The 256,307-nt window shown below is 44.2% G+C and overlaps 1 protein-coding gene and 1 pseudogene across 3 annotated transcripts; one reads left to right on the top strand and one right to left on the bottom strand.

Moving 5' to 3' along the window:
- The first annotated feature begins 33,195 nt into the window (after positions 1-33,195).
- Positions 33,196-251,289, top strand: GFRA1 (GDNF family receptor alpha 1). 3 transcript variants are annotated; one of them, XM_045878926.3, is made up of 11 exons: positions 33,196-33,687; positions 34,542-34,835; positions 35,665-35,958; positions 37,180-37,263; positions 100,776-100,790; positions 189,287-189,623; positions 217,598-217,707; positions 220,403-220,537; positions 224,275-224,453; positions 248,000-248,053; positions 249,187-251,289. In XM_045878926.3, the coding sequence occupies exons 2-11, from the start codon at positions 34,796-34,798 to the stop codon at positions 249,340-249,342; spliced, it is 1,404 nt and encodes a 467-aa protein (XP_045734882.1). In that variant the 5' UTR covers positions 33,196-33,687; positions 34,542-34,795; the 3' UTR covers positions 249,343-251,289. The 3 variants fall into 3 exon arrangements, with proteins under 3 accessions (XP_045734882.1, XP_045734881.1, XP_064451380.1); XM_045878925.3 differs by lacking the exon at positions 33,196-33,687 and adding an exon at positions 34,091-34,236; XM_064595310.1 differs by lacking the exons at positions 33,196-33,687; positions 100,776-100,790 and adding an exon at positions 34,091-34,236.
- Positions 171,486-171,833, bottom strand: LOC123845607 (large ribosomal subunit protein eL33-like; annotated as a pseudogene).
- Positions 251,290-256,307: the final 5,018 nt, after the last annotated feature.

The raw sequence follows: 256,307 nt of genomic DNA, 5'->3' as shown, positions 1-256,307 counted from the left end.
GTCATGTTGTGCTGTTTTAAGAGCATGCTTTTCTGTGAGCAAGTGCCCATGGAGGGGGACTGAAATTCAGCTTCTCATAAATTCTGCAGCTACCAGGGAACAGTAATCAACAAGGATAAAATCTGAAGGGAAGGTCAGTGAGGCAGGTAAGAGTTGCTGCATCCATATTACCTAAAGCACACAGTTCCATAGAGCAGGACGGGGAAGAGAGCCCGAGAGGAAGGAGAGAGTCATCCCACGTGAGCCTCATTAGATTGCCTTTAGGAAAAAGTCCCCGTCTGCCCCAATAGCACTTTATTTTATGTGCACGTTGTGCTTGCTTAGTCCATAATATAGAGGCGAGCCTGTTCCATGGACTAAGTGGTTTGTCTTCATAATGCCCTGTTGCTGGTGAAGCAATTCACTGTTTTTCTCAGAAAGGACATGGTGTTGCTGTATTCATTTGTGCCTGATCTGAAGAATCTCTATCGATACTTTTTTTTTCCATTAGGCATTTAGATGCTACCTGGCTGTTAGGCCTGAAAATACCAGATGGAACTTGGGAGCCGTGCAGACACTGTTGTCATAGAAACAAGATGCTATCCCAGCTCCATGCAGCTGCCATCTTTTTTTTTTCCCCTTTCACGGGGAGGAGTTCTGATAAGAGCAAATACTGATAAAATATAGAGATTTTCCCCCCTTCTTGGAAAATAGAGCTACATTTCCAGTGCTGCATAGACAATTTGTTAATGTGTCCCTCAGCTAATGGAGAACCTAAATCTATGGAAAGATGACTTGATTTCCAGGTCTTCTAATCGGAGTATATAAAACTGGGAAGCCCATGCTTTGATCTCATCTTCTTCCCCTAAATGGCAATGACGCATTTCTCTTATCCCAAAATGAGACAATAGCCTTTGTAGCCAGGGAAGCCTCAGTGTTGACATTCCTGGAAAAATGCAACCTAAGTGTTCACAATCACTCTGCAATGTGTGTACTCAGCACAGAATAGGGAGTGACCTCTCCTGGTCCTCTGAAGTGCCCACAGGAGCTACAGAATGCTGAGTACGCAGGTGGGGTATGATGAATTCCTGTGGCTTGATGTCCAAACTTGAGGGATGCAGTTCTTGGCCATGGTCCCACACTGATGCCTTTTCTCTTTTGGGGTAGCTATGGCGTCCTCAAGGGCATAAGACTCTGAGGGAAGTGCCCACCACAGATGGGAAGGGGAGTGGTGGTGTTTTCTGGACGCAAGGCTGCATTTGTACTGGGAAACGGGTTAAATCCTAAAACTGAGGGGGTTTAGGGCAATGGTTCATGTACTAGTTTCCTACTGCTACTGGAAAAATGACTGTAAATAGTGTCTCAAAACAACACAAATTTATTATTTTACAATTCTGAAGGTCAAATGTCCAAAATCTGTTTCACTGGGCTAGGAAGATGTCAGCAGGGGCGCCTGGGTGGCTCAGTTGGTTAAGCATCTGCCTTGGGCTCAGGTCATGATCTCAGGATCCTGGGATCGAGCCCCACGTCGGGCTCCCTGCTCAGTGGGAGTCTGCTTCTCCCTCTGCCCCTCCCCTTGCTCATGCTCTCTCTTATGTGTTCTCTCCCTCTCAAATAAATAAATAAAATCTTAAATAAATAAATATCTAAAAAAATAAAAAGAGGTCAGCCAGGCTGGTTCCTTCTGGAGGCTCTAGGAGAGCATCTTTTCCTGCTTTTTCTCACTGCCAGGGCCCACCTACATTCCTTGGCTCCTGGCCCCTCCTTCCATCTTCAAAGCCAGCAGCCTACCATCTCGCTTCCATCCTCACTTTGCCTTTTTCTGTTGTCAAATCTCCTTCTGACTCCCTCTTAAAACAAGACTTGTGATTACATTTACAGCCTGTCAGATAACCTAGGATAATCTCCCCATCTCAAGAATCTTAATTTAGCTACCCACAGGTCCCAGGGATGAGGACGTGGATATTTTCAGGGGCCAATATTCTTTCCACTGCATTTCCCAAACCCAGATGATCATCAGAATTACCTGGGAAGCTTTTCAAAAATAAAGATTGCCAGGCCCTACCCGAGGGTGATCCTATCAGAATTTCTCAGGGTGGGCAGAGGCCTGAAAATCTCTTTGTGAGACGCTCTGTTTTCCTTTGAAAACTTCTGTGAAGGGCGTCTTCAGGCTCTTTCTCAAGCACATGCAGTGAGGATTTAGAACACTGTGATTGGGTTTTCTGGATCATGCTCAGGGTCAATGAGTGTATGGGAGAGGTTTTAAAAATGTATTTGTTTGGAAGCTTGGAAGGTCATAGCATCCTCTGAGGTTCAGGATACTCCTGCACAATGGTTCTGGCAAAAGATGGTGTCACGTGAACTGGGCCCAGCAACTCTTCAGTTTCATGGTAAAAATACCCAAATTGTTTGTTAATGACTCCCTAGGCCTTTAACCATATGAAATATGTATCTTGATACCTGGGATCAGCTGTTGTTCCTTGCGGAGACTTTTTCTCTTCCTTCCTAGATGCTTCCATGTGGTTCTCAGAGCTCCGAAAGTTGCCTATTTTGTCAGCTTCAAGAAAAATGGCTGTGGTAGAGGAAAAAACCCATACAGTATCTTTAGAAAAACTGTAAATATTTCATCGTTTCTTACTAAACATACATTATTTACTCTGTAATGTAAATATTTTATGGCCGGCAACTGGCAATTTTGGAATATATTGGTATGTTTGGAGAATTGTGGTTCTGTTACAAATCCGACACTGCACACCCAGCTCATATTTAACTTATACAACTCTTTAAAAAGCATTTAACTCTTGGAATTAAGGAAGTAACGGAATCCACTTTTCAAAGGGGCCTTGAGGACCAGACTTAGAACCTGAGACAACACATTTTTTGTTAAATGCAGAAGCTGGAAGATGGAAGAGCCCAGGACTTCTTTCACTATAGGATGACAGCATCATACAATTACCCATGCCTGTGTGAATCTGATTTCAGGCTGTGGGGAAAGGGGCAGACGTGCCCACAACCAGCTCATTAGAATGTTCACGATCTGGTCGAGAGTAGAATCTGAGAAGAAGAGTTTTACCACACACAAAAAGGCAAAGGCAGAAAAATCTTTCCCCAGCTTTAGGATCAGTATTTGGAGCTCTGCATAAGAGAAGAAAATCTTTTCATTAAATAAAATGGCTAGATGTCAGAACATTTAAGCCAGATTTTCAAATATGAACCTAAACTGTTTGGAGATTTTTTTTTTTTAAATTCCAGTGACTCTCCAATATAGAGGTCATAGAAGCTGCCATCATTCTAAATTACAGCCCATTTCAGAGGTTGGCTGTAATCCAGGAGGTTGCATTATTCCAAATTGCCCATCAAAAACTGTCAAAACACTGCCATTATCAAAAAGTAGTCCTTTTAAATAATTTTCTCACTCTTTTCCCTGAAACTTTGCTGGCATTGAACCTTAATATCATAGCTTATAGGCATAGTAAGTGAAAGCCTTTCAAACGAGAAGAGGGGGGAAAAAACATTCTAGGCACACAACAGCAACATAGAAAATTCTAGACAGAAAATTGAGTCGAGTTTGGAAACGCTGTGACCCCAAAGCAAAGCCATTGCTAATCTACATGTGAAACAGTAACCAAAGAATACATAATCATGAGGCCTAATAGCATGACTTTTTCCCCATGCTTAATACATGGAAAGAATTCTATAGTAAGTTGCTAAACTTCGTATTTTTCCTTATTTTCCTCTCCTTCCATACCAATTTTCCAAAGGAAAGTTTTGTATTTTCCAGATTACTGATGTCCTTTCCTTTCATTTCATAAATAGGGAAATTGACCCCTGACAGCTACCTGATTTACCCAAGGCTTCAGATCTAGACTTAAACCTGTACTCTTTTTAATACACATTCCAGCTCTCTTTTTGACTTGGAAATCCATCTCCTTTCATCTTCTTTTCTTTACTTTAGACTTGACTCTACAGAATTCCCCTGCTTGGATTAGAAAAACCTACCCCCAAAAGAGCAATCCCTGCCACCTACATTCTCTTGATATAGACCCTGATGCTAACACTTCCATCCTCGCAGGGAATTTCAGCAACTATTTTGTTTAAGACCATTTATCTTTCAAACCATGTAAGGTGACAAAATATTGTAGAGAGACTGCTTTTATTTTGAGTCATTACAATTCAAGCAATGAATTAGGGCATCAACAGCGTAATTCAGTCCTACAATCATTGTGACAGTCGTATTTGTCAACAACTAGTTTTCAGAAGAAATGGAACTCAAAGAAAATACGTAGCTTCCAAATTCAGACAAAGAGATACACAGAAATATTTCTTTAAGCCATCAGTAGTATATTATAGAGAAAATTTAATGTGCAGGTGAATTCTTTCAACAGAAAGACAATGGTTTGAACAAATGTAGCAGAAAGATATTTCAAAATAGATCTGCAGCTTTTGAGGATGCCATTAATATATGTAATGGTGCTTGATCTCATTAACAAGCAGCTCAAACTCCGCAGCTACCATAAAATACAAATCATCATCAGCACATTCTTGAGAGCAGTATATCTGTCTGACCCAACTTCTGCTCTGCAGTTAACGATTTTGTTTTAACCCATAAAAAAGAAATTCTCATCATCTCCAAATTGTACAAATGGATTCTCAAAACAACACACTTGAGTCTAGTGTTCATGGTACATGTTGTTCTATGTTCCACAGCAATCTCTAGGGTTTGGGAGATGTTCTTTTTAAATCACTGACAAGCCATTATTAACTCATTATCAACAATGACAACCCCAAGACCTTCCAGTGGGAGATTCCACAGAACCCTCCCCCTCATCAATAGAGCATTTTGTTGAGTACTTTGGGTTCTTTACCAGCCTAAAATATCGGAATTTGAGAAGAATTACTTAAAGAAGCATTTTCCAAGCTGTGTTTTAAGGAATTCCTAATATTCCTCATGATTTTATAGGCTTTCCTTAAAAAAAAAGACAAAAACAATGATTCTGTATGAAAATAGGTTGAGAAATTGCATTCTGTGGTCACCTGGAGACTCAGGATGCACATTAGTTTATTAAAGGTTCTGAGACATCCCGCAATGAAGAAACCTGATTTGTAGAGTTGAACACACCGTTCTCAAACATATTTGTCCATGACCCTTTTTTCATGAAGCATACTTCACCATGGTCGGGTCAATGATGTTCTACAAAATATAATTTGTGGTTCAAAGCCTGGTATGGCTTTCTGTTTAGGTAGCTACCAGGCTTTGTCCACAGGCCACTCGGCTTTCTTTTGCAAGGATTTCCAAAAGTTGAGATTTTGGTCTGTGCTAGCATTCTGATGAACTATTGGTTACCAGAGAGACAGGGCATGAGTGTACGTTTTGAACAAAGTAAATCACTGGTAATAATTTTGCTTAAAATATAGGTCTTCCTGATAATAAAAATAATGAACACTTATTAGGGACTTAGGACATGTAGAGACACCATTCTCAGTACTTTGGGTATAAACTTATTTAATCTGTATGAACATACCCATATTTTTTTCTTTTTCAGATAAAGAAACTGAGACATGGCAAGACTGAGATTATGTTACTTGTCAAGGTTATAAGCGAGTAAGTAGGATTCAAATTTAAGCCACCAGGTCCCAGAATTCCAGAATTAGCTATAAGGCTAATAATACATGGGCACAAACATGAGTACACACATGCTCATTTTTACAAATGCGTAAGTGGGCTCATCTATGCACATTAATTCCCATAGACCTCTAAGTGTGTCCAATATGTCCTTATGTCTCCTTAGCCTGAGAATAAAAATAGGATTATAAAACAAATAGCACAGTACTGTCTCACTTTCAAGACAACAGCTACCTTTGGAAATGTCTTCTGTCACCCTGCTCCCAGACAAGACTATGTGTAAGCACTGTAGCAGAAATAAGAGCTGTAATTCTCTTTAAATTAATTGATTTTAAGATACTAATCATGAGGGGCGCCTGGGTTGCTTAGCTGGTTAAGCGTCTGCCTTCCGCTCAAGTCATGATCTCAGGTTATGGGATCGAGCCAGGCCTAGAGCCCCGCGCTTAGCGGTGGTGGGGGCTGGTGGAGGGGGGAGTCTGTTTCTCCCTCTGCCCCTCTCCCACTCGTGCCTGCGCTCTCTCTCTCTCAAATAAATAAATATAATCTTTAAAAAAAAAAAAGAACTGTTTCTAGACTCAAAAGCCCCCACTTTTGGTTGACTTTTTCTGAACTGAGCTTCTTTCTCCATTAAAAAATTCTCTCAACCTCACACGTGTTAAAGAAAGGTGAGAAGTCATTGCATGCATAACCAATGACCATTATAATGTCACTTGAAAAATTGACCTAAGAAACCAGTATTTAATTATGAATAGGAATCATGGTTTTTACCCATTCCGCAAAGTCATGTTTGTTTGATTTTGCAAAATCTAACATATCTATTGTGATTTTCCTATTAAATCTTTTTTTCTCAGATTTTATTATGAATACAACCACGGTGTGGCCCATTCCTGTTATCCCAACTTCACGTAGCTCTGTTTCTAAATTGTATCTTCCTTTTATACTTAATCATCATTCAGAATGATAGATGACCACAAGGAGCTATATCTTGCAACTCTTCAGCTGTTTCAATAAATCACAAACAGTTGACACATCCCTTTGGTGTACGAATCCAGCTAAAAATGAATTTAAATGGCAGGTTTGTGAAAAAAGTCATGGGAAAGTCTGTCCACGAAGTGGATAGCCCTGAGCACTATCTTCCACTGTTTATTTTCAATTTGGTATCTGTAATCAGTCATACTTTCATCCTTGCATATTAAATAAGATGAATTATTATGTTCAAAGCAGTTAACTATAAAAGCGAGGTATAAAAAGGTCTAATTTATAGCGCAGCAAGTGAAAATTTTGTCATGACTTCTGTTTCCACACAAATTGATATTTTAGCTCCTTTGTAAGAGACCAATTCTAAGTCAAGAGTCCAACAAGCAAATATATTATTTTATTTATTTATTTATTTATTTATTTATTTATTTATTGGGTTAAAGACATGCAGCACTGAATTATGTTCCTACTTCTTATGTGTAACATAAAGAGAATGTTCATACTCACTTTTGAGCTATGGACAACTTGTCTGCTACCCACACTACACTTCAGTTAGAAGCTTATGTATGCTACCCCTGTTTTATAAAAAGAATATGTAGCTCAAGCTTAAACGTTAAACACTAGCAAAGTGCAAGACTTAATAGAATGACATGTTGTTTCTGAAATGTATTTTCAGAGAACAGGAGGATGTTCTGCCATGGGACAGGGGCTTCGTGTCGTGGCCTTTGGAGTTCAGTGTGACTATCACATTAAGATCTCCCCCTCCTCCTCAACCAAACTCATATAGTGCCAAATGACCATGGTTTTCAAAGAAGAGAATTCAATGCTTTTCTCAAGCAGAAAGCTTTTCAGGGAGGGTAAACAGCACTGAAGATCATCCTAGGTCCTCTGGTGATATCCAACACAGATTAATGTCCTAAGGACAGTCTGCAAATCATGTTGATAGAACACTTCGATGAAGGGACAAACAGATTACAATCTTGATATAACATCTACTTCTGTGGTTAATAGGAACTGTGGAGGCAATATTTTGTAATTCATCGCTCTGTTGATTTCAAGATAACCCTATGTACCAGGCACTGTGTAAAGCATTTTTGCATGAATTATCCCCTTTTGTGCTCAAAATAACTCTATGCTGTAGATACTGCCATTATTCCCACTTTAAAACTGAGGTCTAGAGAGATTAAGACATGTGTCCAGAGTTACGCAGTTAATAAATGGTGGTGCTGAACCTTGAACTGTGGTCTATTCGGTCAGTTTCTGCTCATTTGTGATGCGTTTTGTGGACTTTAAGCCAAAATTGCATCCCTGTTTAGATTTCTGCATACATTTTTCCCAAAGACTTCTTTTCACATAAATTCATAATCTCTTCCCTTGCAAGGCAAAAATTTAATGCTATTTAATCTTCAAAGGATGTGTTGAATGCTAACAAGCTACTCAGGCATTTGGGGAGATGGGATAAGGGAGGGGAGGGCGTGGGAATCAGTTCCTGGAGTTGCACTTTATTTTAATTTTGATGTTAGGAAATTCTTGAAAAATTATTTGAATAATTACCGTCATCCTACTCCAACTATCTATTAAGCTCTCACAAGGCATCAAATGCTGCGAACACATGGTTTTTGCTCAAAGGATTTGCTCTTTGAAGTAAAGCCCTCCCTCACCCACCTCCCTCCCCAGCAAAGAAAGAGGAAGAGGGAAGAGGAGGGGGACAGAGGGACAGAGAAGAAAGGGTTTTGTTTTCCTTCCTTAGGAAGTCTGGTTTTTCCCAGTTGAATTCAGGTGCTCTGGTTTTTCTCTATGCTATTGAAAAAATAATTCTTCCATCACTTAATATTGTGTGGTCTCTGGAATCAAGGCTCTTTTTCTTACGAAAATGCAACAATGGCCAAATTTCCACAGCCTGGAGAGAGGAAAGATTGAGACAGTTTTCTCAATAATTGCTTCAATTCTATCCCTTGTGCTAGCCATGGGAACTTGGCCAGCAACTGTTAAAGAGATGTCCGTTGATTTCCCTCTCCCTCCTGTTATTGTTTCCTCTGCCTAAAATGGTGTTCTCCCTCTTCTAAGCTATCACACTCCCTCTCATTCTTCAGGTCAGATGTCACCTCCCCCTGGGAAAACCTCACCTGACATCCCTTTCTCCCCACTTCCCTGATTACTGCTCATTCCCTCCATCCCCAGAAAAATGAATCACCTCTTCCCCTTTGCTCCTGTAACACTTCGTTATACCATTCCCATAGCATTAATCACTTTGTGTTATAGTTAGCTATTTGCTTTTCTGTGTTCCTCTGAAAGCTGTGAATGTTCTAAAGGCATGGAATTTTTAAAAAATTCACCAATATGCCCCCATAATGCCTGGTATGTAAGAGGTGCCCAGGACATCTTTATTTGATCAGGTTTGCACCAGAAATGGCCAATATACCAAGGGAAGAGAATTTTCCCCGTGTTGATGCTTCCATTTCCTTGCAGTAAAGGCCAGCTTCACTGCTCCATGGCTCAGCACCGCATCTACATTTTGAAGCCTAGGTGCTCTTGAATGAGTTTGAGCAACATGCTTTGGATGAGGATGGGACTTATTTCAACTGGCTTTATGGGTGTCAACTGAATCAGAAAACTGAGATCAGAGAAAATCACCTAAAACAACAAATCTTGATTCTTACAGTGGTTCCAATAGTTGAGGTAGAGTCTGTTTCTTACTTGTGTATGGTAGAACACTTTCTTTTGGGGACTGCTTCCCTCACCCCAAATGCACATGGAATCAGTCGGACTGTCCATCATGATATGCTGCTCTACTTCTCATGGGATTGGGCATGCCCCAGGCCCATCAGAATACTCCATTCCACTGGGCACAGTGATTGGTGGGTTGGGGTAGAACCTTAGCAGAACCAACTGGTGTCTTGTTTCAAAATTAGATACAGATTGGGAGGGGTGTTGGGTGTTGGGGAGGGGAGGAAGAGAGAACGTGAAACAAAAGCAGAGCAAGACAGAGACAGATGGAGCCTCTTACTTTGTGAAATCATCATGGAAGCCCATGAACTAGACCAGTGAGAGGGGACAGATAGGAGTGTGGAGGAGAGAAGATAGTACACATTATGGGGTAAACGAGCCAGAAGAGTGCTCTGGGCCTCCATGTACTAATCCATACAAAACCAGTGTAGAGATTTTTAACCAGTTTATCCTTGCCAGAATGCCTGAAGAAAGGATTCCTCCAGGCCACACCAGCTCTCAGCAGCCCTGCCTGTCAGGGGTCTCCACATGGTTACAGCAAGTATGGGAATAAACCCTTTGCAGAGAGGAAGCACAGCTGAGAGACAGAGACAAACACATTCCCGATGACGTCATCTGAACACCTGGATCCAGCCTTACTTGAACTAGCATGCAAAAATAAGAGATCTTTTTGGACTAAGCTAGCTCGAGTTTGGTTTTTCTCACTTGCAACTGGAAGAGTTCTGACCAATAGATTTTTCTTTTTTTTTTTTTTAAGATTTTATTTATTTATTTGACAGATAGAGAGCACAAGTAGGCAGAGAGGCAGGCAGAGGGAGAGGGAGAAGCAGACTCCCCGCTGAGCAGGGAGCCCGACGCGGGGCTCGATCCCAGGACTCCAGGATCATGACCTGAGCCGAAGGCAGCCGCTTAACCGACTGAGCCACCCAGGCGCCCCGTGACCAATAGATTTTTCTAATCTACAAATCTGCTTCTCATTTTCAGGTTGCGGGCAGAGCACTTGAAGAGCAATAATACAGGACCACCGAGTTCATTTTGATGCTATATTTAACTGTTACTTTTGGGAAGACATGACCTAAGGACAATTCTAAAGGAGTGGGCAGGTCGAGAGGGTTCAGAATCAGACTCTTTTAGAAGGCATGTGTCACCTGTACATCCGAGGTTAGTTCCCAATAAAATTTCTTGCCTGCATAAATACATCCGGGTCCCTCAAGAGTGACCGCTTTGGCCTTCTAGGGTTTCCACTAAGCGATGTCAGTGCCTATGGATTCCGCCCAAATGTGCACTTCCTCTAACACAGAGGGAGTTTATATTCTGAGTATCTTGGTACTTTTCAAACTACAATAAAGGTGCTTGGTAAGGAAGGTTTGAAGTTAATGAGATTGGTTTTAGTTTGCATTGTTTTTTTCTATAACCTAAAAACAAAACAAAACCCCAAATCTTAATAATTTAAAATGACAATTGACCACTCAAAGAGTTCTCACATTTTCAATTTTCCTGTAATAGATCATGTCTCCATTGAAGTGGACTATTAGAGCTGCCTGAAAAAGTATTGTTTGATGTCTGTAAGCACAGTCAGCAATCAATAATTTGAAATTTGTACCATTTGTACCTTTAAGTCCTGGCACATCATTTTTTTATTTCATTCAATCTGCTTACTGTTGAAGAAAAAGGATTTTGAACCATTGCCACAGAGCACATTTATGTGTGAAACAAGGTTTCTTTATACGGTGGGAAGTATATCATTTTGACGTTTATTTGCAATATTAATTGTATATATTGATTCCATTTTTTCAGAAATTGTAAATTCATTATAAATACCACCACTGATGACCTTATTTTGGTGAGAATATTCTTCCACAGAACTTGAAAACGTTTTGGAGTCAAGTCATGGATTTTTAAATTCAGAAAGACAACATATGCTGTAATATTAAATTAAAATTCCATAATCAGTTGTTAGTTCAAGGACAAACCCAAGCAGGAAATGCATTTAAAAAAAAATGTTGTCTCTTAGCTGTTAGATTAAGAATGAGTGACCTTTGCTATCAGCTCTTCTTTACTCATTTCTTGTGTTTGATCTTAGCCAAATATAAATGTAGTGTGGAAAGTGATCTTGAGCCTTTTCTAAGTGTCACCAGTGTTTTCAGTTAGTAATCATAAGAGCAGCCTAGCTCAAGACCCTTCTCTGCCCCTCCCCAAGTATACTCCCCCCCCTGCCCCACACACACAGGGGTAGGTTTGGGGTTTGGAACCGCTGAGTAATGATCCTTTCAAGGAACACTTGAGTTCTGCACACTCAGGAAGACAAAGAGCTGCCGCCCAAGAATCCGGGATGTGCCTTCAGAAAGAAGAAGAAAAATTTCAGGTTCCTCACAAGGGATGAGATGTTGTCAAAGTGTTAGAAGGGATATGGGATTTTGGCCGGGCAGGCAGGTTTGTCCCCCTGAAGGATTGCTGCCAGCCAGAGGGGAACACTCATCCAAGAGGATAGCTACCCTCTGGGAGAGAGATAATCTGGATTCTGTCCTTTCACTCACTCAAAAGTGTAGGTCAGTTCCTTTATTTTGCAGACATGAGAATTTTTTTAAAAAATGACATCAACCACTTGAGTGCTTGCATTTTTATCACGCACCTCCTGGGGGATGATGTGATGGGCACAATGGTGGGGATGGGGGTGGGGAAAAAAAGACAGGACGCTTGCTGCTAAGAGGCCTCTAGTATGGTAGGGTATAAAGCAAATGTATAGGACTATAAGACCATGTAGAAGGAGACAAGTGCCTGCAGAGATATAAAGATCAAGTGCTATAAATACTTACACAAGAGGGAAGATTGTCTCTGCCCTGGGGAATTTGAGAAGACTTATAAAGGAGGGGGCGTTTGAATTGAATCTTGAAGGGCGAGTAAAGAGAGAAGGAGGGAAGAACATTATGCAAAGGAAATCACATGAGCAAAAGGCAGGAAAATCTATAGCATATTCAGGAAACATTGTTCTGTATATGTGGCATATAAAATATCTAGAACAGGCAGGACTGGAAAAGCAGACTGGAGCCAAACTGTGGCAAGACAGATCTTTTTTTTTTTTTAGGATTTTATTTATTTATTTGAGAGAGAGAGACAAAGTGAGAGAGCACGAGCAGGGGGAGGGGCAGAGGGAAAGGGACAAACAGACTCCCAGCTGAGCAGGGAGTCCGATGAGGGGCTCAATCCCAGGACCCAGAGATCTTGACCTGAGCTGATGTCAGACACTTAACTGACTGAGCCATCTAGGCACCCAAGGCAGGACAGGTCTTAATGATGAAAACAGAATTTGGACTTTCTCTGCAGACACCGGGAGGCCACTGCTGTTGGGTAGGAGAGCCAGGGTCCTACCTAGGGTCTGGGCAGGTCTATTCAGCACCATTCTTCTTGCACAGGAGGATCAGGGCGGACTAGAGGAGCTGTCCAGGAGAAAGGCTACGTGGGGTGTGGGCAGCTGGAATGAAAAGAAGAGGAGCAATAGAGGAGACGTGGCAGAGGTCAAATTGTCAGGTCTCAGCCAGTGCCAGAGTTGGAGAGGCAAGAGCTGAGAGGAGGGCTGAAGCCCTGGGAAGGACAGGGTGGTAGGAGGTGATGAATTCCATGTTGGACACATTGACTTGAAGTTTCCGGCCTGAGATTGCAGAGAAGAGTCCAGCAGACATCTGGAAATGTGTTTGGGAGAGAGGATGGAGCTGAGATAAACACCTGGGAGGCAGCCACAGAGAGGTGAGCGTGGAAGCCCCGAGCATCGAGAGCGTGGATGAGAACCACCAGGAAAAACATATGGAGGGAGGGCTGGCAAGAGCCCAGAGGAAATGAACCTACAAAGAGAAAAAAAGTACTTTGGAAAACTGGTGAGTGCCAGAGAAATGCTAGCTAGTAATGAGGATTCATGGAACGAAAGGCTATTATTTGGAATGAGAGAGACCTCAGAGATCCGTGGATCTAATCTTTCCATTTGACAGGAAGCAGAGGCTCAACAAGGTTAAATTACAGCCAGCAAACAGCTGTATTCTGGGCTGTACTTAGGCCAAATTGCGAAGTAGGTAAAGCTTGTTGCCCTCCCTCCTCCTTTTCCCAGACTGCCCTCTCCCTCTTCATTACTTAGAGTAACATTCAGAATAGTGGCAGTTGCTAAGCTCTTTCTTGAGACGTGACGTAGTATACTGGTTTGGACCCTGGAGCCAGACTTCCTGGACTCCAAACGTGGCCCCTCTGCTTCCTACGTGTGGCACCATAAACAGACTCCCTGACCTTTCCAAGCCTCAGTGTCCTCAACGGTGAGTGGGGTAATCACAGTACTTGTCTCGTCGTTAGTGTGGAGTAGTACTTGGCCTCTAGGAATAGCTACGTAAGCATTAGCCATTATTTTATGAAGTACTCTAAATTAAGGAACCATATAATTTATTGTTCGAACTGGGATGCTTTTGAGCAGTGCCATGTGGAGCCATATGCGAGCCTGAGGCAAAAGGAAAAATCCGTAAATACTGATCTTTCTTTTATTTAAACTGTTGGTGTTTCTCAGAGTCCAGAGTCTCTCGTGGTTAATCTGAAATAAAATAAAATAAAAAAAAAGTGTTGTTTTGTTACCCATGTCTTTGAGACTCCTGCAGCCTAAAACTTTAATCTCTGACTCAAACATTTAAAAAATCATGGGATTTTTTGGTTATTAATTTAGGTTTTTTAAGAATATTGCCTTAAAATGCGATTGGTCTTAGTTCCTGAGTTTTTGGTGCCCCTTAAATTTTGCATCCTAGGCAAAGACCTCACTCACTTCATTCCCCTAGTTCTGGCTCTGTGGTTGGGGTGGTATAGAGGACTTTTAATAATTATGTAGGGACAGCAGGCATAAATCAGTACCATCCCGGGCACAATGAGGTCTAGGATTCCCCTTGCTCTCAGTGCACCATCTGTAGAACTCCTGTGTGTGTGTGTGTGTGTGTGTGTTTGCGCGCACGCTCACGTGCATGTGTGTGACTTGTCTCCCACCAGTTACATACTGCCTTTCCTAGGGCATAGCTGTGACCTCAGGACCAATTGGGAGCCACGTATGAAATTCAGGTTTGTTCTTCAAAAGGTCACTTGGAATTGGAACCTGGACCCCAAGCCACTGCCTCACTGAAACTGTTCCCCTGAAAGGTTGTGGCCTTAAACTTCAATCCTGATACCCTTGAAATCCTGCCACTTGGCCCAGTGAGAAGTTGATTTCATGAGGTGAAGATGACTAACAGCTTAGGATCTTACTATTTCCTGGGGGAATTACTTAATTTGAGGGAGAACATTAGAAGCTACTATCCCGTAAGACTAAATAAAATAATGTACGTGAACTACCTAGCAAAATTGTGGACATGATAGATACTCATTAGGTAGTAGGTAGGTAGTCACTGCTATTATTTAATGACAAATAATGATATAATACCTAAATAGGTAGTTATCATTACTATTGTTGAATTGTACAAAATGGGTAGTAGTCAACAGTGTTTGACCTGCAAAAATAACGATCTCACATCGTTCAACCCACTACTACTACTATTATGATAATTAGAATATTCGATTGAACGGTATTAAACTGCCAAGTGTGGGAGATCAAAAATGGTCAAGTGTTGGGCGCCTGGGTGGCTCAGATGGTTAAGGGTCTGCCTTCGGCTCAGGTCGTGATCCCAGCGTCCTGGCATCGAGTCCTGCATCAGGCTCCCTGCTCCTTGGGAGCCTGCTTCTCCCTCTGCCTCTCTCTCTCTCTGTCTCTGTCTCTCATGAATAAATAAATAAAATCTTTAAAAAAAAAGGGTCAAGTGTTGGCAATTTCATGTGGTTCCACCTAGTAAAAGCCGTACATTATTGGTAACGTTGAATTAATCCAAAGGGCTGAGTAATCAACAATTGTTACATCAGGTAATCACTTCACATGGGCCACTACTTACTTTATGAATTAGAAAGCTCTTCCTAATTATATGCTCTACAATTATCTGCACAGTATCATTGCATTCATTCTACTCCAATCCACAAACATTGCTGGGGCTTCCCCAATGCGCCAGGTATTGAGAGAACACTAATGGGGACTAGATGCCTGTCATAGTGTGGGTTTTGTCCAGAGCCCGGTGTTCTGGAGATTGAGGTTATACCTCCAGATTGTGTCCTGGAAGGTAGAAATTTCTGTTTAAGTAATTTCTTCCCATGGTGATTTCCCTATGCTAATAATTCCCAAGTTTTTTTTTTTTTAAATCTACTTTTTTTTTTTAGCAGAGCCAGTGAAGTTATCAGAAATGATATATGAGATGGTGTCAGATGGTGGAGAGAGTGGTTGCATTTCCGGCTTTATTCCTCGTTCCATAAGATACAGCCCAGAACAAGCTGAAAGGAAGCCTACACACTTGATTTTGACTTGCTGACATACCCCGTGAACCCCTCCCATCCAGACTCCCTAAGTCATGCCCAGGAGAAGACAGCATTTAAAAATGTGGAAGGATCATACTCTCTGGAAACAATATGGTTTAAGTTACACTATGTCACCCAGCATGACCTTTTTATGCTTGTTTTTGGAGAGAACTGGAGGGATTTGCAAATTCTTCCCTCTGTCTTTCCAAGTCTTCAGTACTGACTTCTAGATTCTCTCCCTGGTGTGCTAATTCAGCCTCTCCTCGTGTACAAAGAATGTGGCCTCATCTGAAGTTCACCCAAAAGTAAGTGTTCTGGTTAAATGTGGGTCAAAAAACTGGGACTCATCAGCAGTAGAGGAAAATGCCCAGAAAGTCAGTTGCTAAGAATCTGCAGAAATAAACAGAATCAAGATTTTTTTTTGAACTCCCATTAAAACCAGTGGAGCAGTAACTGGGACATGATTAACTCTCAGAAATAGTGGATGGCAGATAAGCAGGTGTATGTGAGCCTCAACACAAACAACCTTGACTGCAAGAACTTCTTCCCTCGAAAATGACCAACAATGAAAACAGTTTCTAGAAAAGATTTTCCGAAGATGTTTCAGAGTCACTTAAAACAATATTGTGAGGCTCAATCTTTGCTTTACTGACTTATTCATTTATTTATTAGCCACAATTTTCTTTCTTTCTGTGTGTGTGTGTGTGTGCATGGGCTAAGCACATTTAAGATCTACCCTCTCAGCAAATTTCAAGGGCACAGTGCAGTATTAATAACTATAGTCCCCATGCTGTACTTTAGATCCCCAGAACTTTCTTATCCTGCATAACTGAACCTTTATACTTTTGACCAACCTCTCCCATTTTCTCCACCCTCCCACCTCTGGTAACCACCATTCTACTCTCTGCTTCTACGAATTTGCCTTTTTTAGATTCCACATATAAGCGAGATCCTATAGTATTTGTCTCTCTGGCTTGTTTCACTTAGCATAATTCTTCCAGGTCCATCAATTTGGTTGCAAATTACAGGATTTCCTCCTTTTAAAGGCAATATTTTATTACATATGACTACTTTATTTATTTAATTCTCTTTCTTTCTGGAATAGAGGGACATGAGCTTTTAGAACTTTAAGTTAAAACCTCTGCCGGTGTTTGGTCTGAGCCACTGGATTCCTCAATTCAGAGACAACAGAATATGTCTATTTGCTTTCTCATATTCTATAACTTACCCTCAACAGTTCCTTTATTCGGGGCAGCATAGGGTTCTCAATTTCTCTTGCTCTGATGCTTGGTCTGGTTTGTCCTTACAGACAGGAGTAGTCCCACCTCTGAGAAAGGCACTTTTTTTTTAAAGATTTTATTTATTCATTTATTTGAGAGAGTGAGAGCACATGAGAGGGGGGGAAGGTCACAGGGAGAAGCAGACTCCCCGCCGAGCAGGGAGCCCGATGCGGGGCTCGATCCTGGGACTCCAGGATCATGACCTGAGCCGAAGGCAGTCGCTTAACCAACTGAGCCACCCAGGCGCCCGAAAGGCACTTTTTGAAGGATAAGCTACAAGCTTCTTGAGGGACTGCTTTTCTTAAAAAAAAAAAAAAAAAAAAAAAAAAAAGCGAAGGTTTTATTTGTAATGTTTTGTTTTCATAATTGTTTTGCTGCCCACCTTCTCTAACACATAAATGTGTCTATTTTAAGCAGCCAGTAAGGTGCTTTTGCTTCTTCCAAAATTGCTATTCTGTGAATCATGTTCACCTACTTGTTCATTCACTGAATTTGTTTGAATCTCTAGTTTATTAAGGAAGCATAATATAGTGTGAGTTATTCAGTGCTGTGAGTTACTCAGTGCTGATGCTGAGAACTGATCAAATATGATTAAGAAGTAGTTCCTACCTTCAAGAAACTTGCAATCCAGTGAGGCAAAATCATCCATATACACAATAATCTGCAATATAAAGTAGACTGTGATAAATATCATCCAAATTAAATGACTGAAGTGTTCATGAAAGTAGTCTTCTGGATTTCTTTGAGACTCCTGCAGCCTAAAACTTTAATCTCTGACTCAAACATTTAAAAAATCATGTCCCACCAGGCTTTTTAAAAAAATATCAGATCTTTAAAAAGTAATTTAATCCGAGAGACTTCCTCTATTTTCCCTCTCAAAGAACCACAGCTTTCTAGTCAACGTGTCAAGATAATCCTTATGGAGCATGGGTGAACTCTGGTAAACATGAATCATTCTTAAATGTGAATACCAAGAAATCAATACCAATATTTCATCAACAACAAAAAAATAGACTAATGATTAAAGTAAAGATGTCTCAAAAACTCAGAAATGTCTTACCAGAAATAACTCAGAAATAATTCCCTCATGACTAAAGAAAAGCATTTTTAATGTCATCAGCTCAGGTGCCTACGGATAGATGTTTAAGTATCAAATAATCCTTTAACATTCCCAGAGATCAACATGGAAGGAAATTATTAATATTGACAAGTGATATATGTGGATTTTGTGAAACAATTAACAAAATTATATATGGTAATAATTTCCTATAATTTCCTAGTGCTTGGCATAGTGTCTCGCTCCTTGTGTGACCTAGTGAACGGATGAATGAGGACACGATATTTCTTATACCTAGTAAGGTGCCTAGCATACAGAGTCTCTTACTCTTACACAAGAATGATTGACTGATCACTCCTGTTTTAGGTACTCAACTAGGTTATGACCCCACAAAACAGTCCTCAGTGCTGGTGAGCACTCCTGTGGCAATTCCATCATCTCAGTATTTCAGGTAAAGGGGAGAATGCACACTTCACAGGGTTATTGCTGTTACCGCTCCTTCACCTGATCAAGTCTTACTCATGCTTTGACTGTCAGTGTGAATGTTAATTCCTCAGAGACGCTTTCCCTGACTCCTAGACCAGCATTGATCAAAGTCTGGCCCGTGATCCACCTGTATTAGATTTACCTGGATTATTGGTCAAAGTGCAGATTCCTACTCAAACAGATACTTGCACACCCATGTTCAGGGCAGCATTATTCACATTAGCCAAAAGATGGAAGCAATCTAAGTGTGCATCCACAGATGAATGGATAAACAAAATATGCTATATTCCATATATACAATGGAGTATTATTTGGCCTCAAAAAAGGAAGGGAATTCTCATACGTGGTACCACATGGATGAACCTTGAAGACGTTGTGTTGCTAGGGGAGAAGGGGAGGAGGAGTTATTCTATGGAGTTTCAGATTGGGAAGATAAGAACAGTCCTAGAGACGGATGGTGTTGTTGCTTTCACGACGATGGGAATGTGTTAATGCCATTGACCTGTGCACTTAAAATGTTAAGTATCAAAATGGTAAATATTTTGTTTTCTACCCTTTACCACAAAAAAAAAAAAAAAAGTAGGGACAGATTCCTGGATTCCCCTCTGGCCTATATAAATCAGAAAATTGAGAGGTGGGGATAGGGATGCAGTAGGGACCTGCAATCTCTCCAGGTGACTCTGATACAAAAGTTTGAGCGCACTGATCCAGACCACATCAAATTCCCTCTGCTCTATTATCCTCCTGGCAGTCTATGCCTTCACTTTATCATCATGCTTGTAATTGGCTCATAAGCTCCCTGAGGGCAGAAACTATCACTGTCCTATTCAGCACTGAAGCCCCAGCATTTAATATAATATCTGGCTCAGAGTGGCCTTCATTATATATTGACTGAATTACTTTATTTGACCATGAGTTTCATATTCCTTGTTTGTAAAACATAATAATTATCTTGAGTGGTTGGTATGAAGGTTTGAGAGAATACAAATGAAGAACCTCCCACCATGCCAGATTCATAGTAAGTGTTCAATTGCCAGAAGCTGCTTTATTATTATAATTATTCCTGGGAGGAGGAAGAGTATAATTATTCAGGGTTTAGATGGAGAGTTCCAGACTCAGAGGCCTACAGGCTCCATGCAGGTAATGTAATGGCATTCGACATGCTGGTTTTATACTATCCAATAAGAAATGGTGGGCACTACAGTGAACTGAACTTGTCCATGCTATATAAAAGAGGTTACCACTATTGACTCTTCCCCTTGGTCCTCTGTAGGTACTCAGGCCCAGAGCTACCAGATCTTTTGATTCTTTAAGAGAAGCTGAAAATACAAATTTTCATCTGCAATTGCCCAATATATAAAAGTCACATCTTTATTTAAAGATTTTTAAAAACACTGTGCAAACTAAAAAAAAAAAAAAACAAACCCACATTTGTCCATGGGTCATGAACGTGTATCCCCCGATTGGCCCTAAGCCTGGTTATCAGGTCCCTAAGATAGACCCTCCTTCTACTGAAAATAGAACTGGAACCGCCCGTCAAGATGATGCTCACTGGACTTCTGGGTTTAGGAGACCATCTACTTCAAATCAATCAAATCAATTAAAACTGGGGTGTTGACAGTGTTCTTATAACTAACCTATCAAGACATTCGAGGGTGTGGAGGGCCAGGATAGATGTCCACGGATGCTCAGAGCACTGTTGGCATTACTACCAACCCAAATGGTAAGGCAAGAGTGGGGGATCATGCTGTATCCTTTTATTTCATTGTTTTCTAGCAGGTTTCTTGGTGAACTACTTACTGCCTTTGCAGTTATTTACCACGGAGGAAGACAAAATTATTTCCAACAGCTAGGGGGCTCTAGCAGTCCACCTTTCAGACACAAACGAATTTGCTATAACTGTTTCAAATCTAAAAATGGATGACTTGGCATTGGCATCTCTAAATATCAATAGATTAATATGATCTAAACATCATCCGATCATTTGTAAAATTACTGACATTCTCTGTCAAATATTATTTTCTTTCTTCACTTGTTCTCCTTCCCTTTAAATTTGTTTTTATGTAATTAAACCTCTTGATTTTATGGGGAAAGTGTTTTTTAAATTACGTAAATTAGAAAGTAAAATTTTTATTATTGTGACACATAACTGAAATGCCTGGTAATCATACTAAGCATTTAGGTTGGTGTATTTTAATTCAATTCTTATCTAGCACATCTAGGGAAAAATTATATATTGATACCGATAGATAAGAAAAATAAGTTCTCACTCCACAAAAATTATATAATTTGGCCATTTTAGAACCCAAACAACTTTTCAGCTCTTAGGGATGCTCAACAAAAGATTTAAAGGGAGCATCTAAGTTCTATCTGCTTATCCCTCTTGCTATTTTTTCTGACATTTCCACTATCAAGGCACTTAAATGTAATAAGTTAGCCTTAATTCCCAGTTTCTCTTTATTGTGCCCTCCATTCTGCTCTAGGACATATTTTAAAAGCACTTAGAGGCACTTAATGGGCAGATTTAGCAAAATCTTCATCCTGTTTCCACAGCTCAGTTGCATACAAAAGCCCGAATAAACTCTTCCCTCCTTCTGCCTTCATCCCCTAAAAATATTGATTGTGGTCAAGGGGGGGAAGCAGAGGAGATTTCTCTTATGTGAAAGCTACACAGAAAAAAAAATTTTTTTGAATTGGTTCTTTTCAGATGTTAAATGCCCACTTCCTCTTTCTTATCAGCCACTTTAGTGCACTACTGAAAATAACAGTACTTAAACAAGTACCCACACATATCTTCAGTTTCCTGAACATCTCAAACATCACTGTTTCCCAAATATACTGACTTCAGGAAAATAGAAAATGCATTTTCTTCCAGACCCTTCTTTCCAATTTGCAAACCCAAGAGAGTTTAAGGGAAATGCAATCCACATGTCTCTGGCCATTTCTACTCAAATACATTCATTTAAAGGGTTCTTTTTTCTTTTTTTCTTTTTTTTCTTTATGAAAGTGATTTGAAGCCTATGAAGCTTTTAAAATAAATCTTGGTACACCCCCCCCACCACCTTTTTTTCCCTAAGAAAAGGGAAGTTTCTTTGGATAAGATTAAATTAATACAAACCTTCAGTTTCTTTGGATAAGATTAAATTAATCCAAACACTTGACTTTGGCTTCGAATTTAAGTCATTTTGGTTAGGGTAGGGGTTCCATACTCACTTCTAAATTATCACATCACCCTATTTCTTCATCTATTTTTATCATTTCCTTTATTACATTGCTTCAAATTCCTTAGTAAAGCATTCATTCTCTCACCTTATATTTACAGTGCCAACCTGTGCCAGGCCCTGTGCCAGGTGCTGGGGGTATAGCAAGAACATGGCAGACACCCTCCTTGCCCTCATGGAGCTTAAAGTCTAGCAGCAAAGAGATACTGAACAAGGGATTGCTGAAGCTGAAGACAGAATGCCAGGGGAATGCAGAGAAGACTTCCTAGAGGAAGTGTCCTATAAGTCAAGACCTTCCGTCAAACAAAAGAAAGGCCAAGTCAAATGCCAGGCTAGGGGAATAGCAAATAAAAGGCTCGGAGGTGGAAGGGAAAGAAGGCCAATGTGGCTAGAGTTTAGGAAAGCAAGGGGGAGGAGCACAAGATGAGGCTAGGAAGAATTACACAGGACCCTGTTTCCCTATCTGCCTCTTAGACCATATGGCAGAGTCATGGCCCCTAATAGGGACAAAACAGGATCTTCCCAGCCTGACATGTCTCCCAGACCATTACTCTATGAGCTTTTCTACTTGAGGGTCACTAGCCAATCAAAGCAAAGGGTCAGAGCACAAAGGCACCCCCTCTGAAATTTTTCGCATATATATGCACACATCAGTGTATTTATTTATATATATGAATATATACATTTATATATATTTTAAATGGTACAATAGATCACATATATTGAAATGTGTCTTTGTCTCTGTGTGTGTGTGTTTAAGTGTGTCTTTTACATTTTGCTACCTTTTATTTTAAATGGTACAATATATCACATATATTGAAATGTGTCTTTGTCTCTGTGTGTGTGTTTAAGTGTGTCTTTTACATTTTGCTACCTTTTAAGTGAAGCCCTTTCTCTTTTCCCTTGCCTTTCCCTAACGCTGCGGTGGTGCTGGCTTCTTTTTCATAACTCCCCTAGACTTTGAAATAACCTCTTCAGTCTCCTTGCCTCCAGTCTCTTCCCTCCCCCTGCCTCCAGTCTCTCGCCTTTCCAATCTCCAAACATCTGCCAGGTTTAATAATGTCCGGCTAGAAATCTCTGAGAAGTCATAGATGAACCACTGATAAATCCACATTGCCAGAGTTCAGAATCCAGGGCAGTTTCTGGCCCCAATCCATCTCAGCAGCCTGGCCTCCTGCCATTTCCCACCCGCCCCCCACCAGCCTCTTCCCCAGTACCCCACACTGTAGCCGTGCAGCCACACAGACTTTCCTTTCTTCATCAAATAGAGCATCTGTCAGCTTATGCAATGAAACACTGGTTCTCTGGGATGGTAGTAGGAGTTAGGCCTTCAAATACTTAAATATGTTGGGAAATGATGATCAAGTTTGTTATGGGTTGAATTGTGCCCCCCAAAACTCATGTATTGAAGTCTTAACCCCCACTACGCCTCAGAATGTGACCTAATTTGGAAATAAGGTCTTTATAAAAGTAATCAAATTAAAATGAAGTCATTAGGGTGAGCCCTAATCCAATATGACTAGTGTCCTTGTGAAAAGGAGAAATGTGGGCACAAGAGACACACACACAGGGAGAATGCCATGTGAACAAGAAGGCAGAGAGTGCAGTGACATATCTGCAAGTCAAGGAATGCCAAAGATTGCCGGGAAACCATTGGAAGAGGAGAGGCATGGAAAAGATTCTCCCTCACAGCTCTCAGGAGGGACTAACCCTGCTGACACCTTGATCTCAGCCTTCCAGCCTTTGGAAATGTGAGACGGTACATTTCTGTTGTTTAATCCACCAAGTTTGTGCCACTTTGTTATGGCAGCTCTGGGAAATGAATACCAAGCCAAAGAGCTTATTACAGTGCAAGACTTTTCAGAATCTTTAATATGCTAATGTATACCCTAAGTCTCCAAAAGAGTATAAAGCCTCCCTAATTTATTTGACAACAAAAAAATGTTCTCCCAGTGCATCTCATGAGAATTGGTGTTCTGAGAAACACACTTTGGGAGATGCTGACCGGGGACCCTGAACTCAGCTAAAGGTTAAAGAGGAGAATATGTAGTGAGTAGACAAGTTTGCCACAAACTGTGAATAACTAACAGTCATTTTAACATTCTGAGAACATTTTCCTCCACAAGGTGACTCTATAATTAGTAGACGCTTAGGTCCTGTGGGAAGTTGAGTAAAAAATTGCCAATGGTGAGAGAGTAAGCATTTGGGGTGACAAGATGTTCCATTATTTGATCTCTAAGTATTACCTTGACCTAGGAGTGGGAGTTGTGGGATCCAATGCAAAATGAAAATGCAGGATCTCTTGCTCAGAAATTATTAACTTCAAAAGACTGACAGCAGAGCATTAAGCCAAGATCTAGTCTCTTCTAAGTATGGGGCCCTATGTGACCACATGCTCGTGAAGCCACTCCTCCCTTGACTGGCCCAACATAATCCTTAATAATTTTAGACTGCTGTCTGCTCATTGGATGAGTTATATTTAGGATATTTCTGTATTGCAGGTCCCTAAGACCACCCCCAGGTTCAATGATTGCTTAGGAAGACTCACAGGAGTCAGCATCTGGTGGTACTCATGGCTATGATTTACTACAGTGAAAGGAGACAAAGCAAGATCAGAAAGGAACAAGACGCAGAGGCAAAATCCAGAGGAAACCAAGCACAGGCTTCCAAGAGTCCTCTCTTAGAGGAGTCTCACAGGATGCACTTAATTCCCTCAGCAAGGAGTTGTAACAGCATGTGAAATGTTGTTCCATCAGAGGAGCTCATTACAGACTTAATACTCAAGGTTTCTATTGGGAGCTGGTCATATAATAATCCTCTTCCTGGTATGAACCAAAATTCTAGACTCCCAGAAGGAAAACGAGTGTTTAGCATAAGCCATATTGTTTTCATAAGTTGTTCAGGCAGAATGAGCTATTCTTATCAGGAGGTGATGGGAACCATCCTGAAATTCAAATTCCCAGATATCAGCCAAGGGCCAACCTTGTAAGCAGGCCTTTCTAAGGATAGCAGGGGACACAAGTTACAGTAAACGTTTAACTATGGACTTTCAAACATAAACCAGCAAAATTAGGAAACCATTTTGGCAGGACAAGGACAAGAATCTGTCCTTAAGTCCCCAGATGAGCATTCCACTCACTATGGAATTGGTAACATTCAACAGAAATCTCAGTTTGCCCACTGAAAGGCAGTACTGACTTACTTTCTTAATCACTTAGTCTTCACGGTAATCATAGTGAAAGTAAGTCGGACGAAGCCAGCTGTCCCCCAATATTTTGGAAAAATGTGTAGGAGAAAGGGTCCTGGGTAACTCTCCAAATTATTCAAATTTCTGTTTATCCTGGTTGTATTTAGTCTTAATCAGTCCATATGAAGTTACTATTTTAGTTTTTCATAAATAAAGCAATCAGATAATTAAATATTCATTTTTCAACAATAAGTTAGTATCTAACACATTTCAATGTGCAAGGGATGTAGAATATAAAAACTTGGTTTTTGCCCTTCGGAATATCATGAATCTTAGCTAATTTGGCCTACAGAAAAGGACACTGGTCTTAGAACTTGGCTCCTGGGCTAAGAAGCTAGGTGAGTAAGTAACTGAATAAGTCACTAGTCAGCTCCAAGCTTCAGTTTCTTTATCTGCTCAGTGAAAAAAATAGCATCTTCATTACAGAACAGGTATAAAAACCAAATAATGTAATTGGATTCATGTGGAAGCGGTTGGTAAACTATAAATCAAATCGTGTGTGTGGGGGGGAGGGGGATATGCTTCAAGACCAAAGAAAAGTGACTACATTTAAGGAAACCAGAACGTTTAATAAATGATGGCAATAACCCAGCCCCATTATGGGGAGCAGTTACTGCCATCGTCCACATCACTGATGGTGCAATTAACTTAATTAACACATACCTCTGTGGTGAGTCTGCTGAAATAACACTTTTCCTTTTCACAGTCCCCTGCCTTGCCAGCAAGCATCTCCAAGTTATGCATCTTCCAAGTAGGGAAGGCAGAGTGTTAAACAGCTTTGAGTTGGTACACAAAAAAATCCAAAAACCAAAAACCAAAAACCAAACCCAGAATTCCAGAATATCCACATTGTTAGCATCTCAAGTTACCTAGAAGAAATAATAGAAGCTTCATCTTGTAGGATAAGGCAAAGACCAATGCAACTTAAAGTGGAGGCATGTCTGCGTGGGTTGACTGACCCCATAGGGAAGTCCTCATCAAATCCAAAATGACTTCCCACAGGATAGCCTCCTGTTTCTCCCCAAGGTTCTTTTTTTTTTTTTTAAGATTTTTATTTATTTATTTGAGAGAGAGAATGAGAGACAGCATGAGAGGGAGGAGGGTCAGAGGGAGAAGCAGACTCCCTGCTGAGCAGGGAGTCCGATGCGGGACTCGATCCAGGGACTCCAGGATCATGACCTGAGCCGAAGGCAGTCGCTTAGCCAACTGAGCCACCCAGGCGCCCCTCTCCCCAAGGTTCTAACGAAGGAGACTTTGGCCTTTCGTCTGTCATGATGGTAACAGGGATTTTTGACAAGTGAGAATGAGTCTGTGTCTACATGAGGAGCAAGTCTGTAGGTGGGCTGCCCTGCCATATCATGAACCCCTTCTGATAGCCTTGGATGAGTGCTATATGGGGCTAGAATGGGGAGACTGCAGATAAAGGGACACACCACTCCTATTTTGGAGGTTTTTAAACTTTATTCCAGTTCTTCAGAGTAGTTGAAAACCTCTCAAGAATGTTCTGCCCATTTCCTTCTGATTCTGTAGAGCCTTATTTTTATTTCCATTCATGTTGACAATTCATTCTACACTCCTTTACAATATTATTTGATTATTTTAGATATGCAGCTCATCAAAGCGATTACATTGTCCTTTAGAGCCAACATTCTCCTGTATTTCCTATAGCAACCTAGCAGAGGGATGGCCCATGATAGTCTCAGTAAATAATTGTTGAATTAAATTTCTTTTCCTTCTCTCATTAGAAACTGAATGTACTAGTTCTGCAATATTAGCTGCATGGATCAGAGACCCAGCGTACCAGTGGCTTAACTAAGACAAGTTTATCTGTCTCTTGCATAATAGTATGGGGGTAGAAATCTAAGGTGGGCAGACAGCTGTGCTCCAGGAGGTCATCTTGGGACTTAGGTCACCTCTTTCTTGTCACTCTGTCATCTCTCGTTATTCTCACCTGCCTGGGCAAACATAGTACACACCCACCAGCCTCCCCCCACCCCTCCGGGCACCGGGATGATGGACAATGGAAAGAGTATAGAGTAAGAGCGCCCCTCAGCGATTCTTCACATCATTTTTATCACATCTTATTCATTGGATCCTGGCCACATGACCACGATGGTTGTAAGGGAGGCTGGCAAGTATAGTCTTTAATATGGCTGGCCAGCCTTCCAAAGAAAAATCAGAGTATTACTAAATGAAGCAGTAGTTTTCAAAGTTTTTAACCATGACTCATGATAAGAAAGACATTTTACGTGACAATCCAATACAGGTGCCATACATATAGAGAAATTAAAAGCATCTTGAAATAATACTTACTCATACATTGTATAATGCATTTTCATATTTTTATAGTTTATATTTTATAAAATAAAGGTGTTTGTAACTAATGAATGGAGAATGGGCCTGTGATTCGAAAGGCACAGCTATGGAAGGAAGAGAGAAGAATCCCAGGGGGCAATTAAGAGTTTCTACCGTTTGGAAGGAAGCACTCAGGTCTGATCTTAGGCAAGATCATGTATTTGCATTCTTTGTGGTGAACATCACAATACTAGGTACTGGATAGGCACAAGAAAATAAATAAATCAACCAAAGCAATCAGTCCATGAATCAGTCAAGTAGTCAATGAAAGCTTAGAGAGAGTACAGACAAAATCTCTACTGACACTTGAGACAAAATGTTGAAGGCTCGAGGGTCCATTTCACCAAGAGAACCTCTAGAGGTGGGAGAATAAACATTCTTTTTGTCTCTTAACACAGATTGTATGTAGATAAAACAGAAACACAGATATCCATCCCATTCTGTTTTTAAGCTGAACAGATAATTCATATCCAAACCAAACTGATTTCCTTTTAATTCCTTGACATGGCCTCAAATATATGAACTGTGTCAAGGGAACCCTCCTATTTTCATTATGATAGTGTCTCCTAGGCTATCCTAATTCACTTTTGTCCTAGAGTAATCTGTATATCAGATTTGTCGTTCCTTCTATAGACTTCAAATTTGAGGAAAACCTCATCTCCTGTGATGTTTTTTTCTTGACAGTTTCAACTGACTTTTGTCAGATTTTTGACCGAGGGAAATAAAAACCAACAACTCAAAGAACATTACACTGCATTTGTGTTCAGAGCAACAGTTTTGGATGAGTTTGAAATGACTTTTAAATGATGTCACAATAGATGCTTTAAAACAGGCCCCAAATCCTTTGTGTCACAAGCACCGTGGGCTTAATTAGGTCTGGTGGGGGCATCGCCATTAACTGCAAGCTAATTGCGTTAGTGGGCTCATACTCCAGGGCTTCCAGAGGCTTGGGTTTGGGTAAACAGTGCATTTCCATGGCGTTTACGGAAAGACGCCTGGGCAAGTGGCCTGCCGAGGACAAGCTGCACCACAGCCTTTCACTGCTGCAGCCAGGACCTCTGACCTGCTCACCTCCAGGTTTTTGGTCGCCTTTGCTACCTCCCTGCTTCACCACTGCTGGGAGAGGCCTCATCCCACCACTTCAGACCTAATGAGCCTCCATAGAAATCAGAAGTTTTCACTGTCTTATAGGCTGCTAACAGGCTTCCGAAGAAATGAGTCAATGTTTTCATTCCACGTCCCAAAGTTCATCTGGATCAGCATCTGTGTTTGCTGTCTCCGGAGAGAGAGAGGCTAATTACTGGACAAAGCTGAGGATTAAGCTTCCCTCTTGCCCTTATGAAGGAACAGTCCCTCTGGAACAGAGTTTAGGGCTTATTAGGAGAGTGGTAGAAAGGAAAGGTGTTTCTTCCCCATCCTTTCTGGATAAGGAGGGCTTTTAATCTGACACCTTCGGCAATCACTAAGAAAAGCTTGCAAGTCCCCCAGAAGATGGGCCATCTTTTGCCATATATTCAAGCAATAAGACGTGACAGGCACATTATTTCATTGGGGCTGCACACCTTGAATGCATTCTGTGGCAGAAGGCCAAAGTACAAATGACTTCAACTCTCATGAAATGCAATATTCTCTAACAAATGCATTAAAATCCTTGCACTGGCTTATTAGTATTAAGAAATGAAAATTGCTTGAAAACTAAGGAGGCAGAGAGATTTCCCAAGATAGGTTCTTGGGGTCAGGCGCCTTGATAGCCAATAAGAAGCTACCAGGTGCAAATAATGTTCAAAGGACACATCTTAATATAGTCAGCCTGGAAGAGGTCTCTGAAATCTGAGAGCACCTGGTTCTTCCCGCGCCACCAAAGGGCAAATGTTGAAGTATTAGAACGTGAGATGCGTGTCAGCATGTAGGCCCTTACGCCAGCCTTCCAAGTTTGTATGATTACTATTTTCTCATTTTCCTAAAGGATTGCACGAGGTCTTGTGTGTCTATAAAAGCATTTTTAACACTTTGGGGGTGATTTGGCTTTTTAAAATTTGCCTTCGAGGATGAAGGCTCCAGGCCGATTAATTGTAATCTGGCCCTTCTAAATCCTTCTCTCCCAGAGAGAGGCACATTTTTAGATGATTAGAGAACTTCAGGTGGGAACACTACTCTGCCTCTGGCTTTATGCCTTAAAATATGACCTAAGGCGAGCTATCATTTCCCAGAAATGAAATATGTAATATGTTACTATTAAAGTGAACCAGAAAAAGAGCATTCTATTACAATAATGGGTTTTGTTTTAAAAAAATGTAAATGTCAAATCCCCAAAGGAATAATACATATTTGATACTATTATTGGAACAGCAATACCAGTAATTGCATGAAGTGCTTATATTTAGTATTATTCCTATAGTAAAGGGATTTTATATAAACCTTTCAGTAGAATTATTGTGTCAGAGGAAAATGAGAAACAACATCACTCATTATTCATGCAATCAATACACATTTATTGGAGGTGACTATGTGTCAGTCATTGGTCTAAAGGCTGCGGATGCAGAAAAAGGAAGAAGAATAAGGAGGAAGAGGAGTATAGAGTATCTTCCTGCCTTCAAGGAACTCACATTCCAGTTGAAGAGACAGGTATAGCAATTAACTTCAATGCGTGTCACACAGCTGTAATAAAAATCCCAACACTGCCATGGGAATACACTACAGAGAACTATTGATTCTGGCTGAAGGAGTCCTTGCTATCCTTTATGGCCTGTTGGAGCTGAGCTGCATCTTAAAATTTCAGGATGAAGCACACATTGGGCAGATGGAACAGCATGGTCAAAGGTGTAGCATCAGCAAATAATAATAATAATAATAATAAATAAAAACATGGCACATTTAGGGAATGGTGAGTGGTTTGTGTAGCTAGAGGTAAGTCTGTCAAACGGCCTAATGTCAAATACTTTGATGGACTAGTTTGAGTCAGAGAAATTTGAGTGATTTTTGAGCAGTATAATTTTACAAAATGAATGTGTTTTACATTATACTCTATAGGGCCAAGGCAATGAGAGTAGGAGACAAAATACTGCATGGAATAAAACTGTCATTCTCACCATGACTCATCTGTTAACTTATGAAAATATACTTACATGAAAAAAATGCAAGAAAATTGCCCATTTCACATGCTTATGGGTAGATTGAACCTAATTTTGTAGCTTTATTAAAACCAATTTCCCTCTGAGAAAACATGTCACAGGGGATGGCATGAACCTTTATCATTATTAATAATATTTGATATTTCGATGTCACCTTTCATCCTGAGATCAGTCCTGTCCACATGAGAACAGATAAGCTCCAAGGAAACAGAGATAATATTAATACAGTAAGTCACATGCATTTCTAGCTTCCATATTCCAAGGACTTTCCAGCTGTGCGTTTGTCTCACCTTTAGAAGTTAGTGGATATAGTTGTAAAGAAGTAATTTTTTATTAACTTGTTATACAAGAAGTCTTAAGGTAGAGTAAGGGCCACATCCTTCTACACACAGCTCTCCTTGGAAGATCAGCTTTTGACATATCCATTCCCCTTTCTTTGGCTTCTTTGCCTGATAATCTCCATTCGGAGTGGAGGACACACCAGCAGTGAGCTGTGTCTTCATGGATTCTTCACCTTCTTGAAAAGAGTAGCAAGTCATCATGATCATCAACAACAACAACTACTACTACTGTTCCTTATAAAGCACTCATTTCAGGCCTGCGTTATTCTACTGTTCTAAGGTGATATACATCACCTTAACTAATTTCACACCAACTGTGCAGTAGAACTTTCTGTGATGATGGAGATGCCTCATATCTGTGCTAATGTGGTAGCCACTAGCCCCATGCAGCTACTGAGTACTTGAGATGTGGCTAGTGCTACCAGGAAAATGCATTTTTCTTTCATTTAATTTCAATTAATTTTTATTGAAATAGCCATGTGGCTAGTGACTATTGTATTGGACAACACACAGTGGCTTGGGGTTTATTTTTTAAAGAAAATAAAGCTCTGTTTTCATCATCAGTAAGGACTTAATGAGGACTGCTGTGAGTGAATGGTTCAAAAATATTCTTGAAGCTACAAATATTTTAAAAGAAGTCCCATATTTTACATTTGGGTAATTTTTATTCCATCCTTCCCTCATCCAGTTAAAATTTCGTTTAAACCATGTCTGTGGAACATTAGGGTAGCATAGAATCATTTCTAAACAAAGAACATTTACAAGAGATGTGGGTGATATCCTTAAATGAAACCTCATTGTCATCCAATCATCCCATGTGGTCAGCAATGATGGAAACTAGTCTATCCATTGAGAACTGGAATTCTAATTACTAATTTCCCAAAGGGAGACATTCACCCCCCCTTATAAAATGGGATGACAAAAGAGGGTTTTATGTTTTGGGTCTCCTTGGAGAAACACAGTTTTCAGATAAACTCTTAATTCACTTTGGGCCCTCCTCTTACTCAAACCACCTCCCCGGGATTTCTCTGGTTTGTGTGTGTGAAAATAGGAGAATAAACTTAAGGTGAAGAAATTGATTAGAAGACTCAATTACATTTCCGCTTAGTCCGCTCAGTAACTTACACTGTTACCACTGTTAGAGAAAGAGAACTAAGTATCCCTTGGTTTGAACCATCTGTCGCGAAAACGTGACATATGTTTGCTTTGTTTACTCAACAACCAAGTGTAAACTGATACACTGAACAAGAAATCCGTGTATGGTGTGACCCTGAGAGTGCACACACGTGTGGAGGAGGGTGCTCCATGAAGGCGTCAATCCTCTCATACCTATCCCCGAGGAACACGTGCATAGATAGGCGTGCAGATCGGAGGGGTGTCCCTTGGTTTGGGGCGCAGGAAGACACCCTCCAAACAATGCGGAGCACGCATTTGAATGGCTACCGCAACCAAGGGGCGCGCCTGGCTGGTGCGGAGCTGAATGGAGAGCTACTCACCCCCTCCTCTTTCCTCCTCCTTGTCTCCCCGCCCTTAACTCTCCCGCCTCAAACTTTACCCAAAGCCTGTGCCCTTTTCAATTAGCCCCACCTGGATCAAGAGGAGCGTTTCTTTTCTCTCCTCCGCAGCCCATTGTCTAGTGCAATGGGTTTGCAGATTTGACAGCTGAGCTCACCCAGACTCGATTCAAACTCGGTTTCCCTGAATGATGAACTTGGATATCAGGAAAGATCCCGAACCCAAGCCCTGAGCGGCCAGACCGCCCTCCGCCACTGTTCCATAGACTCCTCTCAGGACCCAGTGTAGGCTTCGTTCCCCTGGGCGCCCCCCGGTGTACGGGGAGAGGACTACGTGTTCCGGACGGGGTAGGGGGGGCAGCAGCATGGCTGAGAACGAGTGGCCCCAGAAATTGGGGCAAAAGGCTGTGTATGTGTTGGGCGTTTAAATTTATTATTATTTTAAAATTTACTCTTGAAACAGCCAAGATGGAGGTTAGCTTATAAATTTCCCAAAGCCAGGTCTGGCGCGGTTTAAATGCAGTGGCCGGGGGTTCCGCTTTTGTCTCCTTGCCCAAGCTCCAGGGGAGAGAGAGAGAGAGAGAGAGAGAGAGAGAGAGAGAGAGAGAGAGAGAGAGAGAGAGAGAGGCTGCGTGTGCATGTGTGAGTGCGTGCGCGCTGGCGTGGGTCGGTGCGTGGGCACATCCTGCGATCTCGGCTCCCAGGGTCTGGGTCTGAGTGTGTCTTTAACGCTCCAAGTCTTGAGTCATAGCGCGAGTGACGCGGGGAAAAACTTTGTGTTCGGAAGAAGGGTCTGATTCGATTGCAATAGGACGGAGGAAAGAAAGAGCCCTTGTGCTTTGTGCCCTTTTGTGTCTGAGTGAGTGCGTGTGTGTCTGCGAGAGCGAAGAGGAGAGAGAGGGAGGGAGAGAGAGAGAGAGAGAGTCAGGCAGCACTCGCGGCCGGCTGCATAGCGCTGCGTGTCCTGTGCGCGCGTGCGGGATCCGGCGCCGAGTCCCACCGCGCACGAGTGTGTTCATCTGCGGCGTCCGTGCGTGCGAGCCTCAGAGGGGGCTGGCGGGAGCGGGAGCAGGCCGAGGGTCCTCAGGCAAAGAAATCTGGCCTCGAAACCCGCTAGCCTCGCTCAGCTTCCGATATCCCTAACCGGCATCCGAGAGCCGGGGAGGGGGCTCTGCTCGGAAATCGTCCTGGCCCAACTCAGCCCCTTTGAGCTCTCGAAGATTACCGCATCTTCTTCCTAGCGCAGAGAAGTGAGCCCGGAAAGGGAAGGAAGGGGCGGGGACACCCCCCAAAATAAATAAATAAATAAACAAACTGGCTCCTCGACACAGCTGGATACGGTCGGTTGAGTCCAGGTTGGTGGCATTTGGAGACTTGTTTCGTTCGGTGGATTTGGGAGCCCATCGCCGCTCCCCCACCCTCTTCTCCCCTCTTGCAGGCGCCCCTCAACTTTGGGGGCCCGGGGCGCGCGCGGCTAGGGGCTGCACCTGCCCCGGCGCTCCAGGGCTGCGGGCCGGTGCGCTCGCCCCGGGCGGTGGCGTTGATGAGCCCGAGTCCCGGGCGAGCCTGTGCGCGGCGCGGACACCGGGGAGGGAGTGGAGGACCCACCGCGGGTAGGGGCGCGCGAGCCGGATTTCGGCTCCAGCCGGGACGTCGGTTCCCCCTGGCCCGGCTGCCTCAGAGAGGAGGCGAGCCCCGGGAGGAGGGGGAGACGGCGACCGGGGGCGGCGATTGGTGGTTTGGGTGAAGAGGGCCGGCAGCGGAGCGAGCGAGCCGGCTGGAGGAGGGGGCGGCGAACTTCCAGGGAGAAGGGGCTCTTTCTGCGCCAGGGCTGGAGAAAGAGCTGCCGCCGCCGTGTGCTTCGACTCCAGGCAGCTGCTGGCTCCGCTCGCAGCGCTCGGAAAGTAACGTTATTTATTTATTTGCTTGCGTTCAGCCTCTTGGGTTGGACCCGATAGACACCCCTTGGACTTTGGGAGCTCGCTTCCGACCTTTCCAGCCCCTACCCTGCCCTTGCGGGCGGCTCCCCGGAATACACGTACATGCCCACCCCCACCCCGGCGCCCCCTTCCTGCGCCCGGACCCGGTTAGGGGTGGGCCCTCACCCGGGCGCTAGAAAGTCCCCCAAGGCGGGAGCAGGGGAGGGCAGAGGGGCGGGGGAGGTTCTAGCGCTCTCGGCTCTCATTTCAAAGCGCGCTCTCCCTTCCAGGTTGGGTCAGACCTGAACCCCTAAAAGCGGAACCGCCTCCCACCCTCGCGCCAGCCGCCCGCCGGGAGCTGAGTCGCCGGCGGCGGTGGCGGCGGACGGACCCGGGAGTTTCCTCTCGCACTGGATGGAGCTGAACTTTGGGCGGCCAGAGCAGCGCGGCCGTCCGGGGATCGCTGTATGCTGAGCTCCCTCGGCGAGACCCAGCGGCGGCTCCGGATTTTGGGGGGGGCGGGGACCAGCTGCGCGCCGGCACCATGTTCCTGGCGACCTTGTACTTCGCGCTGCCGCTCCTGGGTAAGTCGAGGCCGCCGCTAGCTTTCTAACCTGCTGAGTCTTTCCGAAGGGTTCTCGGGGCAGCCCCCCCCCCCCCCCATTGCAGCGCGGTTGCTCTGGGTGTGGGCGAAGTTTCGTTTTGGGGAAGGGGATCTTGAATCCGCAGCACCCTGGGCTTGGGAGGCGGTGATGGCGCGGCACTTGCCCGCAGCTTTTTGTGCTTGGTTCTTATTTTCTGTTCTCTTTAATGGCCTATCCTGGCGGAGGGTTAAGAGGTCCGAGCCCCTCCAGCCCCGGGACCAGCGCTCCTTGCGAGTCCCGGGAGCTCGCGGAGGCGCAGCGGGCAGGTGGGGTGTGGGCGAGAATTGGACTGGGAGAGCAAACTTCGAAGGGAAAACTTTTCCCCGAACAGTGTCTGAGCGCTCCCCCCCGGCGGGCCGCGGACCAGAGCTCGCCCGCCCCTCGCCCGGCGCCCAGCCGGCAGCCGCCCTCCGCTTCGGAAAGCCCCCGGCGTCCGTCGGGCGGGGCCGAGCGAGCGGCTCCCGGAGGCCGAGCAGCGGCGCGGCCCGGGCTGCCCCGGAGCGGCGGGGCGGGCACGCGCGGCGGGCAGCGCGCGCCCCGGGGCAAACCGCAAACAGCCCGCAAAGCCACGCCGGGCGAAGGTTGGCGGAGCCTGGGAGAGCCGGCGGCCGGAGGTCCCAGGGCGGGAAAATGACTCCCCGGCGTAGAGGGGCGGGCGCGCTGGCTGCGCAGGGCGCCGCAGAAGCCTGGTCAGGCACGCGCCCGCGCCCGAGCGGGAGGCTTCGGGTCCCTGCCAGGCGCCCTCACCCTTCCTCCCCTCCGCCCGCAGACTTGCTCCTGTCGGCCGAGGTGAGCGGCGGGGACCGCCTGGACTGCGTGAAAGCCAGCGATCAGTGCCTGAAGGAGCAGAGCTGCAGCACCAAGTACCGCACGCTGAGGCAGTGCGTCGCGGGCAAGGAGACCAACTTCAGCCTGACATCGGGCCTGGAGGCCAAGGACGAGTGCCGCAGTGCCATGGAGGCCCTCAAGCAGAAGTCTCTCTACAACTGCCGCTGCAAGCGGGGTATGAAGAAGGAGAAGAACTGCCTGCGCATCTACTGGAGCATGTACCAGAGCCTGCAGGGTACGCCCGACCGTCCTCGCCCCCCCACCCCCACCCCCACCCCCACCCCTCACCCCTCACCCCACAAAGGCAGGCGGGCCCCTGGGCCGGGTCCGCTGACCTCATCCTCTCCTCGCTTCTCCCCAGCTGCAGAATGAGGACCTTTCATTGGCCCCCAGGGACAGCGGCAGCTGGTGTTTGCTGCCTCCCGAGCAGCATTGTTGGGGCCTGGTTGTTGGAAAACCCGTGAGGGGGTGGGAGACACCCCCCCTCCCCGGGCCCCGCTGACCTCTCCGAAACCTGGTCAGAGCATCCGAGTAGGAGCCCGTTAAGGGACAGGGCAGGAACTCAAAACTTCTCTCCAAGGAGAGCTTCAGAGGATAAGAATACAAAGACTTGTCCTGAATCCTGTCCGGAGTTTCTCCCCTTTCTTCTTCCCTTCTGTCTATTCTGACATAAGATAAAGAATTAAGAATAAAAGGTCCAGTAGACTCTATTCTATCTTTACCCTCATCAAACCTGATCAAAGGCAGAAAAGCCATTTGTCATCTTAGATTAGCTGAGTCTTGAACCAGCTGGTGTGGTTCAGCCTTGGTTAACACAGAAGGGGCTTTGAGAGAAAAAGGGCCACTTGTCACAACCGTCCATTCCAGTGGGAATTTTTTGGTCCTTGTGTGCCAGAGGTGGCTGGTGTTTGCAAATCTAACACAGCCATCCAGTGCATTCATTCTCCACGGAGACACCAAACATTTGTAACATACAGATTTGACCTCTCAGCTGCCTCCTACTTCAAAACCTATTACAATGAAAACCTATTTCAGAGGCTGTTTCATAACCAGCATCCTGGCTTTCTGGCCACATGCTACATTGAGGGGCAAAGAAATGGGGGCCTCCTTTGGGTCACTTTTCTTCCATTGGCTCCCGGAGGTAAGCTGGGCTGGTGACATCACTGGTTCCTTCTTCTCTAATTTCATTCCTTTGCAAAGAGTGGGAGAGTTTTCTGGCAAGATCAGGCTGGGTTGCTCTCCAGTGTTTTCATGGCACTCTGGGGAGAGGAAGGACAACAAAGGCAGAGGGAATGCAACATAACCATGGCCAAATAGATGCATTTGAGACCTTTGAAAGTTTCAGCATCTTTTTGTTACACAATCATAACATCGTTAGAATTTAGATTCAGTAACAAAAACTCTCTGAAATATGTCTGCTTTCCAGATCTAAGCCCCACCGTTCTGTTGTTTTTAGGAAATGATCTGCTTGAAGATTCCCCTTACGAGCCAGTTAACAGCAGATTGTCTGATATATTCCGGGTGGTCCCATTCATACCAGGTAAGCAGATTCATGCTTCCACTTGGATGCGTTTGCCTGCTTGAAATCCATTGGCTTGCATTCTCTTTGGCTCTCAGAGAGCGTCTAAGTAGATAGTTGAATGGTACAGCATTTCTGGGAAATTAGAAATAGGATGATGATAATGAAGAGGCAGAATGCCTAGAGATGATTGTATGACTTGAAAGTAATTCTAAATGAAGTAATGTGGTGCAGTGATTTGAAAGAGGTTGGAGGGAGGTGACTTGGTTGAATTTCTTTTTTTCCACATTGAAATATGATTGGCTAGCTCTTGCATAGGGACTTCTGTCTGTAGGTGGCAATCATACTCCCTTCTTGCTACCTACCATTCACAGCGCCTCCCTGCAGATGGGATCCCTGTCAGTGATGCCTCTTACTTTATGAGACTTCTGAAGATAATCTTAGATTGTTGAAGAGTTTCAGATGGACTCACTTGTCTGCCTTTGATTTAAAAGCTTTAACTCTACCATTTGTTAACAATTCTATTTTTAATTTGTCCTGAGCAAGTGTGTGCATGTATCAAAGAATGTCTTACTTCCCCCCAGTGGCCCTTTAAAAAGTGGTCTCGCTTCCCATGGTTTGTTTTGTCTGTCTTTGCGATTCTACGTTTGTTTTGGAAGTGAACTCAGTTTCAGAATTAAGTTTTTCATAACTCTGGCATTCAGACAGCCCCATAAATAATGAGCAAGGCAGTAATTTCTCTTAATGACATACAGATTCCAAACTGATATTGTCTTTATTTGTTTACACTTAAGACATTTTCTCAAGTATATACAGCCGTCACAAATGATATGTTTTGTTGGTAGTTGTACATGGGGGTGAATGTTGAATTTTATGAGATGATGGTTTGTTATGGGTGAGAGTGTTCTGGTGTTCTAAACATTTTCTGTTTTCCTGCAGAAAGCCATAGAATCAAGGGTATATGTAAATACTGATATTATGTGTCGGTGTATTATACATACATTCATTCACTCACAGACATCCAGTGAGTACCTAATACGTTCTAGCCATTGGGATTTTGGCAGTGAGCCAGACAGATGTCGCCCCTGCCCTCGTGAATCTTCGAGACAGCCAGCAACTGGCGTTTATTAAGCCCCTATTTTATTCCAGGCACTGTGTTAAGAACTTTTTTTTTTAAGATTTTACTTATTTATTTATTTGAGAGAGAGATCAGAGGCAGAGAGACAAGTAGACTCTGCGCTGAGCATGGAGCCCAGTGTAGGGCTCAATCTCACGACCCTGAGATCATCATCTGAGTGGAAATCAAGAGTCAGATGCTTAACTGACTGAGCCACCCAGGCGCCCCCGTGTTAGCAACTTTTTATCATTAACTTAGATAACATGTGCATCTTGGGTATTATTATTTCGATTTTAGGAATGAAGCAATTGATGCAGTGTGAAGTTAAGAAACCAGCCCAAGATCACAAAACTCATGATTAACGAAACCAGAATTTAAACCCAGATTTGTTTGATTCTGAGCTTTTGTAACATCTGCTCCTTGTTACCTGGAGTGTGGTCTTTGGACCAGTGGCATGGACATCACCTGGGAGTTGGTTGGAAGTGTGGAATTTCAGGCTCCATCCCAGACCTGCTGAATCAGAACTTAATGTTTTAAGAAGATCCCTGGGCTGGGTGCTTCATATACACATGAAACTTGAGATGCATTTTTCTACATTATTCTGTTTCTGGTTCAGAGGAGAAGTGTGTGTATGTATGTGTTTTGGGGTAAGATATAAGGGTTTAAGTTTAGTATCAGAGGCATTCATATATTATCCAAATAATGCTGGTAATTTCCACTCTGGAGCCCTGCTAATGCTCCATCCCCATCCCCTTGGCCCAGCTGGGGCAGTGTCTCAAGTACTGGAGGAAAGATGCACAGACCCATCTGAGCTCTCACAGGGGCAGGTCTTCAGGAGCTGGGGTGGGATGTGGCCATGGTATACCAGGAGCGAACTTGGCCTTCCTAGTGCTTGGAGGGGTAGTGCCTCTTGCCTGCTGCCTGCCCCCTGGAAACCTTATTCCTTAGTTTTTGTGCTGATGCTTGGAGGGATATGAGCCTTCCCGTGGACAGTGAGAGTGAGAACGCAGGCTAGGAGGAAGGCTTATTTGGGTTTTAGTTTCAGAACTGCTGGGGATCATAGGACTGCAACAGACTCATTTTCCCTTTCTGGTGCTCTCTTTTCTTGGTATAATGAGACCATGGGAGTAAATAATCTTTAGTCCTAACAGGTCACGATTCTGAGGGAAGATTGAGGTCACCTCCAGAACCCACTTACTGTGCTCTTCAATTGTGTTTTCAATCCTTGCATTCATTCTACAGTTAAAATGGCTTGGTCATTCTCAGATACCCCTGGCTTGCCTGAAAATCTTCTATGAGTATTGGGAATTCTTCTGCATATGGACCAAGTTTCACTCATTCATTTTCTTGGGTCCCTTTCTCAGCCAGGTTTCTTTTCATAGCAAATATGACCCTGACTTTGTGAGACCTGTCCTGCTGAGAACCCAGAAGTCATAATGAATTAATCAGAGCCAGGAAGGCCTTGTCTGGAGCTACATTTTATCTCTCAAGGGCATTGAATTTAGGTTCCAGCACTAATGAGCTTTGACCTCTGACAGTGACGGTGTTCCCTAAGTGGGTATAGGGAAGCCAAATGGAACCTTGAGAGGTTTTAAGTCATTGAATAATGCATATTATCCAGTTTGGCATTTGTAGAATAAGGAAGGACAAAGGAGCAGGATGATAAATGTTGCTTTTCGTGGTTTGATTCTGAGTTTCTAGAACATCTCTCCTGCCTTCAAAATCTCTCTGAGGAAACCCAGGACAACAGGGCCTCAGTCTTTTACAGATATGGTAGCAATCAGAGTTTCCATATTTGGGTTTCTTTGCCCAGTGTGAGGTGAATGTTTATCCACATACATTAAGTGTGAGCTGAATTGTCTCACTGAACAAGGCAGGTTTGACGTTCTTGTGTTTCCATTTTCTTTGGACTCCTCAGAGCTGTGGGCTCCTTTGCCATTGTTTACTTGATCACCAGTTAAAAAGCCATATTGAGGTGCTGTCAGTGGCCTGACAGGAGCAAGGAAGGGAACAGAAATGAGATAGTCTCAGACCTGTCATCTCTGTTCTGAAGCCTGAGCGGCAGGAAGGAAATCAAACAGCCGAGTCAGGTGAGAATTGGGGAATTGCAGGAGCACAGCCCTTGTGGAAATGCATTGGTAGAAGCATTTGGTCTTGAAAGCACTTTTAAGGGCTCGAGGAGGGACCTTCGTTGTGGGTTGATGTCATTGTGGTTTTTAGGGGTCTCAAACAGGAAGAACCAGGCAGTGAGTGGGAGCGTACAAAGGAAAGAGGGAGCCAGTGCGAGAGGATGTTGGAGGAGAGGAGAGAACACGGAAAAGGGTCTTGGGAGCCAAGAGGGCAGAGCCGTGTGGGCACATGGAGGCTCAGAGGACAAAGCCCCCACGTATGTTTCACATCTGCCATGACTCTCTGCTCTTTAACCTTGCCTTTTCTTCTCTGTGCAAGTTCTAGAAGCAGCAAGAAGTAAATAGTGATTTGAAAGGGAGATGAACCTGTTGGCCATGTTTTTGGACTCTCTGGAGGGGGGAGAGCAAAGTAGCAAAAAAATTTGAAAATACAGTGGGTGCCAAGAAGAGTCTGAGGATGGAGGATCAGAAGGGGATATAAGCACCTCTATGGCAATGAGAGAAAAAAAGAGGGCTCCAGGGTTTAAAAGTATTGACTGGGAGGTTGGATTTTGTAGAGAGGAGTCAAGAGAGGCCAGACCTTTCTCAAAAATAACCAGAGCCGATGGTATTGCAAACAAGAAGCGAGATGGATGTGGGGAAAGAGGGGCATTAGGATTTGAACATGCTGACTCTGGTTTGGTAAAAGATAAAGGTCTAACTCTCTGCCTCTCTCATCATTTCCTGCCAAGTCCTAGGAATGGCTTAGACCTTCCCAGGAAGCCATAGGATCTTGACATCGGTTCCCACGCAGTTGGAAATAGTTTGCTTCAGTAGGAGATGCCCCTAAACACTCTTTGGAGTATGGCCCCTTTCTCTGAATAATGCTGTGAATAATTAACCATGTTTAGCATTTCTGTTTTAATATGCCATCATACTTATGTCACTATGAGAAAAAAAAGCTTTCTTAAAAATTTTACATGTTGAAGAAAAGTCTTATAAGGTCCTGTGCTGTCTTGTCAAATCAGGACCACAGAGAGAAGTGTTTGTAAATACCAGCTACTGGGGTATGTGGTGGTCCTTTGCCTTCCACTCAGCTTTCCAAAACCCTTCTAATCATGTTGTCCCAATAGGTGAGAATCCCCGTTGGTTCCTTGTTCCCTGTTCTGACATATGGTAAACTCCTCCCCAGGCCAGATTGTGCTTGCCTTCCTTCTCTAAGCCTGTCACCCCCCGTCCACTCAGGCTCACTGAGCAATCCATTCCCCAAGCATTTCACATGTCTTCACTTTCCTGTGCCTTTGTTCATGCTCTTGCCTCTGATAGGGAAGTCTCTGTTAGTTTCCCGAGACCTAGACCCAATTTCATCTCTGGGGCCATGCTGGAATTCCCCCAGACAGGCACTTCCACTCAAGACGCTTTCGTGCTGCATTTTGTTCTTGCCTTCACGATAGCTGTTAATCACGGGGTATTGAGAGGACTCACGTATGTGTCTATCTTTCGCACTGGAAAGCTGGGGGACCTGCTTGCTATGCGGGGTGTATGCTTAGCCTGGAGCCTTCTTCCTGTTCCTGAGTAGTCACCTCGTTAACCATGGGTGCTTGAATATCAGAGAAGGGCTGTAGAGATCCAGTCTAACCTTCTGCTTTCACAGAAGGGAAGCCCAGAGAGAGGAATTGTCTTGGCCCGGGCCACGGTGCTTGAGGGTAGCCCCGAGGACCTTTGCTAGAACATGGCAGTGCCTTCGGGGAGGCCAGTGTTAGCCTCTTTCTGTTCTGCGTACTCTCTGGACACATCATCCATTCCTGGGACTGCTGCTCCCACTTAAACTGAAGACTCAGAGCCTTCCCTCCTATTCTAGCCTCTCCTGAGCTCTCAACCGGCATTTCCAGCTGAGTCCTGGCCAACTCTGCCTGGATGTAGCTCAGTTACTTCAAACCCAGCACATCCCAAACGGTTCTCACCACCTCTCCCTCTTTTCTCCTTACACCCTTCTCTTCCGGAACCTTCTGTCTTACATATGGCATTGTCTGCCTGAGTTATAAGCTTTGGGGTTCCTGCCTGCCCCCCCATTCTCATTCCTTCAGCTGGATCCATCACCAAGTCTTCTGAAGTCCACCTGCTGTGTTCTGAGTTGCTCTCCTCTCTCCATTCCCTAAATGTACTCATCTTATCTCTCACTTGAACTTTGCATTGACCTTCTTCCTGGCGTCCCCGTGTCAAGTTCCTCCCAATCCAGCCTGGCCTCCTCGTTGGCAGGCCTTATCTTAGCACCCCAGTGACTTAGAAGAACTGTCAGGCTTCAGTCTTCTTGCAGAGATTGTTCTACTAAGTGACCTTGCGTCTCACCGTAGCTACCCTGTGTCCAAACAAGCCAGCTAGCCACCTGCTGTCCCACCAGTGCCCTGGGCAGCTTCGTGCCTCCAGCCCTTTGCGCATGCCAGTGCTGGGGAGAGAACACGTGCTTGGGGTCTGCCGACCTGTGGGCATCCTAGCCCTGCCACTCCCTTCATCTTGGGCACCTCACTCAAGCTCAGTGTGCCTCAGGCTCCTTGGATGTAAAATGAAATGAAGGTCACTCCTTTACAGGTTCTTGTGGATTTGAAGATGCTGTATGTAAAATACTAGGCCCCGAAGCATCCTTGGCCCCCAGTAAGTCTCAGTCACAGCCACTCTAGCTGTTGGCTGGCTCCTGGCTCCAAGACCAGGCGTCTTTTCAGCAGAACTTATTTCCTGATCATGGAACAACGAAAGGATGGCAATCCTGAGCCTTCTGGAAGGCTGTTCATAAACGACATGGACAAAAATGAAAAATCTAGCCTTTCTCTAAAGGGCCCTGGAGGAAAGTCCTGCCTCTTGATAACCCCGTTTGAGTCTGAACTTCCCTTTGGGGAAGGTCTTCCTTATTCCTGCTCTGAATCCCCCTGTTCCTTTGGGCCCCGTTTTTACGCTCTTTTGTCAGAGGTGAGTGTGTTGCAGCTGGTGATCACCCGGGGTGGGGGCTCTTCCTGTGCTTAAGGATTCTTGTGATCAGCTTTCCCTTCTCAGCTTGACTGATTCCCATTCTTCCAACCTCTCCTCATAAATCTGCTCTCCAGCGCCCCTCATAGCAGGAAGAATTACTGCTCCCTGAGAAGGGCATGCCTTAAACCCGGGAGAGGCGTCCATCTCCACAGGCTGTGCTATGTCCTCTTACATACTTTTGGTTCGAATTCTCTCCCCTCCAGTCCCTCAGCACCTCATTTTATTTTATTTTTTTTGTAGAACAATAAGAAATTACAAATAGGTTTATAAAAGGAAAAGGAAAATTTAAATCACCCCTAGTCACACCTCCCAAAGATAACCACTGTAAACATGCTGATATGAAACTTCCCAGAATTAGGCGCCTGGGTGGCTCAGTTGGTTAAGCGACTGCCTTCGGCTCAGGTCATGATCCTGGAGTCCCGGGATCGAGTCCTGCATCGGGCTCCCTGCTCAGCAGGGAGTCTGCTTCTCCCTCTCCCGCTCCCCCCTCTTGTGTTCTTTCTCTCTCTCACTCTCTCTCAAATAAATAAATAAAATCTTTAAAAAAAAAAAGAAACTTCCCAGAATTTTTTCCTTTATATATGAATATGTGTATATATGTGTGTGTGTATATATACACACATCTTTTTTTTTTTTTTTTACAAAAATAGAGTCATAGGCTACACATACTTTCCGATTACCTGCGTGATGATCCGAGGAATGTGTGTCTTCTTGTATCACTGACTATGTCCCAAAGGTAAATTTTGTTACTTAGATTAACTGTCAACCTCGAGAAGTTTCATGGATAAAACAGCAGGTCACTCCAGTGGCAAGATACTTACGGCCAAGGCCTGGATGTTCCAGGGAAGGCTGTGAAGGTAGAGGCAGTCAAATATTTTTGCATAGCGTGACAGTAGGTCCTGTTACCAGAAGAGGGGAGATAAAACATCCATGAGTGACAGGTAATTGCATGAACCGAAGATTGTTACAAGGTGCAAATTATTTATAGCCAGTAGGTCTGTCCTCATTCCTTCTCCTTAGTCCTTAGAGGTGTTTCTTTCTGCCATCTCTTAATTTTTCTGCTGTCCAAGCTTATTCTTTCCAAAGGATGTCCTTTCTTGGTTCTCGGGGATATAGTACTGATTCGCAGAAGAGGTGTCAAATCAGGATTGTTTGGTCCAAGGAGCACTGGTCTGGGAGTCAGGAGACCTTGGGCAAGTGTCTACCCTTCCTATAAAAGGAGAGGTAGCCACTCCTTTTATAAAATGACAGCAGTGGACTAGAATGATCTTTCACATATTTTCTTTCCTTTTCCAAGGACCTGCGTATTGAATCTTGAATTATTTTCAGACTTACTGTTTTTCTTTCGAACATTGTCTTCATACCAAAGAAACTTGTGATCTTGGTATATATATTTTTCACATTAATAACACTTACAAAGCATGATTTATTCAATATACACCTTACTTGAACCAGAATGTGTTTAAGGCATCTCGTTTGGATACATGGAAGAAGATGAAACAAAATAAGAAGAAAGTGGGAAAAATAGGGACAAGGGGAAAATGAGATAGGAAAGAGAAAAACGAAGCCAGGAGTGAGTTCAGTAGACACAGTGCATGTCAGAAGATTATATTTAAACAAATTAAATGATCAGAAGTGCCTTGTTTGTTCTACAAAGGGATAAATAAAATCACTGGGTTATAGATGCAGTAGGACTTTTGGAGATCACTCTAGTCCAATCCCTTTATTCTACTGATAAGAAAACTGAGAGTTCCATAAATTTCTAGGGCAGTAGAACATAAATTGTGCAGGACAGTGATGACAAGTAAAATTAGGTGTGTGTTTGTTTTTAAATTGATATTTGAAACTCTCCACATCCTGGCATTCCCCACCTCCTTTAAATTGTCCTTCACCTATTCAGGTCTGTGCACCCGTTGGGAAGGCACTCTTGGTTTTTATGCAGTTAGGGTGAGAACCACAGCCATTGACTTTAGTTAAGGGGATTGTTGTCTGATTGTTGTTTTGGAATTGTTTCAGAACAAGGGTTAATTAATAAGTCTCTGTTTGGCAACAGGAACCAGGAGCCAGAACGTTAATTTTCATATTTTTTGGCCCCCTTCAGAGTCATCTGCAAGGGAAAGCGAGAAATTGTTTTTTGTTGTAAGCCCTCCCAGGCTTCAGATTAAAAAAAAAATTAATCTTTCATCTGGAATTTTTTGTTAAAGAAGCTAACCACTTCCCGTAATTTAGAGACTCAGCTAGCTGGGTCAGTGATGAAAACGAATGGGTGATTTGCATAAGGGGCTAATTTATTATGTCCCCTGGGCATTTCTTTCATCTCTTTCCATTCTAATTAATGTTCTAAGAGGGTCTATCACCATATCAGAAATTAGGGGTGAAAGTAGCCATTGTTAACCTTTATTCTTATGATTTTTTATCTTCTGTGATCTTTTAACCATTTTCTTTTCATAGCCAAGAATTTACAGAGATAGGGCTGGGGGAGTGTTTGGAGAGGGGGTTTCGGAGAGGGGGTTTCAGGGCTGGGCTCTTTTATGATCTTTATTCAAATAGTAGGTTGTTGTAAAAAATAAAAATGACTCAGGATAGCTCTCCAACCACAGAGGGAGTTGCCGGGCCTACAGAAGCGTACAACCATGGTGCAGAATTGTTTCTAAATTCGAGTCCCCTAAAAACCCATATAAACATGTATATACACACGCAGAGTTATAGATGTGTTTGTACATCTGCCTGTTCATGTCTGCGTGTATTGATAGTGAGTGCGTGAATGTGGCTATCTGTATTACTAAACATTTTGCCTCAAAAAGATCTTCCTTGACATGTGTTTTAGTTGGTTCTGGCTGTGACAAAGGCAGCTGTGTGTGAGAGAGTGTGACACAGCTGAAGAAAGGCAAGAGAACAAGCAATTTCTTCGAAAATCAATTGCAATTTACTCCTACTAAATTGGCCCAAGGTCCGCCCCGTCCAAGCATTAGCATATGACAGACTTTTAATCATTTGGTCAAATGGCCTATTTTTGGTCAAACCACAGTTCCCTCAGGGATTCTGCCCGTCAGTCCCGGAGCTATGTAATCTTCGGACCTGCACTCTTTTTAAAGGGGAGGTAGGTGTGGGGAGAGGAGTACCCCTGGAGAGTCCTGCTGAGTGCCCTGCACTGCCCAGCCTATCCATGGGCATGATTTCCTTTTGGTCCCCGACTACACTAAAAGCTAGGTATTATCTCTGATTTCCAAGGAGGAGACCTGGGTTCAGAGAGGTTGAGTAGCTTCCCCAGGGCCACACAGCCCATGAGTGGAAGAGTTCAGATTCGCATTTTGCTCCCACATCTCTTTCTGCTGTTAGGTGACGAACTTTTAAACACAGACCTGGGATCCTTTATGTGGATCTTAAAGTGAAGATATCTAGCCTTTGTCTCATTCCTTAATTCCCAGTTTTTCTCTCTCTGTCTTCCACCTTAAAACACTGTTTGACAAAGGGCTTCTAATGTTGAAATAGAAGCCAGTATCTATTATTTTAATATTTATCCCTGCATTCTGTTGGGTTCTTAATTGACAACCAAAATCCAGAACACGCACACTATTAAAACCATTCCTGCGGAACTGCAGAAATATTAACCAAAGAAGCAATTTCTGGATTGTATCTTTTTTCATTTCAGTGTGAGATGGAAGGCTTCTAAAGTAGAGCAGAATGCCTAGGGCCATTTTTTGTCATGTTGTCATATAAATAGCATTACACGGTGGTAAAGAAAGGAATACATAGTTTAGTCCCACTTTAAGGTGACCTAATATGCTATTCATTTGTCTCCCACCATGCTGGTACCCCTTTCCTTTACGTCCCTCTGATTGGTCTAAGAAGCACCATGCCGACTGTTATTTCTATTATCCTTTGCACATTATCGTTTGGTATACAGTTAATAATGTATGAAAATAAGTATCGATTGCATTCTTTGTCGGAACAGGCCAGCAGGTTTCTTAAAGCCCATGTTTATGAAATGTTTCATTGATCCCTGTTACTATGAGTTTCAAATAAACTCTTGATGAAGAAGATACCAGGAAATCCGTGCATTCTGGAGAGCCCTCATTGGAACCACTGTTTTCTTGCACTCTTGAGCGTGGCAAGTGGCATTTTGAATGAAAAAAGGAGTGACTGGACTGAAACTCTAAACATAATCCCAATGAGACCTCAAGAGAAATACAAATCATAATAATTTCAACAGCTGTGAGAGGTAATGAGCTAAGTGTTTCCATGGAATACCTTGTGTCAGCCTTATTTAATAATAATTGTGTCTTAGCCGCACTGGATGGATAAGGAAACTGAGGTCCAAATAAGAAAACTGTCAAAGGGCACACATCTAAGAGTTGGTTGAGCCACATTCTCATCCAGAAAGTCTGGCTCCAGAATCTGTGCTATAGTACTCATTTGCAAATACATAACAGGAGAGATAGTCTTGGGAAAGTTAAGTGCACAAACTGCATGAAGGATTATCATGCATTTTGTACTGAGTGATATATATACATATATCACTCATATATATGTGTATATCTATAATGCATATATTTATTTTGGAATAAAGAGAAGAATTGGTCAGTTTCTATGACCTCTGTCAATTTTCAGTATTTCAGTGTGATGGAATGACATTTCTGCCAGATTCATTTATCTGGTATTTATTGAGAACTTACTATGAGCCTAGTGTGAAGCCTAGGTGATTCAGGGGTAAATAGGACCTTCTTTTTTTGTTTAGGGATAAGTATAAACAGTAAAAATTAATGATGCAGAGTGGTAGGTGAATGAGCAGAACTTCACCAGGCTCACATAGAGCCTCAAGGAGAGAATAACTGACTTGATGGGGTTGTGGGTCAGAGGAGGCTTGCTGAAGGTGACTTGGGGCCGGGTTTTGAGGAATGGATAGGAGTTTGGTAAGGAGGGATGGCTGGGGGGTGGTATTCTAGGCAGAGGCAACTGCGTGGGCAAAGGCATGGAGTGTCCAGGGTGCTGGAAATAAGTCGCTTGCTGTGGCTGGAGCCCTAGGTACAAGCAGTGGTGGAAGGAGAGCCAGGCAGAGAGGCAGGGTTGCCACACTCAGGGGCTGGCCTTTGCCTCAGCAGAACCGGAGAAGGATGATGGCTGATGTATCTCAGCATTGCTGCATTTTTAGGCTGAATCCTATGGAATTGCCATTTTTGTAGGCCAGCATGGCAGAAAAGCAGAAATTGCATGTGGTTCGACTTAGTATAGTTTTGTGTCATAAAAACATGCAGAGGGCTCTGGATGCTTCTAGACTAAGATATGACAAAGGCCCGCTGAGAATGAGTAACTTCTTATCACACGAGGTACCCTCTGGGGAAGTCACAAATGGGGCCAGGAGCACTGTGCTGTTAGCCTCAGTCCCTAGTGGACTCAGGGCAAGTGTAAGTCAGGTTCAGGAGCCTTACCTTCTTCTTGGAGCGGGGGACAGAGGCACGAGGCTCCAGAATGCAAGGACCAAGTGCACACAGCTCCGCATTTAGATGCCAGAGGTGGGCAGAGGAGTCACGAGTCAGCGAGACTGCCTGGGCCTCACAGGGTGGTCCTGGGAAGGTGGGTGGGGGCAGGGGGGAGCAGATGACAGCAGAGCAGACAGGTCCCAACAGGAGTGAGTGCAGGACACAGAATGGTCTGGAGCCAGGTCCTGAAGTGTCTTAATGGTCGTGGTAGGAGAGAACGTCACTGCAGATTGTTCCTTAGACATTGAGTTACCTGGCCGGTGAAAGGGGGCCTGTCCTGGTGGGCGGTGGCAATGTGGACAGTCTGGGACCCCTGAGAGGAATGAGTCTCCACCTGCCCTTCTATAGCCTCCCGGTCCCAACCCCAGTGCTGCCCTCTGTCCTGGGCTCAGGATGGGACAGTGGCTCAGGCTGTCCTCCTGGCTGGGAGGGATGGCCCTGTCCAGCCTCTCTGTGGCCCTTTGGAGCCTTGATGGATAGTCCCTGTTTGGAGGACTCCACGTGTGGGCTGGCTTTTTCATTTGTTTGCGACATACCATTTTATTCTTCTGGCTCTCTGGTCCTGGGTCTCACTCGGCTGTTTTCTGCACCAGATTCTCAACTTGCCTCAGAACCTTTTGCAAGACAGTGAATAAAAACTCAAAGATTCTAAATGCAGGGAGTTGTCTTAATTGAAAGAGATGCCCGCTCACCCTGGGGCGCGCCTGGTGAGGGAAGGATGGGGAAGGAGGGCTGCTGGGACTGCAGCCGGTGATGACTGCAGCTCACAGAGCTGGTTCCGAAGAAGTGACTGAACCCTCTCTTGTGTCCTTTCTTGAGCCCCCGCTGTGTTTACGACATTGTTTTAAAGCTGTTTTTGGAGCAGGAGCAGGGAGAGATGGTGCTGCCCTTTTTGGCTGCAGGCTGATCTCCGGGTAGGAACGCGTCCAGAGCTGGGCAGCACGTTCCCACATCAAGACTCACCTCAACCATCTGCGTTCATTCCAGAGATTGGGGTGGGGCTGGGGAGCGGCAGGAGATGAGGTCCTGATGATCCTGGGAAATCATGAAATGCAGGAGAGCAGTGGTAAAGAGCAAAAGTCTGGGGGCTAAGCACACCCAGATTTGAGTTCCACGTTCCCAGCACTTACTAGCTGTGGGACCACGGGCAAATAGTTACTTCCTCCGTTCTAGGTCCTGTATCTGAAAATGGGGACCATAATAATATTATCCAATTCATAAGGTTATTGGAGGTAACACTTAGGAAGAGTGCTCGGAAGTGCTCAGTAAATGGTGGCTGAGTGACTGCCAGTCTCTGATTTTAATGGGTACACTAACCCCCTTCTTCCTCCTCTCCCAATTTATTAGCGTGAGATAGGAATAGGAGATTATTTGAGTGGATGTAAATCTCTTCTGCTCTGAAACAATAAAAGGAAAAAGAGAAGGAGACTTCGATAACCACACCTGAAATGAAGATCATCGATTCAGTTCCGTTCAAAACATGGATTATCTCCTCTAAAATAACAGGAGTCACGTTCTTGGAGACCTTACCCTGGGCCTGGTGCTGTACTAGCTGCTGGGGAGTGGTGGAGAACCTGAAAGAAGGTTCAGAGCAGAGTGGAGTGCCATGGAGGGAGGGGGGGGAGGAGAAGGAAAGATGAAGGGAACTCGATGGAGGACAGAAAGTTCTGGAAGGAGGTGGCAAGGACTACTGTGGTGCAGGGATGTGGGGAGTGGATTCCAGGTGAGCCAAGGCACATTGGTGGGGAAAAAAAAGGTGTTCGTCCAGCATGGGAAATTTACATTGGATATGCTAGCCCTGTGTTGAACAGATGTGAGTGTGGTGAAAACCTAGTGGGTTTTATTATTATTATTATTATTATTCTCAAGAATGTTTAAAAAATGTAATGTTTGCAAACAAAGTAGAAACAGTCGAAGCATTGTTTTCTATTAGCGGTATAGGGTTCACTGGCTATGGGTACTTTTTCATTCTTTTCTTCCAAATTGTAATTTTAAAAGATGAGGCATTTCATATTCAAGAGTTTCTTTTGTCTGAAATAAATTATTCATTTCTACCCAGTTTCAGTAACAATGAACATAATACTTAATGTATCACAATTAAGTGAGTGTAGTTTCATATAAAATTATTTCTATGCATTTTGGTGGCAAACAGAGCAGTGTATCCTATATCTTGTCGACATTTGTTCCTCATAAGCAAAACATAAAGAAGTAGAGACTCAGAAATGCATTTTTTTTTTTCCTCTCCCGGTGGAGGAGGGGTAACTTTAGACGGAAGCAGCCTTGTTTTTGACATTCCACAGCTGTTGGTGGCTACCTCGCTCTGCAGAGAAAGTGAACTTACTGCTTCTATACCGTGCGTGGGGTCAGGTGGGGGTCAGAATTCTTGAGCAGCACCCATTCATCCCAGCCCCCTTTGTCTGGGTTTGAGATCTTACTAGAATGTCTCGTAGAAGGGCATTTGCTGGGGATTTGCTGGCCTGGATTTGCTGGGGACGACTTCCTTTTGGGTTTGGTGGCAACTGCTTTTTGAATGCTGGCTGGTTTATCATGTGGATCTTCACCGGGGATCCGGCTCTTGGAATACCCTTCTTGTGCCAAGGTCTCCTTATGAAAATAGGCATTGCCAGCCAGGGGTGACATCTCCATAGGAAGCCTCTTCAGGCTTGAAGGTTTAGCTGTGAGGTCCCCAGGCATGTTTTTGAGAAGCTTCCAACTCGAGTCCCAGCCCTGAGGTCACAGTCAAAGTTGGCAGAACAGTTGTGAAGACATGAATTGTGAAATGCCGGCTGGCTGCCCAGCAGGAGGATTCGAGATGCCTTCATAGGTTATTGCGTTTAATCCTTACAACAGCCCTGAGTGTTGGGGAGGATTTTCACATGTCACATAGGGGAAACCAAAACTCAGAGAAGCCAAGTGATGTGCCTTAGGCCACACAGCTAGTTGGTGGAAGGTGCTAAACACGAGCCAAGTTTATCCAGCTCCAGAGGCCTAGTTCCCTGCATGCAGTTCTGCTTGCTGCTTTTTTGATTGTTAAGTCAAGAACCAAAGCAACCAAACGCAAGATGGATTCTCGGCGACCTCTGGTCTAAGCGCGAGTTTGTATCTGAATGGAAAAAAATGACATCTTTCTAATCTGGGGGGAGATTTAGAAAGAAGTCTGTGGACTCGGTCACGAGTTTTCCCAGATGCTTCCCTATTGTTGACCCTGGTTTAGTTCGTCGGGGGCCTGCCCTGGCTGGTCGGACTGCCCGTAGGCTTCTAATGATATGGGCGCTCTTGTGCTCTTGGCTCGCATCCCTTTGCTGGTGCCACACCTCAAGAGTATCTGCTGAGGCCCTTGCTCTGACCCGTATTTCCTGCATGGGGTTCAGAGGACCCCGGAGTCTGAACTCTCAATTTGAGGAGCTCCCTTTTAGAATATGTCCATGCAATTGCCTGCCGGATAATTCCGTCAAGATCTTCTGACCAGAAGTCTGGCAAGTTCCCTATTGAACTTGCCTTCTCTCTTCAAGCTGGGGGGTGAGGCAGAGGCATGTTAGAATCTTAAGGAGGTGTCTTTCTGTGTTGAGGGGAGCAGTGCTGTGGTGGAAAGAATACGGATTTGGGGTCAGGCCAGGATTTGCATCAGGCTTCATCAGATCATGACGTAGGCAAGTTCTTTAACTCTGCTCAGCCTCCCTGCCTGATTTGTCGGGTGGAGATGGGTGGAGATAATACCCGCTCTGCAGAGTCACTGTCAGGCTGGGATCTCAGTGGTGGGAGTGTCTACCACACTGCGTGCCTCCCCCACCCCCAAAATGAGAGAAGTTCTTATTGAAAAAATGAGAACGTACTCATTGGCTTCCTGACATTTCACTGCACGGAGGGAGGGTGTGGGCAAGCCTGGCCCTTGCGCTGTCCTTCCAGCTTTCTCTCAGACTTTGTGGCTGCTTCTGCAGACCCCTTGGTGCATTTGTAGTTGCAGTCTTGAGGTGAGCGATAGATGACCAATCGCCTGGTTCCTCTATAATAGAGAGTGGCCCCACCATGTGGTATCATGCACCAGCTGTGTACCTCCCTTGCTATACTCTGCAGCCCTGCCTTCTGGTTGCTTAATTTTCTCCAACATTAGCACCCCGAGTGGGGGGTCAGCCATTGACTTGTTCCTCCACACCCTCGCCCTTAAAGGAGAAAGTGCAATGTACACAGATAGACCTTCCAGAAAGGACTCTTATGCAGATCCAGTCGGCGCTCAGTTCCTGTTGCAGTGTACTCTGGAGACTGAGGGAAGGAGAGTTATTGTGGGTTCACATGCAGGGTGAGTCTCCTGACTTGAATGCAGAATTTTCCGATTAAGAGCAGAACCAAACAACTTTTTAGATAAGTACTCTGATGTGGGCCAGAAATTCCCGGCAAATATTTACCCTAGATATAAAACACTAAGTTAAATGTTGTTTGGAAAACCCTAAAATAGAAAAATTTATACTCAGGGTTTTATATTTGGTAAATGTAAAAAAAAAAAAAAAAAGGCCTATCTTATTTTCCATTTCTTCTGAGCTGCCTTTTACGACACAGAATGATGACAAAGTGGTGTCCCCCCTGGCCTACCCATTCCTGCAGCCTCCCCCTTGCTCACTCAGTCTTCATCTGTGTTCTGCTCTCAGACACATACCTCCCCTCGACCCCAGTGACTCTGGTGTTTTTGCTCTGTAAGCCCTGACCGTGGACGTGGCACCGTCTCAGCTGGAGGATCTTACGAATCCCCACAAGCTGAGCATGGATGCCGGGGTTGGCAGATTTTCCTCCCCACCGGCTTCCAGGAGTAAAGGGATTCTATAGACTGTGGTGTTTAAACTCCCAGAGGACTGGCACTGGTGACTTGAGAAATTCTTGACATGTGTCAGGTATCTGGGTTTGAGTCTCTGAACGTCCCATTAAATAAGTCACTTTCTTTTGCTAGACCCCCTCCGTTCTTCTCTGGCAAAGCAGAGTCTGTGGGTCATCCCGGTGTTTCGAACCTAGCACTTTCACATGTTTTGTGCTGTTGTTGTCCTCTGGGGGAGGGGTATGGTACTCTGGAAGCTGTTCCCATCCCAGCTGTGTTGGTTGAAAATGGTAGTGCTACAACCAGATGATGTCCCCAGGAACTTTCTATTCTGACTTGCCACATGCCCTCCCATGCTCTGTCAAGGATCTTTGGATGACTTCAACAAAATCCATCAACACAATTTTTAAATAACAACAAGTTTCAAAATAGCAACAAATACTTACCCAGCCAACCTCTTAGGGGCTGGGCATCGTGCTAGGTCCTGAGGGCAAGGGCACGGACAAGACAGATGAGGCCCCCGAACTCAGGAAGCGTACGGTCCCATGGAGGAGATGTAATGAGTTAGAACAAGTATTTTTGGTTGGCAGTAAATACTCTGAAGAAGACAAATCATTGTGCCGGCAAATAGAGGGGAAAGGGAAATCCCATTACGCAGAGAAATCAGGAAGGATTCCTTGAAGAGGTGACTTTGCCCTGAGAACTAAATGCCAAGGAAGAACTGACCCTTCTCAGTACTGGCTGAAGTACATCTTTACAGCACGAAGGCCCCCAGGTGGGCAAAAGTCTGGTGCACTCTTCCTGAACTGGGACACCAGGGTGGTGGGACCCTGTGTCTTTTTGTTAGTGATGATCACCTCTTGCTGCCCTGGGCAACGGGGTGAAAGGCCACCACCAGGGGTTGGGAGGGAACTATGGCGAGGGGGGCTGATGGGGGGGCAGTAGGAGGCTTCAGACCATGGCATCTGCTTTCAGGGCTCATGTAACTTACACAAAAGAGCATCCATAGCTGCATTACCACACTCTAGAACTCTGAGCTGGGAACAAAGCAGCTGTCTGAGCCAGAGACTTGGTGTCTGAGTGTGACCAGAGTGACCAACTTTGCCTTGAAAATGTAATTCTTCAGGGATAGTTCTCTGTTGGGGACTGTTCTCTATTGATTTGTCTCTTAAAAAAAAAAAAAAGACAATGCAGCGAGAAATAATGATAGAATACTGGAGTTGAAAGAGCCTTTTATGATCCCCGAGTCCAGGTTGTGGTTGACACATGGCTGACAGAACTGGAGGCCGGAATGGTTAAGGGCAGACGGGTCCAGGAGCTAAGTCCCAAACCCTTTCCTGCCCTTGGCAGACATATGCAGAATGTCCACAGAAAACAGGCCTGGAGGATGGGGAGACTTGAAGGCGTGACAGCTTTGTTCCTGCAGGCATCTGGACTATCCTCGGAAGAGGAATTCTTAAATAATTGGCTCCCTGCCCACTTCACTGGCCTCATCTTGTCTCATTCTCCTCCAGAAGGCTCAGGGACTCTTCAGCCACTCTGCCTTTTTTCTGCCCTCAAACGCATCAGGCCTGTTCTGTCTCAAAGGCTTTGCTCTTGCTCCCCTCATTGTCAGGAATGTTCTTCCCCTTTGTCTTCACTTGGTTGACTTCTCCTTGTCATTTTCAACCCACAGGGCTTCCATAACCCCCTCAATAAATATTCTCTCCCTCCCCATCCTTTAGTACATCTCCCTATTTCATTTCTTCATAGGACTTAACCACTATCCAGAATTATTTTGTTGTTTTACTTGTTCGTCTCTTTCTCTCACTAGAATGTTAAGTTGTATAAAAGCAAAGACCTCGCCACATCTGGCTTGTTCACTTCTCTGTCCCCATTCCTAGGAAGCCACCTAGGACACACCGAACAAACAGCTGTCGAATGAGCAAATAAGTGAATATGCAGAATGCGAGCCAGGGAGTATTTGGTGTCCAGCACGTGTGAAATAAGACAGAAGGGTACACAATCATGCTTTTAGAGAGCTTGTAGACTTGTTAGGAAGGTGCATCTGTTAGGATTCTTTCTCTTATGAATGACGGAAAACTTATCTCTCACAGGCTGGCATAATGAAGGGAATTTGTTAGCTCTTGGAATTTATAATATATCCAGAGGTAAGACAGGTTTCTGGCACTGTCACCAAGAACATGACTTCTTGACCTCCAGTCTTGGATCTGCCCTTTGTGTGAAGGTATCATCTTTAGGGTCAACAGAGTGACATATTCCAGAAGCTCCACACTCCTCCTTCATGGTCCCAAAGGGGCCTCAGCATTTCCAGACATCTCAGCCTCACAGGTGCCATCCTTGGCCAGGTACTTTGTGATATAATGGTGAACAAAGTCAGATTGGTCCTGCCTTCATGAGATTATTGTCGAGCAGGGGAGAGAGACACAAATACATAGAAAATTCCAAGTGTAAACAGTGCTCTCAAGGAGAGGCTGGTGGTGCTCTGTAAGAGCCTGTAATAGGGATCAGACACGGTCTGGGTGGGAAAAGTGTTCTGGGCAGGGAGAGGGTGAGGCCGGCGGTGTGAAGAAGCAGGCAGGCAAGAAGGCCAGCCGGCGATGGGACTGACGAAGTCAGCTCGGGCTGGTTAGGACTCCGGAGAGGTGCAGGCCTGCATACTCCGTACAGGCTGCGTGCCTCAGCATCCCAGTGCACCGTGGCAGGAACTGTGGGGCCTGCGGGGTTTGCTCAGCCATTCCCGTCATTGTCACATTTGAGGAGGACCAAGGGCACCCATCTGAGAAAAAGAAGCGCCTGGCGGGCAAGTGCTGGCAGACCAGGGATTTAATTCATTTGCTTTTCAAAGACAGCCCCCTTCTTTTAGGCTGCCCTCCCCCGCCACCAGCCTCAGGTGAACTGGGCTCATATTCCTACCTGCCCCAGGTACTTTAGAGACTTGTTGGTAGGCGTGCTTGGAATGACACATGGCAAGATGCTTTGTGAACTCCACAGTTCAAAACCAAGTTGCTTTTGGGTGTTTTGATTTTCCTTCAACTCTGCGAAGAGATACTGATTCAAGACAGTTTGAAACGACGAGTCCTGGGGCTCTGCAGCCGGAAGGAACCTGAGGGAGGGAGCCTTTGGTTAAACTGTGGAAGGTGAGATGTGTATTGTCGAGACTGTCTTCCAGCTGGGGATTTGAGGTCATCTCAAGGTTGGCTACCTCTCCTCTGTGGGCGGCGTGTTCCCTCCATGCCCTTTCAGGCTCCAGGAGAAGGAGTAACCGTTGCTCTTCCCACCTGATTGGAACAAACCTGTTGTAGCTGAAGCTCGGGTCTAGACACCATGGGTGACTTGGCCTCAGCCTCATAGGGAGAGAAAAGCAGAGCCCCAGGGTCTTCTGGTCTCCAGCTCTGTGGCTGCTCCCCTGCTCTCCTCCTTCTCCCTCACCCCACATGGACCACATTCCAGAAGGAGCCTAAGACCATAGATCTGTCTGATTCAGCCCGTGGAGCACACCACTGGCTGCCCCGTTTGCCTTCAGTGTTTTTAAAAGGGAACTACTGTAGGCAAAGTTGAAGTCTACAAAAGCATCATTGAATAATTGATTAATTCTACAAGTATTTTCTGAGTGCCTTCTTTAAGCCAGACATTGTTCTCTATGTTGAGCGGATAGTGGGGACACACCACATAGAGGTCCTTCCCTCAAGGAGCCTACATTCTGCCTGGGGGAGAGAGATGGTAAAGGAATATGTAATGAAGACAAAGAAAGGAAGGTATTGTCATTTACCTGGGTGAATGATGGTGCCATTTTCTGAGGTGAGGGAAGACCAGGGGTGAGTATTATTTTTGCTCTGGGAGTTGAAGATTTAGACTTCCATTTTGGACATATTAACTTTGAAATGCCTTTTGCTCTTCTGAGCAGATGCTTTCCTCTCTGTCTCTCTGGAACTCAGTCATCATGGAGCTTTTGTTCATCCTGTCCATATTTCATGCTTTACGACATAAATATTTCAATGAATAATATTCCACTCTGGATGGGCATTTACGTTAGTTCTTTCCTTTGAGATTACAAATAATGCTGCAAGAATATTTTTATTCTGGCCTCTGTGTGCATATGTAGGGCAGTTTATACTTATAAATAGAACTATTGGGTTTTGGGGCCATGCGTATTTTTTTTGGTAACGGTTTTATTGAGATATAATTCACATATCATTTTAGAAGACACACATTTTCACCTTGTTTTTAAATCCTCTGAAACTAGATTTTATTTTTAAGTAATCAGTACATTTTCTTTTTTTTAAAAGATTCATTTATTTTGAGAGAGAGAGAGAGAGCGCGCGTGCACGGAAGTGGGGGGAGGGGCAGAGGGAATCTCCAGTAGACTCCCTGCCGAGCGCAGAGCCCAACATGGGGCTCAATCTCATGACCCAGAGATCATGACCTGAGCCCAAACCAAGAGTCGGACACTCATCTGACTGAGCCACTCAGGCGCCTGCACAGACTATATTTTTTAGAACTGCTTTAGATCTACAGAAAAATTGAGCAGAGTACAGAATTCCCATATATCCTCCTCCCCTACTCTTTCTCCTATTATTAACATCTTGAATTAGTGTGGTGCATTGTTACCGTTAATGAGCCAATATTGATGCACTGTTATTAACTAAAGTCCATATTTTACATTACCATTCCTCTTTATAAAATTGTATGGGTTCTGATAAATGTATAATGTCCTGTATCCACCACTACAGTGTCATACAGAATAGTCTTAATTGCTCTAAAAATCACCTCTGCTCCAGTTGTTTGTCTCTGCCCTTCTCTTGAGCCTTTGGCAACTACTTATCTTTTTACTGATTTGCTTCCATAGGTTTGCCTTTTCCTGAATGTCATGTGGTCAGAATCATATAGCTTTTCAGACTGCCTTCTTTCACATAGCAATTGCACTTAAGGTTTCTCCATGTCTTTTTGTGACTTGGTAGCTCATTTCTTTCTGTCACTGAATAATATTCCATCGTCTAGCTGTACCACAGCTTGTTTGTGCACTCTCCTCTTGAAGGATATCTTCCTTCCAGCTTCGATTGCTTTCAGTTTTTGGAGAGTGTGAATAAAGCTGCTGTAAACATTTAGGTTCAGTTTTTTTGTGTGGGCATATAAGTTTTCAGCTAATTTGGGTAAATACCTAAGAGTGTGATTGGTAGACTGTATTCTAGGTCTACGTTCAGCTTACAAAAACTGCCAAGCTGTCTTTCAAAGTGGCTGTACCATTTGTGACCCCACCAGCAACACGTGAGAGTTCCTATTGTTCTGTACCCTTGTCAGCAGTTGGTGTTATCTAGTGTTGCGATTTTAGCCATTTTAATAGGTATATAGTGGTATCTCATGGTTGTTTTATTTTAACTTGCAATTCCCTAATGGCATGTGATGTTGAACATCTTTTCATCTCATTTTTCATCTGTGTATCTTCTTTGGTGAGATGTCTGTTCAGATCTTTGATTCATTTTAAAACTTGGTCATTTGTTTCCTTACTGCTGAGCATTAAGAGCCTCCAGTGTATTTTCGGTACATATCCTTTAGCACGTATGTGTTTCACTATGTTTCTTCGTGTTTGAAAATGTCTTTATTTAGCTTCATTCTTGAATGATTTACCTGCATATTATAATATTCTAGTTTGGTGATTATTTTCTATCAGCACTTTTACAACATCATTCCACTGCCAGGTGGCATCTGTTGTTGCTGGTGCGAAGTCTGTTGTCAGTCTAACTATTGTTCCTTTGAGCTAGCTTTTTGTTTTTCTTTCTTTGTAATAGTTTAATATTTCCCTGATGTTTTTTGTTCGCTGATTTTACTGATATTTAATATGGTTTCGTTTTTGAATTTCTCCTGTTTGGTATTAGGCATGATTTTTTTCTTTTCTTTTATCTGAATACTTGTGTCTTTGTTTAGTTCTGGAGTATTCAGTGATTCTTCTAATACTTCTCTATTCTCTCAAATTCTCTCCCTCTTGAACTTCTATGAGACAGAGCTCTTATTCTTTCCTCCATATCTAAAAACTTCGGATTCTCAGTTTCCAGTTCTTTATTTCTCTGAGGTCCACTCTGAGTCAGACCTTCAGTCCTGCCTTCCTAGTCATTAATTCTCTCTTTGGGGTTTTATTGAACCCATCTGTTGAGTTATTTATTTCAACAGCTATATATTTTCATTTTAGAATTCATATATATATATGTGTATATATGTTTTTAATCTTATTCTTTTTTATGAGATGTGTTTTGTGGTTTCCATTTCTTCTGTCCCACTGAACATATTAACATATTTTCTTAAAGTCTCCTTTCTGATTGACTTGTTATTTTTTCCTCCCATTTTTTGCCCCTGCAGACTTTATCATGACTGTTTTGTTGTATTTTTTTTTTAATTTTTTAATTTTTTAAAGATTTTATTTATTCATTTGAGAGAGAGAGTGAGAAGGAAAACATGAGCGGGGGATAGGGGCAGAGGGAGAGGGACAAGCAGACTCCAGGCTGAGCAGGAAGCCCGATGTGGGGCTTGATCCCAGGACCCCAGGATCATACCTGAGCTAAAGGCAGACTCTTAACCCACTGAGCCACTCAGGTGCCCCTTGTTGTATATTTTAATATTTCAACTATAAGTTCATCTTCAGTGACAGTGACTTTCCTTGGGAGTCCTACATAAGTTCTTAAAGGTAGTGTAGCTCAGCATGTAACAGCAAGTTAGAAGATTTGGAAGCCTGTTTTGAAAATCTGACTAAAATCGGAGATTATTTTATTTATTTATTTATTTAAAGATTTTTAAAAAAAAAATTATCTATTTATTTGACAGAGAGAGAGCACAAGCAGGGGGAGTGGCAGGCAGAGGGAGAGGGAGAAGCATGCTCCCCACTGAGCAAGGAGCCTGATGCAGGACTCAGTCCCAGGACCCTGGGATCATGACCTGAGCCGAAGGCAGACACTTAACCAACTGAGCCACCCAGGCTCCCTGAGGTCATTCCTCTCAAATTCCACCTTCTATAGAAAGTCACTTAAGCAGGTGATGATAATTTGTCCCCCAAAAGCTAATCTATATACAATAAAACATGTCCTTAAAATTATCCTACTTTGCTTCTTTCATTATTTGAGGAGAGGGGTTATCCATGAAAATAGAGTTTTTAATGATAAAGAAGCCCTTCAAAAATTGCCCCCTTTTTGCTTCAGAAACCACATTTAATACCACAGAGTCTTGAAGTAATCTATATTTGTTTGGCTGGGCGTTCCAGGTTTCATGGGTTATGGGCCAGTTTTAAGTGAATTCCTTGGCTTGAGATCCACACATCATGTGAAGAACATCCTCAGGAATCCACAGTCTTACAAAATTCAAGCTTCTTTCTGTGTCTTGTCCCCAGGGAGTGAGCAGAGATACTCTGGGCCTGTTTTCAAATCTGAACCTTCCAGGCCACTGATTTCATGCAGGGAGGTCTTTGAGAGTTTCCTGGCCAAGGCCTGTGACCGTGGCGGCTGCTTGCTCATGTTCCTGTCACAGTGGTTCTCAAGATGGGCTACACATTGGAATCACCAGGGAACTCTAGTGTCTTGATGCCTAGGCCACCCACCCCCTCCGCCGGCTCCAGAGATTTTTTTAAAGCTCCCAGATGATTCAAAATGTGCAGCCCAAGTGGAAAATCATTGCCTTGTAAGCATATGCCCAGTTCCCCAGTTTTCTCTTACTTTCATTTTGTTGTTGTTGTTATATTACATTTAGTATTTTCTGTCTTTTCTGTTTTTTGGGGGGTTGACTGGTGGTCAGGGGGGTTGTATACCTGCATTAGTTCAGGTTACCATACTGACCATAAACAAGAGGCACCAAATTTTAACCAGCATGCTTAGATAAAAGGATACAAACAGAAGGTTTCAGGAGACCTCCCTGGCTTATTGAATTCTTCCTGCAATTTTTAATTTCTCTACAAAAGATAACTTTTTTTGGCACCCGCCCTCCTTCATTTCTTTCAGCATGTGTGCTTATCACATATCTTTAATTAAAATGAATTTATAGTTTGGGGCTGATTTTGAGTTAATGGCATTCTCTGCCTCTCCTTTGTGATTCAAATATTTGACATATTCTGTAGTTAGGGAATATATTACAAAGTAAGTTAAATTTAGGGGGCAGACATGTAGGAGATTTTAAATGTCACATAAGAAATGATGAAAATTGTGTCTTTGGGGGGGTTGGATAAAGTAGATTGTTTAAAAAATCAAGGCAAGGAGTGATATTTAAAAAGGTGGTAGTTTTTCTAGCTGACTTAAGGAAATACAGTTGATGTAAATGTGATTTGTGAAGTGGAAAGAGGGCAATTTTTGAAGGGGTTCTTTGTTATTAAAACCTCTGTTTTCGTGGATACTTTCTCTCCCCAAATAATGAAAGGATCAAAGTATGGCAGTTTTAAGGACATGTTTTATTGTAGATAGATCGGTTTTTTTTTTGAGGACAAATTGTCATTATTTGCTTAAGTGACTTTTTATAGGGGGTGGGGTTAAAAGGAATAATCTCTGTTTATAGTCAAATTTTACAGGTTTTTAAAACTGCAGACTTGACTCTGGTCTATGCTGAGCTACATCTGCACATAATTGTAACCATAGACACTTGTGTCCCTAAGTATGTACATCTGCAAATAATTGCACTTTCAATTGCCAATGCACAGGATGGGTTTTAGGCTATGTCTAAATAAGAACAGTGGGGAGATGAAGCAATTATCTGGATAATTCAAGCCAAAAAACAAGAGTTCCCCATGTTATATCTTCAATTTTCTGGATATTTCAGTTGAGGGGTTGTTTTGATTGAAATCATCTGAGTAATTGCCATAGTTTTCCACTTCACTTTGAATGTGTAAACACAGCTGTTGTATGATTGACATTTTTTTTTTTTTTAAGTCTCCCTTTTGGAAATCACCATTTTTCAAGATCAGAACTCTTGCTCAGGGATTGTGTACTTGAACCCACTTTTCAGATCCTTAGATATGACCTACTGCCTTCCAGTGAAAATGGCTGGGTAGCAAATTGATTTTCCTAATCCTTGTGTTGAAGAATCTTGTTTCTGGATCTAGTGATATTTCTAGGTAGCCTCAAAAAAGTAGACAATAATCTAGCTAATGCTACGAAATCCTGCCCGTAAAAAAAAGCTTGTCTTCACCTATATCCAATGATCACAGATAGCATGGCCAACACTTCAGTATTTAGAAAAATATCCAATTTGACCATCCTATCGGTTCCAGATGGTACCTGCATCTGATGAGTCTCCATTTACTGCCAATGTGGAATCTCAGCCAGTGCATTTTAATTCCATCCCCAAACTCATCTGCATCATGTGGCAATATGTATTAATACCTATTGAGCTGCTGCTTGGATCAGCTGAGGATGCTAATCTGGTAAAGGGAGACAATGTGGTGACACTCAGCTGGGAGGCTTCTGAGACCTTCTGAGACTCTGCATTTTTGCATCTGAATGAAGGCAGGGTAAGAACTGAGAAATTGTGTGGTTGAGATTTGTTTTGACAGGTTTGGTTCTCCAAGGCCTCTCTCTGTTTTCTCAGTCTCTTCCAGGCAATTTGAAATGCTCGCAAGATAGTTGGGCAAAAACATGGGGACCGTGATCCTCTTGGTGACAGGCTCTTGGAAACATGTGAATTGGTTTTCTCCCCCTGTTGTTGGTTTTAGAAGTTCTTTAAGTTCTTCTGGCAAAACACACTCTGTCATGTCAGTGTCGAGAGCATTGTTTTGCAAAACCACACATGTTTTAGAAATCCAATGTTGTTATGAAATTATAAATTATCCATTATGTGAAAATAGGTGCGTCTTATGTAAGGACTTGTTTCTGAGGACTGAGAGCCATTTTATTTATCTATTAATCACTTTAGCACGGAGACTGAGAACATAGGGTCTGGATCAGATGGTTACGTGTCAGGTCCCAACTCCGTAAGTCTTAGCTGGATAATCATAACCTCTCTTAGGCCTCAATTTTATCATCTGTAAAATGGGATGATCTTAACTGTACTTACCTTATAGGATTATCTTGAAGATTAAAAGCTTGGGTGTCATCCCTGGCATAGAGTGAGCACTCTGTCTTTTAGCTGGTATTCATTTATTTCCTTTCACTCTGCAGACATTTGTGGGCAATGCCAGGTTGCAGAGATGCATGATTTTGTCTGTCTTCGTCAGCAAGTGGCTCAGGGGCTAACGGGTTAGAAAAGCAGGTGAAAGCTACCTGTGCTACACTGTGGTGACTGGAGGGCAGATAGACATACCCCTTCTCGTTGTTTCCCCCCCTATTTGAGGGCGTTCTTTGTGCTCTGCGCAAGTGATGCTATCAGGCAGCTATGAAGGACAAAAGTTTAAAGTGAGTCATTCACTCTTTAGGTGCTTTGATTTTTGAGAAATGGTAGGACCTGACCTCTTGAAGAGAAATCCATCTCTAGAAAATGTCTCTTTGTGAATTTGGTTTTGTTACTATTTGTGAGAAAGAAAATAGTCATTTGGTGCCAAGGAGCCACTCTTAATTTCTGCTGTGTGAGGAGGTGGGCGGGGCACCGTCCGAGCCCTGAAGATGGGAGGCAAGGTTGAAGTAGAGGGAAGAGCCAGGTGTTGGGCAGGAGGTGTCAACACCCAGCAATGGAGTGGCGGAGCCGCCGCCTGTCACGGTCACAGCGATGGGGTAAGAGGCGGGCGCGTTAGGTCAGCCTGTGGCACAACAGTGAGTCCTGAAGTCTCAGGATTATGGTGGCTGCTTCCTAAAACTCACAAGTCACTTGGATTTTCTTGGTGGCTTGATGAGCCAGATACGGAATTTTAAAATGCAATGGCTTCCCATTTTTTAGAACACACTGCAGAGAAATCAGACGAACACCTGCTGTAGATGTCCTTTTTTCCTGTATGAATTGCTGTGATTTCCTGGATCTTGTGAAGCTCTAAGGGACACGTTGGTTGTGACCTTTTAGTCTGATGACCCCCTACTCATGTAATGAGGAGCCATGCTAACAGGGCTCTCTTGTGCAACACTTTCAAAATTGCTCTCGTTTTTTTGCTGGAATTCAACTCTTCAAAAATTTTGTTAAATTCTGGGAGACTTGGTTATCAGTTTAAGGTTTTGTTTTCGTTGCTAGATTAAAACAATATCCCAAGTATAAATTATCTTTTAACAAAGACCGGTAACCTTCTTTTGTTGAAGATGATACTTGTTTATCACAAGATAAATAATCATTTAAATTATTACTGTGGCATGGGAAACTATTTAAAAAGAATATCATTCTAAATGTATGACAAGGCTAAATTAGTATTTAGGAAGTACTGAAAAGAATTCATTGTTAAGTTACGTTTTTATCTTACATCCTATCTGGCTTTCTTCCTTTAATTGAATGTTATTATTTTGGACCTCATAATATTTGCTGTGGGTAAAATAACAATAACTCATTAGATTCACTGCCTCTGCATGAGATCAATAACAAAATTTCCATTATTTATTTTCCCAAAAGACCTCTAGACACTGTACTTCTAGCATGTTATAAAGGAAAGGGATTTTATAATGATTTACTTTAAAAAGATTTTCACCTCTGATATATATCCAGCAAAGTCCCACTAGAATTGCACTGTGATAATAATAATTACAAAACAAAAATGTCAAGAAATTGTTCCATCGTGATCTGCATTTTGACTATAAGTGAAACCCGAGAAATGCAAGGCATGCAAAGCAAAACAGTGTTTAGACCCAAGCTTTGTTTGAGCAAAATTTATTAACTGGATGTGTTAGGAAGAACATAAATATAAACATTTTTAGTGGAAACCCACAAATAAAGATGAACATGTTTGTTCATTGATTGGCTAGCTGACTTCTCTCTCTTTCTTTCTGGACATCTTGGTAAAATAAATTTTCCTATTTGCTTCTAATATAGTTGGACATGGCTCATGACACTCCTGCTCTGAGATTTCTATTCCACAGGTCTCAGTATGAACCCAGCAAGGAAAATGAAAAACAAAACACAGAAGCTTTCAAAGTTTCTCACTTTAGGGGAATTGCAAATGCTAATCCTATAGCTAGTGAGCTAGCTTTAAACGCGGGCAAAATTTATAGATTTTTTTTTTCTGGTATTGCAGCCTTTAAAAGGAATGGTCATTTGTTTTGCACGTCAATAGTTTAAAATTAAATGTGGAGGAAGAGATTTAAATATTCTGTTGCAGAAAAATCTGTAATGTCCCATAGATTTTAGATTAAATGGATTAGATTAGAATAATTGCAGAGGACATTATTCCTTCATTGAGCAGATTACAACCAATTAAGTTGTAATTCTGAGCCCTTGTTAAATAAATATCCCTTATCATCAAACAGGACAACAAAGTGTCAGAGAAAAGACCGGTGTGAGTGTCCCCGATGCAGTCAATCACTTTCCAGAAATCTCACATGGACGCGGAATATATTCAGAGAATGTGGACAGGAAATGGTGTATGTCACATACTGGGTAATTTGAAGTCTGGGCCTTCCGAAGGCAGCTGTTAGTATCTTTTGAGGGACTTGGACGGCTGAGTGCAGATGGCAAAGTCTGCGATGTGCTTCCAACACTTACAAGTCAGAAAAAGTAAACCATTTGGATACCTCATGAGGTCACATGGAGGTTACCTTCAGGCCGGCATTCCCCGGGGCCCAGAACGTTGAAAGACACAGCTCTCCCGTCGTCAAATGCTGCACCTTCCCAGCAACTGCTCACAAAAGAGCCTGCGAAGAAATCAGCTGTGTCTGAATGCACTTAATGTTGTATATAATTCGGTGTTAAATTTATTGGAAGGCTGAGACTAATGTAAAACACAGTGTAAAAACGAGGCTACATGTGTCAGCTTTCTGGCACATTTGGAAGGAGTTGAAGGGTTTCAGGACATCTGCACAGTGGAGGAGAGCCGGCTGTGTAGCCCCCGGAGAGGGGCTGGGACGTGGGCCATCTCCACTGTAGTGACGTTCATGTGTGTCCCTGTGACGCCCGGGGAGCTGGGCCCAGGTTTTGTTGGCCCCCAGGAACGCTTTCCCTTCTCCCTGGTGACCTTGTTGAGCAGACCCTGGGGGCTTTACACTTGGATCCATTCTAGCATGTCCTTTACCCAGGACTGGAGTAAGCTTAAATAATGTGTGGGGATCAGGCAGGGCCTGGGTCTATGCAGGACCCAGGAACGGCTGAAAATGTCCGTGTGCTACCATTCTGCTAATACCCAGGAGTGGAGGTGTATGGCTGCAGGTCCCTAGAGAGTGAAAAGGAAGTTCAGTGAGAGAGAGAAGGGTGCAGGAGAGGGAGCAGAATCGTTCCTCTTGTTGTTGTGTTTTGCTGTTGTTTTGTTGGTTCATTCATCTATTTGCCAAGTATTTATGGCTTGTCTCTGCACACTCAGTGTTGTTCTGGGCAATAAATACAATAAGTTGCTTAAGAGTTTAGGCTTGAGGGACACCTGGGTGGCTCAGTCAGGTTGAGAGTTCAACTCTTGATTTCCTTTCAGGTCATGATCTCAGGGTGGTGAGATGGAGCCCCGAGTCAGGCTCCACCCTGGGCGTGGATCCTGTTTAAGATTCTCTCTCCCCTTCTGCCTCTGCCCCCCCGCCGCACCCCGCTCATGTGCACGCTCTCTCTTTCTCTCTAAAAAAGGAGGGGTGGTGGGTTAGGCTTGAATCTAACCAACTTCAGCTTAAGGGCTTCCTCTGCCACTTTCCAGCTGTGTGACTTTGGACAAGTCACTTAACTTCTATGAGCCTCAGTTTTTCTCATCTGTAAAATGTAATAATGGAAACTTTCATGTGTCCTTCAGTAGAAGTGTGGTTAAATATTTTATGGTCCAGGCACAGAGTGGAACTCTGTATAGCTGTAAAGAAGTATGGGATGACTTTCTATGTAAACACCTCCAAGATCAGTAAAAACTTCAAAGGGCGGAGCAACTTACATAATATACCTTTTATGTAGAACACCAGGATTCTATAAACATAAACTTTGGATGGATATATAAAACACTTATAATAATAGTCATATGTGAAGGGGGTATGGGAACTTGGCATATGGGGGATGGAAGTGGGAAGGAGACTTCACTGTATATCTTTTTTTTTGGTATATTTGGACCACATAAATATATGTGAAATAATATATTATTTATGAAATAATAATAGTACACTTATGAAATAATAGTAGTACAGCTTTGTAAGTTTGTTGTGAGGATTAAATGAGATAATGCACTTATCTCAGTGCCTGGGTCAAAATAAGCATTCAGGTTATGTTTTCACTAACATTATTATTGTGGTGGTAGTGTTGAAACAAAGTTGCATATACGAAGTAAACTTTTCCTGTTTAGTGGAGAACACAGATAATCACAGGATATAACCAATGTGCCGGTGGGGGGTGGGAGAATATTCTGGAAGCATGGATGAGGTTGCATCTCAGCTTTTGGGGGAAGACAAGAGCCTCACAGATGTGGTGACCAGACTGCACCTTCATTTCCTCCTTCATCTCCTTTCTTGATTAAATAAATGTGTTATTTAATTCTAACAGTTACTCTTTCCCTCATATGGGATACACATAGTGTATGTTTCATTTGTATATATTTGGAGATTTATTGAATAGTTTTCATCAGTGCCTGCTTTTAATCATCTTTTTTTTTCCCCTGGGTCTGTTTTTTCCTAAATCACCTGCCTCCTGGAAATCAGGAACCATATTAATTTAGCTTGTTTTCTTCATAGTAATTTGTTCATACTTGGTAATTTTTGTAAATAGGAAACAGTATGCACTTTTTCTCCATCTGAGAAGGTACTGGCAACCTTCTTTGTGGGAATGGACAGGAAATTTTCCACCCCAGGCCCCTTTCTCTGCTGAAAGGGACTTGTTGTTCCCAGTTCTGTGGTTCCTGGCAAAGCACCCAAAATTGTTTGGACCAGGCATGGGAGGGAGTGCCTGCCCCATTATTGTAGGGCAGTTCCCTTCTGAGGATCTTGGGCAGGGGTGGTTATCCCAGGAGGGCACAAGGGGGCGCCCACGTTCATGGCGTGCAGGTTATGTGCTTGAAACAAATGCCAAAGCGTTTGAAGATCCTGACCAGAACAGAGGGGACCTTCATTGCTCCCTTCATTGGACTCCACTTCTGTCAGTGTCCTGAAGGGCAATGACAAAGCTCACAGAGGTGATGTCTAAGCACAGGCTGCCATAATAAAATCCATAGACTGGGTGGCTAAACCAACAGAAATTTATTTCTCCCAGTTCTGGAGTTGGGAAGTCCACCATCGTGGTGCCAACAAGGTAGATTTCATCCTGAATCTTCTCCGTGGGGTTTGCAGTGGCTGTCATCTTGCTGTGTGCTCACACGACTTCGTGCTGCTCAGGGAGAAAAGAGAGAAAGCAAGCTCTTTGGTGTTTCTTCGAAGAGCACTAATCCCATCATGAGGGGGACTTCACCTAAACCTTATCACCACCCAAAGGCCTCCCCTCCAGATTCCATCACCCTGGGGGATAGGGTATCAACATAATGAATTTGGGGAGGACATAAACATTCAGTCCTTACCAAGTGGGATGGACATTTGTCGGTTTGGGGGAGGGCAAGTTGCTGACGATGAATGATGGTGGACTCCACCCTCTCACCAACTGTGCGGCAGCCACAGGCCAGATCTGCTTTCTCGGTTCGGATTAGGGTTTCACCAGTTGGGGGTTGGTCATGAGGGGGATGGGCAGGAAGTTTCTCAGTGCTCAGAGGTGCAGGGACCTTTTGTACAGGACTTCCACAAGATGTTTAGGTATCTAATCAGATGTTGTCAGTGCCATTTTACTCATCATTAGGGAGAATATATGCACTCTGAGATTCATTTCTTATGAAAAGAAACTGTGGATCAGAAAAAGAAACTTTAATTTAACAGTCTAGGGAGAATCTGGCTTATCATAAATTTTCAGATAAGCTGCGGTGACCATTCAGCTGCATGCTTCTTGCCTTTGGCTGGCCTTGGTAAACCAGCTCCAAGAGGATGGTTTGGTTTGCTTGTCTGCTGAGAGCGGTACAGATGTCCCCGATTCCTGGGTCTGGAGAGTGAATATTGAGATTTCCCTAGTGTTACTCTGCACCACTCCGGGGATCCATGTTGCGGCCCTGAGTAATACATTTTTTTGTAAGTGTGGAGTGTTTTACATTAAATAATGTTTGTATATACGAGGAGGGACATTAAGAGGCCAAATGCATTGCCCAAGGCCACTGAGTGATCTAATGGAGGGCGTGACTAGGTTTACAGACCCTTGTCTATGAGGAGTTCGCTAAATTGGATCCAAATGCATGGACCTCCCTTGAGTGAGGTCTCTCTTGCTGTGTGTTTTAGGTTTAAGCTAAACTCTGAGGTTTCGGAAACACCCATCTGGAGGCTGGCTAAATTTTAGGTTGCTAGCCCCTATTTCTCCACACCAGTTGGAGATGGTTTCTCCTTTATGCTTATTCCTTTATTTCACTAGATTCCCAAGATGCTGTCCAATTAAAAGTAGTTTTGACCCTAGCCAGATGAGAATTGAATGGGTTCCCATAGCCAGAAGTTCTTCCCAGCACTTTAAAGGCTTCACTGGATAGGGAAAGTAAGGTAACCTGGTTGTAGGCATTTTCCTCAAAGGTAACCAAGAAAAAAAAAATGGCAGTAGGATAATCAGAGCTGTATTCTGGTTTAGCACAAAAAAACTGCATTCATTCATCAGGGTCGTAAATATAAGTACCGTTTTACCTTCTCCCATAGCGTAGGGAGATTTAAAATGCTTATTCAACCCAGGGACGGCGGAGAGACAAAAATAGTCATATCCAAAAATGAATCGATCTGCAGCTTGCCCATTCCCATCCTCAGTGTCAGGGAACATTGATTATAGTAAATGACAGAATCTTCCCCAAAGCCATGTTCAGTGAGGTCTAAGGAAAATAATTATTTTTTCCCCTTTTATGTAAGATGGGCCTTTATACATAATTTGTGTTGGGGAAAAATGAAAAATCAAGCGTATTTGTTAGAAGAAACCAGGCGAAGTATAATTGACCCTTGAACAACATGGGTTTAAACTGTGCAAGTCTAATTATATGTGAATTTTTTTCCCGTACGGTTCAGTACCACATGTTATTTGCTCTTCCTTAGGATTTTCTTTTCTCTGGCTCACTTTGTTGTAAGAATACAGTGTGTAATACATATAACATACAAAATATGTGTTAACCAACTGTTTATGTTATCGGTAAGGCTTCCAGTAAACTATTAGTAGTTGAGCTTTGGGGGAGTCAAAAGTTAAATGCAGATTATCGATTGTACAGGATGGGTGCCCCTAATCCCCAGGTCGTTCAAGGGTCAACTGTATTTAGATGGTTCGGTTTTCAAAGAAGAGCCAATTGGGCAGGACAGATGCCTTTAAAGGAGCCACGGGTGTGTATACCAAGGAATTTGTGGGCTGGACCAGGGCAGGCCTGCAACACTGTCTGCCCAGAGTGCCTGCCTGGAGAGATCATTAACTGGATTGCGTGGAGATGCTGGGGATGAATCCTGGGAACTCCGTAAGGCAGGGAATCCTTCCATTTTAATATGCTTACACACTGCCAGGTGTACTCAGAAAGCTGACTCACTCAATTAAAATTAATTATACCTTTTTAAATAATAACAGGAAAGAACTAAAGACTGACTTGTTAGGATTCTGGTTTAGGCCTGAACTTAAAGTAACTTGTTCTTTGACCTGAACTAGCACACTATATTTAACTGGAGGCCAGAGATCTCTGTGCCGCCTCCCACCCCCGCCCAAGCAGGAAAACACATGAAAAGTGGGCTTTCTAGCAGTTACCTCTGATAGATGGGGCCTCAGACCGGTGACAACACTTGGTGGGACCCCCTGGGAAGATCTGAGGCTTTGATACCCCAGAACTGAAGGTTGTCTCACAACCCTCCTGATCCTGATTACTTTTGAACACCTTTTTTTTTTTTTTTTTTTAATTTTATTATGTTATGTTAGTCACCATACAATACATCATTGGTTTTTGATGTGGTGATCCACAGTCCATTGTTTTCGTATAACACCCAGTGCTCCATGCAGTACGTGCCCTCCTTAATACCCATCACCGGGCTAACCAATCCCCCCTCCCCCCTCCCCTCTAAAACCCTGTTTGTTTCTCAGAATCCATAGTCTCTATGGTTCATCTCTCCCTCCAATCCCCCCCCCCATTTTTCCCTTCCTTGTAATGTCCTCCATGCTATTCCTTATGTTCCACAAATAAGTGAAACCATATGATAATTGACTTTCTCTGCTTGACTTATTTCACTTAGCATAATCTCCTCTAGTCCCATCCATGTTGATGTAAAAGTTGGGTATTCATCCTTTCTGATGGCTGAGTAATATTCCATTGTATATATGGACCACATCTTCTTTATCCATTCATCTGTTAAAGGGCATCTCGGCTCTTTTCCACAGTTTGGCTATTGTGGACATTGCTGCCATGAACACTGGGGTGCATATGGCCCTTCTTTTCATTACATCTGTGTCTTTGGTGTAAATACCCAGGATTGCAATTGCTGGGTCATAGGGTAGCTCTATTTTTAATTTTTTGAGGCACCTCCACACTGTTTTCCAAAGTGGCTGTACCAACTTGCATTCCCACCAACAGTGTAAGAGGGTTCCCCTTTCTCCCCAACCTCCCCAACATTTGTTGTTTCTTTCCCTGTCCATTTTTGCCATTCTAACTGGTGTAAGGTGGTATCTCAGTGTGGTTTTGATATGGATTTCCCTGATGGCTAATGATGATGAACATTTTTTCGTGTGTCTGTTAGCCATTTGTATGTCTTCTTCGGAAAAGTGTCTTTTCATATCTTCTGCCCACTTTTTGACTTGATTATTTGTTTTTTGGGTGTTGAGTTTGAGAAGTTCTTTATAGATCTTGGATATCAGCCCTTTATCTGTAGTGTCATTTGCAAATATCTTCTCCCATTCTGTGGGTTGCATCTTTGTTTTGTTGACTGTTTCCTTTGCTGTGCAGAAGCTTTTTATCTTGATGAAGTCCCAAAAGTTCATTTTTGCTTTTGTTTCACTAGCTTTTGGAGATGTATCTTGAAAGAAGTTGCTGTGGGCAATGTGAAAGAGGTTACTGCCTATGTTCTCCTCTAGGATTTTGATGGATTCCTGTCTCACATTGAGGTCTTTCATCCACTTTGAGTTTATCTTTGTGAATGGTGTTAGAGAATGGTCGAGTTTCATTCTTCTGCATGTGGCTGTCCAATTTTCCCAGCACCATTTATTGAAGAGACTGTCTTTTTTCCATTGCATGTTTTTTCCTGCTTTGTCAAAGATTATTTGACCATAGGGTTGAGGGTCCATATCTGGGTTGTCTATTCTGTTCCATTGGTCTATATATCTGTTTTTGTGCCAGTACCATGATGTCTTGGTGATCACAACTTTGTAATATAGCTTGAAATCGGGCAACGTGATGCCCCCAGCTTTATTTTTCTTTTTCAACATTTCCTTGGTGATTTGGGGTCTTTTCTGATTCCATACAAATTTTAGGATTGTTTGTTCCAGCACTTTGAAAAATGTCTGTGGAATTTTGATCGGGATGGCATTGGAGGTATAGATTGCTCTGGGTAGCATAGACATTTTAATAATGTTTATTCTTCCGATCCATGAGCATGGAATATTTTTCCATCTTCTTGTGTCTTCTTCAATTTCTTTCATGAGTGTTTTGTAGTTCCTAGAGTATAGATCCTTTACCTCTTTGGTTAGGTTGATTCCGAGGTATCTTATGGTTTTTGGTGCTATTGTAAATGGAATCGTTTCTCTAATTTCTCTTTCTACGGTTGTGTTGTTAGTGTATAAGAAAGCATCTGATTTCTGTGCATGATTTTGTATCCTGCCACATTACTGAATTGCTGGATGAGTTCTAGTAATTTGGGGGTGGAGTCTTTTGGGTTTTCCACATAAAGTATCATGTCGTCTGCGAAAAGAGAGAGTTTGACTTCTTCTTTGCCAATTTGAATACCTTTTATTTCTTTTTGTTGTCTGATTGCTGTTGCTAGGACTTCTAGTACTATGTTGAACAATAGTGGTGAGAGTGGGCATCCTTGACATGTTCCTGATCTTAAGGGAAAGGCTCTCAGCTTTTCCCCATTGAGGATGATATTCGCTGTGGGTTTTTCATAGGTGGATTTTATGAACTTGAGGAATGTTCCCTCTATCCCTATACTCTGAAGAGTTTTAATCAGGAAAGGATGTTGTACTTTGTCAAATGCTTTTTCTGCATCAATTGAGAGGACCATATGGTTCTTCTCCCTCCTCTTATTAATGTGTTCTAGCACATTGATTGATTTGCGAATGTTGAACCACACTTGCATCCTGGGGATAAATCCCACTTGGTCGTGGTGGATGATCCTTTTAATGTATTGTTGGATCTTATTAGCTAGGATTTGGTTGAGGATTTTGGAATCCATATTCATCAGGGATATCGGTCTGAAATTCTCCTTTTTGATGGGGTCTTTGCCTGGTTTGGGGATTAAGGTAATGCTGGCCTCATAGAATGAGTTTGGAAGTTTTCCTTCTGTTTCTATTTTTTGAAACAGCTTCAGGAGAATAGGTATTATTTCTTCTTTGAATGTTTGGTAGAATTCCCTAGGGAATCCATCAGGCCCTGGACTCTTGTTTTTTGGGAAGTTTTTGATCACTGCTTCAATCTCGTTACTGGTTATTGGCCTATTCAGGTTGTCAGTTTCTTCCTGTTTCAGAGTTGGCAGCTTATAGGTTTCCAGGAAGGCCTCCATTCCATCCAGATTGCTCAGTTTATTGGCATATAGTTGTTGATAAGAATTTCTAATAATTGTTTCTATTTCCTTGTTGTTAGTTGTGATCTCTCCCCTTTCATTCATAATTTTATTAATTTGGGTCCTTTCTCTTTTCTTAGTCTGGCCAGTGGTTTATCGATCTTACTAATTCTTTCAAAGAACCAACTTCTAGTTTTGTTGATCTGATCTACTGTGTTTCTGGTTTCTAATTCATTGATTTCTGCTCTAATTTTAATTATTTCTCTTCTAATACATGGCCTAGGCATCGTTTGTTGCTTTTTCTCTAGTTCTTTAAGGTGTAGAGTTAGTTGGTGAATTCGGGATTTTTCTATTTTTTTGAGTGAGGCTTGGATGGCTATGTATTTCCCCCTTAGGACCGCCTTTGCAGTATCCCATGGGTTTTGGACCCATGTGTTTTCATTCTCATTGATTTCCATGAATTAAGTTCTTCTTTGATTCCTTGGTTGACCCAAACATTCTTGAGCAGAGTGGTCTTCAGCTTCCAAGTGTTCGAATTTCTGCCAAATTTTTTCTTGTGATTGAGTTCCAGTTTTAGAGCATTGTGGTCTGAGAATATGCAGGGAATAATCTCAATCTTTTGGTATCGGTTGAGACCTGATTTGTGACCCAGTATGTGGTCTATTCTGGAGAAAGTTCCATGTGCGCTCGAGAAGAATGAGTATTCTGTTGTTTTAGGGTGGAATGTTCTGTAAATATCTATGAGGTCCATCTGGTCCAATGTATCATTGAAAGCTCTTGTTTCCTTGTTGATTTTCTGCTTAGATGATCTGTCCATTGCTGAGAGTGGAGTATTGAGGTCTCCTACAATTAACGTATTGTTATCAATATGACTCTTCATTTTGGTTAACAGTTGGCCTATGTAGATGGCTGCTCCCATGTTGGGAGCATAGATATTTACAATTGTTAGATCTTCTTGTTGGATAGACCCTTTAAGAATGATATAGTGTCCTTCTGTGTCTCTAATTACAGACTTTAGTTTAAAATCTAATTTGTCTGATATAAGAATTGCTACCCCAGCTTTCTTTTGAGGTCCGCTGGCATGGACGATGGATCTCCATCCCTTCACTTTCAGTCTGGATGTATCTTTAGGTTCAAAATGAGTCTCTTGTAGGCAGCATATGGATGGGTCCTGTCTTTTCATCCAATCTGTAACCTTTTGCCATTTTATGGGAGCATTTAGGCCATTCACATTGAGAGTGATTATTGAAAGATATGAATTAATTGTCATCATGTTGCCTGTGAAGACGTTGTTTTTATAGATTGTCCCTGTAAATTTCTGTTGTAGATCACTCTCGGGGTCTTTCTCCTTTTATAGAACCCCCCTTAATATTTCTTGCAGGGCCAGCTTAGCGGTCACATATTCTTTCAGTTTCTGCCGGTCCTGGGAGCTCTGCATCTCTCCATCCATTCTAAATGAAAGCCTTTCCAGATAAAGTATTCTTGGCTGCCAGGCCTTTCTGGTTTGCCAGGTCTCTGTGGATAGGTCTGACGTTATTCTGATGTTCCTCCCTCTGTACGTAAGGAATCTCTTCCCCCTAAGTGCCCTTAAGATGGTTTCCTTGGTTCTAAGATTTGCAAGTTTTACTATTACATGCCGGGGTGTTGGCCTGTTTTTCTTGATCTTGGGAGGGGTCCTCTCTGCCTCTAGGACTGGAATGTTTGTTTCATTCCCTAGATTAGGGAAGTTCTCAGCTATGATTTGCTCAAATACATCTTCTAGTCCTCTCTCTCTCTCCACTCCCTACGGGATTCCAATTATTCTGACACTGGAATGCTTCATGGTGTCACTTATTTCTCTGATTCTATTTTCATGGATTCTGAGTTGTTTTTCCCTGGCCTCCTCTTTTCCCTTTTTATCTATTATACTGTCTTCCAGATCGCTTATTCTCTCTTCTGTCTCAGTTACCCTAGCTGTTAGATTTTCTAGATTGGATTGGATCTCATTGATAGCATTTTTAAGTTCTGCCAATTCACCTTTCATTTCTGCCCTTAGAGACTCTATGTTGCCATTAATTGACTTCTCCATTCTGGCCATTGTCTTCACAATTGCTAGCCTGAATTCCATCTCCGACATCTTGGTTATATCTGCATCCATTTGTAAATCTGCAGCATAAGTCATAATCTCTGAGTGTTTTTTGTTTTGGGGGCTCCTCCTCCTAGTCATTCTGTTGATGGGTGCTTGAGGGAATGTATAGAGTCCAAATTATTGACCAGAACCCAAGCAAGATGCACCTGTTTTCTTGGGACCTTAGGGTTGCTGGCCTCTTGTTTTCCCAGCCTGTCTTCTGCGGGAGGGGCCTGCCGCGCTGTTACTCAGGCAACCCTGTTTGGGCGAAGTTGCCCTGCACCCCTGCGGCGGGGGATGGGCTCAGCGGGAATCAGTCTTTGGGGCTTTTGTTCTCTGGCGCCTTTCCCTGGCGGCTTTCTGGTCTCTTGCACGAGTCAGAGCAGAAGAGACCGTTTCCAACCCTCTGCCTCAGAGCAGAGAGACCGCAGTCTGTTCTTCAGTGAGCTCTCCAGGCCACACCGTCTCCGTTTCTGTTGGGGCTGCTATAAACTGCAGCATCCTGGGTTGTGCGCCCCTCCGCAGCGCTCCCAGTCCTGCCTCCAGGTTGGGGCACGTCTCTGCCCTTTGTGCTTCTAAAACCGCCAGCCACTCCCAGTTCACTCGCGTGACCCCCCCCCCCCTCCGGGTTTCCGCCCCGGGGGCTGCCCTAAAGTCCTTTCCCCGCCACTACCGGTCTGCAAGTCTGTGCCCGTCCCCAGCGTGCGAGGCTGTGGCTCACTGGCAGTGTAGGATCCCCACGGCCAGGCTCCCTCCCGCTGCCGTTTATCCTCTGATATCTGCCTGCAGAATCACCGCTCCCCACTTTGTACCTCAAAACCAACCACCTGCGATATTCTGTTTGTAGAGATCCAGATCTTCGTACATCTCAGGCTGGTTTCGTGGGTGCTCAGAGTGGTCTGGTAGATCTCCAGCTCAATTCCGGAGACCAGTTGAAATAGGGTCCCCTACTCCTCCACCATCTTCCCCCCAGTCACTTCTGAACACCTTTGAGGAGTTTAATGATTAAAATATGTTCCATTTCAGAAAACTTCAGAACAAGCTGTAAAAAGTAATTTGCAATTCTCCCTTTCTCCGTATCTCTGCTGAATGTGGTGTTTAATTACTCTGTAATAGCATTTGTTCTGATTTGTTACAAAAATAGACAAGTTCTTTATCATCATTAAACACCAGGATTAGTATTTTTTTTTAATTAGGAATCATTTAAATATCATAAAAAGTTTGAGGAAAAATGGCAGAGAACTTTTTTTTTGAGATATGAAATTTTAAACACAATACCTTGATATTTACAATAAATGGATTCATTCAAATGGTGTATATTTAAAGAGAAGTCAAGGCACTAAAATACTCATCTCTTTAAAACAGCCACCAGCTATTTAAGACAAGATCCTGGAGGGTTGCCAAATTATACTCTGTAATGTAGATTCCCCAGGAGGATGAAATTGCTAGTGTTTTTGCTCACAATATTTCTGAGTAATATGGAGTATGTTTAATTTTTTAACGTGTTTATTTTAACAGTGTCCAGAGTCCAGCAGCAGGGTTGGCTGCTTGGCATAAAGGGCGAACACCCTTACCTGAAACTCCCACCTGTTTGATGTTGGTGAGAAGAGAAAGTGAGCCACTGAGGAAGAAAGAGATGGGTCTGCCTTCTCCTCTCTCTCTAGCCTCCTTGGTTGTTCTCTCCCTACTGGGGTCCTGGGTGGATCCTGGTAGTAACATCAACTTGTGCACTATAGACACAGCCACATTTTAAGGAAATCCTTATAAAATGGTCCTGTTTGCAGAAGGAAGTGCTCTTGATTCACAGCTAAGTAGAATTATTTTTAAATAAGCTTGCATGTCCAAGTCTTGATTTAGGTGTTGTGGAAATGTGAAGTAATGCCTGTCACAGGGCATTAGCTTTTATATTGTAGTTAGAATTTAAATTTATGGGTATATCCCAACAGATTATTTTTCCAGCAGGTGAGTTGGGAAAAGGTTAGCAGCTGTTTTTAGTTAAGACAAAGGTCTAGAATCTGGAAAGTGGAAAAGAGGAATACTTTTTAAGAAAGGAAAACGTTATTTCATCAAGGTAGCATTCAGAACAAGAACCTTTCATTTGAATTTACCTAATATACACACACTGAAAAAAAAGACTTCCTATAAATTACATCATTTGAATCGGCAACAGGATCCAAGTGATCTTAGGACTGGTTATCTCCATGCTTTGTATGACACAAAGGCACATTTGCTGTGGTGTGTACAAATCTATAACTTTGAATCATAACATTTTAGAGGTAGATGTGGTTTTAGCAATCATTTAGTTCAACGTTACTTAAGACATGGGGGGACGAGGCTTATGTGACTCATGCCTTAGAGCCCGCTAATGAAAAAGCTGGGACGGGAAATCGAAGCTGTTTGCTAGATCTCAGACCACACTGGCTCTTGGAACAGTCCTGAGGACAGGTTTCTTGCCTGCTTGGTTGCCTTCTCCATGACCCATCTGCTGTTGACGGTCCCTATACCTCTTTCAGGAATTCCCTCAAAGCCTGACTGTGAACATTTTACTTCCTTGTTCAGAAGTCTTCCTGGCTACCCCTGGAATGAATTTAAAATGTATAAAAATATTTTGAAAATAGGAAAAAAAGTCCAAATTTTCCTTAACATCATGTTCAAAGTCTTTCCCAAACTGTCATCTGTTCATCTGTCCTACCTTTCTAGCTTCCTCTCATTCTCTTGTCCCCTACGAACACAAAGATGCTTCCTTCTTCCAGAGATGTTCTGTATTTCCACATCCCCATGTCTTCCTTCGGCTTCTGCTTTGAGCGTACGTCCTCTCTGAAGCTTACTGAATTAATTGCTGTGGCTTCTGCTTACAGGAAAAGGAACACTTTTCTTCCTGATAGCTTTGATAAAGTATTTTTTTGTCTTTCAGTGGTGTGTGTGGGTACGTGTGTGCACACATGCCTGGTTTCTTCAGTAGAGGGTAGGGGCTCTGGCCTGTTTATATGCGTGGCCACTGTCTAGTAGTTGCTCAATAAATATTTCTAGAATGAAGCCAGTCTTGTTTATATCATCAAGAACTCTTCCCGTAACTAGCCAGAGAAGCTAGATTTCAACAGAGAATCAACATATAGCAGCCTTTGTGTATATGTATATTCATTGTAGCACATTTCCAGAAACTCTTGGGGAGCAAAGGGTTCCCATCTTGGGAGGCCACACCACATAGTGAGCAAAACTTGAACTTTGTTGTAAGAGAGACCTGATTTTAAATCCAGCTCCTTCATTTTCTATCACTGTGACCTTGAACAAGTTATCAGTCTCTGTTTCCTTATCTCTAAAATGTGATAATGCTAATTATCTTTCAGGGATGCTATAAGGATTAAATCAGAAAATACATGTGATGTACTTGGGGTAGAGCAGGCACTCAGGAAATGGTGGTAAGAATCATCATGATGGATCAAGAATCCCTTTAGTTAGGAACCACACTTTAGGGGTGCTAGGCTGGCTCAGTCAGTAGAGAGTGTGGCTCTGATCTCAGGGTGGTGAGTTCGAGCCCCACGTCGGGTGTAGAGATTGCTTTTAAGTAAAAAATCTAGGGTCACCTGGGTGGCTCAGTTGGTTAAGCATCTTGATTTTGATTTGCATCTTGACTCTTGATTTTGGCTCAGGTCATGATCTCAGGGTCATGGAATTGAGCCCCATGTTGGGCTCCGTGCTCAGCTCAGAGTCTGCTTGTCCTTCTCCCTCTGCTCCTCCCCCATTCACTCTCTCTGTCTCTCTCTCAAATAAATAAATAAAAGCTTTTTTAAAAAAGTAAAAAAGTCTTTAAAAAAGGGAACAACCACACTTTAGACAGGGTTGTAAATCCTCAGTTACTTTATTTGCTTCACTGATGCCCTTTGGGTTGATGAGATTAAGCATGGACAGAGCGCTCCAGAAAGTTGTCAGATGGGTGGGTGACTACTCCCTTGGATAGATGGTTTGGTAAAGTACAAAATGGCCAAAAGAAGCTCCTGGGGAATTTTAAGTCAAAGTCACAGCTAGCAATTTCCAGGGAAATCTAGGGAAAAGGTAGTCTCCCAGGGGGTGCTAGGTGGGGTACATAATACTGTGGAACAGCCTCCCCTCCCACACAGGGTTTTGTATCAGTGAGAACTGCTTAGGATAAACTATCATCTCACCTTCACAGAAAAAAGAAGAGGGGCAAGGATGCCACCAGTCCCTCCAGCTCTGCAGCCCTCCATCATTAACTGAGCCCTAAGGGTATCCAGGCACTAACAGATTTCCTTAAAACATGTTATTAGGGGGAAGGGCAATCCTACAGCTGATTGTCTGTATAGAAGCAACATGGGTCTATGTGTATGTTTTAAACTAGGAGAGGAACAACCTCCTTATCTTCATTAGTCACTCCAAGTATCTGTCCTGTATTGAACACATCATGCAGCAATTAAGGGAGTTTGGGGAGGGTTCAAGTCTTAGGAATAAGACTCTGAGAACACTGCCCTTCCTTTCCCTAATCTCCTTCCACAGAAGAGATCTGTCTGATACTATTGTTGGTGCTCAGCTGCACCAACTGAAGATTCTGTAGGGCCAACAAGAGCATAAAGAATCAACCCAGAGTGCTGGCTCCTTCTCCATGTCCCAGTGCTCTGATGCAGTTTGTACTCGGTCATTCCCCATAAAAATACTTGAGCCTTGTCTTGGACAGGTTAAGCCAGCTGTTTTGGTGGTGCACTCACTGCCCTGGTCCCTCCACCTCATTGCCTGACCTTCTCACTGTTCGGTTGCATATAGTCAGTGTGTTAGTTTTCCATTGCTGCTCTAACAAATTTAATAACTTAACCAATACAAAATTATTGTAGTTATTTAGGTTGGAAATCTGGTATGGGTCTTCCTGGGCTAAAATCAAGGTGTTAGCAGGGCTGTGATTTTTTTTTTTTTTCCCGGAGACTCTAAGGGAGAATCCATGTCGGTACCTTTCCCACCTTCTAGAGTCCGCCTGCATTTCTTGGCTGCTGGCTCCCTTCCACCGTCTTCAAAGTCAGCAATGTAGCATCTCCCTGGCCCTTTTTTCTGCCTGAACATCTCTCTTGGGAAGGGTTCTCAGCTTTTAAGGATTCAAAGCAATGATTAGATTATCCCAGATAATCCAGGATAATTTCCCCATCTCAGGATCCTTAATTTAATCACATCTGCAAAGTCTCTTTTGCCATGTAAGTAACAAAGCCACAGGTTCTAGGGATTAGAAGATGGACATCTCTAGGGGGTCATTATTCTGCCCACCTTAGCAGAGACAGAGAATCCTAGTGCCCTTGGCCATCGTTTAGAGCCATCCTGGCTTCCTAGGGCTGCCCAGCTGGGAAATGATTGAAACCCCTTTAAATCTCTTCCTCAGAGGCCTCCCGATTTTTGGTAGCCTGCAATGACATTTCCATCATAATTCCTTTAGCTTTCCAAATCACACCACCCAGGGCTTTCAAAAGCAGCCAATTGCTCACTGACTACCCAGCCTGGGAGATAATGGGAAGGGTGGGAGGGGAGCGGAAAATGACGTTTTGATTACCCAGGCCCTGAAACAGTCCATCTAGAAATAGCCATGTTACAGCCAGTTCTTTTGAAACTCTGAGGCAGGTACATTTTGTAACAACTGCTATAATTTGAAGATGTCTCAAGCCACAAACTGGCTCCAGAAATGAGCTTTGTTCTTTATAGCACACTTTGCCCCAAACGCAGGCCCTTTAAAATAACTTGATAGGCACTTACTGTGGAATATCCTAGAGGGCAGAGATTATGGTACATTCGTCTTTGTATATGCCCAGTACTGAGCACAATGCGTGTCTGCCCTAAGTGCTGGGACAAGGCTGGTAGATGGCATGCTCTCTCATGAATGAGCCCGTGGAAGGAGAGGCTCTCATGTGACAGGACACAGAATTGAGCACGTTCGCCACTTCTACCCATTGAGCCCTCCGAAGAAGTTAAAGGACAGAAATTTTGTCTCTGCTTCCATAATGCATTCTGTAATGGAGGCAATCAAGTCAATGAAACTGTCTTCTATTGCAGTTTACTGGAGCTTCTGAACAAAAGCAGGTGCAGGAATTTGAGAGTATATCGTTTGAGAAGGCAGGATTCTAGTTCATATATCATTTAAAAAAAATCACCCTCACCTGTCCCACAGCACGCAGTGGGGAGTAGTGTTTGTGGAATGAGGGAATGACGGTATAGCTCGGTGCTTGGGAAGGACGGTAGCTTTGGCGCTCGGTAGCATCGAGTTGGAATCATGGCTGTGCCACTTACCAGCTCTGGCCACGTTACTTCGCCTCCAAACCTGATCTCTTAACTCCAGAGAGCAGGAAGGAAAGCGTCTGTTGGGTGACACGGTTCTTTGGGCATTGGTGGGACGGAGAAGAAGCAACCAGACATGTTAGGGGTCTTGGCCGTGGAGCCCAGTGACATCTTTATCACCAGAGCCTGCCACACTGGGGTCCATTTCTGTTTCCTCTCTTGGGGCACAGACATGCCTCTGGATTTTGTATCAAGTTTCAGCAGGGCCCGAGACCTAGAGCTTGCCTCGGCCTCATAGACCCTGTTCTTATTACCCTGGACATGGAGATCAAAGACGGACTTGGAGAAGGAGAAGCAGAAACCTGCCTGAACCATTCAGGGTTCACAAGTGAGGGGTGCCCAGGGGAAGCCTCCCAGATGACAGGAAGCCTCCCAGATAACATGCAAAGCCCCTTTGAGATGAAACCCCTCTGAGGAGAAGTTCCCTCTCTGTGAATGGGTGTCTGTCATCTCAGTCTGATCTTTAATCATTTTAAAAGGCAGCCCTTTTGATCATGAGTCTTAAAGAGTTCAGACAAAGTTTTCTGGGCCTGCCTTATTTGGGAAACATTTGTGCTTTGTAAAGACTTGGGCACACCAATGTTTAAAGGCCGTGGCGAGCATCTTCGACTCTTGTCCAAGGAACCAATTGGCAGAGGGCAGCAAACAAGGAACCTTTTGTGCCTCTGTAATTGCCAAGCAGCAGGCATTTTATAACTGCTGAGTGGACTTCAAAGTTAATCACCATTTAGAAGTCTGCATACAATGATCCTCTAAAGCACTGGGCATCAGGAAAGATTTGATGATTTATTTATATGTAAAAATCTAAACCACTACTTCCCAATAGTACTGAGCTACGTTTGTCATTTAAAAATTTCCGTACCACATTCAAAAATATAAAAAAACACACAGGTGAATTAACTTTAACGTTTAATTTCACCTCATTTATCAAACTATCATTTCAGCATTTAATTCAGTATAAAGAATTATTAACTATTTTACTTTTTTCTCTGACCAAGTCTTTGAAACCGAGGGTCTGTTTTATACGTAGAGCACATCTCAATTCAGACTCACTGTGTTCAAGGGCTCAGCAGCCGCACATGGCTAGGTGTAGACTGAGGCACCAGGCTGTGATTCCTTGAGAGGGGATGCTGTCTTTCATCTGCGCCCGGCTTTCTTAGTACCCAGCGTGGTGCCAGCACCCAAGTGAGCGAGTTTATTTAGGTGTGTTCATAGGATGATGAGCTGGATGCAGTTATGAGATTAGCTTGCCCAGCGGTGGCCCCGAGAGACCGACGTTGGCATAGCTAGTCATTGGAAATAGAGTCACAACCCAGGACTCTTTTCAAACACTTTTATTGAGACATACCATACAGTTCATTCATTTCAAGTGTACGGTTCAGTGGTTTTTAGTACATTCATAGAATTGTGCATCTGTCTGACAATTAGTTTTAGAACATTTCCATGACCCTAAAAAGAACCCAGCACCCCTTAGCCGTCATCCTCCCCTCCCCTCACCCCTACTAGTCCTAGGCAAGTATTAATCTATATTCTGTCCCTAAATTTGCTTGTTCTGGACATTTCATGTAAATGGGACCATACAATATGTGATTTCTTGTGACTGGCTTCTTTCAAGGATAAGGTTTTCAAGATCCATCCATACCGTAGCATGTACTAGTTATTTCATGCCTTTTATTGCTGAATAATATCCCATTGTTTGGATATCCCACATTTTATTTATCCATTTACCAGTAGACGGCCATTTTGGTTTCCATTTTTTGGCTATTATCACTAATGCTGCTGTGAACAATCATGTATAAGATTTTGTGGGGACATATGTTTTCCTTTCTGTTTTTCTTCTCTCTTCTCTTCTCTTTTCCCTTTCTTTCTTTCTTTCTTTCTTTTTTTTTTTTTTGAGAGAGGGAGAGTGGGGGAGAGGGAGAGAGAGAATCCCAAGCAGACTCCACGCCCAGTGCGGGGCTCCATCTCACAACCCTGAGATCATGACCTGAGCCAAAATCAAGAGTTGGAGGCTTAACTGACTGGGCCACCCAGGTGCCCCTTATCTGTTTTCCTTTCTTCTCCTTTCCTTTCCTCTAGGACTGGGATGACTGGATCCTATGGTGACTCATTATTTAACCATTTGAGGACATACCAGACTCTTCTCCAAAGTCTGTATTTTCCTATTCCCAACAGCAGTGTTCCAGTCTCTCCAGATCTTCAGTTACACTTGTCATTTCCTATCTTTTTGATAATAGCCATCCTAGTGGGTGTGAAGTGTTACATCACTGTGGTTTTGATTTGTATTGTCCTGATGCCTAATGATGTTGAGCATCCTTCCATGTGCTTATTGGCCATTTATATACCTTTTTTGGAGAAATGCTTATTCAGATTCTTTGCACATTTTTTAATTGGGTTATTGGTCTTTTTTTTTTTTTTGCTTCATAATAATTCTTTATGTAGTCTAGATATAAGTGCCTTATCAGATATATGATTTGCAATTACTTTCTGTAATTCTATGGGTTGTCTTTTCACTTTCTTGATGGTGCTGAGACATGATTTTTTTGAAGATGCAATTGGCTTTATTAAGTGATTCATGAATTGGGCAGCATCCCATCTAGCAAGTAGAGAGATGCTCCCTGAGACACAACATTTTTATTTTTGGAGATGTTTAGGCTATCTGTGTTTTCTTTAATTGCTTGTGCTTTTGATGTCATAGTTAAGACACTATATTCATTCTTTTAAATTCTCAGCTCAATAAAGCTCAGTGGTACAAATATTTATCCACAAAGATTTATCCCTATGTTTTCTTTTAAGAGTTTTATTTTTTCATTATTTTTACTAACCTCAATTTCAGTTTAATGCAAGAAATTGGAAATCCTTGTCTAAATGTAGGAGAATGATTTTAAAAAGGAAAAAATTAATGATTACCTAGATTAGATTACTTACAGATTCAGAATTATACATATAAAGAGTTTTGTATTAACACTGACATATTGTTGTATTGTAATCTTAACTGGAAAAAAAGCAAGAAATATATATTCGTGAGAAGAATATTCTTAGAAAGAAACATGGCAAAATATGAATAGTGATTATGCCAAGACTTTTATAGTTTTATATGTTTGATTCATTCTGAGTTAATTTTTATATATGGTAGGAAATAAGAGTCGCGTTTTTACATGTGGATATCCAGCTGTCCCATCACTACTAGTTAAAAAGATTATGTTTCCCCCACTGAATTGTCCAAAATTCAATTGATCATAAATGTGAGTGAGGGTTTTTTCCTGGGCTCAATTCTATTCCATTGATCTGTGTCTAACTTTATACCCATGTGACACTGTCTTGATTACTGTAGCTTTGTAGGAAGTTTTGAAATTGGGAAGTATGAGGATGAGTCCTCTAACTTTGTTCTCATTTTTCAAATTGTTTTGGCTATTTAAGATCCCTTAAGATTCCATATGAATTTTGGAATCTGCTTTCCAGTTTCTGCAAAGAAAGCTGGATTTGATAGGATCATGTTGAATCTGTAGATCAATTTGGGGAGTATTGCCTTTTTTTTCAACCATAGATTAATTTGCCTGTTCTAGAATTTTTTATTAATGAGACCATGCAGTACGTACTTTTTTGTGTAAGCCTTCTGCACAGCATGATATTAATGAGATTCATTCATGTTGTATATATTACTGTTTCCATTTTTTTATATTGAAGAGTAGTATTCTGTTGTATGAATGTACTTAGGTTTATCCGTTCTCCTGTTGATGGACATGTGGACTATTTAACTGTTATGAACATTTATGTACAAGTTGCTTTTATATGTTTTCATTTCTCTTAAGTGAATACCTCGGAACAGAATTGCTGGATCATGGTGTAGGTGTATGTTTAGTTTTATAAGAAATTACCAGACCTTTCCCCAAAGTAAGGCCATTTTACACTATTACTAACAATGGAGAGTTTCAGGTACTATTTATTAATCCTCACTGACATTTGATGTTGTGAGTCTTTTTAATTTTAGCCATTCTGGTGAGTGTATACTGATGTATTATTGTGGTTGTAATTTGCATTTCCCTTATAACTAATGATGTCAGACACTTTTTTTATGTGCTTATTGATCATTTGTATATCTTCCTTTGTGAAGTGTCTGTTCAGATATTTCACTCACTTAAAATGTTGGGTTGTTTGTCTTTTTATTAGTGAGTCGAAGGAGTTCTTTACAAATAATAGATACCAGACCTTTGTTAGATACAGGTTTTGTGAATATTTTCTTCCCCAAATAGCGTATTATTCATTTTCTTAATCATGTCCTTTATTGAGCAGAGTTTTTAAATTTGATGAATGTTAACTTCTTTTTTCTTTTATTGCTATTGCTTTCAGAATACTTTCTAAGATATCTTTACCTACTCGTATGTCACTAGAATATTTTCTTATGCTTTTTCCTAGAAACATAATAGTTTAGCATTTATTTATAGGTCTATGACCTATCATGAATTTCTGTGTATAGTGAGAGGTAGGAGTCTAAGTTTATTTTTCTCTCTATGGATGCTCCAGTACCATTTGTTGAAGAGACTTGCCTTTCCCCATTGGATTGAATTGAGTCTTTTGTCAAACATCAAATGATTGTAAAAATGCAGGTTTGTTTCTGTGCTCCCTATCCTGCTCTATTGATCGGCTTGTCTGTCTTAATGCCAGTAACACTCCGTGTTGATTACTGTGGCTTTTATTATATGTCTTGAAGTCGAGTGGTGTTAGTCCTCTGACTTTGCTCTGCTCTTTTTTTTTTTTTTTTTTAAGATGACTGGCTATTCTAGATTCTTGTATTTCTTATAAATTTTAGAACTGGCTTACCATTTCGTACAAAAAGTCTGGTGGAATTACTGTTGGGATTGTGTTGGATCTATGGATCAATTTGGGGAGAACGAGTGTCTTAACATTAGTGAGCCTTCCAGTCTGTGAATACAGCATGTATCTCCACTTCTTTAGTTTTTTTTCTGGCTTCCCACGATTTTATTTATCCGGAGTCGCTTGTCCTATTGCTCTTTTTTCTCTCATTTCCAGTTCTTGGTTCTACAGTGCATTGGAGATGAGGGGGTGTCCTATAGTGAGATTGCTGCTGGGGTTTTTGGCAGATCAGCTTATCTGTAAAAAAAGGATGAGAATGATATTTAATTCACAGAGTTTGGGGGAGCATTATATAAAATATTTAAATAGGGCCCTTAGAAATAAGGGCTCAATAAATGTTGGCTTTGTTTCGGACTGCCCTTCATGACCCAGCTCAGTTTGGACCTGGTCCATGAAGCCCCATTCCTGAAATTTCTCTTTTCCACACTCTGCTGTTTTACTTCTCTGGAGACTTTAACACTTTTGCCTTGAGTGTGTCTGATATTCCTTTTTATTGTAAGCTGTCTGTAGGATTTGGGGTTTGGTTTCCTTTAGGTGCACTGATTGCTCATTATAGAGCATCAGCTCCAAGGAACACTAAAAAAGTATCAAAAAATTAAACTGTATTTTTTCTGGGTATGATTACATCCATTATCTTATGTTTTCCATGAAGAAGTGGTAAAGTTTGGCTTTATCCTCAATTACAGGTGAGAAAACTGAGGGACTCCAAGAGGAACTTAGAACCAGCCATAAGCAATTAGGGACAGAGCCAGAACTAGAACCCAGGTTCTGGACTTGAAGAATAATAGCCACGATGCTGAAAACACACACACACACACACATACCTATGCATACGTGTGTGTGTGAGTGTGCGCATGTGTATACATACATATATATGTGTGTATATATATACACACATATAGAGAGAGAGAGAGAGAGAGAAAGCATGCTTAAAATTTCTTAAGCTCTGTAAGATGCTGGAATCATTTTCTTCAGGGCTAGCCAACGGCACAAATCCTTCATGAAAATGACATTTACATTTCATGGCTGTGCTAAGCCAGTGAATAATATCATACAGGTTTAAAAGAATCTTAAGCTGCCAAGTGAACTTTGCCTTCTCTTTTTGAAAAGCAACTCAGTGGGGTATGATATGTGGTGGCAACATTTATTGCTTGCCTGCTCTTCTTCACAAGGATAAAAATTTATAGCTGCAGAGGCTGATTGGGAGGTCCTCAGCTCTCTTGGTCCTCTGCCCCCTTGAAATGCCCTGGCTCCCCCATAGAAGAGTTCAGCCCAGCGTGAGGTCCTGCCATACACAGCCATGATGTGGGCTGATGAAGAGAGAGGAGCCACGTTATCTACCAAGCCTGTGAGTAGACGACTTTAAAAAACATACTGCTTTCCAGAAGAAAGACCCACGCTCTGAAAGTTTCATGAAGTACCTGTCGTTCACATTTAATTACTTGCTCCCAACTCCCTCTGCAAGATACTAGCATTTATGTCATATAGAGTGTGGGGTCATACTTTAGGGTTTAATGTTTGCTCACATAATAAATACTGATCTTGCTTCCTCGGGAACAAGTCTGACCAGGAGAAAATGAATGCCCCATCGCTTGACATGTTTTCTCCGATCTCTCCCCTGGGCTGCATCCTTTGATGCTAGGGGCTGGTGGGCATGAGAGTAGACTTCTTGCTTTCAGATCCATGCAGGTACATTTTACTCATCACAACAAGCACCATTTCTAGGGGGCCAAAAAAGTGTGTTGATCTTCATGATATTGTGAAACTTCATTTCTCACAGTCTCTGTCCAAATCACCTGCTTCTAAGTGCCCTCTGTGTGCTGGGTGCACACACTCTTTAGGAGCTGGATGTGCTCGAATCCCCACAAGAGCCCCTGTGGCTCCCAGTGTATCGGATGCGGTTGCGGAGCCTTAGAGAGGGCAGCTAACTCAGCCAGTGGCTGAACCAGGCTCCCGGCTCCAGCACTGTGACTCCAGAACCTGCACGTGTACTCTCTGCAATGCATTTCCTCCTACCCTGCCTCCTTCCATCCCCCCACCTCTCACTTTCTCCTTTTCCTGGGCCCTAGAAAGATGACCACTCTATCAGCTGACAGATCTTTGTCACTCTGGTGTGTAGCCCTGTGTTGAATTGTTCTCCCTTTCCTTAGCCTCGTCTTAGAATTCTTATCTTTACATCTGGCTCTGCGTCTTGTCCCCATGTCCTTACTTTACCTCAGCTGTTGCCATAAACCTACAGAGATTGTGGCATTTTTTTAAAAAAAGAGAATTTGTAAAGTTTTAACAAAGTCAGGGCTCACCCAGGTGATTTCTGCAATTGGACCCCAAATCCACAGATAATAAAGGTAGAGAAAAAATTGCGGTTGGAGTTCTAGAATGATGGGGATTCAGATACGAAGAAATATTATGGGTATGGCTCAAGTTAACTCCCTGAGCTGTTTGAAGGAGTGAGGTACTTCGGCTGTTAAGCTTTTGCACATCTGTCCATTAGGCATTCATTAAGAGACAGTGTAGCATTGTGGTTAGGAGCTGGGGTGTGAAGCCAGATCACTTGCTTCCCTGTGACCTTTGGTAACTTCAGCTAACCTCTCTGGTCCTCTGTTTCTTTATGAGAACTTTCATTCTTTATTATGAGAATAATAATGATAGCTAACTTTTAGGGTGATGGAGAGGATTAAGACAATCTGTGTAAAGTACTTAAACTAGTAGGTGATATATTGAACACCCTGAAAACGTATTATTTTTTTTAAAGATTTTATTTATTTGAGAGAGAGAGAGAGAGAGTGAGCACGAGAGGGGGGAGCGGGAGAGGGAGAAGCAGACTCCCCGCTGAGCAGGGAGCCCGATGCGGGACTCGATCCCGGGACTCCAGGATCATGACCTGAGCCGAAGGCAGTCGCCCAACCAACTGAGCCACCCAGGCGCCCAAAACATATTAATTATTATTAATATGAAGATGTCTCTTCTACACTCTAATATTCTGCCTTGGACTTTGGGACTATAATGGACAGAACATCCCTGGCATCATGGTGCTTTCAGCTTAGGTGGAGAGAAAGGGAGAAAATGATGAGTGTGCATTAGTGCACCAGAGGTACATACTGGTGATTGGGGGTGTCTAGCCGAGTCCCGAGGAAGGATTCCCGGGACGTTCAGGTTAGAACCAGAGACCTAGAAAGGATGGCAGAGGTGTTCTAGTCAAACCCCCTTTGGGACCTAGAGTGCTTAAATGATTTGTCCCCATTTATTCAGAGGATTAATGGTAGGGCCAGGCTGAAACTGGGGTCGGGCCAGAGTGTTTCACGTGGCCAAACCTCCTCCCTGAAGGTGTAAGCCAGTATGCTGAAACCTATTCATTCCCCAAATCATTCCAATCAGCAATGCTTGATGCTGGAGGCAGCTTCTCCGAACTCAGACTTCAATTGTCTCTGGCTCCTGGGAGCTCTCCTGATAGTAATCTGTGCCAAACCATCAGAATAATTATGGCCATTGTCTTATGTTTACTTCAAAGTTGTCTATCCTGGCAATGATCACCTGGCAAAGAGAGAGACTTATCCTGTTGGACGTTTGCAAATATCTAATTTGAATTTAGAAATCTGGGCAACCAATCCGATTAAAGCCTGGCTCTCACAGATCTGCCTGAGGAACGCATAGGCACTGAAATCAGTTGACTTGGAAACAGAATGGCTAGAACGTCTTTTAGGAAGTGTATGTTGGGTGGGGAGCACAGAAATTGATTGAAGAAGGCATGAGAACCTTAAAGATCTCAGATAGTTTATAGTTTATCTGTAATGGGAAAAAGACTTTACTGCCGAGATAATATCTTGGGATAAATTTAAAACCACCAGCCGTATTATGGATGTGTTGTGGATGTATGTGAATTGCAGGGAATGAAACTCTTTTCTCCGTGAATGTAATTTAACGTGGATAAGATGACGAATAAGCTATATGCAATAAGAGCCTATTTGATATAATGTGTGTAATTTTAAACTTAAAACCATCATGCTTTAGAACTGGAAGGGACCTCAGAGATCAAACGGGATTGTAGCTGGAGGAACCAAATCCCAGAGATGAGTGGCTTTGCCTCTAGTGCGAATAGAATCCAGATATTTAGACCCTTGTGTTTGGAGACTTTTTAGAACATAAGGCTTGATTGCTGCAGGATAATTTTTAGTAATTTTTTTTTTTTAACCAATAGTGGGCTTATGGCATTGCTAATCAGAGCCAAACTGATTTCATCTGGAAGGTGGACTGACTCTTCAGCCCCTTGCATACGTGGATGCTTAATAAAAATACTTTCCATGACCCCCTAATTAATACTCCATTATGTAAATTTAGGGAAATGAGAACAATATTATTTATCAAACTCTTCTTTTGTTTGCGCCATTAACGTGGCTTCTTATGATTTCTCAGCCGATTTAAAAGAATTCAGAGAAAGTCATGTATGTTTTTCTTTTCAAAGAAAAACACTGGTTGCTAGAGGGATTGAGTTTATTATAGTTTCATATCATAGAGGTTTTAATAATGCAGTCTAAGGTATTTATACATGAATTCATTAAGCCCAGATTAGTCTTATTATAATTACTCAAAAAGTAATTCAATTTAAGAGAAAACATTTTTTTTAAAGATTTTATTTATTTATATGACAGAGAGAGACAGCGAGAACAGGAACACAAGCAGGGGGAGTGGGAGAGGGAGAAGCAGGCTTCCCGCTGAGCAGGGAGCCCGATGTGGGACTCGATCCCAGGACCCTGGGATCACGACCTGAGCCGAAGGCAGATGCCTAACGACTGAGCCACCCAGGCGCCCAAGAGAAAACATTTTAAATGGATATAAAATACACTGTTAGCTGGGAAGCCATACTGTTCTACTTTATCAGCTCCATAAAGTACTAGCAGATTTGAACATAACTTTCACAGTATACAGAATGCAATCATAAAAAGTATTATTCCTAAATCTATTTTTTTATGTTCTTTCAGTAGTTAAGAGCTTTATCCCTCTGTGCTAGGAATGAGATATACTAGGGATAGCATGTCATAAAAATCTTCGGGACTTCCTAGCTTGCATCTCTTGAACTGCCTCCCCAAGTCAGGGCTGGCTGATGTGTTCCAAGCACGCGGCCCAAGATTGATGTTGGTAACACATTCCCTAGAAGGTGTAGCAGGAAGGTACTTCAGGGCTTTTAGAACAATTTTTTTTCTTACTCACAAATACTAAAAGACATTTACTAACTGCCACGTGCCTTCAAAAGTATGCCAAAGACAGGCCAAGTATTGGTCTTCATTTCTAACATGATAGAAGGTGCAGAGAGGCCAGGAGCAAGGAAAACCAGAGAACTTTCCCTAGCCTGCACCCAGAGTGAGACAGAGAAGAAAAAGCAGAAGGAGATGCGAGGCCTACCTGCGTGAAAGAAAGGGTGAGCGTTTGGCATCGAGGGCTGGAGACCGAGGAGTGTGGCCTTCTGGCTAGTGCTTGATCACCATGACTCCTGGGGCTGCCTGAGGGTACCTGGGGGAAACAAGAGGAGCGTGGACATGGGCTGTGTGGCCACACGGCTGCCTGAGCTGTCTGGCTTTGGAGACACAGGAAACTAATCACGCTCCTGGGTGGTGCCATGGAGACCACGCCAGGAGCTCTGGAGGAGCCTTCGCTCTGGCCAGGCTCCAGGAGAGCAGACTTGCACCTGGTTAGGAAGGGGCTCCACTTAAGTGGTTTGTTGTGTTCAAACTTTAACATTTATTTAATCAAGCAGCAAAACCCTTCAATTTTTTTAAAGGCAAACTCTTCATAGAACTCCACTGCACCGGGGCGCCTGGGTGGCTCAGTTGGTTAAGCGACTGACTGTCTTCGGCTCAGGTCACGATCCTGGAGTCCCGGGATCGAGTCCCGCATCGGGCTCCCTGCTCGGCGGGGAGTCTGCTTCTCCCTCTGACCCTCCCCCCTCTCATGCTCTCTGTCTCTCATTCTCTCTCTCTCAAATAAATAAATAAATAAAAATCTAAAAAAAAAAAAAAAAAAAAAGAACTCCACTGCACCTAGCAGAATGGGTCTTATTCCCGCTGTCCCTAGGCCCCCTACCTTCTTTGAGCACTAGGCCTCTGGGAGCCTGGTTTCAAACATGGATCAGAGCCCAGGGCAGGGTTGGGTGAGCCCTTTACATGGTGGCCTTGAGAGATAATGACAGGTCCAGAAGAGAGAGGCAGTCAGAAGGGCGAGTGGTGCCAAAAAGAAAGGCCGGGCCCTGGTTTTCTGGAGCATCTGGGTTTTAATCACAACCCTTTTGATACCAAGTGTTTGGAGAGAGGATGTCATTGGGTCTCTGATTAAAAATAATTCATTCATGAGGCAATATTTGAGAATGGCTTTAGAGTTTCTTAATGGCACATAGCTACGTGACAAGAAGGAATCAAAATGATCATTTTATTTTAATGGATTTTTTCCCTGATACTTTTACAGTCCTATACAAGTCACGAAGGCTTTTCAAATGGTAGGCAATCAATACATGTGTGTTGACTAATAATCCTACAATCTGTAGAAATCTTTCTGAGTACGAGTTACTGTGCATTTTTATATGCATTACCTCATTTAATCTCCACAGAAATTGATGAGGTAGCACAGAAATGAGCTATTGTTAATTTGTGTGTTGCTGATGAGAAATTCAAAGCTTGGGGAGGTTAACGTCATTTGCCCAAGGTCAGGTCACACAGCCAGATGTGGAACCGGCTCTGACTTCAAGACCTGAACTCTTCGCTATGCCGTCCTATTGCTTATTATTACAATAACATTAACTTTCACTTTTTGAACATGTGTGATAAACCAGCTACTATGTGTTCATTGCTTTACATGCATCTTGGTTGTCCCTTTGAGTTCGAAAAGAAAGTTATATTATCTCCATTTTATAAATGAAGAAACTGAGACTCCAGAGGGTTTAAATAGCTAGCCCAACATGGCTAGGATGGTGAACTAGCAAGGATTTGAACTTTTATGATTTGATGCTAAAGTCCATGTCTCTCTTCTGATTAAATTACCCAACCTGATCCTCATCATAGCCCCAGCATAGGGAAGAAGTTATCTCTCCCATCCCTGTTTTCTAGATGAGAACACAGGCTACAGGAGGTTTCCCCTGGCCAGGGGCTAGGACCCAATCTTAGGTCAAGGGATCCAGTGGCCATGATTATGTGGTAACATGGCACTGGATTGTATTTGGGAGAATAGGAGTTAGCCCAGCCCTCCTTGGGAAGCCCACCTGCCATTTCTGGACCTCGGCTTTGTCAATGTCAAGCAGAACTACTCTGGAGTGCTGGTATTAAACAAGAGAGGAGGCATTGGTGTACCCATTTTTCAACATAGAAAAGAAAGAATTCACTTCATTCACAGAGATTTACAGCAGTATGCAGACTGAGTTCTACTCTTCATATCCATGGTAAAGCTAGCTGGACTTGAAATCTGATGAGGGCGGGTAGCTCCACTGATCTTGAAACTGATTTTGGTTAATGGTGAACCAGTGTTCATTTCGGCTATTCCCTATATCCCTCCCTTTGCCCCTGGTTAGTTGGGTCCCAGTAAAATTTACAGTGCTTTACTGTAAAAGCACTTGTACTTGAAAGAGAATTTTCTTTCTGTAGCTCAAACCACAGGAGGACTCACAAGACAGCTATCTCCCCAGGTGAGACTTCTTAAATGGGAGTTAAGTGCATGCATTTTCAAGAAACTAAACTCCCCTCATATATAATTTAACCTAGAAAAGAAAGCAAAATTGAGAGAGTAGTATGATTACATTGTTTGAGACTGGTAACTTTACTTCCCCTAGTCTTACGGAAGTCAGGCACACTTTCACTGTTTGGCATATCTTTAGTGCTGTGGGGTGTGGGCTAAGTGTGATGTTGTAACAACAGGGATGGTTTCTCTAACCATAGCCATGGACTGTGGATTGAAATAGTAAATTATTCCTAGCAGACCGAATGGGCAATAAGACTGCCATCCAGTTCTCCTCATAAAATAAAGCAATAGATAAATAAAGGAGAACCAGCTCACTTAACCCACGTGGCTCTGTGCACTGCTAATTATTAACCCAGGCACAAGAGAGGGGTTCACCCAGAGTGTAGTTAAATCATTTTTAATAGAGGTAAACACTAGCCATGTGGATGAGTAGCACTCAAGAAAGTTTTTAATCAGCAACGTTTAAGAATCACCCAGCCTAATTGCCATAACTTATTAATAATAATAAGTAATCTAGTCTTTTTATGGCCCCTGTCTCTGGAGGACTCAGTGCATTAAAGATCTCTGGGGTGTGAATCTCTCAGTAGCTGTCGGGGGCGGGGAGAGGGCAAGTACCCTTGATGCTCATTCCTAATGGAAGAAACTGGACATCGAGGCTAAGAAAGACAAATAAGAGTTCCTTTTTATTTTCTTCTTCCCACATCTGAGTCACCAACTTCTGCACGGCCTTTCATTTATCTATAGGACCAGAATGGCTCCAGGGGGTGGGGGGAGGGCTGGAGAACAAGCTTTCTTTGTTCACGTGAATGATTGGGGTTGAGGGAAGTGAGTGTGAGCAGAGCTTTGTCTGAAGGAGTTTATTTCCTCCGCTGTTATCCCTTGGCCTCAACCTAACTGTGGCTGGGTGGGTGCTAGCAACTTCCAGCTCTGTGCTTGTGTGATTTCCCACTCCTGGGAGAGCAGGAAAGATGGCTCTGAGTCTTACTCTCAGAGTGAGTCTTCACAGCAGCTGATGGGAGGATGTTTGTGTAAATTATCTAACTTAACCTGCCCAACACCAAGGTGTGGGCATTGAAATATCCCCAGGTCATCAACAAGGAACTTCAAGTTCAGAGCGTGTAAGTGATCGACTACCACATGATTCCTAGTGATTGGTTAGACTGAAAGGTGAATATCACACTCAAATTTGAGGCCCTTTGGATTTTATGAGTGACAAGTCCCTGTGGTTTGGGATGATGGGCACAAACACCAGAGTACATGATGGTAAGAGTATTTCTGTGGCTAGTATCTTCTGAGGTCCAGAATTTTGGGGGAGGTAAAATGTAGCCAAACAGCACAGGATTTACCTTATTCTCACTTATATTTTGTTGTTCTGTCCATGAATCATTCGAGATTGAACCTGGATGGCTGTTTCAGTCTAGAAAAGTGGAATTTTGAAGAAGGTACCCAAGCCATTATTATATACAGCAGAGAGCTAACTAATGCCAAGAACGGAATGATTTATGCCATAGACTACAAAAGACATAAATTTAGAGTGTAAATTGCAAGATAACTCATGTGCAAAATTGTTGCAATATTTATACTAGTGTTTATTAAAATTTAGATTTGAATAAAAAGGTGCAAAATGTAAATGAAGCTGAAAAACGTTTCTTTTTTTCTTAAATCTAAAATAGCTTATACGAAAATCAAGAGAGTTTTTTGGAATAGAAGATATGAATAGTACTCTATGCAGATTTCTCTGCTAAAGCATGAAATATACAGTGAAATTGGAAGGAATAAGGTCACTAAATCCCTGCCTGAAGTTCCTCCCACCCTGCCCACCGATACTTTCCAGTGATTCAGATCAGTACTGAATTTCGAAGGAAGCGCTCCCTGTCAAAAGCCACAGAAAGGAGGGTGAGGATTCAGGACGGATGTCGAGACTGGATCCGTATTTGAGAGACTAATCTTATTTCACTGATGTTTTCAAGGTTGGAAATTTTTGTCTGTACTCATTAGAGGAGAATGATAAATCTCTAATTTGTACTTTGCTAATAATAGGGATGAGCTTGTGTGCTTCATTAAGGTTAAATGAATCTCATGTAGTCCTAGCTGAGTCTTTCATGCCATGTGTAACCTTGGGAAAAGTCTTCTACTTCTGTGGGACTCAGTGTCCTCATCTGTAAAGTGAAGGGGTTGGAGCAGATGAGCACAAAGACCCACCAGCCCTTTTTCCTTCCCTCCCGTGTGGGAGCATAGCACACCAGGCAGTGAGGACCCGCAAAGATGATTAAAACACACAACTCTTGCCCTCGGGAGCTCATGTCTATGTAACTAACTAACTATAATATGAGCTGTAATTGCAACGTGCACAAATTAGGGGCACAGGGGTAGAAACAGTGACTTCTCTCTGTGGGGATAGGCTCTGAGAAACTTCGCAGCGGCTGTGTCATTTGAAGGCTGAGGAGGAGGGCTCCCTTGGGTGTGCAGGCTGGTCAGAGGGTGGGTGGTTCTGACGGCATGTTCCAGGCGGCAAATTCGTGTGGCAGTGGTGATGGGTATTAAAGAGGGCATGTTCTTCATGGAGCACTGGGTGTTATGCACAAACAATGAATCATGGAACACTACATCAAAAACTAATGATGTAATGTATGGTGATTAACATAACAATAAAAAAATTAAAAAAAAAATTCGGTGGCAGGTATATTTAGGAAGCTGCACGTGGTCCTTCTCACAGTCTCCAGAGAGTATGGAGGCATGGAGGGGGAGAGTGCCATCCACACACTGCTGGTCAAAACCTGTACCAATAATGAGTGATTGAGGTTAGGAAGTAATACATCGAGTATATATATATATATATATATATATATATATATATATATATATACACACACACACACACACACACACATTAGGGCAGAGTTGAAGTTGTCCTGTAACGGCATCACTCTGTCCATTTACATCCCAGTTAGCTTTCGTGGATGTGAGCGAGAGGGTGGTGTTTTAGCCAGCTCCCTGGGCATCGTGAGCCTGCAGCCTGTCATACCTGAGCCACAGTCTGGGTGTGCCCTTGGGAGCATATGTATGGCATATGAATGACACCCCTCGCGAGGGTCACGTCTGTGCCACTGGAATGAAAACTGTTCCCACAGGGATTCTGTCCTTGCAGGCTGTTTAATCCACCAGGTGTGTATTTCATCTTTGAAAGGTGCGTGTGCACCTTTCCTGGGCTCTCCACTCTCTGTGACCTCGTAGGAGCTGATGTTGTAGCTGACGACTGGCAGCAAATTTGATGTCGACGATACAGTTCTTGTTTAGTTTTTAATATGAAAATAAAGTTTTAAAATTCAGATTATAGATGAAAAGCATGGCCATTGTTAAAAAATTAAAGTAATACAGAAAGGCCTACCTAAGATTTAAAGAAGTGACCCCACATTCCATCACTGAAGACAAACATTTCCGTGACTGTCTTTCTTCATGGAGATATATGCATCGGTATGTGCACATAAGTGGGCTCAGGATACATGTTTCATGTTACTGTCTGATTTTTTTCATTCAAAAGTAATCAAAGTCTTCATTTGAAACGGGGGCACTGTAACCCATCGTGTGGGATAAATTATTTGTGGTTTGATTTCCTGTAGACAAAACAAGCAATATCCGTTCTTTCACCATTATACACAATGCTGCGATGAACATCCTTGTTAGACTTATTTGGTGCCTTTAGTTATTTCTGTAGATTAAATTCCTGGAAGTGGTACTATTAGGTCAAGGACTGTATGTTTAACATTTCCTTACATCTTGTCAAGCTGTCTTTCAGAAGTTTCGTACCGATGTACAGCCCCATTAACAGGGCGGGAACTGGTTCATGTCTCGGAGGGGCTGTCTGTGTTCCTACCAGCAATATCTTCCATCTTCAAGTTATTGAGTGAGAAATAGGAGCAGTCAAGAGTACTTTGGGGTGACTGGGAGGCAGTAGAAGCAGGATGAGCCTGAATGCACAGGAGAGATGTCAAAAAGGACCTGGTGTATGCACATCTGTTCACCAAAAGATATGGACGAACACACTCATCGCAATTCCCAATTGTCAAACATTGAAAACACTCCAAATGTCCATCAAGATTACAAGGGGAAAATAAATTACAGTATAATCACACAGTGGAATACTATATGGGAAAGAGAATGAATGACCTGCTAGTACATGCTACACAGGCATGGATGACTCCCACAAACACTGTGCACAAAAAAAAAAAAAAAAAAAGGCAGACAGAAAAATACATACCATATGAGTCCATTTATATTAAGTTTAAAAGCAGGAAAAAGTGAATGTAGGGTGTTAGAAGTCATGCTGGTGATTACCCTTAGAGGGATATTAGTGACTGCTTGTTCATTTATACCATTTATACCTTATACCTAGATGTATATTTCCCAGTGCTGGACAGAGTGCTTGGCATATGGCCTCCCCAATATTTGTTGGAAAAAAATTAATATTTTTTCACCTTTTAACAGGCTTTGACCTAGGATTAATATGAAGACATGGTGTTATTAGTTGTGCGTTATGATGCGGAAAATTCATACAAATGTTTTTTTTTCGGTGATTTAAATATGGAAGGAACCTTAGTATATTTGTAGACCCTTCCTCCGTTTATTCTCCTGTGTGATGTTGTTTCCTTTGTGTTATTTATAAACCAGCCAGACACTTAGTGGTGGGTGAGGAGATGGGTTTTGGAATCAGACATTCGGGTTCAATGCCGAGCCCATTGCTTACTCCTCTGTGGCCTTGGATGAGTGACCTAATCTTCTCCAATATCACTTTCCTTAGTCTGTTTAGTAAGGATGAGAATACAACCTACTCTCTAGGGTCATTGTGAAAAATAATAATATTAATATTAATAATAACCACCAAATTATGTTTGTTACATGCCGGACACTGATCTAAGCTCTTAAAACATAAGACATAATTTGTTTGATCTTTCCAGTACTTCTATTTGTGGTTCAGGAAATGTAAGCCACAGCATTAGTAAGTGTTGAGCCAGGATTTAAATCCAGGAATTCCATTCCAGAGCCAGAGCTCTTAACCACTACCTCTGAGTTAAAGGAAATATTGCACCAAGAGTGCTCAGCAAAGTCAGCATCTGTTAGCTGTGAAGATCATCATTGTCATTCTCAGCATTATTAATATTTTTTTTCTCCTCTCTCTCTCCCTGCTCTCCTCCCTTGTTTCTCCGCCCTCCTGGCAGATATGTTCCAGCAAGGTAAGTTCGCTGTCTCCGGCCTGCTTCTGCACTGGCTCTGCTCTTTTGGGAATGAGGGTATTGTCTGTGTGCAGAGGGTTATGGAGCTTTGCATTCTCTGTGGACTCATCACTGGGGCTTTAGTAGACACCACGGGGACAATAGCCTGAGGTGGCCAAAAGTGCCGTTGGCCTCTCTGGGCCTCTGCCATCCAGCCTCTGCCTCTGGACCATGCTTGGAGGTAGGCTGTGGACTGGACAGTTTGGGCAGGTACACTGGAGAGAGTCATGGCTGGGTCCCCATCAGGGCACAGGCATGCTTGGGACTCGTGGGATGGGTGAGGAGCAGGTGTCTGTGGGGTGGGGGTTCAGCTGGAAGACCCCTGTCCCTCGGGGCTCCTGTATCAGGGCCAGCTGCTGCTGGGGCAGGGCTCTGTATGCCGGCTCCACGTGGGGGTGTCTTTTCTCTGCCTAACAAACATGTCGCTGTCCCGAGAAGAGGTGTAGACAAGACCATGGCATGATACCTTCAACCCAGGTGTCCCTGGCAACCCCTCCAGCTGAGCCTGGGACAGAGATGGAGCCCGGAGAGGGCATGCAGTGTCTGACCTATTTTGCCCGCCAAGGTCATGCGTTCTGGGGAGCTGGAGATGAAAAGTTGAACTGCGTCTTCCCGTGTGCGTTTCCGTCCTGACCAAGGATGCACAGCTAGCGCCTGTGCTCTGGGATGCAGAGGGAGACTCGTGCGCATGGCCTTGTTGAACCTGCCAGACACACGTGACCGGGGTGCTGCCTCTCCCCCCCCCCCTTTTTTTTTTTATAAAATCACAGTCTGCAACCACCGGGTAGCATCGGCAGCGCATATCTATATTCAAGCCGGGAAATACGTTCGTGGCACACAGGTTTGCTATGTCTCTCTTGAATCCAAGGCTGGCTTAGAAGGAAAGACACCGGTTTAAAAATACATCTCGGCATCCCGTAAATAGCTGCCGAGAGATAATCTCACAGGCTTGATATTTTCACGATTATTTTAGCCCAAACCTGCAGCGTGTGTTGTGGAGAACGTCTGTCTGCTCTCTCTGATAGAAGTGCAGTTGTGGGTAACAATGAGGGGACTGTTGTGTTTGTCTTTTAAGAGTCTGGAGTCATAGACCTACTTTTATAAATAATTCATAAATCCCAACAAGCTATAAGTAATAAGTTCCATTTGGCTAGAGACTCAGAGATGAGCAAAATTGAAAAGGTGCTGTGACTGTTGATGTAGTTAAAGCCTCGCTATTAGGGCCCCCTTGCTCCGTGTGTTTTCTTCCTTGACAAATTGGGGGTTCATGGCAACACTCTGGGAGGAGAAGAGGGTTGTTTTTTTGTTTTTGTTTTTGTTTTTTGCATGAACTAGAATACAAGCACCACCCAAAGCTGCATCACATTCTTCCTTTTGAGACACAAAACGCTTGAGTTTGGGAAGTCTTTCTGGAGCACGAGTGCCACGGCCCCGGGAGAACGGGGAGAGAAAAGGCTTCTAACGGATCTGGTTTTTCTTCAAACGATCGTGAGCATTCATGGCTGTCAGGGTTGGTATAAAAAATGGCTTATTCGGCTCCCTATGTCAAGTTTGCCTCCTTTTGTTATCCGTCATGCCACTTGATTGATGGGATTTGCCTGTCAGTAACAATGATATGCAGAGCAAAAGTTATAATCATCTGCAAATCACCGGCTATCGGGACTGGAGAGCATCTTCCAGAGACAGAAGCTGCTAGCTGCCCGTCGCCCTGCGTGATGGTGGGCCGCAGCTTCCGTGTACCATATTACTGGGATTTCAAATGAAGAGAGCTGAACTGGCTTTTGGGATTTACATGGCGCTGGCCTTCTAGGGCCATTTCATAAGGACGCACATTCTCTGAGATGGGAGCCAAGAACCTGCCAGGTGGTGCTCCATCCTTACCTTTGCTTCTGGCCATTCTGCCAAAGACATGAATGCCCAGTAAAATGAGACAGTTCAGATGTGTTGGGGATGGTACTGGTCACATCAGACCAAGACAAAAGGTTCTGTGTCTTACAGATAGTCCAAAACGTGACTCCACCGTGTCTTCTGTGGTCGAAACTCTGTTCCAGAATTGTGTCGTTACTTTGAAACACGGGGGGCCATGGATGGTGCTAGAAATAAGCAACCAGAAAACTCTGTGGTTTCAGATGAACAGAAGCCACGGGGTGGAAACTGAGGTCCATCCATCCCCACACACGTTGCGGGAACTCCGAGCGGCTGGGGCTGCCCGACCCCGCCGTGGGCATCCGGGCCCTGCCTGCTTTGGCTTTGCCCCAGGGAGCCATGGGCACTTGCGGGAGACGCTGCTTTCTCGGTGCGTGCTTCTGGCGGTGAGTGAGCAGGACCGCCTGCCCAGAGGAGTGCCTGCCTGCGTGTTTGGGCCACCGGGCACCACGGCAGGCAGAAGAGGGAGGTAGCCTCGCAAGCTGACAACATCAGACATTCTCAGAGGAAACCACGGTTATTTCCCCTGGATTGCATTATCTTTTATTTCACTACAGATCAATCTTGTTAGAGGTGACAGCGCAGCAGCTACTGCTGGGCCTTTCTTGGCTGTGTCCGTGGTATGTGCATGTGGCAACGTGTTTCTGCCCTGCACCTGTGCCCTTCTTTCATCTGCAAAGGCCGCTTGCTGGGGCGGTTAGACCACACAGGGCGTGAGGGCTATCGAGGACCAGTGGGCCCGCAGCTGGGCCTTCTGTGTATCCGAGTTCCAGGGCCGTGGGGCCACCTTTTCAAGGAGCCTTAATTGACCCACGTTCTCTGTTGTCCACAGAGCTCATGCGCCACTGGATGGCTCTCAGCAAGGCCGAAGTGCCATAGAGCTGCTCTTCACAACATCAAATGCGGTTGAAAATGCTGTATGTGCACACGTGTCTGGAATCTCGAGTTTTAGAGCACTTTTATGTCCATCGTTTAATAATGAAGTCAGGACCACACGCACACATACACACACACGCGCCTCATTTGAAGTTACTGAAGCACCTTTTGAATACTTATCCATAGGCTTCACCTTGATTCTGAAATCGAACGGAACCTGAGTGAGCGGCTTGGAAATCAGAGTACTGCCACTCAGCAGCGTGTTTGAAAGCGTAAGTGGGCACAGTATAAAGACTTCACCATTGAGTTAATTCTGTGCTCTGTGTTGTGAACTGAAGTCCCTGATAGACTCGGAGCCCGAGGAGGCGTAGCCTTTCCTCTCGCTCCGTTCTCGCCTGGAGCTGGGGTCCTGCTATTAAAGAGATTTTTCTTTCGGCTCAAGTAATTGTTGATAGCTCTCAAACATAGTGCAGTTGTTTATTTTGCAGCCGGCAAATATGTGCCAGGCACTTTCTAGGCCTTGAGGAAACGAGGACGGGCAAGACAGCAAGGGCTCAGTGCTCGTGGAACTTACGGTCTAGCTTGGCAGAACACTGGTGCCAAGCATGCCAATAAAATAGTCAAGGCAAATTCCAAGGGACGCGTGCAGTGAAGAAAAGGTCACAGGATGGTGTGCCAGTGGCTAGGAGGGCCATTTTAGATGGGATGGAGAGAGGATGCCAAGAAGGACCAGCTATTGGGGGATGTGGAGGAACCCCAACAGGCAAGAACACCCCAATATTGCAGGATCAGAAGGAAACTGGTGGGGGGGGAGCTCGCAAGAGAGGGAGAGCATTGTGTGAGATGAAGTAATGAGAAGAGGGTAGGAGTGTCGTCTGGAGACCAGAGGAAGGGAAGTCAGCAGTGGGTTTTAAGCAAAAGAGTGGCGTGGTCTGTTTACATGAAAAATCGCCACGTTGGTTGCTGTGAAAATGCGTAAGAACAATGTGTGAGAAGTTAAAGCCAGGACCCGGGCTGAGTGCTGTGCGGGCTCAGGCTGGGCTGAGATGGGGACCTGCCCCCAGGCCCTAAGCACTCCCCTTAGTGGGTCTCTGCAGCCCCATTTCTGGCCGGCTTGGCTCCACTGAGTGTCCGACTTTCTGCTCACTTTACCCGTGGCGAGTATTATGCCCATAACTTACACCTCCTCTCCTTAAGGCTGGCAAATTGTGCTCATCAAGGGCATCATTAAAATACTCCTATACTTATCTTTAGATTTTAAAGAGCCACTTCTCTCCAATATACATATATATGTATATCATATGTATTACATATTAATATATACATTAAATGCTCAGGAGAGCTCAGTTGGCTCCCAGCAGGGTAGGTCAGTTGCTTTGTCCTATAGCCTCAGTTTTCCCATCTGTAAAATGAGAAAGTTGGGAAGGTTCCTGACCCAACTTGGCTTCCTGGTGATGCTCTATCTTGATGAGTTTTAATTGGATTTGAGTTAATAGAGTCCAGAAATAGCCCATACTACAGGTTATGACCATTGTCTAAAGAACTTGGGTGAAAGTAGAGCCTTCCCTAGTGGCTGGGAATTAAGGTTAAAAGAATTGTGGTTTCAGAAGTGTAACCTACTCACAAGCCCATTTTGAAGCATTAGCTTCGGAATTCACAATGGATGGCATTGCTTTTACTAATTTGAAGAGAGCAATAAATCATAGTTTGGTTTCTGGCAGCCCAGCCAAGCCTGGTAATCGTTGGGGTGGGCTTGTGGTGACAGGGACCACTGCCATTTATAATGTGTTTGACTTGAGCTCTTTTGCATATTTCAAACTGTTGGTCAAACTGCTGAGGCTGGATCTTAGGTTTTCAAAACCACTTCAGAACAATCCATCTGTTATAAAGCTCTGACCCTTTAGCCATGAATTATGGTTCCCTTGGTGATGTTATACATCATGAAATATTGTTTTCTTTATGAGTGTGGGATTTTGGCGAATAAATTAAATCTATTGTTACCATTTCCAGTTAAAAATTCCAAGTTGTCATATGATGTTAATGAGTGAATGAGAAAAATTCATTAACATTTTTATGGTGGAAAGTGGTTGGTTCCCTGGTCACACTTCCCATATGCTAATATTTACTATGTATATATATTATTCTCCATTCTGTCGAGGATTGGTAGAATATTCTGAGTTATGTAGGAAATGCATCCATCTTTCCAGCACAAACTGACCAAAGTTACCATTTAATTGTACCTAGATTCATTGTGTGTGTGTGTATGTGTGTGTGTGGTGTATGAGGAAAAGGATAACCATATTTAAATAATGGCATTCTCTGAGATGCTTTATGACATTCTGTGTGGGCTGTGTAGGGTGGCCTGCTCCCTGCCAGGTGACCTTGAAATAGGTCTGTCTTCGTAGCAGATTCATCTTGTGCCCATTCCAATCCCAGGGCATGAGTTTGGGGTGAGGCTTTAGAGCCTCTCCTCCCAGTAACTTGCGTTTCAAAATTGCCAGATCAGTAAAGGGAAACTCTTAGATTCTTCTGTTGAGGTGGTTTCTAATAAGTTAAAATTTTTATTTTACTGATGAGGGTAGTAGTAATAGTAATTATGCCACATTTGTGTACCTCCTATATCCCAGGCATTGGAACAGGTACTTCGCATACATTTTCTCATAGAACTTGCCATATAAAGTATAAAAATCCCACTTTACAGAGGAGAAAACTGAGGCACAGAGTGGAATTGAACCCTAGTGACAGTTATGAACTAGTGAGTGGTAGAGCCATTTTTTTTAATTTTTTATTGTTATATTAATCACCATACATTACATCATTAGTTTTTGATGTAGTGTTCATGATTCATTGTTCGTGCATAACACCCAGTGCTCCATGCAGAACATGCCCTCTTTAATACCCATCACCAGGCTAACCCATCCTCCCACCCCCTCCCCTCTAGAACCCTCAGTTTGTTTTTCAGAGACAATAGTCTCTCATGGTTCGTTTCCCCCTCCGATTTCCTCCCCTTCATTCTTCCCCTCCTGCTATCTTCTTCTTTTTCTTTTTTTTTTCTTAACATATATTACATTATTTGTTTCAGAGGTACAGATCTGTGATTTAACAGTCTTGCACACTTCACAGCACTCACCATAGCACATACCCTCCCCAGTGTCTATCACCCAGCCACCCCATCCCTCCCACCCCACGCCCCACTCTAGCAACCCTCAGTTTGTTTCCTGAGATTAAGAATTCCTCATATCAGTGAGGTCATATGATACATGTCTTTCTCTGATTGACTTATTTCGCTCAGCATAACACCCTCCAGTTCCATCCACATCGTTGCAAATGGCAAGATCTCATTCCTTTTGATGGCTGCACAATATTCCATTGTGTGTGTATATATATATATATATATATACACCACATCTTCTTTATCCATTCCTCTGTCGATGGACATCTTGGCTCTTTCCAGTTTGGCTATTCTGGACATTGCTGCTATAAACATCGGGGTGCATGTACCCCTTTGGATCCCTACATTTGTATCTTTGGGGTAAATACCCAGTAGTGCAATTGCTGGATCGTATGGTAGCTCTCTTTTCAACTTTTTGAGGAACCTCCATACTGTTTTCCAGAGGGCTGCACCAGCTTGCATTCCCACCAACAGTGTAGGAGGGTTCCCCTTTCTCTGCATCCCCGCCAACATCTGTCGTTTCCTGACTTGTTCATTTTAGCCATTCTGACTGGTGTGAGGTGGTATCTCATTGAGGTTTTCATTTGGATATCCCTGATGCCAAGCGATGTTGAGCACTTTTTCATGTGTCTTTTGGCCATTTGGATGTCCTCTTTGGAAAAATGTCTGTTCATGTCTTCTGCCCATTTCTTGATTGGATTATTTGTTCTTTGGGTGTTGAGTTTGATAAGTTCTTTATAGATTTTGGATACTAGCCCTTTATCTGATATGTCATTTGCAAATATCTTCTCCCATTCTGCCGGTTCTCTTTGGGTTTTGTTGACTGTTTCTTTTGCTGTGCAAAAGCTTTTTATCTTGATGAAGTCCCAAAAGTTCATTTTTGCCCTTGCTTCCCTTGCCTTTGGCGATGATTCTAGGAAGAAGTTGCTGCGGCTGAGGTCAAAGAGGTTGCTGCCTGTGTTCTCCTTTAGGATTTCGATGGACTCCTGTGTCACATTTAGGTCTTTCAACCATTTGGAGTCTATTTTTGTGTGTGGTGTAAGGAAATGGTCCAGTTTCATTCTTCTGCATGTGGCTGTCCAGTTTTCCCAACAACATTTGTTGAAGAGATTGTCTTTTTTCCATTGGACATTCCTTCCTGCTTTGTCAAAGATTAGTTGACCATAGAGTTGAGGGTCCATTTCTGGGCTCTCTATTTTGTTCCATTGATCTATGTGTCTGTTTTTATGCCAGTACCATACTGTCTTGATGATGACAGCTTTATAATAGAGCTGGAAGTCCGGAATTGTGATGCCGCCGGCTTTGCTTTTCTTTTTCAACATCCCTCTGGCTATTCGGGGTCTTTTCTGGTTCCATACAAATTTTAGGATTATTTGTTCCATTTCTTTGAAAAAAGTGGATGGTATTTTGATGAGGATTGCATTGAATGTGTAGATTGCTCTAGGTAGCATTGACATCTTCACAATATTTGTTCTTCCAATCCATGAGCATGGAACGTTTTTCCATTTGCTTGTGTCTTCCTCAGTTTCTTTCATGAGTATTTGATAGTTTTCTGAGTACAGATGCTTTGCCTCTTTGGTTAGATTTATTCCTAGGTATCTTATGGTTTTGGGTGCAATTGTAAATGGGATCGACTCCTTAATTTCTCTTTCTTCTGTCTTGTTGTTGGTGTATAGGTATGCCACTGACTTCTGTGCATTGATTTTATATCCTGCCACGTTACTGAATTCCTGTATGAGTTCTAGCAGTTTCGGGGTGAAGTCTTTTGGGTTTTCCACATCAAGTATCATATCATCTGCAAAGGGTGAGAGTTTGACTTCTTCTTTGCCGATTTGGATGCCTTTGATTTCTTTTTGTTGTCTGATTGCTCTGGCTAGGACTTCTAATACTATGTTGAATAGCAGTGGTGATAGTGGACATCCCTGCCGTGTTCCTGACCTTAGGGGGAAAGCTCTCAGTTTTTCCCCATTGAGAATGATATTCGCTGTGGGTTTTTCATAGATGGCTTTTATGATACTGAGGTATGTACCCTCTATGCCTATACTCTGAAGAGTTTTGATCAAGAAACGATGCTGTACTTTGTGAAATGCTTTTTCTACATTTATTGAGAGGATCATATGGTTCTCGTTCTTTCTTTTATTAATGTATTGCATCACATTGATTGATTTGCAGATGTTGAACCAAACTGGCAGCCCAGGAATAAATTCCACTTGATTGTAGTGAATAATCCTTTTAATGTACTGTTGGATCCTATTGGCTAGTATTTTGGTGAGAATTTTTGCATCCATGTTCAGCAGGGATATTGGCCTGTAATTCTCCTTTTTGATAGGGTCTTTGTCTGGTTTGGGGATGAAGGTAATGGTGGCTTCATAAAACGAGTTTGGAAGTTTTCCTTCCATTTCTATTTTTTGGAATAGTTTCAGAAGAATAGGTATTAATTCTTCTTTAATTGTTAGGTAGAATTCCCCTGGGAAGGCATCTGGCCCTGGGCTTTTGTTTTTTGGGAGATTTTTGATGACTGCTTCAATTTCCTTAGTGGTTATAGGTCTGTTCAGGTTTTCTATTTCTTCCTGGTTCAGTGTTGGTAGTTGATACATCTCTAGGAATGCATCCATTTCTTCCAGGTTATCTAATTTGCTGGCATAGAGTTGCTCATAATATGTTTTTATAATTGTTTGTCTTTCTTTGGTGTTGGTTGGGATCTGTCCTCTTTCATTCATGATTTTGTTGATTTGGGTCATTTCTCTTTTCTTTTTGATAAGTCTGGCCAGGGGTTTATCAATCTTGTTAATTCTTTCAAAGAACCAGCTCCTAGTTTCGTTGATCTGTTCTACTGTTTTTTTGGTTTCTATTTCATTGATTTCTGCTCTGATCTTTATTATTTCTCTTCTCCTGCTGGGTTTAGGCTTTATTTGCTGTTCTTTCTCCAGCTCCTTTAGAAAGTGTAGGGTTAGGTTGTGTACTTGAGACTTTTCTTGTTTCTTGAGAAAGGCTTGTATTGCTACATACTTTCCTCTTAGGACTGCCTTTGCTGTTTCCCAAAGATTTTGAACAGTTGTGTTTTCATTTTCTTTGGTTTCCATGAATTTTTTTAATTGTTCTTGAATTTCCTGGTTGACCCATTCATTCTTTAGTAGGATGCTCTTTAGCCTCCATGTATTTGAGTTCTTTCTGACTTTCCTCTTGTGATTGATTTCTAGTTTCAAAGCATTGTGGTCTGAAAATAGGCAGGGAATGATCCCAATATTTTGGTACCAGTTGAGACCTGATTTGTGACCTAGGATGTGATCTATTCTGGAGAATGTTCCATGGGCACTAGAGAAGAATGTGTATTCCATTGCTTTGGGATGGAATGTTCTGAATATGTCTGTGAAGTCCATTTGTTCCAGTGTGTCATTAAAAGTCTTTATTTCCTTGTTGATCTTTTGCTTAGACGATCTGTCCATTTCACTGAGGGGGGTGTTAAAGTCCCCCACTATTATTGTATTGTTGTTGATGTGTTTCTTTGCTTTTGTTATTAATTGCTTTATATAATTGGCCGCTCCCATGTTAGGGGCATAGATATTTACAATTGTTAGATCTTCTTGTTGGATAGACCCTTTAAGTAAGATATAGTGTCCTTCCTTATCTCTCTCTTTTTTTTAAAGATTTTATCTATTTATTTGACAGAGAGAGACACAGCGAGAGAGGGAACACAAGCAGGGGGAGTGGGAGAGGGAGAAGCAGGCTCCCCGCAGAGCAGGGAGCCCGATGTGAGACTCGATCCCAGGACCCTGGGATCATGACCTGAGCCGAAGGCAGTTGCTCAAGCGACTGAGCCACCCAGGCACCCCTTCCTTATCTCTTATTACAGTCTTTGGTTTAAAATCTAATTTGTCTGATATAAGGATTGCCACCCCAGTTTTCTTTTGATGTCCATTAGCATGGTAAATGGTTTTCCACCCCCTCACTTTCAATCTGGGGGTGTCTTTGGGTCTAAAATGAGTCTCTTGCAGACAGCATATCGATGGGTCTTGTTTTTTAATCCAATCTGAAAGCCTGTGTCTTTTGATTGGGGCATTTAGCCCATTTACATTCAGGGTAACTATTGAAAGATAGGAATTTAGTGCCATTGTATTGCCTGTAAGGTGACTGTTACTGTATATTGTCTGTGTTCCTTTCTGGTCTGTGTTGTTTTTAGGCTCTCTCTTTGCTTAGAGGACCGCTTTCAATATTTCTTGTAGGGCTGGTTTCGTGTTTGCAGATTCCTTTAGTTTTTGTTTGTCCTGGAAGCTTTTTATCTCTCCTTCTGTTTTCAATGACAGCCTAGCTGAATATAGTATTCTTGGCTGCATATTTTTCTCATTTAATGCTCTGAATATATCCTGCCAGTCCTTTCTGGCCTGCCAGGTCTCTGTGGATAGGTTTGTTGCCAATCTAATGTTTCTACCATTGTAGGTTACATATCTCTTCTCCCGAGCTGCTTTCAGGATTTTCTCTTTGTCTCTGAGACTTGTAAGTTTTATTATTAGATGTCAGGGTGTTGACCTATTTTTATTGATTTTGAGAGGGGTTCTCTGTGCCTCCTGGATTTTGATGCCTGTTTCCTTCCCCAAATTAGGGAAGTTCTCTGCTATAATTTGCTCCATTATATCTTCTGGCCCTCTCTCTCTTTCTTCTTCTTCTGGGATCCCAATTATTCTAATGTTGTTTCGTCTTATGGTATCGCTTATCTCTTGAATTCTGCCCTCGTGATCCAGTAGTTGTTTATCTCTCTCTTTCTCAGCTTCTTTATTTTCCATCATTTGGTCTTCTATATCACTGATTCTCTCTTCTGCCTCATTTATCCTAGCAGTTAGTGCCCCCATTTTTGATTGCACCTCATTAATAGCCTTTTTGATTTCGACTTGGTTAGATTTTAGTTCTTTTATTTCTACAGAAAGGATTTCTCTAATAACTTCCATGCTTTTTTCAAGCCCAGCTAGTATCTTTAAAGTCATGATTCTGAACTGTAGATCCGACATTGTACTAATGTCCGTATTGAGTAGGTCCCTGGCAGTAGGTAATACCTCTTGTTCTTTTTGTTGAGGTGATTTTTTCCATCTTGTCATTTTGTCCAGAGGAGAATAGATGAATGAGAGAACCAAATGCTAACAGGGTAATAACGTCCCCAGAAAATATACTCTAAACAAATCAGAAAAGACCTGAAGCCGGGTGAAAAGAAAGGGAAAGAAAGAAAAAAGAAAAAGATAAAAACAAACAAAAACAGAACAAAACAAAAAAAACCAGAATATGATCAAATATGATCAGGCTGGTGCATAGATCAGTGCCACACACTAGATTTTGGGTGTATTTTGGTCTGTTAGAAGAAAGTGCCTCTCAAAATTTTAAAGAAAGAAAAACTTATATATATACAAAAATAAGGGTTGATATGATGAAGGGATGGAATATGACTGTAAAGATGAAAATTATAAAAAATTTTATAAAAGGAATTGATAAGAAGTTGTTTGAAAAAAGAAAGAAGAGGATTTAAAAAAAAAAAGGGAGAGAATGTGATCAGGCAGGAGACTAGAACAAAGCCATACACTAGAGATTTAGGGTATATTTTGATCTGTTAGAAGAAACTGTACCTCAAAATTTTAAAGAGAGAACAACTTATATATATATGCCAAAAATACAGGTAACTACTATGAAGGGATAGAATATGACTCTAAAAATGAAAATGTTTTTTAAAAAAGGGATTGATAAGATGTTGGTTGAAAAATGGAAAAAGAAAAATTAAAAAAAAAAAGAAAAAAGAAAAAAAGACAGTTAAAAAAAAATTAACTTTGAACGACTAAAGAATCATGGTAAAAAAGCCATGAATTCTATGTGCAGTAGTCCCCTAGCGCTGGAGTTCTGCCGTTCTCATTGATCGGTAAACTTGGTCTTGGCTGGCTGTTCTCGCTGATCTTCTGGGGAGGGGCCTGTTGCCGTGGTTTCCAAATGTCTTTGCTGGAGGCAGAATTGCCCCGCCCTTGCCCGGTCCGGGCTAAATAATCTGCTCAGGTTTGCTCTCGGGAGCTTTTGTTCCCTGCAAGCTTTGGTCAGCTTTGGAGGAGAAGAGTGAAAATGGCAGCCTCCCAATCTCTGTCCCGGAGGAGCCGAGAACTCGGCCCCGCTCCTCAGTGAGCCCCCAGAGAAAAGCAGTCAGTCGCTCCCGTCTCCCCGGTCTCCGGCCACACTCCGTGCTAACCCGGCCTGTGACCGCGCATTTCTATCTCTGGCACCCGACCCCGTTTGGAGTCTCCAAACCCCGCAGATCCCTGCAGTGCGCTCCTCCGCCGCTCCTCCCGGGGGAGGAAGGGGAGTCTCCCCGGCTCTGCCGCTTGTTGGGTCCCTGCTGGAGGAGCAGGGGCCTGACTGTGCCGCGGATCATTGTCTATGGCCACCCCGAGCTGCGAGCCTGCGCCTGGGCTCCGTCTCTGCATCCGGCTTCCCTGCTCCGTTACCTGGGAGCTCTGCTGCACTCAGGCCCCCCAGTCTTTCTGTGACCCCGAGGGTCCTGAGAGCACACTGTCCCGCGAGGGTTGCACCCCCCACTTAGCCACTGGAGTGACGTCCCTCAGCGGAGCAGACTTTTAAAAGTTCTGATTTTGTGCTCCGTGGCTCTATCACTTGCCAGAAGCAGCCGGCGGAGGCCCCTCCCCCACCGTCTATCCTCCCGAATATCGCCTCAGATTCACTTCTCCGCACGTCCTACCTTCCAGAACGTGGCCGCTTTTCTGATGAGAGAGTTGTTGCTATTCTTTTCTTCGATCTCCTGTTGAGTTTGTAGGTATTCAGAATGGTTTGATTCCCATCCAGCTGAATTCCTGGGACCAGATGAAATCCAGGTCTCCTACTCCTCCGCCATCTTGCTCCGCCCACCTTTTTTTTTTTTTTTTTTTAATCGAGAGGCTTTATTCTACAGAACAGTTTTAGGCTTTCAGAAACATTGTGAAGATAGTTCAGAGAACTCCCATATACCCCACACTCTGTTTCCCCTATTTTTAATGGCTTACATTAGTATGGTACATTTGTTGCAACTAATGACCCAATATTGATCCATTATTATTCACTGAAATCCATAGCTTCTTCAGATTCCCTTAGTTTTTACTGAATGTCCTTTCTTTATTCTGGGATGCCATCCAGGAGACCACATTACATTTGGTTGTCATGTCTCCTTAGGCTCATCTTGGCTGTGACAGTTTCTAAGACTTCCCTTGTTTCTGATGACCTTGACAGCTTTGAGGAGTACTGGTGTTTTGAGGAATATATCGTAGGATGCCCCTCTCTTGGAATGTGTCTGATGTTTTTCTCATGATTAGACTGAGGTTATGGATTTGGGGAAGATCACAGAGGTAAAGTGCCATTTGCATCCCATCATATAAAAGGGACCTACTATCAACATGATCTATGACTATTGATGTTGATCTTTATCACTTGGCTGAAGTAGTGTTTGTCAAGTTTCTCCTCTGTGAGGTTACTTTTCCTCATAGTGTACTCTAGAAGGAAATTTATGCATAACCCACTCTTAAGGAGTGAGGAATTAGGCTCCATCTCATCGAGGGGAGAGTAGCTACATAAATTATTCTTTTGCATGGGAGATTTGGCTCTTAGCCCTCATTTATTAATTTATTTAATCATTTATTTAGATTGATATGGAGTCATGCATATTTATTTTCTACCTTGAGTTATAATGCAGTACAGCTTTATTTAATTTCTTGCTTTGGGCACTGGGAGCCTTTTCAGTTGGCTTCTGGTGCACCTTTGACATATCCCTGTCAATTTTTGGTTGAGCATTTGTGCAGTATTTTCTGATACTATAAGATGAGATGAACCATGAGAGACTATGGACTCTGAGAAACAAACTGAAGGTTTTAGAGGGGAGGGGGGTGGGAGGATGGGTTAGCCCGGTGATGGGTATTAAGGAAGGCATGTACTGCATGGAGCACTAGGTATTATATGTAAACAATGAATCGTGGATCACCACATCAAAAATTAATGATATATTGTATGGTGACTAACATAACATAATAAAATAAAATTTAAAAAAAATGCACCAGGCTCACCTTGTATATTTCCTACCCTTGTCCTAGATTCAGCCATTTCTTTAAGATGATGGAGTGATATTAGAAACCAAGATATGGGAGCTAGGTGTGCTCATTGCTACTGTAGTGTCATTTTCTTAGGACCTCTCAGCTGACAGAGCAAAGAAATATGTGTGCATACTAACCCACATATATATGCATACCTATTTCTATATGTAAACAGGTGTATCTGTGTTAAGCCTGAGTTCTTACTAAGTCTCTAATTCTAGTCCATTACCACATGAATCATCCTGGCCTCCTCCCTTTGTTTATCTGTGCATTCCCACTCCCAAGGTAAGACACCTGAGCTAGGATTTTGAACTCAGGTAGTTTGGCTTCTGGTCCTGCAATAAGCTGTCCTGATTTTTTCCCAGTAACATGCTGTCCACAGGCTTTCGAATACCCCTGGGGTGACATAGTCACAAATCCTTGACCCTTCTCAAGGCCCAACATGATGGCCTAGTTGCAGAGGGGTGAGATTATTGAGTACATGTCTTAGTTTGGGCTGCTATAACAAAGTACCATAAACTGTGGGGGCTGAGCAACAAACATTATTTCTCATGCTTCTGGAGGCTACAAGTCCTAGATCAAGATGCTGGCAGATTCTGTTTGCTGAGAACCCACTTCCTGGTCATAGATTGCCATCATCTTCTCATGTCCTCACATAGTGGAAGTGGGGAAGGAGGTCTCCAGAGCCCCTTTAATAAGAGTACTAACCCCATTCATGAGCGCTCTATTCTCATGATCTAACCATCTCCCAAAGGTCCCACCTCCTAATCCCATCACATTGGGTTTAGGATTTCAACATATGAATTTGGGAAAGGGACACAAACATTCAATCTATCACTATGCCTCTCTGCTTCTACACCAAACTGAGGCTTGCTGTCATGACTTCTCAGCTAGTTCTAGTTCTGCAAGCTTCTGAGTGGGTTTGTCTTTTCTAGAGCAGAAGCTGTTGAATAGTACCTTGCTTCTGAGCTAAGACATTTACACTTTCTCCCATAGCCTGGGCAGACCAGGGATGAAACAACTGGTCTGTTTATAATATTCCAGCTGTTGAGTGCTTAAACTCCCCTGCACCTTCCTTAGATTGCTTGATGACTGTTGGGTTCCAAGATAGACCAATCCTTTACATTGCTGAGCTTGTCCTAGGGAGAGATTTGAGGCTGTGTTTTCTGCTTGGACAGGAGGGTACATGAGAGGTTGAGCCTGTTTATATGTTTGGGTTGCACCCACCTGCCAATTTCCCCCAGCTTCATCTCTCTGATGCCCCTTCCCAGATGTCCGGGCTAGGGCACTGTCCCCTCCAGCCAAAGGAAATGTTCTAACTTGGAGGCTTGCCTGTGACAGCTACCTTCAGCAGCCGGCCGATGGGGGTGCCTGTGGAGATAGCTGGTGACCATTGGCGAGTGCCCTCAGCTACCTCTGGTGCACCTGGTCCCCTCTAGCCCAGCAGTCAGGGAGTGGGGGCTCTAGAACCCCATGATGTCAGAGAGCTTCATTCCAGTTGTTTTTGGAACCTGGCTTGCTGGAAGCCATGGAACATACAGACAGTTGTTGTTGACTTATTCATATATTTTGTTCATAGCTGAAGCAATCTTTTGGGAAGCAATTTGTGATATGATAGAAATATGTTCTTTATACTTGACAGTGGATTCGGTGACATGTTCCTAGGCTGATGGCTGGATGTGGGCACTAATTTGACAAGCAGCTTTCTTCTAGGGAACACCAGGCCAGACCTCCTTGAGCCATGCCCACTCTCATTTCTGGCACCCCTCCCCCCTCTTGCCCCATTCATTTCCATAAAGCTCTACCGGATTGATTCCTAATGTTCAAAATGCACATCTGCACCTCTGTGCCTTTGAATCTATTGATTGTCCAATTTGGAATGCTCTCTCCTCTTTTCAGCAAGCCTTGTCTTGTTCTGCTCCCTACTTCAGAAAACTACCCAGGTTCTGCCACCATGGTGGCTGGCCCAAGGGTAGGTGCTGTGGGTGTTCTGCCTGACGTTGATGCTTCCAATGTATGTGTGAGGAGCAGACTCTCCTTTTCACGTGGTCCCCTTACTGTCTTGTTAACACAATATTCACAACCATTGTGACATTTCCCTAGAAATCATTGAGAAGGTGCCACCTACTTCCCCTCCTAGATATGCCCCTGCTTCTGCTTACTCTTCAAAATTCAGCCTAAATCCTCTCTGCTGGGTTATCCCAAATCACACCCACCCCTTTGGGTGGGGAATTCTGCCTTCCACTCTGGAACTTCCCATTGTCCCCTCATGCCTCTGTCAGCACTCCTTCTGTTGTAATGATCTGTTTAGGATCTGTCTTCCCACACTAGATTGAGCTCCTAGAGAGAAAGGAGCAAGTCTTTTATTTTAAATCCCTAGCACACAGTAAGTGCTCAATAGATGTTTGACAAAAGAAGATGGAATGAAATAACAAGGCTCAGAGGAATTGGCATTTTGTGTATGGTTGGGGTGTGTGTGTGTGTGTGCACATGTGTGTGCATATGTACACACTTCTTTTATGTGTGACAGTCTAGGTTTTTTAATAAAGTTCAGACAGAATTCTCACAGTATCATGGATGGTCATGTTGACAGCCAAGCCAAGTCAAAGCCAAAAAGCTTTTTCTTTTCTTTCTTTTTAAGGTTTTATTTATTTATTTGTGGGGGGGTGGGATGGAGGGAGAGGGTGAGAGAAACTCAAGCACACTCTGTGCTGAGTGTAGAGTCCAATGCGGGGCTGGATCCCACAACTCTAAGATGACGACCTGAGCCGAAACCAAGAGTTGGACACTTAACCAACTGTGCCACCTAGGTGCCCCAAAAGCTTTTTCTCTTCTGTTCTTTCACCACTATTGTTTTTTTGAGGGGAGAGTATGTGGACTTAGGATGAGTCAGCAAATATTTATGTCCTCAAGTTTGTGCAAGGTATGAGCAGAAGCATGGGATATGTAGTAGACATTGTCCTACCTTTTAAGAGCTGACAATTTCACTGGAGACCCAAGGCCAGTCAGTCTGTAGAGCAGTGGGTGATGTCCTTTCCCAGTGCAGGAGGAAGTCACGGAGGACAGGGGTCCCTGGGAAAGGGGAAGCAGCTGAAAGAATGGAGCTGGAGATAGTTTTGAAGGAAGAAGAAGATCTGAGTGGGCAGGACCAGGGCAGGTGTATGGGCAGGTGGGATCCGGAAGGACAGTGTGGATGGAGGTGGAGACAAAGACAAGCATGGTGTTGTGTTTAATGTTGAGGTGGGGTGAAATTGACAGGTCTGGGTTGGGATTGGGTGGGGCCAGTTATGGAAACTTCACAATCTGTTGATTGCCAAAACCCTCTTTGTTTTCTTGTACTCCCCAGCACTCCTGTATGATTGGAAAGATTTTGTCTACCAAATGGATAGTATTAGTTACTGACTTTTCCCATTTTTTATTACTCATTTTATCATTTCTTTTGCTACTCGAGGGTGACCCACCAGCAATGACCATTCCTGATCAGCACAGTGAATGTTATGTCCCTGAGTTGATAAAATTCCAGTCCATAAAAAACTGGCTTGGTATTTTAGGTAGCTTGAGCAACGGTTTTAAAATGTAGGCATCAAAGTTGAGACTTGTTCTAGGAAGCCCAAGAAAACCGTTGTAGGTTTTTGAGCAGAGAAATAGCAGGCACTGGGCACATGATCTAACTATCTGGGCTGGGTATTGGGCAGCAGAGGATAAAGATGGCCTCTCCTTACTTACCTTGTGCCAGTCACATACATGAACTCACTTCTTCTCCAGAATAATCCTGCAAGGTTCACACACTCATTTATAGCCATTTTTAATCCTCATTTTTCAGGTGCTAAAATAGATTCAGAAAGCTTAAGTAATTTTACTTAGTAGAAGGTCTCCCAGCTAGAGAAGGACTGAGTCTGAGTTCAGACACAGGCAATTGGACTTGGTCTCAATTCTCAATGACCACATCATACATCCTGGAGGGACCAGAGGACTGTGTTGGGCTTGCCAGTGGATCAGGATAGACAGTGCCATTGTCATGCAAGAGGGCCCAGCCAAACCACAGAGAAATGAAAGCAGGTGTCCAACAAGAAGGCTCATGCACCCCAGTCTTTGCTGCAGCTTTATTCTTATAGCCAAATACTGAAGAGAGCCCAGGTACTCATCAGTAGGAAAAAGGGCAGTTAGTATACCCACAGAATGGAATACCACTCAAATTAGAAAGGAGCTAAATGTTGATGCACACAACATGGATGAATCTCAGGAATGTTGGGCTGAATGAAAGAAGCCTTTCACAAAAGAGGACACTGTGTATGATTCCATTTACATGTAATTCTTAAAAGTAATCTGTGATGGACAAAATTCAGAACATTGGTTGCCTCTGGGGGAATGGGAATGAAGGCTGACTTGGAAGACTCAGGAAGGAACTCCCTGGACTGATGGTAAGACTCTCTCTTGATGGGGGTTTGGCCTCTGCAAATGTGTGCATTTGCGCAAACTCAGAGAATGTATGCATAAAATTTGTACATTTTGCTGTATGTCAATTTTACTTTAAAAGGAGAAGACTGAAAGCAAATATTAAACTCCAGTTAATGACGTATTCAGAGGCAAATGCCCTGATGTCTGCAATTTATTTTGAAATGCATCTAAAAAAACAAAAAGATGTATTGATGGATAAATAGAAGGATGGAGAGATGGGTAAATCTGTGATAAAGCAAGTAGAGAACAATGTTAACAAGTTCCTGTCAGTGGTAGGCATATGGGTTTTCATTGTAAATTCTTTCAACTTTGTTGTATGTTTGAAAACTTCATAATAAAATGTTGAGAGAGAAAAAAAGAGAGACCCCAGTTGGGAACCTTCCTATAAATAGGGAACATGTGGCCTCATTAGTCAAAAATGCAGAGGCCAGTCAGGGGTTGGACCACTGCAGAGGAGGAGGCAGGGCCTGGGGTCCGGCTGTAGGGCTGTAGGTGAGAGATGGGTGGAGAACAGCCTCCAGACACTCTCCTAGTTTCCTGGGGGAGGCTGTAGCAAATTGCCACAAACTTGGTGGCTTAACACAATAGAAATCTGTTCTCTCTTGGTTTTGGAGGCGAGGAGTCTGAAGTCAAGGTATCAGCGGGGCCTTTTTCTCTCTGAAGACTTTAGGAGACGATCCTTCCTTGCTTCTTGCAGCTTCTGGAGGCCCCAGCAATCCTTGGCTTTTTTCCTTGTAGCTGTGTTACTCTAATCCCTCCCTTCAAGGTCGTATGGCTGCTTCTCTGTGTGTCGCTCTGTGTACTCTCCTTATCTTATGAGGACACCCAGCCATTGGATTTAGGGCCCACCCTAATCCAATACGACCTCACCTTAACTTAATGATATCTGCAAAGACCCTATTTCCAAAGAAGTTCACTTGATAAAGTTCAGGGTAGACATGCATTTTGGTGGGACACTATTCAATCATGACAGATGACCAAACAACCTAGGGGACCAACTGGGGAGAGAACCTTAATGGGGCAGAGAAGAGAGTAAGGGGCTGGAAGAGGGGAGGAAATCCCAAGGAGAGTAGCGAAGGAAATCAAATTAACTTCGGCAAGATAAAGAAACAGGTCGAGAGAGAGAGAGAGAGAGAGAGAGAGAGAGAGAGGAAAGTAAGGCAAGTAGGTTTTCCAGGAAAGAGCCAGGCCTTACCATAGGCCTCTCTATCCATTTATCTCCTGACTATCTTAAAGAATTAAAATGTAAATCTCAGAAATTAAATCCATGGGCACAGTGTAAACAGAGGAGGCTTTTGCAGAACAGACAAAGCTGTTCTTTTTCCTTGCTAAACAGCCTTGGTGGGAGACCACGACTGTATGCACAGGTTTTATTTGAGATGGATTAACGTTCATGATGAGCGAATCTCTGAAGGATTGGAGGTGCTGTTCTCATAAACCTGCAAAAGTTCAGCTCCTTATCTGAGGCTTATTCAAACCTGATGAAACCTTTTAGGCCTGTGTGGAGGTTAGGGACTTCCAGCAGCTGAAAGTTAATATCCTGCATCAGGAAATCACCTGCATTGGGAGGGGGGAGTAGGAGAGAGGCCTATAAATTAATGCGCTCTTGGAATAGAGGCCTGCTGCTGTGTGGGGCTGCCTGAGCTTGGACCACCCACTCTCTTTGGTAGGTGGATTATAAGTTCAGCTCTTGAGCCTTTTGGAGAAGGAGTGATGCATATTAGTTCTTGAGATCCTTTACAACGTTCAGTTCTCACGTCAGCTCTTGTGATGTGGTCCCAGCACTCCGCTGGTCTCCCCTCTCTCAGTATTTCCCCTCACCTTGCTCAGTCACCTCCTCAGGCCTCCATCTGGGTTCTTGGGCCCATCATCTGAGCTCACTTTTGCCTCAGCACCCCCAGAATATTCCTCCTGTAGCTGCTACTCTTTGTTCTACAATCGCCTCTCAGAAATGCCTTTCCTGACCACCCTCACTGAAGATTTACCCTCAGACACTGCCCCCCATTTCCTCAATTAATTTCTTTATAGTACTTATACAAAATGGGTAGTGGGTTGAATAGTGTGCCCCCGAAATTCATGTCTACCTGGAACTGCAGAATGTGACCTCATTTGGAACCAGGGTTAGCTAAGGACCTTGAGATAAAATGATCCTGGATTTAGGGTGGGTCCTAAATTCAATGACTACTCGTCCTTATAGGAAGAGAGGACACAGAGAAGGGCACATAAAGCGAGGGGCAGCAATTGGAACATTCCTGGCATCGCCAGGGAACCCCTGGAGCCACTTGAACCCGGAAGAGGCAAGGAAGGCTTCTTTCCTAGAGCCCTCAGAGGGAGCACAGGCCTACTGACACCTTAATTTTGGCCTTCTGGACTCCAGAACGGTGAGAAAATACATTTTTGTTATTCTAAGCCACTAAGTTTGTGGTAATTTGTTGCAGCGGCCCTAGGAAATGAATACAGCACTCAGTGCTGCCTGAAATTACTTTGTTCTTTTTTTCTTCTTCTTCTTACTGATTTCTTGCCTGTCTCTCCAGCTAGAATGTAAACTACATGAGAGCAAGGGTCTTGCTGTGTTATGCAGCCCTCCATTCCTGGGTCAAGCATAGTGCCAGGCCCATCGTTAAGTCCTCAGTAAGTATTTTTTAAATTAATGAACCCTATGAGATCCAAATTGTTGTCTCCATCTCTGGTTGATGAAGTCAGTACCCAGAAGATTTATTAACTTGCCCCAAATCACACATTTGGAAGAGTCAGGGCTCAAACTCAGGCTTTCTGGTCCTCTAGGTCGGGTTTATTTTTACCGTATCACAGAAGCTGTGTTGTTATTTTAAAAAGATGGTCCTTGGTATCTTTGCAATTTATTTTGAAATGCATTCAAAAAATAGAGTTTTAAGCCTTACAAAAGTGGAGCTGGAAATTTTCCCAAGGAGCTTGGGGTGTTAGTCTGCCCTGGAGGGGAAGGAAACCCATGCAGACACAGAGCTGTGCAGCGGGCTTGGATAGCCACAGAGTGAAGACTAGAGTCTCCTGGGGATGACCGTTGAGGAAACTGATGCTATCCACACTCGAATGGATGATGCAGGAAGGGCTCATGCTCAGAAGAATTGTAGCTCTGATGGGTGCTGCTCCTTTCCTCTCTGCCCCCCAAAACCTGGATTTGTTGTTTTTTTCCCCCCTGGTCACTCTAGTACATCTCGATCACCCCTTTAGATTTTATCTGGGCCCCACAGTTTGGCTTTGGGCTTGATCACCTTGTGGATTTGGTTCCTGACGAATCCCTTACTGCCCCCTCTTGACTCTCTCCTCTGGTTCTCAGCCTCGACCAGTTGTCTTTTTTAGTTCTTGTGGACCTGTTTTGTACCTGCTTCTTTATTAGTCTGCACTGGTACCATCCACCAGCTTTACTCTCTCTCTCTCACACACGCACACATATGCACAATTTGAACTTGGTTTTTCTTTTTTGGGGTAAATAATGTACACACGGTTGATTTTTTATTAAGAGAAATAGGCTTTGATATGCTAGCCTAACTGCTCTAGCTTCCTGTGTACCCTAGTTCTGTGTGGCTCAGATTTAGTACCTATGAACAGGTGTACAAGACATTTATTACACTCTTTACCAAAGGGAGTTATTGTCCTTGCTCCAACTTTTTCTTTTCTTTTCTTTTTTTGCAAATAAATAGAGCTGTGTTCTTACTTGAGGAAAACAAGATGGTGTAAAGTACAGGTCTTCTAATATCCTCTCCTGGTGCATGCCTTAGTTATATGAGGATGAATCTGGCTTTCAGAAAAAGCTAAAGGTCATTCAGAGTCCCTTTGGCTAAATAAAGCAAGCAAATCATCAGGCGTGGTGCTGCCAATCTGGCGTGGAAATAGCATGTGGTGTTGGGGTGAACAGAATGGTTTTCTTGCTCCCCCCACCAGCCTACAAGCTTCTTGTGGGTGGGACCCATCTTAGTCTTCTTTTATCACCGGCACCTGGAACAGAGTAGGTATTTGATAGATGTTTGAATGAATTTGTGGATGGACGGGTGGATGACGTACAGCCTTACAGTGAAGGCAACCCTGAAAAGGGACTTGCTATAGAATTTAGAAAAATGATTACATATGTGGCCACTCTGAAGGTATATGTCAGCATTCTGTTCTGTTTAAGGAGGGCCCTGGTTATATGGTCACAGCTTATGTGTTTGAGTGGGTCAACAGTATATTAAATCCTGTCTTTTCTTATGTTTCCCATAGCCACTAAAGAGTGGTTGTTCTTTTTTTTTTTTTTTAAAGATTTTATTTATTTATTTGAGAGAGAGAGAGAGAGATCATGAGAAGCGGGAGGGTCAGAGGGAGAAGCAGACTCTCTGCCGAGCAGGGAGCCCAATGCGGGACTCGATCCTGGGACTCCAGGATCATGACCTGAGCCGAAGGCAGTGGCTTAACCAACTGAGCCACTCAGGCGCCCAAGAGTGGTTGTTCTAACATCTGAAAGAAGTACAGATACAAAGTAGAAAATTCATGTCAGAGTGGACTGGCATTCAGAGGGCATGGGGACTTTTTTGGGCACCATACCTATTTACTATGTGATATTGGGAAAGTCAGTTTTGAAGCTTGAATTTTCTCATCTGTACAATGAGGGGGGTTGACATCATCTTGAGGACTCATTCTGTACAGTGTATTATTCTGTGAAATGGTGAATTCCAATCACTTCTGCTTTGATACTCAAAACTGTTTTACCTTTGTCTTGCCCCCAACGTATATCTTTCCCTCTTAATTAGCATTTAAGCCTCTCCTCAATCACTGCATTCCCCGTGACATAGTTAGCCGAGGATAGCACGTGTGTTTAAATGCACTCTGAATGAAGTGTTAGTCATCCTGAGACTGCCTTGGTTTTTGGAACAGCTCAAGACTGTAATTTCTGTCATCTACTTCTTGTTTGAAGTAGTGATATGTGAATTTCTGAAAAGCTAATCTGAATTTTGGAGGAGATTTTTGAAGCCTTATTGGAATGTTTCTAAGTGTGCTCTTCCCTGCCCTTTCTTGTGTCTGGTGGGGATCCCCAGTGGGGATTGGCTCAGCTGGAGTGTACTTCTTCTTCAGAAACTGTAATGCCTGTTTCTTTGTCTCCAACCCACCCCCATTTTGTTAGCCTTTAAAAATAAGTGTAGTAGGCAGAATAAGGACCCACCAAAGGTGTATGCATCTTAATCCTTGAAACTTGCGAATATGTTCTGTTGCATGGGAAGAAGGATTTTGCAGATATGAGTTAATTAAGGATCTTGATTTGGAGAGATTATCCTGAATCACCTGGGTGGGCTCCATGCAAACACAGAGGTCCTTTTAAGGAGAAGTCAAAGAGAGAGAAGTAGACACATTGACAGAAGATGATGCAGGGAGAAAGAGAGTAAACTTTGAAGATGCTATGCTGCTGGCCTTGAAGATCCAGCCAAGGGTCACAAACCAAGGAATGCAGGTGGCCTCTAGAAGCTGGAAAAGGATTCTCTCCTAGAAAATCTAGAAGGAACACAGCCCTGCTGACATTTTGATTTTAGGACTTCTGAGCTCTAAAACTATAAGATAATAAATTTGTATTGTTTTAAACTAGTTAAGTGTGGTAATTTGTTACAGCAAAAATAAGAAAATCATACAGATAGGGAGGCCTTTACTATTAGATTAAAAATACTAAGGGAAGGAAGGCTACTGGGGCAAGATGATTACATATTCATTCATCCATTTAACGTTATGGAGGATCTGTTATGTGCCAGGCACTGTGAGAGGCACAAAGTGGGTGTGCTGTATTTAAAAAAAAATCAAACACTGATCTAGGAGTTTACAGTTCTGTGAGGAAGATAAGACAAGTATAAGAATAATACTACAAGACTGAAAATGGTCTGTATATGAATGACGGTGGACCAACCAATCTATGGGGAGGGGTTGCTAAACATCATCAAACATGGCTTAGAAAAGACTGTACAGACTCTTTGGAAAAGAGTATGGGATATGTATGGGGGAAATTGTTTGATTAGTAGTTGGGGATAAGAACTGGAACCCCAAGGAACCCTCTTTTTTTGTGAGACCTAGGTTTCCCTGAATAGAGTTTGCAAGTTGGGGTCTGAGCTGAATTGCTGGGAACCAGGGAGAGGAATCTGAGTGCCTCACTGATGGGCCCCTCACATAGCAGTCAGTCTGCTCTCTGCAAGCATGCTAAGCACCTGTTTAAAGGCTGTCAGTTTGGACAGTAGAAAATTAGCAGTCTGCCTGGCATCCCATATATCTCAGTTTGACTGTGAAAGTAGAAGAAAAAAAGATAGAACACAATCAATAGGGCAATTTAAAGTAAGAAAGAGTTCTTTCAGAATACACTAAAGAAGGCTCCATGGGGGAGTTGTTTTCTAAACTTGGCCATGAAGGAAAAGAAAATATTAGTTCATTCCAGGAGTTGACAAACTATGACTGGCCGCCTATTTTTGTAAATAAAGTTATATTGGAACACAGCCACACCCATTCATTTAAATATTGTTTATGGCTGCCTTTGTACCGCAGTGGCAACGTTGAATGGTTTCCACAAAGACTGTGTGAACTGCAAACTGGAAACATTTACTATCTGGCCCCTTACAGAAGTATTTGCTGACCCATAGCAGGTATTTGGTCAGAAGCCATAATGAATTAGAAGTTTCAGAAATGGTTCTCAGGCTGGTTAGGGAATTAAGATGAAGATATTGATGGGGTGAGGAAATGAGACTACCCTGGCTCAGAGGTGCTCCTAAATGCTCAGATATATTCTTAATTCGGTCATGTAGAAAACAATTGTTTTTTTTAACGATTTTATTTATTTACTTGACAGAGAGAGTTCACGAGTGTGTGGGGAGGGGGCAGAAGGAGAGGGAGAAACAGACTTCCTGCTGAGCAGGGAGCAATCTAGGACCTGGGATCATGGACCTGAGCCAAAGACAGACACTTAACTGACTGAGCCACTCAGGTGTCCCACAAATAATTATTGATGCCCTCCTATGTATGAGTCAGTAGGCTATGGATTGATCTTCAAAGAAAGACAGGAAGAAAGAAAGGAGGGAAGGAAGGAAGGAAGGAAGGAAGAGAGAGAAAGGAAGAAAGAAAGAAAGAAAGAAAGAAAGAAAGAAAGAAAGAAAGAAAGAAAGAAAGAAAGAAAGAAAGAAAGAAGGAAAAAGAAAAGGAAAGGAAAGGAAAGGAAGGAAGGAAGGAAGGAAGGAAGGAAGGAAGGAAGGAAGGAAGGAAGGAAGGAAGGAAGGAAGGAAAGAGAGTTCCTCTGTGGTTTTGTTTCTATTCTAACTATTGAGCATTGGTAATCCGTGGATATAAGGTAATTCTGTATCAACCAGAATACTTCATTATTCAGAACTCCAGTCCTTGATCCAGCTAAATATTGTGTACTTAGTTAGGTATTCACAGAGCTATACCAGAAATTTTAATTAACCTTTCAAACTCCCTTTCGATTTCCTCAAGATGAATTAGAGAACAGAGTGCCTACCAGGTTCATCCACAGAGAGGGGTAGTTTAAAGTTGACCTGGAAGGGTGAGCTGGGTCATGAAGCATTCATTGGAAATAGCTCTGTTTTCTTGCCTTTCTGGTGGGAAAGAATTCATGTGGTTATTTTTAGGTATTCTATTCTCATTTATCAGTCAACTTTGGCAACATTGATTTACCTAACAGACCCAACTTGTAAGTAGTAAAACAAATTCATGGGAATATTTAGAAAGCACTTTTTGCATATACAGCAGGTTGAGGGAGAGCAAATTATTAGTAACTCACTGGCTGTTCTAAGGCTGTTCATTTGAGGCTTTATAACGAGCTAGCTTTTTATAGATTGTTGACTCTGGTTGGCTTTGGGACAAGACTGAGACAGATGAATGGAGTGGGGGAGGGGAAGGACCATCTGGAAGCAGGTCCAAATTCAAGAGTACCCCACCCGGGTTGGCTTAGAGACTGTCCGCACCCCTTTGCCTGTCTTCTCAGGTAGCAGAGCACAAAATTTTCCCAACAAAAGCAGGATTTGTGTCTCTCGGGAGACCAGTCCTCTGCTGGCCACATCAGAAAATACAAACCAGATATGATTGATGAGGAGGGATTGGTGACATTTCTGTGAAGTTGGGCCTTGATGAAACCCTTCATCTTTGAGTCCTCACATGTAGTTTTTGTCACTTCATCTCCCTGAAGTGTGTTTGGTTTTATTTTCCTTTGAATGGTAAAGAATATGTTAATAGATTTTTAAGAATCAACTCAAAAAAAAAAAAAATCTCAAAGTCTTAAAAATCCTTTCTGTTTCCTTCCCCTCCCCAAACTCTAATAGCCCCTGGAGTGGGTGTGGAGGTGGCAGGAGTCCTTTGTACTTTCTCAGCCCGCTGTTTGAACAAGTGTCTGTTATGACTGCAGCAACATAATTGCTCTTAAAATGCCTGGATAATAATAAAAAAAAATCTATTTTTATTTTGTAATCTTGATGCTCCTTGGCTCCCAATTTTCTAGGCCACTTTAGTAACTTCTGAAAATTAGCCTGACAAATATGGTTTCCCAGCTTGATCAGGAAATAGCTCCATGTCAGGGGGTGGGGGGATAAGTGGCTGTGTGTGTGTGGAAGGGAGCTGGGGAGAGGGAGCTGTGTGTGGAGCTGTTAAAGGGGTATATGGATTTGATTCCAAGACAGCCGCTGTTTCTGCCTTCACCTGACCTCTAAAAAGGAAGCGTAGATAGAAAATCCACTTTTCCCCTGGGCCTGCCTCTGTTTCCCCAGGCTCGGTTGGGAATGAAGGGGAAGCATCTTTTATTCCTTGTTTGTTTTGGGTGCCTCTAATTCCTTGCTGGCCTGCCAGTTTAGATCTTCAGCACCATGGAGGGCCCAGCCACACTCAAGTGGTTTTCTGTGTTTTCCTGAGCCATGTTCCTAAGGGGATGGGCTCAGGCTGAGGCTGGAGGGACAGAGCCTGTCAGCTTTGAGAGAACGGGATTCCCGCTGGGCGAACGTGCATGAGGCAGCCTCTTCTGACACTCACATTCTGCAGTTGGACTCTTTGTGGATTCAGCCTGCAAACAAAGCAAGCTCTGTGTTTGCCCTGGATGATTCATTCACCTTTGACCAGACCATGATGTTGATGTCATCTGGGGTGACCCTGGAAGTATGAGCTCTCAGGGTAGAACCACCTCACTGGCATTTTCAAAGGCAAAGACTAGTGATAGTGCCGAGACAGGATGGAATGGAAGCTTCTGGGCAGGCCTGCCCCTAATATTTGGGGGCCCAGGGCCAGGGTACAAGCAGCAGCCGACCTCAGACCCTTTCATAGGCAGGAGGCCTCAAGATACCCAACCTATAAACCCAAACTCCTGGTCTGTGGTAGGAATGAGGATTTGTTTCCATTAATATAGATATTCCTGGTCCAGGGGGACAAAGACTGAGGGTGCCCCTTCAAAGCAAGGGCATTTGACGTGAGTGCAGGCAAAAAGCCCTAAACCACTAAGAAATGAAATTACACCTTAAATCATGGTAAGGAGCAAAAGCAAGAATTCACGTGGATTGGGGTGTTAGTCCGGCAACTCCTAACCTTCTGCTAACTGCAAACTAACTCTGATTTGTTCATACAGCCCCGATCACTGAAATACTATGCCTTTATTTTTCCTTTAAATGCTTTAGCTCGTGTTAAAAATGCTTTCAGGTATTTGGAGCCTTAAGGAGATAGTCTAGTAAAACCTTGTAATTTCCCCCCGGCCACGTGTAAGTCACCGCTTCTGGTCGGGTGAAAAGGCAGAGCTCACATTAAGTCAAGCTGCAGGATCCTGGACGGTTTAGAATGTCAGGTTTTCACGACGTGGCTGCTGAAAAGTTTATTGCCTTGTGCCAAATAAAGTCATTCTGATTTCATTTTTGAAAGCGAATTTAAAACTCAGAATATACTTTCTTTATAATTATGCTTCTTATTTGGCAACATATGGTGAAAATTTATATGGCCTATCAATGTAAAAGAACAGAGCTGAGGCTCCAGGCTTTTATGGTGATTACACCTACCTGTATGGGGGCTTTATGTGCTTACAATTTGAATCATTTATAGATGCACACTCAACAGAGTTCTAGCATAACTAGTACTGTGGGGTTTTTTTGCTGACTAAATGATAGGCAAAGCAATTTTCAACAAATGTCTCCCAGTAGGCTGTCATCATAGAGGCCTTGTAATATTGCTTTTTAACCTTAGTGCTGGCAGCTCTCCAGAAACTTTTGCATTGATACCGAACTGCCTGGCACTAGGCAGTTGCCCTTTTCTCCATGGGAACCCAGTGAACTCTTGAGTAGGTGCCGGCTTCCCCCCTCGAGCTCCCTTGTTTTTATTTCAAGGAGATCTTTTACCTGTTCTTGTTCAGCTGTAGGTAGCCAGGCATGCTGGAAGTTTAAAAATATAGCAAAACAATTTTCTGGATTGTGTTATTATGCCTTTAATGCGTTCAATTAACATTCAGAGCTTTGTCACCAAATAAATGACGCACATCCGTGGCACAAAGGGGAAGGAAAGGAAGGGCTTTGTGGCTTTTTTTCTTTTCCTAGGGCAAAGTCAGATCCCTCTTCCTTCCTTCTCTCCCCCTGCCCCTCCCCCTTTCCTTTCTTTCATTTTTTTTTTAAATATGTATCTTCTTTTTTTTATAAAGATTTTATTTATTTATTTGAGAGAGAGAGAATGAGAGACAGAGACCACGAGAGGGAAGAGGGCAGAGGGAGAAGCAGACCCCCTGCTGAGCAGGGAGCCCGACGCGGGACTCGATCCCGGGACTCCAGGATCATGACCTGAGCCGAAGGCAGTCGCTTAACCAACTGAGCCACCCAGGCGCCCCCTTTCTTTCATTTTCAGAGCCTCTTGTAAATGGCTTTTGGGGATTGGTAGATCACAATTCTGTTTGGGGAAGGACAGAATGAAACACATGTCCTGTCCGGGCCCTGCAGAGGAGGTAGACAGAAGATGGGGTCCGGGCAGCATCCTGGGAGTCTCTTCAGGAACCTCAGCCCCTGCGCCTGCGTCTCTATGGGAGCTCTGGAAAAGTCTGTGGACCTGGCTTCCTTCCGTCTCCTGCCTGCTGAGCGCTGGCTTGGGGTGCACCTGATTTCCTCGGAGCCCCCATTCTTTTTGAACTTCAGCAGGAAGGTGCAGTGCTGACCTCTCTTGTCTAGGTCAAGGAAGGACCAGTCTGGTGACTGCGCTTAATTCTAGAAGTTTGATTTCAAACACCAATCAGATTTTGAGTCCACCTGCTCTGTGTCTTAACGGACACTGAGTGCTTCATAGAAAAGAAGTTCAGTTGTCCGGCGGAATGAGTGATTCTTTTCTCTTTCCGCGGGAGCCTGCTGTTGCATTCGTGTGCCACATTGGCTCTGGTCTGACTCACGAGCTGTGTCCCAGTAGCTGTGCTGTGGTGCCCTCCCCGAGCTCTGGTCCCTCTCTCTGCCTTGCCTGGGGCTCTCATCAAGCTTGGAATGCCTCCCTGGGGGGCATTTGTCTTCTCCTAGAGAGCTGTGCCCATCTTTACTTGCATCGGGAAAGGAGACCTTAAAAACACCTCTGGCCTAATGCATTTGCCTTGACCTTCTAAAATGATGAGCGCTATAAATGGAGAAACAGATAACTATTATACATCTGTGGTTCATAGAAAATTCTGTCATTGGCTTAGAAAAAAGCATTGTACTGGATAAAATTGGAAATATAAACTGTAATAGAAAATCAAACTCGAAGCATTGAATACAGTTGTGGAAGTCAATGGTTTTCAACCTACCTTCCTTATTTCTGTTGCCTAAGAGATGTTTCATTCAATAAGTATGAATGAATGAATGAATGAACCTGTTTAAATGTAATACTTCTGCTTTGATTGACACAGAGAATTAAATTTAAGAAAGTTAATATATCTAATTGCAAATGCAAATTTGCCGCAAAGGGTAAAATGTGCTTGGAGTATAGCTGGAGTTGGGGCTGGGGAAAAGGGGTGAAGACAGAGAGGGAGATGATGGGTAGGAAGACAAATATACATGAGGGTTCCAAAGAGCATGCTGGGAATGAGGGGATGTTATTCCTTCGGTAAACAAGATGTGCTCATCAAGGAAACTCCTTGGGGGAAGTGTTTCGTGAACTACGGTTTGAAGGAACGGAAGCATTGTGGGATAAGACCCAGCCTTTGTGGGGGAAGGACATTTATTCTATCTTTAAGTCAGTGAAGAGGCAGAACCAATGCTCTGGCTGAAGGTGGATTCATTAACTGGCCCCAGGAGAGTAGGCTCAGGTGCATAGAAATGCCCAGTTTCTTGCCCGCCCCCTTTTAAATCACAGAAACATAAAATTTACCATTTTAATCATTTTTGAGTGTATGGTTCAGTGGCATTACGTACATTCACATTGTTGTGCAACCATCACCGCCATCCATCTCCAGAAATTTTTCATCATCCCAAACTGAAACTCGGTCCCCATTAAACACTATCTCCTCATTCCTCTCTTCCCCCGACCTTGGTGACACCATTCTACTTTCTGAATCCAAGAATTTGACTATTCCAGGTAGCACGTGTAAGTGCAGTCATACACAACTTGTCCTTTCGTGTCTGACATCTTTCATCTTTCACGCTCACCCACCTTTTTGAAGATTGGGTTTTCATCGTGAGGACCCTATGCAGTATCCTTTCTTTTGAACCTCAGCTCCCACGGGGACCTCTGCATATGGCTGGACCCCTAACCTGGAAGGCCTCAGCTTAAATGATGGTGCCTCTAAGAGGCCCCCACCCCCCCAACCCATCCTAGCTTAAGAGGTCCCCTTTTCCCTTCTTCTTGGTCCTGATACTCTGCTTCTTGCCCTATTTCTCCTGTCTGTGTCAGTATATATAAGTTTATGGTTTCTTCCTCATTGGCTAATTGGTCCACCAGATTTTAAGATCTGAGAAGGCTGGGGCATCTACCGTCTCAATTTATATCTGGAGTATAACCCAGTGCTTATCCCCTAGTAAGTGCTCAGTAAACACGGGGTGGAAGGAGGGATGGAAGAATGCATCTCTATCTCTAGCCTTGGCCAAGAACCATTATGAGATCATAATGTTTTTTGTGCCGTGTTTTGAGTGCCTCAGAGGTAACCACTAACTTGCTGCTGCCATTCCTACTGGTCTGTACTGCCTTCACTAGATTTTTCCATGACAAATGTTTGCATTTCAAATTGCTCCCTTCTCATAGCTTGGTAAGGTTTTGGACTGCATTGCTCTCGTCCCTCCATGGGTGTATGCTCAGAGAAGGTAAACAAGTTTAATACCAACCTACATAAAACACAATTAAAAGCTAAACCTGCTACAGAGAAGGCAATCCCTGCGTTCTTGTGCTAGATAAAATGCGTTATGGCTGAGCTCCTTTATTGGATTATCCAAGCCACTAACTCCTAGATTATTATGTTAATTAGACTTTATTAATATTAAAAATAAGATAGCAGTTTTCAGGCCTGGGGTATTAGAACATGCCCCTTGAATAAGGCTGAAGGCTTAGAGGGGCCTTACGGAGCATCTAGGACAATTTCCTCAGTGTGAAAGAGAAAATTTCAGGCAGGTGACAACAGGGGGCACCCAGCGTTCTCCAGAGATGCTGGCCAAGCAGACCCTGGAACCCAGGGCTCATGACCCCAAATGGGCATTTTTGAATAAAAAAAATAACATGCAAATACTAAATGTTCACAGAATATTTGCATTCAGGAAGAGTTAAGTCTTTTTTGGAAATACTTGGTGGTTTTATTGACTCACACAGTCATTTTGTTTATACCTTACTGCCTTTAAAACCCTATCTCCATTTAAATAGCATAGTTATTTGAATACGCCAGTGAAAAACCTCCAGTTACTCTTTCATTGAGTTTTAACATTAAAGTTCCCTGGAACATTACTGGTTCTTGGGGATAGGACTGAGATGCGACCCTTGTGAACAGGTCACCTTCCAGGTTTTGGGGTAACAGCTTGCAAGGATGTTAGTTTGAGCCTGACAAGGGGAAGAAGCACTTGAAGTTTGCTTAAAAAGCTCACAGGGTCTTGAGGCATGAATTTTAGTTAAAACGGTTCTGTTTCTTCAGGGGAAGAGTCCTATTCCTTATAAATACTGTAAGTACTTTCATTTGCCAGGAAAAATCTCATTTCTTTTATGTTCTCTTCACCTGAAACGCTAGTAGGAGTTTGCTTGCGATTAATTAAGCAGATGATAAATGGCACTTAAAATGAACATTCAGCATTTTTCCCTGTCTGTATACAGACTCCAGAGATAATTGGATGGGAAACAATATGGTATTTCAATGTGGATTTCTTTAAAAGAGACTTTTCCCCTTTGACTTATATAGATGAAGAAAGATTGGCCTTTCAGCATCGTGCAATGTCACGGACGTCTGTGTAAACCAATCCGTTGTGCCACATGCCCTCATTTTGTAAGGACACCGGCTCGTTTGGCTGTTGGCAAGCCCTTGCTTAGTGGTGCATCAGTAATTAGGAACTGCCATCACCTCTGCATGAAGTAATGTGGCTTTTTTATCTTGTCACTTAGTTCCTTTGGGGGTTGTAGGGGAGTCACATTTCATCACTGATAAAATACAAACCTATTTGGAACATGGCAAGGTGGTCCAGGACTGTTTTAACTCCCTCCCAAGCATCTCTCTTTCTCAGGGACTTGTCTTTGGGACAGTCGTACCTGCCACCATCTTGGGTTAGTACAGGAGGCTTTCATTACTTCTGGTGCCATTTTGGGGTCCTGCTCTGAGGGCCTGGTCAAGCCATAGCAAGCCACAGCCTGCTCTGAGGCCTTAGGAACGAATTCCCCATGGTTCCTCCTCCCTCACCACCCCCACCCTCCAGAACAAAGAACGAAGTGAAATAAAAAGGATCAGGACTGCTGCTTTCCTGGAGGCATGCAGAGGCCATGTCTGGAGATCGGCTAGAGGTCATCCAGTTGTGGGTTTTTTGGGACATTGTTGGACATCGTGAAGGGCACAATAACAGATAAAATCATCAGTGGTGTCCAGCCTGTATTGTCCTGCCTCACGTTCAGCGGACTCTTGAGATGAGAACGTGTGTGCAAATGATCTCTTAAGGAAGTGTTCCCCGGGGCGCCTGGGTGGCTCAGTTGGTTGAGCGACTGCCTTCGGCTCAGGTCATGATCCTGGAGTCCCGGGATCAAGTCCCGCATCGGGCTCCCCGCTCAGCGGGGAGTCTGCTTCTCCCTCTGACCCTCCTTCCTCTCATGCTCTCTGTCTCTCATTCTCTCTCTCGCAAATAAATAAATAAAATCTTTAAAAAAAAAAGGAAGTGTTCCCTGAAGAAACTAGAAAGGGAGAGGGAGTGAGGACGGAGAGATGGAAGAAGCCAATGCAAATTCGGATGAAGGCGTCTGGTAGGCAGGTGGTCTCTTGGTGATGGAGGTGTCCCCACCAGGAGGCTCTCTGCTGTGGTCCTGGCTCCAGCGGCAAGAAGACCCCAGTTCCTAGTGACCAGGGCTCTGGTTCAACAGCCAGGAACCCCGGATGACTGAAACGGCTCATTTTCGCCGAGCCTCCTGCTTTGAGATCTTGATCCAGCCTCATGTCAGGACAGGGAGGAAGCCACCGCGAGCGCCTCATGTCTCTGCTGTGACCTCCGAGGAGACATTCCACTTAGAGCTGGAGCAGCCAGCCAGGGGGCCTGGCTTTGGTGCCACCTCCTCCTGGAGATCAGGGCCTGGCCGGAGAAGGGCCTTCTCTGGCGGCCAGACGCCACCCCCACTCTCTCGGGGAGTTGGTCTGGGGCTGTACCCTGGAGCTGCAGGTCCCTGCCAGGCCCCATAAAGAACACAGGTCGCTCCTCTGGGGAAATGCTGGCATTCCTCATCAGCTTGGTAAGTGAGGGCATTTCCGAGAACCAGGAAAGCCAATAGATGTGGGCACGTAGGCCCAGAGAGAAGGCTGCTGATCCAGCCTCCTCCAAGCCGTGTGGACCTCCTCTCCCTCTAATAGCTGGCTAGGAGGTGACTGGTTCTGACAGCCCAGGATTTTCAGGGGCTCCCCCAAGCCACCTGAGGGCTTTGGCAGGCAATTCCTCCATACATCTGGACAGTCCATGAACTGGTGACTAAAGGGCCAGGAAAGCTGCCTTTGTGGGGCTATCTTTACAGTCAAGGGAGAATCAAAGGGTCTATAACCAGTGTGTCTTTCATGAGCAACTGGGTTTATGCAGAAGCAAGTGACTTTCTTAGAAGGCTTCCAGGTGGGGTGGGTGCCACATCTTGTGAAAATGCTCCATGCAACTTCAGGGAGCATGTTCAACAGCCAGCACGCCGGAATGTTATGAAGGACTGGCCAAGGCAGTGACCTTCACTCTAGTGAATTTCCTAGGGGTGGCAGTGGGCTGAAACAAAGAGCATTGATCTGGCGATCTGTCCCAGGTCCTGATAGTGAAATTGGAGCATGTCCCTGGGGATGCTGAGATGGAGCAAACACTCTCCCAGCCTTCAGGGAGCTGGAGTAGAAACTGGGACTGATAGGCGGACAGGGATGCTCAGGTTAGCAGTCCTGGTGTGCTAACCAACACAGAGCTGCCTGGCATCAAAATGTTGCAGTGAATAGCATCAGTTTCTGTTGCCCTAAGGGACCCAGTGGATGTAAAGAAAGAGTGGGTAAGTGAGCGAAAGTAAGAGAAGAGGAGGAAGTAAAGAACAGGGAGGACCAAAACCTCACCCAGCCTGCAAGAGCGCTGGGCCTTTCCCCAAGAGGAGCCTGGGAAAAGGGACAGCCCCAGTGGTACTGTTCTTGACTCACCTCTCTTGCCCTTATCAGTTGACTTATGAGCACCTTGCCCTCCATTCATTGGGTTCTGCCCTCTTGATGCTGAAAACAAGTGAGAGGTTGGGATGGGGTGAAAAAGCATGATTTCAGAGTAACCAGTGTTCTCATCCACCCTCTTGATCTTGAGCAAGTTAACCTCTCTGAACCTTTATAATAATAAAGGGCAGCTCATACGGCTATTGAGACAGTCCCATGACATAATGCATTTAAAGCCCTTTGCAGACACTGACATGTGTTACTCACTGCAGTCAGTGAGTATAAGCCATTAGAATTGGATTGGACCCATTGCTGTGCTCCCTGAGTGGTGGGTAACCTCCCAGTGTATAGTGCTGTCCTCACCCACCAGGCCTCATCTGACTGAGGCGATCAGCCCAGTGAGCAAAACTGCTTTTCTTCTCTTCCTGGAGTGCACTGATGAGGTGGTTTTGAAATGGTTAAACAAAAGGAAATTGATCAACAAATTCTGTGCTTGTTCACTCAGAGGAAAAGAATGCATTTTCCTCTTTAATACTCAAGACTTGGGAGAAGTGAGAAAGTTAAAGAAAAATGAAGAGGGCAAAGTGTGTAGAGCCAGGCATTTGGGAAAGCCCTTGGGTGGCCTTCGTTCCACAAGATAAATCACGTGGCATTGGGTCATCACAAACTACTGGGATGCTTTTGGTTAGAAGCATGGGGCAACCAAGATCTCAAGATAATTGTGAAATGTCTTCCAGGAGCGCTCAGGTCCTGGTGATATTTGAATGTGGATATTTACCGGAAAGCTTAAGTGACAGTGACTACAACTTTCAGAATGAAGGCCGCTTTGTGTGGCCCCTCTGAGCACGGGCCCGGGCATCTCTCAGAACGGGCAGAGCAATAGTGACAAGTCCTTTACATGTGAGACTTGGGAAAAGAGATGAATGGGGGCTGCTGGTGCTCCCAGAAATTGGACATGAGGCAAATGATGGTTTGTTGGCTCGCTGAGGCAACTTCTGGGCTGCTTCTGGGTCATCGCCAGTTCAGAAGATGGGGGGACATCTTGATCTGTTTTGGAACTGGCCTCAGCCTCAGGGGGGCTCCCGAATATACTTCAGTGTAGTACTGGCCACAGAATCCAGAGCTCTCCAGATCTGCTTACTTAGCAACTTTCCAAAGTGCTTGTTTAATTAGGCTTTTGACTTCTGGGATTTGAGAGTAGGGGAGTGATTACAGACAGAGCAATGTTCCATCCAAACTCTGCCACTTAAAACAGATTTGCTCTTTCACTGAACATTGAAGACACATTTTCTTTTTTAAGGTTCCTAAATACAATACAGAGCCAGCAAAAAAGTTATTGTTATGTTATTATTATTACTAGTATTAATAATAATGATATCATTAGACCAGTTTATCATCCTCTTCGATTTACGGAGTGATGTCCACACTGCGTTGGCAAGAGACAGCCCCTCTCTTCGGTTTACTTAGGTTTTTCCCACACCGTTCCCCATCTCTGCCTCCTCCCCACTTGAGCCCCGACTCACATGTGTGTAGTCTGTGTTCTCGAATATATGTGTATCCTTGAACAAGGTATTTTCTAAGTGCCCATGTTTGTTTGTTCTTTCATACAAATGATATTGTACAACAGAGCTGGCTCAGTTTCTTACCATTTCCACTCAAAACTTTTAAAGATCAATTCATAGATTTGTATTGTATAGCCAATTCACAGCTTCTGCTGCAGGAGTTTTTTAATAAATTCTTGAGAAAAGAAAAAAAAAATGAGCCAATAGCTCAATGGGGTGTTACTGTGGACATTTTACAGAAAACTAAACTAAGACTTTCAGCATGGAGACATGAGTTAAGGTTCATGGCTAGGCCTGATTGACCCCTGACTTCTGGCCCAGTGAGTGCCTTTTCCAGTACTAGGCCAGTGACCTTGGTTTTCGTAAGTCCCTTGGTGACTTGAGCCTGTAAAAGTCTGGCTTTGGTTGTCTTTTTTTTTTTTTTTATGTTTTATTTATTTACTTAAAGTAAGCTCCACGCCCAGTGTGGGGCTTGAACTCATGGCCTTGAGATCAAGAGGCACATGCTGCACCGACTGAGCCAGCCCGGTGACCCTGGCATTGGCTGTCTTGGTGGTTGCATCCTTATAAAGTTCTAGGGCCAGAGGCTGAGCACCCAGGCCTTTAGCCAGTCCTCACCTCATTCTCCTATTCTGTACACATGACACAGAAACCACGTTTCCCGCTGCCCGAGGAGGAACATAGTCCCTCTCACGTGCAAGAGCAACAGTAATACCTCAGCACGTTATTTTTCTTATAGGCATGAGAATAATAGTGTCATTGTTCCTAGATTCTCACAAACGGAGTCCAGTAGGCTTATTTAAGTTCATTATTACCATCCACCTCAAGAGCTTCATCAAAATCACCTCTCTATCAGGAAACACATTATTTAGGGATGACAGTAGTTGCTGGTGGTAATTTAGAAGGAGGGAAAAGATCGGGCTTCTGAACCCAGAGCCCTTCCTTGCTGAAATTGTGGATCTATAAAAAGGCTTATAAACACTACTCGGAAATGGAACGAAGATCTCAGAAAAGGGATGCTTTCTCAAAAGAGACTGCCGATGTGGTTTATAGAAAGGTCTAGAAAGAACGGTATTTGGAGGGGGTGATTGAGGGGCTGTGGAAGCCCAGAAGGGATGGAGCTTCTAGTTGGAGCACAAGAAGAAGCTCTAATCCCAGAATTCAAAACCAAAACAGAGTACTTAGAAAGAGACCTTACAAGAAGGGCCTAGAAGGAGCTGAAAAACAGGAAAAGGGGGCCAATGATTGGCTGTTGTTAGGTGTTGAAGCTACAAAGTAGGGATGAGATAATTAGTTTTGTTGGGAGAAAAAGTTGGGAAGCTGTTGGCAAAATCTGTAGTGACTGAATATTGAATGCCAGTTGACATCTGACTTTAATTATATCACTCTGTTATTTGTTACTCTATTATTACCATCCTTTTTATTTAGTAACTGAATAATGAGAGAGAGAGAGTTGATATTGATGAAGACCTTCAAGTCGAAATATTTATCACGGGACCCAGCTTTCTTGGAATATGTGTCAGGAAATGTAGATTCACAAAAGAAAGTTTCATATTTGTGAGGACAGTGTAAGTATTTGGCTTTTATTTATGTTCTCACACGCTACACAAATAGGTTTTCTGTCCAGTGTGTTGGAATTTATGCTGCAGAGTCTTATTACAATATTGTAAATTGAACTGTGTATGAATTTTCCTTTGGAAATACCATTATTTTTCCTGCATGTTCACCTCAGCCAGACACTTTAAAACCTTTGAGTCAAAAAGGTATTGTCTGGATTAATTATGTATTTGTTCGGAAAGAAATATTTGCTGACTGGCGTGGATTGGAATAATGATTATTAAGGAATTTAATTCATTTGACAAATTGTGGATTGCCAGAGTTACAAAGACTCACAGTGTAGGAAACAAAATGTCTCCTTTGCAAGGTCGGCTTGGTGGGTGACACCTAGAATCTGTATTTTGTCTCTGGGGGACTGTGCATAGGGCCAGCCTCTCTGGGCTGACCACCCCTAGAACGCAAGAATCTGACCCTGCCTTTCTGTGACCAGAAAACACATGCTTTTGTACACAGTGTCTGCTTGCTTCCAAATCCCTGTGGCTCTTGAGAGCCTTCAGGAGTGCGATGAATTGTCCTCAGCTGCCATCGAGAGGCAGCCTTTTGCTCTGTGCCCAGCAGGTGATCCATCCTTCTTTCCCGTGGACTCTGTCTGTGTTCCCAATACTCCAGCCAAGTCAGTGTACTCATGGTCACCTCCGTGTACTTTCTTGGCTCTCTTTCTGACATCTCTTCTGCATGGAGTGGCCTGTCCCTGTCCTTTCTTCCTATCTGAATCCCATTCATTTTCCCGGTCCAAGGCCCACCTCTCTGTCTCAGACAGTTATCTCAGACCCCATGACCTGAAGAGCCGCCGTATCTTCTGTCTCCAGTGTCCAGCTCTTGGGTCTGAGTAAAAGGCAGTACACACTGATAGTGAAGGACATGAGTTCAAATCCTGCCACTTACCGGTCACATGACCACCAGCTAGTCACTTAATCTCCATGCCTCAGTTTCTCCACTGGCAAAATGGTGAGGAAACTAGTTACCTCATAGGGTTTTATGCAGAGTCAATTAGTTACCATTTGTGAAGTGCTTAGATCAGGCAGTGCCTGATGTACGGGAGGATTAATATGTTAAATCAAATAAAATCCTGAGAATGTAGCCGTTTAGTACTGAGGGTGTAGTTGGTTGGTTTGGAGTTATATTTGGTTTCTCATCTGACTGTAAGCTGCTTGGGGGGCCAGCCAACCCCGTGTTTCTGTGTAACTCCCTCTGCATTTAACACCACTGTGCACATCAGCCATTGTTAAGGGAAGGAGCAGATGGGGAGCAGGGCCCTGGTGAGGGACAGCTCTGGATCCTGGAAACAGGCATGCACCACCTACATATAGAGTGCGCTGGTGCACACAAGGTGTTCAAAGGATGGACCCAAGAGGATGACCCCACTGGAGAAGAACCCTAACAGAGAACAGAAGAGAAAGTCCTGAGTCTGCAGAAGAGCCCGTATGATGATTTTATATTTGCACATCTCTCTTCTTTTGGAAGAGCATCTCCACTTGGTTTGAGGGCTCCTTTGGTTTGAGTGTATCTACTGAGGCCAGCAAAGTCACCTACCACGGGGCCCCTGGTCAGATCAGAGTTGCGAATTCATCACTGCCCTCTTCTGAGCATCGACTGCACACAGTTTCTGCCTCTTGTAGAAGTTAGTCACTTATCAGATATGCATCTGTCTCCTGCACCCAATTTCGAAACCTTGGATTGCTTCCCTAAACTTCCCTAAACTCCCGTATTCGATGCCCGAAGTGGTATAGTCACAGAGTCCCTGTTTTGTAACACCCAGAAGAGTGTAACTCAACCTGTTCTCAAGAAACCTGACATCTGGCCAAATGACAATTAAATAATAATAAATCAGGAAGTAGTTAATTAGCAGTACAAGACAGTAAAGACAATACATACTGTAGGAGTGTATGGGGAGAGAACCAGCCCCCCCCGCCCCCACCAACCCCTTGTGGGCTGGAGTGCTCCAGGGAAGGGCTCCAGGCACAGCAAAGATTCCTGTGTTTATAATTTGGCTTTATTTGAAAACTTCACAATTTACCAGTTGGGAAGAAGCCAAGTCCAAACAAAATCTGTATGCAGTTCCAACTCAGGTAGACTGCAGGCAGAAGTGTCTTTGCTTTTGAAAGTGTGCATTTTATACATCTAATGAATTTGGTACCTAGGAAGAGGTACCGAATACAATTTTGAAAGATTTAAAAAATGCAACCATGACATCAGCCAGTGGACCCCATTGTTATGGATATGGCGAATGGGCTCAGGCCTGGGGCTCTAGGGCCTCGTGTCTCTGAGCTTGGGTTGGACGTCGTGAGCTTGGGTTGGATGTCGTTTCATGGCATGTTCCCTTTCTGTCTCAGGAATTGGGACATCTGGCCCAGATGTGCAGATGTGTGTACTTATTTGTCAGGAGAAAGAAAGAGTGCGAGGTGGGTAGAGGTGGTTAATTGATAGTGCTACCACTCAGATCTTTAGGAAGCAGTTTTACTCTTTCTTGTTTATGTGATTCATTTTGCTAGCTGAATTGCCATCTCCTTGATGGTATGTCATGTCCCTGTGAAGAATGGGAGTGGATGCTTGGTGCCTCCTTTTGCTCTTCTGCACACTCTCATCTCCTGCAGTGGTTTTGGCTACCCACCTGTACTCTGACAACTGCTGCCTCTGGCCCAGGCCCTCCTCCCAGCCTCTAGATCCTTATTTTGGATGCTTCTCCCTCAGCTTCCTCAGGCACATCATTGCCCCAGCCCCAGGCCTGCCCTCTCCTTGAATTTCTTATCACAGATGCTAGCACTGCCTTGGCTCTGAGCCTGGAGTCAGCCTGTTTTCCTCCTGTTCCTCCCCTCCTCCACTCATCACAGGAATATTCAATGGGACCTGGCATTCTACCTTCTGGGTTCGTTTCAAATCCTTCCCCTCGTTTCCAGGCCTATCTCTTCTGTCTTAGCCCAGGCCCTCACAATTTCGCCTGGACCATTGTACAAGCCTCCTGATGGACCACTCTCTCTCTGTCCTCCTCATGTCACCAGGGTTCCCATCATAACACACAGATATGCTCCTGTAATTGTCATGGTTCTAGAACCCTAGATGACTCCTCATGGCCAACGCAGCAAGCCCCTGTATTTCTTAGCAGAGCCTTTGATATTCTGCATGGTCAGGCCTCCAGCTTTCCTTCCAGCCTCATCTTCTCTAGCATCCTCTGTGCTCTAGACACACTGGACTTTTTACCTTTCCCTAGACAAGCCAGGTACGTTACAGCCTTTATGCTTTTGATCGTGTCCTTGGTCTACCTTGTTTCCCTAGTGAATGACGGCTCCCCCTTCAAGGCCCAGCTCTGTTGTCCCTTCTCTATGAAGCTGTGCACCCAGACCACAGCTCCACCAAGTACCTGCCACCCTGCATGGCAATCTCCTGCTTGTCTGTTGGCCTGTTAGTAGGAGTGAACTTCCTGAGGGCTGACACTGAATCTTTGTATTTCTAGTGCCTGGTTCATGGTAGGCCTCACATTATTGGTGTAGGGATTGTTAGAGGGATGGAGGGAGGGGGGAAAGGGAAAAAATGGAAGAAAGAATGAATGAATTCCATTTAGAATCCTAAAGTATTCTCTACGGAGGCACTTCTGTCCCATCTCCGGGTGCCTAAGGAGGCCATGTCCTCTTTTATTTCCTGCTCCAAAGCTAACCAGGGGCGCTGGCACATGGTAGGCTCTTTGTAAGTATTTGCAGATTGACATGTGTTTGTGGGAAATGTATTCTGAAATTCTCAGGCTATAAAAAAAACAGGCAACTGGTTGATATTCTGTTTGTTTATAAATTAAAGATTTTTTTGGTCACCTTTCTTAAAAAAATAGCTCATTTGTTGGGTTATTTGTGGTGGAAACAGGTTGCCTGCATGAGACACTAGTCGCCCCTACTTTTTAAGAAATCCACTTAGGAAAAACTAAAGGAAATCATTTAGTAAACAACTGGAAACTCTACCTCACACGTGGACCTGCTTTTTGACTTAATGCTGAGGCCCTGCAAAGTTGAAATGGGCAGGTCCCTTTGGAAAATAAGGCAGTGCACATAAAAAAGAAAAAGCATTCCATTTCCTCCTGAATTTAAAAGGCAGTGCAACTGAATTATTTGTTTACTTTTATTACCATATTGATGTTTACATTTTGTAGCCACGGTGATGGAGCAGTCCCATGGTGAGAGAGGAGAGGGAAAGGTTTCCTGGTGGTAGGACCAACGGCAAATCAAAGAGACCTTGAGGATGGCAGAGGTCTGGGCCCGCCACCTTTACTGATTTTTCTGAAGCTTCTAATTTAGCTCACAAACCAAAGCTGGAAGGGAAATTCTGGATGAGCTTCCCAGGCGAGGATTGTAACGAGCATAAAATCAACCCGCATTAATCTCACCCTTTAATGATCTATGTATAGTAATCTAACATTGCATTTTATTTCTCTTCTTCTGTCCTTGGCTGAAGGCAGCCTGCTGGGCTCCCGCTTGCTCAGGCTTTCTGATAAATGTCAAGGCATAGTGTGGAGCTGGCACGTAGTTAGCTAAGAAGTCACATATTTTCTCCAAGTCATCCTCTTTCCCAAGGATATGGCTCCATGTTGAGGATAAAGCCGGGTGCACATTCTGCACAGAACAGACGCTATTAACCTGGAGGAAAGTTGACATTTCTGCAGGCTGCCGCAGTGTTGGTATTTTATTTGCTTCCCCTGGGGCCTGACCATATCCTGCCTCTTCCTCGTGATGTGCTCAGGTGAAGCTTGAATGCCGTGTACAGGTTTTCTAACAGGTTACGGAAGAAAGAGATTTCATTTAGAGTCCTAGGATGGAGGGAGAGAGGAGCACCTGCCACCTTAAATTGATTAGGACAGTGCATTTGCAGGCAGGACCCACAGTTGGGGCCTTCTCATCAGTTATGGGAAATGGTTGGGCAAATCATTTGGAAAAAAAAACAATAAATCCACAACTCTCCCAGAGCCGTTTATATGTTATATTTTGCTTTCAACCTCGAGAGAGAAAAATCATGTTTTAAGGCTTATTAAAATGTTACCCATATAGATAGTTCTAAAAGATAATTTATATTAGTGCTGGTGCGTAACCTTTTAAATTAATATTTCAGAACTGTGACAAGAGTTCAGTAATCCCTGGTAGTATATTATCTGGCTGTTCTACTGAGAAATTAGCACTCACGGACTAAGGTATAAAATTGAAAAATCTAGCCCATTTGGTAGTCTGTTCTCAGTTACTACAGCCTTCTTAAATAGAAAGCCTATTAGTGTGAGAATTCTGATTTCTGGAATCAAATCTGTTTTAGGTCATTATGGAGTTTTATATAGAAAGGTCTGTGCTGCCTCACAACACGTTGAAGTCTTCAAAGTAGGCAGACTATTGATTTTTAGCAAGAGTTTTACTGCCCCAGACACTGAAGAATGATTCTCATGACTAAAATTTATAGGTTATTAAGGAGAAGAGTGCAGGAAAAAGACTAGTTGGAAGATTCACAAAATTAGCTCATTTTGTTCGTTAGAATTCACTTAGCACTTTTTCCTGAAATATAGATACATCTGAGTCTGGAAAGGGCTTCTTGGTTACATGGTAAATTTATATAGATCAGAAATATACTGGAATCATATTTTAACCCACAAGGACACAATCATTTTTTGGAGGTTTACAAAGAAAAAGCAAAGCGATTTTTTTTTTTTTTTTAAGAAACCTAATTCATCGAAAAGATCAGGGTTGGCAGATCCAGCCACTGGCTGACTTTTTTCACCTGGGGAAAAAAACCTGTTCAGCCCAAACTAAGGAGATACATTACAGAAAGCTTCCTGTAGTTTAGGTGGGTATTTAATACAGTGTTTTGTTTTACAACAATCAGATTTTGTGCCTCAGTTTCAAATGGAACCTTAGTGAATCCTTTGGGGGGTGATATTCTGTCTCGTGCCCTTCGGAGGTAATGTGTAGATTATTGGAAAGGCAGTTCTGTGAAAACAGTGGATATATTCTTCATCACATGTGGATTAAAAATATAAAATGTATCTTATACCAGAGGTAGGACAGTACAGGAGAAAGCACTGCTTTAGGAAGATTAAAAGGGGCATCTTGTCTCAGCTCCATCACTGAGTTAATATGACTCTGGACCCGTTGAGCCTCAGTTTCTTCATCTGTAAAATGGGAGCCATGACACCCATCATGCCTTCATCAAACACGTCTTCAGACCATAATCCAACCACTCCCATCTAGGGATTGCATATGGTGGGGGCTCAGCAACCAGGAAAGCACGGGCCCACAACACCTGTCCCCAGAAACTGAGGTGTGCTTGGTACTCAGCGCAGTGGAGGTGAGCAGGAGATTGAATTGTCTGTATGGAAGTGCTTTTAAAAGTCCATTGATGTAAGAACCTGAGCATGTAACAATTTCCAATTTAAAAACAGACATTTGTATTCAATACCAGACACAGAGAAAATACTCCACAAATATTTGTTGTGGGAGTCAGTGAATTTATATATCCCAATTAATATTGTCTCCTTCAAAGTAGACCCCGTGAAAGGTGCTGTTCATAGCCCACTGAGGATGTTTTCACGTAAGTATTCTGTCCTCACACCTCCGAGTGCCTGCAACAGCTCACGCAGGGCTCTTGGCTTCTGTGTGTGCCTTTTCTTAAGCCTGTCTCTCCCCAGCTGCCAGATGGAGCTTCTCCAAATGCAAGTCTGAGCACGTGGGTCTGCTCCAGCCAGCAGGGGGCAGGTGTTGAAACCCCCAGGTGGTGATGGCCCAGCCCTATTGAAATGAGGTCCCCACTCCTCAGCCTGGGACACACGGCCCTGTGTTTTCAGACTTCTGCCAACTCTCTAGTTTTCTCCTCGTGTACGTTCTTCCCTCCAGGCCAGGTGGAGCTACTTGAATTTCCCAAAAGTGCCAGTCCCTTTGTGGCCTCCTCCTTTCACGCCTGCTCTCCTTTTTGCCCGGCATGCTCTCTCTGAACCTGTTCTTCTTTAAGAAGGGACTCAAATGCCACTTCCTCCTTCTGAAAACCTTTGTATCCTCTCTTCCAGCTAAGTCTGCGGTTCCCTGTCTCTCACTGACCACCTTACCATGTTGTACTGTAACTTTTGGCCCCCGTGCCTGCCTCTTTGCTGGCTCTAAACTTACTGAGAGTAGGATTACTGAGCCCTCACCTCTCCCCCATCCCACCTCACCAGGAAGCACACCATAGGCTCTCAGTAAACATCTGTTGAGTGGGTGGGTGGACTGAGGAGTAGAGTTACGCAAGCTCCCAGTCCTGCCTTGTAACTTCTAGTGTATCAGTTGTCAGAAGTGCAGGGAGTGCAAAGAGATCAGGGACTGCATATTCTATGAAAATTGTGAGGAATCCTGGATTCTTTCTGCTCTTCTGATAACAAAACTCCCAAGGTTTTGTAAAGATGAGAGAGTCTGGCTCAAGAACATTTAACCTGGTCCCGTCTTCCTAGGGGCTCTCAGAGCTGAGGGTAGATAAGGCTACAGTCTAGGAGTAGATCCTCAAGTAAAGGAAGGAACTCAGAAAGGAGCTGTGGGGGATTGCAGTGGGTACAGGAGAAGGGAAGAGGAGAGACCACCACACTGGGGCACGTGGTTGTGTGTGGGCTGATCGAAATGCGATTTCCTTGCCACTCTTCCCTCTGCCTCTTCCCACACTGGCACCTGCAGAGTGACCTTCCCTGAGGGCTCTTCTTTAACTGTGAGCAAGACAGAGACAGTAGGCAGAGGCCTTCAGAACCTCAGTGACCATGGGAGAGGGCATGCAGAACCGATGAACACCCTGGTCTGAACAGCAGGGAGGTTCCAGGAAGGCCACGGCCGAGATGTTCTTGTGGCTCAGCATCTGCCAGCAGGCACCATCATTCCAGCTGTGTGTGCACTGCTCTGGGAAGCCTCATAAATCTGGTGATTTAATTACACGGAATTACTTAATCAGAGAACTTTTTATGCTACAGATTATTACTTTAATAAACCAGGGAGAATAAAGAAAAATTTCTTGAAATATCTTTGCCACATCAGTCTAGGCATCCATTTTCAGTTTAATAACTAATAGCAGAGGAGATTGAAATAGATGTTATTACAGATTTTTACAAGGCAAAATATATTTAAGCAGGATCAGAAGGTTAATTAAAATTATGGTCGGGTCTTGTCATTACCCTGCCACTCTTTTTCTTCTGCACAGTTGCTCCGAGTTTAGTGTTTGTTTGATAAAAATGCTTAAAATGGAATCCTCATTTAAAAGAGAATTATACTCAGTATTCTTTCTGAGCCTGATCTCATATACCTATGTCGGAAATAAATGCATAATTAACCCTTTTTCATGATAAATTAACATTCATTTTCCTAGGATTAGTAGGAAATAGCATAATACAGGGCACGGTTTGCCTTCATTGGAACAGTCCCGGGGGACTTCTAACATTCTTAAAGGATTAGTGAAGCCTGTGATTCATTGTGCGCCTGTGTACGGGAGAATAGGATGCGGTTCCTGACTGGCAGGGAGAGAGGGCTTCCTAATTGACAGCTTTTACAGCTAAACGTAGAAAGATCAGCCTACAAGAACCGTGAGGATGACTTTGGAGCCCTAGCCAGGGTATGTTATCAAAAGGAAGTGTCCTGTGAATATTTAAAATTAAAAATGAATTCTCCCAGGACTTTCAGACAGCAAGTTACAGCTGCTGTTGAAATCAAGGTCCCTGGAGAACAGATAAGCTTTCTGGTGCCTTCTCGTCTAAACGCGTAGGGGTTTCTTGCTTATCTGAGCCCAGTTTTATCAACTGAGAAGTTTATTTTACATAAACAGTATAGTTTGTTTCATTTGATTTATTAAGATCAGGGTGGGAAAATAAGGGGGCTTTTGAAGAGCAGAATTCTGAGCCTCCCTGGGTCTGTAACGCAGACTTCCCAAAGCCCGAAGAACAAAGATAAGTTACTATAAAATATGTATTGAGCGCCCCAAAGTCACAGGGTAGGGACCCTGCATTTTAAGTGTCTAAGGGCAGGATGTCGGGAAAGGAGAGGGTGAATGACACTCCTGCTACCATATCCATAACAAATAGGGTATAGGATTCCTTTGATTCGGCTCAAAAGACAGGAGTTTGAAGGGCGCTTAGAGCCACCATCTGCTGAGTAGTTACCATGTCCAGGTCATGTTCTAGGCATTTAATGTGAATTATCTCAACAGAGAACTTAAAAGTAAGAGTGAGACACTTTTGAGCCATGTAACCCTTCCTTTTTAGTGCCACCTACCTAGGTCGATGCTAAAAAAAAAAAAAAGTTAAGGATTCTCCTCCTCCGTTTATGTATCAAGACAAGCTCAGTGTCACATTGTAAATGACCCTGGTGACTTTCTCCCGGTCCTAACTTTAAAGGGAGCTAATTGGGGACCTTTGATGAGCAGATGACTAAGATCAGCTTTGTGGGAAGGAGCTTTTTATTTCATTTTTTCAAGTTTAGATTCCCAGAGATTCTTTGGAAGGCAAGGCGTGAACTATACTGGTCAAGCCAAGGAGGATTTTGGTGATGATCTCAGGGATGCTGGATGAGTTTGTTAGCGATCCTGGAGTTAGTCCTGTGTCCTGAAGTGGGAGACAGGGCTCCAGGGTGGCGAGGGCAACCAGGGAAGAGGGCTGGATGTGAAGTGACCAGGGGAAGGAGGCACGGCCAAGGAATGGGGACCGGCCCCCGAGCCGGCAGCCGCGAAGCTACCGCTCATTTCCCAGGGGCAAGGTACACTTAACTGCCCCATCTGGAGCCCGTGTCTAAATACCACGTAGGGTTTTGTTTTCAAAGGGAAGCTATTGAAGTGCTCTGAAGTACTGAGAGATTGTTTACATAGCAGAGTCATTGTGGGTTTTATTTTTGAAAGAAAATCTGGTACACATATAATCTGCATGCTGGGTGTGGATGACTTCAAGAAACAGTTGGATCAAATAAAAGTAATGATGAATAAAACAATTCCAGCAGCAGCCAATACACATGAAAGATTCAACACCAGCCCCACAGCTTCTGCCTGACAGACAATGGAAGGGAGGCTCTCGGGGGACCTTCAGAGAATTCCTTGCCCAGCCCCCACAAGCTTGCCCTGCCCCACCATTGGTCATAGGCTCCCTGAGGGGGCTTGAGTGTTTACTTCCACAGGCCAGCACCCACACACTTCCTTCAGAGGCCAGAACCAAGGGTGACACAACAGCACATAGACATTTGGGGAAGGAAATAGTTGACCCCAAAAGACACTGGGCCAGGGCCACCCAGTGTGGGAACCGGTTACACATGCTGTGGAAACATGTGTGCTTTGGCCCTATTAAAAACTTCAGGTTTTCCCCTGCCTTGTCCCCAATCTTCTCCTGAGACCTACGTGAATCGTAACGTAACTGACACCCAGCCTCCTCCCGAAGGCAAGCCTCAGGAGGGCAGGAGTTTTCACTTTGTTAAACTCTCTGTCATATTCCAAGTGCCTAGGAGAGTTCCTCATACTTAGTAAATAAATAATTGTTTATTGATAGTTGAACTTGCCTGTCTGTCCTAAAAAAAAAAAAAAAAAAAAAAATCCATGAGGTTCTTGATGATTGACTCTTAATGAGAACTAAGAATTTCATGAGTCAGGACTGAATTTTGCCCCTGACCTGAAGGTTAACTTTCCGGGTATTTCGTAGCAGTGCCTATATCAGGATTTGGGATATAAAACAGACTTCCTCTAAACGTGGCCTGGTCACTTAGGGTACTGCATAAAAATGCAGATTCTTGGAATCTACTCTAGACTCAGTATTTCAGATGCTCTGAAACCTGGGAATCTCCATTTTAAACTCAGGCTGTCTGGATGGATTGTTCTGCTCAGTAAAGACAGAGCTTGGTCTTCCAAGCCAAATGAGAGTCTAACAAAGAAACTGGGAAGGAAAAAAAAATGACTTTGGTCACAACCGATTTTAAAAATGAACTCATTCAGCATTCAGCAGGCATCACGTACCAGGCATTGGGCCAAACGCACAGGGATTTTAAGAGGATTGAGATAGTTTCTGTCCACAACAAATTTAGGATCTGGCCAGGGAGAGATGACAGGAGGAGAGATACCATGACCTAGAGAGGAAGAGGGTACATCAGATAAAGAGCTACAGTTGTTCAGGGGACAGAAGGACAGAGGGGAGCAAAGGGGAGGCCTCATGGAGCTGGACCTGTGACGATCCGTAGGCATCCCAGTTGGTGACAGTGGGGAGGGCGAGCTCAAGTTTGAGGGATTTCTTGGCCAAAGTATTGATACGGGAACAGCTTGAAGAGCAATTGGCAAATTGGGAAAACCTTGAAAGGCTGATGTCAGGGAGGGAAAATCCATGAAGAAGTATACAGCTGACCATCTTCTGCTAATTGAAGGTTAAAGAAAATAAGGTCTGAGAAAGTGCTGTTGGCCTTGAGGTTAAGGAGATCATTGGGATCCTCCAAGGGGTGGGGATTCCATGGTGGGTTTTGGTGAAAGCAGAGTTTAAGGCTGGCGAGGAGAGGAGGACTGAGGTGGAAGCTCTTCTCTTCCTGACTCTAGGGTGTGATGGTGGGGAGTCAGCACTAGATGGCAATTTGGGGAGTGTTGAGAGGGTGTTTTGGAGAAGGAGGCCTGGATGTGTTTATGTTCAGAGGGGACCATGTGGAGAGAGAGATTTATTAAAGATGCAAGAAAGAAGTGAAGTGGCTTCACAGAACAAGTATGGGTCTGGGAGCATTTGTGTAGTAAGTGTAAATAGCCACAAGGTCCTCTGTCTTTGTCTGTCTGTCTCTCATGTGTATGTGTGTGTGTGTGTGTGTGTGTGAGAGAGAGAGAGAGAGAGAGAGAGAGATTGACACCAAGATGAAGGCAGTGTTGGAGACCTCAACATGTATACAGTGAGTTCCAGAATTGTTTCCTGGGCTGGGACAGTACCAGTAATCCACCACACTTCTGGTTAGAAGTGATTTAGCAAGCCAAGGAAAGTACCATTAATGACCATGGTTGAATAGCTGATCTGCATTACCATGTGAGAGAGCAGAAAGTACAATTTCATTTGACTTACAGCCTGCCACTGCGATTGGGTCAGAGTTTCCCACTTAGGATAGCCTCAGTGTTACAAGGAAAACAATGGACCAAACATTTCAGGAGTATGTAAAGTAATTTCTTATCCACAACAGCAGGAGAAGGACAGATGAGTGATAAAAACAAATATTGTGCAATACAGAATCACCATATGCCTGCTATTTTGAGCATTCCTGGAGAGTTTTGAGGACTAGGATGTGTTGAAGGTAGGTCAAGATACTCAAGATAGTACCACCAAAGAAACTTAGACTCTCGTTTATTCAAAACACCTCCGACTCACAGATTTCAGGATGAAGAGTTCTGAAAAGCTCAGCATTTCCGGAGAATACAAAATCTGAAGGACAGTTATAAAATTCAACATCATGTTATTAAGAACTGTCTGTCCCTTGCAAGGCAGGATGAGAAAGGACAATATTGGAAAGTAGCACTAGTAACATACTTAAAAAAAAAAACAACAGTTTTTACAAGAAACTTACAAAAAATTTATACAGATGGTTTCATGAATCAGGAAAAAAAATGCACCTTTCCGATAGTGGTCATCAGGAAGAAAATGAGGGCTGGTTTCAGAGGGAGGGCAGGGTCTGGTCAGGCTTCACCTCTGCTGAAGGTAACACTGGGTTGCTGCTATTTGAAAGTGAAGTAAAGATCTTATTTTTCAAGTGCAAATTGTGTTTGACTTTAATAGTATGAATTCTGTCAAGTAGTCCATAGAATAAATTTGCACACAGTTTAACATAACACAAATACATTAAATAGGATTTGGCATTAAAAGACCCAACACCAAATGGGAATCCGAAAATGAATGCCCACATTCTCCCCAGAAGACCATTCACCCTGAGGCCTTGGGCATTAATTTAACTGAATGAGGAAGCCACTGGGGCAGCTGTCGGGAGCTTATTTGATTTGTGAATAAACAATGCCTTCATTTTAAATGCGGTTCACTCTTACCCAAACCAAAGCAGAACCAAGAGCACAAAAGAGACTAATTGGTTACACAAAAACTACTGAAAAACAAAACAATCTGAGATTTTGGGGGTCAGCAGTGGATTTTTATTTAAAGGAAAATGCAGAACAGAGGTGTTGTTGATTTTTAAGCCAGTGAATGGTACTAAGCCCCAGGTTGTATCTTGCTGTTAATTGATACGGTGCATTCAGACATCTAGTAATGAGGAGTTGGGGTATGACAGGCTATCTGGTAGAGTCTAATCTTTGGGCTTGTCAGCCTGAATTAGCCAGCATTCTGTCTGTGGCATACAGGACCATGATGACAAGAAAGGCTGAGAAGAGTGGTGTCCTTTGTTGATCCCCCCAGGGGAAGCGAGAGGCCGGGTTCTCCTGACCTGGGGCTGCGGCAGACTTCTTCACGAGTAGGAATGGTGTCTGCTGAAAAGAAGCGCCGGGGGTTCAGTGAGCGCATTTATGGGGTGTCTATAGCAAGGACTTCTTGGCATTACACAAAGTCTAGTGGACTCTATGTCCAATGCTTCCCTGGTGCTGGAGAGACAGATTAAACTTGAGGACACAGACCCTTGGGGGTTCACATGAGTTAGAATCCCTAAATGAGTAGGGCCACATGAAGGAAATGGGTGGGCAGTGTTTGAGAAGAGTGTGAGATTGTGGCTCATCTAGATCCCCTCCTCCCATAGACTCATGAATTTACCAGGTGTATTCTCCTCTAAAAAGCAAAAGTGGAAGAACCGAGACCATGGTGGGGGCCATGGGCTTTGGGTTCCATAGACCTGCCTCAGGCCATCTGATACTGGGGTGGCCAGGCAGCAGAGCCTGGGGGGAGGGATGTCTCGTGGGAGAGGCGGAGGCATGTTTCCAAGGAGCAAATTGTATTTATTCCTGAATTCGCATGAATTTCAAGATGCTGCTTAGAGTGTGCCCTTAGCAATGACAACCCAAGATGAAATGGGCCTTGAAGGCACCATAGTGACCCTGAAAATCTGGGTCTGTGGATAAAAAATTGTTTTCCAACAACGTCTTCAATGGGTTGAGAACAAATAGGTTGTCTGTGGTGTGCTTTGGCCTCTGGTGTTTCTCACGTGAGGACCTGGCATGTGGACACCTAGGGAACACTGGATCCAAACCAGGGCAGTTGGTAGGGATAGAAACGAGGAAGAAAATGTTAGCATGAGTGCCCATGAGTCCTTTCTCTCCCCAAATCATATGTGTTAATGGAGCATGGGGTTATGCCCTACTCACAGATTTTTATGGTGTTTTCTTTCCTAAAGAGCCAGTGGATAACTAGAGGTGTTTAGTGACCTTCTTTATGAGCAGGTTCCTCTTATGGGTCATTACATTGATTTTCCTCAACTAGGCCTAGGGAGATTAAGAGCAGGGCGCTTGGCCTTTCCCACACAGTGGATCAGGGGTTGCCTGCCAGCAGTGTCACATGACATCAGAATGGTCAGCAGCCTTGTGACCATGACAGTGAGGAGGTGGCTGTCTGCCCATCCTCCTGCTCTCCGTGCAGGTATATTTGCTTTTTATAAGATGGGAGATCCAGACCCCAAATCTGTCTTAACGGGTCTGGTCACATTGTCTGTCCAACAAGGGCATGCACAGCCCTCGAAAGGAAATCTTCTCTAAGTCAGTCTTTTTGTAAACAATTGAGATAGAATTTACATACCATAGACTTCACCCTTTAAAGTGCTTTTTAGTATATTCACAAGTTTGTGCAGCTGTCCTTTGAACAATGGAATAATTGTCATTTTAAAAATCTGTTTGATAATCGAAGGTTTTCATCATGGGATTTTTGCTTTCTTGTGAGCTTCTTCTGTTAAGTGAAGTGCCCATGGGTGTGTGTATGTGTGTGTGTGTGTTTGAGTGTGTGTGCGCATGCACGTCTTCATGCATGTGCACACAATCTCCAGAGCCTCTGCAGATGAATTTCTTTGGAATGGACTCTGAGGCCTACCCCATATGCTCAGCAAGGGAGGCCAGAGCCAGCTGACACTTGGGAAGTCCTGCTCAGGAAGCCAGCATCACTGGGAGGCCATCTGGGCTGCCCCAGCCTCCCAGCCACCTCCTGACCACGATTAACACAGTGCTCCAGCTGGTGGGGAAATACATGCCCTGAACTAGAGTTCATGCGAGTCTTGTAGGATCTCTGATCTCTGGCCTCTTTCTACCTAGACCTCAGGTCCCTGCTCTTCTCTGCCTTGACCTCCTCCTACTCAGATCCATGATATGGGCCAGACTAGGCCTGGCTGCATAGACTCCAGGTCCAACTACTGCTGGGTAACCAGTCTTGGCACCTTTGGATTCTGGGAGAGCTGGTAAAACATGATGTGGTCAGCACTTGGGACAATCCCCGAACACAAAGTCAGGAAAGATAATCCTCCTCAGAAACCTTGAGCTTGAGAAAGAACTGGTAAGCAGGAAACAACCCGGAAAACTAGCCCCTTCTCAGCCAGGTGTTGTGATCTGATGTTGTGGCCTAATATAATTCTAAATGTTTTAAGATTTTTTTATTTTTTATTTTATTTTTTTATTTTTATTTTTATTTTTTTTAAAGATTTTATTTATTTATTTGACAGAGAGAGACACAGGGAGAGAGGGAACACAAGCAGGGGGAGTGGGAGAGGGAGAAGCAGGCTTCCTGGCGAGCAGGGAGCCCGATGCGGGGCTCGATCCCAGGACCCTGGGACCATGACCTGAGCCGAAGGCAGACGCTTAACGGCTGAGCCACCCAGGCGCCCCTAATTCTAAATGTTTTAAATGGCCCTAAACACTGCTTCTTATTTGAATAGGGTCGAATGACCCATTTGCGGATTGACCTGTAATTTTTTGCACAATAGTAGTAAAATGGTATCTAGGGTGTACATTTCCATGGCATGGTTATAATCAATTTCCTTCCTGATGTAAGAAGTTTCCATGCTCTCTTTATTACAGAAATGCCATTGTTTCCAACTGGTTCTTGTAGCACATGGTGGGATTCATCATAAATGAGAATCGGCCTGTTTGGGAGTTGGAGGGTGAGGGTGTTGGATTGAGAATCAGCAGGGCAAACAGCACCTCAGATCCTGTGAGTCAAGACAGAAACCTAGGGCAGGAGAACTGTCCTTCCAGTGACCACCCTGAAGAAAACCCAGAGTTTGAGAAGGTAATGGATAGTGTGTTTCCTAGTGGAAGTTTTCCCAAACCATGCTTAGAGATGCAAATCCCACCTTCCCCTTCATCCGGTTAGTCTCATGGCACTGCGACTCACCTCTCGTCTCCAAGTTGGCGTCATGGCTCCTGGGCCTCTGAATTCTGCCTCCCAGGCCCATTCTCTAGGCTGGAAGCTATCCTGTCTCTGGTTACCTGTGCTGTCTTGTCCAGAATTCTCCTGAGAAGGAGACTTGAGTCCCAGGTGTGCCCTGGTTTCTACTTCTGAATGGATTTCCTTTGAGGAGGTGAGCAGCAAATTAAGATCCTACAACCGAAGACTTAATAATGCATTGTGGTTATTGACAGGTGTCCTCCTTTCTGAGCAGTTCAGGAACCTACCCTGGCTTGCATAGAATTTAATGTGGCATGTGAGTGGATATTCAGACCTATTCATGGCTGTGTGCCTGGTGGTCCCCCCCACTCGGGGGTTGTCTAAATGCATGATTTGTTAAAGGCAATACATCCTTTTGTGAAACTTATATTGCCCATTAATTGGTCATTGATCTCCAGCCCATTTAGGACGGTTATTCTTACAGATAATTGTATGCCTTTGTCATGTTGTATAACACTGGATCTTAGTTTATTGCTTGTGGATTATGGTTTCATCCCAGGCACTTGAATGATGTCTAATGATTTCTTACTGACATTCATCTAGCAAATATTCCTTGAGCATCTACTGTGAGTGAGATGAAACGCCAAGCACGTGATACACAGAGATGGATAAATTATGTTTGCTGCCTGCCAGGCATTTTCTGACTGTTTGAGGGAATAAGAACTCCACCCAAATAACTATTGTGGGAAAAGTGCTAATAAGCACCCTTCTTCTGTAGTGTTGGTCGGAATGTAAAATGGTTAACAGCAGTTAGGGAGAGTCCTTTGACAATATCTTTTAAAGTTAAAAATATCCTTTCCTTCGATCCTGCAATCCTCTTTTGAGGAATCTAGTGAATGAACATGTGGTGCTCAAAGACATAAATTCCAGAATGTTTACTGCAACATGACTTGTAACAAGAAGTAATAAAAACCAAAAGAGAAAAACCAAAAGCCTTTTATGTCCAGCAGTGGGGGGTCTGAGACATAAGTGACAGTTCTTACAAGGGGTAGAACGAAGTCAATCGCCTGGATGAGGCAGTTCTGTGTGTTGTCCAGGAAACATGCCCCGGTAGACGGCTTAGTGAACAAAACAACCAAAAAAGTAAATTTCACATGATTCTGTTTCGTAAAGAAAACAAATTCTTTATGTTGAAATCCTTATGGTTTAGTTACGGATGGGAGGTGAGATTAATTACTAACTTAGGTGATTGGTAAGTTGCAGAATTGTTAGCCACCTTCAGTTTTTCTTTTCTGATTTGACTAAGAGCAGCTCCGGTGGGTGGGAGGAGGGGAGAGGATGTGCTGTCCCCTTGGCCCCTCTGTGTGTGGTCTCCTGTGGCCCTTGTGGGGGGGGGAGGGCCCTGGGGCTCAGCCTCCCCTGCAGCCACAGGCCCTCACTTTGCTTGTCCGAGGAAGGGCGTGAAGCCAACAAAAAGCAGCACAATGTGTAGTGCGAGTCCACAGTGCTTGCTGCTGACCAGCCCTCCGCACCCCTGGGCAGACCTAGGGCCCGGGCAACATGGCGCTCTGTACCCTAAAAGGAGCCCCTTCCTGTGGGGAAGCTTCTCCAGACACACAGCTCTGCACTTCCCCTGTTCTGTGTCTAATTCTATGACATCACGTGGGAAACCCAGGATAGCACCTGCTGTCACCTGCTTGGGGTCCACCACACAGGAGCATGGAAAGTTCAGTGACAAGGTGTGCTCAGAGGAGAAGGACTGGGTATGGGACACAGGACGCAGGGACAAATGGAGGAAAGAGAGGGAAAAAAAGAAATGTGCTCATCTTCTTTCAGACCGGGAGGGCCCGAGTTGATTTGACTGAGGAAAGCTTCATCATGTGACCCTTTCACTCAGTTCTGAGGAATGAATCTGGGAAGAGCTGAGTCAGAAGTTCCACGGGGCTAGAACACGATGGGCAAGAGTGGGGTTCCTCGGCCTCTGCAGAGTGGCAGGGTCAGAAGATAACTAGGGACCCTGATTTTAGTGACTTTGAGGTCATGAAAGAGACTGGTTTGTTTTTCTTCTGCCATTTTACCCTCTTTTTACTGATTTGGGTTCATAGCTGCATGATCTGCATTTGAATGCACTCAGGATATATGTTCACATTTTTGTAATGTAGCTAAATCACCCCTCCATGTCTCAGGGTATGGCAGCGCACTGTTTTCTTCGGGAACAAAGTTCTGCTGAAGACGATGGGCAGCCCCTGTGTTTGATGGCATTTAGGGGTCCAGTGTGTCTACTTGTTTAGAAGAACTACTTGCATTGTTCATGGGGGCCAAGACTGCGTCCTTATGGAGCCTTCAGCACTGTCGCAGAGCTTGGGCCTCCCTGGACCCCTCCCTATGAGCTTGCCCCTGGGAACCCAGTGCCTTTGCACCAAGGGTAGCCCCCTAGATTCTGGGCTTAGCTTTTCTGAAGAAGACCTCATTGTTTTGCCTTCTCTGCATGCTCCCTGGGGAAAGGGGGAGCAGATCTGTCTGCCCTTCCTTGTTTTGCTGGTCTCCAGTGTCCTGCTGAGCCTTGGCTAGACACCACTGTCCTCATGCTGATTCTGTCCTCCCAGCATCCTGGCTTCTCCTCTGGAATAATGTTCTCCCTTCCAGGGGACAGGCTCACTCCAGGGCCTTGCATTGGAAGCCCAGAGTTCAACCCCAGCTTCCATAGAGCACTTCTTTGGGCCTGCAGTGTTTTCTCATGAATAAAATGGAGAGAAAACCACCTTTTTTGTCCACCATCCAGGCTTTTTGCCTGAATCATTCATTCATTCATTCATTCAACAAATATCTTTCCAGCCTGGCACCCTATCTGTCCTTGGTACTCAGCCCTCCTGGAGTTTACAGTCCAGAAATCTGGTCATAGAATTTCTGAATGTACTTGGTGATCACTGTCACAGGGGAAATTTTCAATCATGGGGTAACTCTCACTACATTGCTTTCTTAGCACACTGATCAGGAATAGTGATACCAACTTCCAGCCCCATGGCCATTTACTCTTTGTGGAGTAAATCTTACTGCCTGCACTGGTTTTGGTGGCGGTGGTGGGGGGTGGATCTGATAGTAGTTCTACAGGGACAGCCCCTGATGAAGTGGGAAGGACAAGTCATACACCACCAGAGCCCATTCGTGGGAGTAACCCTTCCTCTTACCGAGGTTTTCAGACCCACAAAGCTCACTAAGTAAGGAAAAGAAGGCTCTATTCTGTTCAGATTGCTGTGTTTGTGCAAAGCCAGGAGAACATCAGAGCATATCCGAGTTGCCCTACATCACCACCCCTGAGATTCAAGGCAAGAAACTGGACTATGGAAGTCTGTCCATTCATTCATTCCTTCATCAGGCCATCATCTGTTGTATAGAGTGCTGGGGATATAAAGCTTACTGAGGTAGTTCTGGGGTAAAGAACTCTCAATTTAGCAGGACAGAGGCATGAACAGATACTATGACAAGTGTCATTGGCCCTGTGAGGGGGTGACAGGGCCGGGAGGAGGAGAAGCCTCATTGGAGGAGAAGGCAGAATGGTGAGAATCAGCAGGGAAGGCTTTTCTTCAAGGACATGTAGGAAATTACCAGGAGGACAAGGAGGTGCTCAAGGCATGGAGACAGCATGTTCAGAAGAATGAAGGCTTAGGTGAGCAGAACTCTCGATTCTGGGGCGAGTGGCGAGTAGGATGGTGCCTCCCATCTTCAGGAGGGCTGGTGTGCTGAGAATTCCCCAGGTGGCTAGTTCAAACAGCATGTCTACCCCTCCTGGACATTGGATGCGAAGATCCAGCAGCTTTTGGAGTACTGGACCTTCAGAAGAAGTCACTAAAACCCTACTTTTATCCACACGGCGTTCAATTTGCATCCGGGTCAATCAGCAGCATCTCTTCAGTAAAAGACTTCCAAATGTTCTCCCTCTAGACTTCACTGTCCACGTACCAGTGGCTCCTGAGAGCTAATCACAGAGGAAATGGTTGGATTAAACTTTCCTTTACTTGTTTCATGTTTGAAAGCGCTTGTTCACTGAGTTCCCACCTTGTTCATCCTACCTGGGCGAGCACCCCGGGTTGCAGTGGGAACCCATTGTTTTGTGACGGGGTGAAGACAGTTCTGCTGAACGCTGCCAAGGAGTGATGGGGTAGTTGAGTAACTGGTTATAATTCACTGGCATTAGCCATTATCCATTTATAAATGAGGGCCCTCGTGTAGCACGCTGGAGGAGGAGATAATGAACCCTCCCCTGGTTTGGTAACAGAATGGGTACAACTCACATTAAAGAACAAAAGGAAACAGTGTAAAGCCTGCAATGAAATACCATCTCTAATTGGGTTTTCCTTCCACAATAGCACAGATTAAATGCAGAGTATCAACTTAACCTTTCCATTTGCTGCCTTTGTCAGCCAAAAACAGATGGTTAACATAATTTATATTTTTGTCCTTATTGTAGTTCTTAGCCGTTTAATTGGAATCGTATTATCAAACTGTTTTGTAAACAACCTGGAATTGAGGTGTTTGTTTTATCAGCGAATAAAATAAATAAAGTAGGCCAGGAGGGGATACATGTTCGATTGAATCAGAAAACAACAACAACAACAACAACAAAAACAAAAGACCACTGCATGGGAGACGTGGGGGGCAAGACAGATTTTTGAAACGGTTTTAGCTCTATTCCAGCATTCAGTCCAGCACACACAGTTCTTTGCACAGGAAAGGTTTGTAAAGTCATGTAAATATCATTTATCCTTTGAATGAAACATGCAAAATAAAATTCTGGGTAAATTCTTCAGAAAACTGAGGAAAATCATTTAAACCCCTAACTTAATTTGAAATTATGCCTAATGACCTGTAATTTCCTCCTTTTGAAATGGTCCCATTACATTAATCAGATTGATATAGTGGTGATAGATTATTCTCATTAAAAGGAATATTCTTTTGTTGTCCTTGCCGATCTACCATCTAGAATCTCAGACTCGGAGGAGTTCAGGAAGCTCTGGCTCCATCCCCTGTCCTGAAGGGCGCACTTCGTCTGGCTTGGTCGATGTGGAGCCCTGCATCTCTCCCTTCCGTTGCTAAGTGGAAATAGTCTCATTCGGTACCTGCTTTGGGTGCAACTGATTTGCTGGGGCGACTCAGGCCTGCGTGGGAGGGTAGACTTCTTTGTTTTCTAGCATTTTCTAGCGGGTGTGTTGGAAAGCCTGTTCTGACAGAGGACTTGTCCCTTTCCAACTGGCCAGATTCATAAACCAGAGTTGGTCTTTACAACCATCTATTTTTTACCAAGCCATAAACCTCGATGGCTCTGGCACTGCCTGTATTTCCAGCATGCGTCTAGTGTGATGATTTGGTGGCACAAAAGTCGGGCTGTTTTTACACCCTGACAGCCAAACCTTCAATTTTTCATGAGGTGCTAGAGGAATAATTGCACTTTCTGGCATTTTCCTCAGCACATTGCTTTCAGAGCTTTGCCTCTGTTAACAATCTTTTCCCGAACCTGACCGTGCTTGAAGGATGAAAGTTGCTCAGGAAATCAGTGAATTTGGGGGTGAAATACAAAGTTGTATTTTATAATTTTGTATTCCATTAATGTTGTATCCGTGTCTGGGCTCTGGGAGAAAAGCCTTTGTTTTCATCGGGGCCCTTTCTAGACGTTTGCAGGTGACTCAGAACCCCATGAGCGAAAGAAGGGCAGGGGACAGGTGACATCTGTTGCTTGCCTCTTCCCTTCCTCCACTAGAAGGGGGAAGATTTAGAGGGACAGTCTGTATTTGGAACCGTCCTGTGTTTAGAACAGCACCACCAATTCTTAAAAGGGCATGGGAGCACAAGGACCTGAATTTAATCCATTTTGCTCTGCCAGTCATCAGCTTTGTTGCGCAAGTTACTTCACCTGCTTTAAATCTGTTTCTGTAGCTTTAATATGGGAATAATGACACATATCTCATGGGATCACCATGAGGATTAGATGACACACAGTTCTTGACATGGAAGAGTTCTGAGACGCTATTAACAATATTATTTTAAAATGGGGCTGAAAATGACAAGTGTTTTCAGCTTTACTCTGTCTGGTATATAAATACCCACTCTAGAAAACAGCTAAGATCCCGGGTGGTTAATTGTGTTACTCAGGATGCTTCCCTTTTCTGAAGAACTGGCAGTTACTTTGTGTAGGGTCTCTCCTGATTAGTCTCTATTTAACAGTCTCTCTGATTAGCCTGGGTAGCCAAGGGAGAGAGGCCCGGGGGCGTCAAAGCTGGTGCGCTGCTAGACCGGGGACCTGGTCTTATGCATGGGCAGATCTCCTCTCCTCTCTGCGCCAGCCCAGAGCCTCGTATATAGTTGGTGCTCAATCAGTGCTTGTGATAAAGATGTTCGGAGTCACTTTTGAAAAGTTAAATTTTAAATTTGACTTTTTTATTGATGTTAATAGACCAGTGAACAAACCATAACTGTACAGCTAGATGCAATTTTACCAAGTGACCACAGCCACGTAAGTACTACCCAGTGGAGAAATGGGGCAGTGCCAGGATCCAGAAGCCCCGTCCTCACCCTCCCTAGTCACCGCCCCCCATCAAGGAGCCACCTTTCCAGCTCCTGTCAGCGTGGATTAGGCTTGCCCATTTGAATGTTACATAAATGGAATGATATCATACGTGCTTTTTGAGATTGGCTTCTTTTGCTTGACATCACTGCATTCCTGAGATTCATCCATGTTGTTGCATGTAGCAACTGCTCATTTTCATTGCCGTCTAGTATTCGGTCCTGTGACGACATCAGAGTTTATCTGTCCTACAGTCCGTTAGACATTTGCTCACATCCCATTTGCTATTGAATAATGCTGCAATGAAAATTCTCGTAGGTTTCTTTTGGGAAATACATGCGCACATTTCTGTTGAGTAAAATTGCTAGGTCAGAAGAGAATGCTTATATTCAGCCTTAGGACCATCAGTTTATTTTTCCAAAGTGCTTGTACTAATTGACACTCTTCACCAGCACACTGTCAGACTACTAGAAACTCTCCTGATTAGTCTCTATTTCTCAGCCATGCATTTTTTTGTTTTGTTCTGTTTTTTTAATTTTGTCCCTTCATTGTACTCATCTTGGTGGGTGGGTAGTGGTTTTCTTTTTGCATTTCCCTGATGACTAATGATGTTAAGCACTTTTACATGTTTGTTTGTTTGTTTGTTTTTTTGCCACTTGAATGTTCTCTTTTGTGAATTGCATGTTTGAGTACTTCACCCATTTTTCAACCCAGCTGTCTGTCTTTTTATGATTGATTCGTTGAGTGCTTATAAAATCGGGATGCAAGTCCTTTGTCAGAAATGTACTGCAAATATCTCTTCCCACACTGTAGATTGCCTTTCATTTTTGAAATGGTATCATTGGATGAACAGAAGTTTGTTTATTTAATGTAGTCCAACTTATCAGTTTCCCCTCATGGTAAGTGCTCTTTGTGCTTTAAGAAATCTTTGTCTATCTTGGGTCTTTACTATATTTTCCTATTTTCTAGAAGCTTTACTGTTTACTTTCACAGTTTGTGGCATCACTACTTGTGAAAGAGCTCTCAAATAAAGGGAAAGCTATCCAAAGTGATATTCTAACGTGATGGATGCTTAATGTCCAAAGCCACAGATAACACCCAACCTGGCAGAAACTCTGGCATTGTTCAGGTGGGATGTCTTTGATAAAGCCCTGTTGCTCTGCAAAGGGCTTGACCCTGACCAGGTAGCCAGGGAAGACTTCTTACTTTTCACAGGTGCCCTAGTCCTCATCTGTACAAGCCTACTCCCACTCCAGGAATTCCAGAAAGATGTAGTAAGGGAGGGGGCATAGTGACACACTTGCCCTGCGGGCTCTGGGAAGGCTTCATGCTTTGTTTAGCATTCCCCTTGCTCTCCGTGTCTCTGCATCTTTTGAAAACCTTTGTGTCCAGCTTCTAAACCTGCTCTCCTGACTCAGGAGCTCCTTACTGCTTTTGTAGTGTTAAATCACTTTACTGTCCTGAGTCTGTTTCTTGATCTGTAAAATTGGGACAATAAAGAGGATCACATAGAGTATTTATTTGTTGGATGTCTGGATGGATGGATGGATGGATGGATAGTTGGTTGATTGATGGTGCTGACCATTAAATAAGACTAGGTTTATAGAGTGCTCAGTCCAGTGTTGATGTGCAATTCAGGGTTTAATAAAAGGACTTGTCTTCCACTCCCTTCCTAACAAACAATAATTACTTGCTGAATAATAAAAAGTCATCAGCTTAGCAAATCTAGTGCAGCAGATATTAAAATAAGTCTAAATTATGTTAAAAAGTCCACAGCACAACTTTGCTTCATGGTCACAGTAGCAAGCATGTGTGATTTTGTAACATCCCCCAAATAAATAAATACCTAAAGGACATTGTCTTAAAATGTTTAAGTTGGAATATACCTGCCTGCTGCTGAGTGGGTGAATATGCTGCTAGAGAGGTGCCTTCTGGTGAACGTTTTTATTTTTTTTATTTTTTTTAAATCTTTATAAATTTATAGTAATACTTTCATTTCTGATAAAAAAAAAAACCCACAGTAGTTGTGGTCAAATTAGAATTATACCAAAACTACCATATGCCAGAGCATCCAATCACCCCTGCGGCTGGACACCTGGCTCCCAGTCATGGAGGGCACGTGGCAATGAGGTAAGGGCTGTGTTTGCAGCAAGCGGAGTCTTTCTGATCCTCTTTACTCCTTTTTTACTTCACGACCAGTGTTCCCACTGAGCTTGAACACGGGAATCTGCTGACCATCCTCAAGCTTTAAGACCTCCTGAAGGTGCCACCTCTGAAAGGGGGCATCTCTTGATGAGATGACATGGAGATGGCCCTCTGACTTGGGTCCAGAGACAGGAATCTTCAACTTCTTCTAAAGCTAGATCAACTATTTTTATCAAAATCTTGAGCACGAATGGCTTTTGTAGGAAAAAAAAAGCCCAATGAAACTATTCCCATTAAAAACATTACTAAAAACAACAGTAACAACAAGAAACTGGTGAACGTTTTTAAATGGTGATTGTGAAGATGATGTTGTGTGATGGCACAGTGTAGGGTGCTGAATTATCGCGCTAGCCTTCCAACCAGTATTCCTGTTTCCTCTCTGCTCACCTTGCTCCACCATGTCCTCCATGCTCCACCCAGCAGACGTGAATAGGATCATGTCACTTCCTTGCTCAGAGCCTTCAATGATTTCCCACTGCACTTCGAATAATATCCAAGCTTATTTCCATGCTCATGAATCTGTGCATCCCTGACCCTTGCCAGTTTGTCTGGCCTCATTTCCTACCACTGCCCCTCTCATATCCTGCTCCAGACACAAAAGCCTTATTCCTGGTGTCTCCAAATCACAGAGGTTTTCCTGGTCCCAGGTCTTCTCTCACCTACGGGGAGGATTCTTCCCTGACTTCTCTCGCTAAATCAGGTGGCAGATTCCTCATCATACCGTGAAATTATTCCCTCCATAATGCATATCTTTTTTATTTATTTTCCTGCTTTGCTTTTCTCTCCCACTGGAATCTAAACTGTGGTTCACTTCTAGAACATGGTCGATGCTTGATAACCAGTTAAATAAATGAATGACCATTTGTTATTGGCCCGTGCCCATCCAAGATTTTAAGACGGCCAGGCTTCCAGGTCTTCATCATGGATATACCCTCCTTCATCCTATCTTCACCAACCATCAAGCCCTGCTCTCCTCCCTCTTCAGTGTCATTCACAAATCCCAGGTGGGCCCTCTTCTTTTCATCTTGCCAGAGGAGCTTGCAGCCTCTCACCTCCCTAGCAGATCCATCACTACCATTCAAAAGTCTCTCCTTAAATATCGTTTTATCCAGTAACAAAAGTTACTACTCTAATCCCATCGTTTTATCCAGTAACAAAAGTTACTACTCTAATCCCATATTAATGATCATCAGCTGTCTCTCCCACAAGAAGGAATTAATGGTTGTGACATACTGGATGCTCCCTCCTTGTTTGGCCTTGTGACAGGTGCATGTATGTTCCTAGCATCCCTGCCAGGGGAGGGGCATCCTCATGTCATCCGTTCAGTAACACAAACTACAAAGGCTCCTCTTTAGAATGATTCATAGTCAATGGTCTCTTGGTTGGGGATAACAGAAACCAACTCAACTTGCTTAACTCACAGAAGGGAATAAGACACAGCTGTATCTCATGGAGACCAAGCAGCAGAAAAGGCTGGCCAGCCCTGATCTGGGAAGATTCCTGAAGGAAATGCAGTGTAGCCAGGGTTTTTCCTAAGAGGAGCAATGGGACAGCAAAGAGGTTATAAGAAGCTCATTCACCAGATGGAAAGAGGAGGAGCCATGCAAACCCCGAGTATACTACTGAGAAGATATGGAGTCCTGTGGGCTGGGATGGGGAGCCAGAGGAGGAACTAGGTCTTCAGGGATGCCGTGGATCCAGAGGGCAGGGATCTGCCTGCATTCAAATCCCAGCCATGCCACTTAGTCTTTCTGGGCCTCCATTTCCTCATCTTTAAAATGGGGAGAACAGAGTAAAATAATGCATGTAGAGTGCTTTGTTAATACCATGCTAGACACATCGTGAATAAATATTGACTAACATAACCATTAATCTCCAGAAGGTCATTCTTGGTGTGCTTGAAAGATGTTATGAGGGAGTCTCTCTCAGCCCCTGGGGCCCTGGGTTCAAGCTTTTAAAATGGTAGTGGTTTTGTTTTTAATGATAATGAAGAATGCTTTGATAAACAGTAAACCACAACCATATCCTACCCAACCTGAGGGATTAAATGACTGATTCTTGTCTTTACATAACCAGGAATGGGCATGAGATCAAAAGTTCTAAATCAGTTCCTTCACTGATGTCCTCAAATAACATGTTGGAACATGTAACATTAGGATTGACCGAGTCAGCAGATACGTCTACCTGGACCGACTTGACGCGCCTGGAAATTGTACGCAGTCATAATGTACCAAAGAAAGAATACATTTTCTATTTCTCAAATTATAGATGTCTTCCCACAGTAAGGCAACGTATTTTCTTCTTCCAGCGTGTAGTGAGCAATTTGTGTGCTACAGTTTAATACCCCTTCAGCTATGTATTCCCTTTGATCCCGAGCTTATTAAAAAATGCAAATCTAAATTGTATCTTATTAATGTGATCCTTTGTGTTAAAGCTGTGGGGGGTTAAAAATCCCAGTTTCTCTAACATATTTGGATTTTTAATGTGTAAAGTACGATGAGAGCCTGATTTTCCGCAGGCCATATTTTCTAATCAACTGTTATGAAAGATTTTTTTTATTGTGCTGCTATTTCTTGCTTTCTTGGAATTCAAGGAGATAAAGAGTAATGACTTCATTGTTATACCCCAAGTATCTCAAGCATGTCGAGATCCTTATTAATTTCCTATAACTTCTCCAACATGACAGTGGCTCTGTCTTCCAGGAAGATCCTGGAAGCGTATTTTAAAGACGTACATTGAGTTGGAGGTAGTTGATCCATATAACGTGCTGGTGACCCCCCTAGGCTTGTGGGGTGGCTTACATGGTGCCAGTGCCTAGCCAGTCCCTTGTCTGGGTGTGTGCAGCCGTCCTTGGACCCAGTCTGCTCTGGTTATTAGAACAATTTCTTTCCTTTAAAAAACAACGCGTTTGAAATTTAATTTGAATCAAGTTAAAAATTGATCCCATTAGAATACAGATGCATTTTTCTCCCTGTCTCATTTCTGCATCTCCTTGTTCTCTCGTTCTTCCCCTCATTTTTCCCTGCCCTGGAAAAAGCTGCATCTCGTGTTTAATGACTTTTTTCCCTTAAGATCAAAGCCAGTTATTTTACATGAGCCATCGTATGGACAGGATCATTTTACTTTCATTAGGCTGTCTGTACGTACCCCCAGTGAAGCTCCTTCTGGAACAGTGGTTGTGATGACAGAGTCATGGCCGTGTGGAAGAAGTAAGCGAACTGGTTAACGGGGAAACGAAAACCACCAGTGCTCACAGCACTTGGTAGGTGCTGGGCATATATTATCTCATTTAATCCTCCCAGCAACCTTTTAGAGGCTCATATTGTTGCTACCACATTCCCATTTAGCAGATGAAGAAATGGAGGCACAGAGGTTAAGTCACTCGCCCAAGGCACACGCTTGTAGGTCTGGTTTGAGGGTCTGTGCCCGTATGCGCTGCCCACCACTCAGCTTTCTCTGCCGCAGGAGGACGTGAGCGTTTCTGCTGCCTCTGCCCTTAGCTGGCTGGGTGGCTTCAGGCTCGTCTCTGCTTTCCTCCACCTTTATTTTATTTTTTTTTTAATTTTTTTTTTTAAAGATTTTATTTATTTATTTGAGAGAGAGAGAATGAGAGAGAGCGAGTACATGAGAAGGGGGAGGGTCAGAGGGAGAAGCAAACTCCCGGCTGAGCAGGGAGCCCGACGCAGGACTCGATCCCGGGACTCCAGGATCATGACCTGAGCCGAAGGCAGTCGCTTAACCAACTGAGCCACCCAGGCGCCCAACTGAGCCACCCAGGCGCCCGCTTTCCTCCACCTTTAAATTAGAATATTGGACTAGGTTCTCTCTGAAATCACATTTGGCCCTCAAGTTATGTAATTCTTGGTAATTGTTTTAAAGTGTTCCAAGGTTAAGCCAGGAGACAAAAGGCGTAATTCTCAGAACAGCATCCTCCCCCACTCCCTGCAAATAACTTTGGTTGTTATCACTGTTGATAAAAGCACAGTGGAAAGAATCCCAACTGTCATAGCTTATAATATCCGTCATTTTAGGTAGAAATTGTTACAACTCCTCTTCCAAAAAAGGCTCCATGCTGCTTTTTGACACCTCCACTGTGGTCCCCAGGAAACGGATGTGTGGGGGAGGAGCGATTGTAGGTGGGAAGAGTGGAGGGTGTATTTTTAACTTAAGATCTTTTGCAGAGTCGCTTCCTCCTCTGTTTGTCTCCAGTCCTAGGAAATGAGATTTTTTTCACTCGTTCTCATTCACCGAGATGGCATCGTGGATCATAAAGGAAATTTTCTCTTGGTTACTGTTGAAGTGTTTTACAAAAAGAAATTTGATGGGCTCTGTGAGCCCCTGGCAGGTGGCAGCTTTTTCTGTCATTCTTTGGCATGTGCTGGCTGATACGAAGTGACATGTGGTGACAGAGTCCCGCTTGGCTCTAGCGGTTTCTTTTGCCTTGATAAAACAGGTACCCCTTTCTGTGGGGAGTCAGGAGCGGGGTGCATAAACCAGTCCCTTCTGGAAGAAAAGGATGTGTCACCATATGCGTTTTCAGGTGTGATGGTGTGGCGTGAACCGCCCGCGCCGGCCAGTGGTGCGCCTGAGCTTGACCCTTGATGACTGACAGCTGTCCAGGGTCTAGCAGGCTACCCCACCCCTCAAGCCAGACCGATGTCCCACCGTCACAGTCACTTCTGCAGAACTCCCCGCCACTGTTCCCTGGGAGGCTTCGGGAGGCGAACACACTCAGCGTGTTCTCTGCCTCTGTCTCTCCACGGAACATTTCAAATACACAAACAAAGGCAAACAGTGATATAAGTGCAGTCAGGGTTTAGCGGGATAGTCTTACATGGGTCCCAGTTACTTCCGTGTGTGGGTAAGTTATTGCTAGACGTCCCAGTGCAGGACGGGTGGCATAGCTTCTGGGATACTCCAGCTGTCCCATGTTCCCACCCACGAGCATCGTGGCATGCCACGAACGCACAGGACCTGAAGTCATAGAGCAGTATGAATGGGTCCTGTGGTGCCTACACCTGATGTTTGTGGGCGTAGGGGAGAAACGAAGTATGAAATGTATGGAGCCAGAAGGTAGTCCAGGGAAAACATGTCAAACCATTCAACATGTCAAATAAATACACGGTTTTATTCTTACCAGTGCCTGCTCAAGTGCTCTCCTACCCGGAGCATAGACTTGACAATGTAGCATATACAGTAATATACTCATCAAGTTTTGTTCAAAACTCTGTATTCTTCTCCTTAAAGAGAGCCTCCTAAGTTATGTACGTTGTGACACCACAAAACCCGGGATCTGCTCAGATAGTGGATTTGTTCCCATCATGGCTTGGTGGTTGTCATTCTCTTGCATTTTTTTTTTTTTTCACCTTCACTACATGTATAAATATATACATAGATGTGGGTATTGTGTATGTGTACACATTGTTTTTTAGGTATTTATTCTTTATGTAAATGTTACTACTCCGTACATAGACTCTTACAACTTACCTTTTTTTCAGATATTCTTTTGGGATTTATCCATCTGGATGCATATAGCTCTTGTTTATTCATTTTCATTGCCTTTTATAGTATATGACTATCTCAGAATTTGTCCTGTCTTCTGTCAGTGGGTACTTGGGTGATAATAATGGCTAATTGAAAGTAAACAATGAATAATGAAAAATCTTGTGTTTATTCACATGTCCGGTAGGTTCTCTATAGCTGGGCTCCTCAGTTGCTTTTGCTCAGATATTCCCCAAAAGAATCTTAGAAAACTGTGAACCTCCTCATTGTTAAATAGAAATATAAAATATTTCTGCTTAACTTCATGTAGTTGGAAAGGATTTAATTCATGTAATATTGTAACATAGTTACTTAACAATAAAATTAAGAGCACTCTTTTCAAGGAGTTCGATGAAATGAAAATAGTGTAATGATTTGATTCTCACTAGCACCATTTAAATAATATACTTTTAAGATTTTTCTTAATAGTTAGAAAGTTTATATCACTCTCTTTGCCCCTTGACCTTGAAATTCTATTCTTTTCCATCCTCGGAATTTATCTTAATGCAATATATTTTTATGCTTGACAGTCTTTTATTGATCACCTCATCATATTCTTCTTTCATATTGATTCATACGAGTTCTATGTGATTTCTGGATATCATTCTTTTGTCATTTTGTGAACTTAAATATCTTATCCTAGTCTATGGCTTATCTTTGTACTTTGTTTTTGGAATGTTTTGGTTGTACTAAATTTTTTATTTTAATGTAGTCAATTTATTAGTCTTTCCTTTATGTTTGGGGTATGTGTGTCTTATTTAAAAGTTCCTTAACTATCTCAAAGTCATAAAGATCATCTCCTATGCTTCCTTCTGAAAGTTTTAAAATTTTGTTTTTTCCCATTTAATTCTTTCATCCACTTTAGAATTTTTTTTTGTCTTAGAAATTTAATTTTATCTTTTTCCAAGGGGATACCCAGTTGTCATAAGACTATTTTTAAGTAGTTCATCATTTGCCAGCTGATAGTTTCTGCCAGATTCTAACTGTATTTTATTCCTTAGGTATATTTGCTTCTTGAGTTTTTAAGAAGGGGCTGTTTTTTGCTTGGCTGACATTTTTCCTTATAGGTAAACAGCACATTTATACCATACCATTTGTTTAGTTAGTATTCACTCACTTGAACTGAATGCAAATAGGTAGATTGGTCTTGGAATAATAGGGACAAAATTTATATGGCTTAGCCTATAGTGAACACTATAAATGTCAGCATGAACACTATGAATGAATGAGTGAACAAATCAGTGAATTATGTGATAGAATTCTGATAAAATTATTAAAGAGTACCATACTGGTTATGGCTTAGATTATTATTGGCTTGTTATACTTCTGGATGTGGAAAATTGATCTCACTAATAGATTTAGTCTTCTAGGAAGCCATTTCTTTTAGCACTGCAGTATTTCTCAAAATGTGGTCTAGCAGAATCACATGGGAAGTGTGTTAAACTGTAGGTTCCTGGGTCCCACCACAGATCCATGGAATCACACCCTAATAGGAGTGGGATTCAAGCCCTCCGGGAGATTCATCTGCTCAAAAAACAGTAAGAGTCACTGGTTTTTGTTTGTTTGTTTTGTTTGTTTTTACAAGAGAACAAATTACACCTTTATTTATTTACTTTTCATTAAATTTAAATCCTTGAGGGGTCAGCATCACACGGATTCTGTGGCCAATGGCTTTAGCAGGAAGGTTGCTTCAGAATTTGGCACAAACCATGCCACTGTTTCCATGAGCATGAATTACTTTTCCCCAGATTACTCTGGTTTTGTCTGGTTTACCACCAGGAGTCACTGTGTTGTTCTTTGCTTTGTACACATAAGCACATCTCTTGCCTAGACAGAATTTCGTTTCATCTCGAGCATAAACACCTTCGATTTTAAGAAGGGCTGTTTGCTCCCTCTGGTTCCGGAGACCCCGCTTATAGCCAGCAAAAATGGCCTTGGACCACAGCCTTCTAGCCATAATTTGGAATTATAGGAGTCCTGTTCCCAGCAGGCCTCCACAAGCTCCAAGATGGCCAAGAGTCACTGGTTTAATCAAATGTCCTTCAGAGCCCCAATTCAGATGTTCTCCCAAACAAAGCCGTGACATTGTGGCCGGCACACCTCTTTGAACAAAGCCAGTGGACCTGTAGGTCAAAACACATCAGAGTGAGACACATGGGCCTGGGACTGGGTTCCTGGAGTCTCATACTCCTGTCTTCTCAGGGTCCTGATGCCTTGTCCCATGACTGCCTTGTGTGGGCTCCTCGGTTCTGTGTCTGTGAACTTCCCTGGTTGTGGTTTTTCCAGCCATGTACCTTGTAGGGGAGAGAGGGGGGAGTTCAGCCAGGACAGGGACCCTGTCAGCTGCTATCTCTTTCTCTCTGTCTAAATCCACATGACATGCAGGTAGCATTGGCAACCTATGGGTATTTTGTCATCAGCTCAGAGCAAAGGGAGCCTTTCAGAAATTTGGCTTGGGGACTCATGCACGGAAACTGCCTTGGCTGCCATTTTGTACGTTGTATGGGCCACACACAATAACTGCCGGGAGGTCAGTGGACCCTTCATGCTCTGCTAAAGGCAACTGAAGAATTTTATTCAAACCAACCTCTCGAGTAGAATCATTAGGACTCTTAGGTTTTAGAAAAATAAATAAATACAAGAGAATGGACTAGTCCCATTTGTTTGAGACGCGCGGGGCTCAGGGTCCTAAAACCCAGCCTCAGGAACCGACTCATCACCAGTAGCCAAAATGCTCCAGCACTTCTTCTTTGCGGTAATTCAATTTGAATGGACTTACACTCCAAGTATATGAACCATACAACTGGTTTTAAGCAGGGATAAAGCCGGGATCATCCCCACCTCCATCCTGAGTGGTACAATCATTTTTTATTTCATTCTGCTGGGCAGTCACAGCAATTAAATCTCCCAAAGTATGAAATGTTTTCAAGGTAGGCATTAAAAATATCGGGCTGTTAGAGGGGGGAGTGGTCCCGTGCTTTACTGTAGCTGTTCTTCAGCTGCACCGGGGCATGAAGTGGTGAAAAGCCTTCATTTCATGCAGTGGAAAAATAAGGCCAACTTCAGCTTTAATCTTTATTATGAGGAGTCTCATCCCTATTGGAATGTAATGAGTGGATGCACCCCATTTAGTTTAAAGTAACAGATCTATATAGAGTTGTTAATTTGTAGATAAATATGGGTTTTCTACTATTGATGTTTCTTGATCAGCTACAAAGTGGTTATATTAATACTGAAACATTATTAATCAATACTTTGCTCTTTAAAAATACATCAGTAAGACTACCCAATTACCTTTAAGTATATATCAAAGGGCACAAAGCAATCTGATGTGTACTCAAAGTCCATTAGAAGCCACCAGGCATATTAATTAAAATTTCTAGTTACAATGAGCCTCACAATGCTTTTGGTAATTTCTGCTTTTGGTAGCCAACAGTTCCTGGCTAACTGAATACCTGAGATGTGCAAATCCATTTCGGGGCATGAAAAGGTCTTGGGGATTTTTGCCATAATGAAACCCAGGGACGACACATTAAGGGCTTTTACTTAGGACCATGAACTGAAAGATGCGGAGCGCTTCTCTCCGGTGTGTGTTGAAAGGAAGGGTGGAATGCTCATACTTGGAAATGAAGCATTCCCGAAGTGGTAGTGATTTTCAGGTAGTGCAGGTAAAACCTCACTGGAGATTAAAAACAAAAGAGAACACGAAGATGTGTGACACAGCCCTTTCACGGTCTTGCTGTGCAGCTGGGCATCACTGAACTTGAGCAGTCTGGGTGTGGCAAATACTGACAATGAATAATCCCTTTGGCAGCCATTTGTACTGATGGAAGATTCTGAATTTGTGCTGAGACTAAATAATCTTTTGTTTTGTCATCTAGCAACAAGCAATAAACTTTCCTTTCAAACTTTCGGTTCTCCCTATCGACAGTCCAGCTGCATCTCTTGTCCAAGAAGATCCACTTAACCAAACTGTTCACCAGACTGGCATCCATAACTCACAGACCGTGTAGGAGCTTTAAAAAAAAAAAGGAAGAAGAAGAGAAAGCATCAGCTCTTAGGATCCAGGAATGTGATTTATAGTAATATGCTCACTAAACAAAACTCGACAACTAAGACTTGGATGCCTTGAGGAACTTTCTGTAATGGTAGTAGACTCTACAGCCTCATACATTTCTAATTACTTTGTCAGAGAGGGGCAGCTTCAGCCCTTGCAAAGGAGGCAGCCAAGAGGGAACATACCTGAGATCCACATTTCAACATCCCATACCTGCGCTGCTCATTTGGGATGTACTCTCTCGCTGCACCCCCTTGGCATCTGTCCCTGCTCCATTATCCAGCACAAACCATCCACTGAGACTAGTGTGAGGTGTAACTGATTGTCATTCAACGCAAGTGAAATCTTTAGGTGAACATTAGTCACTGTTTTAGACACGTTAGCTTCAAGTGGAAGCAGTCAATTACAGACCAGAGGTTTTATGGCTACATTATTACCATCATACTATCAGGTTTTCAGCAGTAGCATTCTATGTGATCCATCTGTGCCAGGACATTGATGGATAGCTTTGTTCTTCAAATGTCAACTATGTGGGACTTCTGTACTTTATGTATTTACTGACACACTAATCTCCTGTGGATACCTTTTCCCCCTTTGCAGTGTTTGGTCTTAGCAGATGATTGTGATCCCTTTCCCTAGAAGACTGTGTGAGGTTTGTGATCACATTCATAATTTCCTTTCTATTCTCTCTCAAATGCAGAGCACTCCAGAGTTATTGGTACTTTAAAGAAGTCTTCGCCACACTAAGAGGACCTCTCATTGCTATCAAGAAACAGATTTAGACAATTGTTTTCACTTTTCTTTTTAACATGCAGACACCATACTAGAAATGAGTTCCCAGTTTTCAGGGTATAGGCTAGGCTTCTAAAGTTTTGGTTCTCTATTATACTATTTGACCTGTCTTTCTGAAAGACACATTTAATTTTTGCTTCCTTTTACAAATGTATTCCTAAGCCAAACCTGGTTTCTGAACTGCATAAACCACCACTACTACCCCCAACATCACTAAATATGGTCCCACTTAAAACAGTGAACAGAACTTCTTATGTGAAATCCTTGAAGGGTCTCATAGAAGACTCTAGGGGATAGTTCGGTTCTCCCTGTCGACAGCTAGGGAGTTCTTAAATCTAATATTGAAGACCATCTGTCACACGTAATAAATAAAATAGAAACTGAGAAAATCTTGTTCTCTACCAAATGGCCAACTGGACTTCCATTTTGTTTTGTTTTGTTTTTCCCAAGAACTTCGTGGAGGGTACTTGCTAATCCTGGGAATGCCAGCTTTCTTCCTGAGTCAGATCAATCTCCATTTCAACCTTCATGCTTCTACTTTGGGAACCCTAGTTCTACCATATTTTCCACTTTAGGAACTTTCTCAGCTCTCTTGGCTCAGTTCATTAGCTAATGCCACAGGGAGGATTCTGTCCGATCATTCCTGATAATGGGGGCAGCTCTAGAAACATCAGGGGAAATTCTCAGGAGCCATTATTCTTTTTTTAAGGCCAAAGGTGCAAAGGCACTATTGTAGTGAGAAGGCTAAATCACAGAGATACAAGGTCTGGCTTTGTGTGGTTCTTCCTGTACCATAAAATAGGATTTTTCTGAGGTGCCTGAGTAGCTCAGTCAGTTAAGCACCTGATTCTTGATTCTGGCTCAGGTCTTGCCCTCAGGGTCATGAGTCTGGGTCCCGTGTTGGGCTCCATACTGGGTATGAGCCTTCTTTAACCAACAACAACAACAAAAATAAAAACAAAGCAGGGTTTTTTATAATATAGAACCTCTTCTATCAGTGCAGGGGTATCGGGGACCCAAGCCATCCTCCTATAGGGCAGAAATTCACTGCTGCTCTTCATCCCTCCATCCCTTCCCCACTGAAGGGCAGCCTGGCTGGCCATCATGAGGCTGGCCTTCCTCATGTCTCTTGTTCCTGAATGCCCTAGCAAAAGAGTGACCCTGCACCTCTGGCACATCCAGGGGTGCTGAGAGCGGCATCAGCAGCTGGCCCTGCACGCCCGCAGTTGTGCTGAATGTCATTCTGATCTCTCTAGGCATAAAGCCGATAAGATCATCTTGACCCCAGCACTCATGTCCAGCTTCAGCCTCGACACTGTTCAAGTGGCATTTCTCACAAAAACTAGCTGTTGTACAAGTCCAGATCTTTACCAGAGAAGGCACACTTTGAAGCTTGCAGGAGTTTTGGGATTGAAACACATGCATTTTGCCCAACCTATACCTGTCTTGACTAAGCAAATAGCTGCTAAGTGGAAATATTGGGCTCTAGGAGCCGGGGTGGTTCTCAGTGAACAACCAGGCTTCTTAATTTATGTGTGTACATTGGGGATACAACCCCATAGCTGATATGCTTGTGTGAGAAACTGAGGAAAGATGTTCTAGAAGCAGCCTGAGTGTGCTGGGTTTCACACCTCCCTCCACAGACTCACAGCATCCGGTGGACAGGAGCCAGGTGGGAGAATGCCTCCCAGGGAGAGGTGGCTTGGTGCCCACAGAACACCAGACAGATATAGCTGTATTTACTTTGCAATTCCTGCAGGAGACGGAGTGGCAGATTAAGTTGCAGAGACACAGTGGAGGTCCTGAGTATGTAAAATGCCAAGGTTTAAATTTAATCCTTGAGCTAACTGGTGTAGTTCTTCAATTGGGGATCTAACAGGAGTTATACTGAGGCTCAGAAGGGTAAATGTGTAAATGCATTTGGAACCAATTTAAAGCTAGAGATGAAATGAAAAGGAACAGTTGCCAACATACCATTAAGATAAAACACAGAGGTTCACTGAGGCATGTAGATGGGTACACACGCGCTTGTTCTGTCTGCTTCCTCTGCAGCTCATGGGAGGCAATGGGGCGTGGGGAGAGGAGGCTTTGTTTTAGCCCACCTTGCAAGTATCTGTGCTAGGGCTACCTGGTAAATCTAGCCTAGGCTTGATTCTGAAGTTACACTGGGAACATGGGCAAGAAGAGCCCTCTTGTCAACAAGATTTTCGTGGAATGAGGCATGAGGCCCCAAAGAGCTACCTACTAGAAGGCACCTCTTAGGGACTACATTCCTGAAACTGAACAGAACCGACCAGAAAGCCAGGATTTACTAGGAAAATAAGTGGGGTGCAGATGGGTAGTAAGTATGAAAGGTTTAGCTCACTGGAAGTCAGTGAATTCCAAGTCTGATCAATGGAAGTACTCAGGTACTTTGTGAAAACACAGATTCTAAGAGGCTGGGACAAGACCCAGGAATCCATGTTTTTGTTTTTGTTTTGTAAAATTTGCTCTCTATGGGCTTCTGATGCCTCCTAGGTTTGGTCACTCCTTGAAGGAACCCAACTCTTCAAACACTTAAAACCTATTTGCATAAAAGAGAAACAATGTGCTAATCTTAATTAAAATAAGTTGCCTAAGTACCCTTAACCAAACAAAATATTAACCCAACTTGACATGACACACCTTCTTGAATGAAGCAAACCATCATTAAAAATGCATATGTAGAATCCGGATTCACAGATCTGACTACTGAAGATGGATATTCCTTCCCTCCATCATCTTCTGGAACGTTGGCCACACTCAATTCTAGACATTCTGCCCTGGCTACTGGCTTTTTCTCTGGAAAGGGCCTCCGCATCTGGCCACTGGCTTTTGAGAAAGCACACTCTGTAAACTCCAAGTCCTACCATTATTATTCAAGCAGCTTGTGTTTCTCTTCCCCGAAGAAACAATGGAGCTGTAGCAGATGAGTGATGTTTGCCGGGCTGTGGTGAAGGTAAAAGCCACTGCAGGTGGAGCAGCTTAATGGGGTATTAATTGGGAAGCAGGTGAAGGCAAATAGGTAGCACAGCACGTATGTAAATAGGCTCGTGGGAGGAAAGGCATTGAATTTTATGCTCTTTAACTAAAAATAAAGACCTGATATTCAGCTTATCTTTGCTGAAATCCCCTTTGCTGAAAACAACTGCCAGCATCATCAGTGATTCATTATTATCTCACCATCATTCAGGCTACTTAATAGGATCTTCAGCCTCTTCATTTTTCATTGTTTTAGCTGATGCTTTGGCTTTGGAATGCATACTTTCCCTTCTCTTTGTGTATAGAAGAGGCCAGAGTCATTTTTACAGATTGTGTAGTGGAAGTAACATTCAAGCCACTAGCCTGCCTTCTGGTGGCATTTTTTTGCTCTAGCTCCTTGGAGAAAGACAGCTAATGTACAGCATGACTATGGCTAATGAGCCTACCAAGAACACATACATCCAAATGGACAATGTCCTTCAAAGTAGTCACCTTGAGAAGCAAAACACTTATTCTAGTGCTATCATTGGCTCAACACCTTTTCAAGAAGAGTCACTTCACGGGTTATTGTCAGAGATGATTTGTAAGTCACCCAAATGAAAAAAAATCCTTATGTATATTTATCACTTATTTTCTACCCCTGAGCATTGTATAACATTATTGCCTGCTACATTACCACATTTAGCACTAAGTGACATTTGGCTTTTAAAATCCATCCCCAATGCAGAGATTTGCTGTTGTTCAGAGTATTCTGAAGAATATGCCTCAGGCTCCTAGGGAAGAGTTTCAAGAAATGTCTGGAGTGCTGGCAGCCTCCTTGGGCTAAGAGTCCCGCTTCCCAGAGCGATTACTTTGCCTGGCACACACTTAGAAGTTTCTAAATTTGAGTATGCCAGTTTAAAAGTTTGCACGTATTATTTTTTTTTTTTTAAGATTTTTATTTATTTGACAGAGACACAGTGAGAGAGAGAACACAAGCAGGGGGAGTGGGAGAGGGAGAAGCAGGCTTCCCGCGGAGCAGGGAGTCTGATGCAGGGCTCGATCCCAGGACCCTGGGATCATGACCTTAGCCGAAGGCTATTTGAGGCTATTTTTTTATTTAACAGTAACATAGACAATTAGTGAAAACAAACCATTGCATATTTCCCTTCTAATTAGTCCTCTCTGGGGTGATACATTAGTGGAAGTGTGCAGAGGGACCTAGATTCTTTTTTACTTGGTTGACCAACATTCAGTGTTTTTCTCTAGAGAGAAGTAGCACTGGTTTTGAAGATGTGCTTAGCCTTTTACTGTTGATATGACTAAGTATCAGTGGAGTTCGCACAGCCTAAATATTGGTGGAGCTACAGTTTGTACCCCAGAAAATGAATTAGGTTTATGTTATCATGTGGATCTTTTCCTGTAGTTGAAGTACTCATTAATTTTACTGCTAATGAGATGTTAGCAATTAAATACCTTTAATTAATGAAAATCAGACAAAAGCAAGGGGCTGGTATCTATGTCTTCATAAAAATAGGGAAGATTTTTGTAGATCTCATTGTGAATTTTTTTCCTGTAGAAGGACCACAAATCTGAGCTCCTTGGGATCAAGTGCTCTGGTCCAGAGAAAGTCATTAAAATAGTTCACTTTTAGAAAATGAAAGGAGTAGGCATTTTGGGGGATGTTCTAAAGATTATCTGAGATTGGAAAAAAAATACTCATAACCGGGAGCCAGTCCTACATGTAATAGCAAATTTCATGGTTGAAGATGCAACAAGATTGAGTACAATTAATAGTTCTGAAGCCGTCGTTGAGTTCTGGGGTAGGCCCTGAACATATAATTAGATTATTAAAAATGGCCTGTCTTAGGCCGACTATTACTAAATTGAAATCCAATTACGGCTTTATGATTTTGCTGAAAAATATTTAGCTGTTTTGCTCGAATCCTCGGAGAAGATCATTTCCTCTTTGCATCAGAGTTTGCACATGTCACAATACATTTTCCAAACAAATCTGACCTCAATTATCTCGGAATTAATCTTACATTAGATAAAACATATTTTAATGAGTGTTTTTATGTGTGATATCATAACTGTGTCTCTCCATACTTGAGGAATTAAAAGATGACGATAGAGGACTTCGCAGAATATCTTTTTAATGAGAGGCATGCATTTTTTAGAAATAACAAAATCGTGCCATCTTAATACACGGAAAGCCTTTGTGCTCAGATATGTGCCTGAGTGTACTGCAAGACAAACTTGGTTCAGCTTTCAGTAACTGGCATTGGAACTGTAATAAAGCAGTTGTTTGCAGAGAGATGGGCTCAGAAATTTCATGCACTCCTGCAGTGTGGATTTAAATGCTAAGTTAAATATTTATGAACCCGAGATTTTTATAATCGATCATTGTATGATTTATACACCGTAATTATAATTAGGTTGAAAGAGATTTTAAAAAGCCAGTTTCCTGGTAGCCAAGACCATTAAATAACGCGAAGCTGCCAAAACAAAAATTAGGTGGGAACCCAGCCACCGGGTTCTGAGCGCCTGTCCCCATATTCATGTACAATGAGGCGCGGCACCTCACAAGCCATCTCACCTGGGCAACCATTCCTGCATCACCTGCTATCATTTTTTCATGCCTGTATTTCAAACCTAGTTGTACATAAACAAGAGAAAACTTCAGAGATCTGATGTATAACAAAAGGAAAATGTGGAGGAGGTTGGAAAGGTTAATTAAAAATGTAATGATCCCATTTGCTGAGACAGCACTATTAATCATCTTGCAGCAGCAAGCATGTGACTTGCACACCACTTACAGGAGGCATCTGATTTTTTTAAGGTACGGACGGGGCTGGTGGACCCCAGGGTGCCCATTATGAAAATGGAAGCTCGAAAGAGTGAGCTTGGGGTGAGTGAGCATCGGGTGAGCCCATGACTTGTGGTTAACATTGGGCACGGTCTTCACCAGACAGAAGAGTTCTTTCCAAATTCACAGGTCTTCAGAAAAATTCAGTCACTGTGAACCCCAGAGAAAACTTGGGCATGGCTCGAGGTTCAGTGTAGTCGTGTAATGTAGGGGGGAAAAAAAAACTGAGTGAGGAGGAAATCCATCATTGTGTAATACAATATGCCTGGAACAGTGTATGAATGACAAAATGGGCTGCAAAGAGCCAACATGTGCGTTTTAAATGTAATTTTTAGCACCCCAGCTGGAAAAGGCCGAGCTCTTGAAGGATCAGTTGCAAGGGTCACAACCTGTATGATCAGATTTGCCATCTGATGCACGTGGATATCAGAAGACCAGACTGCACATGTAAGCTTCCAGAAAAGCTTGTTCTGCCCCTGTGAAGATCTTGAAGATTTTGCCCATTTTTTTCTTTCTTTCTTTCTTTTTTTTTTTTTTTGCTGGAATAACACGTTAGAGGGATCCTATTAGAAGAAGAACACTAGTTGTGTTAACATGGTAATTAATCCAGTCAGAAAGAAAGAGGAAACCGGTTGTGAATTCACTTCTGCAGCCCAAAAAAGAAAGGCAGAAAGATTCCCAGAAATTGGCAGGCGTTCATAAACAACGTTCTCTCCCCATGCCTTGTGAACTTTCTGCTTAATAAACCACATCTTCATGCAGGCCTTGCAGATCTTAATATATTTACTGTTTTATTCCACCTCATAATCTATAGAAATGGATTTCTAGTTGTTTCCATCTGTGTTTCATCCTGAATCATTTTGACTGGCTAGCTAGCTCCTGCATCTGCCAATAATGGTGGCATTTTCTAAGTGTAAATCTAAGTGTAAGTAATGAGGGGCTGTGGCCAGAGTGATAGCCTCTTTGATTAGGGACAGTGTGAGGATTGTACTTGGGATAAAGGCAGTTCCTTGCTCCAAAGGAATTTAGAATGTGAAAGCTTCTTCCGGTGCATAATTCATGCCTGACACCTCCACATCTCCCAGTGTTGGAGGGATCTTTTACGTTTGCTCTGCCTGTAGGTCAGCGTTGGAAACGTTGGTTCATGTACTCTTTGAAACAGCAAATAGCCGAGAGGTTAGCGCTTTCGAGTGCTGGGATTTTTTTTTTTACATTCTGTCCCTGATCACCAAGTTTTATCCCAGATACTTGATGTCATAATCAGAAAAGGCATTTTTTTTATCATAACCATCAAATCAAAGAACCTTGAGGCTTGAAGGGAACTTTGATATATCATCTGCCAAATGGGGAAACTGAGGTCCACTGGGGGAAAGCTGAATTGTATGAAGACACTCGGATAACTGGACCACATTTAAAATCCCTGACTCCTAATTAATTCATTGTTTTGTTTTTTTGTTTTTTGTTTTTTTCAGCAACACCTGACCCTTTTGTATTCCCTGGTATCTGGGAGCTGGCCCCCCCCATTGCCATGCAGGTTTTACCTCCCGTGCCCAGGAAAACAGGAAATAAGTCACATCAGATGTGATCACAGCCAAAGAGGCTTAGAATGATGACAGAGAAAAGCAATACGTAACCTGCAAAGTAACAACATGGTTCTAGCCAACTTTGAAAGGAAAAGCCAGTTCGATGGCATTCTCTAGAATACAGTGCTAGGCTGATGCTGGAGAGGGGCTCCTTAGCCGGCACAGCCCCCACACAGGCGTCCTCCCATGAGAAAAAAGGATTTCTAGTAATCAGCCTTCATTCTGAGAATATTTCCCATTCAGGCAGCATCCCAGACATTCTACCAAGTTAAAGAATGAATAACAGCAGATGGAGGGAGAGATTAGAGATGGAGGGGAGGAGGGGAAAGCAGCATTTTAGTGCTGAGCTCTGAAATGAGCTGTGGGGAGGATGGTGCTCAGAGTTATGGCAAAGCTGTCCGGAAGCCTTCTGGGCAGGCCAGGAGGCGCGTACGCCCAAACCATAAAACACAGGCGTACTCCTGCTCCTCCATGTGCTGTTTGAGCTGATGGCCAATTGGGTGTGACTCAAGTGGCCTAAATGGAATCATTCTGCATGTGCCTCCATCTGCCCTCGAGTCATGAACGTAGCATTTTTGTGCATGCCCTGGGCGGGGGGTGTCTATCAAATAGATAACTGGTCTCAATCTTCTTACCAAATGAAAACTCAACTCTCATTACGTGTCCTATGATTTCAGGAGTGTTTAACCAAGAAAGGAGGCTAAGGGGTGCTAAGAGTTGCTGCTTTCCATATTCTGTGCATGTTAAACTTTTTATTTTAATAGGGTATATATGAATCTGGGCTGGTTTTGTTTTATGGTTTGTTTGGGGGTTTTTTTTGCTCATTGTTTATTTGAACATTTTCAAACATGTGGAAAAAATTTTACAGTTAACCCATCTAGATTCTATCATTAAATTAGAATACAGTTGGGGCACCTGGGTGGCTCAGTCATTAAGCGTCTGCCTTCGGCTCAGGTCATGATCCCAGGGTCCTGGGATTGAGCCCCGCATCGGGCTCGGCAGGAAGCCTGCTTCTCCCTCTCCCTCTCCCCCTGCTTGTGTTCCTTCTCTCGCTATCTCTCTCTGTCAAATAAATAAATAAAATCTTTAAAAAAAATAAAAAATAAAGTATCCATCCTTCTTTTCACCTATCAATTAATCTACGTTTTTAAAATGCAGATATCAATATACTTCCCCTACATGCTTTAGCGTACCTATTAATAACCAGTTTTTAATATTTGTTGATTTTTATTCCTCTTGAGGTAAAATTTATGTATGTACAAACCTTAGGTGTACCATTCTGTAGGTTTTGACTCAAACATCTATCAGGAAAGAAGTTACCATCACTCTAGAAAGTTCCCTCTTGCCCCTTCCCAGCCAATCCCCACCTCCAACCCCTAGAAGCAACCATTCCTCTGATGTTTTTCATCATAAATTGGGTTTGTCTTTTCTAGAACTTCATATTTGTAGAATCATCCAGTGTGTATTTTTTGTGTAAGACTTTTGTTTTTTCCTTCAGCATAGTATTGTTGAGCTGTATCCATGCTATTGTGTGTGTCCGTAGTTCATGGGTTCTTATTTCTGAGTGGCATTCCACTGCACGAATAGACCACAGCTGTGTAGCCGTTTTCCTATTGATGGATACGTGAGCTGTTTTTCCAGTTTTTGGTTATTATCAGTATAGCATAATCATGCTCTTATCCAAGTCTTTTTTTGGACATATATTCTCATGTCTCTTGGATAAATACCTAGAAGTGGAAATGCTTGCTTATAGGGTAGTGGTATGCTTACTTTTATTAAAAACCTGCCCAGTATTTCCCCCAATTGATTGGACAGTTTTACACTCCCACCACCAACGTATGAGATTCCAGGGGCTCAACATCTTTGAAAATATTTGGGGTTGTCAGACTCATTTTAACCTCTGTGGTGGGTGTATAGCAGATCTCATTGTGGTTTTCGTTTGCATTTATTTCCCTGATAACTAATGACGTTGAATGCTTTTCATGTGCTTATTGGCCATTCATTTAGCTTCTTTTGTGGAGTGTCTGCTCACGTATTTGGCTCATTTTTCAATTGGGTTGTTTTTTATTACTAAGTTCTGGGTATTCTACATATGTTTTAGATATAAATCCTTTGTCAGATATGTGTTTTGCAAATATTTTCTTCTAGTCTGTGATTTGTCTGTTCCTTTTCTTCATTTCTTATCACTGTCTTTTGATGAACTGAACTTTTAAATTTTGCTAAAATCTAACTTACCAATTTTCTTCTTTTATGTTATGGCTTTCTATGGTCCTAAGAAACCTTTGCCAACTTCCAAGATTATTTTGTTTCCGTATAAAAAATTTGTGATTTTGGCTTTTAGGTTTAAGTCTATGATCCATCTTGTATTAATTTTTATGTATGGTGTGAAGTAGGGGGTTTTGTTATTGTTTTTTACATTGATTTTCAATTATTCTAATACTGTTTGTTGAAGAGAACTTCTCTATTAGGTATTTTTAAGTGACTTTGTCAAAAATCAAATAATTATAGATGTGAGGGTGTATTTAAGCCAAGTTCTGTTTTACGTTCCATTGTTTGACTTGTCTATGCGTATGTAGTACCACAGTGTCTTGCTAGGTATAGCTTTGTGGTAAATCTTGAGATCAGTATAAACTCCTTCAACTTTGTTGTTCTTCAAATTGCTTTGACTATGCTATGTCCTTTGCATTTCCATATAAATTTTAGAATCCCCTTGCCAGTGTCAAAACATATTATGATTTGAGGATAACTGATATCTTAATGATATTGAGTTCTCTGATCCATGAACATGGTATGTATTTCCATTTATTTAGGTCTTCCTTAATTTTCTCAACAATGCTTTCTAGTTTTTAGTGTCGCGATCTTGCATTGTCTTTTGTTAAATTCATTTTTAAGTGCTCCTTTTTTGGTTCTCTTATAAATGGAATTATGTTTTTAAATTTTGTTTCCTAAAATTTTGCTAATAGTTTAAAAAAATGCAACTGATTATTGTATATAATTTTATATCCTTTGACTTTGATAAATACACTTATTGATTCTAGTAGTTGTTTTGTAAATTCTTTAGGATTTTCCAAGTCATCTGCAAATAGAAATGTCATCCTTTCCAATCTCTGTACCTTTTATTTCTTTTCATTGCTTTATTGCAATGGCTAGGACCTCTAGTACAATGTTGACTACAGGTGGTAAGAATGAATATCCTTCATTTGTTCCTGACTTTATGGGGGAAAAGTCAATATTTCACTATTAACAGGATTTTTACTTGTAAGGTTTTTTATAGATGTCCTTTATGAGATTGAGAAAGTTTTCTACTATTCTTCGATTGCTGAGGATTTTCTGTTGTGGAAGGAGGGCTGAAATTTGTTGAACGTTTTTTCTTTGTCCATTTAAATAATCATATGGTTTTCTTCCTGTTTGTTTATATGGCAAATTACATTAATTTTTAAATATTAAACCAGCCTTGCATTTTGGGATAAACCCAAGTTGGTCTTGGTACATTATCCTTTTAACATATTGCTAAATGCTATCTATTGAACTTTCTGAGTCTATGTAAGGAATATTAGTCTGTAATTTTCTTCTTTTGTCTTCATCAGGTTCTGCTATTTGGGTGGGACTGGCCTCACATATAAAGTTGGGAAAAGGGTCATGAGAATATTTTGTGTGAATGAGAATCAGAAACAAAAAGCCAGTCACATATTGATCTGTGAGCTGGACACCAATTCATAGGGTTTTTTTGCTTCTCTGAATGTTCCAGGTTTGTGCATTCTGGAATTTGTCACAGGCTCTGAAATAATGGTAAAGAGATGGTGCTCTGGCAGGGTTATGTATTGATGAAAACAGAATCAGCTGAAAGTGAGTTTGCTAAATGAAGTAAAATTTAAGCAATTTATTTAGACATAAAATGATGCTTTCTATTCCCACTTTGTACAGAGATTTTCCTTTGAAATATTGCTTTTCTTTTTGATAACATTAAGAAGAAAAAATTAGGAGTGTAAATAGTTTTACCAACTTTAAAAAGGAAGCCTTCTGACATTATTATAATAAAGCAGGAATACACTGGGCCAATTTTTTTTCTTTTAGTTTTCTTAAGATATAATTAACATACAGCTCTGTGTAAGTTTGAAATGTATGGCATAATGACTTGGCTTACGTATATTGCAAAATGATGGTCACAAGTTTAGTTAACATCTTCTACCTCATATAGATACACACACAAAAAAAGAAGAAAAATGTCTGTGTGTGTGATGAGAACTTTTAGGATTTACTTTCTTAGCAGTTTTCAAATATAACATAGAACATTGTTAACTATAGTCATCATGTTGTACATGACATTTCCCATTATGTATTTATCTTACAACTGAGAGTTTGTACCTTTTGACTTACCTTCATTCAGTTCACCTTCCCTTGCCTCTGGTAACTACAAAGCTGATCTTTTTTTTTCCTATGAGTTTAGCATTTTTGGTGGTGTTGTGTATTGTTTTTTGGGTTTTTTTTAGATGCCACATAAAAGTGAGTTCATACTGTATTTGTCTTTGACTTATTTTACTTAACATGGCAGCATTTCCTTTTTTACAGCTGAATATTATTCCATTGTGTGTATATACACCACGTTTTCTTTACCCATTCATCTATTGACAAAACTTAAGTTGTTTCAATGTCTTGGCTATTATAAATAATGTTGCAGTGCAAATGGGGGTTCAGATATCTCTTTGACATAATGATTTGGTCTCCTTCAGATGTATGCCTAGAAGCGGAGTTGCTGGATCACATGATAGTTCTATTTTTAATTTTTCAAGGAAACTCCACACTTTTTTTTTTTTTTTAAAGATTTTATTTATTTATTTGACAGAGAGAGAAATAGCGAGAGCAGGAACACAAGCAGGGGGAATGGGAGAGGGAGAAGCAGGCTTCTTGCTGAGCAGGGAGCCCGATGTGGGACTCGATCCCAGAACCCTGGGATCATGACCTAAGCCGAAGGCAGACGCTTAACGACTGAGGCACCCAGGCGCCCTCCACACTGTCTTTCATAATGGTTGTGCCAATTTATAATCCTACCTCTGGTGCCCAGGGTTCTCTTTTCTCCACATCTTCACCAGCATTTGTTATTTCTTGTCTTGATGTCAGCCATTCTAACAGGTGTACAGTGATACCTCACTGTGGTTTTGATATCCATTTCCTTAATAATTAGTGATGCTGAGCATCTTTTCAGGTACATGTTGGCCATTGAAATATCATCTTTGGCAAAATGTCTATTTAGGTTCTTTGCTCTTTTTTAATGGAACTATTATTATTATTATTATTATTATTATTATTTTGCTACTGAGTTGTATGAGTTATTTATATATTTTGGATATTAACCCCTTATCAGATACATGATTTGCAAATATTTTCTCCCATTTCATAGCCTGCCTTTTCATGGTATTAATGGTTTCCTTTACTGTGCAGAAGCTTTTTAGTTTGATGTCATCTCATGTGTTTATTTTTGATGTTGTTGCTTGTGTCATATCCAAAAATTCATTGCCAAGACCCACGTCAAGGAGCTTCTCTCCAGATCAATTTTTTTTTAAACTTGTATGTTATACAAACTACTTTAAGAGAGAAATTTATATTTCCTGGACCTCATATGTTGAGTTTTATTATTTTTACTATAATTTTATTTGGCACTTATGGACATAGAACTATAAACTTTTATTTTGTAATTTTACACAACTATAAAAACAATATACACAAATTAAATATGAACCGAACTTTGTGAACAATGAAATGCAAGTTAATAACATTAATGCAAGGGGTAATACCATTTTGCTGAAGCTAAATTGGTGCTTACAATTGGAATATACTCCTGTTTCAGCATGAGTTGTTTTGAGTTGAGCAGACCTGTGTTACTGGGTGTGATGTGATGACTTAATTCTTCTGCCTTTTTCCTCCATTTGAACTTCTGTGAACTGTTTGTTCATATATCATTGGCTACGTCATTTAAGTATTAAGTGCACCTCTGAGCCTCTATTCTTTTCTTTTTAGCCAGAGATCATAAAGCACCATTCAATACCAGGACAAGTGTAAATGCAGGCAGTAAAATTATGTACCAGTATCTAGCCTTCAGGGCCTAATCCAGATGATCCAGAATTTGATTATTGGTCATATTAATTTATTTTAGACGCTCATGAAAAATGGATAATTTAGAAATCTCCTGGGGAACTCTAGACCTTTGAGAATATAAATCACTATTGTGGATGGGCCCAAGAGCACAATGCTCTGTCTCCAGGCCACACAGTGGCCAGCGTGGCAGTGGACAGCCCTGTTCCCTCTGAGCACGAGCACAGAGGGCTTGGGTGGAAGGCAACATATGTTTTGTGAGATCCCTGAGGCCTATGGTTTGTAAGCCCATTGAAATCCTATCCAGAATCCTAGCTGAATTTTTCTAGTTTGCAGCCTCAATACTTCTAGATCCCACATTTTGTATGTGGCAAGTTAAGTGGTAACTGAGGTTTGCAGATTTTCATGTAATTTATTCTGGTTTTCTTCCAATGGCCTGTGAGCTAGAACTTAAACACAGCCTCGTTGTAGTTGCTTCTTCCTGTTTAGAGAGCTGGCATAATATTTTGTCTTCTGGGCTCAAATAACCATGTAATTACTCTGTAATCATATAGTAATTAGCATGTACTATATGCATTTATTACATAATTATATTCCTGGAGGATTGCATGGCAATTATACTTACATTCAGCATATCATTTTATATAATGTATAATGAACAAGTATATAATTTGTTGCTTTTTTCTTTTATTCTAATTTCAGTTTACCAACCAGGAGCTGGAAACTCCTTCTCCTGTTGCCTTGTGTATACGCAGTCAGGCAGGTGCCTGAGCTCCTTTGGCTTCTTGGGCCCCACTCGGTCCCGCCTAATTATACATCTAAGGGCGCGCTGGGGGCTTGTGGGCTGCCCTGGGCTCCCAGCCTTTGCACTCCTTACACGTTGTCCTTGTCAGGAACTCATTACCTGTGAGCTTCAAACCGCAGCATTGATCCGAGCGCCCAGCATCGCCGGGGACACGGCCGGACCTGTTAGAACAGCGCGCACGTGAGCAGCCGGGCGCCCAGCCCTGCGGTCACGCCTGCCTTTCTTTCCTCTGCAGTGGAGCACGTTCCCAAGGGAAACAACTGCCTGGACGCCGCCAAGGCCTGTAACCTCGACGACACGTGCAAGAAGTACAGGTCCGCCTACATCACCCCGTGCACCACCAGCATGTCCGGCGAGGTCTGCAACCGGCGCAAGTGCCACAAGGCCCTGCGGCAGTTCTTCGACAAGGTTCCGGCCAAGCACAGCTACGGGATGCTCTTCTGCTCCTGCCGGGACATCGCGTGCACGGAGCGGAGGCGGCAGACCATTGTGCCCGTGTGCTCCTACGAGGAGAGGGAGAAGCCCAACTGCCTGAATTTGCAGGACTCCTGCAAGACGAATTACATCTGCAGGTAGGCGGGCGCCGGCAGCTGGGCGGTGGTGAGTGAGCCGGCCGGGAGAGGCTTTGCGGCTGCTTCAGGGGCCGAGCTCCCGGTCTCTGAGTTTCTACTGGGCGGGTGGGGGTGCGGAGGCCGAGGGGAGGGCAGGTGGTGGAGCCCACTGGCCAGAAACTGACCTCTGCCCTCGGACTCCAGGGTTCTTCCGAAGCTGGTCAGGCTCTTGTGCAGAGGAAGGTTCCGGTCTTGAACGCAGGGGATGCTGTGACAGGTGCTTAGTAAGCCCAGAGGGTCACCTGAGGCCAGGTGAGCGTGAAGGCTCGTGCCCACTCAGCAAGCTCTGAGCTGCTGCCAGGGATCTCAGGGGGTTAACTCGGGGGGAGGGGGGCTGCAGATAGAGAGACTCTTGACTGTCAAAGTCTGAAGTCTGGGAGAGACCAGCGAGAGAGACTGAGCCCTGGAGAGAACTTCCAGAATGGCCGGGATCTGTTCCGGGCTATTCAGTCGTGCCAGTGGCTAAGGCAAGTGGGCACCTCCCGCCCAGCCATGCTTCTGGATCGCAGCCTCCAGCAGAAACCCTGCTAAGCTTGGCCCTGTTGTTGAAAACAGGGGCTTCCTTTGCCTTTTAGGCCATTTTTTAAAAAATTGATTTTAATGTTTGAAGGAATCCATGAACACGTTCTCTGTGGGGTTTTTTTTTTTTTAAGGAGTATAGAATTAGGTAGCTGCCCCCTTCACTCTGCACCTACTTGCCCCCAACTGTCACTGTCAATAATTTGATTTATGTCCTTCTAAAACTTGGGGTTGAATTCAGCTGCTCATGGAAGCAAACAGATTCTGACAAGCAGAGTCTTTACCGCCTGAGGCAATGAGCGTGCTGCCTTCAGATACGCAGGCTGGATCCTGGGCTGGAGGTTTAGATGGGGCCTCATTTTGACAACACCTGTATTTTGTCCCTGGGGTAGAGCCAGGAGGCTTCGGACACCGTCTCTGACAAAATCCTATGTGCTCAGTGAATGTTCACAGGTGGACAAGTAGATGAGGGTGTGACTATGTGCTTGTTTGCTTATAAACTCCCCATTTCTAAAGAACAGAGAGCAGGGGGGGGGGATGTCAAATTTTGAAGGTTCTGGTGAGCTGCGTTTCTGGTCAGTTCAAGTTTTACTCTGATGGAATGGCATCACATTCTTTCCTGAAACTAGTTCTAGTAGGGACCAAAGAAAACTAAAAGTCTTCATTATCTGTAGAAACTTCTCATGCTGAAGATTTTTCTGGAGGTAATGCCCCTCTATTTTTTTTTTTTTTAAGTTCTCAGCAGGTAACTTGCTACATGAGAAAGAATATAGATGAGCAGTCGTGTCCTTGGAGGAGTCAAGTGTCCTGCAATGCAGTTTCTCCAAGGACTCTCTCACTCCTAGACCTCTGTTCCATTGAGACCTTCTTAGCTACGGGCTAGAAGCAGGGGACGCTTGCTAGAAGGATGAGGCAGGTCCTCCACCCAGCAATAATCTGGGGATGTCAATCAGCCAGAGACTAAAAGAACCCCCTGCTGGAGATGAATGTGGCTGAGAAGCAGGACACAGGGAAGAAGCATAGGAGCAGGTTGGGAGGGAGCAGAGATTCTGAACAGCTCTCCTGTGAAGACCCCTGGATTTGAAACTCAAGTTCCTGGTGCCCCTTTAGCCTTTGAGCAGAAGAGATCCCTCTTCTAGGAGCAGGACTGCATTTCTAGGATCTTTCTTGGCTTAAAGCCAGACAGATACAGCTCCTCCCTGTCTTAAAGGTAGATGTTGTCCTCTTTACTGATGGGTCCAAGCCAGGCAGCCTCAAGACAGGAAGCTGTATGGGGAATGGAGTGGTGGGTGAGCCCAATGAGCAGTGGCCGGGAGGTGGGAGAGGTGATGGAGCCTCTCCCTTCTCTTCTCATGAGGTTGGTCTTGCACACGAGCCCCAGAGGAGGTCTGAGATGGCTCCGGTACAGGCTGAAAGCTTCCGTGAGCAGTTCATCAGCATTACCTCAAAATAGAGAATCCTTCAGGCATCTGGGGGGCTCAATCGGTTAAGCGTTCCACTCTTTGATTTCAGTCCAGGTCATGATCTCAGGGTTGTTGGATCGAGCCCCGTGTCAGGATCTGCACTCAGCCCGGAGTCTGCTGGAGATGCTCTCTCTCCCTCTGCCCCTCCCCCTGCTCTCAAATAAATAAATAAATAAATAAAATCTTTAGAGAATCCTTGGAGGGTTGGTGTGAATTAGGTAAGTCAGATTGCTTTTTTGCTGAGCTGCAGTGAGAAATACCTGGGAGTTTGGGAAGTTGGGAGAAATCCCTGGGAGCAGGGAGCCCGATGCGGGACTCGATCGGGGGGCAGATAACAGGGTGATTTGGGTGCTGCTTGGGGCTCAGACTGACCTGCTAGGAAGGCTCCAGGAATTATTGGTGTTGAGACAGCCTCAGTGGCAGAGAGTGGCCTCAGCTGATGGGGCAGAAATGTCCTGGGGGAGCAGCAGAACAGTCCTGCCCGACGAGGACTATGCCTGGTCACGCCAAGGTGGGAATGTCGTGACCACGCAGTGCAGTGCAGGTGCGCGTGACTAGAAGGCTGTTTGGAAATCCAGATTCTACACCACCCAGGGGCACTACCAAGTGAAATTTGTGTCAGCGGGATTGACGGGTTTTATACCGTGTCTTGAGACTTCCCCGGGAAGGTGAATCAGCACCTTCCCCGGTTGGACCCATCGGTAAGTGATTTAGCCCATAATTTCTTTCCAGGCGCAGGACTTATAACTCATGATTACCTGCTCCCTGTCAGATGTGGTAAATGTAATTTAAGCTGCTGGGTAGGCTAGGGGGTGTTTTCTTTCATCAGGTTTTATGAATCTTGCCTTTAATCCTATCCCTTTTATTCCATGCCTCCTTCATCCATCCCGGGGAGGTCCTTGCAGTGCCTACCGGCCCCAGCAGCAGCTGGTACTCCCTGGAGCTGGGGCTTCTGCGGGGTTTCACGTGACAGGTGCCGCGACGCTTACCCACCCAGAGACAGGGAGGCATCCAGGAGAGGATGACTTAAGGACTAATTTGAGTATTCCAAAAGGGAAGGGACAGCAAGAGGTAACATTGCCTCCTAAAGACAGTTTTCTTTGAAAGTTCACACTCTCAAATGCTCCATTTCCATCTCGGAATCAGCAACTATCAAAGAGCTGCCTCAGCTCATTAAAACTCCCCTGCACTTGTTCGCTTCCCACTCGGCGCACACGGGTTCCTCCATCAGGGTCCAGCAGTGCCTCTGTGCAAAACCTGTCCCTCTCCTGTCTTGTGCCTTCACACAGAAGAGATGCAACGTTAGCCTTCCCTTTTGACTTTGTTTTCTTTTCTCCTTTCCCTTTTAGAGAAGCTGACTGGTTCCTTTCCTCTTGGGGTGGTTGGGGCCTCCAAGCTTGTCTACAGAACAGCAAACACGGAGGTATTTTGAGGAGGATGTGAAGAAATTTAAAAGGCACACATTCTTCCCCTGAAGCACAGCGTCTCCCTTGCCGATTGTCCCTCTGGTTGCTTTCCTTAGTGCCTGGAAGGATGTCAGGGCTGGGTTTGACCATAAAGGAGGCATAGTCCTTTATTCCTGCTGCAAGTTGTTATAAATGCATAATTTAAACCTCTGCCTTACCTCCTTTCCCCCAAACTCTGATAATCCAAAATAAACTCAGCACTTGCGCACTGGCTCAGGGTGCTCAAATATGTTCATATCTCCTTTATTTTTCTGATTAAAAAAGACACCTCAGCTCTACTTTATTACCAGGAGGTCCAGCATCTTCCACTGGAATATGCCTCCTTCCGTTCTCATCGAAGAGTGACAGAGTTCTACTCCCAAACCCTTTCTGCTTCCCGTGCCAGGCAAAGAGAGAGCATGAAGCTAGGACCAGCTCACCTGCCTGTGGTTTTAGGTGCTGCCTCATGGTGTCGCTGTTGAGAACAACCCAGAGGATGCTTGGTTTGGTGGCGGTGCCCTTCTTGGCCATTCTGCACAAGCAGCAGAGGTGCTGCATCCTTGGGCACCAGGTAACTTCATTCATACTCAGTCCATAGCCTCTGTTTCCCAAAGCATGGCGTGTTGCCCTGGGGGTGGGGCCCTAAGACCGTCCGGCCAGAGCCAGCCCACCAACTAAGACATCCCCTTAACTGGCAGTACATTCCCAAGTGGATGTTACAATGTTGCATTTCCTTCCTTCCTTTCTTTCTTCCTCCCTCCCTCCTTCCTTCCCTCCCTCCCTTCCTTCCTTCCTTCCTCCTTTTAAAAAAATTTATTACGGTAAGAGCATTTGTCATGCCATCTACCCTCTGAACAGATCTTTGACTGCACAATGCAGTGTTGTCATCTGTAGGCACCATGTTGTACAGCTCTCTAGAACTCATTTATCTTGTATAACTGAAATTTGTATACACTGATTAGCAGCTCCCTGCTTCCCCTCCCCCATCCCTCAGCAACCATAATATATTCTTTGCTTCCATGGGTTGGATGATTTTAGATACCTCGTGCAAGTGAGATCATGCAGTGTTTGTCCTTCTGTGACTGGCTTACTTCACTTAGCATAAATTCCTCCAGATTCATCTCTCTTGTCTCCTATTGTGGAAGTTCCTTCTTTTTAAGGTGAAACAGTGCTTGGTCAGGGATATCTCATTCCTTCTGGAAAGATTCTGATAATGCTGAACCTCAAAAGAGAAGGTATCAGGGTCTCTGTGCCCTCTATACCCCATCCACTCGCTCATCCTGGTGCCTTGGCTCTGTGTCCCCCGTAGTTTCCAGGAATGGTGGTTTTGATCAGGTCACCGAGTATATGATTCTACCTTTTCCCAGGGACTGAGGATGCTACAATTGTGTCCTGGAGACCTGGTTTTTGTTGTGTTTAGTTTTGTTTGTTAGCAGAACCAGGAAGGTCTCTCTGATACAGTTCCGGAAGAATAGCATATGCAAAATCCTGCCCTAGCCAGCACCACTCTCCACCCCGGGGCTGAAGCTGTTATACTTAGAGGAAATGTGTTGTTGTTAATTTATTAACTGGACAGTTGAGAAACATATCACAAAACCATCCAGCAGATTTCTGCTCCAGTAACTTAACTTGGTCCGACGGGTGTTAGTGCACCTTTAAGAGGCGAGGAGCATTTCATTTGCTTGGAATCAGATCCTCTCTGCACAGTAAACTATAGATCTTAGAGATCAAGGACATCCTCCACAGCTTGGGCTGCATTCCTGAGTTGAAAACTGGGTTCTATATTACTATATCTGGGCTTGTCTCGACATGCGGCAAACACAGGAGAAAATGGCTCAGAGGATAATTAATGCCTAAAACTAGATGGGTAGATTAATTTGGCATTTAATTTTATTTTACGCTGATTCATTCACAAATGGAAATCAGCAATTAGACAATGCAAACTTTTGAACCATGGAAAGAAAGGTTCGGGAATATGAGAAAATACAAGTAAAACATTTTCCAGTTCATTTGAGCAGTTTTTATTTCAAATGATTACATGGGTGTCTTTAGCAATGCATCCATAGTGCCAAACGGCTAGGTTTTTGATGTGTCACCCAGACTGTGTGTTGGAAACCACTCCCCCCCCCCCCATTCCTGAGGGGGGAGCTCCTGTGTGTGTGCAACGGATTCATCAGGATCCTGAGAGAAGAGCAAGGCTGTCCTCCGACCTCTGCCGCTGCCTTCTTTGAGTTCAGCAGGTGGGAGGAGCATGCTTCTTGTCGGGTCCTCCAGCTCCCCAACCTCCCCCCGCCTAGCCTGTGCACCGAGGAGGCAGGCGGCCAGTCCACACCAGCAAAGCAGTGTCAGAGTTCGCCATCGTTCTGCCTCACAGGGGTAACCTGAGCCGTGAATCAGGCGGGAGCCCCTACAACTTGCTCTATCTTGTCACCTCGTATCTCTTTCCCTATCTCTCCTTTGGCAGAGGTGGGTGTGGAGCCATTTGTCTGCAGCTGCTGGAGCCTGTCGCTAAAAAACTGCCCGTCTAGATTTACACCACATCCTGTCTCTCTCCTGCCCTCCCCTTCCCTGCGCCTGCCCAGAGCTCAGAGTCTCTGCCTCACCTTCTTAGCCCCTTCCTTCACCTGCCCATGTCCTCAGCAGCGTCACTTTTGCCACTCTTGGCCCCGAGACAGAAAGAATCAGAGACTCCTTTCTTTATATTTGCACATTCTGTCGGTTACTCGATCCGCATGGACAGATGGGAGTCTTGGCACCAGAACCATGGTTTACTGTCTTAGAGGATGAAGGTGGGTGGAAGAGGGATGGAATTGAGTCTGCCCAGGAAGCCCAAAGAGAGAGCCCCATGTTTCTTTGGGGGGCGAGGTGTCATAGCGGAAGCTCTCAGGAGCCAAGGGCCTCGGTGAGTGAGAAGCAGGGAGAGTCCAGCAGAAGGAAGGCTCTCGGTTTGGGGAGGTTGCAGTGGTGGGGGTGGGAGGTAGCGGCCTAAAGACTGTCCTGGAGGGAGAAAGATCCGTGTGATATGAAGATTGGGACCCCCCAGTGCCATGTTGAAGTATTGACTTTGTCCATTGAAGTTTTATGAAGGAGCATAACCAGCTGGGCCTCAGAGGGCTCCTGGGTGGCAGAGTGGAGGGGGATCAGCTTGGGAAGAGTCCAGGACGCAGGTGGGAGGTTCTTACGGTGGACCAGGATGAGAGGTGACCAGGAGAAGAGGGTGATAGTTGGGAAGCTCGAGGCACCATGGAAGGGAGAACTTGAGGGTTTACTGAGAGCGCTTGGCATAGACAGAGGCTAATGGGGGTCTCTCCAGCCTGGTGACCAGGCAGATGATGGTGTCAGTAGCCAGGATGGGGAACAGGAGAAGGAGGGACGGACTTGTCTCTTGGGTTGGAGGCAGGGGAAGAGGACCATGAATTGTTTGGACCATGCTGTGTTGGAGGGGTGTGTTCTTCGGGACTCTTTTGGTCCATGAGAGAAACTTAGCTTAAGCAGCTAGGGCAGAAGAGGCGAGTTGTGTTGACCCAGGACTGGCAGGCAGGGTAATTGGACGTGGCCAGGATGGCGGGCACAGTGTCATTGGAGCTACACTGTCACCTTGCTGCTCCCTCTGCTCGCTTCCTTCTCATCCTGTTCCTCAGTGAGTGCTGCCTCCATAACCTCAACGGACATGTCCTGTCACCTTATAATCAAAGACAGACTCTTCCCCACTGTAACCTGTGAGAAAAATCCTGGGCAAGGACGTTGATTGGCCTTGGTTGTGGCATGTGCCCGTCCCTGGACGAGCCACCGAGGCAAGAGGGAATGTATACTTTGGCTTAGTCAAAGCCAGGGTCGGCAGAGTCTACTACCAGAGTCAGGGAAGGAGTGCTGGGCTCAGAAAAACAAGACAGAGTCTGCAGTGCATGGGGATGTCCGTGTTCCACATGGAGTTGGAAGGCTTGTGCAGAGAGGCACTCAGAAGTAAAGGCACAGTCCTTTCAGTGGCCCCAAATCCCCACATGAACTGTCCCTCTGCCCTTACCTGTCTGGCCTCTTCTCCAACCATCTTGCCTTGACTACCTCTGCTTCAGCCACGCTGGTCCCCTTGCTGTTCCTTGAATATATCAGGCATGTCCCTCCACCCAGGGCTTTCTTTGCTCTAGCTGTTCCCTCCACTAGAACCACTCTTTCCCCAGATGCTCCCAAACTCCCACACCTCCAAGTCTTCTTCAATCTCATTTTAATGAGGCTCACACTGGCCCCTTATTTAATGCTGAATGTCCCTGCACATTCCCAATCCCCTTATCTTGCTCTCATTCTTCTTCAAAGTACTGATCACCTTCTAACACTCTATGTGATTTACTTACTTGTTTTGATTATTGTATGCCTCTTCTCTTCACTGGAATATAAATTCCATAGTTAGGATATATCTTTGATACCTAAAATTGTGCCCATGCTTACTAAATATTTGCTGGATAAGTAAATGAATGAATACATTTAAAACGGGGACAGCCAGTGGAACGATGAATGGATCTCAGAGAGCGGGCTGGGGGTAGATTCAACATAGAGGTTGTTGAAGATATATCATAGGATTTATTCCTCAGGGAAGGGGGGTAAGAAGAGAAATAGGCCAAAGACTGAACCTTAAGAACACCAGGTTTATGGTAAACATGTCTAAAGAGGCCTTATAGAGGTAGGAAGTTAGAGAGTTGGAAAATCAAAGACCTCCACAAAGCTGAGGGAGAATAGAATTTTAGGAAGAAAAGTGTGGTGATCATGGGTGTCAGTTACTCAGAGGGAAAGGGAGTAGAACTCAGAGTGACACTGGTTTTAGCACAGAGGAAATCTATCCATCCACACAACCACCCACCTATCCATCCATCCATATATGCATCTACTCACCTATCTGTCCATCTACCCACCTATCTGTCCATCCGTCCATTTATCCACCCACCCACCCTTCCATCCACCCATCATCCATCCACCCCACCTGTCCATCCATCCACCCCACCTGTCCATCTATCCATTTGTACATCTACCCATCTACCCATAGATGTCTCTCCATCCATCCACTCAACTGCCTGACCATCCATCCATCCATCCATCCACACACCCATCCATGCATCCTCCCACATGTCTGTCCATCCATCCATCTGTCCATCAATCCATCCATCCATCTGTCCATCCATCCATCTATGCATCCACCCACTCCTCTGTCCATCCAGCCAGCCAGCCAGCCAGCTGGCCTTCAGTTATTGTGCCAGGAGTAAAGATCCAGCTTCTCATCTACCATGCAGAGAGGAAGGCAGGCACACACACACACAGACAGTCATTACAGCCTGGTGTGGTAGTCTGTGGTCAGGAGGGTACAAAGTGCTAGAGGAGAACAGAGGTGAGAACAGCCAACCCAGCATGGTGGGTCAGCATGGCTTCCCGGAGAAGCTGCCATCTGAGCTGGGCTGGAAGGATGAGCAGCCTGGGAGAGAGGAGCTCAGTTGTCATGGGACAAAGACCCAGGCAATGAGGAAGGCATGGATGTAAACAACAACCTCTTTACCAGGCCTCGATGATGAGCAGCACTGGGCACACTGCACAAGTGTGGTCTCTAATCAGCTCAGCTGCCCTGCACGGGGACAACCAGTGGAACGATGAGCCCAGGGATTGCCCAGCTCCCACAGGGAGGAGGTGGGGGTCAACCAGGTCTTGCTAACTCTGAAACCTGGTTTCTGTCATTTTTTTCCAAATGATTGTCTTTCATGACAAGAATACAATGTTCTCACACTGTCCAGACTTACTGTCTTTAGTTCCAGACAGGCAGAATGATCATCCCAGCCGGCCTTTGAATCCAGACGCACTTTATGGCTCAGTAACTAAGACAGCACCAGTTTTAAAGACAGTTTTCGCAGACAGTTAGGACATAATGTCCATCAGAGCCTCTTAGCATCATTTTTAAAAAAAATCTACTCAGGTAATACATACTCATTAAGTTCTTACTTTATCTAATTTCCTTTTGAGCACTCATTGCTTATTACAAAGTGGTTTCTTTGTGACAGCTCACTGATTACAAGAATCATTTCTACAAATAAGAAAAAATCCTCTTGCACCACACTGGTTTATTCTGATTATTATTGTTATTATTACTATTAACTCAGTCATTCAGTCGGGGCACATTTATTGAGCACAGTCTATTTGACCTCAAGGGTTCTAGATGTGTAAGTCATGTGCCCGTCACCCAGCAGCTCCCCCTTACCCAGTTGAACTCCATAACTCCCTGCCAACTGTCTTGGGAGTTCAGGGTCCTCGACCCTCTACCTACCCCACGGCAGCAGAAATCAGGGACCTGGCTGTGTATCTTATGGGAGATGAATTCTTTGCTGTCACGGAGTGACAACAAGCTCTAAATAATCCACGGTTATGTCACCAGGTTGGAGTCATCCAGGTGTTTGCCTTCCTACCTTCTCCTTGCCCTGTGGCCATGTCATTAATCAGAGGAAAACCTCCATTTTGTGAATTGCATCTTGACCGCAGCATGGGTAAAAGGGGGTGGCGGGTAGATGAGAGATGTGGACTGATTCCTGGAAGTGCTGAAGTGGAGGGCGCAAGATGGCAGACCACCTTGTCTGAGACTGCCGACAGCTGAGAGGACCCCAACTGATCCCCTCTGCTCCTCTGTGCACGTTGCTTCTCTTCAGAGGGGACCCTTCTGCTCTGCCCAGCAGCCATGTCACATACTAAGACCCATGAAGTTCACCAGCAAGTAAACTGGCTTCCTCCTCAAGCCAATCTAATCCCAACCACATAGAGTCTTTGATGTCTTTTTGTTTTTAATTCCAAAGGAAAGGGTTGCTTCCATTTCATACAGCTTCTTTTGCAAATGAGTTTTATGCACTGGGCAAAGAATGGGAAAAGGGGAGACCTCAGTATTCCTGGGGGCACTGCCCTCTCATCCAGACCAGTAGCTTTTGGGGGTCAGTGGCATCCCATGCTGATCAGCATGCTGAGCGCATAAGCTGAGACTGTTCCCTCTCTGTCCTTGCCCTCCACAGGAGACCAAGATTTCTCTTGGTCATGCACAGTCTGCAGCTGACAGAAGTACCCATAGCCCATGACCGAGAGCGGTCTCATTTTTGTGGGAGGAAATCTGCCCCCTCAGTTGTCGGGTAGCTATTGGGTAGGGGTCGGGCCAGGGTCTCGCAGCCAGGCTTGGAGTCCTGCTCCACCCAGGAGACCCCAGACCCTCACTCAGGCATTTCCCTAAGATAGGTATCCTGCAGTCACCTTGGCATTTACATTTCTATGGAGTATTTCCAATTCAGTGAATGGGAAATTGCTCTGTAATTTCCAAAAGCAATTAATTATGCAGAAAATCTTGCATCCAAGGAAAACAAGAATTTAAAAGAACCATCAATGTGAAAAGTAGCACACCAGCTGGAGTTGGGACTTTTTTTCTCCTTCCCCTGTGGTTGTCAGTGTCGTGGGTGAATGAGGTGGACCTGGGCGGGCATTCTGGTTCTGCTGGTTGGAGGAAGCGGGCAGCTGGAGGCCTCAGTCTGGCATTTGTAAAGGAAGGTGGGGATTCCAACCTCCCGGGGCAGCTCTAGGGACGAAAGGACATATCTATGCAAATGCATCAGCACGGTGCCTGCCACCTAACACCGCGAACAATAAGTATGTCCCTCACTCTTTCCGTAAGCTGTTATCATAGAGGACAAAGAAGCTTAAATCCCAAATGTAACATACCCCTCCCCCCAATAGCAGGCAGAGACCTTTAAAGTAGGCTTGGTGGGTGGAGGGGGTAGATTCTTACTGCTTTACACTTCTGTGCACCCACAGCGTTAAGCAGCGCGTGGAAATGTCAACGCCGTTAGGGGAGATGATGTTGCTAAGCTTTACACGTCACCATCTTTCCAGTGTTGCACCACCAGGGAAAAGTAGGGGGTAGAGGCGGGGGCGGACAAAGTCCAGAGGTCTTTGGAGCATGTGTCATCTCAAGAACATTCCTGTCCCGAAGAGACAACTACTGACATACAAAGATAACCCAGTGAGACACGAGGTGGCCACGAGACCGTTGGGCCCCAAGTGTTAGATTCACTATTGTTGAGACTGAATGGGCAGTGGGGTGACCCCTGGCAGCCTCTTGGGCCAAGGTTCTGTCTCCCGAAGAGACAGCTACTGACATACAAAGATAACCCAGTGAGGCACGAACGGAGGTGGCCACGAGACCGTTGGGCCCGAAGTGCTAGATTCACTATTGTTGAGACTGAATGGGCAGTGGGGTGACCCCTGGCAGCCTCTGGGGGCACGTGCTGCTTCAGTGACCCAAAGTAGCCGTGAATAAAGGGTTCTTAGAGGTGCGTGGGTCTGAGTCAGTGATGTGAGCGACGCAGCAAAGGGCAGTGACTGACTCAGTACCACTGAGACTGATCACTGGTGGTTCTGTGCTCTGAGTCATCCTGTCAGCCCATTAGGAAGCAAGCCACAACTGGGGGCAGAGTGGCTCGTCGTGCAGGACTCGGGAGCCCAGACTTGCACAGCCAGGGACAGCATGACAGGAATGCGCAGATGACGGTGACGGTGATGAGGAGGATGATGAGGAGAGCAGCATTTGTGTGACATTTACCGTGGGCCAGGGACTGTGCCAAGCCCTTCGCCGCACCCCCCGAAGCGGGGCTGTCACTAGCCCCGGTCTCATGGATGAGGAGGTCGCCCAGATGGAGCCAGTGACGAGAGCCGGGAGGGCCTGTGGGCGACAGCCCCAAGGTTCTGTATACGCTGTGCTGCCCGCCTCTGGGGCGAGCTGAGCGCCTCTTGCAAACCGCGCACAGAGTTTTTCCTAAGACGCTGAGCGTGTGTGGAGTTGGATACGTGAGGGGACACTCTTCTCACAATTGAGTCCTCTTAAAACAAAAATTTCAAACTAGAGACCTTTGGATCTCGTCAAGATAGGGCTAAATGCCCCTCAACAAACATATTTCACTTCTCGTTAAAACAGTGGTTTTCTAGCTTTTGGGTTTCGGGAGTCCTTTACACTCTTATAATTACTGAGAATCCCAAAGGGTCTTGTTGGGGGGACGGGAGGATAAATCTATTGGTACTATATTGAGAGTCAAAGCTGAAGAAAGGTTTACATATTTAGTACTTCATTTAAAAATAACATCAAGAAAAAAAAATAACACCAAGAAGCCCAGTACGTTACTCAAAATAACAGAACATACTTTTATTGAAAATCACTGTATTTACAAAAACAAAAAATGTAAGGCCAAGTATGGCACTGTTTTATACTTTTCCAATCTAGTGATCGCCTGCAAGACACCTGGGGTCTTATATCTGCTTAGGCGTTCAGTTTGTTGCAGGATCCCCCATCGTGTGGCTTCTGGAAAAACCGCCGCCTCTCCTGAGAACATGGGAGACAGAAAAGTAAATAAGAACTTAGTATGGATAGGAAAACAGCTTTGACCTCACGGGCCCTAAAAGGCTGAGATCGCCAGGGTCCCTGAGCCTCACTTTGACAACTGCTGCCCTAGAAGGACCAGAATAGTCTTGGGCTAGAAGACGTGTGCGTGCACAAACGTTCCCACAGCATCCTTGAACTAAGACATGCTGAGTGTGTACCCAACCCATTCAGCTCCAGCAGGTCAGAATGGTGAGGTTGGGGGTGGGGTGAGTGGGAGCCGGGTGCCAGAGCCCTTCTAGGTGGAAGTTATACTGATCCCCGCAAAACTGCTGACTCCCATCAGCCATCACTCCGGGGCTGTGTGGCAGGCTGGCGTGCCTGGCCCCGCTGGGTCTCGTGCTCCGAGAGATGCCCTCCTGACGGGCAGCACCTTCACAGACAGCCCTCCCTTCTCTGTTCTAGCATGCCAGAGGAGCTCAGCGTCGCGTTCTGCTCAGTCAGGCAGAACTCTAGGCTGACGTGTAAAATCCGTCTGTGTCCAAGACTCAGTGGTACCTTCCTCTCAGGTAGGCGCTCATGCCACAGGTAAACCTCTGCTCCTTGGCATGCTGGGTGGGGTGATACACCTTGATGTGATCATTTGCCATGATGAGAGCTACAGGATTTTAGTGACATTGGATCTCAGAAAACCCTTAGAGTTACAAATGGCAGGAACCTGGAAGTTTGAGGGTTTTTTGTGAGCACTCAGCAGTTGAAATTCCTACTGGAGAGTTGGCAGGCTCCATCTGACAGCTTTGAACTTCTTAGGATGGAGGTCTGGGGAGAGAGAATGCCCTCTCTCCAAGAATATTCACTCCTGCAAAGGATCTTGACCCTATCCTGCTAGAAAACCTTTCTCTGGAAATAGACAAAAGCAAATGGGAACTACCTCTTCCACGTTCCAGGTTCAAAAATTCCAGTGAAAACATTTTTAGCTAAAAATAAGGCATATGGCTTGAGAAGACATGTTTTTTTGCTTCGCATACTGGCTGGTGGTCAGTTCGTTCACTGGCTCAACAGGACTGGAGTGCCAGGTGCTTTGAGGGACCCGGAGAGTCAGAGACAAGTGAGCCATCTGAACAGAGTGGATGTGCCCAGCAGCAGGAGGAGAGATGGGCTCAGGGACCTCTCCCAGGTACCATTGCTTTGTAGCAGTGCTTCTCCAACGTTGGCCTGCATTGGGATCAGTTTCTGATTCATGAGGTCTGAGGTGGGGCTTGATAACTTGCCTTTCTAGAGCATTCCCAGGGATGCTGCTGGAGTCTACACGTGGCCAGAGAGCCACGAGAATGTTAACCAAGTGACACTGGCTGAGGGCCTTGCCCTGTTCTCAGAAGGGTCCGCGAAGCTGAGGATGAGAAGGAGCAGGCAGCCAGATTGGACTTGTGGGGCAGTGAGGAGGGGGCATAGGAGAGGACAGCACCTTGTGGCTGAGGTGTGGGCTGTCAGCCCCGTGGTGACAGTGGCAGGATGAGGAGAGCAGTTCAGTTTCTGTGCCGCACTAATGTCCAGCTCTAAATGGAAGGCTGTGGGGATCCACTGTGAAAGGCTCTGATACCGCCCCCCCCCCCATACCCCGGGTACTAGTGCCTTAGAAACATGAAAGAGCAGGTATAATCAAGTGAATTATCAGGAGCCTCAGCCAAGCAGGGCCAGACCCTGCATGAAACAGGACTTCCGCTGGGTTCCGAAGCCACCTGAGACCAGCACACCTGCCCACACGGACAAGGGACACCTCGCCTAGCTTCCTCAAGAGGCGCTCTCCCATGTGGGTTGGAACAGAATCTGGTGGACAGGCAGTATTTGGTGGCACCTCTTGTACACCCAGAAAACACCCCTTTTGCTTTCTCTGAGCCTGGGGATGCTGGGGCACAGCCTGGAAAACCCCAGGCCTGAGGCTTTCAGGGTGGACTCCTAAGGATGCATCAGCATCCAGGCACGCAGTGCCAAGAGTGCTCATCTTCAGCTTGGTAGTCTGACCCCAGCCAGCACAGTGCCTGGCCCAGACTGCAGATGGCTCCCATCAGGCACCCACTTCAATGACCACAGTCAATATACACCCTCAATGCAAGTCACTGGGTGTGAGGTGGTGGCCATGTGAGACAGGGTCAAGGGCAGAGATACGGTTCCTTTGGGATATGGCGTCTGGCCTCCCACCACCGAAATCCTCCACTTTCCCTCTCTTATGATCAGCAGCGAGCTAGGGTGAGACCACACTGTGTACTGTCCATGCCTAGGTTGAAGGAGACCTTGGCCTATGGAATCATGGCACTTTTGCATGTCAAACATCCATGTGTGTTTGAGTAATCTGCATTACAACTCATCACTAGAGGTACGCCCACTCACATTTCCTCCTGACAACCACAGATGCTTCCACTTGGAAAAAGTGACAAGAGCAAAGCAAAGCATGTATGTCTGCCTTCCTCATTTGAATAGTTCAGGTCAAAGATTGCTCCAAAAGTCATTCTGGAAGGAGGATTTCTTTTCAAATAATTGCCTCGAAACCCTCTGTTTTACTTCGTATTTTCCAGGCATAACTCAGCCAAATGAATTCCAATCTCTGGCCAAGCTCAGCCTATGGACAACAAATTATCTATGTCCTCCCCGCAAAGTAGGCAAACTCCCCCCCTGCAGTGGGGCTGCTCAGGCAGTTACTTGCTAGATACATGTTAGCCATTTCCAACCCACATGGGAGGGCGCGTCTTGAGGGAGCTTGGCGAGGTGTTCCTTGTCCGTGTGAGCAGGTGTGCTGGTCTCAGGTAGCTTCAGAACCCAGCGGAAGTCCCGTTTCCATGCGGGGTCTGGCCCTGCTTGACTGAGGCTCTTGATAATCCACTTGATTATACCTGCTCTTTCATGTGAAGGAGGAGAGACACCTGCTCCATTACCTGCCTCACAGGACTCTGGGGGGAGAGAAAGAGCCAGCACTGAAACACCTTGAGCAGAGTAACAGTAACATTCATATCCAGCCCTTTTCTGGGCCAGGCAGTGGGTTCCGGGCCTCAGTCCTCCCCACGTGGGGAGAAGCAGAGATGAAACACAGCAGCAGGGACAGTGGTCTAACTTCAGAACTCCTGTCCTTTCCCACGATGCCCCACACCCACAAGCTCTGGGAAGGGTCCACACATGTGTCTCCTCTTCTGGGAAGGCATCCAAGGAGATGGTCCCAGCCTGGCCAGCTCCTGCCGGATGCTTCCTATCTCTGGCCACAAGAGTTCTCTGCAGTCCAGAGAGGGCTGGTTGGGGAGGCTGCTGACTTCTCCCTGTGGGCCTGGGAAGCCCCACGTTTTATACCCCTCACTTCTTGACTTCAGTAGCACTCTCTGGGGGGAGTGTATCCACAGCCGGGGGTGGGAAGGGGGTGCTCAGTGAGGGAAGTCATGGGCCGAGGGACTTCTTCACATAGCTGTGTCGTGGGATTGCATTTAGCCTTACTGAACAATAACAACAGATACTATTTTTTTTATGTTTTTAAACTGCAAGCACTATTAAACCAAAAGAATGCCCACTCATTTGGCATTACACTTTATTGGACCTAGTAAATATCACTTACATCCACTTAAATCAGATTTCAGCTTCTCAAGCACATAATTCTCATCAAAATGGCAGCAAAAGTCCAAGAACAAAAATTTTAAAATTGAACTTTCTTTCTCCTGTCCGTGTTGTGGGGGTGAGTATGAGTTGGAGGATCTATGGTTTTCTTTAGAAAATTTGGCTCTAACTCTTACCAGCTCCATGACTTTGGCTGAATGTTGACCTTTCTGGACCCCAGTGTCCTCCACTGTAAAGGAAGGCTAACCCGGGGGATCAGTCTGTTGTGTGTTCAATGACACAGCCTTACAAAGCATCGCCCACAGTGACCGGCTCTAAGTAAATGCAGTCGTTGTTAGTACTGTGTCTAGAGAAGTTAGACACGGGCTGAGGTCACGTGGGCTCAGGGCTGTGCTCTCCTGTTCTGTGCCGAACCTGGAACACCAAGGTGTCGCTCTCTAGGTGACTGGAGCCATAGTGAGTGGCTCTTGGATTCATTCATTCATTCATTTATTCATTCATCCCTGCACTCATTCAGGATACATTTGCCAAACCTCTCCTTTATGCAGGATGCAATCCTAAGCGCTCAGCTTCTCATGGCAGAGGCAAGACTATTAACAAAGTGAAGACGTAAAATAGGGAGGGTAGGAGAGAAGATGTGGGCAGGAAGGCCAAAGTGGGCGCCCTCCTTGGGCTCAGCCAGTGGGAGGCTCCCAGGAGACTCCTGTGAGTGGGTCACAGGAAGCCTTAACCTCACCTGGTTGGGTAGAGTGGTTGAGGGGATGGTGTACTAGAAAATGACTTAATGTGGACCATAGAAATCAGCTCCTTAGCCCTAAAGAATAAAGGGGGAAATGTTTTAAATTCAGTGGAGAGCTTTAGGGAAAATGTGGAAAATGGGGCTGTGGGTGTGGGGGAGGGGCTGCTGTTGACAGGAGGATGTTCAATGTGAGAATGGATTACCAAGGAGAGTTTTGGATATTCTGGAAAAGGGGGGAATTATCTGATGGCAGTGAAATAAGTGATTTATTCTTTTGACTATAACACCACAGTTCCCTGTCTCCTGAGCATTGGCCCATCCGGGAAGGAAGATATTAGGGACTAGTTGTTTGCTGAGCTCAGAGTCTCTGTTGACCTTAAAACAACATGCCTGGAAGAAAAACGACCTAGTGTATATTTACTATTGAACATAATTTTCCTTAGGAAGTCTGCAACCCTATTAAAGATTAATAGGGAATCTTATTTTCATATGTTTCTGCTTAAAGTCTTTTTGTACAAGTGTAGGCTGTTAGCCATTCAGACATCCATTTACCTTCTTCCCCCACCCCTCCCAGGACAGGCAGAAGCTAGGCTCCTTTAATGTGTGGAAGGTAAATCAACATTCTGCTGAGCAGAGCTTGGAGCTTGGGGCTCAGTTACCACAGAGGTATTTAACACTTGTCCTTTGGGGGTAAGGGCAAAGGGAGGAAACTTGCAAATTATTAAAGTCAAGAGAGCCTGTGTAATTTCAATTTTTCATCTTCTGGGAACCCCCAAATAAGCAAGGTCTGACTGAAGGAGGCCAGGCAGCATTTGGGATAATTTCTAGAATTTACCTGTGTTTCTCTAAAGTAATTAGAGTTCAGTTTCTCTGGCTCTAAACAACATGATGCAACACTTCTTTCTGAGGGGACAGACAGCATCCCCTTAAATTTATGCAGGCCTGATGCTGGCCAGCTTAGTAGAGAACCACATCTGGGGACCACATGTAGTGACCTGTGGAATGGTCTTGACCTGTTTCTGTGAGCGTTGATTCCATTGGCCTATAATACACATTTCTCTGCTAGAAGATGTGGAGGACTCACAGGAGACATCGCTCTTTGGTCGTAATGGTAGGATTAAGCCTGATGTTAATCATGAGTGTTTTAAGCACATACGGACATTGAACAGGTGGATTAGTGATCTCAGGACAAAGCGTTTCGTATGCCAAATTATTAGCAGAAGAATTCTAAGAAAAAAATCAGTGTGCCTGTCTCTACCCTAAGGCTTCATAGAGGTCTCAAGAGCAGTGTGGACCTCCTGGGTGGGTCCAGAGCAAAACAGAAGACACAGCGCTGACGAGTCCTATCGTCCTCCAGGAATCTGGAGGTCATACCAGGTGCTAGGGGCCTGGCACACTCATCTTCCAGGAACACTTTGAAGGACTTACTGTCATTCAACTGGAGTAAGGTACTCACCCCAAGTGCCATGTTTAGCAAATGGTTAAATTGAAATTGAAGTCCTGGTCCATTTTCAAATTCTTTATTCAAAACCTCTACTCTACATTGATCTTTGGTCGTGTTCTGTTTTCTGTCGCGGTTGTGTCAGATTACCACAAACGTGGTGGCTTTAACACAAATTTATTCTCTTCCATTTCCAGACATCAGAAGCTATACACAGGTCTCATGGGGCTGAAATCAAAGCGCCCGCAGGACTGAGTTCCTTTTGGAGGCTCTAGGGGCGAATCCATTTCCTTGACTTTTGCCCACACACATTCCTTGGCTCGTGGCCCCTGCCCCCATCTTCAAAATCAGCAAAAGCTGGTCCAGTCTTTTGCGCAGGGCATCTGACCTCCTCATCTGCCTCTTTCTTCCCCTTTTAAAGATCTTGTAATTACATGGAGCCCACCTGGATGATCCAGGGCAATCTGCTCACCTCAAGATCTAAAACTATAATCACATATTCCCAGGCCTTTTCACCGCCATGACAGGTAACATATTAACACATTCCATGGGCGCAGAGACTAGAGTGTAGACATCTTCTTCTGCCTACAGTAGTTTTTCTGCTGAGGTATGTTTTTAATTTTTGCTGTATCATGAACCGTAGAACTAGTTAGTCCCCAGGCGTTGCTAGAAAGCACAGAGCCAAGTATGTAGCTTTCATCCAGCCAAGGGTATGTGTGCATTTTGTAGTAACTGTACCACTACCTTTGTATGATCTTTCAATGACCCCAAACACCCTCATTCATTTCACATTTATTCTGTTGCATCAAAGCTACATGTGAATGCATCTCGAAATTCTTTCTGAATCAGAGTGGGCATAAATAATTCAGTGAAACCATGGTGGGTAACCTTTGCTGCCCCAGGGTTCCCGAGCAGTTGACTTGGAGCTTCTTAGGTTCCTGGATGAATGTAAGGCAACTGCTATAATTCACTCCCGAAGATGGAGGTGCCTGCAGAATTTTACAAAGTAAACTCACACCATGTTGGTCTAGAGTGTTAAGGTACGGCTCTGCTGGTGAAAGATTGGTTGAACGTCTAGATTTCTGTTTCTCCTTGTGGCCAAAAGCCACAACGCTGATGACTGAAGCTCCTGTGCAGAAATACCAAAGACTTACTGGATAAGATTGACTCTTAAAAGAGTTTTAGCTTATTTGTCACAGACCGTTATTGGATATTTGAACGCTTTATGATAATTTAATCATCCAGAAAACCTCAAATTTCTTTTTTCCCCTCAATTTCTTCCCATAAAAACAAGCACTGTCAAAACTAAGTTTTCTGCTCTAAAGGACATCTTGTAGCATGGATAATACAAAACAACTTTATTTGACTTGGCAGTGCAGCACAAGACTGTTTGCAGGGTATCTGTGCTCTGCTATGATTTACAGTCTGCTTATACTATGGCCATCAGTGTGTGCCGTGGAGAGATCGGTGAGGGGGGTGGAGGGAGGGGTTCTGGCCGGAGGGCAGCTCTGGGGCATCCGGTCCAAGGCTGCCAAGAGCCCCTTCGCCACTGGAATGGATTCCCTTGCCAACTGCCATAGCTTTTGCTTTTCACATTTGCCGTGTAGAGATTAGCTGTCAAACCCTGTCAGCCTCTCTGTAGCTGTTGATTGACAGCTGTCAGTGCTCATGCAAGGTGGCTTTGTGAGCGATGCCGAGATCGATCAGATGCTGACCCAGATGTCCTTCAGGGGCTGCCTGCTGTTTCATGTCCTCGGAAAGGCTAAGGAAGCATTGCACCTCTGCCCTGCAGCATGCTTACACTGAACCCTCACCCTGGAGAGACACCCCAAGCAGGATACATGGACTAAAGCCATGTGTGACTCCACCCACATTTCCCAAAGTCCATCCTTGGTAGGATTTTGTCACAGCCCCATGGGTCAAGCCCAGAGGGTGGTGGCCGTAGCCTCCTGTGACCCTCATGCTGGGCCAAGAGCTACCAAGGAGCTGGACAAGCAACTGTGATCAGGGTTCTCCAGGGCGAGTGAGGACAGGCGTGTTTGTTAAATGGGTTGGAGCCTCCCAAGTATCATGATGAAGCTGAGCAGGGATTTGGGTGGAACAGGCCAGATCTCTCCTTGGCCACAAGGGCCGTATTGTCCCAGGAAACAGAGGCATTAGGCCAAGTTTCTTGGACCTCAGAGTACTCTTTCCCAAAAACAGGGGGCCGCAGTTTGGCTAAGTCAATGAGAAGTACATTAATTGGCTGAGGCTTTAATTATCCCACTGGGAGTGGAAACCCACAATAAGGGGCTGAGAAACTCAAGGTGTACAGAGCTTTGGGTATTTGTGCCTGGGTGTGTGAACCTGCCCCAAGGCTTTAGCCCCAGAGTAGCCACACTCACTTACCGGCCTGGGGAAGATCCTAGCTTTCTGAAGGGCGGCCTGAGCTCCCCCAGCTCTGCAGCCTGTCCCCCAGAGAACATGCTAGGCTTTTGCTCCCCTGGAGGCCCGCATGCACAGCACAAAGTGGGGAACAGCAAGGCAAGAAAACACCTCTGCAAAATGTCTTAAATATAGGCTTTGATTTGCGAGAGGATGCTTTCCAGATGTGCTCTCCGGTAGGCTGCTGGGGAAGAAGGGCTAAGGTAATTTTCTAAAAACAGAATGAGAAAAATCTGTTTTGTGTCACCGTACCAGAAAATCACCATTCCAGAACTCTTGCTTTGTCATCCCGGCACTAATATTAGCCGTCTGTTTTACAAATTATTTTTATTCTGCGTAAGAGATTAGCAGTATTAACAAACTCACTGATAGTCATTTAAAAAATACATCTTTCTCCCTAAAGCCCAGGGGAAAAAAGTAGCTTTTCTTAAAAATGCCTTTATTCTATGAGCTCATATGACTGAGAGGTATTAAGTAACACCCCAGGATTCCTGGCTTCAGACTTCTCAAATTTGTTTTGGTCAGAGTCACTCCACAGATGTAGCCTCAGGATGTGATACAAGGGGCCAGCAGAAGGCAGGCTAGGATGTACGTTCCTCTGTGTTGAGCTTCCTGTGGGTCTTTGCTGCAAGGGCTTAACGTTGGGATGGACCAGGAATTGGAGAGCAAAAAAAAAAAAAATGAAGTGATGGAAGATGAAAATGTATTGGGCATTGTGTATTCTGGGTCCTGGGTGAGGTGCTTTATAGAACTGTCTGTGAGTTCTCCTAGTAGCCACGTAAAGTGACTGTGGATGGCATTCGCCCCATTTCCCAGGTGAGGAGATGGAGAGTTGGAGAAGTGAACTAGTTTGCTAAGGTGTGAGAGTATGAAAGGTAGAACTGGGGAGCGAGACAGGTGCGTGTCCCTCCCAGGCCTGGCATGGTTTATCTCCTCTGACTTTGTTTCCTCTAATTAAGAAAACCCTTCCAGACTACATGGCTTGCATTGAAAGCCGAGACTTGAAAGCTCTGATGCTCATACTGTGGTCAGAGCAAAATGCAAGTCATTTCTTACACAAACAGATGAATAAAGGGATCCCGTCCCAAGGTTCTGGGTTTCGACCGGTCAATCAAGTTCTGCAGTCCTGAATGGATGCTGGTGCCATCCCCAAAGCCCCTCAATAAAGGGAAGCCTAATTCATCGGTAGACTCACCACCCTCGGATGCAGGGTTCTGGATACATCCTTGGCCCCTGCTGTGCTCTCGCATGCCTTTCAGAGCGCTCACGGAGGCTGTCAAGTCAGTAGAACAGCGTTCAGCTCTAAAGAACAGTCTGGCCAAATGGTGAGAGGGGGAGAGCAGTTATACACCCGATGACTTAAATAATATTCCTGGGAACTTAAGGCCCAGCCCCCCCTGCGTTTTCCCCTTCCAGGGCTGACACCTGCCATCTGCCTCCACCCACCGTGTGACTCTGAGCAGGAGCTTAACCATTTTGGCCTTCAGCTCTCTTGCATGTGAGATGAGGGGATCCATTGGAAAAATCTGGGTCTCTGTACTCAGAGGAAACCCAATGCCTAGACGCTAAAATCATGTGTCATGGCAAAATGGAATCACAGGTGAGAACAATAATAACGCTTTGAAAACAAGTGCTCTTTTTTCCCAAGTATCTTCAAGTGTCCCTAGATTGTATTGCTGAAGTGGAAGGGAAATCCAAGAGCTAAGTCGTTCAGCAACATCTGTGGGAGTTCTGTGTAGTTCATGTCAGAGCCTGGATCTCATTCAGGACCTCAGGATTCCTGGTTCAGAGCTCAGTTCCACCAACCACGTGGCCTGTGTCCAAATATGGGATTTGTCCTGGAAAAAAAAATTTATTTTTTTTAATATTTTATTAATTTGAGAGAGAGAGTGAGCACATGAGCAGGGGTAGAGGGAGAGGGAGAAGGAGAGGGAGAAGCAGACTCCCCTGCTGATCAGGGAGCCCAATGCTGGGCTTGATCCCAGGACTTCAGGATCATGACTTGAGCCAAAGGCAGACGCTAAACCAACTAGCCACCCAGGCACCCCCTGGAAAAAAAACATTTAAAAGAATAGGATGATCCAGGAGGAGTTAAACTGGGCATACTAGTATGTTTGTTTGTTTTTAACCTGTTTGCCATACCACCGTTTTCCTAAAAATGTTACAGAAGAGGTAGGTAAATGATTTTCCCTCCACTGTCAAAAGACCATCAGCTGTTTGAGAAGACTCTCCTAGATTTTATTGTTATAATCATTTTTCTACTTCCACTTAGCAGCACGCTTCCCTTAGTATGATATGTTCTGCATAAACCACTGTTTTTCTCTTCAGCAGATTTCCTAAGTCTACCTTGGAATTTACCAGCGTTTTCCTCCTTTTTAAGGGTGGAAATTTTCTCTTTCAGAGGGAGATACATTTCTACATTAGTGCCTATTCATTTCCTTTTCATTTTCTCAGGGAAAAACAATCAGGTTCATCACTGCTGTAGTCATGGAGATTTCATGTCTCCAGAAGAAATCCAACTGTGGGATTTCTTTGTTAATCCCACCCTGGACGTTGAAGCTTTTGTGTTTGGATCAGTGCAGCCCAGGCAGGGGAGAGACCGAAACAGGTTACAACACGACTCTTTAACCCAAGGCGGGCAGGGGAAGTGTGTGCAGCACGGGCTGCCCCGGGATGCTGGGGGCAGGGGCGTAGCAGGGGCTCAGGCCGTGGTTGGTGACTGGACAGGTAGAAACCTTAGGCTGGAACCACCTGCGAGACGCTCGCATCCCACAGTGCAGTGAACTCAGTACAGCCACATCTTCCTTGCAGATCTGTCCTCCCATGCGTTTCCCCTCAACAGCACCGCTTTCTACAGTCTTGACTTCCATTCTGGTAAAACCTGCCTCCCGGTGCATCCTCCTTTCTTCCTCTCCTTCAGGCCTTCAGATCTCCCCACTGGCTCCCCACTGGCTGCAGTCTCCTAAGTAACCATCTCTCCTGCCACTGGCCAGTGTCCTGCCTCCCCATTGCTGCTAGAACAGTGAGGGCACAGGGCAGGTCTCAAGCAAATTTTGGCTGAACGGCTGAGAGACCCAAAAGTCTTCCAAACAGGCAAATCTGATCATGTTACTTCTCTGTTTAAAAACCTTCAGTGGTTCCCAGTGGTTTTAGGATAAAATCCAAACTCTTAGGTCATTCAAGGCTCTTCACATCCTTGCCACCATCATCATGCATCACTCGCCATTCTCATCCCGTCGCTTGGCCATCCCACGTGAACAACTAACAATTTTCTGGGTGATGCATGTGTTACGTATGGGTTGCAAATGATTTCCAGCTCTGGAGTCAGATTGAGTGTGGTCATGTTCCAGCTCCACCACAGAGCTCTACGACCTGGAGGGAGGTCACATAAACTCTCTTTGCCTCAGTTTCTTCATCTGCAAAATGGGACTAATAGGATCATCTGCTAAGGTTGGTGTGAGCATTAAACGCGTGCATACGTGTCAAGCCCTTAAATCCGTCTCTGGCACATACAAACATTCCATTATCGTTACCCTGGGAGTTCAACGAACTTGCTGACTTTATCATGTGCTGCCTCCTTCTGCCTGGGATGCCCCCTCCACCTTGGCCTGACAGATCCGAGCCATCCTGGGACTCTCAGCCCCAATATCCTGGCCTCTCTGAAATGAACATCTGTAGCCAAGGAGTGTTAAAAGCTTAACTTGTGGCATTATATCCTGGTTCTACTACTCACTATTTTACTCTAGTTTAAACTTGCTAAGCTGTGGTTTCCTCCTTTGTGAAACTCAGATAAGAAAATAATCGCCTCTACCTTATTAAGAGTTGTCAGGGAAAAATATAAAGACATACCTAGCATATACTAAATCCTTCATTCACGTTAGATATTACTTTTATTAGCAGCCTTTCTGCCTTTTATCAAGAACTAACCACAGTATCATTGTACTCTGTTTCCTTGTTTCTCTGGGTGGGTGATTTGAGTTCAGAGACAGAGAACTTATGCATCACTGCTTCTCAGGCACTTGACACATCATTTGGGCCATGGAACTTTGGAACTGACCAGAATTCAGGGCTTTATCTATACATGTAACCATCTGTAACCATTTCTGTAATTTGCTCTAAGAGATTTCAGAAGACCAGAGAAGATGTTAGGAAGGAAGGGTGTTTGAGGTCTAACTCTTCTTTCTTTGGGAGGTCCTAAAGACTGCAGATTAAATGGTCCTACACCATTTCATTTGGCCCAAAGGTGCATGGGAATGATGGGCTGGCACTTCACTCCCAAGACATGACATGTGCTTTATCAGTAGGATTGAATACCTCATACTGGTCCTTAAACAGGGTTGTGCCAATACATACTAAATAGCTGGTTATCCAAGAATGATACAAAGCCCTGATTTGTGGTGCTTGCTGATCACTGCGGTGTAAATACTCCCTCCAAGGTTACTCTCAAGCCAGCACTGTGGTGTTAACCAACTCGCAAGATCCCTGAAGATGTACCAATCAGCCAGTCATGAGCTGGCTCCAGCACAATACAATGTAAACTTCAGTTTTTCTATCTGTAAAATATGAGTCCTCTGAAGTTACCACCCTATCTCTGAAGTAGAAATGTCAGAGGGTCGAATGTGAAAAAAACAGGCAAATGTTAGTGTTTTGGCAATGCTGCACGTGATCATCGTTATCTTGAAACTCTTTCTGTCCACTGGCCATGTGCATCTTAGGATCTATGCTGACAATCTTCTCTCACAAGCCAGCCTATCTGATCTTCTGCTCAGAGCAGTGTATCTGGTTTTATCCTCCCAATCAGGGTTATACTCTCTGCAGCAGACTGACTCAATTAGCCTTTCATTCCAGAGTCCAATTGTGAGTCAATTTTGAGGTTGTTAAGCGAAATGAGTCTGGTGGCATTAGCCTCGCACTGAAGGATAGTAATCCACATCACGGTGCCGTTCAGTTAATAGTCTGCTTGAGAAACTATAAGAAACAGGGACTTGGAGACAAAACGACCTTTTGTCCATCTCTGGGGGACAGGCTGGGAGCGCAGAGCTGCCAGGTCAGAGAGCTGCTCAGGGTGTGGGCAGAACTGGAACCCCAGCTGCCTGAACCACAATTGGCCTTTGCAAAGTTAGAAGCCCACCAGCACTAGATCATTAACTTTCATGACCAGGAAAAGTCTTCTGAAATTAACACTCAGTCCAAGCTGGATGCCATTGGAGCCGGCTGAGTAAGCCTGAGCCACCTTTAGGGATTTCCTTGGAAAAATAAATCCTCTAACCAGGCTATAGAAAATGGCCAGGTTTTATGCCCTTCAGTGTGTTCAATTAAAGTCCGAAAACACCAACTAGGCTTAGACGGTGGGAGATCCAGGACACGCAGACAGGCGCACGCACAAGTCTCATTTGGAGGATTTTGCCAAGCCACTTAGCTTCAGCACATGGCCCTGCTTGGGAAGCGGGATGAAGGGTCCTCTCTGAGAACTGTCAGGTGCAAAGAAAATAAAGCTTTGCTCCAGCATCTGCCCTGGGGATTGACAGTGATGGAACCAGGCTCCCATAGACAGAGGGCCCAGATGGGCGCAGCTAGGGAGGCTCAGATACCCCTGCTTAAAAGGGTTCAAGGAGAGACCAGTCCCTCACAAACACCCTGCAGCCTTTGCAATGTGCTATGAATTTAGATGATTTCATTGGGCCTTTTAACTCCCCGATAGTTACAGTTGTAGTAAAGGGACAGATAATGAGCTTCCTGCAGACCTTTTACCTCCGTGATCTCTGCACACGCTCCCTTGTTCCGCCCCGCTGCCACGCGAGCTCGCATATAACCTAAGGTATGCTAAGTAAACACAGTTTTTTGGGTGGAAGGAAGTAAAAACAGCACTATGTATGTTGGCTGCCAATTTGGGTAAGCTGAAGAGAAAAAAGCTGAGACAGCCGTCCATTGTCTCCCATAATTGCCGGATAATTTAAATTCTCTTGAAGTCCATTGTGTTCTTTGCTTAGAAGCAGAGCTGTTGTCTGCTGAGATGACCTCTGGTGGCCCTGCTCTCATTCAGGATTTCTCCAACAATATCCTCTTCAGACTGAAAAACAGCCAGTTGGCCACAAAGAGCCCTCTGCCTCCCCAGACCAGCATGTTTGTGGCCCCCTCCCCACCTCTGGGGCTCTGCAATTTCACCACCACTCAGGGCTTCCCAGTGGACTGTGCAGGCCCCTGGGCAGTTTCTAAACTGCAGACAGATACAGCACTTGGTCAGTGGCCCCTCCAGGCACCACCTCCCCTGGAAGGCCCAGTCACATAGTGACTGCCTAGAGTGAGCATCACCTGTCCCTCCTGCTTTTCCCTTCGGTTCTGGAGTGGCGAGCTCCTCCTCACTTGGCTGGAATCAATCCGTGTCCCCTGGGCTGGTGAATGAGAGATAACTTACAAGACAAATACACGTAGTTTTAAAGCCAGCAGGAATTACGGGAGCAGATGGGCTGTAGGATCCTATTTGGATGCCAGGGACATGTTTCTGTATAAAGTAAATATTTTCCCAGTGTGGCTCTCTGGTGAGTGTGTAGAGAAGCATATTTCCTAAAGATGCAAATAAGTCTGTCAGAAATAAATATTGAATGGAAACTTCAAAGCATCTAGATTTCTCCAGTTATAGGCCCTGAAGACTTCTCTGCAAATAAGCAGACACACAGGTGGGTAAAAGTCTGGGGGAAGGAGGGGACGGTTGTGTGGGGGGAGGTTGGATAAGAGGGGGTGCTAACATCCTCAGAGCACATACTTTCTATATATATATATATATATATATATATATATATATATATATATATAGTGTGTGTGTGTGTGTGTGTGTGCAGAAAAAGGCGTATCGACGAAGGAACAAAGAAAAATTTACATTGGTCCAGAAGTTTAGGGTATTTCAAAACTCACCACTTGCCCTTTCTTTCCATTGCAGGTCTCGCCTTGCGGACTTTTTTACCAACTGCCAACCCGAGTCAAGGTCTTCCAGCAGCTGTCTAAAGGAAAACTATGCTGACTGCCTCCTCGCCTACTCAGGGCTTATTGGTAAGATCGGGGAGAAGCGGGACGGGAGGGAAGTGTGGTTTACAAAGACACCCAGACTCTTTCCATTGCAGCTTGCCAGTGTCTGTAAAAGGAAAAAATCGCCCAGTAACCCTCTGTGCTGGGGTTTTGATCCCCTGGGAAACCCGGGGTTCATGGCTGTGCAGAGGCAGAGGCAGGAAGCAGGGAGTAAGTAAGACAGTGCAGGTCTGAGCGCCTGAGAAGCTGAGAAGGAACCCCCCGGGGGAGAACCGCCCACACAGAACAACAGGAGGAAACAAACAAACAACATGGCCATGGAAGAGGGAAGCAAGTCCATCTGAGCTCATTGAATTAGGGCACTTGGGAGGCATTCTGTCTGGGGAAATAAAAAAGGCTGTTCCCCAGAAATGGGAATAAAACCCCTAACTACCGGGGTCCTTCTCACCATTAATATTGTTGGTAATTCAGCTCCTGGTGGGCAGGAGGTGATGGAGCCTAAAATGGTTCCCTGAGAATAGACCAGCAGAAACAGTGTTTTCTGCCTCTCAACACCTGAGGCTTTCCCAGAACCAGGTTCTTGGCATTCGGGGCGAGAGTGCAGTTAGGGGTCAGAAATTAGTACTCTACTTAGTACCAGTAGAGTGCGAGGAGTCAGAAATTTGTGTCCATGGCTTAAAGGGGCAGGCAGGAAAAAAGGCAGGTGTTCCGGGTCCCAGGGCCTGAGGAAGCCTCAGTGGCAGGGCTCCGTCACAACTGACGTTTGAGGACAAACACGTAGTGAAGGCTGCGGAGGGGTGAGGGAAATCACACTTGTCAGAAGCGTGACAGCTCAGCCAGGGTGTGTGTTCCTGCCATGATCGCACAAGTCACCGGCGAGAAGAGCTTCCCACCAAGAATGACAGCACAGACCCCCTTTTTTTTTTTTTTTGTCACCAGAGTGTCTTCAGCAAGAGATTTTGGGACAATCAACGATGGTGCTTAATGCGGGGATATTATAGGGGCCTGCACACTCATCCCAGCATTTTTGAAAGGATACCTGTGTTCTCTTGGGCAAGACCTTTCACCATGTTGTTTAGCATTTTTGTGGCTGTATCCCAATGGGTGTATCTTCCTTGAGTCAGTATTCCAAATTTGCATTCACTCTTTCCTTTTCTTAAGTAAGCTGGTCTCTGGTAGGAGTTACTTATCAACTATGGAATTATGAGCTTAAGAAACAATGGAAATAATTAAGCCATGCTCATTATAAAAAGTAAAAAAAAATACAGAGAAACCCAAAGGAGACAGTAGGAAGGATCTACAACTCGAATCCCAGACGTCATCCCTATTAACACCTTAGTCCATATCCTTCCAGGCATATGTGTTCATTAACTCCTCCATGAGGGGCCAAGGCACAGGGCTGCCAGGCATTTCTGGCTTGGCAAACCATTACCTGCCCAGGATGATGAAATACTCATCATGGAATGGAATGAAATGGTTGAAGCAATGCATTTTACAGACCAAAATTTATTTCTCTCTTGGGTCTGGATCTTTCCCTCCGCACTGGTCACTGGGTTCTAAATGTCTTTCAGGACAAAGCTTGCACCTGCTTCTTCCATATGTCAGGGATCCATCATGATGCCCTGCATTCAGTGGATACTGAGTAGACACATTTTAACCTCTTGACTCAGGGTTTGGGGTACCTTTTCCTTTCTCATCCAAAGTTAGGTGCTCACTGTCTGCTGTGGGTCAAAGTTCCCATCCCAAGGTATAATGGGAGATAATGTAGTTCAAATTGGTAAGGAATGTAGGGTAAAAAAGATATGTCTTTGACCCAGAAGAGCTTACAAAGAATTTTTTTTTTCTGTTTATGAACCAAATATATCCTGTGGCTCACTGACCACCTATTACTTCTTACATCCACAAAATACAAAAAACCAGAAGGCTTCTTGGCATGAATAGGCATCGCCTGGTGCGAGCCACCCAGAAGAAGACATTTGGGTTGTATTAAGTATAAATGCATTGTTTATTTGTGCCAGCACAGAGCTCATCAGAAAAACCATGAATATAGGAAGATGTAGGCAAGTGAGACCACCCAGCATTTCTTTGAGGACTTTTGGGGACTATCGAGACAATACTCCAAGAGCCATCAGCTTAGAGAATTTCCACTGTTTAATTCCAATTCCTTCACAACTTGGAAGACTTTATTTAAATCAGTTGAAAGTCTGGTGAGCAGAGGCCTCGTTATATATGTTCTGGATGTGGGGTAGCCCAAAGGATAGCTTCTAAGCTTCCCTGTGTTACTTTGAAGAAGCCATTTGCTTCTGAGGGAAGTGGATGCAAAGTCCTAAAAGAATTTTTAAGATATGTAAAACCAGTTCTGTCTATTTATGAAGATTAATGACATTTTCAAGAAAATGCAAGGGATTTGGCAACTCATGCATTCGAAGTTAATTCTCTCCTACTCCGTAACATCCATACCATTTGGGCAGAAAAATACCCTAAGTGCAGCTCAAGGAGTTCTGTTATAATTTTTTAAGTAAATGTGTAAATTATTTTATGTGCTCAAGATAAATTGCCAAGAAAATGCACTGCTTAACATAATTTCTCACTCAGCAAACACAATGTTTGTAATTATCCGTGGTGCATCCACCATCAGAGGAATATTTGTTTCTTTTTAGGCTATACAAAAGTCTGTATGATCACATAAGAACAAGATGCCTTGTTTTTACTTTTTTAGGTACAGTCATGACCCCCAACTACATAGACTCCAGTAGCCTCAGCGTGGCCCCATGGTGTGACTGCAGCAACAGTGGGAATGATATAGAAGAATGCTTGAAATTTTTGAACTTCTTCAAGGACAATACTTGTCTTAGTGAGTTTAAAAAAAAAAAAAGGAAGCAAACACACAAACACGCTTTCCTCTCTGTGTTCAAGCTGTATCTTCATGTTTCTTGTGCCTGCCTCTTCTTGCTCTCTCTGTCGCTTTTTTCCTGCTCCTTGATGGTGAATCCAGCATCTCTTGGCCATACTGCGCAATGAAGCAGGGAACAGAGCGAGTGGGTGCTGCCAAGTATGTGAACCCAAAGGCTTAAGAGAGCAAGAGATTCAAACAACAGAGGGTACATTATGTCAGATAGAGCTCTTCTACCCACAGATCAAATTTTGATGTTGGCAACCAGCATGAAGTCTGTTCCAAAGGTTCTTAAAACCTGGGCGCAATGTACGGTGTGAGAAGCTCAGACAAGTTAGATGGGGGTAAGCCTACAAGGGCTCACTGAGAAAAATTAGAACATTAACATCAATAGCCCCCTGGATGTTCGGGGTTGGCTCAGAGGAGAAGCCACAATTCTTGAGTGGGATAAGCTGGCAATGCAGCCAGGAACCTCAGGATGTCAGTTATCTTGAGAGGCAGAGATGAGCACTTGGGGGTGGGGGGGAGAGGGGAAGTTGTTCCTGCTTGGAAATAGTATCAGTTATTATTGCAGTTTGCTTGGGGCAATGTGGAAACATGTTTCCCAAAGGGAGAGGGATGGAGAGAAATGTACAGGTATGAACAATGGGCATTCGTCAGACCGTGCTGGGTCTCCCTTCGATCCACGGAGATGCACACTGCTTGAGGTGGTGATCCAGCGGAGATGCTTGAGTACCTCGCTCTCATTTTGTGGCAGCCGACATTAATTTATTGGGTGCCCTCAACTCACTCTATAGGGAGTGCAGTATATACATTATCTCATTTACTGTAATCTGCACAGAGTCCTAGATCTAGGTATGAGCATCTCCATTTCACAGTTGAGTAAACAGCTGTTATTCACATGGACCCTCCATGCCAGAGATGGATCTGAAGCCTGAGTTCCTTCTTCTGCAGCCCCTATCCCCTGAGGCTTTTGTGTCATGCCTGATAGTAAAGGGCCCATTGGACGAGAATATATGGCTGAACACTGGGGACCAGGTGTGACTTCCTGGTGAGAGATGTTGGAGCCAGCTTCTAGGAATTAAGGTTCAGCCACCCCTCTGAGAGCCGTGACAACTCTCCATGATGCTCTGCCATACAATGATTGATGACCAGAGGATTAGCTAACAATTTACCATGCGTACATGGAAAAGCTTTTAAGTGTTACTTATTCTAAAACCTCTTTATAGCTTCCTTTGTTGAAAAGACAAATCTAAATGATTTGCTTATTAGGTACTTCAGTGATGTGGCTGTAACCAAATGTTTTAATCATCTTAAAACCAACACAAGCTTCTGGACACCTAAGTGAAACTGAAAACCACAGAAGTAGTGGGAAGTATGGAGACATTTGCTAAAACATTGTGAAGTGTACCTTAGATCTCTTGTTTGGTCTTGACTTAAAAAAAGAAAAGTATGTATATATCCTTCTTTTCCACATCCTGCACAGTCTTTTGGCAGAATGCAAGTTTTAATGAAGATAAAGCAATGACAGTGTAGGTCAGTGTGAGAAAAGATGATAGTCACCCTGGCTGGAAAACCTCTCCCTCATGGAGAAACTAAAGGTGTCCCTGCTTAATAATATTTTGGTGAAGGGGAGACTGGTCTGGCCTCTTTTTGCTAATGACTTTTCAATAAAAATAAATACATTTGGTCTTCAACAGGGACCAAAGCCAGCCAGAATTTTTCATAGTCATTCTATTTATACTTCAATGAGAAGGGGCACAGTCCACCAAAGACACAGCGCCATCAATTCACTCTCTTGCAAAAGGCTCTAGAGTAGAAGGAATTGAAAATTTGTAGATTCCAAACCGAATGCAGTAACCCAATTCTGCTGCCTTCGGATTAACCAGATCTCTCCCAGATTCCTCTATCATGAACACAACCTTAACTGATTGTTTATTTCTAGTTATTGGGGGGAAACACAGTTATTTTTAAGCCAAAGTGCATGGCCAGGGTGAGGGGAGGAGAGAAGAATGAGCTGGAGACGGAGGTAAGATAGGAGTGACTGTCACTCGGGTCTTTCTCCAGATGCCACCTTTGCCTCCCTGGACCGCTCTATCAGAACATTTTCCCCTTCCACTCTCACCCCTGCTTCATTTCCTCCAGTCATTTCTCAGCACTAAATGGATTCTATATTTCACTTAATACCCTCCCCAGCCGGGGCATGGGATCTCCGTGAGGGCAGGGGTTTTGTCTGTTGTTGCTGTCCTTGATGTTCACCGCTGCATGGCCTGCACAGAGCAGGACCGGGCACTTAGTCTGTGTTCCACTGACATTTCAGTAAATGAATGAGCAAGGCCACAGACATCCCACGCGGCAAGGCAAGCACACGGGAAAGCTCAGGTAGTGACAATAAACGGCAGGGGTCTCCTGAATCTCCGTGTCTGAACAGGAAAGAGAAAGAAGCATTCTGCGGCTCGTGGTGGTGGTGGTCCAGGTCATTCAGGGAAACCTCTCTGCATCGCACCCACCCGTTAAGCCATGTAACGTGGCTGGGAACATAAAAAGCATTTATATTAATTCGAAGCTGTTTCTTACAGCCTGAAAAATGGAAAGTTTGAGAAAACAAGCTTCCAGTTTGCTGAACTTAAAGGATAACAATTTTAGAACAAAATGTCACTTCTAAGAGGAAGATTAGGCTTAAATTATTCTGTCTTGTATATCGGAAAAGGCCAGCTAAGAATCATATATTAACAATTTGCACATTCAGGCCTCAAATGGAGGAGTTTGATTTCTTATACAATGAATATGAAATAAAAAATTCCTAAAGCCAGGCCAAATCCCTGAGGACCTGATTAAAAACTGTTTTTAATTCATTTTGAGGAGGGGAACAACACACAACCAATTTACTCTTGCCATAAAAACAATCTAATCCCATGAAATTGTAATAAGCTTTTAAAATTTTACATTTTAAACTTTTCATTTAAGTAGGGCTGCTCCTACCTAATTATGCAGATTTTGTTTGGAAGACTGGGAGCAGAAAGGGGAAAAATAATCTTACTTAAATTTGCACTATATGTTGATGAGATTGGAGTAGATTTATTTTCTTTTAAAGAAACTGGTTGCATCTGTACTTTGAGCAATGCCTGGCCCATAGTAGCTGCTCAGAGCATGTGCAGAGTGCTCTACGGTAGTGAGTCACATCTTTTGCTGTTTGATTTTACTGCCTGCCAAATTAGCATGGATGCCACCAAGGTCCCTCATAATTAGGTTTATGTTACTTAAAAAAAAAAAAAAGCACCAACTAGTTTGCTTTTAGTATAGTATTTTAACAGAGTACAGGGATGTTCTTGGAAGATGGATCAATGATCATGATCCCCCGCAAAAAAGGTTCAAGGCTGGGTTTCGAAGCACTTGACTGATGAGTATTTCAGGGCAAGGATCTTGCTCAGCCCCTGGTACATAAATAGGAACACTATTTGTTGCGCTTTGAGCATACCTAAGTGTCCATCTCGGTGTTTAATTAATGAATTGATTTTTGAGCACCTGACCCGATGGCTGGCTCTCAGCATGTGTAGGGTGGAGGGATGGGTGGGTTTTGTTCAGGGAAGTCCAATACTGTAATCAGAATTTCTAGTTTGCCTTTCTGGCTTTATGTATCCTGTCTGTTACATTTGCTGCTTGACTTTGAAATTGGATTTCCTCCTGTTTTACTGCAGAAAATGCAATTCAAGCCTTCGGCAATGGTTCTGATGTGACCGTGTGGCAGCCAGCCCTCCCAGTTCAGACCACCACTGCCACCACCACAGCCTTCCGGGCCAAGAACAAGCCCCTGGTGCCAGCAGGCTCTGAGAATGAAATCCCCACTCATGTTTTACCACCTTGTGCAAATTTGCAGGTAAGAGCGGGGGCCGAACTCCCCTCTGGAGCTCACTTGTAGAGGGGGAAGCCCGGACCAGTTTCCTGCAATGCATCTAAAGATAAGACGGCTAATGATGGAGGGCTGCTTGGGTTTGAATCTTAAAAGTGCATTTTAACCATGATAAATGGAGATTGTGAAGTGCCACAGAGCGGGAGAAAGACGAACTCTGGGACTGACTCCCATCTGCTGGGAATGCGACTTTGGTTAGGGTCCCCAGAGCTGGCCTTGGTGTCTTCACCTGTGGAATGAGGGGGCTGGGCAGATGAATCTTTAAGCCTTCTGTTTGTGGAGTGGCAGAGCTGAACTGGTATTGATTTATTTATTATGCTTATTCTGTGTTCTCTACAAAGCAGCGCCTATTGAAAGAGAAGGTACTCTTAGGTCGGTTGCCACCACTGTCATTTAAACTTAACGTGGAGCGTGTAACTCTGTCTAAAGGTTAACCAGAGACACTGTCACTAGTGAGGTGTTAACTCCAGTGTGGAGTCTGTATGGCTTCGTTCTTCCAGAAGCAGAAGAAAATGCTTTTCTGCAGTAGGAGGAACTATGTGGAGCCACCCTGCCCAGAGCCCCTCGTGGGACTAGAGACCGGTGAGAATGGCCAGGAGACTTCCCTGGGGTTAATCCAGATCTCCAAGGGCAGAACCACAATGGCATGCGAACAAAAGTTTCCTGCCTTTAGTCACAGCAGAGTGTTTACTCTGCCTTTTTATTGATTTTTTTTTTCATAGTAACGGGTATTCAGCTACTTACTTAGCAAGAGATTACCTATTTGGATGTCTGCAAAATATTTTCGCACACCTTACCTCTCTGGCTGTTATCCTCTTGACGGCTGTGGGAGAGTAACAGTATTATTGTTAGCCTTGTTCTTGCACTTGAGGACACCGGGGCTTGGTGAAGTAACACTTCTGCTGGAGCTTGTGAGTCACAGAACTGGTGCTGGGAATCCAGGAGACTCCGGTGCTCTCGTGGTTCTTCCTGTATTTTGGGGGTAGTTGTGACCGCGTGAGGATTTCTGCTGCCTGCCATGCTGGGGAAAGGCACATGCGCCAGGCACTGTGCTGTCACTTCACACCCGTCACTGGAGTATATTTTCTCTTCTCTCCCCACTCTGCTGCCACCGAGGATCAGGCTCACCAGAATGTTCATCAGAAACCTTCTTTTGCCAATACCGTCTTAACTCACAATCCTCTTCGTTCCCTACAGACCACCGGGGCAGTTCCTCTGCTTCTGGTTTGCTTGCTGTCTTCTCTCCCCCAGTGTCTCCCTTCTTCTCGGATATCCTACATGCCACTCAGCTGACTGTTGGTCTCCTTCCCATCCTCCTATGTCACAAACCCTCAGACGCACTCACACCCACTCATACGCACAGCACTGAGGAGCAAGCAGTCAGGGAGGGGAGCCGCACAGCCTAAGGTCAACCAGATTCTCTTCATGCTTCTGAAGCATTTCCTGAGCATGTCCAATGTCCAAATCACTGTGCAGAAACCGCCAGAAGTAGGAGGAGGCTTGGGGACTATTACAGCCTCTAACTGCTCCATCTTGCAGCAGAGCCCTCAGGCTCAGGGAGGGGAGGTGACTTGCACAAAGCTCCCCAGCCGGGGAGAGGCGAGCTGGGAGCCAGACATTGCACCACAGACACAGGATCTGTTCTTTGTCTCTGGCGGGTGCTCGGCATCCTGTTCCTCCTCGGCCACCCTTCCGTTCTTCTTGGGTCCACTCAGGTTCTAGCACCAGTAAGACAAGTGGCCAGATAAGGTGTTGGACCGTGGTGTCCTTCGGTGATAAGAGTGGGCCAGAGATGGTTCCTGACTGGTACAAGAGGCAAGGTCTGACCGTGACAAAACCACGTCTTTCTCTGCACGTGTCTGAGTGCACAGAGCATGGCTGCGGAGGGAGCGTTTGGCCTGTTTATTGAGCCCCTTCTTTGTTTTGGAAACTTCATGGAGATGGGCCCTCAAAAAAAAAAAAATTCTCTCCTCAGTGAACTTACAAATAATGGGCAAAGGCACAGCTTGTCAACATTTTGGGAAGTCAGACCAAATTAATAGATGGCGTTTCAGAAGAATAGCCGTTATTGGAAATCCCGTGAAATTAGTTTCCTCTAAGAGGAAACTGAGAGAGGACTGTGTCAGCCATAAGGAGGCATTCTCCCCACCTCCCTGTGCCCTGCTCCCCCACCCCCCACCCTAACCCCCCCCCCCCCCCCCCAGATCACAGCGCCTGACTTCTGCTTCCTGTGGTGCACGCATGTCTTGGCCACACAATATTGTGCCTCCGACACAGATCCGCCCAGCCACCCCCCCCGCCCCCCGCAAGGAGGACTCTGTACTGCTGCAAGGTTGCCCTGGCAATGTTGGGGGACACATGAGCTCTGTTCCCAAGAAACGGTGCCTCGCCTTCCCCTGTATTAGTGATAGGAAGTCTGCCTCATAAATAGAGGGGCAAAGTAAAAGCATGGTGTTTATGTCGAGGCTGCTCTTTAACTTCTCGGAGGAGGGGGAAATAGAAGTGTGGGACGAGCAGGGCATGAGGGCGCAGCCATACTTGTCTTGCCTGGGACACACACACACAGGACACACATGTCTTGGAGCTAAACAGCACTTCACTTCTGGGGAGTCCTTCAGGGTTCTACCAAACCTCACCTTTCCTCCTAAGGGGATGGTCTACTTGAGCCCATTTTTGCACACGTGAGGCGGGGAGTGAGGGCATGGGCTCTGCAGCCAAGCCTGTGTTCAGACCCAGGCTCTTATCCTCATCAGCCCCGTGGCTTCTCCAGGCCTCAGCTTCCACAAAACTCGAGGATGGCTGAGCTGCCAGAGTTGAGGGGATTAAACGGGGGTAATGCTTCAGGGCCTGGGACAGAGTGAACATTCCAGAATGGTACTTTAAAAATGTCACATGTGATGTCTGATGCCCGGTCAGTTGGCCACCGGGTCCCTTTACAGCAGATGGACAGTGGTGTTGTGCCTTGCTTACAGACATCCTTCCCTTTTACACCTAAGGCAACAGAGGCAGGCAAAGGCTAGTGACTTAACCAGAATCACACGGCAATTCTTTGGAGGGCCTGGGATTTCTGTCCCAAGACCAGTATACTTCTCTGCCTTGTTCCATGACCTTGAACAACCAACCTGGGCTCTTTCTTTGAATTAGAAATGGACAGAAAGGAGGAAGTAAAAAACAGAAGAGAAGAGAGGATAGAAAAGGCGGCAGGGAAAAGCTGGTTTTGAGAGAACCATATGTCCTAGTGCTTCCCGAAAGCAGCTATTCAAGTAATAGGGAAAACACAAAGCTCATGCAATTCCAGGAGACAGGGAATAGGGAAAGACTGGAAGTTTGCCAGTGAAACTTTTCGCAGCTTGGTAATGTCTTTAGAATGACCTATACTAACAACAGTGGAAAGAATCACTGGAGGCCAGAGGATGGGGGGTGAATGAGTGATAAGAGATGGGCCTTCACCCCGAGAACATGGTCCCTGGCACTGATTTAGCACTTTCACTTTGGAGGAGGGCTCCCAGGAGACTCATTCTCCCCATCTGTCCTTCTTTTGCCTGCCTGGCTGTCTCCAGATAAATTATCATTTGCCAGGGGGTCCTAGAAATATCTTAGAATGGCGTTTGTCCCAGCCATGTGTGTCATTACTCAGAATAGAATTGACTGAAACCAGCTTGGGATCCATTGGTAACAGATTTGGAGAAAGTCAACTATCTTTGGCAGCTATAAAGGTCACTTCCCTTGAGAGGCACCCTCTTGTAATATTTTAAAATATACAATAATACGAGAAAACTCTTGGGGACTTGGGTTCCTGTCTTAACATTTGAGATAGATTTCCCCTTTGGAAGGGAAGAAATAAGAATAAACATTTTCAAAAGTCAGCTTCAAAGTGTAATAATCAACAAACCAAATGCAATTCTTCTGGGGAAATGGGTGGCCTTGGGTGTGGGGCATATAGGACTCGTCTGCAGTTCCTAGGAAAGGCTTGTCTTTAAAAAAGGAAAGTTGATTGATTAGTATAAAATGTCATAGAAATGTCCAAGTGCTTACCCCCTGGGGTGATAAAATAGCAGGTTTTGGGTAACCCGCCAAGCTCCCATGTCAGCATTAATTGGCAGTCATATTAGTAACAAGCATGATGCAGACTGCACTATTGTTGGTATATCCCTTTGACTTGTACAAAGTGGTCACATGAAAAACAAAGGAAGATTAAAAACTCTACCAATTATTTCATCTTCTGTGCACTTGAGTGGTCTGCTAGCTGAAAAAAGCTCAGGATATTTAAACCAAATGGACTGTACTTGTCGCTTATTTAAAGTAAATATCTTTGGGAGATGTAAGTAGGTGTTGGAAAAAATCCCCACTTTGCCTCACTGTACACCACTTAATTCTGGAAGCTTAAAGTAAAGACCCCTTAAAGTGGCATTTGTAGGTCTTGGATTCCATGGTCTAACAGGTGCTAGAGCCTGGGGAAGACAGCCCAGGGGCTGCGGCTGCGGACTCTGGGGAAAACTGCTGTCTCTGCCCCTTTCCACTCTCTTTCCCCTCAAAAGAGCTGTGATTGACAAGAGAAAGTCTGGTAGCCTGAGGGACACACACACTCCGATCCAGGGCTAAAAGGTGGGTATGGGATAGCTGTGAGCAGTTGGAGAGCTCTAGGGAACAGGGAGAGCCACAACCAAAGTCAGTTTTTCTTAGGAGCCAAAGAAAACATCTCTGTGGAGAGACATGGAGGGCCAGAGGTTGTAGACAGAGCTCAAGTAGGGCTCCTCCCCTCTCCCTAGTGGGACTTTTAAGACAGCATTCTAGAAAGAAACCAGCAGTGTGGTTTTCTCAGTCATGAAGAAATGTAAGCATCTCCAGTGGATAGTCGTTGCGAGAATGCTTACTACTGAAATCCCCAGTGCAGAGCAGAGGGCTCCTGTTCTCTTCCCCACCAATAGCCCATCATTCGCTTTGGTGGTCAGACCACGCTAGCCCTCAAGGTCCCACAACAGGGACACTTAGAATGGCCCTCCGTGGGCCGTGGGGCAAAGGCCTTGAGGGTGGGCATCTTTCCTGGAGCAGAGAACCTGCAATATCCACTGGATTTTAATCCCTGGCCTCCTTGACCTGATACAGTTCCTTCTCTTCGCAGAGTACAGTTTGAAGCTTATAGAAATGGGCTGGGTGCTTGTAGCATGCAGGATGTTCGCCGACTGATAAGAGGAGGAGAGGGCAGACAAGATTTGCCCATCCATTTACCTCCTACGTATTAGAGTTTTCAAATATTTAATTAGAATATTGAATATCAGAATATTGAAAATCATCTAGACCTGAAACAAAACTTTCCATCCTGGAAGAACAGCGTATCCCTCCACCGCCCCAGTACCCCATCACCTTAACAAGGTCTCTTTGGACCTGATAGGGCCAGACCAGACCGGAAATGATTTCAAAGCTCTTCCCAGGGCCAGACCCCAGAAGTTCTAGATGTGGCAGCAGGAAGGCAATTATCCAAACCTGCTAAATGCCCAGGACTCCTCTGGCTGTGACCAAGTGAAAATGTTCAGTGTTGAGTTTTAAAAGGCAAGTTGCCAATGGGTGTTCTGTAAATCATTTGTGCCAGCAGACTGACCCCATTATGTCAGCTAATCCTGGAAATACAGGAGGTAAATTTAAATCTTCGAGCATGAAGCACTTAATCAATATTCTAAATGTTTTTCTTGCAATTTATGCTAGCAGAGCAATGGGGTGCTTTGGCGTCCTGTTAATCTTCCACTGGAGAAGAGGCACTTGATTGCAAGGCCAGGGTGGTGGGATTTTGCACGGGATGATTGGTGGGCGGGCAGGAAGCTGGAAGGGGAGAGAGTGAGGTGCTTCCTTCCACAGCCGGCCCTGGCATGGGGACGCTCACCCTGGGACTCAGTCCACCTATGCCAGTGGGCAGACCCTGCAGGCACCTCCTCAGCACTTTCCTTTAACCTGTGGTTGACAGCTTAGGAGTGGCTTTGCTGGGAAGAGCATGAGCTTTGGGGGTCAGATGGACCTGAGTGAGAACCCTGGCTCAGTTCCTATTGCTCTGTGACCTAGGGCACGTTTCCTACCTTCTCTGAATGTCTGCTGTACAGTATCACCTGCCTCTCAGGTCAGCTGTGAGATTTAAAAACCTGGTTCCCCTTTCGCAAAGGGCCCAGCATCACTGTCCAACCCTCTCCAAGTGGTAAGTGGCCACCACTCTTAGAGTGATTGATGAGAAGTGTGAGAGCTTTAACTCTGGACCCTGGGACTATAAAGGAAGGGCTCTTCCCAGAGGCTGGGCATCCATGGAGGAAAAAAGATGGAGCTCTTTAGACTGTGCTTTCTTAATTTGTAAGAACCATTGGAACGGAGTGATATCCAGCCGATTCTAAGAATTGGTCATTGTAGAAAGCCCTAAGGAAGGAGGGAAAGTACAGGTGTACTTTGGACACCGAGACAAGGAGGATGGGAAACCAATAGTAAAGAAAGGACCAGGTCTTGAGGGGTTATGACTGTTCCAAACTCCATCTCCCCATGCCCAGAAGGAGTCTCCTGGGAGTGTCATCCTAACAACCAGCTTCTTGGTGGTATGACCGAGGCCGTGACAGTAGTCAGATCTTGGTCCAGCCTGGATCCCAGAGTGGGACTATCTACCAGGGGCTATTGCCACATCTATTTAACCAGCATTGACCTTGGGAAGAGGTGACACAGCTGTAAATAGGAAACAGTCCTAGTCGCAGAAAAGATCGTGTCTGAGAACCAGCCCCACGTCTCAGCCTCTGACACCAAGACTTTGATTCTTTCCCATATCTGCATTCTGCTTGTACTATTATTTGCTTCATAGTCATCTTTAAACTCAATTACTAGGGACACCTGGATGGCTCAGCCGGTTAAGCGGCTGCCTTCGGCTCAGGTCATGATCCCAGGGTCCTGGGATCGAGTCCCGTATTGGGCTCCCTGCTCAGCGGAGAGCTGTTTCTCCCTCTGCCTGCCGCTCCCCCTGCTTGTGCGCTCTCTCTCTCTCTCTCTCATTAAAAACAAAACAAAACCAAAAACTCAATTACTAGATATACTTATTTATATAAATACTATCATTTTAGACTCATCTGAAGCTGTTAAAAATATATGTGACACATACATGAATCAGTGTGCTAGTTCTCTATACATTATAATCAATATATAAATATTAAAATTAAAAATGTTAGTAATGCTCCCTACATGGTGTCATAGACACCAGTGGTCCCCAAACCCTCCTTTGAGAAACATTATAAACCATCCAATACAACAGAACCCAAAACTATTTGCTCTGATAACACACATCACTTCTGGTTTTTATGGTTGGGTATTAATAAAGTAAATGTGTATAAGCTCTTCCCATGAGCCGAGTACGGTTCTAAGCACATTACATATATATAATTAGAATATTGAATATATTGTGTATACACACATACACACACACACACTCATTTAATCCCCACAGTAATCTCATGAAGTCAGTACTATTATTATTCCCATTTTTTCGGACAGTAGGCCTGAGACACAGAGAGGCTGGATCAGGAGAGAAGAAAGAGAAAAGGAGCTTCTTTCCTTCTATGTGTTTGAAATGACTGCACTGTATTACCGAAATCAGAGCACTTTACCTTTTTGTTTCTAGGTAACATTATTCACTCAATAGAGATTAAAATCAGTCCCTACATTCTTGTGGAACATCTGGCAGATGGAGGTGCCAGACTGGTTCATAAACTGGCATAAAGAAAGGAAACGATACCTATTCTGACACCAACTGGTGTCCCTAGAATTCAGTTCTGACGCCAGCTCTCAGAGACAACACAGACACCAAAGGTTAAGGGCATGGTCCCCAACAAGATGGCCCTGACTTCAGTAGCCAGCCACACTTCAGGGGTTCCCAGGCCACCTGCACTTCTGGCCAACCAGCTACAAATTCAGGGCTTCCCATGACCCCTCAGATTCAGTCCGCTAGAATGACTCAGAACTCAGGAAAGCACTATACTTAGGATTATGGTTTTATTATAAAGGATACAAATCAGGACTAGCCAAACGGAGAGATACTGAAGCTGAGGTCTGAGAGAGTCTCCAGAAGAGAGCTTTCATTCCCTTTCCCTGTGGGATCAGGACACGTCCCCCTCCCAGCACATTGATGCATTCACCCCCCAGGAAGCTCCACTGAGCTTCAGTGACCAGAGTTTTAATTGGGGTTTCATTACACAGGCGTGACTGATTGAGCCATTGGGCCTGTGATTGAATGCAATCTTCTACCCTTCTCTGCTCCCTGGAGGTCAGGCAGTTGGGCTGACCTCACATGATTCAAAGCCCCAGCTCCTTGGCCCGTAGTTGGTCTCTCTGGTGACCAGTCCCCGTTCTGAGTCATCTCATTACCATGAACTCAGGTAGGATCCAAAGGGCTCATGAATACCAAAGATACTCCTATCACTCAAGAACTTCCAAGAATGTAAAGGTTATCTCCCAGAAACCAGGATCAAAAGCTAGTCAAATTCTAATTTTAATTCCAGGGCCAAACAGTGAAACTTCTCATGAGAAAGGTGGAGTTGGAACTTATAGCTTGTTCTCATTTCACCACTTACCAGCCATGAATCCTTGAGCAAACTACTTAGCCTCAACTTCCTCATCCCTGAAATGGGGATGACAGTGGTAGAGCCTCCTTGGGCTATTATGAGGATTAAATGCAATCCTGCGTGTAAAGTATGCTCGGTGTCGCACCCAGCCCAGAGGTGGTACCGTGTAAGTCTTTATTATTTGTAAGTTTTGTGAAGCTTTCGGCACTCAGATTATCACTGGTCCTCTTTGTCCCATTCAGTCATAGAGAAGTGCCCTGAGGAGGCCAGGCTGGGTTGTGCATTGCTTTATGGGTCCTATTTTCCAGTGGCTTTTCTGGTCTTGTGGGGCTTTGCACCTGTAGAACAGGCTTGTTAAGGATAAGAGGTGAGGCCTTGTCAGGGTGGTGGTTTGGAAATGTAATTCAGAGTCAGATGCTTCTCTGTGGGAGGTCACTTGCTTCTTGGAAATTCTTTGCAGAAGGTGGGCTGTGCACCTCTCTGCCAATCTTGGAAACTTCCCTAAGGATTGTTGGGTGATCTCTTGGCCATGAATTGAAGAGTTCCCCCACATGAGACTTCCTCCACCTTGGCCCTCTTGACGTTTTGGTCCGGAAATCCTTTGTTGTGCGGGCTGTCCTGTGTCCTGTAGGATGTTGAGCGGCACCCCTGGCCTCCACCTTCTAGATGCCAGGAGCACCTTTCCCCAATGGTGACACCCACAAATGTCCCCAGACAGAGCCAGATGTCCCCTGGAGGGCACAATCGTCCCTGGCTGAGGACTACCATCCAGGAAACGAGGGCTGCCTCACAGACCCCCTTTCCTTTTTACAACAGGGGAAATGGAGGTGTTGGAGAGTCTTTTCAGGTTTCCCTACCTGGCAAGGGGCCTACGGAGATGGAAGAGCGAGCAGCCACATTGGACCAGATCTTTCCAGGGTAGTGCAGGCAAGAACAATGGAAAGGGGCCGCCGTGGCCACCGAATGCCCACGTTTGGACATTTAAGTTAATTTTCCCAAGGTGACACTCCCCTTACAGTGGGGCCTGTGGATGGTATCACAGGTGGTACTGACTGAGGCTCTCGACCTGGTTCTCATCATCCGAGGACCTGCTGGTCTCCACAGCCCGCAGGGCCCCACACGCCCTCACCTTCTTCTGATGAATGTTTTTCCACCCTCCTCCACCCCGGCACCTTGGAAAAGTCACCCACAGGTGACATTTCAAAGGAGACGTTTGCCAGATGACCAGAGTGGATGGAAATGTGTATACGGCACCACCATCAGGTTTCACGCACAGACTTGGAGCATGGGGGAGTTTCGGGGGATGGGGGGTTATTGAGCGGGATCATACGGCCAGTGCCAGACGCTTCACCACTGAGCCCTCAGCGCATGTGCTGAACCTAAGTGATTCTGGCAACACAGATGCCTTTTCCTGAGCCTTTAGTTTAAGAAAACGACTTTGGTGCTGCCTGTCATGTGTGGTATTTGGTTCCCTGTCTTTGTGAGGTCTCCATCATTTCTGTGTATTACAGAGTGTTTTCTAGCCCCCGCTGTTGTATGGGTCCCGTAAAAAAAAAAAAAAAAAAAAATGTTGGCAACACCCACAGTGCCTTTGCATAATGCTCTCCTGCTCAGAGTCAGTTTATTCCCCCCACTCTGGGAGAAATGAGCTGTGAGGGGTGTCTTCCCTTAGCAGAAGTGCTAAGCCACAGGGCCCCCCACCCAGGCTGTTTCTGGGCTCCCCCAGAAGCCTCACTGCAGAGCTCTGGGCTAGGCTGCCAAGTGGCCTAAGGGCCCCACCTGATGGGCCCGGCTACTCCCAGCGTGGAGGGGCTGCCAGTGGCCTCCTGGGACTTAATCTTCCCAGCTCCAGGTGCCAGCAGATGAGCTCAGAGGGAAGCTGCCTCCCAGAATCCACCCACGTTAGCCCTGGGAGGAGAGAGGCTGTTGTAAAAACAGTTTTCGAAATGACTGCTTATAGAGCATTTTCAAAGCCCTTCCTCGAGGAGAGTGCTTGAATCCAGAGCTCAAAAATTGGGTATTACTCCATTAAGGCTGCCACACAGCCTGTTGAAATGAGCCTTCAGTTGCGTATTCAAACCCCATTAGACGTGGAAGCTTGCAACATATAACTGGTACCAAAAAACAGGCATTTCGTCTTGGGGGTCAGGCTTCATGGTAGGTGGATGCACGCACGGCCCATCTGCGGAGGGCAGTGTCACCCACCGCAATGGGGTGCTCAGCCCCCCGCAATAAAGCACCACACGCTAGGGGGCCTCAACCACAGACATTTATTTCTCACCGCTCTGGAGGTCAGGAATCCAAGATGAAGGTGTGGGCAGGGCTGGTTTCTCCTGAGGACTCTCTCTGTGGCATGCGCATGGCTGCCTTCTCACTGAGCCTTCACGTGGCCTTTCCCTTTGTGTGCATCCCCGGTGTCCCTCTGTGTGTCCAAATCTCCCCTTCTTATAAGGACACCAGTCAGATTGGATTGGGTCCCACCCTAACAGCCTCATTTTCACTGAATCACCTCTTTAAAGACCTCTCTTCAAATACAGTCCCATCCGGAGGACCCAGGGAATAGGGCTTTCATATATATGAATTTTGGGGGAACCCCATTCAGTCCATAACATATGTGTGAGGGGCAGGTACTTAATAACTAAATATTTGACAGTTTAAAAATCTCATTTAGGGCACCTGGGTGGTTCAGTTGGTTAAGCGACTGCCTTTGGCTCAGGTCATGATCCTGGAGTCCCAGGATCAAGTCCTGCATCGGGCTCCCTGCTCAGCAGGGAGTCTGCTTCTCCCTCTGACCCTCCCCACTCTCATGCTCTCTCTCTCTCGTTCTGTCTCTCAAATAAATAAATAAAATCTTTTAAAAAATAAAAAAATAAAAATCTCATTTATGGGATGAGTTTCAGTGGAACAAATGACTATTGCCACAGCCTTCCTTCAGTGCACAGGGGTCTGTTAAGTATCTCTTGTGTAGCCTTTGAACATGAGAGACTCACTCTTGGCTGGTCCTGTGGTGGAAGGAACGTGGGGAAAGACCCCACCCTGGGGCAGAAGGGCCGTCCCGCCCAGCCTGCAAACGTCTGCTCTCTGCACCTGCTGTCACGTGCAAGCTTCCACAAGCTTAATTCAAGTAATGATTTTTTTGTGATTGGCATGTTTGCATTGTAGCAAACTTTGGTTGAACATATTGTTAGAATACACAGTACTGTAATTTAAGATTATTTTATCAGCAGTAAAAGGTTTTATAATTCATTTAAAAAGTTGTAATGGGCTTGAGCATCTTCAGTATAGTTTAATAATATAGCATTTTATAGCTGGCTGTAAAATTTCAGATTACAGTTTTAGCAATTGTGCAATTCTATTTTATAGTTTAATAATTGTTCAAAGGAAGGAGAGTAGAAAGTTCCTTAAAAACCAATTTAATGACTTAGAAAAATAGCCTTTATCAAAATCTAACGTATACCTTTTAATGAACCCAGATGTCACCTTTTCAACAAAGGCAGTTCATGGCATCTATTTTTCTCAACCACAAAGCCTTCCAAATTAAGCACACAGAGCGCCGTATATCTGAATTATACTTTTTCTCCTTCTATAAAAAAAATCTTTTATCCCTAATCTCCTACATCCAGAATAAGCCTGTTTGCCAAGCACAAGGTGGACACCAGGGAGGCCAGAAGAGCTTTAGCAGGAACAGGGAGTAAATTGGTTCTCTCTTGAGAAGGTTCTTTGTTTTACAGATGACCCCTTGATAACACCGCTTCAAACCCAGCTCCTGACTCTAATGAAGTCCCTTATTAATGCCTCCAGATAGCCCATATGTCACCATTCTGTGAGTGTGTGGCAATTATACTATAATTGTATACTATTACTACGAGTAATAAGAGTGTTAGCATATAGCATTGGGGAAAAGGCACTATCTCACATTGTCATTGGAATTACAGTTCGTGTTGTTATATTTCTGGGATTTTCCAGGGTTATGTTGTCAGACAACTAAAATCAATAAAAAGAGGAGGCTCCGGACCAAGTACACAAACACAGTTACCATGGGGCTCAGCTCGGGAACATGGTCCCAGGACCCTTGGGTGCAGTGATCGTTGGGTGGACCAGCTCTGGGTCCGAGCCCTGTGGCAGGCCTCCTTTTCTCTGCTTCCCACTCAGTTGCCCCTTCTTGGTCAGCTCCAGAGAACTTCTAGCTGAAATTTGGTGCTGCTTGGGAACAACTGAAGGCTGTCTGTCCCAAGGGCATCTGGGTCACATCAGCAGCGATGCCCAAAGCTGGCAGGCATTCCTGCTGTTCCAGGAGTCACCTGGTGTCTGTATCTATTCCATGCCCCAGCACATGGCACCCCCGGCATTATAACAAGGTGAGGGGTAGCACTTAGTGATTCTGAAGTCCTATGGAGAGCGCAGGCAACACCTTCATTCAATTTACGCCCAAACCAAGCTGGCTTTGAGATCGTGTAACCCAGGCATTGAGGGTGCCGACGCTTGACAAGGGATCATGCAGACAATAGACCAACAGCAGCATGGTTAGTTCTCCAAGGTTTTCATTTCTAAGAAAAAGAGGTTGTGCTTAAGAATAGAAAACCCTGAAGGATCAGGCTTCTTGCTACAATAGAATCGAACCTTCCTGGGGACTTCAGTGGAGAGTAACTTTGTCTCCTTGGATTCATCCTAGGTACTATGGGAATAATGAGCACCACTGCCTGGGAGGGTTGTAATAATTAAACAAATTAAAATTCTCCAGCATAGTTACTCAGCCTAGTTCAGCCCAGCAACTGTTTTTATCATTATTTTATCTTCCCTGTGGGTCTGTGCTTGAGCACGAGACAGAAGGAGCTTGTACTAGGGGGCATTTGATGACCTTTACCCCGAAATTCATCGGGGACATGAACTTGGGCCTCCTACAGGCTGTGTGTGCCCTGCAGAAGGGAGCCAGCCTCAAGTTGAAGCTATTTGTTATGATTACCCACTTACGGCGTCTTCTCCCAAACGTCTTTTCTTTATCACTTCTGTCAAAAAATGGGAATAATAATGTAAGGTTGGGGATGGGAAGACTAGGGCCCCTTAGTGCGTTCTAGGAAGAGCTGTTAGGCCCCCTGCTCCTGTGGTTTAGAGGGCAGTGAGGCTGGTCCATCAGAGGGACAGTAATTCAGCAGCTGGACAATTGCTTAACCCAATTGCCGGGTAATAAACATTCTTAATAAAAAGGAATAGGATGTCTGCACCATCTTGGCCATAAATATGCTCTCTTGTTCTGGGTAACCGACGAGAATACCTCTGAGCACACTTAGATCACATACTGTAAATAAATCCAATTTCTTCTATCCCCTACTGACCTTTTATCCTTTGGACTTCGAACCAACCATGCCTCCCTGAATAACAGTCTTTGCCTTGTGTCTGAGCCGTGGAGCTCATGTGCGGGAGGAAGTTGGCTCCGTTCTCTTGTGAGGTTCAACAAAAGGCTCCCCTCCACTGGACCCCTCCTATTTGAAGCCCTAGAGGAGACATACCACGGACAGGGCTGTCTGGAAGGGAAGCTGAGGATGGTGGGCACCAGGTAGACATCGCAGGAGTTTTCCCCAGAGTGGCCATTGCTGTGCCCTGCTAGGCAACAGGTGTGACCCCGGGCTTGTTACTGTCTCCCTGGCACCTTCTCAGCTGTCAGCAGGATAACCAGAACTACTTCCACGGGGTGATCTGAGGGTTATGGGAGATAATGTGCGCCATGTCCGGCACGGGGTCCATATGCATGGGTTTGGGAGTCAAAGTCCCAGCCTCTCCGAGCCCATGTTCCCCGACCTGTGCAAAGGGGAGAGCTCCGCTCAGAGTCTTGTGAGCAGCTGGGAGTGTTCAGCAAGGCGCTGATGGGGTCAGTGACAGGAGGGGACTGTCGTGAATGGTAACTGGTCACAATTCTCACTGTGAGTCTGCTTGGTTTTCCTCAATTATGGGTTTTTTCTCTATCTGCAAAAAGCATACTTTTCTTTAAAGTTTTTTAAGGTTTGCTTTCACCTGGTTTTTCACAGCACCAAGAGTGCTCCATCTTCTGAACAGAGGGTGAACAAAAGCCCGGGGTTGGTTATATCTGCAGACCACGGCATTTTATATGAACCCTTAGTTCCCACCATAAGTCACAGAGCCTTTACGGGGCCGCACACAGCTGCACATAAATGCACAGGAGAATAAGAGGCTTAATAAATATTATCTGACGGCGATAAGGATGCGTGTCTGATGAGACAGGCTTCATGCACTTCTGATCAGAGACCACAATGAATCTTTTCCTTTGCTCTTGCACATTTGCATTTCCGACTGCACATTTGAGAAAACAAATGTTTCATTTCAGGGCCATCCCCTGAGTTGCCTTTCTACCCTACTCGCCGAATGTTTGCTCTACAAAACACCTCCCGTACCCCACACCAAAATGTCTTTCACACATTGTTTGGCATAATCTTACTGTTAATTGGGCATCATTTTCTAAAATACAGGTCATAATTGCTTCTTGTCTGAATATATTACAAATCAAACAAGTTAACCAGGAAGGAAAACACAGTTCTCTGGTGTAGTTTGCAACCTGTGTTTGCTCCAACTTAGGGAAAAGCGAAATAGCTGCAAGACGATCCCGGGAGGTACGGAAGGGAGAAAGGCAAGCTCGAGTGCCGTGTTAGGCTTCCTGCTGGAGACAGAGTCTGCACCATCTTGCCATTAGTGTTGAATTACAAGTGCAGGGCTGCAGGCATCCTTTTTATGGCATGCAGGAGACTAACGAGCAAGCCCTGGGGACTGCTTAGCTAATGGAGGACTGTTGATATATCTTACTGGACTGTATCTTTTTCATTGCATTCATTTTTAAATCCAAGGGCTCACAGAAGATCGTGAGCCAGTTCTATTCAATATCATGTTCACCAGCCAAATTAGCTTGAGCGTTTGCATTTCTCCAGCCCCTGCCCCAGTCCAAGAATACCAGCCTAGAGACCACAGGGAGGCTAAGCAATCCTCAGTAGCACCCTGAGGTCTTAAAGGACTTAGCCCTTTCACATTTGATTCTCAGAACAACTCTGTGAGGTAAGCAGGAGGGCAGGGATTATTATAATTAAAGCTGATGGTTGAAAAGCCAAGAATAAGACCTTCCTAGCCTGCATTCATTTTATCATCTTTTATCAATCAAGCTAATACCAGGAATAAATTCTAAACCATAGTAGAAGCTCTCCTAACTGATGTAATGTATGGTGATTAACATAACATAATCATAAAAAAAATGGAAACAAAAAAAAAAAGAGTCAGGCACGTTTGTTCTCAAACCTTTTTTATGCTCTTATGGTTGGTGTTTTGCTTACAAATTTAAATCAGTATTATATGAAGGATTGAAATAGGAGCACAAAAGAAACCATAGTTGTTTCGATGAAAACCAGGTTGAATACATTGAGAAAGCCAAATTCCTTTAAAAAATGCCTTTGGATTATGTGTGAGTGAGGCAAAATTATAAAAGACTGAGAAAAATTATAAAAATGTAAAAAGATTCTGCTCTGAAATTCCTCTGCAGGTATCAAACGAATGTCACTCCTATTTTAAAGAAACTAAAACTGGAAATTGTAGACCATGAATTAGTTATAGGTGTAGCTTCTGCAGAACATAAGCCAGGGAACTCCAATCAGCAAACTCTTTCTTTAAAAAACTTCTTTTTTAAAGATTTATTTATTTGAGAAAGAGAGTGCACATACGAGCAGGAGGGATAGAGGGGAGAGGGAGAGAAAATCTCAAGCAGACTCGCTGCAGAGTGTGGAGCCCAACACGGGGCTCAATCTCAGGACCTTGAGACCATGACCTGAGCCGAAACTAGGAGCCAGACGCTTAACCAACTGCGTCACACAGGCGCCCCAAAAAACTTTTTTAAAGAAAGTGGTCTTGGTCATATCCCCAAAAATCAATAAATGACTGACATTCAGATTTAAAATTAAGATATTTGATTTAACACATACAATGAAATATTATTATTCAGCTTTAAAAAAACAAGCAAATCCTGCAATATGCCACAACAGGGATGAATCTGAAGGACATCATACTAAGTGAAATAAGCCAGTCACAGAAGGACAAATACTGCATAATTCCACTTACATAAAATATCTAATATCCTCAAACTCATGGAAGCAAAGAATGGAATTGTGGCTGCCAGAGGCTGCGGGGAGGGGAAACAGGAAGTGGTTGTTCAGTGTGTGTAGAGTTTCAGGGATGCAAGATGAATGTAGGTTCTAGAGGTCTGGTCTGCAACATTGGGCCTATACTTAGCAGTGCTGTATTGTGTACTTCAAATTTTGTTTAGAGAGCAGATCTCACGTTCAGTGTTCTTATTCTGCTCTTTTTTTTTTTTTTAAACAGCTTTGAAATAAAAAGTTTGGGACAGATCTGTCATTTCTGAGTGATTTAATGATTTTGCCCTTTAACTTCTCAATTGACAAATAATCTATGGGCACAGTCCCCAAACCTGTCAGGTAAGAGGGTTTCTACTCTAGGCTTGGCCCTAAGCTCAACCTGAATTGCACAGTTAAACTTGGAATACCTCATGGGTGCCAGGAATCCAAGACCTGCTAGACTCAAGAACATGAATCCATGTCTCTTTCAAGGCTACGGCCCCCCAGCCCTGCCCCCCACAATCGGGCCTCAGTTCAGTTCACTGAAGTGACTTCGGAGGCCTTGTCTAAACAGCCCAACCAGGATCTGAGCCTGCACTTCTTCTGGGTAAGGAAGCCTGACTTCAGGCCTCCAAAGCCTTTCTCCCACCCCCATCTTATGACCAGGCTCAACCTGCCCAGAGCATACCAGACTAAGGGAAACTTGGCACCCAGTGGGCCCTCCCAAACGGATGCTGAGGGAAATACCTTTATAAGGCCTTCTTAGAGCTTCACGTAATGAAAGTCTTCTGGCCCCGGCTCAGTTCTGGCACGGTGCCTTGCCGAGAGTGGGTAAAAAAGCCGTCCCTTTCTCAGAAAGACACTTGCCCCACCTCATCCTTGCCCTCCTCATAGCCCCTCAGCCCTTCCCCAGCCTGCGCCAGGGTCCATGGGGCTGGCAGAGGTCAGCCTGGCAGAAATGGATCCCTTCCCTGCTGAGCACGGGCTCGAGAAGACAAACATCCAAGCCCAGGGGCTCAGAGCAGGTCTTATTTATGTGTCCACTTGTTTTATGCAGCGGACTTTACTGCACGTTATTCAGACCAGTGGTTGCAAGTGGTTGTTACCAAGTTTATAGGAAAAGCAGATCAGTAGGAAGGTGAGTTTCAAAACAGACCGTGGCAGGGATTTTGGAAAGGCTTGTGACCAGACCAGCAGTAAAACCTCCCCAGGCTTGCCCAAATCCAGCAGGCAAAATCCAAAAAGTTGAAAAGAGCATAATGCTACAGAGCCCTGGACAGACCACCATTCCTTAGCTGGGATTCACTAGCAGGCAGCTCCTTTTTTCTGTCTTTTTTGTGTAGAAATTAATTTGGACAAACACATATCGAGTACACAATAGAATTGCGATATGGTTAAGTACTGCCCATACAAGTCTATAGTCAGGGGAGTCTGGTTTTTTTTTTAAATGCAATGTAAAAATGCAGGTTGCTCTGCTCAGGTAACCTTCAGACTTGGGTGCACACCCTCCTTCTTATGTTTTGTCCTACCCAAAAATGTAAGATGTGTAGATTTAGATCGGGGAATGGCTGTTTCAGGAAGAACTCACGCAATGGTTTCCCCTCACAAAGGTCCAATTTATGCTGAAGAAGAGACTCACATGCTAATAAACTGGTATTGACAAGTGTGATAGATGCAGCTAGGTACTTAGTGAGTGCTGGAGAGCAAAGTTGATTGCATTTTACAGTCTGTGTATTTCTCTGTCTATTGCTTGTATTCTGTCATTAAGCACACAGGTTCCTAATATAGCAAATCTCTCTAATCAGTAAAGCAAGGGAGAAAAGAACCAGAAGCATCATTAATTATGACCATTTGGCTGCAGCCTGGACAGGCTGTTGCTATTGGATTGGGCAACTTCCTCTGGTTTTATTTTCTGGAGGTAGAGCAGAAACTGGCTCCCCTTATTCGTGGCGGAGAGTAGAGAAATGTTCCACGCCCTGCTGGCTGACAGCTGCCTAAAACCCCGAGATGAAGCCCTGACTTCTCTATAGAAACGGAGTCCTGGGGCCGCAAAGACCAGGCTCCGCTTCGGGGCGCTCTTAAGTCTCCGAGTCCATAAACAGAGCAAGTGTGCACCTCCAAAGCATGCCTCCTCCCCGAGGCTCTGGGAGAGCCTACTGCGGGCAGAGCTCATGTGTCTATGTCGTGTCCCAGGGCAGGGGGAGGGCTCTGGATGGAGGGCTCCCGGGCGAGGCATGTGTCTGTGCGCTCTGAACAGGAAGGCTACTGGCTCCGGGGCAGACTTTCCAAATGCTAATCACTGGGGTAAAAAGCAGGAGCATCATAGGTCTGACTCCAGGTAACGGAGGTTAACAGCATCTAATGTATTTATTAACCCTCTGGTGCCAGGGACTGGCGAGGTCTGGCCCTACAGTTACAGTGCTGTGGAAATTCTATTACGTGCCTGGGCTAGCAGATTACTGCCAGCGACAATTCTACAACACTGCTGGAGGGACAAGGCTTAGGAGGTGCCTGAATACAAGTTCTCCAGTTTTCCACAATGACAGCAAGGCTGCTGGGCTGGAGATGGGCTTCACCAGTCCCTTTCATCTCCCCATCCTCGAGATGGAAACCTTGTGGTCCCATGGTTTGCTGGTGATGTTTCCCCTCCTCTCAGAGTCAGGTGGTTTCCCCCATAACCACAGAAGTATGAATTAGCTGCTAGGAAACACTCTTTCCTAAAAGAGATGAAAGAATTCATTGTTCAACATGTCGTACCTGTAGTTAAAATGGACTTTTAGAAAAATGAAATCCACCCTCTTCTTCTCTTCTTTATCCTTCTCTCTTCTTTTTTTTTTAGGAAATGTCATATTTTAAAGCCACACTGTAAGGTTTGGTGTCGGGTCTGGGCTGGCCACGCTGTGTGCTGGGTCCCTGCGAATGTCGTTAATGAGCAAGGCTGCTGGGCCCACAGACAGGACCTTGAGCCGGCACTCCCTTACTCTACCCTTTGTACGGGGTTAGGGCTCAGCAGTAAGAAGTACTCTTCTCGTTTCTTCTTATAACTTACAAGGTCTTGGAAGTTTTGTTATTATTTTTTTTAATTTTCCTGGGACCCTCCCCATTTTTGTCACCTGTGAGACGATGTTTAAAGTATGTAAGCATTCTTTGCAATGGTTGACGGTGGGGGCCACCCTGTAATTCTATGTTTGCATTTATCCTATCTGATTAGCAAGACAGTGATAGCTTGATGATGTTGCCAGAAATGCTCAGGATAAAAGCCCTTCAAATGTGGAAATAACAGGTTGCTCAGCCTTCTGAAATGAGCTCTAAGAGCCAGATTTCCTTAAGTGGACTCTGGATCTACATAGGAGATTTCTGACCTTCAGCGTCACCAGATGGATTCGGACTGCATACAAGACTCACAAGCATGCAACCAGCCAGACATACACGGGTCTAAATTCCCAGGCTCTGCGCCTCCATGTGCAGCTTACAAACCCTTAGAGGCACCAGACGCCCTGTGTGGTAATGCTCTACCTATATTTGATGCTAGTGAGTCTAGGCAGCAGACCCACGGCCCTCATCTTGTCGTATGCACTTCAGGTTTGCTGGGAAAAAATCTCATGTCTATGAGCAGTCTTCTGATTCTGTTACCCAGGTGCCACCTGCTCTTCCAATAACTGGTAACATTTGCCCTTCACCTTCTCATCAGACCGCCGGACCTTACTGTGGTCCCTGCGAAGTTCAGGTGGAAATCCAGGGCTGTTCTGCTCTGCTTCTGTGGTGCTGGGAGTTTCTACCCAGACCTCTCATTGGGAAGCTGTGTTAATACACTGTGTCAGCAGAGCATTTAAAGGCCTCTATGCATGCACTGCTGAGCCTCTGGAGTGCTAAGTGCTTTGGTGGGTTGGGAAGGTGCTTAACAGGAGAGAAGGCATTTTCTCAGAGCCTCTGCAGGGGCCTGGGTGTACATTATTACCTTTGCTCTGCAGGTTATCCAGTTATGCCAACAGGAATGGTCCTCGAGGCAAGATGAGCTTGGAGATGCTGCCTCTAGTTTTAGTGAAGCCAGTGGGGCTATAGGGAGACAAGGCCTCTCGCTGACCATTTCCTTTAGATAGATGCCAACAAGATGCCTGCTTTGACGGGAAAAGAGCTCAGAGACTTTATAGACCTGGAACTGGTTTAAATGTATTTTCCTGTGTGACAGAGCAGTAATCCCCGCTCTTTCCAGATGGAAGGCAAGAGCCTGCAAGCCTGTAGACCTGCATGCTGCGTGAAACCGTCGGTGACCAGTGAGGGTCAGAAATCTACCTCTGCAGATCTAGAGTCCACTTAAGACAATCTGTTAAGACAGAAGACTTTTCTTATCCATTGGTAGAAGCCCCTTTATAATTATCTAATAATGATGGGCATTGAACTAGTATTTCAACACATTCCTGAAGTGACTAAGTATAGCCAATGAGTGTCTCGGATTGTGTACGTAGTGAGTAAAAACCTACATTCCAGTGCTAATCATACAGAACAAAGTAAGAAGGAGGCCTGCCTGACCCTTAGAACTTAAAGGCCTGTGGTTTAGAACATGGAGGGCATAAGCCCAGAAACAACTTGAAGGCATAATGTGTCTCAGACTAAAAGTCAGGCTGCTTTCTCTGCACATTTTAGTGAACTTCTTATTTATGCAAAGGCCCACAGCAAGGGTTTATGTCTTTTGTACATTATGGCCTCACAAAGAAAAAGGAGAATGTGATGTTTTAAGGCCATTTTGGTATCCGGGCACAATTCCAATCTTGAACAGAAATAAAACATGTAAAGTTCTGTACATTATTCTCTGCAGGTAACAATGCAATGGACCAGATCTGCTATTACTATAGACTAAAAGTAGGCTTTTGGGTAAGGTTCAATTCCTCTTCCCATTTCTCCTCTGATCCTCTTATACATAACATTTAGTGACCTTTGAACAGCCTGGGGATGCTTCACAGTGTCTTATTCTTGATGCCTGTTTAAAGGTTTCTATTTCATATTCACAGCTGGTATATGCAAATATAGGTAAAGATTATGATGCCTCCCAAGTAGCATTATGGTCAATAAATTACTCCTTGGGTGAATATGCCATCATCAGCCTAGCATGTCTCCAACGAGTTCCAGAAGTCTTCTTACACCAGGCAGCCTGCCCGTTGCCATTCACTCAGAGCCGGTTGCCCAGACACTCCTTGATTCAGGTGTGTTGCTTGACCAGAGTCATCCTATTGGCACATGAGCTCTCTGTCTTTGGTGCTAACAGGCTCCTCTTTTGGGGGAAGATGCTCAAGGGGGGGTGGTTCTTCTTATGGATTTGGGGGCAGGTAGAGCAGGAAGAGTCAAGCATGCCAGGATTGCCTGGAAGAAACACTGTAATGGAGGGAAGAGCACATTTTCTTTCAGAAGTTTTAGACACCTGGTCTATATCCTGACTCTACCAGTAAATTGCTATGTAATCTTGGAAAAGTCACTTAATTTCACTGGACTATGTTTTCTTCTACAAAACAAAAGGGCGGTATTGGGTCAACAGGTCTTACTGTAATTGTTTGAGCGATGGAAACTTTCCTTCAACTCAGTTCTCTGGTAGAAGCTCAGTGGGGACTAGTTCCAATGTGAGGAGACAGGGAGCCACTGCCACTCTTCCTCCAGGGGATCCGTCTATAAGAATCCCTGTCCTGTGGGGCACCTGGGTGGCTCAGTTGGTTAAGCGACTGCCTTCGGCTCAGGTCATGATCCTGGGGACCTGGGATCGAGTCCCACATCGGACTCCCTGCTCGGCGGGGAATCTGCTTCTCTCCCTCTGACCCTCCCCCCTCTCATGCTCTCTCTCTCATTCTCTTTCTCTCAAATAAATAAATAAAATCTTTAAAAAAAAAGAATCTCTGTCCTGTGCCATAACTCCCAAGCCGTGAGTGGTTTACTCAACTAGAGGGCAGCCCCATGAGCCCAGCAACCATATCCTTTTGGTCCTATCACCTGATGTCCAGCATTGGAAAATAGCTCTGTGCTTGTTGACTGAGACAATGAATAAAACAAATGAATAAACAAGCTTCGGAAGACCTATCCCTATATTACTAATGAATGTGGATTTTTATTGTGACATTTTTACCTCAAAGTCATGTCCCCAAAATGAACATTCAGAGATATAAATGAGTTCTGAATATGAATGACTTCAAAGCTTCATCTTAGGGCGCCTGGGTGGCTCCATCGGTTAAGTGTCCGACTCTTGATTTTGGCTCAGGTCATGATCTCAGGATCATGAGATCGAGCGCCATGTTGGGCTCTGTGCTGGGTGTGGGGCCTGCTTCAGATCCTCTTTCTCCCTCTGCCTCTGCCCCTCCCCTCCCCAATGTTCTATCTCCCCTCCCCTCTCGAAAAAAACAAAAAACAAAAGCAAAAAACAAAACTTTGTCTTTAGTAACCTGGTCTTGTGCTACCCCCACTAGCCACCAGCCACAGGTAGCTTCTGAGACTCTAAAATGGGGCAGGTCTGAAATGAGATGTGCAATGTCAAACACCAGATTTTGAAGACTTAAGTATGAAAAAATAAAGTATCTCATTAATAACTTTTTATATTGATTACATGTTGAAATGATAATATATTGGGTTAAATAAAACATGTTATCACAATTATCTTCACCTTTATCTCTTATGTGGTTACTAGAAAATTTAAGATTATGTATGGGCTCATATATGTGGCTCACATATTTCTATCAATGGCCCTGCCCTAGACAACTGATTAGTGGATCGTTGGTAATCATTATTCCATACTGTATATGAGTGATTTTATGTGTGTGTGTTTGTCTTTCCCCAGGCACAGAAGCTGAAATCCAATATGTCTGGCAGTACACACCTCTGTCTTTCTGATGTAAGTTATGTTTCTCTCTGGGTCTTCCTGCATTTCCAGACACAGAGCCTTTGGGCCCCTGGTGAGGATGTAAAGGCTCAAAGACAATGAGGTTTCAGGTCTAGGAAAAAGATCTAAAGCACCCTCCATGTCCCTCTGCACTTTGAGCCAAGTGAGGTCTTTGCATCCCAGTGCACAAAGTTCCAACTACATGTGGGACCCAGGATCCTCATCTCAGAGCCAGACCCCGCACAAATACCATTGTTCCAATGCCAGACACTATGTGACCACAGTCCTGTAGAATCAGCCCGCACAGAGAAGACACTCAGCAACTCTCACTGCTTACCAGAGGTCCTCTGTCTACGGTTCTTTTGACCTCCGCAGCTGAGGCAGGCCCCATTCTTCTCCCCGTTTTACAGAGGAGATGAATGATGCTGTCACGTGCCGATCATTGTGGCGGGATGTGGCATTTTGGGACTGAGTGGGTGCTGTGGTGGGGATGGAGGCACCCGTCTTAGGGAAGGACAGCTGTGCCAACTGGGAGTCCGGAAGCCAGGGTTCTGGTGTGGGCTCTCCAGCTGATGAGCGGGGCAGGCTCCTTCATCTAGAAAATCTAGGGTTGAAAGGGCAAATGGAGAGAAAAGTTGCTGACTGCCCTGCCCATCTCAATGCGATTTGTGGCCCATCTCCAAGTGAACTGATACTTGCCTGGGCCAGTTTTCTGAGATGATTATTCCTGCCCTTCCTCCCAGATGGGGAGGGACAACAGGCTTCCTCCTCAGTCAGTACCAGGAGAAGCATTCCATGTTGCCCTAGCCACAGGGAGATCCAGAAGGTAGGAGTGAAGGAAGATGCAAAGCTGTCCCACAAGTGGATTTCAGTAATCCATAGTGGAGGAGCAAGAAGCAAGTGTTGGCCAGTTTATCATAAACTATAGAAGTCTGTATATCCAGTTCTCACCCAGATTCATGATTCCTTTCCGTAAAACTACAAGTCAGTGAATTGAAGTCTCTGTGGTCCTAGCTTGGGTCAGCTTTGATGAGTGCTATAGCTAGTTGGAGGTGAGGGTGGGAGAGAGAAAGAGTGTGGTTAAAATATACTGGGATAGGAGGAATACATGCAGTGGGTGACAATGAAAATATTCTCTCTTACAGCGTGATTATGAAAAGAATGGTCTCGCTGGTCCTTCCAGCCACATAACCACAAAATCAATGGCTGCTCCTTCAAGCTGCGGTCTGAGCCCACTGCTGGTTCTGGTGGTAACCACTCTGTCCACCTTATTATCTTTATCTTTGGCAGAAACATCGTAGCCACATTTAAACAACAATATGGACATGTAAAAAGACAAAAACCAAGCTATCTGTTTCCTGTCCTCTTGTATATCTGAAATTCCAGTTTTAGGAGCTCAGTTGAGACACTGCAAAAACAGTTTCATCCAACTGGAACTTTTTCTTTGTTCTTTGTTTCTTTTTTCTTTTTTTCCTTTTTTTTTTTAAGAAATCTTCTTGTGATCCTTAGGGCTTCTGTGGGCTAACTGATACAGTCCTACATTCCATATTGAAAAGGCTTTGGGGCCTGCTGTGTTGTCAAGGGGCAGTGCATAAATTTGGCTATAAAACCAACTGGGCCCATGTTTGACGTGATGAGGATAGGGATGATTTTAACAATTTAACTTTGGCCTTTCCTAGCAAAGCAAGGACTTAGTATTTCTAAAGAATCTTTCCATATCTCCTATAATGGCTTTGGTTTCTGATGACATCACTTTAGCCTAACATGGGTGGGCACAAGCTTATTTTGTCACAAAGCAAAGATCCTCATCCAGAGGATCTTGATGGACTTAGTACAAACAAGCTTGCGCCCATGTTCACCTTTCTATATGTACTGGCATTTTCCACACTGTGTACTGTGAAGAGTTCTACACTCTCCTACCAAACAAAGGACACCTGTCCCATCCAAATGTAGTGTCTGTCTTCTAGTCAGAATAGAGGGGGCAAGTGTGCTTGAAACTCTGCAGTACCTTGATCACTGAACAACACTCTCCCAAGCCTTACATGAGGGAGAAGCCCTTTAACTAACCAGAGTCAAATATAGCTGACATGTCACTCTAATACTCTTTACAAGTATGAGGTTATATGTAGAAAAAAAAATTTTACTACTAAATGATTTCAACTATTGGCTTTCTATATTTTGAAAGTAATGATATTGTCTTCATTTTTTACTGATGATTTAATACAAAATACATGGAGCTCGTTTTCCTCTCGTAAGTAGTGTTAGCTCCAATATTAACTTCACGAAGACAGCTTTTCAAAAAGCAGACTCTGAGGGGCCTCATGCTTTAGCAGAAAGCTCTGCATCACGTAACTGTGGCCAGGCAGGAGGAAACAGAGCAGCCAAGTGTTGTCTTTTATCATTTCTTGGAATGCAGACGTGCATACCTGTGAGGAAACTGGCGGCCACTCGTAAACGCTCTGCAACAGCCGGTGGCCCCTGTGGCAGTTGACATCATCTAGTACCTTGGTTTCCAGGTTACTTGACAAAGGCAGGTTTGACTGGGCTGGGGGACAGGAACATGCCACCCTCTTTTCTAAAGCAGATCCATGCCAGGGCACACAGTTGTTTTCCTAACGGTTGTCTTGACTCTCAACGGTGATGACCGGGCCTGTTTGGAGGGATTTGGTCTGAAGGTCATCAGGAATCTACACGCATCTTGTTATGTGTCCGCCATGACAGACTGTGACTGACTCTGTGGAAAGAAAGGCTTGTGGATCAAGAGGACCAACGATAGGCCTGTAGAGATGAGTTGGCCGGCAAAGATACACGGACCAGAACAGGACTCTGGAAACGAGGCATCTGGCTTGTTCACTGCATATCACCTTCCATCATTCTCGTCCTTAAAACAAGTAGACCCTGAAGTGCACTTTTGAAGTCTGGTTGATGGTGACATTCAGAATCTACAGTGATCGAGTGCTAGGAGCCATGCTTCTCCAACACTGAGTAGAGAATAGGAGAATCCACCTGAATAGAGTGCTGGGAGCATTACTTCTCCCCACATCAGTAGAGGGGCTGGAGGAGGGACCCAAGGTGCACAGTTCATACTGATCCCCTTTGCCCGCTGATGTTTGCCTTGTAAGAATTAATCAAATCACTGGGGTGGGAAATCTATTCAATCCAAGATAAAGGCATAGTCTTTTAGCTCTATTGGTGTTTGAAGTACATTTATATCCAAATGTTAATAAACATAAATGTATAATACTAAATACTGTGTTTTTTCAGTTCAAAATGTTTTCAAGGAAAATTTATCAAACAAATTTGATTAGTGAAAGGTTTCGTAAAGACTCTTACTTTGAATAAACACATTAAATGTGTCGAAACATTTGGAATTCCGGTCCTCCATGAGAGCATATCTCTTACCATATTTTGTTTTAATTAAGGTATCTCTGTGTATCTACATTGGACTAATTGCATCTGATTCTGATTCTATGTGATCTACTGTAGAAAGCTATCGATTCCTTCTGCAGTAAACAGTGGCTGTAATTAGCTTCAGATGACTGAAGAGGAAATAGGAGTTATCAGAGCTAACAAGGATAGCCTTCGGTGAAGAACACAGGGATGTGCAACCCATAGATTAAATTTGGGAAAGCCTCATCAATCACCAACAAAGATCTCATTTTTCTTCACAGATAGAAGCATATTAGAGTTATCAAATTCTAAATTCGAAAATGAATTGCTGATCAAATAAACAGGGGAAAGGATGTTCAATGATAACACGTTAGAGAGATTCTTACAAATTCATGCCAAGCAGGTGTTTCTGCCATTCCGTGTAAGTCCCAGTTTAACACGGTTAACCCGAAACACCATCACTTGCCCCAGGACTAAAGCAGACAAGTGACTTAAATCTTTGACTTCCTTGTGCAGCAGTGCTGACAGCAAAAATGATTACTTCCTGTCCCTCAGTCCCTGCATTTGGGGTACCGCCATCTGCTGGGATTTGGGCCTCTTGCAGAAAGCATGTCATTATAGCTGATTTTGACAACACAAAAACAGTAACTTAGGTCCATGTAGACCATGACTCCCAGGTCAAGTCTAGCCATGCCCTGCTGCTTATTTGAGAGAACGAAAAAAAGGGCACTATTGCCAAACTGATTGGAAGCACATTCATTCCACGTTGATGTTGAGTATCTTTGGCCAATATCTGTTTGAGTATCTTTTTAATAGAGCACATGAAGGAAGAAGTGCACAATAAAGAGAAGTACGCAGAATGCCACTTCCATGTTTATTTTTCCATATCTGATTTTTTCAAGCCCCGAGAGCATAAGTTGAGAAGTACACAGATTATTTTTTATTAAGTATAGCGAACTGTATCCAGAGTATAATAAGAGTGTGGTTTTCATTTAAAAAAAAAATTATTTAACAATTCTTTATCCTGTAGTAAAAAATGTCTTAGAAGCTATCTTTGAATTAATCAAATATGGGACAGGGTTTCTCCAGGCTTCTGTGGCCTTTGATTTGGTCTATATGAAAAGTGTTGCTGTCATGCCTACGCTCCAAGGATGGGTCCTCTCCAGCTGCATCCTCTCGCCCACCTGTCCCTTTGTACTCTATCTAAAGTAGACACTTCCAGGGGCGCCTGGGTGGCTCAGTTGGTTAAGCGACTGCCTTCGGCTCAGGTCATGATCCTGGAGTCCCGGGATCGAGTCCCGCATCGGGCTCCCTGCTCGGCAGGGAGTCTGCTTCTCCCTCTGACCCTCCTCTCTCTCATGCTCTCTGTCTCTCATTCTCTCTCTCTCAAATAAATAAATAAAATCTAAAAAAAAAAAAAAAAAAAAAAAAAGTAGACACTTCCAAACACCCCATCTGCTGAACTAGGAAGGGAGGAGAGCGGAAGCATTTTTGAGTCAGTGTTAAGTGCTTGTTGGGAAAAGAGATATAAAAAACAGTGGGAGTTTGTATAATTAGCAAATTCTTTTCTTAGAATCTAGCAAAAATGTATTTCTGTTGTTACTATTTACAAAATAGTGGCCTTGGAGGAGCTGTCATCTGGAAAAAAGTTTTCATTCATGTAGTCCGACATGCATGACTTATTTGAGTCAATGAACTGTAGATCAGAGAGGGCTGCTTAAATGAACTCGCATTTTCTAATTCCCTTTCGACGCTGTTCCTGATCTCTTGGATTCATACCCCTGTGATCTTTGTTGCTTCTGCTCTTTGATAAACAAATAAGACCATGGGAGACCCATCTTTTCGAGAAAGACCAAAAAGCAATGGCAACAGATGGGGATGAATTGCCAAGGGTTTGGGTACAGGGATGATAGAAGGACCTGTCTGCCCTGAACTCAGGGAGTTTGGAAAGATGAAGCAAAATCAAGGTGCAGCACGAGGCCAGGTGCCAGGGGTGAAAGGGTCATGCGGTCCACTGATGTTCCTTCTTGATCCATGTAGGAATCTTGTCCTCACAAGAATAGCCAGAGTCCCTTGAATTAGACAGCAGTGCCTTTGTGGAAAACAAGCCAGAGCTAATATCTGGACAAGATCGGAAGAAATTTCTTTTTAGAGATTCTAAAACTGTAGAACAGCTGAGAATTCAGTTGGAAACCCTTAGAAGCTACCTTTTCTTCTTATCCCTAAGATAGGAATCTCATGTATATATCTGACACTTCTTGACCCAGTTCTTCTTCTCCAGTGACCGTTTGTTCTAAATCTGTTATCTAGAATTCTTCTTGAGGACTATATATCTGAACACATTCTCCCAGCAGAGGCTTTAAATCTGTGGGTTTTGCTGCTGCCTCCATCCTGGGGTGTGTTTGATGGGACATTTCATTTCACAAGGAGAGTTGTCTTAAGACAGTGGGCTGACTCTGTTCTCTTTCATGTCAATTACTGGTGCCCCAGTGCCCATTCCTGTTCTTTATCATTAAAGTATTTAACAGGACCCCTTCCTGTGGATTCATTCTAAATGTAGTCCTACCCAGATGCCCATTGTACATGGACCCCTGGCTTTTTGAAGACAGAGAAGCCTCTCTCAGGAGTCTGGCAATCTGAGGGTGATGATAATCCCCCAAGTAGGAAGTTCCTCCATCCAACCCTCCCCTCTTCTGAGCTCCCTCTTCTTAGCCTTGGAAATGGTCTTGTCTACTCATCCTCACCAGGCATCCCTTTGTTGCTCCCGGTGCTCTCTGATGAGCTCCCCCCTCCCTTCCAGGAGATAGCCTAGGGTTGTTCAGTGGGAAGCGCCACCTGCACTTCTGATTGTTCTGAGATCCAGCCCAGACGGGTGGGGGGGCGCACAAACCCTGTTTTCAGTAAACTGCCTGCAGAGAACCACAGCCTGTTACCAGTCATTGAGGTCCTCGTCCTCTAAGGTCTCCAGACTCATTTGACCAGCACAGCTGTGACTTGGGCTGTCTGCCCCTGGCAGGTGCCAACATCAGCGTCTTGTCCCACTGCCATGAGGAGTTTATTTTTGCTCCAGGGCAGCTGCCAAGCCCAGCACCAGCATCAATAAAAGGTTTTCTCGGGTTTTCTTCTCTTCATCCCAGGCCAGGTTTTCTTACCATGCCCCACTTTCGTTTTATAGAAAATACCAAGATTCTGGCCAGAAACCATCAGCCCCTTCTTTCATTTGAACATCTCTTTATGAAGCTCCCCCCAGCCTCCCCTAAGAGAAAGCATGTCCCACAGTAGGTACTTAAACGACGTTGGGTGAACGAAAAACTTTGGGGCATCGAAAGGCTTGGTTTTGTAACACAGTAGCAAGAACTGGTCCGTCCGCATTGTCTTGCCAGCACTGAGCTCTTGTACAGAACAGTAAAGGTGTTCTGAGGTTATTGAGGGTGACCTGGAAGGAAGTGTCAAAGCATTAGAATCAAAGCAGCTTTAAATCTGCCGACTGTGTTTCCTGCTGAGAGATGAAAAATTAGCATTTGTCCCCAGGACGAGCTGAGCATAACCAGCCAGTCCCAGAAAGGACAGGACCCCAAATGGGGTAAACAGATTTCATGGGAAATTAGCCAGTGAGTCTACTGGTATTTTAATCTGCCTCAAGCACAGGACACTGGCCAGAAAGGTGGGCCACTCCACCAAGCCCAGGCCAAGCCCAGGCATATGCCAGCATCCTGAGAAGCAAACTTAGGTGGTCTTCAAATCAGCACATTTACGGAACTCTACTCCAGTTGAGTGAACCATCATTCAGGACTGAAACTCCTCCAGGATTAACTTGAGAATACAGGGCCCTCTGACAGCAATTTAGGGAAACACCCATCTTTTCCGGATGGCAGAATCCTTCACTTTAACATCCTTCAGAGAATCTAAATTCTCTTTGTAAGTTGTCCAAGAAGCCGTTTTCCAGACTCGGTCTCTAGGAATTAGTAAGTCCCAATCAATAGGCATACAGCAACCCACGCAGCTCAAGCAATATGGAGAAGGCAGATGCACCCATTCTCAGCTGAAGCCGGGCAGATTGCCACGGGGGACCAAGTGGGGTCACCCTTTGAGGCCTTAGAGGGCTGTAAGCATGGCCAGGTAGCCATGCCAGTGGAACTGGCCAAGCTCTCAGGTACCAGCCAGGGCGCAGGTGGGACTGGGAGATATCAGAGCTGCTAGTCTAGAGGAGGAACGCCGATAGACAGCAGTGTTCATTCAAACAGCAAAACTTTGAAGTACGCAAAGACCCTTGATGGCAGCAAATATAACACAGATTATAAGATAGAGTAAAGTAGGATAAAGAATTGGAACACCCAGGCGATGCTGCGGATAGAAGAAACGCAAGGCTCTTTTGAGTAGGTAAAGGTCTGTCACCTGTCACCGGGGCAGGGCAGGACTTCTGGCACTTACGGCTCCATCACAAAAGCTCCTTTGCTCTCTCTCTCACACAACTTCTGCAGGGCTGTGTGATCCGGCATTATCCTCCTGGTGTGCAGAGCGTGCTTGATCTGGAATCTGCCTTTTTATTTTTTAGCTTTAGCCAAAAGCATTTCTGAAATGTGGGAAAAAGAACGGGGACTGCAGAACCCACTCACGGATTGCCCTGCCTTATTTGGCTGTGGTTTTCTAGTACTGAGACTTTTCTGGATTCAGAGATAGCTGATTGTCCTCAGAGGGTTGAAGAAATGGTTTCAGAAACCTGAAATCCAGGGCCTTATATTTCTTCTAATTATCTCTCTTTTCTCTTCTCTCTCTTTCTTCCCTAAGGGAGGAGAGGGAATGCTTTTCACCACAGAGTTTTCTTTAAAGAGTTTTCTCCTCTCCTGTGCATTATCCCTTAGATATTGAAATTGTT

The sequence above is a fragment of the Mirounga angustirostris genome, unplaced genomic scaffold (assembly GCF_029215605.1).
Source record: "Mirounga angustirostris isolate CCGP_5_RB_7025 unplaced genomic scaffold, mMirAng1.0.hap1 SCAF_6, whole genome shotgun sequence".
Lineage (NCBI taxonomy): Eukaryota > Metazoa > Chordata > Mammalia > Carnivora > Phocidae > Mirounga > Mirounga angustirostris.
Note: the sequence above shows the minus strand (reverse complement) of the source record. Positions and strands in the feature narration are given on the sequence as shown.

Bases quoted from the DNA above. Each gene is read 5' to 3' on its own strand.
- GFRA1 (XM_045878926.3), top strand. From the start codon at position 34,796: ATGTTCCTGGCGACCTTGTACTTCGCGCTGCCGCTCCTGG. The intron at 224,454-247,999 runs GTAAGAGCGGGG...GTCTTTCCCCAG, and splicing joins CACCTTGTGCAAATTTGCAG to GCACAGAAGCTGAAATCCAA. The intron at 248,054-249,186 runs GTAAGTTATGTT...TCTCTCTTACAG, and splicing joins CACACCTCTGTCTTTCTGAT to CGTGATTATGAAAAGAATGG.